The sequence below is a fragment of the Lissotriton helveticus genome, chromosome 5_1 (assembly GCF_964261635.1).
Source record: "Lissotriton helveticus chromosome 5_1, aLisHel1.1, whole genome shotgun sequence".
NCBI classification, from domain to species: Eukaryota; Metazoa; Chordata; class Amphibia; order Caudata; family Salamandridae; genus Lissotriton; species Lissotriton helveticus.
In genome coordinates, this window is record NC_136065.1 from 489,731,011 (window position 1) to 490,019,368 (window position 288,358).

The 288,358-nt window shown below is 47.5% G+C and overlaps 1 protein-coding gene across 1 annotated transcript; it reads left to right on the top strand.

Annotated features, from left to right (window-relative positions):
• The first annotated feature begins 75,480 nt into the window (after positions 1-75,480).
• RCC2 (regulator of chromosome condensation 2) lies at positions 75,481-219,411 on the top strand. Its single transcript, XM_078642806.1, has 13 exons — positions 75,481-75,707; positions 76,827-77,062; positions 106,863-106,956; positions 107,814-107,957; positions 109,191-109,322; positions 111,437-111,525; positions 117,233-117,347; positions 122,188-122,354; positions 122,617-122,797; positions 154,934-155,039; positions 161,813-161,885; positions 162,137-162,214; positions 216,955-219,411. Exons 2-13 carry the CDS (start codon positions 76,832-76,834, stop codon positions 217,057-217,059), a joined length of 1,515 nt encoding a protein of 504 aa, XP_078498932.1. The 5' UTR covers positions 75,481-75,707; positions 76,827-76,831; the 3' UTR covers positions 217,060-219,411.
• Positions 219,412-288,358: the final 68,947 nt, after the last annotated feature.

The following is a 288,358-nucleotide window of genomic DNA, read 5'->3' on the forward strand; positions in this document are numbered from 1 at the left end:
ACATATAACCTCAACATGCTAGAAACGGGAATCCTTCTGCACAGAGAAAGAAGCGCCAAGTTTGCAAATTGTGCTTAGTCCTCGAGCAGGGCCTAGCTTAGAATGAGGCTCAAACAATTTACTTTTGAGAAAGCACATTACACAAAGTCTCAGCCATATCCTGAAATCAACTCACACACATGTTGCCGCATTACAACCTAGGACCTATAACAGAGTCCAGCCAAAATGACCTACAAACTACAGCCATAAACTAACCAAAGATCACTAATCAATTATCCTGGCATATAGAGAAATATGTCCCATGTCTGCATTTTGGATGAGGCCTTTAAAATAGAGCTAAAATGTTAACTGGCACACAAATTAATCATTTAATTATGCAAAAAATTGTTTAAAAAATCTCTAAAAATGGTTCCTACCTGATCCTTCTTGATTCAGATGAAGGGATCAGCTAGCAACATATTGCCTTTCCGGGTGCTGGATGTGGTAAGTCAGTAAAGCTTTGGGGCAGACCTACTGCACTAAGCCTAGTGCAGGATTTTCTGGATCTGGTGGGACCACGATTGATGAGCACTAGATGTAGCTTTGAGTACTGCTTTAGTCAGCCCTGTGGAGGGTGGGGTGCCAAGGGAATTAGATGGTCCTTTTGAGTTGGAGCTTGGCCTTGTGGTGCATCTGGTTAGAAGAGCAACCAAATAGAAAAGGCTGGGTGAACACTCTGTAGTTCTGTCTGGGAGAGTTAGGACTGTCTTCTTCCTAATGAACAGGAAGGATAGGAAAAGGTTGGGGCCTATAGAGATGAAGATGTAGACTGAAGCAGCAGCCTGTTGAAGCAGGTATTCTGTGCACCTGAGGGCTGGGCAGGTCATTGCTTTGACCTCCTGCTGCAACTTTTGGATAAGATCCTCCTGGTGGTGGGCCCTGTAGAGTCCCACTTGAAGTTGTCTAGTGCAAGCCGCTGGCCAGCAGCTTTTATGTCCCTCACCTGGCTAACGTGGGCGTGGTAATCAGGCGGTGAGAAGGAAATCTATTAATTCTTACCCGCACTTCAATCCAGAAACTGTGTCTTACTGGCTGACTGAGGGGGTATGGTAAGAACAGTGAGACAGAAACCTATGGGTCTGCTGTTTTCCCACTCATGCAGGCAGTGAGTGAGGGGTGTGTCCATATGGAGATGAGACAGGAAAGTTGAGTGTCCCTTTCTGCTGGGGAGGGAAAGGAAAGCCACAAACATCACCCAACAAGATACACCATTGCAGGCTGAGGAGGGAGTCACTGGAAAATATGAATACATTGACATGTTATCTTAGTGCAAGCTTAGACTCTCCCCGTATAACAAAAAGAACATAGAAGTAGAATGATGCACCCAACAAGAGGTACGGAATTACTTAAGTGTCAGAGCGCAGCCTCCACAACATAAGAAAACTAGGTTCGGGGGGGAACATTGCGGCGGCTTGCTGAGCTGCTGCGGCGCTCCGGGTTAGGGCTCCTGCAACGCTTCGTCTCTGATCTATGCCGAAGGTCCCGTGATGGATATTTTTGCTAAGTACATGGTTAGTCATGAAAGCTTAAAAGTTATATTTGGTGATTGAATTCATACCTTGGTGATCTCTGCATTTTTTGGGCGGTTGAAAGGCGTTTTTTTCAAAAAGCATCTCCCAAGGCGTCTCCCACTCCGGCGTGTCCGGGTTTTCCATCTCTCTGGCGAGTAGGGTTTTCACCGCGTATGTGTTTCACCGGATCGGCGGTCTGTGCTACCGGGTTGCTGCACTGGGAATTAGCCACCCTGGAGCTCCGTAGGGGTCGCAAGCTCCGGAGCCTTCTCAGCAGCAACACTGGCGCGGATACTACACAGCGGCATGGTGACTCGCCAATCCAAACAAAGGCCGATGAGGCGGACGCCCGATCTGTAGAGGAGCAGGAGGAGCAGAATTTACTGTGCAGTGAGATTTCCAGCGCGATAGACGCCATAACAGACTCAGGCTCCCCATTAAGGGAGAGGAAAGTAGCCCCCCCAGAGAGTAGTACAGCACGAAAAAGGGGAAGGCGGGGGGCCAAAGTACAATCTGATTTAAGAGAGAAGGTCTTTCATTAGACTCTGCACAAACTACGAAACCCCAGACTCAAGGATTGAGTCATAGCACCAGTAGCTAAAAACTTAAAGCTTCTACATTTCTGTGTGGAGAAGTAAAAGCTAAACGCGCTAAAGAGCCTAAATGTTGGAAACGGGGCCCCTGGCTGGCCAGGGCTTGCGCCAAAGTCAGTCAGAGACCACCACTCCCAAGTCAGGGCAAGGGAGTTACACGCCAAGATAACCCCTGCTCGGTATAGAGTCAAAATATCGAGTTTTTAATATCGAAAAGACATAATATCGAGTAAAAAATATAGAATGGACATAATATCGACTAGACATAATATAGACAACAAAAATATCGAAATTTAGGTAAGTTAATATTAATTTTTTTTTGTGCAATATAATTCTGTAGCGGGTTGTGGGTTTATAGGGGAATAGGGTCGGAAGTAATTTAATTATAATAAATTAAATATGTTATTTTATTTTTTGTTATTTATTTAGAATTAATTGTTAATTATGTATTAATTGGTAATTAATTAAAATATAATTGGTAATTCATTTTAATTGATTAATTGATGAATATTTTAATTTTAGTAATTTATTTTCTGTAGCGGGGTTGTGGGTTTATAGGGGAATAGGGTGGGAAGTAATTTAATTATAATTATTAAATATGTTAAATAATTAATTGGTATTTATTTTGAATTAATTGTTAATTAATTATTTATTGGTAATTAATTAAAATATAATTGGTAATGAATTTTAATTGATTAATTGATAAATATTTTAATTTTAGTAATTTATTTTCTGTAGCGGGTTGTGGGTTTATAGGGGAATAGGGTGGGAAGTAATTTAATTATAATTAATTAAATATGTTAATTAATTAATTGGTATTTATTTTGAATTAATTGTTAATTAATTTTTAATTGATAAATAATTAATTATTAATTGATAATTAATTTAAATTAATTGTTTAATTGACAATTATTTGAATAATATTATTTTATTTTCTGTAGTGGGTTGTGGGTTTATCGGCAAATAGGGTGGGTAGTAATTTAAATTTATTTAATTAAAAATGTTAATTAATTGATTGGTATTTATTTTGAATAAATTGTCAATGAAGTTTTAATTGGTAATTAAATATTTGTTAATTGATAATTAATTTGTATTAATTGATTAATTAAAAATTATGTGAATAATATTCTTTTATTTGTAGTAGCGGGTTGTGGGTTTATAGGGGAATAGGGTGGGAAGTAATTTAATATAATTAATTAAACATGATAATTATTTAATTGGTATTTATTTTAAATAAATAGTTAATTCATTTTTAATTGGTAATTAATTAATTCTTAATTGGTAATTAAAATGTGTTAATTGATTAATTTATAATTATGTGCCTTAGATTAATTTATTTTCACTAGAGTGGGGATGTTAAAATTCACCCTTATGCTATCCAACTCTTTCTTTACTGTTGCACTCTCTGGAGTGGGAATAGTAATTTTTACCCCTACGCTATCCAACGCTTTCCCTACTGTTGCACTCTCTGGAGTGGGAATAGTAATTTTTACCCCTACGCTATCCAACGCTTTCCCTACTGTTGCACTCGCTGGAGTTGGAATAGTAATTTTTACCCCTACGCTATCCAACGCTTTCCCTACTGTTGCACTTGCTGGAGTTAGAATAGTAATTTTTACCCCTATGCTATCCAACGCTTTCCCTACTGGTGCACTCTTGGAGTGGGAATAGTAATTTTTACCCCTACGCTATCCAACCCTTTCCCTACTGTTGCACTCGCTGGAGTTGGAATAGTAAATTTTACCCCTACGCCATCCAACGCTTTCCCTACTGTTGCACTCTCTGGAGTGGGAATAGTAATTTTTACCCCTACGCTATCCAATGCTTTCCCTACTTTTGCACTCTCTGGAGTTGGAATAGTAATTTTTACCCCTACGCTATCCAACGCTTTCCCTACTGTTGCACTCGCTGGAGTTGGAATGGTAATTTTTACCCCTACGCTATCCAACGCTTTCCCTACTGTTGCACTCTTTGGAGTGGGAATAGTTATTTTTACCCCTACGCTATCCAACGCTTTCCCTACTGTTGCACTCGCTGGAGTTGGAATAGTAATTTTTACCCCTACGCCATCCAACGCTTTTCCTACTGTTGCACTCTCTGGAGTGGGAATAGTAATTTTTACCCCTACGCTATCCAACGCTTTCCCTACTGTTGCACTCGCTGGAGTTGGAATAGTAATTTTTACCCCTACGCTATCCAACGCTTTCCCTACTGTTGCACTCTTTGGAGTGGGAATAGTAATTTTTACCCATACGCTATCCAACTCTTTCCCTACTGTTGCACTCGCTGGAGTTGGAATAGTAATTATACCCCTACGCCATCCAACGATTTCCATACTGTTGCACTCGCTGGAGTTGGAATTGTAATTTTTACCCCTGCGCCATCCAACGCTTTCCCTACTGTTGCACTCTCTGGAGTGGGAATAGTAATTTTTACCCCTACGCTATCCAATGCTTTCCCTACTGTTGCACTCTCTGGAGTGGGAATAGTAATTTTTACCCCGACTCTATCCAACCCTTTCCCTACTGTTGCACTCGCTGGAGTTGGAATAGTAATTTTTACCCCTACGCTATCCAACGCTTTCCCTACTGTTGCACTCTCTGGAGTGGGAACAGTAATTTTTACCCCTACGCTATCCAACACTTTCCCTACTGTTGCACTCGCTGGAGTTGGAATAGTAATTTTTACCCCTACGCCATCCAACGCTTTCCCTACTGTTGCACTCTCTGGAGTGGGAATAGTAATTTTTACCCCTACGCTATCCAATGTTTTCCCTACTGTTGCACTCTCTGGAGTGAGAATAGTCATTTTTACCCCTACGCTATCCAACGCTTTCCCTACTGTTGCACTCGCTGGAGTTGGAATAGTAATTTCTACCCCTACGCTATCCAACGTTTTCCCTATTGTTGCACTCTCTGGAGTGGGAATAGTAATTTTTACCCCTATGCTATCCAATGCTTTCCCTACTGTTGCACTCTCTGGAGTGGGAATAGTAATTTTTACCCCTACGCTATCCAACGCTTTCCCTACTGTTGCACTCGCTGGAGTGGGAATAGTAATTTTTACCCCTGCGCTATCCAACGCTTTCCCTACTGTTGCATTCGCTGGAGTTGGAATAGTAATTTTCACCCCTACGCTATCTAACGCTTTCCCTACTGTCGCACTCTTTGGAGTGGGAATAGAAATTTTTACCCCTACGCTATTCAACGCTTTCCCTACTGTTGCACTCACTGGAGTTGGAATAGTAAATTTAAACCTCTCGCTATCCTACGGAAAAAATATTGTATATGTTTTGTTAATAATATATATATATATATATATATATATATATCTATATATATATATATATATATATATATATATGTTTATTTTTTTATTTTTTTTTAAGTTACAATAATTATTTATTAATTTTATGTTTATTTAAGTATTTTAAGTATGTTTAAATTAGTTATATTTTTTACTATAGTACTTTAAAATTACTTTTAAGATATTTTAAAAAATCGATATTTTGACTGTCTATATTTTTTCCTATCGATATTTTGGAGTCGATATTTTTGTACTTACCTGTTTGTAGATAGGAAGTCGATATTCTGGCATTCTATATTTTTACCTCGATATTTTGACTGTCGATATTTTGACTGTCGATATTCTGTCAGTGATCCCCCCTGCTCACCCTCTAGGTAACGTGGTGCGAGCAGCAAGGCTAAACTTGGAGGCGATGTGAGTTAAGTATCTGCGCACGCACCCCAGCAACAACACCCAGTCCCACCACAAAGGAAACTCCACACAAGGTTATATAAAAATAGCCTTTGTATTATAATAAAAACACATTAGATAAAACACATACTGTTACACTGTGCCAACAGGCAAGGGGCAGAATTTACAAGGAATTATGTACAGGACAGGGCCACCTGGACCACTGTCAAGGGTATGCACTTTTAGAACTTAGCACTTGTAGAAATTATAACTCTGTAGGAATAATACTCAGCACATAAATCATATACTGACTTTAGCATCAAAATAGCACATGTAGCACACAACCAGGACTTCCTGGTAAAGGGTAAATACCTCCTACGTAACCCTAACTATTCTAGGAAAATCACGCAGGGAACTAGGACCTTAGTATCAGGACCTATGGAAGGAGAAAGCAATCACCTAAGCATCAACACATAGCAAAGGGAAAGAGCAAAACACATGATGTATCAACACATGTGTAAGGAAGGAAAATCACATTGGCACATAAATCACAAATGCGCCAGAATCACATTAGCCACATCCTGTGGCAGTCCCTAGGCCAACTGGCCTCGCAAGGGCGGAAATGTCCTGAGTCCACAGTGTCAGGCAGGCTGCGCAGGCAGCCAAGAACACAAGCCTAAACGTGGCAGTTGCCCACAAAGTGCTGGGCAACTGGTGCAGATAATGTTAGGGCAACGTTGGAGCCTCGTGGGCTCAAGAACCACCACTGTGGCACTACTGAGACTCTCTGGGCTCGGGGACAAATGCGGGCGATGAGCCTCTCTGGGCTCTAGAACAAGAAATGGCACCCTGAGCCTCTCGGGCTCGCAAACACGAATGGCACTCGAGCCTCTCAGGGCTCGAAAATTAATGTGGGCTGGAGCCTTCTCAGGGCTCGTCACTGATATGGGCGTCGGTGGAGTCCCTCACGGGGGACTCGGAACAAAGGTGAAGGCCCCACGAGCCTCTCAGGGCTCGAACACTTGTGGCTGGAGCCTCTCGGGGCTCAAAGAACGATGGGGCCGGGTCTGAGCCTTGCAGGCTCAAAGAACAAAGACCTGGCCCCTCGAGTCTCTCGGGACTCGTAAAGCACTTGCGGGCACGTTGGAGTCCCTCTCGGAGGACTCGGGGACACAGAATGCCTAGGACAGAGACGCGACCCGGGGCACGCCCGCACTCACCAGGTACTTCGAGAGGCGGCGTCTCCTCGCGGCGTCGGCTCTTCTCGGCAGGGCTTCTCTTCTCCCTCGGGAGCCTCGGCAGGCTGTTTCCTGCTTCTCCGGCCTCCCAGCAGCCAATCACCGCGCAGGTCGCCCGGCGAGCCTCCCGCAGCCTCCACCAATGGCAGCGCGGCTCCCGGGTGACGTCAGCGGCTGCTCCTTCGGCGTCTCCTCTGCCCTGGGGCTGCGGCGGTGATGCGGGGCTGAAGAGGGGTGGGCTCCCTCGATTAAATTCAAATATGAAGCGAGGTAGGCACTCGCTATGCGCCGTAATTTCGGGCAGATGCCGGGTGGGCACCGGCTGGGCACACAAAGCGCTAGCAGCGCTAGCAGCGAGGAGGAAGCGCTCCCAAGCACTAGAGGACAAAATAAAGCGCTCACAGCGCTAGGGGCCAAATAAAGCGCTCTCAAGCGCTAGGCAAGGAATCTCAGTGCTCCCCAGCACTGAAGGACAGGACAATGCTCCAGCAAGGTCTGGAGGCAGGCAGGGGGGCAAGGCTGGGCCCAGAGCCAGCACACTGGGTCTCCAGGCAGGGAGACACTCCAAGTGGCGGTCCTCCTGGCCCAGCAACAGCAGCAGCCCCCTCTGGCAGGATCAGAAAAAGAACAGAACCAACTTTCATGGGGACACAGCCCCTTCTTATACTCATAAATCCTTTGTTTGTAGGTGCAGGGTGGGGGGAGACCAGTCGCAGCTGGTCTGGGAGCACCCTTGATGGCCCAACCACCCCTGTCATTCACTGGGGAGGCTAGGGTCGTTAGACACACCACAGGGGGGCGGAGCCAGCATTGCGTGGGAAAAGCCCAGCCCCATCAGGAACCAGGTGCAGCCCTCCCACACATCACTCATGCTGATCTCTCCACTCACTCCTGGGCAGACCCATCCAGACTTCCTGGAGCCAGGCTCGCCAGCCAGCTCCAGCCAATCACGCTCCAGCACCCTTACTGCACACACATATCAATGTCTAGAAGTGGCACTTCCCCACTAGACACATGCAAGCCGCACATACCATCGTGCAGCATTCACTCTCACGCGTTCACAGATACCAAACTCGAGCCTGCACTCCTCACACATCAGTAACCAACATGGACACACACATTCCCCATGCATTCCTATGGGAGGGCAGGCCAGCCATACTACACACACGCACTTTTACTCTGGGACACAGGGAAAAGTGAGCAGAGACCCAGAAATCACTAACACAGGTCACATACTAAAAGCAAAAAGTTTAGGGGTGAACCCGCCAGAAGGGCCAAGTCCAACACAACCCCCTTCCAGCCAAAACGCAGGGTAGGCCAATCACCACCGTGATGGACTTCCCTGCTTTGGGCGATAGAACACGGACGCGGGCCTGCCACTGCCGGGACACCATCCTGTTCTACGCCATGGTGAACCCCTAGGGTTCCTTCTAAAGCTACTGTAAGGACTAACTGGGCTACCCCACTGGTACTCCTCAGCTGTCCGCGGCCAGGACCAGGCCCTAGGCCACCCAGGTGCCACTGGTTCCTGCCTACTCACAGAGTGGGGGGTAGTAACCCCAGGCACATAGTAGCCATTCTCCACTCCTCCTGTCTGCAAGACAGGGCTAGACTGCCACTGGTTCTCCAGCCTAGGGTCTACAACCTCAGGTAGACCAGGAGTCTCAGGGAAGGCTCTCCTCCCCTTACTTCTTCTATGAGGGTTCCTCCTCCTCCTGCGAGGGGTACCCTCGGAACACCAATCATCCAACCTAGGGTTTAACCCCTCAGGTTGCACCGGGGTCAGAGGCAGGTTCTCCCACCCTCTGCACCCCCTTCCAGAGTCCTGCTCCCTCCCAACCGGGGCGGAACCTCTGGAAGAAGAACTGGTCAGGACGCTACTTACAGACGTCCTACCCTTCAGGTCAGGCAGATCCTGAACCTGGCCTCCCAACCTCTGATCTAAAACCTTCGGTGGAACAATTGCCTGGCACTCCAGGACTTCTGGGGACTCACATACTCTTCCCCAAGCACTCCTTGTGCTGGACTCCTGTACCCTCCCTACTGGAGCGGTACTGCCAGACTCTAGAACCATAGGAGCTCTGGTTACAGACGCTCCAGGTCCTCTACTCACTAGGAGATCTTCCTCAAATGGACTTACAGGACAGCCTAGGTCCCCAACCTGGTGTTCCCTCAAGAAACCACCCAAGTTCTGAGACAGGGCTTCGGGCATCTGGGGACTCTCAGCAACCCACTGACTAATGCTCCACTGAGCCAGGTAGTCTGCCTCTCCCCCCTTCTCACTATACTGGGACCTAGCTGGGTCACTCTGACCCTCCTCCCCTAAGTATGGGCGGATTTTGCGAATTGGCAATCCGCGAACTTGCGTATTTACGGATTCGCAATCCGCAAAATCCGCGAACTCTCGCGAATTTGCGGATTTCTTTTCTTTTTGTGTTCGCAAGGGTTTCTGCCAGTTAGCGAGGTTTGTGTACCAGTTCGCAATTGTCGGCTCGCAACGGCCGCGACTATGTTGTTTCTACGTCTGGTTCATCATCACAGGTTCACAGCACCCTCTGTTTCACCACTGCCACCCTCTGGTACACCCATGCCACCCTCTGGTACATCACTGACACCCTCTGGTTGGTTTATCACTGTAGATTATGGGGGTGAAAAAAAGCAAGCACACCTGCCCTGCTTCAACTGCCATGAATTAATTTGGGGTTGATTAATGTGTCACTGAATTTAAACTTCCAGTCTGGCTGGCACCTGCTTCCTTATCTGTAATTTGCTTTCTGTTGCAGTGCAATTCTTTTTCACAGGACCTTTGTGGCCTACTTGTAGCTATTCTATGAGCCTGCTGTGAGGGTCAGAGCAGGGTCATAGAATAGTTGCAAATAGGCAACTGAACTCTGGAGGGGCCCCTCAGGAAGCACTAGAGTGAATGGTTACTAATGTTAAGATTGAACTTTTGCACCTGCTGAGTGCTTTCAGTTTTGCAAAAATCGTTTTTCTGCAATTTCGCGCGATTTGCGGGGCGCGAATCCGTGCGAGATCGATTTCGGAAGCCGCGAATTCGTGCGAATACACAATTTGTTTTTTTTGTGGCGTGTTTGTTCGCGTGATTTTTTGCGTGTTCGCAAGCCGCTTGTAGCGCAACGTTTGCGAAGTTACCCTAGCGGTCGTACATGGGCGCGCCCATCTCTTTTGCGTGACGTAATTCCGTTTCCGGCGCTATGTGTAATCTCGCAAAGTGTGCGGCTCGCTAGTACAATTTCGCTTGTGATCGCGAGGAAAATCTCGCGCGAACTTACCCACGCGGTCCTGAACGGGTGCGGCCATCTTGTTTCTCATTCATTGCTATGGTTCTGGGCATGCTTTCTGTATCCTCTCTGAATCTCTGCCATCCTTTGCTTGTTTGAAGTTTTTTTAAATCTATTTTACTTATTATCTATCCCTCTATTTTTCTAGCTCTATATTTTTGTGTTTTCTGCTACTTTTTGTTAATTTTAAACTCCTTTTTTAAACTCTTTTCTTTTCTTCTTCCCTATTCTATTTCTTCTTTATTATTTAGCTTCCTTTCTGCCCAGACCATGGTAAAGGGAGCCGGGAGGCAGCCCGCGAAGGGGAAGGGTCCCGCACCCCGTGCCCGGCTCCCGTGTGGGCGTTTGAGGGGGGAGCAAGTTATAGCTCGGGAGATTTTTAGTGCGGAGAAGGTGGCCGCACTAGTCTTTCATGTCCAGCGCCGCCTCCCCAAGACCATCATCGGAGGCGGCAAGATCGCTACCGGCTACAGGATCCGGGAGCGCCGGAAGCGGTGGAAGAAGGTGTGCCGGGCCATTTTTTAACACTCTGGGGTCCGGCGCACCTACAACCAGGCCACCCACCGCTGGATGGATCTCATGGACCGGGAACGCGACTTGCTGGACGTGCTCGGCGTCGAGATCCCCGGGCTTGGTGAGTAGTAGTAGCTATTTCTAGCTATTTCATCACTACTCTGTTTTCTCCCGCTCTGTGTGTTATTATATTGCAAATTTTTGTTTTTTACCAAGAGCAATAATGCTGCCGATTACATTGTAGGTAAATTATATTTCAAAATCTTCTGTGCATTTCAGGTGCACTGCTCTCCTTCTCAGTAGCCTTGCTACTATGCTTATTTGTTTTCTATTTTGTGTTTATTTCATTGGCCTGGGAAATTATGTATGAGTGTAGTGTAAAGAACTGCGTAATGCTAGACACTTAGGGTCAGATTTTCAATTACCGGCGCATCCCTGCAAAGTAGCAGGGATGTGCCAGTAATTGTGCGCCATGCCACCACCACCCATGGTGCGCCGTATTTACAATGTGGCGCACCATGGGCCCAAAACGTCACAGAAGCCTTACGCATCTGTGCCGTAAAGGCGGCGCATTGCTGGAGTTGCGTGACAACGATGGCGCAGCTCCAGCAATGCTCTGGGGTGCCCTATCTCCCCAATGCTGCATCAAGCCGTACGTCTGCTTCAAGCAGGCGCAGGGTTTGAGTCACGCATCATTGTCCTAAAAGTGACTGATTGACATCTTGTAGATTTCCCGCAGCCACTTTTAGGATGCGTTCCTGAGCAGGAACGCCCTCCCTTGCGCCGGAACGCCCCCTGATGGCGCAGGGCTTTACAACGTGATGCATCTCCCATATGCGTCACGTTGTTAATATACGCCGCACCATGGCGCCTCTTTTGTTCTGCCGCTGCGTCACAAAAGTCACGCAACAATGGAGCAAAAGAGCCGCAAGGGGCTTCTAAATCAGCCCCTACAGACTCAAGTCCAGTCCTTCCTTTGTACACATGGCGATAAGAAGAAATAGTGGTGGTGGATTGATAGTTTGAGTATTCACTGATCTGCAATCACGATGGACTTTGTCTGTCACTTCGCGTGCTGCGGACTGCTGCCTGCCAGTCCTAGGCGAACCTTTTTAGTAGTTTGTTTAGTGAGTTACATAAGAGCTTTCCAAGTCGACGGTCCGCAAATCAAGCAATACTAATAACGTAGTAGACCACATGAGATCGGTCAATATATCCCGTGGAATAGTTGTCTATTTGCTATTTCGCAAAAATATTTTGTTATTGTTCTTTTGAAATGTTTGATTTGGTTGACAACAATCATCCATGTTTTCGGGTTTTTCTTTCTTTCATGTTGTACATCAGCTCCCCCAGGGGCAAGAGGACAGAGGAGGAGGTGGTTGCTGCTGCTGTAGAAGGCCAGGATCGGCCAGGCGAGGGCAGTGGCCCCAGTAAGTTTTCATTTTAATACAGAGTACCTATTTTTTCCTTGCGTTCCTCATTCGATTTTTTATAAATCGTCTTTGATCTTCTTGTAGACTGTATCTAAATTCTTATCCTGCCTCGACTATGACTCCCTGTGGTATTACTAGATTATTCTCATTAGTCTGTCTATGTAGCTAACTAAGATTGCACATTTGGCAATTCCATTGGACTCCCATTCTAGTCAGCAATAGCTCTATGCACTGAGCCTTCCCTGGAAAAAGGAACATTTTTACTTTAGATTAGACAGTCACAAATTATTACATTGTTTTCTGTTTTTTTTTCACATTTCTTTATTCCTAGACCAAATATTATATAGTAGTGAGTGGTGTATTCTAACAATCTTAAATGTACTTTGTAGGTGGAACATCTGGTGGCGGGGCCAGCGCGGAGGTGGTGGTGGTGCATGATGAGGAGGACAACACTTCTGGGGAGGAGGCGGTGCAAGTGCCGGACGACACCAATGTGCCTGTGAGGGTTCACACGGTGGTGGCGGGCAGAGGTAAGCTATATATTACTTACTTATTGAGATTGAAGACTGCAGAGTGTGCTTTCTGCACGGGTGTATTATAAATCAACCAGGTAGTAGCCTCCTCTAAATGTACTTCGACTTAGCTGTGAAGTTTTTGGCGAGAAGAATGCCAATCAGATCTGAGATGAACTTGATGGATGGGATGAACGAAAAGCGAAAGAAGGGTGTAAGTAAGTGTGGAAGGACGAGAAATTTAATGATGACTGGCAAAGAAGAATGATATGTGTTTGCTTGGTCCCCGAGGTGGCTGAGAAGGAAAGAATATGGTATGGTGCATGGCTGGGTGAATGATGAAGCAAGAATGGGTGGAAGGAGAACAGCATTGGTGGGTGAAACAGAAACTGTATGTGTGCATATACTTTGAATGGATGGATGCCTGGATCATGGTACTATCTGACTCTTAGATAGCATATGTGTATCTAGAGAGAGTAGACGGTCACTGGATGAACTAAGTGTTACTTTGAAGAGCATGTAACACCGCACCCGCACGTCCGTTCCAGTGTAGGAAAGGCAAGGAAAGGAAGTTGTAATTTTGTCCAAATACTACCATGAATAGTAGCAGTAGTTTGTATTGCAACTGCAAGCACAGTATATATCCGGTTATTATGGTGGACCCTCCCTACCTCTCTTAATAATTTTAGTTTAGTAGTAGTACGTCATTCATGTGTGGGTGTATCACTGTTCACTCAATAAAAAGCAAAGCACCTAAAGTCATCCCATTTGTAATCAAATACATCCCATGTGAAGTGATAGATAATCAGATTATTTAGTTTCTTCTTTTTCCTTCTCTAGTACTCATTTGCACTGTAGTGTGAAAGTTAAATTAATTAAGCAGTAGCCCTTTTAACAGAGTATTCTCAGTGCCACCTGTAATGGAAAAATATGAGCTTCACCACCTGCATGTACTGTACCGGTACAGTAACGCAAGTCTGTCTCACTCATCATGGTGTGCGTCTGTTTTTCTCGGGTGCAAGTTCACTGCGCTGGCATTATGCCGGCTTGCAGAAGATAACGTACCAATTTTCCTAAACAAGAGAGAAGAAGAAGAATAAGACTGGTGTACTGTCATAGTCGACTGTAATGGAAGTCCATAGTGCTCGTAGAATTTGTTCCTGAAACTCACACTAATGTTAGAGCAAGGATGAAGAAGTGGGAGGTTAGATAGATACTGGCCTCAATAGTTATGTACTGTGCTTTCAAGTTGCTAGTTGTACTGTGACACAACTTTCTGCTCAATCATTTTGTGTTAATCTTAAGAGCATTGGTTACAGACTATGTCTTTCTTTCTTTATATAGTTGCTCCTTCCAAATCCCAAAAACCATCAAGGAAGGAGCAGGCTCGAATGGCCCGGCAACGGAGGCTGGATGCCACTGTCGCTGAATATCGGCGGCTGCTGGCCCTGGAGGAGGAGGACACGCAGTCTACTAGTACATCTACTGCGACAGCTGCATCCTCCTCCGGGCCCACGCAGGCTGCCTGCCAGCGCAGTGCTACAGCGGTACGGAGCCGGGCTACCAAAGCCAACCGCCACCGCCGAGCAGCAAAGACATCAGCTGCCCCCCACAGGAGTTGCAAGGCACCCCAGCCCCGCTTATGCCTCAGAGTGTCCTACCTGGAGCAGGAGGTCTTAACTTATAAGAACTTGGTGGAGGGCCTCCGCTCCGACCATGCCACCCTCCACAAGGAGTATGATGCCCTGGCCGCTACAGTGAACAGCATCCTGCCGTAGTGTCCCTTGACCCTTTTTTAGAGACTTTAGGGGGATCGGATTTGGGAGTTGGGTTCTTTTTGGGACTTTTGAAGGACAATCGTTGGGGTTAGGGAGGGTCTTGCGGGAGATTATTTTGTTAGGGCTATACAAATATACTTTTTGAAACTTTATCTGAGCATACCTGTTTTTACTGCATTTGAGTCTGGTGGGTGGGGCTTTAACAGTAAGTTTGTTTTCCTGAAACTTAAGTCTGTGTCATTTTTTTCCTTTAAGTGTAAATGGCTAAATGTTTTCAACACTAAGTGCCTCTCACAGAGTAAGTGATCCCCCCTTTCCCACCATGGATTTTCTTCAAATCACTTGCAACCAAAATTAAACATTCCCACGAGTGCTCTAAGACCCCAGAACTCAGTTGCAAAAATCAAGAACACCCCGAAACACATGCAATCCTGCTGCTAGGGCTAACCCTAACGAACCCTAAGTTACAAAAAGTGCCAAAAGGCTTTCCCGCATGGATGTTGTCCAAACCAGTTTTATCCGGTATTAGACCTTCCCAGCAATGGCCCCAGAGCCGTCAACTCAGGCGAAAACAAGTAGAAGACCCCCAAACAGCCAAAAAGCAAAAGTAAAAAAATTGGGACTTAGTCACTTTTCTGATAATTTCCAAAATCACTCAGCGCGCGCTCTGCAGCTAGGCCCTAACTCCCCTCTGCCTCCATGGATTCCCTTCAAACCTCTTGCAATGAAAAGTATCCATACCCAGCGTTGCTCCCAGACCCCGAAACCCACCCACAAAAACCAGGAAGCCCCCCAAACAGGCCCCCGAAAACGCTACATTGAGCGAAAAGTCAGAAAATGCAAAAACTTTTTCCCGCATGGATGTTGTCCAAACCAGTTTTATCCGGTATTAGACCTTCCCAGCAATGGCCCCAGAGCCGTCAACCCAGGCGAAAACAAGTAGAAGACCCCCAAACAGCCAAAAAGCAAAAGTACAAAAATTGGGACTTAGTCACTTTTCCGGAAATTTCCAAAATCACTCAGCGCGTGCTCTGCAGCTAGGTCCTAACTCCCCTCTGCCTCCATGGATTCCCTTCAAACCTCTTGCAATGAAAAGTATCCATACCCAGCATTGCTCCCAGACCCCGAAACCCACCCACAAACACCAGGAAGCCCCCCAAACAGGCCCCCGAAAACGCTACATTGAGCGAAAAGTCAGAAAATGCAAAAACTTTTTCCCGCATGGATGTTGTCCAAACCAGTTTTATCCGGTATTAGACCTTCCCAGCAATGGCCCCAGAGCCGTCAACCCAGGCGAAAACAAGTAGAAGACCCACAAACAGCCAAAAAGCAAAAGTACAGGTGATTAAAGTTGTAATTATATTAACTGTGCAAAACAAAGAAAGACAGAAACATAGGAATAAAAGTGAATAAGTACGAAAAAGAAATTTTTTGAATCATTGGCTCATTTTCAGGGCTCGGTGTCAGGGAAGAAGAGTTTGTCCTCATACTCTGCGAATTCAGGCAGGAGTAGGTCAGTGTCACCTAACACAGAAGAAATTTCCTCATCTAAGTTGCTGTCCACCTCGTCTTCTTCCGTCGTGCGATCTGGTACTTTGAAATCTGTTGGTATGAGGTGCTCATTCATCTTGATCATTGTTAACCTCTCCACATTTTTGGGCGAGAGGCGGGTCCGTTTGCAAGTTACAATGCCACCAGCAGCACTGAAAACACGTTCAGAAGACACGCTGGTGAGTGGGCAAGACAAGTAATGTATAGCCAGGCTGGTGATCTCTGGCCACAATTCTTTTTTCCCATGCCAATACGCCAATGGGTCAGCATTAACATAGACCTCTGTTGAGTCATTCAGATAGTCCTGCACCATTGACTCAAGGTTCTCCACGGTTCCTCCACTTAGCTTACTTTTTGCTCTGACCTTTTGAGAACCAAACCCAAGCTCAGCTAGCCAATCCTCTTCACTATCATCACCCGATATTTCTGTTGTGTCTGGTGCAGATGATCCCGTTGCCGGTGTCTTTAACGGCTGAGAGGTCACTTCTGCCACAGCCACAGGTGCAGAAGTGGAGTCTTTTGACTGGGGATGGCCTGCTGATGCTGATGTACTGCCTTTTCCTTCAAGTTTCTTCCGGTCTCTTTCAAACCTCATGGCTGACAAGGCTAGCCAATGTTTGTACTTTGTAACATCTTCATCACCAAAAGGAAATAATGCACTGCCTGCCAGTGCCTTTTTGTAGCGTGGATGCAGAATAGTAGCACAAATGTAATGCTGTTCTGAGTGGATCTTTTGAAGACGTTCATCGCCAAGTAGGCGCTCTAATAATTTCTCCGCCAAAACAAAATCTTCTTGCTTTTCTTCATCTTTTTGAAACTTAGAAGACACCGCCTTCAGTTTGTGCTCCAGCATGCGCAACAATGGGATAGCTTTTCCCAAATTACAGTCCTCCCTGCTGACTGCACGTGTGAAGACCTCAAAAGGACGAAGCATGTCTGTCAGGCTTTTAACTAGCTCCCATTCCGCCGCATTTAACCTCAGGTCCTTCACAGCTGTACCCAGTGTTAAGAAATACTGATCGAGTACCGTAAACTGCTCATACAGACGCTCAAGCATGTAGAAGGTTGAGTTCCAACGTGTTGGCACCTCCTGGATGAGTGCTTTCACTGGCATTCGACGTTCATGTAGCAGGCGCCTCAGATGCTTCCGGGCCTTAAAAGAATGGCTGAAATGGTTGCACATTTTTCGGCAGGTGACCACTAACTGGCATGCTGGACTGTCTTTATCCAAGAATTTTTTAACAACCAGGTTTATACAGTGCGCCAAACACGGCACTCTGAAATGGTGACCCAGATCCATGGCCTTAACTACATTGGCGCCATTATCCGTGGAAACATAACCAATGTCGCGTTTTTTTGGGGGACAGCCAGTGAAAGACCTTTGTGTTGAACTCATTCAAAATGTTTTGTGCTGTATGACGTTGCTCCAAGCCAAACATGGCTAGTGTTGCATGTTTCCGAGCAGCTTTAAAAACTTGGTCCAGGTCAACACCTGCGTTTAGCTTTGCTTTAACCCCTGAAAAAGAGACCCAGTGTGCAGTGATGCACATGTAATCAGTGCCTGCGCCACTGGTCCACATGTCTGTTGTCAGATGTATAGTGTGAACAGCACTCTTCTGCAATTGCCCCAATCACCTCCAGCACATCTTCATGTAGTGCTGGAACCGCAACTCGGGCAAAATAGAACCGGCTAGGAACCTTCCATTTAGGGCAGAGCGCTGCCACTAATTCTAGAAAACCAACCCCTTCTACAAAAGAAAAAGGGAGAAGATCCAGCGCTAGCATTTTAGCCAGCTTAGTGTTATACAGTTGGGTGGTTGCGGTCATATGGCGCGTCTGAAAACAACATTGTTTTAATGTTGCCCTGGACCATTTTACGGGATGATGATGATGTTGATGACTTCTTCGACCCAGTTACGCTCGCTGATGAACTTTTTCGCATTGGTGTCTCACTCTGTCCCACACTCTTAGTGTGGCGCACAGGGGGTGTGCTGACAGGGGTACTGGGTGTAAGTGAAGTGTGTGACACTTCTTCCTCCTCGTCATCATCAGATGGAACATCAACGTTTTCTCGACTTACAATTCGGGCTTCCTTGATCTCCTTTAGGTGCGCAAACCACTGGCCTCCAGTCCCATAGTTGGTACCAAGCTTACCACGACTAACTGCAAGCTTACAAATGCTACAAATGGCTTGGTTTTCCTTTTTTTGGCAAATACTAAAGAAGTCCCAAACTGCGGACTTGAAATGTCTGGGGGGGGGGCCGGAGGAGGCGATACTGGTGGTGGTCATGCTGCTAATGCCAGATGAAGTGGAGGATGCGTATTCATGAACTTTACTACGTTGTGCACTTTGCCCACCACTAAGTGAGGTCGAGGTGGATGGAGGTCCCTTCTGGCGAGTAAGAAATATGGAAGCGGTAGGTTGTGGTGTACTAGTTAACTTCAATGATTGTGGTATTCCCATTGCCTCCTCGTCGACTTCATCATCACGCTCAGCAGCTTGTCGGGCTAGGGTCAAAATGTCTGTTTGCTGCATGCCCGCTGGGGCTTCAGTGACGTTAGTGATGACTGCGTCGTCGTCGTGAGAGTCTTCAGCAGCAGGAGTATACGCCACTTCTTGTTGAGCGTCATCACACTCCATAACTATGAGAGTTTTGACGACCTTCCTTTTACGCTTAGCTACCTTTGTCAGATCATGGTGTGCCTCAGCCTCACTCTCAGACGGCAGTGGTGCTGGTTCCCAAGTAAGATCCATATCATCAGAAGGAGGTGGGCTTGAAGAAGATGTAGACACCAACACCCTTGATCTTTTCCTTGCTCGGGATGTGGAAGACAATGAATGATCATCAGGAGGAGTGGCTTCCTCGAATGATACCTCGGCTTGATTGTCGATTTCCAGATGTGCCCCTACTTCTGGAGGAACAACTATTGTGGCCACTTGTTGTGCCCCTCCATGCACCTCTGCTTGCTCCTCTCCTTGCGCCGCCTCTCCTTCCACATGTACTTGGGCTTGTACTTGCACATGTGGTTGTTGTTGCGGCTGTGGTTGTTCAACACTCGTCAGATGAGTTACAACAACCTGTGTTGATTGAGGGACATTGCTGCTACTTTCTTGCGATGAGCCAACATCACTGGTCGATGGTGATTGAACAAGTAGACTGGCTGCCTCTGCAGCAGTCAAGGGCTTGGACTTAAGTTGGCCTGGGGGTGGTGGCACTGAGCCCAATGAAGCGGGGGTGCTGCTCCCAGCTTGGTCCCCAGCAGATCCCGCTGCTGCTGCAGGCGTACTTTTTTTTTTATTCCCAAAAAATGTGGCGGGCGGCACACCAGTCTGCTTGGTAACTTGCTTCTTCTGCTCCTTTCTGGCATCTTTCTTGCTAGAGGAGCTATGGGGAACTTTTTTTGGGGCCATCTTCTTCAGATGTCACTCTGAACAGCAGGCCGTAGTTGCACAAGTTGCAGAGTTGTCTGTGGCCACACGTGACGTTGTGCTGCACACACCGCAGCAGGACTTCTTCCTGGCACTGGTGGTTCTCTTGTGCACCTAAAAGCAATGGAAGACAGAGGAACATCAGTTATACACCCCAAAAAGTCAAAAAAACACACAAAAATCAACACAATCCCAGCCCATCCATGGCCTCAATGATGTTTAAATTCAAGAAGACACCCCACAGAAAGACTAGGCCCATGCACTACTCACTACCCCTGGGCAAAAGGCCCCACCAGCAGCCCAAAAAATGACAAAAACCACAAAATTCAGCACAATCCCAGCCCATCCATGGCCTCAATGGTGTTTAAATTCAAGAAGACACCCCACAGAAAGACTAGGCCCATGCACCACTCACATCCCCTGGGCATAATGGATGAAAGCTAGGCAAAATGGGTGCAGGCCTCAGACACTGCCTCTCTTCAAAATGGCCCCTTGAACCCCAAGCACATGTTGCCTGTACCAGCACTCAAGATGGCCACCACCACCACCCACATGGCCAGTCCACATCAACAGTACACCCCAAAAAAACGAAAAACACACAAAAATCACCACAATCCAATGCCATCCAGGATGTTTACATTAAAAAGACCCCACAGGCAGAATCAGTCCATGCACCACTCACTACCCCTGGGCAAAAGGCCCCACCAGCAGCCCCAAAAAAATCGACAAAAAACACAAAATTCAGCACAATCCCAGCCCATCCATGGCCTCAATGATGTTTAAATTCAAGAAGACACCCCACAGAAAAACTAGGCCCATGCACCACTCACTACCCCTGGGCAAAAGGCCCCACCAGCAGCCCCAAAAAAACGACAAATACCACAATATTCAGCACAATCCCAGCCCATCCATGGCCTCAATGGTGTTTAAATTCAAGAAGACACCCCACAGAAAGACTAGGCCCATGCACCACTCACTACCCCTGGGCATAATGGATGAAAGCTAGGCAAAATGGGTGCAGGCCTCAGACACTGCCTGTCTTCAAAATGGCCCCTTGAACCCCAAGCACATGTTGCCTGTACCAGCACTCAAGATGGCCACCACCACCACCACCCACATGGCCAGTCCACATCAACAGTACACCCCAAAAAAACGAAAAACACACAAAAATCACCACAATCCAATGCCATCCAGGATGTTTACATTAAAAAGACCCCACATGCAGACTCAATCCATGCACCACTCCCTACCCGTGGGCAAAAGGCCACACCAGCAACCCCAAAAAAATCGATAAAAACCACAAAATTCAGCACAATCCCAGTCCATCCATGGCCTCAATGATGTTTAAATTCAAGAAGACACCCCACAGAATGACTAGGCCCATGCACCACTCACTACCCCTGGGCATAATGGATGAAAGCTAGGCAAAATAAGTGCAGGCCTCAGACACTGCCTCTCTTCAAAATGGCCCCTTGCACCCCAAGCACATGTTGCCTGTACCAGCACTCAAGATGGCCACCACCACCCACATGGCCAGTCCACATCAACAGTACACCCCAAAAAAACGAAAAACACACAAAAATCACCACAATCCAATGCCATCCAGGATGTTTACATTAAAAAGACCCCACAGGCAGACTCAGTCCATGCACCACTCACTACCCCTGGGCAAAAGGCCCCAACAGCAGCCCCAAGAAATCGACAAAAACCACAAAATTAAGCACAATCCCAGCCCACCCATGGCCTCAATGATGTTTAAATTCAACAAAACAGTTGTATCATGCACCCATAACCAACCCTGGTCCTACTGGATACTGTGGCTACCCACAATATATTTTATTTAATGTTCTGAAAAAGTTCCAAAATTGTAGTTGCGGCAACTGTAATGCCCCAAACAAACTTACTTGTGAAAGTTGATTTCTAATCCAAAAGTGACCCAAAGAAAGTCAAAAAGGCCTCAAATCCAAATATCCAGCAGCATCCACAAAAAGTAATCCTTCCAGGTCAAGGTCCAAATGAAAGTGACCAGCACATGAAGAAAGCACTGGGAGGAGCCTGCTGGACAGGAACAGGAAGTTGGAAACTGTGGGGCACTTCCTTCCTCCCCCCACCCCAAAAATGGACTCCTTGCAAAAAAAAGTGCAGGCAAATGTCAACCTGAGGAGTGATTCTGATAAAAATCATCATTTTCTGAAGGTTTATGCTGTTTGCTGGTGGATTTCTTGTGCAGAATTGCAAAATCTCTATTTCGCGAGTGCGAGATTGTTGCTGCCCGCCGCACCTACGTGTTCGCAATTGCGAACTCTCGCGATGCGTGCTGTGCAAGGTGGCAAGCCGCGATTACGTAATCGCGGTCGCCAAACTCCCGCGGGATCCCGCAGCAAGATCCAAAATGGCGCAGCACTCGCAAAATATCGAGAAAAACAACTCGGCAAACGCTGAATGACGGAAAGTTAACGCCGCGCGCAGCAATATTGTATCACCAAGCAAAAAAATCCGCCGCGTGCGGATTTGCGGATTTTCGGCAAATTCGCAAGAGTTCACGGATTGTGAATTTGCCGAAAATCCGCAAAATCCGCGAGCGGAACGGATTTTACGCCCATGCTTACCTCCACCATGCTGGGCTGGAGGACCCCTCAACCACTACTTTCGGAATCACTCACCAATGACTCTGAAGAACCTCTGGCCCTTTCCCAGCGGTCTGCTTCAGCTGCCAGCTCATAAGGATCAAAACATTCCAACCTCAACAGGTGCTGGCGCAACTCTGGATAAACAATACTGAGCAACTGCTCTTTGGCAATCATATCGTACAATATGTCCCAATCACATTTCGTGGGAACCTGTACCCAATCACACAGAGCCTCACAACAGTCATCCTGAAAATCTTCCAAAGACTGGTGAGGTGGTTTCCTAAGGTTCCTGAATTTCAACCTCAAACCCTCTTCTGGGGAAACCGGTACCATACTCGGGGCACTGGGAGTGGGACTTCCTACACTGAAACTTAAATAGCTGCCACCACTGGACTCAGCCCTCCCTGGGGGGTCCAGAAAATCATGACTGCGGTCAGGGGATAACCTACCCTCTAGGGCTATCTTCTCCCTGGCCAAGGCCCTCTCAGCCTCTGCAATCCGCTCATGCACACCCAGCTGCGCCATCTCTCTGGCATGCTCTAACCTGAGCTTCTCCATAGCCAGCTGGTGCTCCCTCTCCTTTCTCCTATCCAACCTGGGGACAGGGAAAGGGATGGGGTGCTGCATCGGACACTGGACCCAGCAAGGGACTCCCTATCTATGGGGTCCTCGCTCTCTGCTGGCGCCCATCCACTGTCATTTTCATCCTCCTCTTCAGACTCTCCAGGGCTCCCCTCAGACCCACCACCCTCATGGCGTGCAGCCCGGGCCCTCTCTTTCTCACTGTGCTCACGTTCCCAGTCATCCTTCTGCCATAGGATCATGTTATCCCTAAGCTTGGACTGGGTGTCCGACTCACTCACTGGGATGTCTCTCTCCTCACAAAACCGTACCAACTCATGCACACTGTACCTAAACAGGCCACAGAGGTTAAAAGGAGATTCCATCTTGACAGGATGCTCACAGATACGTGCAACACAGGGGACCTAACAGTCTGAAGTAAGACTACACAATTCCAAGTCTTCAATAATCTCCTTATCAAAGAGAACTTATACTCATGTGTCCAGGGAAACACACCATTCATCCACACACACCCTCCCCTCGTACCGGTAAGGCAGTTTCTACCACCCCTGATTTCTCAACCTGACCATAAGCGACACAGGTACCAAACTTTGGAAGCAGGGCAGGGGACAAATGTACTGAACACAATTATCAAATGACACTCTTCAGGAGAAGAAATAATGGAACTTCACCAAACACAATAATCCCCAAAATGTGATTATCTAAAAATGTAGAGTATTGTAGTGCGGCCAGCTGCCACTGTGGTACAACGCAAACACAAATCCTTATCCTCTCGCTGTCGCCAATGTTGGAAATGGGGCCCCTGGCTGGCCAGGGCTTGCGCCAAAGTCAGTCAGAGACCACCACTCCCAAGTCAGGGCAAGGGAGTTACACGCCAAGATAACCCCTGCTCACCCTCTAGGTAACGTGGCGCGAGCAGCAAGGCTAAACTTGGAGGCGATGTGAGTTAAGTATCTGCGCACGCACCCCAGCAACAACACCCAGGCCCACCACAAAGGAAACTCCACACAAGATTATATAAAAATAGCCTTTGTATTATAATAAAAACACATTTGATAAAACACATACTGTTACACTGTGCCAACAGGCACGGGCAGAATTTACAAGGGATTATGTACAGGACAGGGCCACCTGGACCACTGTCAAGGGTGTGCACTTTTAGAACTTAGCACTTGTAGAAATTATAACTCTGTAGGAATAATACTCAGCACATAAATCACATACTGACTTTAGCATCAAAATAGCACATGTAGCACACAACCAGGACTTCCTGGTAAAGGGTAAATACCTCCTACGTAACCCTAACCATTCTAGGAAAATCACGCAGGGAACTAGGACCTTAGTATCAGGACCTATGGAAGGAGAAAGCAATCACCTAAGCATCAACACATAGCAAAGGGAAAGAGCAAAACACATGATGTATCAACACATGTGTAAGGAAGGAAAATCACATTGGCACATAAATCACAAATGCGCCAGAATCACATTAGCCACATCCTGTGGCAGTCCCTAGGCCAACTGGCCTCGCAAGGGCGGAAATGTCCTGAGTCCACAGTGTCAGGCAGGCTGCGCAGGCAGCCAAGAACACAAGCCTAAACGTGGCAGTTGCCCACAAAGTGCTGGGCAACTGGTGCAGATAATGTTAGGGCAACGTTGGAGCCTCGTGGGCTCAAGAACCACCACTGTGGCACTGCTCAGCCTCTCTGGGCTCGGGGACAAATGCGGGCGATGAGCCTCTCTGGGCTCTAGAACAAGAAATGGCACCCTGAGCCTCTCGGGGCTCGCAAACACGAATGGCACTCGAGCCTCTCAGGGCTCGCAAAATAAATGTGGGCTGGAGCCTTCTCGGGGCTCGTCACTGATGTGGGCGTCGGTGGAGTCCCTCACGGGGGACTCCGAACAAAGGTGAAGGCCCCACGAGCCTCTCAGGGCTCGAACACTTGTGGCTTGAGCCTCTCGGGGCTCAAAGAACGATGGGGGTCTGAGCCTCGCAGGCTCAAAGAACAAAGACCTGGCCCCTCGAGTCTCATGGGACTCGTAAAGCACTTGCGGGCACGTTGGAGTCCCTCTCGGGGGACTCGGGGACACAGAATGCCTAGGACAGAGACGCGACCCGGGGCACGCCCGCACTCACCAGGTACTTCGGGAAGCGGCGTCTCCTCGCGGCGTCGGCTCTTCTCGGCTGGGCTTCTCTTCTCCCTCGGGAGCCTCGGCAGGCTGTTTCCTGCTTCTCCGGCCTCCCAGCAGCCAATCACCGCGCAGGTCGCCCGGCGAGCCTCCCGCAGCCTCCACCAATGGCAGCGCGGCTCCCGGGTGACGTCAGCGGCTGCTCCTTCGGCGTCTCCTCTGCCCTGGGGCTGCGGCGGTGATGCGGGGCTGAAGAGGGGTAGGCTCCCTCGATTAAATTCAAATATGAAGCGAGGTAGGCACTCGCTATGCGCCGTAATTTCGGGCAGATGCCGGGTGGGCACCGGCTGGGCACACAAAGCGCTAGCAGCGCTAGCAGCGAGGAGGAAGCGCTCCCAAGCACTAGAGGACAAAATAAAGCGCTCACAGCGCTAGGGGCCAAATAAAGCGCTCTCAAGCGCTAGGCAAGGAATCTCAGTGCTCCCCAGCACTGAAGGACAGGACAATGCTCCAGCAAGGTCTGGAGGCAGGCAGGGGGGCAAGGCTGGGCCCAGAGCCAGCACACTGGGTCTCCAGGCAGGGAGACACTCCAAGTGGCGGTCCTCCTGGCCCAGCAACAGCAGCATCCCCCTCTGGCAGGATCAGAAAAAGAACAGAACCAACTTTCATGGGGACACAGCCCCTTCTTATACTCATAAATCCTTTGTTTGTAGGTGCAGGGTGGGGGGAGACCAGTCGCAGCTGGTCTGGGAGCACCCTTGATGGCCCAACCACCCCTGTCATTCACTGGGGAGGCTAGGGTCATTAGACGCACCACAGGGGGGCAGAGCCAGCATTGTGTGGGAAAAGCCCAGCCCCATCAGGAACCAGGTGCAGCCCTCCCACACATCACTCATGCTGATCTCTCCACTCACTCCTGGGCAGACCCATCCAGACTTCCTGGAGCCAGGCTTGCCAGCCAGCTCCAGCCAATCAGACAGGGAGGCCGTGCCCTCGCCCATACGGGACCTGTCCTCTGGAACGCACTGCCTCATATGCTGAGACAAATCACTAACCATTTAACCTTCCGAAAGTTCCTTAAAACCCATCTATTCACAAACATGTAACTAACTTAAATCAGAAGTCTAATAAATCCCTCTGACCATGGACCAGCATAAGTTATATTCTTCTAGAGGCACAAGCGCGGAGATACCCCTTCGGGGGTCGAGTCAGGCGCTATATAAGAATATAAATAAATAAATAAATCATGCTCCAGCACCCTTACTGCACACACATATCAATGTCTAGAAGTGGCACTTCCCCACTAGACACATACAAGCCGCACATACCATCGTGCAGCATTCACTCTCACGAGTTCACACATACCAAACTCGAGCCTGCACTCCCCACACATCAGGAACTAACATGGACACACACATTCCCCATGCATTCCTATGGGAGGGCAGGCCAGCCATACTACACGCACGCACTTTTACTCTGGGACAAAAGTGCGCAGAGACCCAAAAATCACTAACACAGGTCACATACTAAAAGCAAAAAGTTTAGGGGTGAACCCGCCAGAAGGGCCAAGTCCAACACTAAAGTAGTGAAATCAGCTGCCATCCTAGCTTCAAAATTGACTCCCTCTTTAAGGTCTTACTTTAAGGTTGTGCCACAAGTTTTGGAGTTAGTGAAAGAGAGTTCAACACATAAAGTTTCTCTTGGGCGAATTCCCCACTTTTCCCTGCCTCCCTTCACGGCTATTGATACTATGGAAGGTGTCCTAATAGGGGGGGGTCCATCAGTGGGGCACAAGACTGCGTTGGGGGAGAAGGCTTAGAGCCTGCTGCGAAGGGTATGGGAGAAAGTGGAGTTTTGGAGGAGTCCTCGCTCGTAGAATGCCAGATAACGGAGGGTATTGACCTGGGGGCGATACAGCAGAGAGTTCTGGCTGGGAGTTCGACAATTACACAGGCTGAGCAGGGTGTACAGGTCATGGGGGTAATAATATAATCCACATTTGTAAAGCGCACAATCACCCGTAAGGGTCTCTAGGCGCTGGGGGCCGTCGGGAAGATTAAGCAAGCTATTGCCCAGAGTCACATGGTGCTGGGCTAACCTGCCGCCGGAGCCGGGGATCGAACCCTGATCCCCAGATTCCAGCGTCAGTCGCCCTGGCCGCGGCGCCACACCTCTCCCCACCTTCCTCCCTGGAAACAATGCTTGCTTCTCTCGCAATGGACATAGAAAGGGGGGTTGAAAATTCTACTACCAACCAGACGGAAATTAGAAACTCTTGTGAGTCTTTGGAGAATAAACTAGACGGTCTCACTGCAAGGACAGCGGCCCTTGAAGAAACGGTGGCTGGCCTCTCTCTTCATCTTGACAAGGCCGAAGCTGATGCCATCAATTTAAAAAAGGAGGACTTGGCTATGTCAGAGAGGATGGAAGTCTTGGAAAATAATGCACGCCGCAACAACCTCCGAATTCTGAATATCCCTGAAGGGAGTGAGGGCGCTGATATCAAGCAGTTCGTTGTCACACTCCTAAAAGATACCTTGGGGTTTGAATATTCAGCAGAGGAGTTAGCCATTGACATCCAAAGAATCCATAGGGACCCCTTCAGGAGAAACCCTCAAAGAACAAAACCCAGAAAAATGTTAGTCAATTTCCTCACCTATTCCATTAAAGAGAGTATTCTTAACCTAGCTCTAAAACAAAAATCGTTGAGTAGTAAGGGGTGTAGCTTTCAGATTAGGTCGGACCTATCTAGGACGACCCTGGACAAACAATGGGAGTTGGGGAGGAGATTGGATGCCTTTAGGAAATATGGGGCGGTTGTACATCTTAAATTTCCAGCAGGATTGCAAATAATGTATAACAACAAGATGTACAATGTCAGATCTGTTGTAGCGGCAGATGAACTCCTGTTAGATTGGGGCAATGAGGGAGGTCATTCTGGGTAGCTCGTACAGACTTTTGGTCTGTTGGGTAGGGTTTACCCCCTCATCCCCTGTTTGACATATAATATTCTCCCTATTCTCCCTGTTAAGGAGTTTTAAGAGGATATCTAAGGAATAAAATGGTTTAGTTTAAAATAATGTATCACTTAATTTTTTGATACCAAACTACACTTGTTGTAGGTACCTTCGGCATGTTAAATTGAATTGCTGGAATCGCACTTAAGTGTTGCGGGAGCCCGGCGGGGGGGCTATCTCTGGACTTGGTCCGGATAGATAGGGCAAGGGTTTCCCACAGGGGGTGGAGGGTAGCTTAGGGCACGGGGTTGGGGGACGGGGGTCGTATGGTAAAAAATTTAAAAATTTCCTCATTTTCTTCCCTGTTATAATTGTTATTGTTTTTGCTAAGGTGACATTTGCAAATGTGCCATTTGTGTATGAGTTAAAGACTGCTATTGAGATCATGTCAGGTATTGTGAGGAAGATGGGAGAGTGTGATTCTTTCTATGAATAGTCTGGAGGTTCTCTCCTGGAATGTCAACGGCCTTCGCACTAGACCCACGAGGGATAAAATCTTGCAGTATCTTCGAGATTCAAGTGCGCAGGTCATTGTTCTCCAGGAGACCCACATGACAGAATCGGAGATGCTTTCTCTGATTAAAGATAACAGATGGGTAGATCTATGTATCGCTACAACCCAAACTATGAATATTAGAGGAGTCACAATTCTTTTTAAGAAATCGATAAAAGCTTGTCTAGTATCTAAATTGGTGGACCCTGGAGGTAGATGGGTGATTGTAACTGTGATTATTTCGGGTACATCAGTAAGAATAGTGGGGTATTATGGCCCAAATCAGGACGATCCCTCGGCTCTCAAATCTATCTTTTCTCATTTATTGCTTTATTCAGGACCTATTATTTTGGCAGGTGATTTTAATATTGTTTTGGATCCTTTCTTGGATAAATCACGGAACAGTGGGGCTTCAATCCCGTCTAAAACTAGGGCTTTTTTGTTAGAAAACATGAGACAGTATGGATTTCTAGATATTTGGAGGTTAAGATCTGGCCAGCAACCAGGGGTTTCATTTTATAATCATAAATACCGTCATAAATCAAGGATTGATTTCATCCTGATTACCCAGACTCTGAAGAGTGTGGTAAAAAATGTAGCCTATCTGCCTCTACACTTATCGGACCATTCTGTGGTACTTCTGAGTATGGATTGTCTTTCTAAAGTTTCCCCTAGTATTTGGTTGTTTTATCGTTCCCTCCTTTTGGACATGAGGAGATTCTGTTCTTGGGAAAATAATCTGAAAGTTTCATAAAGATGAACCTTGGCTCAGCCCCATTAGGGTTTGTCTGGGACACCTATAAAGCCTTCTTAAGGGGATAAATAACTAATAGGGTTACGTACAAGAAAAAACTGTACAGAGAAGAGGTAGCTTCTAAAGAGGCGGAAATTGTAAGAATACAAGGGGAGATAGATCTACACCCAGACGCCTCAGTTGCCATTTTACAAGATCTACAAAACATGCTTTTGCAAGCAAAAGGGCACCTGGACTCAGTGTTGAATACATGTATTATGCAAAGGTGGGAAGCTCGAAAAATAGCCCACTTCCAACATGGAGAGGGTGCTGGCAAACTTCTATCCTGGAAGTCGAAGACCGACCAAGTACGAAATAACATCAATTCGATTATCCAGGATAATTTGGTGTATACATCAGATGAGGACATTCGGAGGCTTTTTAGACAGTTTTTCAAAGAAATTTATAGTGAGAGTGGGGCTGTTGAGGTGGGTAGGGTGGAGAGTTGGTTGAGGGAGATACAACTGCCTTCACTCACCGTGGAGCAACTTGATTCCTTAGATCGAGCTGTTACACAGGACGAGGTTAAAGCGGCTGTCCTGACTAGTAAAAAGGGAAAAGCGGCAGGCCCAGATGGCCTTACCGCTGAGATTTATAGATCTTTAGAACCAATACTTGTTCCCTGCTTAACAACCCTATTCAATCAGATTCTCCAGGATGGGATGTCACCTCCAGCTTCATGGGATAAGGCCTCCATAACTTTGATATTAAAGCCGGGTAAACCAGCATCCAATTGTGGGTCTTACAGGCCTATTTCGATACTTAATGTCAACTATAAAATCTTTGCCTCCATCTTGGCTAACAGACTGGGGCTGGAAGCGGGTGACATCTTGCACCAAGACCAGAGGGAGTTTGTTAAGGGTCGACAACTGTTTGAATTAACTTACGATCTAATAGGTGCTATAGACGTGGCGTCTTCCTGCTCCATACCATTGGCGGTTCTCACGTTGGACGCAACTAAGGCCTTCGACAGGGTGAATTGGTGATACCTGTCGGGGGTCTTGGGCAATTTTAACATTGGGGACCAATTTCGTCAAGCTGTGAAGCTGCTTTATAGAAACCCGTCAGCATGTCTTTTGGTGAATGGAGCCCTGTCCGACCCATTTAATATCACAAGGGGAACTCGTCAGGGATGCCCACTCTCCCCTCTCCTATTTGATTTTTATATCGAACCTTTTGCTCAAAAATTAAGGAATGACATTAACATCAAGTCTTTCAAGTATGGGGAGTGGGAGAAGAGGGTTGCCCTGTACGCAGATGACATTCTGATCTTCACCTTGGAATTGTCTACAGCCCTTCCAACGGTGATTAAACTTGCTCAAGATTTTGGAGAGATCTCTGGATATGAGATTAATGCCTCCAAAACGGAGATCATGGGCTGGAATAATGAGGAGACAGGGGAGGGAGTACAGTCTAGCTCAAAAATGAGATATCTAAGTATTACTATTATACAGGATATTAATAAAATTGCTGAAATAAACTTTGCGGCGGTAGCAAAAGACTGTAGGAAACTTATGAGATCATGGTCTAATTTACCCCTCTCCATTCTGAGTAGAGTTAACCTTATCAAAATGACCATTTTGCCTAAAGTCACCTTTTTGTTTAATGCAATTCCTTTATATTTTGAACCTTTACTTTTATCAAAGCTGCAGAGCGATATCAACTAATTTATCTGGGCACAACGTATACCTAGGATTGCCTGGAAAAAATTAAGGCGCCATAGGGAAAAGGGAGGGCTAGCAGCCCCTGATCTTCAATTATACGCATGGGCATTTCAACTTACCCATTCCCGTATGCTATTGAAGACGCCCATAAACATCGGGATAGGCTGCATGTTTAGAGCTATGCTTAGCGGGGCAAGTCTCTCACAGGAGGGATTTTTGTTTACATTTGGGGACCCCAAATTCTTTAAGAAAATAAAACTAAAAGTTCTACAAGGTATGGCCAAAATATGATTTAAACTGCGTAGCTCTGTCTTGCTGGGTTACTTCTCAAGTAAGGCACCTCCATGGGAGTCACCTGGGGGCCCGAGTTGGCTTAAGGATAGTCTTGCTGTACCCCTGAGGGAGGTAGGGGTGAAAGTATGGGGCGATCTGTTTGTAGAAGTGGTCCTTTTACCATGGGAATATTTCAGCGACAGGACGGGCTTAGACCTTTCAAGGTTTGAATATCTACAGATTGCTAGCTGGGCTCAGTTGCAATCCACAATTAAGAATAGATTCCGAATAGGTGGAGGTAATCATCTAGAGCACCAATTGTTAAATAAAATCCCCGATAGGAAGGAGATCTCCTTTTGGTATCATACAATTCTAGAGGAGATCGATGGCGAATTTCAACTGGCTGATAAAATCTGGGGGAGCTCTCTGATTATTCAAGACGTGACTAGCCTTTGGCTGGATTCTTTCAAGACACTGTGGGATATTGTTAAACCGGCTTGGCTTCGGCGTAACCATCTTTTTACATTGCACAGGGCCTATTATTCACCACAGAGGCTCTCCAAATTTTCACAAGGACCGTCTGTTTCATGTATGAGGTGTGGAGAAATAGCTGCTTCAGACTTACATATGTTTTTTGACTGCCCAATTTTATCACCTTTTTGGGTTTCCATAAGTCATATACTGTCAACTTCCTTGGATCAGCAAATCTCCATAAATGCGCCACATGTAATTTTCGGTCTAATAGATGGAGTCACAGGCCCAGCCAAAAATCTTCTGTTTTATTCCATCCTTTTGGCCAGAAGGGAAATCTGCAAAAATGGAAAGCCTCTTCACCACCCTCTCTACAGGATTGGCAAACATCAGTACTGCAAGTCTCTAGGCTAGATTTATTGAGACCGGGCAATCGGAACAAGCGAGCCTTCTGTCATCTTTTGAACTGGGGTCAACAGTGAGGATTTGGACGAGGTTTTTTTTTTTTCGTTTTTATTTTTCTTTTCCCCCGGCCCAATGATTAAGCTGCACTTGCTTTTTTACAATCAGATCATTGAAAACAATGGGGTAGACCCAATAAGTCAAAGGACCTGGGTAGTAGTATATATAAAAATAGTGGTCCTAGACAAAAAAATCTAAAGATCAATTAATGTGAATCTTGGTTTTTCACAAATGTATTTACATATTCATAAAATGACTTTCCTTTTCCAGTCATTTTATGAATATGTAAATAAAATTGTGATGCAAATGTGATTATTAGCTATATGTTTTTCTTTGATATTGTTGTGTTGGGTTTATTGCATTTATAGCATAATATGTACGTAATACATCTCCCTTGGGTACAGATTCAATCTGACTAATTGCATTGTGAAAAACCAAGATTCACATTAATTGATCTTTAGATTTTTTTGTCTAGGACAACTATTTTTATATATATTTTTACAATCAGGGCCTATCTTGATACACCAGTTTGTGTCCTGAAAGTGGGCTTGAAGTTTCGCAACGCAGCTTACTTTTGGTCTCTTATGAAGGTTTTGTAGGAGTTACGACGTCACTATTGGCATTGCTTACCTTGATTCAAGGCTTTGTCACCCAGATCTCTGAGTTAGTGTGTCGTTCTCTCTTAAGCCTTAACGGTATGACCAGGGTAGTAAATGAGGACAAAAAAAAAACATAAGAAAACCAGACAGTGAAGCACTAAGGGAAATTAAATGGAAATTTAGCATAAGAAAAGCTGTGTTAAAAATATGCACGTGTTTTTATGAAGCGTCCTCTTTAATTATCATTTTCCCTTTGCAGAATCATAAAGCATGAACAAATGGCTATTTTCTGTTGTTGTTTTTCCTTTTGACAGTTTCATATTGTGTGAATTCACCCCAATGTTTATTAAAGCAAAAGAATTTGACATACAAACAATATCAAAATAACATATGTACGATACAGAGACCGAAATTAACACAGAACTAAAAGATACGGATAATCAGTTACAAGGGAAAGCGCTTTGGGGGTGAGTGGGGGGGAGCCTCCTGTGATTTGAGCTCTTTTTTTTTTAGCCTATTCTGGTTGTCATAGCAGGGAAGGTTTTTTATGTCTTACGGCAGTGGTCTTCAAACTTTTTTATTCTGCGCCCCCCCCCAGTGTAGAAAAACAATTCGCCGGGCCCCCCCTCAAAATATTTCACAATTATTTTATTTAACTGGCAATGTTTAAATATGTCTAGACTTATTTAAACATTGCAGCTAAGTTCTGTCACTGTTTTAGAAATGCAAAGAAATACATGATTTCCAAACATACTATTCCGGTGAGGCAGGCCTTACTAATGTGCAAAGGATCCAGTGTGGTTATTCAAAATGGCAGTGCGGGTCTTGGAGAAAATTTGAAGTCCCTTCCCATTTGACACCTTCTCCCAGCCAGGATTTAAATGACAAAGGATGTGAATGATGGCCCATTACAGACGTGCATACTGCTGCTCATTTTTTTTGGCTAAAAACAAAGCATAATGTTTCTTTTGGCCAGAGCCTGGCGCCCCCCCTGAGATCCCTCGAGGCCGCCCTAGGGGGGCACGCCCCCCAGTTTGAAGACCTCTGTCTTACGGGGTATGGTATGTGAAAGGGACGTATAGGGGGGTGATGCTACTATGTCTGAACATTGACTGGCATCAGGGGGTCTACACTCTACGCTCCTAGAGACCTATCAATGTTCCGGAGATGATGCCCGGGAGGTGTTTTGAGCCTTATGTAAGTATGTGTGATAGACACACCATATGTCCTTAGGTCGTGAGGTTGGGCGCTGAAGCGTGGCATATATGTCAGTCTGCAAACTGCAGTAGGACATGCTGCGTATCCATGCTGCTTTAATAGGGCAATGTTTGGCACCACAGTGTATCACTATTTCTCTTTTTGCTAGTATCAATGCTATGGTTACAAATTGTGGTTACAGGCCTAGCATCAGAGAGGGAATGAGAGGGAATGAGAGGTGCGGCGATTATTTTAGCTATCGTTTGAAATACCTCTACCTATTATGTTGTGATTTGGGGACATGACCAGGTCATGTGAGCAGAATCGGTATCCAGCGCCCTACATTTAGAGCAACCTGCTGATTTGGTAGGATCAAATTTGGCCAACTGATGTGGGGTAATATAGACCCTGTGAACAAATTTAAAATGAAGGAGTTTATGTCTATGATTTGGGATACTTTCCGTATTTGATCAAGACAGAAAGTCCATTCTTTATCCGTCAATGAATGCCCCAAGTCTTCTTCCCAGCGTTGTCTGACCCCCCTGTCAAGGACCTGTCTGAGTGCCAAATAAGCCTTGTATAGTTTAATAACCAAGTGAGTTCCTTCCTTATCAGAGATAAGCAGAGTGAGTGGGGTCAAATCTGCTGGCGGCGATGAGAAGGAGGTGACCGTTGAACAAAGTGTACCCAGCAATCTGGTGGCTATGAAGTTATCCATATATGTCATATCAGGGTGTGTAGACATTTCAGTCAATGTGAGTGCCCGACCCTACAGGTATAGGGAGCCAAGAGTATCCAAGCCTAGTTTAGTGAGAGTGTGTTGTACCACCTTTCCGGAGGTCAGCGGGAGGAATGGGTTATTGGGTAGGGGAATGGCCGGAGAGTAGAGAAGGCCGTTGCCTAGCACATTGTTATGTTTAAGTTTACCCCATGCCCAACAAGCGGGTGAAAGGGGTTGAATGTCATGGGGATTCAGTGGTATGCGGCTTCGGGGCAGGGCTTCCAATGGTGTGCGGGCCGCCAGGTCATGTTCAGGCTTCGCATAAGGTATACAAGCATCTGGGTGGAACCAGTGATGAGTGAATTGTGCCTGTGCCACTAAGAAATAGAGTTAGGGATCAGGAACCACAAATTCGCCCCAGTTATATGGGAGTGTCAGAGTATCCCAAGAGACTCTCGGCTTGCGTCCCGCCCATATCAGTCGTATAAGTAATTCCAGCAATTGACAGAAGAAAGCATTGGTAAGTGGGATGGGTATAGTACTGAATAAATATAAGAATCTGGGCAGCACTTTCATTTTAATAAGAGCAATTCAACCGGCCAAGGACAGGGGCAATTGGGTCCATCTTTCGACCTGCGTAGTAAGCTGTTCAATTGCAGGTCCATAATTTAAACGTACAACCTCCTCTTTATCTCTGTGCAGGTGTACACCAAGGTACTTGGTGGTGTCGCCTGCCCTTCACAATGGAAGCTCTGTCTCATCCGCCGAGGCTGCAGCCGTGATAGGAAACAGTTCTAATTTGTCCCAGTTTATCATCAGTCCGGACATGGCCCCATAGCGGGCAATCTCCTCTAGGAGGGGTTGCAAGTTGTCGTTGGGATGTCGTATGAATAGCAAAATGTTGTCTGCGTACATGGCCATTAGCAAAGGTCCCAAGGGAAATTGCAGACCACGAAACATGTGCTTTTCCTGCATGTGGCAAACCAATGGGTCCAAGGCTATTATAAAGAGCAATGGGGATAGCGGAGACCCCTGTTGTGTCCCGCGTGTAATTGGAATCGGAGATGACAGAGGATGATTTACTCGAAGCCGAGCAGTTTGAGACGAGTAATGCAATCAAGGCAACAAAATTGCCTGGGATGCCCAGTTTGCGCAGCTTGGCTGTGAGGAAAGGACATTCGAGAAAATTGAAGACCTCCTCTGCATCCACTAGGGCCCCTGCTGCAGGAGTATGAGGTTCAATGTGATTTATGACAGAGAAGACAGTTCTTAAGTTTAGGGCTATAGACCTATGCAGGATAAAGCCTGATTGCATTGGGGAAACGATTTGTTCTAATAATGACGGCCTAGGGGATAACATCTAGGCAAGGAGTGCCAAAATTTATTAGGGAGATGGGACGATAGGATGAGCAGTTAGTGGGTTCCTTACTCGGCTTTATTAGCAAGAAGATGCCCGCCTCTCTCATGGTAGGGGAAAGTGTGCCAACCTTCAGAGCCTTCGCATAGACCTCCAGGAGCTGTGGCGTTAGGCTCTCTTTGAAGGTCTTTTAAAAAATCTCAGATAGCCTATCGAGCCCCGGTGCATTAGAGCCGGTCAAGGCTTCTATAGCAAGTGTAATTTACTCAACGGTGAAAAGATCTGACAGGAATTCTGCTAAATACGCTAAATGTTGGGAGAAATCCTTGGGAAGAGTGGTGGAGTAGAGGGATCGATAATATGCGACTAGATCCTCTAATATATCAATGTCTTCCGTAGCAAAGGTGCCATCCGCGCACTTTATAGCTGCTATATGGCCAGAGCCCCGGGGGGGGGGGGTTGCACCAAACATGCCAATGTTTTACCAGGGAGCTCTTCCTCCGCAAACCTACGAGCTGTATAAAAATTGCCAAGCAATGATTCCTCCCTGTTAGCGTGTTCATTAAACTGCAAAATGAGGGCACTACATTTATTCTGAGTTTGTGGCTCAAGTGGTACAGCATCTAGTAACGCTATTTCAGCTTCGACTCTAGCAAGACTCCCGCGAACCAATCGTAGGACACCCACCTGCTTTGATATGATAACACTTCAAATGTATGCCTTACAGGCGTCCCAGAGCTGAGAGAAAGTGCCATCTTTCTTGCATAGATATGCCCCCACTTTTTGCTGAATTGCTGATGTGCTTTGACTGAGTGTGCCCTGGGCTTCTACCAACCAGGTGCCCAGGGCCTGTGTTCCTTCCCTAAAACTGTGTTGAAACCAAAATCCAATTGGCAACTATGGCCACCTATCAGCCCCTAGTAAATGGGACCCTAGGTACCCAGGGCATGGTGACCAGAGAAGACCCCTAAGGGCTGCAGCACTCATTGTGCCACCACTAGGGTCCCTGTACCCTGAAACACACACACTGCCTTTGCAGGCTGAGTGGCTAAGTACAGAACTAAACAAAGAGTCGAAATGGCACACATCCCTGTGTGCTGTGCCCACAAAACCCACTGCCCTGGCCTATATCAGCAATCCCTCTAGCTGGGTGCCCTATTCCAGTGGTGTGGGCACAGGTGCATGGGCCCCGTGCCCCTACAGTACCCAGATCGATCGCCCACTAGGCGAGGAGGAAATCTTTGGATACGAGCGTTTATCAACCGAGCGGCGGCTTCGTTTCGATTCCTGTACCACTTACAGAAGACATTTTAAATTCGGCGTCCTGAGAGAAGACATCCATTCCACAGGCAGTCTCAGTATATAAGACCTCGTTTGTTCATCCTTAATTTGGAAAGCAGAGCGAGAAGTGACCAGTTGTTACGTCCATTGAGGCTTCCCTACATACCGATTTATCTACGCTGATCATCTCATAAATCGAGGAGTGCGTTTGTCACCTTTAATTGACGCAACGGTTGTGCCTTCATTTGTATCCATCAGTGAATTACCACAGTACCCCTGACGAAGGGATATCATCCCGAAATGCATTGGGACTGGATGATTAGTTAATGCTGTGCTTGAATTTATGATTTATGTTAATGTTACATAATATTTCATATGTCTAACTGAGGACATTGATATATTGAATGTTTAAGTAAGAAATGTATGTATAAGCATTTAAAGCAATGAATTTTTGAAGTAAAATTGACAGAATTAAAGTTGTCAGAATTATCAAACATGAGTACATATTTTAGTTCACACAGGCAGATGGAATTCTGCCTCAGGTAGTGCGGGTAGGGTCTAGTGATAAGCGTCACTAGTCTATATTCATTTAAGTCTAACAAGAGGGTGGCTCCTCAATCCCACCCAGCACACCGTTCGTCAAACAAGAGATTATAAGTTTAATATATTAGTATGATTAAATAGGAGTGCACCACACAATCCAGTTTTTTTGCCCTACAGTACCCAGAGCCTTTCCTGGGCACTGTAAGTGCAGAGCGGCCAATAAGAGTATATGGTGCTGGGAGGTTGTCATTACGAACTCCACAGCACCATAATGGCTACACTGAAGACTGACAAGTTTGATATCAAACTTCTCAGCACATTAAACCCACACTGATGCCAGTGTGGGATTTAATGTAAAATGCACTACAGAGGGCATCTTAGAGATGCCCCCTGAAACCTAACCTACAATCCATGTCTTGTCTGAGAGGCTGCCTAGGCTGCCACACCCCAGACATGTTTCTGGACCCCTGGGTCAAGAGCCTGCCGCTCTCGTGGGCCTAAAACAATGCACATCCTGGGACGAGGTGCCAAGACTCCTCCCCTAGTATGGACAGGGGAAGCTTCAAAGGCATACCACCCTTGTGAGCTTCTCCAGGCCACTTGCTGTACTCAGCAACTGGCCCCCACTGCTTCTGACCCCCACTCTGGTGGGAAGAATGGAGGGAAACCCTAAGTGAGGAAAGGGGGTGTGCCAGCCTATGCCAACCCCACCCCTCAGGTGGGAGAGGCGAGGTGAAGCACTACTCTGGGCTCCGGCCATCTTGAAGATGGGGAGCCCTGCCCAATCACAGCTAGGTTCCTGCCCCCCTCCCACAGGAGAGGAGCAGGCTAGGGGGTGTACCCACCCCAGGACAGGGACCTATTGGTCCCTGCCCTTGCCCTCCCTGTAACGCCCCTAAATTTAGTATTTAGGGGCATGATGAACCTTCCTTCCTCAGATCCCGATTGCAACAACAATAAGACCAAGAAACAAGAAGACCTGCGGCTCAGCTGCTAAAAAGACGACTTCCACTGACTTGGCCCAGAACCCTACAGGCCTGTTGATCCTTGAACCTGCTCCTGTGAAACTCCGGCGTCTCTTGTGGACAGCAACCTCGACAACCCCGGAGGACCTGCCTGCCTTGAAACTTCCAAAAGACTGGGACTCCCATGAGCAGTGGTTCTGCTCCAACAGCAATACCCCTGGTGCCAGCCAGGAACCGCGAATTCAGCCCACTCTGAACCCGCCAAGCTCGGCCTGTGCCTGACGGACCCAAGACCACGAGGACGTCCCCCCGGCGACTGGGACCTAAAGTCCAGTGCCCAAAGACCCTCCTAGACGAACCAGACGACGCCTGCAGCCTCAGATCCAGGGACCCCTCCAACCGCGACCAGCCGAGGATAAGATTTCCCGACACCAAAAGACACCCCTGCACCCGGCGCCCTGCTGCCCCCTGTGCCCTCCTTTGGGGTACCTACCTCTTCTCCAAGATCTCAACTTACCTCTCGGAGTGGTGGTCGCACCTGAAGAATCTCCGTCCCCGAGCCTGCAGCCTTTGTTCACTTTTTAACTTTACCATTGGATAACATTGAGCACCACCCCGACGGCTCAAAAGCACCCTGCACCCAGCCGCCCGAGTGTTGCTGGAAGTGCAACAACTACCCTACTCTACTTCCCCACTTGCCCGGAGTAAGTGACCAGGAGCTCAGCTCCCACAGCCGCGTGGCCTGCTTGCTTGCAGCCACCAACCGAAGGCCCCCTACCCTCCATTGGATTGCATTGGGCCTACTCTCTCTGCACCCGGCTGCCCCTGTGCCGCTGAGGGTGTAACTACTGTACCTTTCCGACTCTGGGAGACCCCTGAGTCTATGCCCAGAACCTTAACTCCACCAGTCGAGTACTTACCTAAAGGCCGATAACTCACTTTCCTTCCATATTTTAACATTGACTGGTTTTCACTTGAAATTTCTTTTAAGTGTGGAGTTTTGAAACTTTAAAATATTTATCTAAAATCAGCCGAATACCGAATTCCGAATTACTCACCTGTGATCAGGAGAGAAGCCAGTACTGTACCTTTGAGCCCAGTAATGAACCAAGAAAGTAATCCTAACCGTACTTACCCGTAACCTGAATTGTCTTCTATAGGAAACCATTGACTGTTTTTCTGTGAAATTTCTTCTAAGTGTCCATTTTTGCAAACTAGAAATATTCTTTAAAAATTGTACCAACTATCAAGCCATAATTACTTACCTGTCTTATGTCTGAACCTAGGAGTCCATTACTGGATTACAAAAGTAACGAGAACCTACTTTACCCGTGACTTGAATTTCCTTCCATAGGATAACATTGCCAGTTTTTCACTGAATAGTTTCCAATTGTCAACTTTAAAAATACATTCATATTCTTTAAAAATCACAACTGTAACCAAAACGCTTTTACTTAACGGTTTACAGCTTATGTCCTGGGACTGTATCCAGGATCCAGTCCTGTGGTTAGAAAAGTAATCCTTAAAGTAATCTACTGCATTTATGTAGGAAAAACCCATTGAGCTCAATGTTAAATTGTGTTTAGAAATTGTGTTGCCTATTGCAACCACTGTAGCTGTTGTACTTACAGAGTCTATTGCCTTTCGGCAAAGTAATTACCTAAAGTCACTCATATTGAGAAAAGTATATTTTGATACCTGTTGGTTCTAATATAAAACAACTATATCTTTTAATATAAAAAACAATTGGCCTAGAGTTCAGTTCTTGAGTGTGTGAAACCTTTTGCTGACTGAGTGTGTACAACAAATGCTTTACACTGTCCTCTGATACTGCCTTACTGCTCGAGCAAGCTACCACTTATATATTTAACTTTAACCTCTGTCATACCTCTGGGGACTGGGGACTCTATACACACTGTACCTTACTTTGGTCCAGTATATATAGAGCCACTGTCTTACATTGGTGGATCAGCGGTGGGATACAAACTTGCATTTGTTGGACTACTTGGTTACCATCTGATCACACAACAGAACTCATAAATTGCCTTTAGAATTCTGAGATTGTTTTTTTACCAAAATACTAAAAAGTCTTTTCAGGGCCTTGCTTGAAGTCTCATTAGAATTCTAGAAAAATAAAAATCACTATAGGCAAGGCTAGAGGGTTAGAACTGTCAGCTTAGAATGTCTCCACAGAACCCAGCTATTAGTGAATATGACACCATGGACCTGGTTGAGGAACTCGACCTCACACCTTACTTACACTTGCCTTTCAAGGAATTGAGGTCCTTATGTAAAATTACAAATATACAAATGGGCCTGCATCCAACACAACAAGGGCTCCAGGAGCTCATGGCTGAGTATGCTAAAGGCTACCCCTCTGAACATGGTGATGCCCAGTCAGAAGGAGGAGAGGTGTCAGAGGAGGAGGACCCCTCCCCCCCCCAGTCATCTCTAGGGAGGAGAGGGCCCCCATACCCTTTACTCCAAGAATCAATCTCTGGGATCCTAGGCTTCACACAGGTGGGACAGGCCCCAGAGAAAACATTGGAAATATTCCCAGTGAAGAGGACAGCTTTCTAGCAAAACTGGCCAAAAGAATAGACCTAGAGTCCAGACTCCTGGCTCTAGAAAAAGAAAGGAATGAGATGGGGTTAGCACCCATTAATGGTGGCAGCAATAATACCAATAAGGATAAAGAAGATAATTCTGATCCTAAAATCCCCAAAGGGATTGTCCCTAAATTGGAGGAAGTTGATGACATCACCAATTGCTTCACAGCCTTTGAGAGGGCTTGTGAAATGAGGAGAGTAAAGAAACCTCTTTGGGGGCACTCCTGTGGGAACTGTTCTCTGGTAACTGCAGAGACAGGCTTCTGACCCTCTCTGGGCCAGATGCAGGGTCATATGACCTCATGAAGAACACTCTGATTGAGGGATTAGGACTCACTACTGAGGAGTACAGAATTAGATTCAGGGGGCTCACAGAACCCAGACCCAGTCCTGGATTGACTTCGTAGACTACTCAGTAAAGACACTGGATGGTTGGTTAGCTGGACATAATGTGCATGATTTCACTGGACTTTACAATCTGTTCATGAAGGAACATATATTAAATGACTGCACAAATGAAAAGTTGCATCAGCATTTGGTAGACCTAGGTCTAATTTCTCCCCAAGAATTGGGAAAGAAGGCAGACCACTGGGTCAAGACTAGGGTGACAAGGACAACCACTGGGGGTGACCAAAAGAAGGTGGTTACAAAACCTCCCCAGGGGAAAGGTGGTGAGAATCCCCAATATAAAAAGTCTGAGTCTTCCAAAGGGCCCCAAAACCCTGTACAGGTGGGTGGGTCCCAAACTACTCCCTATGTGCCTCAGCCCTATAGGGGGGAAGAACTTTGATCCCTCCAAGGCCTATTGTAACAACTGTAAGAAGTTGGGACATTTAACTGTAGACAAAAATTGCCCCCACAACAAAGCCCCTAAGGTACCCAGTGCAGCTACTCCTGGGGCAGCAAGTCTTCAAATGGGATCAGAGGAGTGCCCAGAGCAAATCTGGAAATACGCTCAAGCAAGCCTAGTCTCCCTGGGGGAAGTGGAGTTTGCCACTGTAGCTGTGTGGCCACCCAACTTGAAAAAGTATTTGCAATACCCTTACATTAATGTAACTAGGATAGAAGCCCTGAGGGATACATGTGACAGTGTCACTATGGTGAGAAATACACTGGTTTCCCCAGAGCAATACCAGATTGGGAAAACTCACCCAGTTACCAATGCTGACAGTATTACCACTATTCATCCTATGGCTATCGTGACATTAGGCTATTAGGCTGGGGGGGTTACTGCCTGGCCTGAAACAGGTAGTGGTCTCTCAGAAATTGCCAGATGACTGTCTGCTTGGAAATGACCTCGAAACTTCAGCTTGGGCTGAGGTTGAGCAAGTAACCCATGCAGCCATGCTGGGTACCCCTGAATTGATGTATGTGCAAACAAGAGCACAGAGCAAGAAGAAGGGTGAACAAGTGGGTCTGGAGCCTGAAAGTATGGCCCAACAAACCAAGAGAAAAAGCCAGAAGACTGTGGGACTAGATTCTACACAGCAAACCTCTCAGGACCCCTCTCCTCAGGGAGAGGACTTGGAAACCCTAGAGGGAACTGAGCCCATGGAACTTGAGCCTTACCAGGTTGAACTCCTGGGCCCATGGGGACCCACTAGGGAAGAGCTGTACCAGGGTCAGCAAGACTGTCCCACTCCTGAAAGCCTGAGGCAGCAAGCTGTTACAGAAGCACAGGCAGATGTCAGTGGTACCCACAAAGCTTATTGGGAAGAGGGCTTACTGTATGCTGAGGCAAGAAACCCCACTCCTGGAGACACCAGGAGAGTGGTAGTGCCACAGAAGTGCAGGGAGTTCCTCCTAACTTTGGCTCATAACATCCCCCTAGCTGGGCATCTGGGGTAAAACAAAACGTGGGAAAGGCTAGTTAGTCACTTCTACTGGCCCCAGATGCATCAAAAGGTGAAGGAGTTTGTGAGCTCCTGTGTTACCTGTCAGGCCAGTGGCAAGACAGGTGGCCACCCAAAATCCCCCCTGATACCACTGCCAGTGGTGGGGGTCCCCTCTGAAAGGGTAGGTATGGACATTGTGGGTCCACTTGAACCTCCCACAGCCTCAGGGAACAAATTCATTCAAGTGGTAGTGGATCATGCTACTAGGTACCCTGAAGCAATTCCCTTAGGGTTACTATAGCTCCTGCAGTAGCCAAGGCCCTCCTGGGTGTCTTCACCAGGGCAGGGTTTCCTAAGGAGGTGGTTTCAGACAGAGGTTCTAACTTTATGTCTGCTTACCTGAAGCACATGTGGAAGGAGTGTGGTGTGCAGTACACATTTACTACCCCATACCATCCACAAAACAATGGCCTTGTTGAGAGATTCAACAAGACATCGAAAGGTATGATCATGGGGCTCTCTGAAAAACTCAAAAGGAGGTGGGATGTCCTGTTGCCATGCCTGCTTTTTACTTATAGGGAAGTGCCACATAAGGGAGTAGGGTTTTCCCCCTTTGAACTTCTGTTTGGTCATCCTGTAAGGGGACCACTCTGTCTTGTGAAAGAGGGTTGGGAGAGGCCTCTCCAAGAACATAAGCAGGACATTGTGGACTATGTGCTTGGCCTAAGGTCCAGAATGGCTGAGTATATGGAAAAGGCATCCAAGAATCTTGAGGCCAGCCAGGAGCTTCAGAAGCACTAGTATGACCACAAAGCTGCACTGGTTGAATTTCAAGCTGGGCAACAGGTGTGGGTTTTGGAGCCAGTGGCACCAAGGGCTCTCCAAGACAGAGGGAATGGCCCTTACCCTATCCTGGAGAGAAAGAGTGAGGTCACTTACCTAGAGGACCTGGGCACAAGCAGGACACCCAAAAGGGTTATCAAGTCAAGTCAAGTCAAGTCGAAATTTATATAGCGCACTACATACCCAGAGGGTCTCAAGGCGCTTGAGGAAGGGGGAGGTTTACTAATCGAATATCCAGGTTTTAAGCTGTTTTCTGAAGGCTAGGTGGTCCTGAGTAAGGCGGAGGTGGATGGGAAGGGAATTCCAGGTTTAGCAGCTAAGTAGGAGAAGGATCTTCCCCCCATGGTGGCTTTGTGGATGCGCGGGACAGCGGCGAGGGCTTGGTTGGACGAACGTAGCTGGCGGGTGGGGGTGTAAAAGGAAAGGCGCGTGTTGAGACAATCAGGTCCAAGTTCGTATAGGGCTTTGTGTGCGTGGGTGAGGAGACGGAACGTTATCCTCTTGTTGACGGGGAGCCAGTGAAGGTCTTTCAGGTGAACGGAAATGTGGTCTGTGCGGGGGATGTCTAGTATGAGTCTGGCTGAAGCATTTTGGATGCGTTGGAGTTTTTTCTGCAGTTTTGCGGTGGTACCGGCGTAAAGGGTGTTTCCGTAGTCCAGACGGCTTGTAACCAGTGCGTGGGTGACCCTTTTTCTTGTTTCGGTGGGGATCCAGTGGAATGTTTTTTTGAGCATGCGAAGGATGTTGAAGCATGATGATGAGACGGCGTTGACTTGTCTAGTCATCGAGAGTGAGGAATCCAGGATGATGCCCAGGTTCCGTGCGTGGTCCGTCGGGATGGGGGCTTTTCCTAGGGCCGTTGGCCACCAAGAGTCGTCCCAGGCGGAAGGGGATGCACCTAAGATGAGGACTTCCGTTTTGTCCGAGTTCAGTTTCAGATGGCTGTGCTTCATCCACTCGGCTACTTCTTTCATCCCTTCATGTAGGTTGGTTTTGGCGGTGATTGGGTCTTTGGTGAGTGAGAGGATCAACTGAGTGTCATCAGCGTAGGAGATGATGTTGAGGTTGTGTTGACGTGCAATGGTTGCGAGGGGGCTCATGTAGACGTTGAAGAGGGTGGGGCTGAGTGATGATCCTTGAGGGACGCCGCAGATGACTTCGGTGGCCTCTGACTTAAAAGGGGGAGGCGAACTCTCTGAGTTCTTCCGGCGAGGAACGAGACGATCCAGTCCAATGCTTTTCCTTGAATTCCGATGTTTCTGAGGCGTTGTAGCAGGGTGCTATGGCAGACTGTGTCGAAGGCTGCAGAGAGGTCAAGGAGGATGAGGGCGACTGTGTCTCCATTGTCCAGTAGTGTTCGAATGTCGTCTGTTGCTGCGATGAGGGCGGTCTCGGTGCTGTGTTTGTCTCGGAAGCCAGACTGTGAGGAGTCGAGAGATTTGTTGGTTTTGAGGAAGGCGGCGAGCTGATTGTTGATGGCTTTCTCAATGACTTTGGCAGGGAATGGGAGGAGCGAGATGGGGCGGTAGTTTTTGAGTTTGGTGGGGTCAGCTGTGGGTTTCTTCAGAAGGGCGCTGAGTTCGGCGTGTTTCCAGCTTTCTGGGATAGTGGCGGAGTTGAGGGAGCAGTTGATGACGTCTCGGAGATGGGGTGCGATGATGGGGTTTGCTTTGTTGAAGATGTGATGGGGGCATGGGTCTGTAGGGGATCCTGAGTGGATGGAGTTCATCAGGCGAATGGTGTCTTCTGTGGTGATTGGGTTCCAGTTGAAAAGGTTATTCGGAGGAGGTACAGGTTTGGAGGTGAGTGGGGTTGACTTGTTTGCGGGTTGGTTGTCAAAGCTGTTATGAATGTCGGCGATTTTGTCACGGAAGAATGAGGCGAGGGAGTCGCATAGGACTTGAGAGGGGGTGATGTCGTTTGAGCTGGCGGTGGGGTTGGTGAATTCTTTGATGATGTTGAAAAGTTCCTTGCTGTTGTGGGCGTTGTTGTCTAGTCGGTCTTTGAGTGCTGATTTCTTGGCTGTTCGGATTAGTTGGTGGTGTTTGCGGGTGGCGTTTTTGAAGGCGGCTTGGGTGATAGTGTTTGGGTCTTTTTTCCAAGTTTTCTCAAGGGAACGACAGAGCTTCTTGGATTTCTTAAGGTCCTCGTTGAACCAGGGGGCGTTCTTGCTTCCTTGCTTGATTTGATGTTTTTTCAGGGGTGCTAGTTTGTCGGCGGTTTGGGTTAACCATTGTGTGAGGTTGATGGCTGCTTGGTTAGGGTTCGTTGAATAGGCAGGGGGTTTTTGAAGAAGCGATGTGGAGATCTGGTCGATGGTGATCTTGTTCCAATTTCTTCGCAGAGTTGGTTGAGGGTGGTTGTGGATCGTGGTCTTATTGTAAATGAAGTGGATGCAACTGTGGTCCGTCCAGTGGAGGGGTGTGGTGTGAGTGAAGGAGATATGCTTGCTGGAGGTGAAGATAGGGTCGAGTGTGTGTCCTGCATAGTGTGTGGGGGTGTTGACAAGTTGTTTGAGTCCGAGATTGGCGAGATTGTCCAGAAGGGTGGTTGTGTTACTGTTGTTGCTCTTTTCCAGGTGGAAATTGAGGTCTCCCAGTAGAATGTATTCTTCCGAGGGGAGGGCGTGTGGGGTGATGAAGTCAGTGATGTCTTCGCTGAATTTTGTACGGGGTCCTGGTGGCCTGTAGAGCAGGGTGCCTCTGAGTGTGGTCTTGGGGTCGGTGTGGATCTGGAAGTGAAGGTGTTCGGCGGTGGCGATGTTGTCTTCTGAGCTGGTTGAGACGCGGATGGTGTTCTTGTGGACGATGGCGATGCCGATGGCGATGGCGATGGTTATCCATGTAAGCCGCCTTAAACTCTACAATGACAGGGCTGACATCGCCATGCTGATGGTGACTGATGAGGAACAGGAAGCAGAGAGTGAACCTCTCCCTCATCTCCTCTCTTGCAGCCCAAAAGATGGGTCAGTGGATGGAGTAGTCTTTTCAGACACCCACTCTGCCCAACAGCAGAATGACTGCAAGCAAGTATTGCAACAGTATGCTAGTCTCTTTTCTCTGATCCCTGGTATGACCAACTGGTGTACCCATGAAGTGGACACTGGTGACAGTAACCCTGTCATAAACAAGATCTATCGACAATCAGACCAAGTCAAGGAAAGCATCAAAGCTGAAGTCAGCAAGATACTGGAATTAGGGGTTATTGAACCCTCTGAGAGCCCCTGGGCTAGCCCAGTGGTTCTGGTCCCCAAGCCCCATCCACAGGGTGGAAAGTGAGGAATGAGGTTCTGTGTGGACTATAGATGGCTCAACTCTGTCACCAAGACAGATGCTCACCCTATTCCAAGAGCAGATGAGTTGATAGATAAGTTGGGGGCAGCCAAATTTCTCTGTACCTTTCACTTAACTGCAGGGTACTGGCAGATTGGCATGGTCCCAGGAGCAAAAGAGAAAACAGCATTCTCCACCCCTGACGGTCACTATCAGTTTACTGTAATGCCTTTTGGGTTAAAAATAACCCTGGGCGTAGTGGGCGTAGTGGGGCTTCACGAAGCTACGCGAAGTGGGCAAAAAACTACGCCCACCCACGCACTTCGCGTAGCCCCACTACGCGCCACCCGCCTCCCTCCCACCTTCTCGTGAGAAATGCGCATGCGCGGGCGGCCGCGCATGCGCATTAGTATTCAAGACGCGCGCGCCGGTGGCGCAATGACGAGCAGGAGCCCCGGGGACGCGGCAGGACAAGGTAAGTGGTTTTATCATTCATTTATATATTAATGTAAGCATTTAGGGAGGGTGGGAGGGAGGCGGGTGGCGGGCAACTTCGCTACGCCCACGAAGTGGGCGTAGTGTTGCCTACTTTGCAAAGGGCGAAGTAGGCAACACTACGCCCACTTCGTGGGCGTAGCGAAGTTGCCCGCCCAGGGTTAGTTCAAAAATGCCCCTGCCATCTTCCAGAGGTTGGTGAATCAAGTCCTGTCTGGGTTGGAGTCCTTTAGTACAGCTTATATTGATGATATTGCTGTCTTTAGCTCCACCTGGCAGGATCGCCTGATCCACCTTGGGAAGGTTTTACAAGCCCTGCAATCTGCAGGACTAACTATCAAGGCATCAACGTGCCAGATAGGGCAGGACACTGTGGTGTACTTGGGCCACCTTGTTGGTGGTGACCAGGTATAACTCTTACAGCCCAAGACCAGCGTATCATGGACTGGGCAGCTCCAACAACCCAGACCCAAGTCAGGGCATTCCTTGCCTTGCCTGGGTACTACAGGAGGTTTGTGAAGGGCTATGGGTCCATTGTGACTCCCTTCAATAGTGCTTCCAATAACTCTTGGTTGCATCCCGCTATGGGCACTCTCCATTGACCTCCGTTGAGGTTATTAAATAATCACAGCAGATTTGGTTGTTTCCCTGCTTGGTTTGTTTTTATTGAAATTATTTTCATTTCAATTCTCCTTATTACGTATTATTAATCATTACATGTCGTCGTGATACTCCAATGCATTTCGAGCTTAATCGCTCTTCATCAGGGAGCAGTTCTATAATAGAATCATTACACACTGTTTATATACACTGTCAATTAAGTTATTTACACATTGTTCTAAGCATGCATTCATTTGTGTTGTTTTTAATTGTGCACTCTGTGAATATACAAAAGCCCATGTGATCAACTTTGTGTACCGACTTAGTGATGTGCTTTGAGTACTCGTGTTAAACGCGACGCGTGTTAAACGCGACGTGTGTTTACTTATTTGACCATGTTAGAACTCGAACATTATACTGACGAGTTCAATGCCTTCTTGCCTTTTACCCACTGTGATAATACTGAAAAAGTTAACCGGAAAGAGCTGTTATTTAACAACCAACATTCAACTTGCGTTCGTAAAAAATGGAGCATGTTCTTGAATTCTGCTCGCATTCGTTTAAAATAAAATCTTATCACCCACGCTTGCGAGCGCTTGAAGACACTTACTTGAATTTCGGTATTCTATACAAGAGTGTACTCTGGCAGCGTCTCGGTGTAGCTTCGGTTATTCCTATGTGTAAGCTATAATCCGTTAGCGGTTTAACGTCGTTGTATGACGCTTCGAGTCGCATTATTAAAGAAAGGACTACTGGTTGTGTAGTACACGGCGGCCATTTTAGGTGTGGATTTTCGCTCTAGTTTAACATGGCTTCTATTCAGCCGGTTTAAACATCAGTTGGTACTATATATTAATATACTTTTATTCATTGTGTAATTTAAATCATTATGTGGCAACTGGGCAACATTATAAATCAATACGTGGCAACTTAGCAACTTGTAAATAGTCATCTGTGACTGAAAGTAAAAAGATGCCAATATTACAATATGATTCATTCTGCAACTATACAGTTCCTTAGAAAAGAACAATTCAATTGTTACTCATAGGTAACATGCATATTCTATGCGCTCATTGAGGCCATTGTGCCTGCATTCTCATCATCCAATAATTTTCTCTCCTTAGAAAATGTTTGTTATTATCGCTTCCTTCAACCTTTTCGAGTACTTCTAGTATGAGGAATCTTAACTGAGATATGTTGTGTTTTGCCTCGATGAAGTGGGTTGCAACAGTCGACTTGGTGTTTTTGTTTCTAATATTAGAATTATGTTCATTGATTCTTGTTTTAAATTTTCTTTCTGTTTTTCCTACGTATACCTTGCCGCATGGGCACTTTAACAGATAAATTATATTTTCTGTGTCACATGTAGCTGTGGCGTAAAGCTTGATTGTATTTCCTTTAATTGGGTGATTTATTTTAATCCCACGTATAATGCCATTACAATTATTGCAGTTCATGCACGGTATTGTGCCCCTCGGATTTGCTGTCGTTCTAGGCTTCTGTTTAAGCATTTCACCTATGTTTTTATTTATAGTATATGCAAAAATCCGTGGCTGTGCAAATGAGTTCTTGAAATCAGGTTCTGTGGTTAACATGGGCCAATGTTTGGTGATGATCTTTTTAAACATTTTACTTGATGTAGAGAATCTTGAAACTATCACCGTTCTGGTGTTTTCCGGTTTTGTCTGGTCTTTAGCAGTTCATTCCGGGTCTTTGATTCACATCTGACACCCTGAGAGAAGCAATGTGCTCAATTCTAAAAGCACCAGATTACTCCAAGCAGTTCATAGTGCAGACTGGTGCCTCTGAGATACGGATAGGAGCGGTCCGATCCCAAATCAATGAAGAAGGCCAAGACCAACCTGTTGCTTTTATAAGCAGGAGGCTACTCTTCAGATAGCAGCGTTGGAGTGCCATTGAGAGGGAGGCCTTTGCTGTGGTTTGGTCCCTGAAGAAGTTGAGGTCCTACTTGTTTGGGACTCACTTCCTGGTTCAAACTGACCAGACCTCTCAGATGGCTAATGCAAATGAAAGGGGGAAATCCAAAACTACTAAGATGGTCCATCTCCCTACAGGGAATGGACTTTGAAGTGGAACACCGACCAGGGACTGCCCATGCCAATGCAGATAGACTTTCCAGGTTCTTCCACTTAGACAATGAAGATTCCCTAGGGCAAGGTTAGTCTCATCACCTTTCGTTTGGGGGGGTTGTGTGAGAAAGTGCCCTCTTTCTTGCATACGTATGCCCCCACTTTTTGATAAATTGCTGATGCGCTGTGACTGAGTGTGCCCTGGGCTCCTGCCAACCAGGTGCCCAGGGCCTGTGTTCCTTCCCTAAAACTGTGTTGAAAACAAAACCCAATTGGCATCTCTGGCCACCTATCAGCCCCTAGTAAATGGGACCCTAGGTACCAAGTGCATGGTGACCAGAGAAGACCCCTAAGGGCTGCAGTACTCATTGTGCCACCCTTAGGGGCCCTGTACCCTGACACCCACACAATGCCTTTGCAGGATGAGTGGCTAAGTACAGAACTAAAGAAAGAGTCGACATGGCACACATCCCTGTGTGCCATGCCCACAAAACCCCACTGCCCTCGCCTATATCAGCCACCCCTCTAGCTGGGTGCCCTATGCCAGTGGTGTGGGCACAGGTGCATGAGCCCTGTGCCCCTACAGTACCCAGGGCCATTCCTGGGCACTGTAAGTGCAGTGATGCCATTAAGAGTATATGGTGCTGGTAGGTTGTCATTATGAACTCCACAGCACCATAATGGCTACACTGAAGACTGACAAGTTTAATATCAAACTTCTTAGCACATTAAACCCACACTGATGCCAATGTGGGATTTGATGTAAAATGCACTACATAGGGCACCTTAGAGATGCCCCCTGAAACCTAACCTACAAGCCACCAGGCGCGTGCGTCCATTGGGGCGTGGGGCGTAGCTCCCCCGCCCGCAGCTCCCTTAGCATTTCTGAACTTAAGTAAACTGAATGAGTTTACTTAAGTTCAAAGACGCCAAGGCGGGAGAATTGACAATCATGTCAGTAGGCATGACGTCATACCGCCCACCCCCTTCAGAGTCTGAAGGGGGTGGGCGGTCTGGCGTCATGTTGACTGACATGATTGTCACCAGGGCAACTGGCAGCAACACAAGTGCGCATGAGTGGGGACGGAGGGCACATTTTTGACAGGTGCCCACTCATGCGCACTTGTGTTTGCACTTTTTTGCACATGTCCATTAGGAGCCCTTTGGTCTCCTAATGGCCGTGCTGCGGGTGAAGAGTAACCTGTGCCCCAAGCCAATCCTGGCGCTGCAGCAGGATTGGCCGAGACTGTCTGACTTTCCCATTGGATAACATTGAGCACCCCCCAACGGCTCAAAAGCACCCTGCACCCAGCCGTCCGAGTGCTGCTGGAAGTGCAACAACTACCCTACTCTACTTCCCCACTTGCCCTGAGTAAGTGACCAGAAGCTCAGCTCCCACAGCCGCGTGGCCTGCTTGCTTGCAGCCACCAACCGAAGGCCCCCTACCCTCCATTGGATTGCATTGGGCCTACTCTCTCTGCACCCGGCTGCCCCAGTGCCGCTGAGGGTGTAACTACTGTACCTTTCCGACCCAGGGAGACCCCTGAGTCTATGCCCAGAACCTTAATTCCACCAGGCGAGTACTTACCTAAAGGCCGATAACTCACTTTCCTTCCGTAGGTTAACAATGACTGGTATTCACTTGAAATTTCTTTTGAATGTGAAGTTTTGAAACTTTAAAATATTCATATAAAATCAGCCGAATACCGAATTCCGAATTACACACCTGTGATCAGGAGAGAAGCCAGTACTGTACCTTTGAGCCCAGTACTGAACCAAGAAAGTAATCTTAACCGTACTTACCCGTAACCTGAATTTTCTTCCATAGGAAACCATTAACTGTTTTTCTGCGAAATTTGTTCTAAGTGTCGATTTTTGCAAACTAGAAATATTCTTTAAAATTCGTACCAACTATCAAACTGCAATTACTTACCTGTCTTAGGTAGAGGTCCCAGTGCTGAACCTAGTGTCATGTATTATTTTAGGACCCTATTCTAAGTTTCCCGATTCATGCCCTTATATAGGTATAAATCACCATATCCTTTTATAGGCATAGAAATCATAACCATATTTAGGCATAGCTCATGCAGTCCAAATACGGCAGGGCTACTTCCACTAGTTCCGAAAATCCACAACGATTTCTTGGAAAACTCAGCTTCAGCAGCCGGGGACTTCCCCTTGCTTAAATATTGATTTGTCCAAGAACTCATGGAGTTTTCAAACAACTGAGACTCTTTGATGACGTTATTATGTCCAACTGTACATCAAAATCGGTATCTTCAAGGTATAAATATGCCCACACTCGCCCAAGCAAACACACGGTGGTTTGGAGCAGTTCGACTATCTACTTGCCCGTCGCGCCCTGCTACAGCAAGTGCCGAAGGAAGCCGACCCTCCAGCAGACGCACTGAGAGAGACGCTGTCTTTTCTCCTGCCGAGAAATCCAGCTCCAGTGTTTCCAAGCTACCCTTGGGGGTTGTTGGGAAATCAAGTCCTGAGCCTGACCTCCTTCATTCTAAACTAGGGTACGGAACTGATTAGACCCTTAGAGAAATCTTGAGCAGATTCTTGGCAAAAGAATACTACCTTTAAGCTACACCTCACTTACGTCCCCCCTCGTACTAAGCTTAGGTTAGGTACACCGGGGTAGGCGTATTTTAGAAGCACCAGTTGAGTACTTTTAGCCTCTGTTATTTATGTATGTATTTATATATGGTTTAGGAACCATACAATGCTCTTACAGTGTTATTTTATTCTACTATTTATACTGTACGCATTTTATTTTACAAACAGTGTTACTATTGTAGCAGTTCATTTCTTATGCTTGAGAGAGAATACTGTTCAATAAAACCTTTTATTGAAAATGCCAGTCTTTCTACTTTCTCTGCACCTCTAGTGCAACAGAAGTGTGGAGAAGTGTGGCTCAGTGGTTAGAGGCGGCAGACCCGGAAGCTGAGATCAGCCGTGGACCAGGGTTCGATTCCTCGGCGGGTCTCGGGCTCAAAAATTCCACGGACTCGACAATTCTCGCTCCGGTGCCTACTCGACTCACGGGGTCACACTCTGCGACTCTGGGCAATAGCTTGCTTAATCTCCACTATGGCCCCTCGCGGCGGGATGCCTGGCTTTCACCTTGTGAATACCCTGCCGGGGTATCTCTCACAGGGGAATACCAGGACGGGTTCCCTAAGCAAGCGCCTTGAGACCCCTGGGTGAATCGTGCGCTATATAAATCGAAATACATTTACATACATTTAGTGAAACAAAGCATGCACGAGTGACTGAGTGAAATATCTATCTATTGTTTCGACGACTCTGAAGATACGTTTTATCTTAGGGAAACAAAGTTGTCATGTTTATGCGGCAACATTCCGTCCATCTTCTTGTGTGTTTTGTTGTCAGAGACTAATCCCTTCTTGTGAATTCAAGAAAGTTTCTAGTGACCTCTGAGCTAGCTGGCACACACAATTAAGTCTAGTATATTCGATAGAGACCTAGTCGACCTCAGTCCTACGTCTAACCTATAGGATATATTATTCCAATGCGCAGAGTCTATTGGGAATATAGGAACTACACTACATGGTGCCCAACGTTTGGCAAGGCACTAATTTGACGCTAGATACTAGAGTAACTAAGTTGTGCTTTTCACAGAGATTCCTTTATCCCGTAAAAACTCCAATAGATATCTGAGTGGGTTAAAGGATAAAATATCCACCCTAAACTGAGTTAGACGAAAAATCCTATGTATTAGTGTTTGGTTTTGTTCAACGTTGAAGGATACAGTGTTCCAAAATATTGTGCACCTTATCTTTATTTCCTTGAAACTTGCTCTGCAAAAACTTTCATTAAATAATGTCAAATAACGACAACAACGCAACCGGTGGAGCTGCAGCAGCCCAACCGGGTTTAGACATTACAGGGTTTAATGAAGACGACGCGGATGCCATAATCATCCCGGAAAACGTAAGAAAAGCCATAGCTATAAAACTTATAGAAAATGGCCTATCACCAAGAGGTGGTACAGTTATATTCGTCATAGAGGCACATGAATATCTGCAGACAGAGGTATTCCATTCATGGATTGTCTTTCCACAAGCAAATCCAACACCTCATGTGTTCCACTTCTATAAGATGGAGGAACATCCAGCGGAATACGTTCCTTTCGAGGACGTTGAAATTCCACTAACTTACCAAGAGCATCGGCTCTGGTTTAAAGGCGCCCTACAACATCAAAATCACATTACCAGGCTCAGTCCACTAGGTAGACCAAGAGCTACATGGCCAGTACTAGCCAGCTATACACCACATTCTAACATTGAAAGAATGTCAGATGTAGAACTGTTAGCTCAGCTAAAACAATTGATTAAAATACATAGACAACTGGTACAATATGTCATGCGGACTTTAACAGTCCAACCTGCTATAAGAATTCCACAGCAGACCCCTCATCAGGGGAACACAAACAAAATCACACCACAGACTATACAGTCAGTAATCGGTAAGTTACCCACAAAAAGGGAACAAGTTCCATTCTGGTTAGCCCAGAAAATTACTCAATAGAGGCAGTATTTCCCGATAGTACACCTCATGAGAAACACAGGATTCTAACAATCTGTTTACCAATGGGGATTGCACCACACGTAGAGGACTGTGATACTTGGGGTACAGTCTTTGCTTCAATCTACACAAAAACACATGTTGTCCCGTCTATGGCGGTAATACCAGACGTTCTGAGACAAATTCAAAATGAATACAGTCCAGAACCGGCCTTGAATCTAGGTATGAAATTACTGAAAGATTTCAAGCAGGTCTCAGCTATCTTGTTAGCTAACATTAAAGGTGAAGCAGCATTAGTGGCAATCCGCCAAGAACTTGATTTTACTGAGCAACCATATGAACTTGCCAGAATTATTGAAAAATCCTATGAAGAACTAGGAAGAGATAGTTTGGGAGGGAACCCTGTAAAACCTGAAACTAACTGAAAATCCTGAAATTTTTTATCAAAAACAATCTAACTACTCCTATAAAGAAATGGGAAAACAGTAGACAGTCACTTCCTAAAGAGAAGCGCTCTCAGTCCAGAGGTAGATCTCCTCAAAAGGAGCACTCTGAAAAGAGATATAACCTTAGAAATAGGGATAATTTAAGAAAACCTGATAGATGTCAAGATACTGATACACGATCCTCTCGTACCTTTCAGACTTCCTCGCAGAAATCCGAAAGAAGAGGACGATCAGAACAAAAAGAAGAATGAGTGAAGTCCAAAGATGACCAACACGTTCCAAAAAATAAGAAAACTCAATTCTCCAAAAAGAAGGTAGCAAGTATTAAAATCAGACATGCCCAGGATCTTGAGGACACAACTTAAGAACGGGGAGTGGGACCAGACAATGCTGAACAGCGCGGCAGAGGTCACCATAACTCGCAGGATCCTGAAAGATCATCTGGAGGCAGTGGATCTGAATAAATGAATTCAGATTGAAACTGCCGACACCAGGGTTAGTGTACCCCATAAGTTATATGAAGTAACACTCCGAATAGAGGGGGATATAACTAGGAAGATAAAAGCACTCTTTTGGGAAAAACTATCTAAGGGTTATGACATCCTTCTGGCTGAAAAAGACTGGCCACCTGAATTTGTCAGGGAGTGCCCACATGGCGAAGAGATCATTATGCTAGCCTTCTCTAATCATATTCCTATTCATAAAAAAATACACCTGTGCCAGAAAATAGGCTGTAGCCCAGGCCCCAGCATAATATAAAAATCATGTGGGATGGGGTGAGGATTCTCCTCACCTTAAAATCCAGTTGAAAAATCAACCTACTGCTCAAAGGCAGTATCCAGTAAAGCAGGAAGCTAAAAAACAAGTCAGGGAGATCTTAGATCAACTTGAATACCAAGGGGTGATTGAAACATGCACCTCATCAATGAACAATCCTTTGTTTCCTGTCTCCAAACCAGACAATACATATAGTCTAGTTTTGGATTACAGACATTTAAACTCTTGTTGCAAAACTTTTGCAGTACAAAATTCACATAGTGCAGCACTGATGAATAATATAGTTCGGAAGAAATATAAAACTACTTTAGATATTTCAAACGATTTCTTCTGTTAAAACATTGCACCAGAAAGCAGGTACTTGACCGCTTTCTCAATAATGGGGACACAACAACACTTCTGTCATCTCCCCCAGGGATTCAAGAACAGTCCTGGGTTATTTTCAGCGAGAGTAACAGAGTTACTACAAAAGTATGATGATGAGATATTATCTTACGTCGATGACATCTACCTTACAGATGATGATTTGGACAGGCACTTGAACAGGGTGAACACCATAATACTTGGGTTCGCCTCAGAAGGGAATAAATTCAACTTTAAAAAATCAAGAATTGCCCACCTCAACGTTCTATTCTTGGGATACGAAGTTTCGAGTGAAGGCAAAATCCTGGCAGCAAACTTTTTAGAAAAATGTGCGCTGCTCCAAACTCCAAAAACGCAGAAAAACTTACAGTCCATTCTAGGATTCCTAAACTTCAGAAGAACTTACATTCTGAATTACGCAGAAAGGATTAAACCTCTCTACGAACTAATCAAACCTGATTTCAAAAAAACTAATTGGACTCAAAAACACACAGAAATTACGCGTTCAGTACAAACAGACATGTTTGCAACAACACACTTACAAACACGCGACAATGTACGCAACCCTTGTTATCCGAATAATCCCAGGGAGATGCGGATTCACATACCTAACCTTTAACGAAGGTGAAAAGGTACCAATAGCTTACAAATCACACTTGTACACACAAGCTGAAATGAAATTCACTTCAACAGAAAAAATTCTGACAGTGGTTCAGACTGCTGTAGCAAAGGAGAGAGCCCTCGCACAGGGTAAACGCATTAAAGTCATTACACCTGTACCTGCCTTGGAGGCAGTGACAAAGGCAACCATTCCAAATGCAAAAGCTCTACATCCAAGATGGATACAATGGGTTAATTCTCTTGCTGCAACAGATGTTGAATAAGTTGTTGACCCTTACTTGAAGACACAAGAATTTCTCCAATACGAACAAGAATGTCCTCTGCCTACTGAAATTCAGCCTCTAGAACTTTACGGCTGTATAATATATACAGACGAATCAGCACAGCCCGCGATTGGGGGTAAACAAGCTTATAGTGCTGCGTGCGCGATTGTTAAAGGTCGCTGGCGCGATGGTAAATTTAGACCTATGGTAACAAAAACTCAATCTCTGGGAGACTGTACAGCTCAGCGAGGTGAACTCCAAGTATTCAAGATGGCACTGGAAAATACCGATCACGAATTCCCCACACTCATAGTGATCGATTCGTATTACTGCGTCCAGTCTTACAATGAATATCTGCAGAACTGGGTTCAAAATGGTTTTAAAGATGCAAAATGTGGCACAATCAAGCATAAAAAGCTTTAGGAACAAGTAGTTCTTTTGCAGAAGGAACTACAAAAGACTCATGTGATTCATACACTGAGTCATCAGCGTGATGGCATTCACGTTGCAGGGAAGTCATTGGCTGATGAAGCCGCAAAGACTGCTGTGAAAACGACTTCCGTAGCTACAATCAATCGTTCGAAAACAACAATAGACGGTGAAACCATGCTCGCTGTCAATGCCACGAGCAAAGGCAGCAGAGCCGCGTTACCTCTAAATTATCCACTCGAGTATACATACATAATTGATGCAAACTCTGTTCCTTGGAGTGGGGGATAGGGTAATTCTAAACAGGAACACAAAAGGTGCTCTCATTTTTGAAGCACATATGGGAAAGGGTCTGATACATCAAGGAATCTCTAAATCTCTACTAGAATTAGAAGAGATGTACTGGTGGCCAGGGATGAAAGCTCACGTATACGAATTCGGAATTAATTGCGACGACTGTTACAAATACCACAGCTTTGAACACCACCAGATTCCTGATACAGCGTAGCCAGCCCAGTACAGACACCACTGTTAGACAGAATAAGGCTATCTGCATGCGGACGTCCGAATGGACTGATGCAGTCCCACAAATATTAGGACGAGATTCATTGGGATGTGGCCTCAGCGCTCAGCTGACGCCCGAACTGTTATAAAAGATTTGCGAGTCTTTATCAGCACATACACAATCGACACGCTACATTCTGACCAGGGTCCTGCGTTTAGCTCTAGGGCTTACAAGGAGGCCATGGCCAGCTTGGGCGTTGCATTGCGATTTTCGAGTCCATTCTATCCCGAGGGAAATTCGGTTGTGGAGAGAACAAACTGTGACATAAAGCAATCTATAACAGCTAGGGTATTAGATTCGGGTGATGGGTGGGTCAAACATCTAATAAATGTCCAACGTAGTCTTAATAACCTGCCAAGAAATTCTCTGGGTGGAATTACTCCATACGAAATCCTTTTTGGTACTAGAATGTTGGTTGAAGACCTCGATCGTCACACTTCAGTAGTGGAACAAAATCCCTTTGATATCAAAGATCGTTTGGCTGTTTTACAGGACTTAAATGAAACAAGAAGAAGTCTAAGCAATACCAGCGAAAAGCCAACGACCACTGAAGAAAAACCACATGTCCCAGCAAGACCTGTCTGGATTCCAAAGATTGGGGATCCGGTCAGGGAGAAAATAGCAGACAAGAAGGAATTTGGGCCTTCTTACAGAAACCAGTACCTGTACTAGCAATCCACAGATCAAGAACAGTACTACTGCCGCCCCTTGCTGGAAAAAAGGAGAACCGGTCTGTGTCAATTGACCTGCTAAAACCACACCATGTGGTCGATAATAAGTAGTAGGCCCAGTGGACTCCCAAGATGTAGCAGACGACCAAATCTTGCTACTATCCAAGAGGTTCAGACTGAAAGACTCATCACCTTTGAAGATTCTAAAGTGAGAAAAGAAGGACTAGGCAATAAAGCCATGGAATTTGTGCCTCTTGAAACCCAAATAACAGTTCGTCAAGAAACTCCCGTCTACAATGATGTAGCATCTGACTATACAAACATGTCAAGGGAACAAGCAGCTCCAGCGATTTCAAAGAATCTGGATGCAATACCAACAATTGACAGAACTGCCTCTGGCTATTTTGTCAACTTGGATAACTTTTCTGAGGATCCCAGTGAACCTCAAACTACGCCAGCAAACAAATCTTTCAAGAATAACGTAAAGGAACTTGGTCAAGAGCTTACAAATACATATCTGGTTTCACCTTGGGTTGAACTTTGGATTGTGTTAGGTGTACTTTATCTCCTACTATGGCTCATTCTTGTGTTAAGGTTGGGAAAGCTGATAGATGGAAAGCACATTAAAATGGACACAGCAAGTAAGAACATCAACTTTCTCCTGAAGCCACACAAATCATCTCATTGTGAACGAGACCCGTCATCAGTGAACAGCACAGCGGTCCCACTACCTGGTGGAATAGCATGGGACACAACTGATTATGACATTTATGGCCCTGTTGAGCTGGTACAGATTCCTCATCAATTTAAGGTTTCCTTGAGTGATTTTGTCTCACCTACCACATTTTCTGATAATTGGGACTTTGAGACTGTTAATAACATGATCGCAGACTTAGAAATGTCATAAAAATTTACAATACATGAATAGTTAGAAGGTTCATCAAATTATGAAGAAATGTATTGTTTTAATCATTTTGGCCATCATTACTTGCATGAATCTGAAAACCCTAGGAATGTTTTAACGTATAATCAATGGGAACATTGTCTAACTCCTCCAAAAGGTAGTTCTAAAACGTTTTTTAGAAAATTTTCATATTTCACATGTTTTAATGTTACAAACGCAGAAAGTTTTTACTTTAAAAATGTGAATAAGACAGGCATGAAAAGTATGTTGACAAATACTAAACAAATTTATTCTGCTGTCTTATAAGCTCAAATGTCCACCTTAGGCTTTGACTTTTGGAAAGAAAACATTGAGACAAAAACTGTTTGGGGCACAAAAGACTGGCAGGTACAAGGTTTAGAAGCATTGTTCAGAGCCTGCATCATCCCAGAACAAATGATGTTCCTAAATGACACTCTTCAATAGACATCTTGTCTTTGCATTGCTAAGATAAAAGATTTAAACAAACTGTCCATACCTAAGCACACACCTAAGCCCACACCAGATAGTAACTTAACTTCAGATGAGGAGGTAGACGTAAATTATATTTTACAACAGAACAGAACAAATCCTGAATGGAAAAAATGGTTAATCTGGCCCACAGACACGGATAACTGTCAAGATAGATTCTTGAACAAGACACAAGGGTTCACAGTAACTCAGCCAGATCCAAAATATATCCAAAGACAACAGCCAGGGACAATAACAACTTATAGTGTAGGAAAACTATGCCTTGAATGGCTGCAGAAATCCACACTTCCAGAAATAAAACAACACTTATCTTTGCTTAAAGATGGCGTTGATTTATGAGAATTCTTAATAGGACCTCGTAATCCACGTCATAAACGTTTCATATATGCCGGTATATACGCTGCTTACATGGAAGCTTGGAAAGTCACGCAAATGGAAACAGCTGAAAGAATACGAGGAATTGATCGTATTCATTTAAAGAAATCACACTCCGTAGTTGACAATGGGTTAACAACTCTGTCGTCCCGAATTTATTCTTTGGACAGCATTGTATCATCTGCCATAGACATAATGGAACAGGACATTCTAATGCTACAACAAGGCCAGTCTCAATTACGTTCTATAACGCTATTAGGCTGGACGTTGCAAAACCATCGTTCTGGCTATGTGCCTTGGCGTTTAATCAACACTACGTCATTGTTTACTGTATTTAACCTTACAGATAAACAAAGCTCATTGGCACAGAGGGAAGCAGACTATACGGTGCTGAGCAGTGAAAAACTGGAGAGATTACCATTGACCGTTTCTGAGAAATCATCAGTTGAATGGATAATACATGGCACCATCACAATACTAGTGACGACTTTCCAGTTTCAGTATTGCCTAAAACACATTCCAGCAGGCCTTTATGAAAGGTTGGGTAAAGAATACATTAAGTCGACCTGGAATTTACCATACACACACAAATGTTGGAGTGGGGGAAAGGCATTATTTCTTAGTGGTAAAAATTGTGAATACTCACTAAGCCACAGCTTTCCAAACTTTTCATGTTGGTGACACACCTTTTTGTGGAAAAAATTTCAGGGACACGGTAACGCGAGCCCGAACCCACGTGTGATGTCACAAGCTGTGATGTTACTTCATGCGATGTCATGCACCATGATGTCACTTGTATCCTGCTACACACACAACCCCACACCGACACCCACACACAACCCCCCCCACACACACAACCCCACACACCCACACACACACACACACACAACCCCACACCCCCCCCCACACACACACACAACCCCACACACACAACCCCTCACACACACAACCCACACACCCCACACCCACACAACCCCACCCACACATTACCCCACACCCACAACCCCACACCCACACACAACCCCACACCCACACACAACCCCACACACACACAACCCCCCCACACACACCCCCACACAACCCCACCCACACACAACCCCACCCCCCACACACAACCCCCCACACACACCCACACACCAACACACACACACAGCCCCCCACACGCACACACAGCCCCACACACAAACACACACAGCCCCACACACACACAGCCCCACACACACATACACACACACAGCCCCACACACACACACCCACATACACACAGCCCCACACACACACAACCCACACACACACTCCCACTTTCATGGGAAAAAGCAATATAACTGAGAGACACTCAACATCAGTCCATAAAACCTTTGGGACTTCCCACCTCGAAAAGGAACAAGGCCTTTTGTGATGTCACAAGCTGTGATGTTACTTCATGCGATTAATAATCTGCACCAAACACAACAGTCGCATAGTTTGAGCAAGTTATCACCAATTTTTGGCTTATCTCAAAGGCCCAGATTACCACTATTGTTGCTGTTAATGTCAGCAAGTACACTATCTTAAATAATTGCACTATGTTAGCTGTGATAGAGTAATGAGCTGAAGAAGTTTATGGAAGATCTACTATCTGCGAGGTAAGGTGCTGATGTTAACCAGCAATCACTGTGTCTGAAGCACTACCTACTTTCTTGTAAAACAATAACATTTGTTTGTAAAATCAAAATGACTTGACGGACATATTAGCATTTTATTTTCCTTCGCTTAGTTGTGTACCCGGTACTACGTTTCAGCCTGTGTCACTCTACCTGTTTTCTATGAAATAAGAGCTGGTCTGTTCGTCGGAGCTCTTACATAAGCACCAGTTATGTTACATGAGGACACACATTCATTTTTGTTAGGCACAGTGAGGTAAATGATTTTCCCAGAATCACAGGATGTTTGACGTTGTTACCGAGACTCAAGCCTAGATCCCCAGGCCCAAGGTCGAGCGCCCTCCACTTAGCCACGGATCTAGGTATCCTGAGATTCGTATCAAAAAAGCATAATGAAAACCACATGCTAATGATCCGAGAGGCTACGAAGACTAACACTTGCTGTGAAGATATTAACTAGGAGCAATAGACATTATACTTAGAATAAACAACCTCCACGTGAGTGCTTCGCAGGTGTCCAAAGTGCAGTTAACAGTTTAACCCCTTCCACGCTCATGACGAGCTCAGCTCGTCATGAGTTACGCTTGTCGTACGCTCATGACGAGCTGAGCTCGTCATGAACCGCGGCTTTTCGCAAAAGTCAGCGCACAGCGGGAAAACCCGCAGTGCGAATGGGGTTAAAATCGTTTAGCAGACCGAGTCCTTTGGTCCAAGCGCCTGTCACGCCAACCGTCAATGGGGTGATTGGATTGTATATCAAGTTTACAGCTGGCATTCTGGTATTAAACACATACATCAGCCAGATTGTAACCGCTCCAAAGTGGCCTTCATATAAAGTCAAAGCTATTGAGTACTGCACTATGGGCATATCAGATTAGTGTAGGCAGGAGCCAGGCGCGCAACACCCATTGGGCTCGCGGGGCTTCTGTCCCCCCCCCCCCCGTCGTATGTGTCAGCCCAGGGGGAGACAGCTTCGCGGGCTGGCGAGCATCAAATTGCAGCCGCACCCGAGTACTTAACAGGTCTTTCAAAGACCATTTAATTGTAAATGAGGCTTTTGTTGTGTGTTCACCCCTTTAACAGCCAATTTGACCGTGGGTGGAAGAATTAGGCCCCCCCCCGAAATATTGTACAGCCTCCCTCCCCTCCCCCCCCTCCCGAAATTTGGCTCTAGTTGCCCGCCTGCGGCTCGGTTGCCTAAATCATGCGTGCAGAAAAACTAGATTATGTTATGTTATGTTATGTTAATATTTATTTATTAAGCGCTCGTACGCCCAAGGGCTTCATGGCGCTATCGAAGAGAACATAACACAAAGTAATACTCAGCAATAAGCCTGATTAAACAGCCATGTTTTGAGAGAGTGTCTGAAACTAAGAAGGTCGACGCTCATTTTTAAAGAAAACGGGAGCAAATTCCAAAAGGTGGCTGCAAGATGGTCAAAACAGCAGCCGCCAAGGCGTTTTTTTTTAAAGGATGGGACAACCAATAAAGCTTTATGAGCAGAACAAAGGTTTAATGAGGGGTTATATCTGGAAACAAGGTTTTTTATAAACTTCGGGCCTGTATCCTGTAAAGTCTTAAAAATAATACACCAGTTTTAAACGCAATTCGCTGTGCCACAGGTAACCAGTGAAGTTGTTTCAAGCCAGGTCTAATAGACTGCCATTTTGTTTGTCCAAGGATGAGCCTGGCAGCCTGATTCTGAACAAATTGGAGTCTTTTTTGCAAGCCCGCTGGGAGTCCCAAGTAAAGACTATTTGAGAAGTCCAGTCGGGACAAAACAAGGGCAATGGTAACCTGAATAAGTGCGGCCTGCGTAAGGCCCTGTTTCCGGTCCAGGGAAGACATGGCTTGGCAGTTCGGGCTGGACTGTTCCCATAAGGCACAGGGTCAGACTGATTTGCATATAGCCATGTCTGAACTTGGGTGGCTGAGTGAACTAAAGAATGGTGATGGATTAAACCCAGATCAATTGACTGGGGGTAAGTGTTTGATTTGTTCAAACGCTCCGTCCATCATCCCCTTTTGTATCGCTTTGTTCGCCCTAAGTGTGGCAGGGTATACTCAGACCTGAGTCCCTTGTTCACTTGGCCACTGGATTCAAGATAGCCTGGCTGATGAGGATTATGAATCCGAAACCGGTCCCAGGATGCTTGTTTCCGGTTCAGGGAAGACATGGCTTGGCAGTTCGGGCTGGACTGTTCCCATAAGGCACAGGGTCAGACTGATTTGCATATAGCCATGTCTGAACTGGGGTGGCTGAGTGAACTAAAGAATGGTGATGGATTAAACCCAGATCAATTGACTGGGGGTAAGTGTTTGATTTGTTCAAACGCTCCGTCCATCATCCCCTTTTGTATCGCTTTGTTCGCCCTAAGTGTGGCAGGGTATACTCAGACGTGAGTCCCTTGTTCACTTGGCCACTGGATTCAAGATAGCCTGGCTGATGAGGATTATGAATCCGAAACCGGTCCCAGGATGCTTGTTTCCGGTCCAGGGAAGACATGGCTTGGCAGTTCGGGCTGGACTGTTCCCATAAGGCACAGGGTCAGACTGATTTGCATATAGCCATGTCTGAACTGGGGTGGCTGAGTGAACTAAAGAATGGTGATGGATTAAACCCAGATCAATTGACTGGGGGTAAGTGTTTGATTTGTTCAAACGCTCCGTCCATCATCCCCTTTTGTATCGCTGCGTAAGGAACTGGGCTATTTCTTTTTTTTCTTAAGTTGAAAGAAGCTGGCAGAGACTACCGTGCCAACTTGTCCTTTCAAGCAAAGATCCGCACTGTGTAACTCCCAGACTTTTAACCGAGGAAGATCTCATGGGTGAAGCCCCCATACTAGGTGGCCAGAAGCATGGACTCCAACTTAATTCACTTTTCCCAGGAAAGATTAATTCTGTCTTGCCTGGGTTAAGCTTCAGGTGATTAAGGCTCATCCATCTCTGTGTATGTGTCATGGTATTTTGAAATTCCACCACGGAATCTTTGGTGTTAAGAGGGAAGACGAGTTGGAGATCATCCGCATAGTTATAGATGGTGACTTTAGCATTCCTTAGAGAGTATAGTAGTGGGCGGAGATACAGATTAAATAATAAGGGTGACAGTGATGATCCTTGCGGCACTCCACATGTGGTGGGGGTGGTAGGGGGTGGTAGGGGCTGTGAAAGGACCTAGTCTTACTGATGGCGTGCATCCTGTGATAAAGGAGGTGATCCAGCTTAAAGCAAGGCCCGAGGCCGGCTTGTTCGACACGGTTGATGAGGATGGTATAATCAACCGTGTCAAACGCTGCCGACAGATCAAGAAATACAAGGGCCTGGTGGATGCCTTTATCGGCATTCCGCCTTAAGGTGTTTTGGACAGCAAGGATCACAGCTTCCGTCGAATGACAAGGGCAGAAGCCTGCCTGGTTGGGTTCAAGATATTCAGAATTTTCTATAAATTTGGACACACTTGTAGAAACATGGGCTTCCAAAATTTTTGATGTGTAAGGTAACAGAGATATTGGTCTGTAATTTATCGGGTCATGTGGGTCTGCTCCTGCTTTTTTAATCAATGGAATAAGCAGAGCTTTCTTAAGGCAGCTGGGCACTTTACCCTGTAAAAGTGAGCCATTTAGCAACGAAAGAACGCCCTGTGGAATTGCTAACCCCACCATATGTGGGAGACAGATGTCATCAGGTGATCCAGATTTAACCCGTGCACAGAGATCAGACAAAATTTTAGCATCAATGGAGGGAAAGATTTCAAGAGTAAAAGGGTTGTGAAAGACATCATCCAGAGGAGGGGGGGCAAGGAATTTAGGATACTCTGCTTTATGGTAGTGATTTTATTTTTTTTAAACGCATTCAGCGAGTTGCAGAGCTCTTGTGTGGGAGTGACCAGAGGGGTGGTTCTATCACTGTTACTGAGATCATTCACAATGTTGAACAGATCTTTTGTCTTATTCTGTGAGTTCAAAATTTTCTCAGAAAAATAGTCTGTTTTCTTTTTCAGAATAAGTTTTTGATAAGTTTTACGGGCCATGCAGTAGTTTGCTTTATCTTGTGGTAGGTACCTGGTCCTCCACTTCCTTTCTTTTTGACGCACTTCAAGTTTTAAGATCTTCAATTGTGGGGTGAACCACTTATGTGCGTCATTAGGGCGTGAGCGGGGGAAATTCACACGAGGTGCATAAATGTCAGCTGCCCGTTGTATCCAGCGTGAAAAGGCTTCTTCAATGACATCGATGTCTTTGGTCATTGGAGGGAGGGTCGAGGCCAAGGTGTCCAAAAAAGCTGGTGTATCAATGCCCTTCCATTTCCTAATTTTTCCACCCATTTGAGATAACTGTTTTATGCCTCTATCGATGGTAAGTGTAAAATATATGAGGAAGTGATCAGACCAGATGCAAGGAGTTATGGAGGAAATGAATAAGAGAAGATTCTGAGACCATATTTGGTCCAAACTATGCCCTTTTTCATGGGTAGGGGAGTGGATCTGTTGAATTAAGTTCAAATCTAAAAGTAAGTCCTAAAGTTCTGCTGCCTGGGCATCTGCCTCAGTAGCATCAAACCAAAGGTTAAAATCCCCAATTAGGACAATTTTACAGTAGTTTGTTACGAGAGAAGCCATTTGTTCAGCCAGTAAAACAGGAAAAGTAGGCATAGATTGGGGGGTCGATAAATTAAAACTAGTAATAATGTTCCACTATAAGTATCAGTCTTAAAAACAATATTCTCCGAACTATTCAGGACAAGGGGTGGGAGTAAAGTAAACTTGTGGGTGTTATGAATAATGGCAGCCACTCCTCCCCCTTTTTTCCTGAAGATCTATTAACATTTAAGATATAATAGTCGGATGGGACAGCAGCCAAAATATCTGGTAATGAGTCCTGGTTAAGCCAAGTCTCGGTGAGAAGCATAATGTCAGGTTTCTCAGATATCAGCAATAGGAAAATGTCCATTTGATGTTTAACCATAGACCGCGTATTAAGATAGATACAATGAAGCTTGGTCTGTGGTTCTAAAGAAGGTTGAGGAGCAATACGTGAACCAGAATAGATAACATTACCAGCTGTGTTCTTATATTTAGAAATACCATAGAGGGAGGTGCGTTTGAGTACGTACGGGGGTATTGGCGGGCAAAGGTGATCGGGGGGTCTTAACATAACCAAGTCACGAGAGGAATAAGTGTGTATTTGGTCATAGGTTTTGGCCCCTGGCCCCGGCCGGCCGCGGACGGGCGCAGACAGGCATACCTTAGGCGCACCTTCGGCGCGCCATCGTCGCGCCCGCTGTGCTCGTCCGCTGCGCTCCCGGATGCACATGGCGTTTTAAGCCCTGCCTCCCAGAAGAGCTAGACCGCTAGCTCCGGTCCAGCCCAATCAAAGATGGTGCCTCGCCTCGCCCTCCACGCAAACGGCACTGTCAGCCGCGGTGGAACGGGGCGGGGTACAGATCAAAATATGTGTTTATTTAGCAAGGACCCCCTGAGTATATGAATCTTATAATTCCTAGGTCAGGGAAAACAGTACAATTGAAAAATAACAACCTAGGCAACTAATATTTAAAATACCTTAATGGTAAGAAATGATGAATAGTTGGCTACAGCTGACTAAAAGACATGGTTTTTTATTTAGTAATTAAAACAGTTGACAATTCATTTACATAAAACAAAATTAGAGTTAAAAATTCACAATTGTGAATTTTTAACTCTAATTTTGTTTTATGTAAATGAATTGTCAACTGTTTTAATTACTAAATAAAAAACCATGTCTTTTAGTCAGCTGTAGCCAACTATTCATCATTTCTTACCATTAAGGTATTTTAAATATTAGTTGCCTAGGTTGTTATTTTTCAATTGTACAGATCAAAATATACAGCTACACAGTGCACAAAATTGGTAAGTGATTTAAAATATTTAGATTAAAATAAGAGACAGCCACCGACATCTAAATCATGCCAGTACTGTCTTGCGCTATCAACAGGTGACTGTGCGCGGTATAGCGCTGGATATTACTGTCGGTCGGTTCCCACAAAGAACCTCAGTTGCTGCCACCAACCTTGAGTCCTCGAGGGGCCCTGGGCTCACGGTCGTTTTAAGCCCTGCCTCCCAGAAGAGCTAGACCGCTAGCTCCGGTCCAGCCCAATCAAAGATGGCGCCTCGCCTCGCCCTCCACGCAAACGGCACTGTCAGCCGCGGTGGAACGAGCGGGGTACAGTTCAAAATATACAGCTACACAGTGCACCAAATTGGTAAGTGATTTAAAATATTTAGATTAAAATAAGAGACAGCCACCGACATCTAAATCATGCCAGTACTGTCTTGCGCTATCAACAGGTGACTGTGCGCGGTATAGCGCTGGATATTACTGTTGGTCGGTTTCCACAAAGAACCTCAGTTGCTGCCACCAACCTGGAGTCCTTGTGACGTAATGCAGCACATTTTGTGCTAGTATTAGCTCATTGTTTGATCGTTTTTGCACCTGTTAACACAATCTTGGCAAAGGTTTCACTATATTAGTATAATTTTACCACCCAAATGCAGCAATAAGGAACTGAAAGGTGACCAGTCAAACTTTGTGAAGGACAATCCACCGCATGGCAACATGTTTCACCGCATATTAAAAAAATTCTGACACACGACCTTTTTTGTTAAAATCTACGAATTATAGCTCAGATGATGGATTACGTGACAAATCCATAGTTATGCGGAAAACACCACATAATTCCAGTGGCCCTTGTTATATGTTGTTGATATAGCATTAATAAGAGTGTAATGAAAAGGGGAAAAGTAAGTTAGAGAGAGAACAGAGAGAGTACACACCTGTGACCTTCTGGATTTTTCACACACTGACATGGTGAAAGAGTGGGATGAGTCACATTATGCATCCTTGTGTAACCACGCTCCCACTCCCAACCGATTAAGGGGATTCCGCACCACAAAATGAACAGTTAATTACAGTGTATATGATAAACCATATATGTGTTTATTTTTTCAGGTCGAGTCATTTACGAGTTACTCATTGACAACAGTAGAGGCACAATCCGCCGAAAAACATTACACCAAACAAAAGTAAATAGATCAGAGTAAGACCATAAACCAATTCACGTTAGAAAAAACCCTGAAAAGAATATTATGAAATACCATAAGGGTCCTATAACAAGTAAAAGGAAACTACATAATAAGCACTATTTTACATACTTTCACCTAGGTCTTCTAAAGCATTCTTAACTATAAAAGGAGTGAGCCTACAAACACGAGAGGCCATTTTGCAGCTTTGAAGTTAATACAGAAAACCTATGTGTATTCTTCCTCTCAAAATGCGTCACGGGTACATGCAGGGGCGGGGGGGCGGAGAGGGTCATTTGTGCCCTTTCGAGCCAGTGCATTTAATGGCCAGCTCCTTCAGGCCCCTGAAGTGTAACTCGCCCCCGAAATGTGTCTCTAGTTGCCCGCCTGGCAGGAGCAAAATTAACTCAGCTCAACGATAACGCTCACCACAGGTGTGGAGCAAAGTGTAACAGCGTACACGAAAACCACCCCCACTGTCTGGCTACAGCAGACTGCACGTTTAAGCTTTGATTCAGTATGCAGGTAATCACCTGCTCCGAGATGGATTCTTAACGGCGTGCTTTAAATGAATACGGTATGACTTATGGCACTGGCTGGATTGTCGAGTTGCATTGCCGTAATTTCGGCCGGCCGGCAGACGTCATCCCGTCGCATCGCGCGACACACCTACGTGTGGGTCGCGACACAATAACGTGTCGCGCCACACAGTTTGGAAAGCTGTGCACTAAGTGGTACACTATTGTGTCAAGGTATTACTTTACACGGAGCCTGCGAAAGTTCTTCCAATAACCTTTCTTGCCACCTGCAGGGTTCGCCCACAGCGGTGATAGATCCAATTGTTAGGCAGCTTTCCAATGGTAGCTACATTATGTTAAATGATCACAGCTGTTGTGGAATGATGCCAGGAATAAGCTATCTCGTTCTGTAACTAAGAGCCATTTCATAAATGTAATTTTCGTGATTCATTCAGTTAGCATTACTAATATCATATCATATGCTTACAATGAAGTAATTTCCCTTAAATGTGTACTATACAAAATGCTCAATTTTTCGTGTGCAACCATTTCAAATGCATTTTATATGATTTTTTGGGGGTTGTAAACACATGCTCTAGATTATATATGTTTTAGTGCCTGAACTTAGATGAACATGATAACGTGGAGTGGGTGTTATGCATTATTTTAGGATCCTATTGTAAGTTTCCTGATTCATGCCCTTATATAGGTATAAATCACCATATCCTTATATAGGCATAGAAATCATAACCATATTTAGGCATAGCTCATGCAGTCCAAATACGGCAGGGCTACCTCCGCTAGTTCCGAAAATCCACAACGATTTCTTTGAAAACTCAGCTTAAGCAGCCGGGGACTTCCCCTTGCTTGAATATTGATTTGTCCAAGAACTCATGGAGTTTTCAAAGAACTGAGACTCTTTGATGACGTGATTATGTCTAACTGTACGTCAAAGTCGGCACCTTCAAGGTATAAATATGCCCACACTCGCCCAAGCAAACACACGGTGGTTTGGAGCAGTTTGACTATCTACTTGCCCGAAGCGCCCTGCTATAGCAAGTGCCGAAGGAAGGTGACCCTCCAGCAGATGCACTGAGAGAGATGCTGTCTTTTCTCCTGCCGAGAAATCCAGCTCCAGTGTTTCCAAGCTACCCTTGCAGGTTGTTGGGAAATCGAGTCCTGAGCCTGACCTTCTTCATTTTAAACTAAGGTACGGAGCTGATTAGACCCTTAGAGAAATCTTGAGCAGATTCTTGGCAAAAGAATAAAACCTTTATGCTACACCTCACTTACTTCCTCCCTCGTACTAAGCTTAGGTTAGGTACACAGGGGGAGGCGTATTTTAGAAGCACCAGTTGAGTACTTTTAGCCTCTGTTATTTATGTATGTATTATATATGGTTTAGGAACCATACAATGCTCTTACAGCATTATTTAATTCTACTATTTATACTGTACGCATTATATTTTACAAACAGTGTTACGATTGTAGCAGTTCATTTCTCATGCTTGATAAAGAAGACTGTTCAATAAAACCTTTTATTGAAAACGCCCGTCTTTCTACTTTCTCTACACCTCTAGTGAAACTAAGCATGCACGAGTGACTGATTGAAATATCTAGCTATTGTTTCCACAACTCTGAAGATACGTTTTATCTTGGGGAAACAAAGTTGTCATGTTTATGTGGTTGTCAGAGACTAATCCCTTCTTGTGAATTCGAGAAAGTTTCTAGTGACCTCTGAGCTAGCTGGCACACACAATTAAGTCTAGTATATTCGATAGAGACCTAGTCGACCTCAGTCCTACGTCTAATCTATAGGATATATTATTCCAATGTGCAGAGCCTATTGGGAATATAGGAACTACACTACTATAGGAGTCCAGTACTGGATTACTAAAGTAACGAGAACCTACTTTACCTGTGACTTGTATTTCCTTCCATAGGATAACATTGCTAGTTTTTCACTGAAAAGTTTCTGTCAACTTTGAAAATACATTTATATTCTTTAAAAATCACAACTGTAACCAAAATGCTTTTACTTAACTGTTTACAGCTTAGGTCCTGGGACTGAATCCAGGATCCAGTCCTGTGGTTAAAAAAGTAATCCTTAAAGTAATCTACTGCATTTATGTAGGAAAAACCCATTGAGCTCAATGTTAAATTGTGTTTAGAAATTGTGTTGCCTATTGCAACCACTGTAGCTTTTGTACTTACAGAGTATATTGCCTTTCTGCAAAGTAATTACCTAAAGTCACTCATATTGACAAAACTATATTTTGATAACTGTTGGTTCTGAAATAAAACAACTATATCTTTTGATATAAAAACAATTGGCCTAGAGTTCAGTTCCTGAGTGTGTGAAACCTTTTGCTGACTGAGTGTGTACAACAAATGCTTTACACTGTCCTCTGATGCTGTCTTACTGCTCGACCAAGCTACCACTTTAGAGAGTAAGGTTATATCTAACTTTAACCTCTGTCATACCTCTGGGGACTGGGGACTCTGTACACACTGTACCTTACTTTGGTCCAATATATATAGAGCCACTTTCTTACAAGAGCATGAAGTATTTATCCACTGTGCCCTTGTTCAAAGTAAAATATTCAATGATGACCTCATGTACTTCCGACTGAAACACCTCATCAACAACACAGAATCCGAAAAAACGACCACCTACGCTCCCACCCAACTGAGTGCGGAATTTGTAAGTGAAGAAACACTAAGGCATGATCCGACAATGTACGTGGCATCGTATTTATACCCTTGGTCCATTGACATCCCAGTGCGTCGGTTAACAGGTAATCTATGCGTGTGTGTGTGGAGTGAGGTGCAGAGTGAAATGTGTATCTGAGGATCGTGGGATGGTGTATGTGCCAAAGGTCTCGCAAGCCCAGGGAGTGTATGAGGTCCTTCATCGTTCTAAGGGTGTGTGTTTTGGTGGTGGAGAGTGGATTAGAGGAATCATGGGTATAATCAAGCCAAAGGTTCAAGTCCCCCCAAGGAATATTGTGTCGTAGTCATAACGATTTAGCAGGACTTGAAGGCTTTCAAAGAAACCAGGGTCGTCCACGTTAGACGCATACATATTAAGGAAAAGCACCACCTTGCCTAATAGTGTGCCCAGTACCAATAGGTACATCCCTTTGAGCACTATTTATGAGTACCAATTACAGTACACAAGATCAGATGTTTTATTAAAGGGCCTGGGAGATGAAGTGATCTGCCCAGATTCACAGGATGTTGAGCAGACACTGAGACTCAAACCTGATTCCCCATCTCTGCAACTCTGGCCGTCAGGCCACATATGCCTATGCACATGCAAGGTATGAAAGTGGGAGGATATTGATCTTGGGAAGGACACCGGTGCCAAGGTGACAGTGACCTACAAGCTGAGCAACTGAAAAACAGCGAGGCCCCTTCTATTTCAAAATTATTCCCCATCCCTCCAGCGCAGGAGCACCCGAACAACTGCGTGGCCCCTGCTATTGCTAAATTACTCAGCCCTCCACTGCCTCAGGGCAATGGCCTGGCAGGGGATAAAGACCAAAACACAGCTGCTGGGCCATCTGTGGGGGAGGGGAGAGGCTGAGGTGAAGATTGTGTAAGTTCACAACATCACCTGGCCCCCAAAGCGAGACCCATTCTTCCTCGCCCACTATGCCCTGAATGAGAAGAGCTGTGGGCGAAGTGTCAAATGCAAACACTATTTCTGGGCTGCGTGGGCCCCAGGGAGGCCGAGATGAAAATGGCTCAATGGCCTGAGCAACACCTGGCCCCCAGGGAGGCCAATTCTGTCACACAATCACCTGCTACCCAGCCCACCATCAGCCCAATTGCTTTACAGGGCAGGGGGTCAAGGAGAGGCCACAGCTGATAATAGCTGAACGGCCATATCAGATAGCCACCAGCGAGGCTGCTTTACTTTTCCTGTCCAGTGCCCTCTGTGGACAGGGAAAGGAAAAGAAAAGGCCCACAGAGGGCACTGAGACACCGACCCATCGGCCAATGCCCGGTGCCTGCAGTACCAATCCGTCTCTGCTGATTGCCCCATGGCAGACATGCCAACACACCCAATTCAGGTGGGAGACCTTAGATTTTGAAAGCCAAAAATGCCTTTATTATAGCTTTCTCCCACCTGAATTTACCCCCATTTCAATGTAAGTCAGTGGAGAAAATTAATTCCCCCGATTTATTTTTGAAAACCTCCCTCTTTCTCCCTTACACCTTTAGGCATGTATGATAGGCCAGCCTGACACCTGGAGAGGCCTCTGTCATGGTGCACATGCATGTGTTTGTCTATGACAACAAAACTCAGTATTAGGGATCAGACAAACAGTACAGTTGGGCACTCCAGGCAGAAGTACACGTCTTTTACCATGCAGAGGACTTTTCTATCCCCACACCCTCTAATCTTGGGTTATGGAGTAGCAAGCTACTCGTAGCAAAGCGGTTCAACGCCTCATCAATAGTAGTAAGCGCCAGGGCTTTAAGTGGGATGAAAAAACAAGGGGGTCTTTCAAATGGGCATGGTGATGTAATTTAAGGCGTGGCTTAAAAACACATGAACTAAAAATCTGTGCTTAGCATAGTGTGCTGCCCCACTGGTATTTTTCTGAATCTTTCATTGCATCCAGATTTATAATTCAACGAGTAACATTACACCTACAAGCCAGGGCTATTGGCTTTGTCAATAGTTGTTAGTTGCTTATAATAAATAAGCAACGACTATGGCGTTGTTGTATATAATATTAAAAATGCTTCAGTTCTGAAATAATGAGACTGTGAAAGAACTTAAGAGTCTCTTTGAAGTTACATCAAAGTTTATGAGGAGTGGTACTGCTGCAGCGGGAAGATTTTATGTTCCGACCTGAGGGTGAGGGCTTAAATGGAAAACCCGATAGGGACCCGTCTTGGCACCTGCAAGACCCAGCCCATTTAAAGCCCTCGTAAGCGCTATATAAGTACCATCTACAATTACAAGCGTGACATTGCAGAAGCACTCTGCTCTAAATGACCTTGAACAGGGATGTACACTAAAAGTATCATTGATTAAATACTTGGCCCTTATTTATCTCAGGCACGCTATATAAAATGGCCAAAAAGACGGCGCTAAATTACATTGATTTCAGAGTCACAATCAAATAGATAAATATGTATTTTCAGTTGCCATTCTGAGTGTTAGCCAGATAAAATCAAACCGTTTTTTTTTTTTTTTTGCATGCACGGGTCATCCGCTCCTGGAGATGGTGCTGTGGGTGATGAGCAGGGCTAGCCCCTGGTGTTTTTTTCTTGTTTCCTGGTTCGCGTGTCCTCTTTCCTTCCCTGCTATTACATGTGTTTGTTTTCTCACTGAATTATACTTGGACAGCCGGTTCCTCGAGAAGCAGAGTCACGGATCCCACTCAGGGAGAAGAAAGCACAGCCCCCCCGAAGAACAAGGACGCAGAAACACTTTCCCCTTTCAGGATTTGAACTTCTTCGTCCTGCTGCAGGTATTTACTTGTATTTGAAACGCTTGATTTCAATGAAATGTTCGTCGCCCGTTTCGCTAGTATAGAGAGGCAAGGTTCACAAGAAAGCTCTATTTTAATTTATTGAACGATCATACCAATCTACTTCGGTAAATGGGATATGATAAATATAAGTTAAAGCGAGCTCCGTGTTGCTTGTTAATGTTTAAAAATATATATATATTTTTTTTTCTCGAAATACACGTATTATTTGACTTCTGTGTCAAAGTTCACATTTAACTTGATGCCTTTCGTGTGGGGTGGTATGTTTGATGAGGGGGAGCAGACAAGTGAAACTCTGAAGAAATCGAAATTTGAGATCTCCCCCCGCCCCCCCTCCTTTTTATTTTTAACTTTGTTTTTTGTTTTGGCCGATCCTTAAAGAAGCGGTGTACGCATAAAAGTGCTATTTTGGGTAACATTAATGTTCGAGGTGAAAGGGTTGTGATAAACGTAGAAGAGAGGCGTCCACGTGGTTTTCTTGGGACACAGAGATCCCATTGTTTGAAAAATGCTATTTTGTAGAAAGGATGAGGAGGAGTGCCAGGAAAAGAGGGGAAATGGAGTCCGACTCAGAAGGAGGGGGATTAAAGGCGAGGGAACAAAGAAACGACCCAAGGTCCTACCTATGTTTTCCTTTTACGTGTGGATTATTATTCAAAGTATATAAATGTATGTATTAACAGACGACTAGCTCTTCGGGGAACAGTTTTAGTTTTAAAATCTTAAAAGTCAAGCAACACAAAAGTAACTTCTAACTTAGTTTACAGACATACATCACAACTTGTTCCCGAATATACTCACTTTTGTGTAGTAGAATGAATGAACTAAAACGTTTGAAAGTGTGGTGTAGTAGGTTTAATGGCACTTGGCCACTTTTATGCTCCTTTTTAAAGAGGATGATATTTCAAAACGTATTACGGCGCGGGGGCAATTGCATTTTGAACCTCAGAACAAACGCTGAACCTCTCAAAAAGCACATGGCGGGGGGTGTGTGTATTTGCCCATTTGTCGTATGATTTTTTTTATTTCTATTTATCGTACGGTGGATTGTAAATTGTGTTGCGTGCGTGCCTGTAATCCAGTTTTCCTCTTCGGCAGAAACCATGCCGAGGAAGGCAGGCGTGGGGAACGGCGGTGCCAAGACCGGAGGCCGCAAGAGAGCAGGGGCCTCGGGTCGGAAGCGAGCCCGGGATACTGGCAGCAGCGACGAAGACGATCTCGACGGGAGCATGGGGATGGACGGCGGCTTCTCGGCCTATACCGGAAAGAAGGGGCCGGGCAAGTCCCAGGCTTCAGTCATCGTCACCGAGCCCGAGCACAGCAAGGAGAAGATAGTAAGGAAGGACGGGGTGGGGAGGAGGGAAGGGGCGACTGGGGTTCCCGCCTTGAAACCCGGAGCTTGCACCCCTCGGAGCTCGCTGGCCGGGTGCCACTGACAGCGACACGTGACAGAAATACGGAACATCCCTCCTGTCAGAGTAGTGCAGACCTCACGCTGCCTGTTTTAAAAACTGGTTTAAATTCCTGCTTAGCAAAAATGATGGCTTCAAAACGGAAAATGCTGCTTTGCTCTTCCTCAGCAACTTGCTCATTTTAAAAGTAATTGCTATTTCATAACCCGTGCAGTATCGATATCTGCTGTTATTGATGTGCTTGCTATTTGGGAGTGAGGGGTGGAGCCGATATACTAACCACTTACTTTGTGTGAAAAAGGCTGCTTTATTGAAACGAGTCCACATCATAACAATATCCTGCCAACTACCTTACAAAACTAAAACCTCGCTAATACAGCGATTAAACTTACCATTTTGTCCCCACGTCACAAATTGACAAATTACAATGTATAGCATTTCCACATTACCAACTTTCTATTAAGGAAACATCCTATGACTGCATGTATGAAACTGTAAATTACCAAATATCGTAAACTGAACCATGCCTACCCTTTCCTTTCACTAACTGTCCACTCCAACCAAAGTTCTGCGAACTCCTGGCAAACTTTGCATACCCCCACTAAGCACTTAACTCCCGTGTACCTCTCTCAACCAAATGCCCCATGAGTAGTAACCCCTACAAAAAAAAAATATTTCCCCCAAAAATGTAAATAAATGGATGAGAGGGGGGGCCAACAAAATTACTACCCTCTCCAAAAGCAGCTTAATAGATGGTCTTTAAGCTGTGTTTGGGCTGCAAAGATGAAGCCCAATTATAACTTCTAAAATGGCATCCCCCCTGGACTGCACCACCCTCCCAATCTGCGGGGGCATTCCTCCCTGTAGTCAGCTGACCACCAAGCCCCTTTTGTGATTGAGGGGTGCAGCCAATATACTGACTACTTACTTTGTGCGGAAAAGGTTGTTTTATTGAAACTGGTGCACATCACAACAAAATATCCTGGCACCTGCCGTACAAAACTAAAACCTTGTTATACATCGCTTAAACTTACCATTCTGTCCCCACATCACAAATGAACACATTACAATGTATAGCATTTCGACATTACCAATTTTCTTTGAACCCTACATCCTATGACGGCATGTATGAAACTGTAAATAACCAAACGTCCTAAACTGAACCTTGAACTACCTGCCTACCCTTTTCTTGCACATGGTTCACTAACTGTTCACGGCAACCAACTTCTGGCAAACTTTGGATGCACCCGCCACCCAGAAAGAGGAGGGGTGGCAACACCGCTTTTTTCTGCGCCCGCTAATCTGTTTCGTGTTCAACCTCAAACCTACTGCCGTACATTTAATATCCATGCCAAGGTTTCTCTAATATCCAACAAATAGAGATCCATACTAAGTGGACCCCCCCTAAGAAAAATGTAAACCGCATCAAACTATATCTGAATGGCAAATTCTGCCAAAACCAAGCCCCCTGCAAAAACGAACATCTCTGTTCACTTTCCTCTGAGTTCTCTTGTAGCCACAAGCTACAACAACCCTCTCCAAACCCTCCTAGGTGTAAACCCTGTCCAGAGGACAAAACAACCTGCCCACTTCTCCTTTGAGCGCAAGGTCCTGCTGCATACTGCTCATCAAAACCACTCCTTTTTCTTTAACTTGGGCGGTCACTGAACCCGAAAGAAACAAACGCGCAGTACATTTTTACATATTAACCTCCACCGTGCGCATGTCATCAGCCAAGTACCGCACATGGCGCCTGTAACATTGCAAGGACCAACGGCCTAACTGCATAATTTCTTCTTGAGCCCAGCCCCTACTCCTTGCTTCCGCTGCTGCCCTAATTCAAAATGAGTGTGTACCGTAATCGGCTGCTAACACCTCCCAAGCACCTTTAAAACCTTCCCACAAGAGCGCTAACAGCTGGTAAGCTGTAGCCCGCTCACCTGATCTGTGCCAAAAAACCACTCCAACTCCTGACATGCAGCAGCGCAGACACGGGAATGCCCACCAAATCGGGCAGGGACCTGGCCCCTATACCGCATGCAATATGACCTGTATGCCCTGACCTTGCTGATCGGTTTTTGATCTGCTAAGCTGTATCTCTAGCCTCCCCTTCCTTCTGACCACATCCTGCCAGTGTCCCCCACATTCCCAGCAACTCTTGACACCCGAAAAGCCCCCCCAAAAATCCACAACATCAATGTGGAAAAAAGGCAAGATTCCCAGTAGTCCCTACACACTTCTGGCAAACTTGCTATGACCTTACACAATGGTGGCTTCCATGCCTGCCCTGACAGGCCCTATTCCTGTGCCCAACCTTCCAAAATTCTACACCCAAGTTCACCCACTGATGGAGCATATCCCCAGAATAATTTACTCGTGAAGGCAATCTCCTCCATTTTCCCAGCAATGGTTCAACCTCGAAAAACCTCTCTAAATCACATCTAGAATATACTGAATGATGTCCTCTGCTCGCATTTCTTCCCGACGCTGAGCCCCGGATTGTAGGAACTCTTTCCGTGCAAGAATATACGTAATCTTCGTAGATTCTGCGAATGACCCTACCACCAATTCTAGCATCAGCGGTGCCTAAGTACTGAGGCATGGGCGTCTGGGTCCTGTTGGCGTCCTTCAGCAACCAACGGAATCTCCCACACTGTGAACGAGACACAGCATCTGTAATGACACTGTCCACGCCCGGCACATGCAACACTCTGAAAGAAATGTAATATCGTAAGCATCCCTGCACAAAAACTCTAATCAACTTGAAGACCTGCACATCCCTGGTCGACTGGCGCTTTTACCATCTCCACCACAGACATATTGTCGACCCGCACAAGCACTCTCTTATGTGGCAACTCCTTCTCCCATAGCTCCACCATCACCACCAGGGCAAATAGTTACAAGAATGCGACCTTCCAGCTTTTTTTTTTGCCATTGATCTGCACATCATCTCCCTTGCCAACAGTTGAAACCCAAAATTCCTGCCATATTAGAGAACATTTGACATCCCACTCCAAGTTACCTTGTCGCGCCAGGGGGATACCATTGAAGGACTGTAAGAATACGCCCCACATCCGCAAGTCTTCCTTGACCCCGGCTGATAGCCGCACGTGATGATGAGTTAAATGTTTTCCCGCCAGCCACAACGCAATTTCATGCAGAAAGTCCTTCCTTCTCTGACTACCCTACAGGCAAAGTTGATGTGCCACAACAGGACCTGCATCTCCTTGACAGTCACCTTCTGTCTGGGAGCATGTTACCCAACAGTGCCAATATCTTGTCTTTCTTGTCCTGTGGTAGATGCGCCTCTATTCTCAGTGCATCAATCTCAATACCCAGAAATTACAAATTCATGCTAAGGGCCACAGTTTTTTTTTGTTCGCCAATGGCACCATCCTGTTCCCCTTAAGAAGTCTTCTTGGTAGTGGGTAACCAACCGATGCCCTGTACACGAAGTATATAGCCACTGCAAAAAGGAGCTGAAGCATTCAAACTACGCACAGGATATTGAGCATCCCACTGGCAGGGCCATGTTCACACACCACTTACATTCAAAGTGGATTCCCAAGAGTTTAACATCATCTGGGTGGAGTGGAGTCTGCTTGAAAACTGACTTCACATCACACTTTGCCATGAATGCACCTTGGCCTGCTGCCAAGACCAGTGACCTGGCCACATCAACTGAGAAGTATGATACCGCAGCTACTTCCTCTGCAATAAAGTTGTCACAGACCTTCTACCGGGCCAGGACAAAGTGAACCTTTGGCCGCTTGGCCAGTTCATATTCTTCTTTCAAGCTCTTTGACCTCCCCTCCATGAGTAACAGCTTGAGCATCTTCATGTACTCCCCTTTTTAGATGGGCTCCTTCATGGACAGCATAAGGTGCGCTTCCAAAGGCTTAGTCACCCCCATGTAAGGCAACCTCTTAATCTTTAGCTCTTTGCTCTCTGGGCCTTCTCTCCTATCCCTCCTCCTTTTTCTCCTTGTCCGTGGCGGTGCCACTTTCTACTTTACTTACCCAGCACCATCCAACTCATTAGTGCTGGCGCCCGTATCGGTCGCATAGTTACCTTTCAGCAAACACTCCTCCACCCCTTACAATTCCATCACATCCACACCAATGGTCTCCATAGCAGGACTCCCTGATGTGGTGTTAGCATTACCTGACTCCAAGGTCGGGGCACGTATAGCTGCAGTCTACCTCACCAGTGGCCTTGCTTCCTCTGGCATTCTCACTGCTCAAACCTCCCGCCAAACTGCACCTAGTGGCTAAAGCTGCCTTGCCCCAGCGCGCAACAGCACAACCACGCCCCCCCTCCCTCCCCCAAGCGCAACCGCTACAGGCGATCCGGCTCCCGCTTGCTGCACATTCCGTGGTGCTGCTCTTTGACATCGATTGGCCCCTCACACTTACCCCAACATTCTTCTCTCCAGCTGCAGCCCTCCATTTTAAACCGAGGAGCATGCCGACACAGGTGTGGCCACTCGTGTTAATGCCTGTCTCACCAAGAGGGCTGCCCAGGCGGCCTCTGCCCCCACCCGAGTTCCATGCAGCTGGCCTTCCTCTGGAGACTCAATATCTCGATGACTGTATTCCAGCCCACTTACTGTACACACGCTAAAACAATACTAAACTGCCCTAAACAGCCAAAACTACGCTAACAACAAATTCCAACATCCAACAAAATGACTACCCTCTCTCTGCCACCAGGTCACCAAACCTAGAATGGTGGCTGGGAGCCCAAAAGCGGCCTACAAAATAGCTTTTGGGCTATATTGGGCTGCATAGATGCAGCCAAACTATGTCTTCTAAAATGGCAGTCCCCTTGACTGCACCACCCTCCTAATCTGCCCGAGGGGAAGACTTCCCTGCGGTCGGCTGACACCCCCCCCCCCCCCCCCCCCCACACACACACACACCCTTTCGCCAACGAACATTTAGTCCAGCAGCAACAATTTTTCCTGTTTTATACATCTATTTTTTTTTCCTTAGGCTGCAGTCCAAATTACACTACAAAACACTGTTCTGAGACCTGGCACTCCTCTGACTGTAACTTGTATCGGACACCTGTTGCTCCTAATATTGGCATTTGCGTTTTAGAACCTAGCAGAAACACACCTGATTGAACCTTAATAATTGTGTCGTAATGTAACGTTCATGTGGGTGTTACAGATGCGTTTCAAATCGGGACCTATCCCCTACTAGACTATCCATGATAAATGTTGATATTGGTGATCCCTGCCAAAACAAATGTGCAGTAGCTAGTGGTCCTGTACTTAGAATAGGGAATACGTAAACATCCAATTTCAGGTTGATCTTAAAATTCCCAAGAATGTATTTTACCCTAAAAACCTTTGTTTCGGTGAGCTATGGTAAAGCTACAAGACCCAGCTACAAATTATTGCAGCATTCTCCAATCAGAGCTATGATAATGGCATATCTGATTATGCCAAGACTCATATTATATCATCGTTTGGATTGTAGTAATGGCCTGATTTTTTCCACCTTTCTGCAATTCTACATGCTGGTGCTAGAAGTAATGGTAGTTTTAGGGTTTGAATGTCCATTGAGTCTATACACACCTACAAACTTGCATGTTAATGCTTTTCACCAACTCTTCTCAAATGTATTTCCACACTGGGCACACTGGGAAAGGTTGGAAACTTACCCCCTACAAAGGCAGAAGTAAAATCTTTTCTAGGGGAGTGAAAAAGTGAATTTGCAAACGTTCAGCAGATTTTTTTCTCAAGCCAATATACGCCTGCATCGTAGGCCATGTGCAAATGCAATTCTTGCATTTTTTTCTAGGTTGTACGGTTATCATGCCTAATTCTGCTAATGGATCTATAGCGGGGGCAACACTTTTGTGACTTTTATTTATTTTATTTTATAGGTTTTATATAGCGCTCGTTGGACACAAGGGTATCAGAGCGCTTTACATGGGTTTAATGAGTAGAACCAAAAAATAGAATGAGGTAGCATTCACAGCAAGTCAAAAGAAGAAAGGTTGTCGTGGAGAAGGGTGGGCTAGAGAAGAAGGGGGCATGATTTAAGAATGGTGAGAGGCTGTGATTGGGGAGGGGGGGTAAGGACATACCAAGTATATCAGGCAGGGCCTATGAAAGGGATTAGTGAGAAAGAGGGAGAAGAAAAGTAAGAAGTGACAAGAGGGTGGAGAAAGGGTGCCGGGAGATCCGAAGGGGGGGATCCTAAAGAGTAGGAAACCGGGCTGGGATATGAGCCCAGAGAAGGGCTTAAGGACCCCAGAATTTGCAGAGAAGGTGTAGTTTGAGGTCTTTTTTTGAAGCTGAAGTAGGAGGGGTCTTTAAGAATTGGGCCTCTAATTTGGTCTGGTGTTGAACACACATTCTATATTTGCTTTGCTGCTTTTTTTTTTTTATTTTTTATTTTTTTACTTTTTTCCTCCCTCTCTCTCCATGCCACAAACGTTATGGCCATCCTGTCCAGAGCTCATAACCGTGGATTCAGGTGAAGAAGTAAAATCTGAAAAAGATGCAGTAACCATGGGAGTATCATCATTTTGTATAAAACGAAACGTCCCATAACATTTAGGGGGAGCAGTTGACAGCTCAGAAGAACTGCACACGCTGAGACGATGCTGCTCCACAAATTTAACTGAATCGCTTTGCAACGGACATCAGTGCACGCTGGCCTAAAAATTAAAAATGTGCCAGCAAACAGCGATAACACGCAGAGGAATATACCAATGTCCTCCAATAGAACCGATCCCTGGCCACAAAATAAAGTGAAAACAGTACCTTTTCGAAGACGTTGCTGAAATCGAATCCTGAAGATCAAGTGTCCCCACCCCCTTCCCCCCCCAAACTTTTTTACCAGTAAAATCCTTACCTTTCCAGATTTATGAAAAGATGAGGTCCAGCCCGTGATATTACTTCCAAGTATATACTGTAGAAAACGCAGATAGCGTGCAGTAGATCTGAAGGGCACAGGAGATCAGCACCAACTGACTCCACGGTTCTATCCCTCTACATCAGTGATACTCAAAAGTGCGGCCCTCCTGACCTTAACATGCGGCCCCCTGAGCGGCAGCACCATCACTTGGCTGCTGTTTACTCAACTCGGCACTAACATTAAATAAAAAGTTAAATATACAGCGAGCATTTATTTAAAGGTTAATTGCAGTTAAACAAAAGGGAGTAACTAAGCCCTTAACTTTAGAAACCCCTTCATTTTTAAAGAGCGCAAAGTTGTATCAAAAAAAAAAAGAAAATGGTCTTCAAAATTCAAAGTGTCTTCTATTTACTTGTAGTACCATTTTCACCTTAGTCAATCAAATTATAGCAGTGCAATCAGAAGTATTTGTTTTCAAAGACAAATTTAGAAACTTTCATGCTTCTCCCTCACACCCTCCCCCCCCCCCCCATTCCCCTCCCACGCTCCATCCTGAGACAACTGCCATTCGTGATTACATCCAAGCACAGGAGGTGGTTCTATACAGCACGGTTCCTGAAGTCATGTATTTCAGGCTCCTCCTAAATGTGACAATGAAAAAAAAGGAGGGGAATGAATATAAAACAATTGCCCAGGGTCACACAGTTTGGTCAAGTGGAGAAGCTGGAATTGATCCCAGTTTTTCTAGTTTCACATTGCGCAATTGAGTTCAGCCAGCAGATATACATGCTTCGCCCCCCCCCCCTGGCATCAGCACACCATGGGAAAATGTTTTTGAGTACCCATGCTCTACATCACATTCTACAGTGTACATTCTATGACCCTTCTTAAAAACTCAGCAGAAAATTAAACACCACGTGCACTTGTCATGGATCTGACACCAACATACGTTTAGCAATTGGCTGCATTGTATTTTATCTCCTTTATTCAGCCAGTTCATTCACCATTTGTTATACTAGAAGATTGCATTATTCCAGAATTAAAGTTTAACTCTGTGTGAATACTCACTAATGAAGGACCTCCTAACTATCTTTATCATATTATGTGTGAAAATAGCTTTTCAAAATGTGAAGGGTTGTGAACCAAATAAAGTTGGATTACAAACCACAAAGTGGTTCATAAACCAGCCTCTGAAACTTGCATTTTAATTTACTACCAATTTTTCGGGTGTAAAGGATATTTTGTGATGACCTTTTTAATTTTTCCCCGTGCCTACTCGTCCAGTGCATGTGGAGTTTTCTACACTTATCCCCACATCTTTACATTTTTAGATTTTGATTCATAGACGGGAATTTGAACCAGGTATTTGGTTTGCAGACTTCATAATGGTTTCTTGGGCAAAATAGTAAGCCTTATCATCCAGTTTGGTTTGCATTCAAAGAACCATGACCTGCATTCCAGGAGAAAAGGCATCTGAGCCAGTTGGACTTATTCAACCTCCAACATGAATTTCATTTCGCGAAGTAGTTCACTAGCCAAGCTTAAAACCTTGATAAATTATTTGATGAACATTTGACCGACCACTTAAAAGATACAAAATTAAAAAAAAGAGTGCACTGTCCTCTGTCTGGGTGACACATTTGAAACAGGCTTGTACACCTAATTGTTTTCGGTCAGCAAGTGTTTTAGTATGGGATTTATTTATACAGAGTTTTATATAGCGCGAACTTGACCCGAATCGGGTATCGGAGCGCTTTACAGAGCAACAGTTGCATTACTTGAGGACACAATCATTTTTAGGTCTCGCCTAGGGAGACAACTTATGTCGCCACTTTCTGGGGAATGTAGGGGAATGTGGACAGCAGACTGTTACGAATTTCTTCTGCTGTGTTACGAGCTTCTCCTGCTGGAGATTTGACCTCGTGAGCGCGCCTTGACTGCATCTAATGTGTGTGGCTTTTTTTTTAACGTGGGCCGGGCGCTTGCTTTAGTCAGTTTCACTTTGAAAGTGCAGGCGTCAATGGGTCTGGTAGTTGTTCATGTGGAGTGCCTTTTGACCTCGTGAGCGCGCTTTGCCTGCATCTAATGTGCACACGCACGCACACATACAGAGACATTCCCCCCGCCCTGCCGCATACACAGAAGCGCCCCCGGCCGCCGCATACATACAGAGACATCTCCCCCGCCGCAGCTCTCCCCCCCACCTGACAACACTCACCGGCACCGGGCTCTGCTGGCGGGGGCTACACGAGAGCTCCCGCTCCTCGGGGCTCTTTCCGCAGCACTTCTCTTTGCTCCCGGTGTGACTCCTCGGCTCTGCAGCTCTTCTCCGGGGCCGCGGGACAAAAGCTAGAACACTACTCTGCGCAGGCGGCTCCGGGGCTCTCCGAAGCTCACGGGAGCCCCGGGCCGCGGGAAGACTTTTCCTCTCCTTTCTCGGGTGCTCGAGGAGGCGGGACTTCCGGCCGGGCCGCGATGCAATTGGCTGGCCGGCCGGGCGGCTGGGCATTGTAGGCGGGGGTTGAACTCACCGCCAGTCCGACTCCAGCAGCTGCAAGTATTGCGCTGTATGTGGCACAGTTCTGATTTTCCTGATGCGTGTTCCTTTTGTTGAAAAAATTGCAGAATCCATCCCATCCACCATTCTTCTCCAGGCATTCGCGCTTCTCCTGCTCCAGGTAGTGGTTTTCCCCGGCTTTCTTTCTCTTCCGCTGCTCTTGGTTTCTTTTTCTCTCCACCCTCTCCTTCCACCCTGTTCTCTCTCTCTGGTTGCCTCCTTCCCACAGAAATCCGATGACAGGCAAACCCACAACTGCAAGCATCAGTCTACCTTCGTGACCTAAAGAGCCACGAAGCATGGGTTCTAGCAGGCTCTCTTGGCCCCCCCAAAAAAACGCAATAGGCTCAGTAGATATGTACAGTCACACCGAAGGCTGAACTAAGACAGCCACCCTTCTGAAAATTTGAGGTTCAGCAATTTAAGCCATGCCTCCCTCGCGCCCTGCGGTGAATAATTCAGTTGGCTTTCTCCCACACACCCCTGACCCAGTTACGTACAATGTGAGCTAGGGAAAATAACGTAAAGGGTTAAGCAATGTGAATAGAGTGCTACTCAATCGCGCTTTTCAGTTTATCACAATAAAAACATGTTATTTAAAACATCCCAAGCGTGGTAAATGTTTAAGTTGACATTGGAAGGGGACATTTTGTAATATAAGAAGAAAAAAAAGTTGTAAATCATATTCCATGCTGATTCGTGCGCCAAAAAGCTGAGCTTCACTTTTAAGTTTCTCTCATTACATACACTAAAATGTTCCGTTTTAGCTTTTAAAACACTTTTGACATGTAAATTGGCAACATTTCCTTCCTTTTCAGAGATACTTCTGATGGGCACTGAGAGTTTCAATCCTTCTTGCCCCTAAACACAACTTCAAGTCCCTCAAAGAATAGTAATGTAGCTATAGCATTGTAATGTATTTATTGTATTGTGAAATTGTACAATGCTTACTGCTCGGAAGAGGTGTTGAAGCGCTTGGCAGACTGGTAGCACGCTACTCGATGCAGCCCCGAACTCGTTTTTCATGCTATTAGTAAGTATTTCAGTTTGCCCTACATTAAGTCACACTATTCGAGAATGCCTGACTAATTATTGAATGGTGTTTATTGTCTAAAGGAAGTTAGTTGTTATCGTTATTTTACGCCGATGTTTTAGTTATTGAAATGTTATATTCTAGTTATCTTTTTAATTTGGGGATAAAAGGGGAGTAAGCAGTCAAGTGTGTGTGCCCTTCCATACATAATTAGTTGCCTAGAGCTATCGAAAGGGCACTATGTTAGCTTTGTAGTATATATGTAGTGATTTAGCACATGCTTATTCATGCTGGGTCATTTAAACTAGAGCGAGGATTCAAAGGGGTTTAGCAAGGAAAGTTGACAAATATGGACAGATGAGTTATGGACACAGATTCAGGTTAAAAGGTCTAGGAATAGGTCTTTTCTAATACATCTGGATTTGGCAGTAGTTCCTTTGTGAATTCATGCCGCCAGCACAAGTACTACAGGAATTAGCAGAACGAGGAGAAATGGACAAACTCGAGGTCAGTTTGGTATTTATTTTTAATTTTTAGAGATGTATTCATTTACTAAGCATTCTTGGGGGTTTACATGGTACTGTACTTGGTTTCTCTATCTTTTTTATTTTTATGGAAATATTCAGCACTTCCCGGCTCTGAGAGCTGTCCCCGACTTTACACAGGGCTGCCATATATTACTAGCACAAGAACCCTTGGCAAAGAAAATTGTTGTGAATTCAATTTGCCGACTCATATAAACATAGTCATTCTAAAAAGCTTTTGACGTGCTGCTTGCACAAATGCTATTTGTCACATTAAAGTCTGCCCCATAAGATTAGCCGGTGATGAGAAAAAGTAGAAAACAAGCATTTGCAATGCAATAGGTCTCACCTTTGCGAAAGTTTGAGCTATTGGCATTGTATGCCTTTTATTTATTTTTTGGAAACCTGCAAGCGGTGCGTAAACACGCACTTTGTACTTAAAGTCGTTGCTTACAAGAAGCAAGGCTGGCAGTAACTGCGAATCTTTTACTGCCAGCCTTGCTTCTCGTACGCAAAGACTATAAGTGCAAAGTGTGTTTACGCACCGCTTACAGGTTTCCAAAACACATAAATGAAAGGCACTGTCATTTCCAATGCCAATAGCTCAAACTCTCACAAAGGGGAGACCTATTGCATTGCAAATGCTTGTTTTGTTAGGCACGATTTACCTCCTCGTGTTGAGCCGAAATGTGCTCAGCTATTTGTTTGTTATTGGCTACTTCTTCAGTCCGATGTCTCCTCCCTCAAGAAACCGTTTTATATCCGACTATACAGATTCTCATTTTCTTGAGCCTCTGGGAATGCTAGAGCATTGGACAACGTTTTTTAGGCCCCAGGGTTCGGCTCCTGCGCCAGATGGTACATCCAGGCCACTTCATTGCAGAATCTCTCTTACAACCTGCAACCTTCAGAAAAGGATGCATTCTTTCTTCAAGTGGAGAATGGTACCATAGCCCTTGCTGCCACCTACCACTAACTTGATCAGGATTTTTCTCCCTCCTGCTTACCTATGACTGTTGTATTGGGCAGCAGGGAAGTGCTGTCGCTATCATATTGGTGCGACTTCTGCTTCTCTACAGTTAATGATACGGCCTCCACATCTATGCTTTGAGCCCGTGATTCAGATTTGTTCACCGTTCTTTCTTTCATGATTGAGCAGGATGTTGTAGTCAGAGGGGCCATCGAGGTGGCAATTACGCGGCTTGACTGACTTTGTAGAATGGTGTCTTTGACCTGTATACCTTCCTTGCTCTTTTGTAATCTTTGCCGTTTGTATGTCTGGACATGATCAATATTACCTCTGATTTATTAACCCAGATTACATCTTCCCATCGGCCTTTCACAGCCAGTTGCAAGGAGTAAGGGACCTGCTTCATTTTTTTTTTTTCCATTATTAAAAATTGTTAGTTAAATTGGGCTTCTCAATCTATCCTAGGAAGCATTGCTAACTCTTACGCTGGGAATGCACGTTTAGGAAAGCTAAAATTGATTGATTGAATTATTGAGACCCAATCAGTTGTAACTTGCAGAATAATTGGCAATATAGGAGAAGCGTGGCTCAGTGGTTAGAGGCGGCAGACCTGGAAGCTGAGATTGACCGTGGACCAGGGTTCGATTCCACGCCTCGGCGGGTCTCGGGCTCAAACATTCCACAGACTCGACAATTCTCGCTCTGGTGCCTACTCAACTCACGGGGTCACACTCTGCAACTCTGGGCAATAGCTTGCTTAATCTCCACTACGGCCCCTCGCGGCGGGATGCCTGGCTTTCACCTTGTGGACACCCTGCCGGGGTTTCTCACAGGGGAATACCAGGACGGGTTCCCTAAGCAAGCGCCGGGACGCTTACGGGCAGCTGTGCGCTTTACAAGTCCAGCACATTTACATTTACACAATATAATTGATGGGGTCTAGACTGTCTGTGTTGAATCCTTGAAACCAGGGATAGGTTTTTGAACCCCAATAGAAGAATATGCACCATACCTAGCTTGAGACCACAGCTAATAAATCAATTGGTGAGTATGATACATAATATATATGTTTTGGCGAATATGAGGGACTCGTTTAGGACTCTGCGCCAGGCTGGTTATAGTTAGGGGCACTGTTAGTGTGGAGGGCAGCTAGTGTGGTCTTTTCATTCTGGTCTGTATTGGCTTTGCATACTGCAATGAAGGGGATGTGGCTGGAATCAAGGCTATCTTGTCTTGTTGCATATAGCTCACATGGTACATAAGCAGCAAGGGATGTTTCCTTTTTGGGTTTCGCCTGCCGAAGGCTGCGCTCTGCGCAGCTTTTCGGCGCAGGCGAAATCCATTGATTACAATAAGGACTTCAGGAACGTCCCCCGGCTCCATAAATGGAGGCTAGCCATTGGGTGCCGGATCTGTCCGTCAAGGCCGGACCAGATTCGGGGGCGTTCCCGCAATTTTTTCGCTCTCCACCCACTTCGGATCGTCATCGCGGCGGTGGGTGTGTTATTTTTTTTTTTTTTTAGTCTGCCTGTTTTCGTCTTTTCACAAGTGTTTGTTGTTGGAGTTGGCTGCAAGATTCGAGTTCCCACGAGGCAATCAGGTAAGGAGCATTTTTTTTATATAATGTCTTTTTTTTTTTGTTTCCTTTGTCGGTTCGGCCGTGTCGTGTGAGCTGTTATGTACTTTGGCTCGTGAGCTCTGTTTACCGCCCCCCCCCTCCCGCTGTCCATGTGTCCGTTCCCGCCCCCCCCTCCGTTGCTTGTTTAAAAATGCAGATGATCCTTTCACGGCCGTGCAGCTTTACTGCTGCGCGGCCAATGCTTGTTCGAAAAGCTGACAGAAGCAGTTTAAGGTGGATAGGAAACTGTAACAGAGGGTTATTTGTTTGTTTCTTCATTGTGCCCAGAGTTACCCGTATGAGTCCCACAGTGTGAAAAACAATATTTGTAAATGGCTTCCTCCCTCATAAAGGAAGGGTTTAGCAGTATATTATTTGGAAAGCAGACCAAGACTGCAAATGAAATCGTTCTCAGCTTGCTTATTGCTGTTTCATCTTGCATAGTGGGCTGTCGGTAAGAATTTGGGTCAGGATGGGTTCCGCGGTAATTGAAGTGGTATTTCAGACACTGGGTCGCTTCCGGCAGGCATATTTTTGCTTTTAGTGCAAGACTTGTGGCTTCAAAATGGTTCAGAGGCAACTTTGTCGGGAATGTGGCCACATCTGAACCCTAGATCTTTGATCCCGTTGGCCTTGAAGACTTACCAAATACTGCGTCTATGCAGTCGTAATTTCGATTCCAGTTTACAAGTGTCACATACAATTAGTTTGCTAAAACGAAACACGTCTTAGTTCTCTCCCTTCTTCCAGCCATGTGCGCCCGCCTCGCTCTGCCTATGTCTTGCTCGCCCTTCCCCCACCACAGAGCGCGCTATCGCGATTACTTTCACTGCCGTATGGCCAGTGCTTGTTTTTGGGAAACTCTTCTTCAGACCAAATTTATGGACAGTGCCGCTTCGCACACTTGTGCTCAGCTGAAGTTCGAGCGTTGCTCCCTGGCTTTCAAGAGTCCACAGAGCACGAGGCCAATAGTACAGAATTGACTGGTACCTGCCCCTGCAGTTGTTCAGGTACCGTATTTGGCTCTGTAGCGTCTACAGAATCTGTTATTACCGTATATGTCTAGGGTTGTGCTCGTCGTCACGCTAGTAGTGGTGTGAAACATGACATCACGCATAGCCGTAGGACGAGAATTATACCCAAGACCTCGATGGATACCAACACCTATCTCCATGGGAACAGAAGTTGTTCACCAATAGGTGTTGGGCTTTGTGCCTTGATCTCGACAATGTCTAGAACTGGCTTGCACTGCTTCTGTTCCTGCGCTGTCCCTGCTTATGTTCCTGCCCTGCTTCCAGCTGCTACTGTTCCTGCGCTTTCCCTGCCCTGCTTCCAACTGCTACTGTTCCTGCGCTTTCCCTGCCCTGCTTCCAGCTGCTTCTGTTACTGCGTTGTCCCTGTCCTGCTTCTGTCCCTGCCCTGCTTCCAGCTGCTTCTGTTCCTGCGTTGTCCCTGTCCTGCTGCTGTCCCTGCCCTGCTTCCAGCTGCTTATGTTCCTGCGCTGTCCCTGCGCTGCTTCCAGCTGCTTTTGTTGCTGCGCTGTCCCTGCCCTGCTTCTGTCCCTTCCCTGCTTCCAGCTGCTTCTGTTCCTGCGCTGTCCCTGCCCTGCTTATGTCCCTTCCCTGCTTCCAGCTGCTTCTGTTCCTGCGTTGTCCCTGTCCTGCTTCTGTCCCTGCCCTGCTTCCAGCTGCTTATGTTCCTGCGCTGTCCCTGCGCTGCTTCCAGCTGCTTCTGTTGCTGCGCTATCTCTGCCCTGCTTCTGTCCCTTCCCTGCTTCCAGCTGCATCTGTTCCTGCGTTGTCCCTGTCCTGCTTCTGTCCCTGCCCTGCTTCCAGCTGCTTCTGTTCCTGCGCTGTCCCTGCCCTGCTTATGTCCCTTCCCTGCTTCCAGCTGCTTATGTTCCTGCGCTGTCCCTGCGCTGCTTCCAGCTGCTTCTGTTGCTGCGCTATCTCTGCCCTGCTTCTGTCCCTTCCCTGCTTCCAGCTGCATCTGTTCCTGCATTGTCCCTGTCCTGCTTCTGTCCCTGCCCTGCTTCCAGCTGCTTCTGTTCCTGCGCTGTCCCTGGCCTGCTTATGTCCCTTCCCTGCTTCCAGCTGCTTCTGTTCCTGCGTTGTCCCTGTCCTGCTTCTGTCCCTGCCCTGCTTCCAGCTGCTTATGTTCCTGCGCTGTCCCTGCGCTGCCTCCAGCTGCTTCTGTTGCTGCGTTGTCCCTGCCCTGCTTCCAGCTGCTTCTGTTCCTGAGCTGTCTCTGCCCTGCTTCTGTCCCTTCCCTGCTTCCAGCTGCTTCTGTTCCTGAACTGTCCCTGCCCTGCTTCTGTCCCTGTCCTCTTTCCAGCTGCTCCTGCCCTGCCATGTCAGTGACAGATGAGGCTCCTGTCACTTCCTCGGCAGACTCCACTGTGTGTACATCTGCCTTGGGTCCTGGGGCTGTGATGATGTGTTCATGGGGCTGCTGTGTCGATAGATCTGCTAACACACCCTGTGCTTCGTATTGTGAAGCGCTTTTAAAGAAAGGGTTGCTGGTAGCACAGAGCTTCGCACAGGTTTCAGACTCTACCCGGGTCATGCAGCCACTGCCATGGCTGCAATAAATCCCTAGTGTCCACGGACCTTGGATTTATTCGGCTGCTGCGGCCAAGTTTGTAAGTGATTTGATACTCCAGTCTTGGAGGTATGTTTTCTTTAGTAAACAACAATAATCTGTCCATCACCTGCTCGCATTTCTCCTTGCCCAGCAGCCTCTGGGCACACCCTGCACCGTCGACCCTGTCCCCAAGACCTGTAGGGCACGGCCTTTGACGCTGCCAAAGGACTCCAGGACCGGGGATCCCAACCGCATCCAATCCTGTGTCCCAAAAAACATGCGTGCCCAGCCCTCGCACTCCCAGAACCTGCTGCCCATGATCCTAGCTATGAACCCAGCCATGCCGAGCAGTGTCTGGGCATAGGGTGTGGCCTCCTGAGACTCCCTGTGCGAAGGACCTGGAGAGCAGGACTGGCTGGTCCTAGTCTGGGCCCTTCCTTGCGGGTACTGCGCAATTGGCAGGGCTCTTGCCCATATACTGTGACCAGCACAACTGTCTGACCCCTTGTTGTTTACCTAGAGTTGCCCATAAGTGATTCAATGGCAGATGAAACGTCTGATGGACCCTCGCTGACCTCCTCCATTGACCAACATCCATGCGGCGTGCCAAGACTGAACTTCGGCAGATCTACGTACAGATCATCCAGTGCTTAATTTGTACAAAGCAAACGTGCTGGGCCTGGTCAGGAGGCCACCAAGCTTACATCGCCCAGTGACACTGCCAAGTGTGAAAATTCAGACTGTTCGAAGCCCCCAAAGCTGGAAGAATAGTTTGGGCAGCTGGTATTAATTATGTATATTGAATTAATGAAGAACTGTGGTTCTGCTCATCTCTAAATTACACAAGCGATGCCACCACCTGGCAGCTGTCTTAAGTGCCAGTGCTGACGATTAAGTGCTGGCGCCAAGCCCCGGAAACTGCCGGCTCAAATTCAGCACTAGATTTATCATTCTTTCGCGCAGCGCAATTCTGCAAACAACGTTGCTGTGCTGGCGCTATGTGATAGGGAAAGGACAGGAATGCGCCATATTTACCAACATATGGCTCATTGTTGTAATTTCTTAGTGTTGGGCGCATGTTTGGCTGCCTTTAGCCAACGCAGGCTCCCTTGCACCATGTTGCAAGGGGGCCTGCTTTGTAGGTAGGATATTCTTTGTACAGGAAGGGTCACCTTTGGGGACTTATAAGTGTTTAGCCATGCAACAGTTAATGTTTTTGCACCAAGGATATTGTGCTGCATAACTAAATACTTATAAGGTCCCAAAAGCGAGACCTATTGGCTATGCCAATGCTTTGTTAAATACGAGACTCTGCAGTTGTGTCTATTCAGAACGCAATTCCTCTTTTTAATCTCACCTTTTGGGTGAAGTGAATATCTTTAATCTGCCATTATTCGGAAGCTGCCCTCTGTCCCCCGTAGTACCTGTGGGGGCTCTGTTGGGGTGTGTGGGGGGGGGCTCTGTGTGGGTGTGTGTGGGGGGCTCTGTGTGGGTGTGTGTGGGGGGCTCTGTGTGTGTGTGTGGGGGGGGCTCTGTGTGTGTGTGGGGGGCTCTCTGTGGGGGTGTGTGCCATTTGCGAGAGATTAAGCTATTGGCATTGTAAATGACTGCCATTTATTTATCTGTTTTCAAAACCAAAACATAAATAAAAATGTTGTCATTTACAATGCCAATAGCTCTAACTTTTGCAAAGGCGAAACCGTTGCATTGTAAATGCTTGTTAGGTTTCGCCTGGGGCACGGAGCTTTAGCTCCCCCCCCAGGAGAAATCTTTAGTTTTCAGTATGGGGAACTTGAATACGCCCTCTGTTCCATTGGCTAGCTCCATAAATGGAGGCTAGCCATTGGAACAGAGATCTGTCCGTCATGGCCGGACCAGATTCGTGGGCGTTCCTGCATTTTTTTCGCTCTCCACCCTTTTTGCATCGTCATTGGGCGGTGGGCGGAGTTTCGTTTTTTTTTTTGGGTGTTTGTTTTCCTCATTTCATGCCGACCACGGCCGCCGGAAGAAGTCCAGGTGAGTGCGTTCCTTCCCCCCCCCCCCCCTCCCGCTGTCCGTGTCTTTCCCGCCCCCAACCCCCCCCCCGCTTCCGTGTCTTTCCCGCCCCCCTCCCGCTTCCGTGTCTTACCCCCCCCCCCCGCGCTTCCGTGCCTTTCCTTGTTCTGCAGAGGGGTGCCATGATATTTTTTGCTAAACTTTTTTTATCCATAACGAACAGCTGGAGTTTCATTTTTGCATTTTTGGGAGCATAGGGGGAGATGCTGGACCGTGAGCGGAGGGAGGAGAGTATAGTGGCCTCCCTGGGGGCCCCGGTGGGGAGGCCGGAAGTGAGGAGGGGGGAGCCCATACCAGCAGGTAGGCCCCCCCCCCGGGTCAGGACACTGCCGAAGACCGCGAGCCGCCTGCGGGGGAACGACGGGCCCCCACCCTTGCGGGTTCGCCGGAGCACGACAAAGCCTGTAGGTCTGCTCCCGACCCTGGCATCCGAGGCCACCGACCCTCCGGAGGATGCAGAGCAGCGCCGGGAGTCGGCGCAGGGGGGTCGCGTCCTCTCCCCCATCCCCCGGGAAGAGGAGCCCAGGGGGCTGAGTGACAAGGTAAGACTCGTCCACAGACAAGACAGGGAAAGGACCGGGTGCTTAATCTGTACAGAGCAGATTGTATGTCCCGGCTTCGCTTTGCACGCTCTGTGATCTTGGGCATGTCGTTCCCAAGTGTGTGCAAAACGTATATACATTATAAAGCAGGTGGTGCCCCTGAGTACTCGCCTGCAGTCGTGAATTCTGTGTCTGAACAACTGTTCGGCTTACAAAGTTTATCCACACATGCGTACACGTCTTTCACAGGTCAACATTTACTCTTTATTTAAAGCATGGCATTGCTGCGCATACTGTGGTTTAATTCCTGTCTAAACAACACGAAAGTGTCCCAAAACCTTTTTTTTCTGCGTTTCCGTGAATCTCCCACTTGCTGTTCCCCTCTTGCCTTTAATGTTTTTTTTTCGAAATCTATATCACTTTCCGGTATTAATATGTCGAGGACATACAAAAGTCGTCGCTCTGGTATTTTTTTTTCTCGGTGACTTTAACTCCTTGTAAGCCCCCTTATTACCCGTCCCCGTATTCCTCGGGTGTCAGGGTTCCTTTAAGCACTATCACTACGGCTACAAGTCGCGCTATTTGCCTGTTTTACATTTTAAATTTAGTGTGTAGCGTAGGATAGGTTGATGAGTTAATGTACGTGCTGCAGAAATCTGTTTGCTACCTGCAACTAGCCATGAGCTGGAAACCCCGAAGCAAGTCAAAACAATGAGTAACATTTGGTTCGTTAAAAATAAAACGTTTATATAAAGCCTACGGCGCTACATAAAATATATGTTGATATGTTTTTATTCGTGTCACAGTTTCCTCTCTTGCGACCTTGGCCTGGGCGAGTTTCTTATTTCCACCACATCCAGTTCTCAGGGTAAGCGTTTTTGAGGTGTAGAAGGTTCTTTTTTGCTGTCGTTTTGTGCGGATGAGTGACCCTCCCTCTCGTGTTTTTTAAGGGTTACCTCTACTGATGGCGTCTGAGCTGAAACACGCCATAGACTGTCCAGAAGGGGATTTGCGCTGAAAATAAAATGCCCAACAATTGCCTATTCTAATTATCCCATAAAATGTCACTGAGACCATCTGCTCCGCAAGAGGCCATGAATCGAAGGGGCATGGAGTGTGGAGACAGTTGAAAGAAGAGGGAAGGGAGGCTGAAAGGGTAAAGTTTTCCGATAGCTAGTGGTGTAAGTCAGGCTTTATGTAGCAAATCTGTTCATAATCACACCAAGAAAAGCATGTTTTAGGGCAGTTAGTGCCACACTCCTTGCAGCCAGCTCTCTCTCTCCTGCCCCCTCCCATCCCCTCCTTGCACCATGCACCCCCTCCCTGACTCTCTGTGCTCTTTACCTCTGGTGAAAGTCGAGTCACCTCCCCTCCCCCCCCCCCACCCCCCCCCCCCAGACCCCTCTAGTGATCTCCCGCCCCCTATCGGTGCTCTCGTTCCTGCCGCTGCCCCTCTTGTGCTCACATTAATCCTCTGTTCTAAGGGCAACATTTTGGGGTGGGCGGTCTGTAATCACTCTTCCCCCCCCCCCCCCCTTCCCCACACACACACCTTCCTTCCAGTGCACCCACACCTGCAGCCATAACCCCCTTCCTCCGGCCTCCTCTGCAGCTTTGCCTGGTGCAGGAGACCGGATTCCCACGTGTGCTCTTCGGGTGTCCTCTCATTTCACCCAGCCTCTCCCCCCCCCCGCCCCCCTCCCTCCTTTCGCTAGTGCATTTCGGCACATGTTTTAGTCACATTCGACGGGATCTAGCTGTGTGCCTTCAGGGCGCTGTACCTACAGGTCCCTGGTGAGCAGCTCCGCACGAGGCCATGAATCGAAGGGGCATGGAGAGTGGAGACAGTTGAAAGAAGAGGGAAGGGAGGCTGAAAGGGTAAAGTTTTCCGATAGCTAGTGGTGTAAGTCAGGCTTTATGTAGCAAATCTGTTCATAATCACACCAAGAAAAGCATGTTTTAGGGCAGTTAGTGTCACACTCCGGCCCCTTTAAAAAAAAAAAAAAATGTATTTTCCTGCCAAACACAAACTCGAAAGTGAAATAGGGCATAGTGGCAAAACATGATTTACACAGGATCACACAATTTGATAAGTTTATTAGGCTAGGAATGAATTCCATGTCTTCTACTTTGAAACTTTGCGACTAAATGCACCCGTTGCAAATGCACAGAACCACAGCTACAAATTCTGAACCAGCACCTTTAACCATTTCCCGTCTATAGCATTTACATGCTCCAAAACGAACTGTAATTCTACAATGCCTGAGTATAATTCCCCCCACGATGATTATTTGTTTACAAGTGTTTTTCCTAAAGTCCTCTTTGCTCTGAAGCATGTGAGCACTATAGAAATAACACGAGTAATCTTCAATCTTTAGTGCAGTAAACAAACAGTTATTCAATGAAGGATGTGCAATGTTTAGTGCTGTACATATGATAGTTGAAGTAAAGTCATTTTTGCCGGGTGTCTGTCTGGTGAGTATTACCTCCTAGCTAAGACTTGTTTTTTGTATCTATCTCTAGCCAGTTTTCATCGTAGTGCAAAATGCTAACTATAATAGTTGCAATACAAATCGCATTTGCGAGAGATTAAGCTATTGCCATTGTAAATGACAATGCCATTTATTTATCTGTTTTCAAAACCAACACATAAATAAAAACTTTGTCATTCACAATGCCAATAGCTCAAACTTTTCCAAAGGCGAAACCGTTGCATTGTAAATGCTTGTTATATAAATCCGTCGGCCTGTTTTCTGTTCAGGTGGGTAGAAGTGATGAAGTTTTGGCGTGGGGGGTGGGGGGGGTTGGCTTTCTGATACGTTTGTTGGTAATTAAGGAGGGAGTGGGTGATATTGTGATCAGTTTCTGGGTTGTGAGACGAATGAGCGAGAATTTAGATTGGTCAGTAAGACACTGGTGCTAGGTAGTGAAAGTGTGTAGAAGATTAAGTGTAATAGAGTGAAGGCAGAGGGGAATATGCAAGATGCAGCAGACTGTCCACTTGATTATCTAATCACATATGGGACTGTGATATGTGCTTATATGGGAGGGGTAGGTGGCAAGGTTGCTCTTCTTGTAAATATCGGAGAATGAAAAGAGTGAAATTAAATTACTCATCGGCTCAGGAAGGATTTAAGAATTCCTATTTCCATCTTGGTGTGGAAAATTAGTTTAAGAACGCAAATACTTCAAGCAAAGCAGTTGGCATCTATCTCTCAAGATTGACAATCTTTCATGGGAAGAGGAAGTCTGTTCAGTGGGGGATATGTTCACTGACCATGCTAGCAACTTCTACTTACTCTATTCCAATGTCAAAATGAGATTTTCACCTGCACAGCTTGAATGCTGGTAGTTGTTAAAGAACTGTGAAGATTCTCTGTGAGGCTGGCAAAATCGAAAAGTGTGGATTCTTGAGGCTTGAAAGTGAACATTTTATTCACCACTCCATGCTTTTGTTGTTAACGTGTTAGGTCTTAAGATCGCATTCCTGGCAGGGTTTGGGTCCTCTTTGTAACTTAAAACAGTATGAAGAAAAGCTGCCTTCAAGAACTGGGCTGTCTTGGTCATTGAAGTATACAGACTCTTAGCAACCACGTAGCTAGCTTCAGTTATCCCCAACCTCAAGAAATCTAGGGAGGGTACTCACACTGGTGGGCCTGTCTTTGCATTGGGACTTCCATGTTGAAATGATCTTGGTAAGAGCCTAGAAGCCTAAATGTTGTATGGATACTTCTGCCACTGTGTATAGAGAAACCACTATATGGTGTAGATTGACCTGTAGACCGTAACCTAAACAACGCATGTGACTTTTTCTACAAGTCCTGCCTCTGCACTGGAGTTTGATTATGTTAGACCTCCCCACCTCGCTGGGGCCCAATTGCGGCCCTAACACTTGAAAATAGCATTGATGCATTTATGTGGCTGAACTAGAATCCCTATAGCAAACATCAGAAAACAATAACACAACTAGGCGTTTAGCACTTCTGTTCAAATCGTCTGCACTGCCAACTGCTCAATAGACCTAAAATTAAGTGTGCTTGACTTAGATGCTGTTTGAGCTACTACAGACTTGAGTTCAAATACGTAGTACTTGGTCCCAGACTAGCATAAACCTAAGGAGTAATAGGAGAGGAAACCTCATTGCGGCTGTTGCATTTTGATGTAGTATTCTTTAACCCCCTACATCCCCAGTGCATCTGTCGGCGATTGGCCAATACTGAGGAGGTGATTAAAGGCTACTCTGCTGCAAATCCTTTATTTTTTACTCCTTCTTGATACTAAAAAAAAAAAAAAAAGGTAGCCAATCTGCGCTCTGTCATTACACTAAAGTGAAAGTAAAAAGGACTTAGTACAACAGTCTAAAAGTGGCAGGGCCTACTCTGCGCTGAGTCAGTGCAATGTAGTACAATCAAAACTCCAAAATTTGCTCCAACTTCTAAAAGCTGAGATACCATGAGATGCACTCACCATTGTTTAGAGATGCTTGTGAAAATCTGTTTTACTATAGAGGACTGAACTGGAGTATGACTTATTAGCCCTGATGAAGTCGATGGAAATTATCCACAAGACAAAACACGTGTTGGCTGCATTCTTTTCAGACTGTCTGCGATATTACCGATTTGGAATTCAGGATAGGATTTTGTTTAAAAAGGACATAGTCAGCACACCCCCCCCCCCTCCCACTGATTGTGGTGGGAGAGGTATCGTTGGAAGTGGGGGGTGTAATTATCCCTGATCTGCCTCTTATCATCTTCCCCCACACCCCTGGGGTTTAATTCTAAAACAAATTTGGGGGCGGGGTCTTGTCACTAAGTGTGTTCACGCCCTTTAGAAAACTGCAGTGACAGTCCTTCTGGACCCCCTCCCCCCTTCCGAGAGCAGATGGAGTTTATTATACCCAGCCTACCCCTCCAGGGGGCAAAGTCCAATATACGCCAGGCATTTAAAAAAGGAGCCAATACAGAGGGTTGCAGTCTGCCCGGGAATTGAGCCATACGCCCTCCCTAGAAGGGGCAACAGTGTCTGTCTGCCCACCCTGGTGGCAGGTAGGAGGTGTGTCCCAGTTGGGGAGGTTGCCCTGAATATGCCCGGGTGGGGGGGGGTAGAAATGACACCAGGTATTTTGCCTTTATGGCAAAAGAAAGTGGTGCTGGTGTTGCACTCTGGAATTGGCCTCCACCCCAATAAAGGATCAAACCAGCTCCCCAAATAACATCCCCTGGCAGACAAAATAGTTGAACCTAGAGGTCAGAAAGCCCACTGTATAGCAAAATATACTTTTTTTTCCTTTTTTTTTTAAATTCAACAATTGGGTGGGTCAGGCCCATCCTAAAATCTATCTTCACCCCTAAAGCCTCGGTCTTTCTGCTCCCCTGCAGACTAAGAAATCCCATCCCAATAACAAACGAGAAGACATTTGATTGCTCTGGTTAGGGTTTTTTTTTTTACATATGGGCCAGGACAGTGTAGCGGTCTCCCACTATGGTTCCACTTGCAATGGTAAATAGCTGCACTGGGTTTGGATAGGCTGCCTCCTTGGGGAAACCCTACCAAACCCAGACAATTCTGAAAACTAGACACCCAAGGGGGTCCAGTGGTGTGCTTCACATTGATCCCACAACATTTTCTTACCCACAGTCCCCTGCAAACTGCAATCTTTGACTAAAGCCACACACTTTTCTGTCAACGCATTTCTGTGAGGACACGTTCTGGAATTCAAGGACCCACACATTTTCTACCACCCAGCATTCCCCCTAGTCTTTCGATAACTATGGTACCTCACTTGTGAGGGTAGGCCAAAGCACCTTGACATAAGTTGCTAAAGTTGTCTACATGGAGAGAACAGCGATGGGGGTAGTGGAGGGATTTGGGGCCGTGCTCAGCCGCCACTCATGTAAACCAACGTACCACAGACTTTTTTGAAAAATAAGGGATTTCGGAGAGGTGTGCCTTGCATGGACACCATAAAGTTTTCTTTCCCACAATGCCCTGCAAACCTCAAACTTTCCCTGAAATCACACATTTTGCTTACATATTAATGTGGAAACTTAAGGAATTCTCAAATTCTACCACCCAGCGTTGCCCCACTTGTGCCGATAAAACCCCCAGTACTTAAGGGGTTAAAGAGATGAGTTTTTAATTCTTTCCTAACTTGGAATAACTTTGGTGTGGTCCTGATGGATATGGTTTCAGATCCTGGGTGCATAGATGGGGAAAAGCTAGCTTGTGAGAATCACCGGATATGGGGAACTTGTCTGCAAAGCACCTACTTTGTCTTAAATATTTAGGTATATGAATAGTTTTAACCCTAATGCTTCGGATCAATGGCTGGTGTTAATGATCGACTCAAGCAAGTCTTACTATCTTTAAATCTGATTTAATCTCAAGTTCAGTGGTTTGAGGTGGTTGTCTTTACCCAGTTGACCTTGTCTCATGTTTAAATAATCTGCGACTTTCCGGGCTTATTTTCTTATGCAGTTATTGATTAAGTGATACACACCATGGGTGATAACTTTCTGAGTCTCTAACAGGTGTTCTCTGATCATCGGTATATTAGTGTCCCCTCCTGTCTATTAGTGGTGCTCAAAGTTATTGATTAGGCCATGATATTTTTTTATTTTTGCCGCTAAATTCTTCATCTTAATTTCGTATCTTTATTTTGGCTGTTATGTTTTTTGTCATGGGGTTATAAATTTACCGCGCAATCACCGCTCCCAAAGGTGAGTCAAGGTAACAGTTCATACTTAAAAGCAAAGTGACCGGTATGCTTTTGTGAGGTTTGATGATAGAGCAGACTTTTTTAGGTCGAGGGACCGTTGCACTCACTGCGAAGCAGTGAGGGCGGAGTCCCGAAGATTTAATGTCTTGGAGTTAGGGGGCTTGGAACCCGCCTCTCTACTCCAATGGCTGGCTTCCTAAACGGAGGCCAGCCATTGGAGCAGGAGGGAGTCACTCCAATAAAGTCCCGTCTCGTTCGGATTCGGGCCGTGTTTTTTTGCGTTCTTTTGACTGTGATGTCATCCGTCACTCAGAACGCCAAAAACACGCCCCCGAATCCGAAATTTTTGGATGTTTGCGGCCGCCATTGTTGCCCGGCCGCCGCCGAGTCTTCCAGTGAGTGCTTGTTATTTTTTTTTTTTCAAACACTTAGCATAATCTGGCTAGCTCAAGTTCGCCTTGTATAAAAACTGCGAAAAAATACACTTCCTCCCTCGTAATAACCCTTCGACTCCAGTCAAACATATCTAGACTATAGCCGAGTATCCATTGATCAAAAATGCAGCCTATCTTTTGTGAAACTTCTACGATTATGCTGTGAATGTCACGTTTTCTAGTCGGTCAGCGTAGTGTCGCAGCCATGGCTAACTCTGTTCTAGGGTCGGTACTGAAAGTTATCTGTTATGGGTTTTATTTGAGCCTAAAGCAAGCTTCCTCCCTTCACTTAATGGATCTAGTATTGATGTGTAACCAGCTGACCGTCAGATGGGAGGCGAGCTGACGTAAGCACGAAATTCCGTGACTACGACACCGGCAGGAAAGAGGCGAGGCTTAGTTTGCCGGCGCATGATGCTGTGCGTGGGGTACATGGCCGTGATTCAGCAGTGGCCGGAACGAAGAGTCAGCTGTGGAAGCCGAGCGGAGAAGAGTTGGTAAGAGGGGGCGGGAGGAAGGGGGCAAGAGGAAATTGAGGCAGGGGTAGTCCTCGCGAGGTAGTTGAAGGGAGGAGTAACCCAGATCATGGAGGAAAATCTCAGGTACATTGAGAGGGGAAACCCATAATCTCTGTCCATAACATTCTATCTGTGTTGATCCCAGGATTGGTTCTGGGTGGTACCGTTCCATAGTAGCGAGACCTGCTTTGCTTCTCGATATCGTATGCTCCACTTCTTCAGGACGTCCCATTCACATGGATGCCACTTGTTTCTTAAGGGCCCCGGTTAGACCACCCCGCACATAGTAGCGCTTGGGGTCTCTTCGCCCTAACTACCCATCTTGATATACCAGCTGTTCGCCACTATCTGTGTCATCAAGCCCCAACACCCATGGATGACCCTTGATCTTACTTGGTACGTATTTACTCTACGTCACAAGGGCAACGCTCCCTAATTGTGCTAGTTTGTGGATTCCTCATACCTTCAAGGTCCCCTTTTCCCTTCCCATGTCAAATCAAATTCAAAAGTGTTAATCTCTGTTGGAAATTGTACGTCCTCGTATATTTAACATTGTGTACCATTATTACAGTGGACATGGACACTGTTGTATACACAGTCTTTTCATGTATGCCCTCCTCGCGCAGATTAGGTTTTCTCCTCCTCTGTTCTGGAAATGGTACACCAGTCTGTTACTCGTTCCTCTGTCCTATATAATAATATGGGCGACTAAGGGAACGCCCCCAAACACGTGAATTTTGTGGTGAAGATTTTTGATTTTTCCCAACATCAGAAGTTGACCATGCCGTACTTGACCACCGCAGATGTCGGTAGCAAGCTGTTAGCTTCCGGAGGGATCTCGCTAAAATGATGTTCGTTTATTGATATGCTTCTTTGTCGATAGCGTTGCCTGGCGGTAAGTGGTTTGATGCTGGACAGGGTGTCTTAGAGCAGGGGTGGTGTGAATTTGTTTGTTGCTTCTGGCTAGTGTTTCCGGCCTGTGGTTTCTTTGGTAGCATAAATCTAGTTTCACTTTTACTTTTGCATAGTCCATTATGACCTGGTGGGTTTGCTTATGTAGTTTTGTGTAGAGGTGACATAGTTTCACAGTATTATGTGGTGCTATGGTTACAGTTGTCTGTTGTCCCTAAGTGTTAGTTCACGATAGCAATTAATTTTCAAAAATTAGAGTGAGCTTACATTGTAGGCTCTGTTGTGTGTTGTTTTTAAAAAAAATGTTTTTTAACAATTCAAGTTTTGTGTTTGAGTTGGCCATGGGCTATTTCGGCCTTTTGTTGTTAGCGAAGAAGAATGTTAGTGTCACTAAAATGAAATATTTACATCACACAGGTAACTGTCAGCCTACATCTCAATGGAACCCTAATTAGGCACTATGTAGCCATGCTGTGATTCATAGGTGAAAAAATAAAGGTAGAAGCCAAGATGCATCAATATAGCCAAAGGAAAAGAAATCTGAAAGAGACATATTCCCATCCAATATTGCCTGACGTTTAGCAGTCTTCTCAAACTGTGTGTTGCGCCCTCGCCTAGGTGGCCGCTGTAGAGGTTGCGGGTGCGAGCCTAGCAGTGAGTGGAGTCATATAGCGCCTAGATGCTCATATACAGAACAGTAAGGAACACAGGTGAGATCCGAGGTGATATAGAAGGGGGGGACAAGGAGCGGCGAGTTATGAGTGGTTTCAGTGCAACTGTGTGGGCCGCGAGACTCAAGGGATGGGTACTTATCTGTCCGTATAGCGCCTAGTGTATTGCAGTACAGTCAATGTGGCAGTGATTTGGGTGGAAAGAAATTATGAGTGTTAGTCAATTAATAGAGGGGTAGAACCTTATGCAGTGCTGACACCGAGCGTGGTGACTTGCAGTTGAGTCGCACAACTCTCGGGACCCCAGGCGCTACATTCTCGAAAGGGGAGGGCATTACAAGTAGGTACTTGTGGCTTTGGGCGCTGTTTGGTGTCGATGAAGGAACATTTTCCCATACACAGAACAAGAGGAACAAGTGATGTTTCTGGTGGGGGTACTCCGCCAGGATGGAGGTTATCTAGGGGCTTGTGGAAGCTATGACAGGTAATGTGTATTGAAGACGTGGCTGCTGCCCACGGGGGGAGGGGGAGGAGGCTAGCAGTAAAGTGGTGCGGATGGGTGGGCCAACCCCGCAACAACACGAAAGAAGGGAGCAACTGCGAACATTCAGCATACACTACCGAGTAGAATACATCATTTCTTTTCTTTTGTGGGGGAGGGGGTGGTGGTACAGGGTTGTCTCTACAGTGCAGTGGACAGTGCGGCATACTACGATACACTGGTATATGCAAGTTGACTTTCAGCACAGTGTAGTTTGAAGCATAGCTTCGTGAGGTGAGTACTTTATACAGTGCGACATCAGTGCGACTTATAGGAGTGAATGCATAAGGAAGTTGACTGCGATTGCCTATGCAGTGTGCATTGCAGTGCAGTATGTATACTGGCACGCGGAACGATAAACAATGCGATCTTTTATGCAATATTGAATGCGACCTCCTTTGTGCAGCCCGGTTCTGCCGACAGTTTATGCAGTGCAGCGTGCAGTGTCAAACGCAGTGCGATGCAGAGTGAGAACTGCAGTGCAAAACTCAGTATAACAGTTTGACACTTAGCACTATTGTGCTTAAAAATGTGACTTCCGGTTCTCACACACATTGTAAATGACAATGCCATTTATTTAACGATTGAGCTATTGGCAATGTAAACGCCATTTATTTATGATTTAAAAAAAAAACAAAATAAGTCCTGAGCAATGCCAATAGCTCTACCTTTAATAATGCCGAGACCATTGCATTGTAAATGCTTGTTTTAGTTTTCTCTCCAGTCTGCCCCTTGTTGCATGAAAAGTTTGGCCGTGCCGCACACAGGCAGAATTTTCAAGCAGAGCAACAAAATGGGCAGAACATTTGTTTCAGGTTTGAGTCTTCTGGAAAGTAAATGGCAAGAGTTTCCTGTTAAATTCTGGCACTTCCACAGGCAACTCTTATGTTCTTTTGAGTTCCTGCAACTAGTCTGTTGGTGTTTTTAAGCTGGATCACGTGCAACATGCTTTAACGTTTTTGGTTTTTTTTTTTTTTTTTTTTTTTGCGTGAAATTGGTAAAATAAACCATGCTGTTTATAAAAGAATTTGAAAGTAATAACCATAGAGTTAATTCTTACAATCCCTTTGCACTTTTTTTTGCTTTTCCTCCAGTATTTTCAAATGGCTTTTTCCTTTTTTAACCATCTTTTCAACCCACAATTTGCTAATTCAGTATACATGTTTTACAGAAACATGAAGGAGCGAAGTGTAAGGGGCAGCTTCTCATTTTTGGCGCTACAAACTGGGACCTTATTGGCCGGAAGGAAGTCCCCAAGAACCAAGGTACAGTTTATCGACCCATTGGAATGTATGCTTATGGTATTGCTGGACTGCTGTTCTCCTCTTGGCCAATAGCACAAAGGGAGCTCTAGCTCGATGACCCTGATACAGATGTTATTTCTGAGCCCATCAGTAGTTGCCTTGAACAGTTTTAATATAAGAATGTTTCGAGTTACACAACCTTGAATTCAAATGCACACATCCCTACTTGGGGAAGACGCAGGCAGGGAAGGGCACGACAGACAACCTTAATAGGGTATCTAATTAAGAGGATTCAAAGAAATGGTTATCTCAATTAGATCTGAATGTTGAGTTAGTATGTGAGGAGCAGTGAAACAAGGTGACCAAAAGATAGCCTTGAGCTAAATGTTGGATAGTACGAGCTATGAAGTTCATATTACTTTAATAGGTGAAAGTCATGCTTTTTGTCTTAGTTGAACGTGGAGGATACAGTACAGTTGGAGTGTAGGTGAACATTTCTCCAGTGAATTTCTGATCCTGTTATTCCGTGTTGTATTCTCCTTCCTGCCCCACCACCACTGCTTCCTCACTTGCTGTCTCTAGGCACTGCTCTGAACTTTTTCGACCTGTTCATTCAATAGTATGTGTTGCCCTCATACATGCAGTCTAGTCCGAGTGGAACGACAGTAAATCTAGACCACTGCAGTTGCTGATGGCTGCTGTCCTTGTTTGTAGTAGATGGCCAGTACAAAGCATGTGTCCGCGTGTTCTGGGTGCATGTGTAGTTTATCAAAAGACTTCTGCAGGTCATTTATTTGAAACTGAAAGTTTTTTGTTTTTTTTTAGTTTGTCCTGTAATACCCTTCATAGCTTTCGATTGGTCTTTGTTTTTTCCTTAGCTGCTTACCGGAACCTTGGTCAGAACTTGTGGGGACCTCACAGGTACGGCTGCCTAGCTGGTATCCAGGTACGGACAGTTGTGTCTGGTCCTGTTGCAGCGCACAGTTTGCTTATCACTACTGAGGGGAAGCTTTGGAGTTGGGGTAAGTGTGAGGGTACTTTTTGCTAGTCTGGTTTTTTTTCTGACATTTTATTTTAAAAGGAAGAAAAAAATGCTTTACGTTTATTTCAACAGGATGTAAACGTTCAAAAAATATATATAAATATAATGTTTCATCTCAACTGTAAAATTGATTTTGATTTCCAATGCATTTTGGAACTGCTTGGCCTCTTTTGCGATATGTCAAATTGAGTGCCTTTCAAAATAATTCAGAGTATGACCTTTTGCATTGAACCTAGAAATCCTGGAAGAATAAGCACTTATAAATATTAATCCGTCTCAGTATATCATTGTATCGAAGCACAAATAAAATCATTTATCTACTATTCCTTGGATGCTCTTGATAACCTTTCTATTTCTGTAGACACAACGTTATTGCTGGTAATGGGTAGAAAGCTTGGATGAATCTCTGCAAGTGGCAATAACTCTGGGCCACATCAGTCTATCCCTGTCTTTTGTTTAATGTATGTATTTATTTACTTTGCCCATCCTGCCAGTTGGGTCGTAACCAGCCATCTGAAAATTGACGTTTACTTTTGTTTTCCTTTGATGGGTATGCTTAGATATGGGTCCTGTTCTCACTGTGCCATAGGACTCTAGTTGCACTCTACTGATGAGGAGCAGATAGACAAACTGTTCTAGGGTTTCATGTGTTCGCTTCAGAGACCTAGACTGACTGTTCGGTGTGGACTGGTCTATCCGTGAATGACCAGGGCTGATTTGCATATGGCTGTTTCCAATCTGAAGTGGCATGGTGTGCAAAAATGGACTGTGGCCCAGAATAATTAACACTGGGTGGCATTAATTCAATCAATCCACCCATCAATGTTCTTCATTTGCTCTGTAATAACAAAGCAAGAATCTTAATCTGTCGTCTCTTTTAAACACTAAAAGACATATGCTCCAAGTCCTACGTGTTTTCCAATAGGGTACTCCTACATCCTGCTTCCCCCAGCTTATTAACTAAAGGACCGTTGACCAAAATAAAGATTGATACTTGAAGAAGGTAGTCATTTAACAACACAAGAACTTCTCTCTAACGAGTGTGAAAGTGCAGTTTCTTCCTGTTTATTGCTCTAGACAGTCATTTAAATGGTAGTATGTAAATTTTGACATGTTTAGAGGCGGGGATCTGACCGCGTTCGTAGCTTTTATGTGCAGAGCATTGTTCATTATTATTTAGCAGAAGTCCTTGACCCTATGTTTCTGGTTGTAGGTCGTAATGAAAAAGGACAACTGGGGCATGGAGACCTTCAACGACTGGATGCCCCGAAACTCATTGAGTCAATGAGCGCTGAGGTGATGGTCTCAGCAGCCTGTGGGCGTAACCATACTTTGGCATTGACAGGTAACACTGATGGGTTGGAGAAGCTGTTGTCTGGTAATGATATCTGGCACAGAAGTGTTGATGCTGCTAAACTTGGTATGTGAAGATCTCTGGGCTGGCAGTGATTTGTAAAGTATTGAAACGGAGGGACCAAAGTGTTGCAGGAATCGAGGGCACTCCGGAGTGTGTGAACTAGCCACATTATGGGGCTTTTAAGGATCTGGTAAACCCTGGTGGGCAGATTCACAAGGAACTGATGCATCTGCATAGATGGGGCTGTTTCCTTGTGTCAGCGCAGAATCTCCTTGTGCCACTATGGATGCGCTGTATTTACACGACAGTGCTCCATGGCGTAAGGATTAACAGATGCATCAGAAATTCTGACGCATCTGTTGGCACTAAAGTGACGCATTGCTGGAGTTGCTCATGAAAGTGATGCAACTCCGTGAGTGCGGTACATCAGATGGGTGTGTCCCATTCAAGAAAGCCCGGAGTCATTCCTTACGCCTGGTCTGGCACACGTAGGGATTTTGACGCAGTGAAGGCGTAGATTTCAATCTTGTCGATTTCACTGCGTCAGTTCTACACGGCTTTTTGCTTGGGAACGCCCACCCTGCATACATTATAGCTGACGCAGGTATAATGTGATGCGTCGCACTGTAAAGCCCTGCATCTCCCTAGATGTCTCTCGTAAATTGGCAGCATTTTTTACGCAGCCGCTGCATCACAAGTGACGCAATAGCGGCGCAGAAGTGTTGCAAGAACATTGTAAATCTACCCAATGTCCAATGAGTTTCCAGCACTGACCGGTCCATAACAGATACTCTGACGCATCCTCCCAATCTGTAGGGGCTTTGAGCATGCAGTCACCCCCCCCCCCTCCCCCTCCCCCTCCCCCTCCCCCTCCCCCGAACAAGGGTTGGCGGGTCCAGGTCGGTGAATACCTCAATTTGTTTTTATTTCATGCAGGATGCTCACTAGCAGCTTCACCCCTCACCAATGGCAAATTTAAAGGGCACACATAGAGCCCCCCTTGAGGTAATCAGGCGGTTGTGTTCTGCAGCTACAATCACACTAGGGCTTTGGAGAGTGGACTTAGTGATGGAAAACTGCCATACAGTATTGAGGTACACTAGAGTTTAGATGCATCACTGCCGTTATGGTACTAAGCAGCCCCCTCATTAAAGTCCCAGTGCGCAGTAGCCGGGGAGGCTCATAAAACTTGGAGGTAGTGCAGTCATGAGGAAGAGTAAACTGTCTTCATTGAGGGTGTCACGCACCATAAATGTAAGCTTGAGCCTACTTCGTGTTGTGCTAATGAGTGGTTGCCTGTGTAACAATAGGAAATCTATCCATATCCTAGATATGAAAGAACATAGGTGTGGGTCTTAGAGGTGTGAAGAGGCTCCGTATCAATTATGCAGTATTTGGAAAAGGCTGAGGTGATCATAGTTGTCGACTAAATTCCTTCAACTTTGACAATGGCACATTTTATTATATATTTTCTTTTTTTTTTTTTCCGCTCGCATTTGTAGTGGAAATAAAGTTGGTCTCTGGGGTTTATTATGCGGAATTAACTAACGAGGACAGTGATGGGTTGGGCACCCTAAGTACCTTAATGATTATTGTATTATGGCAACTTTCCCCAGCTAGAACTCTTGTGTCTGGGTCTTGCCTGCATGATCCAAGGAATATTTGTACTGTAGGGCATTCTGTGCCTTTTTAAAAAAAAAAAAAAAAAAAACTGTTTCTAGGTGGACTGTTAAAAGACTGAAAATGGGGGAGCTGCTTGAACTTTCATACCCTCTTCCTCTGGATTAAATAAAATCAAATTCAACCACCCCCTTGGTGTATCTACCATGAGCAGTGGGCAGATGACCTGCACTAGAATTCACCATGTGATTTAAGATGGGCAGTTTGAATGCAGGCTCCAGATCCCCCCTCAACATTGCGGCAGAATAGGCAATTTTGCCTTATTTGTTCTGTCCTGCTAATTTCCGAAAAATGTTCCTGCTTGGACAGTCCTCACTTCACCTAAGTCCGAAACGTACAGCTCAAATTGTGTTCTATGCAGTTCACACTTGATGCTGGCAGTGGAGGTGCTAATTCTGGCTTCTTTTCACTTTTCCTTGCAGAGTCTGGCACAGTGTATGCTTTTGGGGAGAACAAGATGGGACAACTAGGTATAGGGAATCAGACCAATGCAGTGGCAAGCCCTACGCAGGTAACGCAGCACCTTATCACTTTTTACATCCTATTCTTCTCGTCCTTTCTTCCATCCTCGCACATAATTATTTTTCTCTATTCATCTTACCTGCCTTGAATCTGTTATGCATGGTTATTCTTTTTTGCTCATCCCTTCCTTTTGTAGGCAGCGTCTAAGAATGCTTATCCATTTCACAAGTCAGTATTTCGTCACCCTTTGATTTTGACTTAAAAGGGGCTAGGTCCATGGGATGCATAATTGTTTGTTTTTATTTAGCACCACAAACTGACCGCATCAGTGAAATGAAATGAAATGAAAAAAGGAACTTAATTAAGCGCACTGTGGCCAAGCGGCTTCCTGGCGCTGGGAGAGGAAAGGGGGGAGGGGGGGGGGAAGGAAAAAGGGTAGGGAGGGGGGGAGGGGGGGGGGGGGAAGGAAAAAGGGTAGGGAGGGGGGGAAAAACGGATTCAGCACTGCAGACGATGGGACTAGCCGGGGAAGGCCTGGAGAAAGAGAAACGTTTTTAATGCTTTTCGGAAAGCCGGGTAGGTAGGGATTGATCGGATGGAAAATGAAAGACTATTCCAATACTGAGGGGCCAGAACCGAGAAACGAGTGCCACCAATTCGGGCTTTACGGTAGCGGGGAACTTGAAGAAGAAGTTGAGAGGACGAGCGAAGAGTGCGAGAGGGAGTGTAGGGAGTGATCAAAGAAACAATGAACAGAGGGGCAGAGTGGGTGAAGGCTAAAAAGGCTAGGCAGGCTAATTTGAAGGAAGAACGAAAGCGAACAGGGAGCCAGTGAAGGGACTTGAGAACGGGCGTGATGTGGGAAAATTTGGGGAGGTGAAAGATGAGCCGGGCGGCCTGATTTTGGATGGCCTGGAGCCGGTGCATTTCATAGGCGGGGATGCCAGAATAAAGGGCATTCCCGTAATCGAGACGGGAGGTGATGAGGGCTGAAATGATGGATTTGAGGGCGTCAGTGGAAAAGAAGCGGGAAATTTTTCGGATAAGGCGGAGAAATAAAAAACAAGATGAAATTACAGCGCTAACTTGGGAGTGGATGGAGAGGTCACTGCTGACTTTAAGACCTAAAGTGCGAACAGTGGGAACTGGAATAGGGGGAGTGCCTAAAGAAAGGGGCCAGTGAGAGGGGGACCAGGGATTAGAGGGACCACCAGTGAGGACAAGCTCCGTCTTGTCGGGGTTTAATTTAAGGTGGTTCGTGATCATCCAGTCAGAAATGAAGACTAAAGTGGAACTAAAAAAGGAAGAAGAGTCAGGAGTGGAAAGATCAAAGATGAGCTGGAGGTCGTCAGCGTAATTATACACGGAGACCCCCAGCTCACGGAGGGAAAAAATGAGAGGGTAGATATAAAGATTGAAGAGGAGAGGGGAAAGGGAGGAACCTTGGGGAACCCCACACACAAGAGGGCGGGGAGGGGCGGAGAAGCCAGCAAGCTGGACTGCCTGGGACCTACCCTGAAGGAAGGACTTCAACCAGGAAAGTGCTACCCCCCTGATGCCGACTGCGCTGACGCGGTCGAGAAGGATGGCATGATCAACCGTGTCAAACGCAGCCGACAAGTCGAGGAGCACCAGCGCCTGGGGGAGGTTGGAATCGGCCCTTCCCTTAAGCTCGTCCAAGACAGCAGTGACGACCATCTCGGTAGAATGACCCGGGCGGAAGCCCGCCTGGTGGGAAGCCAAGAGGCCATGCTTCTCAATATGTGAGGACAGGCAGGAGGTGACATGGCTTTCCACAATCTTCCCCAAGTAGGGAAGGAGGGAAATGGGCCTGAAGTTAGAAGGTGAAGAAGGGTCCAGGCCAGGTTTTTTTATTATGGGAAGAACAATAGCGGTTTTGAAAGAAGAGGGAACAGATCCAAGAGCCAGGGATGAGTTAAGAAGAGTAAGAGGGGGTCCAGGAGAGTGAGAAAAAAGGGTTTGAAGGATCCGGGCCGGCGCACAGTCAACTGGGGATCCTGATTTGACCTTGACCAGCAGAGCAGAGAATTGTGCAGCAGTGATGGGGGGGAAGAGGTCTAACATAAAAGGCGGGGGGGAGAGGGGGGATAACCAGGGTTTGAGAGACTGCGGGAATATTAGCTTTAATGGCAGAGATTTTGTCGATAAAGTAATTGTTGAGGGAAAGACAAAATGAGAGGGAAGGGGCGACGCTAACGTTAGTACGATCGGATGTGGCAAGTTGTTTTACGAGTGAAAAAAATCTCTCGGGATTTGTTGGAAGAATGGGCAACTTTTTCGGAGAAGTATTCCATTTTCGCCGAGATAATGGCTTTTTTGTAGCCGTTGAGTAGTGATTTATACTTAATACGAAGAAGAGGACAGTAGTGATGCCTCCATTGGCGCTCTGATCGCCTAAGATTGAGTTTTAGCTCTTTGAGTTCGCTAGTGAACCATCTGTGGGCCTCATGGGGCCGGCCAGATTTGATGTTTTTAAGAGGGGCGACGAGGTCACAGGAGGAGGATAACCAAGCACAGACAGCATCAGCTTGATCTTCCAGAGAGAGGGCGGTCAAGTCAGGTGTAGTGGAGGCCAGAGAGGAAGAAAGAAGGGAGAGATCTGTCTGATTCCAGCAGCGGGCTGTCAAGTTTTTGAGGGGAGGGACTTTAGGATGAGAGGGAAGGGGAATGTTAAAAGAAATTAAGAAGTGATCTGACCAGAGACAGGGCAGGGTGGAGAGAACAGGGGGCAACGCAGAGACCAGATTTGGTCCAAGGTATGACCCTTAACGTGAGTAGATGAAAAGACGTGAGGAATAAAGTTTAAAGAGTGGAGAGTTGCAGAAAAGTCTTTGGAAGTTGGACTTTCTCGAGGATCGTCCGGCCAGTAATTGAAGTCGCCTAGTAGGACAACTGCCGAGTTGTTCACTGATAAAGTGGCCAAGATATCTTGGAAAAGGGGAACAAATTGAGGCATAGGCAGAGGGGGCCGATAGACAAGGACAAAAGTGAGGGGGTCGATGAGATTGGTGGACCGAGCGACCAGGAAATCCACGTTGGGTATAGGAGAGTGGTCAAGAAGCTGAAACTTCAGCGTGGATCGAATACTCATTGCCACTCCGCCGCCGGTTTTACTGGCCGGGCGGTCCGCGCGGAGGGCATAATGTGTGTCAGGAAGGATAGCTAAAAGATCGGGGAGTGAATCAGAAGAAAACCATGTCTCCTTGAGAAAAAGATAATCGGGGGAATCTGAGGAAAGAAGGTTGAAGAGTTCGGTTTGATGCTTGACAGCTGACCGGGTGTTTAACAGAAGAGCCGAAGCTGCAGGGGGTGACAGTGGGAGAGAAGAGGTTACCTGATGAACCGTAGGGGGGGGATGGAGGGTAAAGAAGAGGGGGATCAAGTTGGACAGGAAGGCGCAGAGACGCCGAGTGAAGCAATACGTAAGGCTAGCGAAAGAGGGACAGAGGTGGGAGCCATGAGTGCGGATAATTGAGCGGAGGTGTAGGACACAAATTGGGCAGGATCAGTGGCGGTTGGGTGGAAGTTTTCTGTGTACTCTTTAACTTTAGCAGGTGGGGCGAATGTTTGGATGCAAGGAGTTGGTCAAAGCGTGCCAGATCCAAGACTTGTTGTTGTCTCTATCATGCATAAGATAAATTTACAGTGTAACTCTAAATAGAACTTATCTACATGGGAAGTTATCCTGAATTCTGCCTTGATCTGGCCCCCCCCTGGGATTATATTGCCTATTCTTGCTCTAGCAGCAGGTCCACCTGTACCTTTTCACTCCAGATTTCAACAAGGGAGCAAGTCCAACTTTCTCCATGTTTATTGCAGACTAGTTTTTGCTACAAGAATATTTAGAGAAAACAAATTGTGCTAGAGTGAATTGAATCTCACTTTTTACATAAATTTGCTTTTGAAAAAGTAAAACTCAGCAATCTAACACAAATCAGTCCAAATGGGTGGGTTCTTCAGCACGCTTTCCTTAAAAAATAAAGTTGAAAGTTGTCACACTACATTCAGCAGCACATTAGAAATGAAATTGCACATATATGAATCCCAGATCAGCCACTTGGTTTAGAACTAAACTACTAGCACTTCTCAAAAGGAACTGTGTAGGCATGCCACTGAGGCATAGGCAAAGTGCATAATAGCAGATCACCATTTACACAACTGTATGTACCAACGACACACCACTCCAACAACATATCCCACAAAAACCACTCTTGCTTCACATCTAGTGCTTCACAAATGTTTAACTGAGAATATACATCTGTCACGCAATGACTATGCTTATTAATGAAATGTTAACTGTCTTTATGTAGCACTACAGCAGGGTCTTCAGATCTTGTAATGCCACGCTCCTTGAATAAAAAATATTCACCTGCACCCCAGAATGACACTCATTTTTTTCTCAATTTTATAATATTGCCAACTCTGATACCTATTTAACTCCTTACCAGTTCAGGCATAGCAGTTATGTTCAGTTATCCATTTTTTAGAAATGCGGTAAAATACATGGTTTCCAACAAACTACAGCAGCCAGGTCTTGTGAAAGTGTAAAACTATCTGCAGTGTGAACCTTAATCAAAAATGGGAGCAGAGACTTGGAGGGTTATTTGAAGGTGCACCACCCTTATCCCACCCAACACCTGCTCCAGTCCATGACATGAGTGACCAATGTTACTAATGGCCCATTAGAGTGGCTTATAGCGGGCCTTTTTTTCTTTAAACGTGCAGGATTATTATTTGTACAAAGCTTCTCTTGGCTAGTGCCCACAACCACTCCACGAGCTCCATTCTGCCCCCCCCCCCCCAGACCTCTGCCCTACAGCCTCACGTTTGCAAACAACGAAGTCTGACATACTCACGTGATGACACATTCCTACCCTGTAAAAGCGCTCTGATAACTGATTCGGCTCGGTTCTAGTTCGCGCTATATAAAACTCTGCAAAACAAAAACAAAACAAAAAACCCTTACCGACAACACCTCACAAATTTGTTGACTTCATTCTGCAGTGGTAACCTCCCAACCTTTTGGAAAGTCCACTCTCAGACTACTTTGTGTGCTGAGATGCCACAGTAATGGCCGTCTGTGCTTTAGAAATGCCAAATGGGAATAAAAGACAGAGGCACTTGAGGAAATGATATTTATCAAAGCCTATAATTTTTCTTAACATCTGCCTCCTCGACCACATTTCCTGTCTTTTGTTTATTACCCTTCCACTTCCAGGTAGGTTGTCACCGGTTTCTTGTGACTGTCCTTCTCCTTGGGAAGGGCAGTGAAGAAAAGGACCTCAATTTGTATGATCACAATTGACCCCAAGTTTGACTGTTGCTGGTTTTATAAAACTGTAGTGCACTGGGCCCTGCTGTGTAGTCCTCAGCGGTACAAAAGGGGGTGATGCATGTGCTGTGACCCCCAAAGTATGTGTACAATTGGTTAATGCTCGATTGGCTCATTTACATACTTGTCAATCCCTAATATATGTTCGAGGTACCCAGGGCTGTTAAGTTAAATCTCACTAGTAGGCGGCAGTCCATGAGGTGACAAAGTGAAAACGTGACTTTAGATTGCTATTTAGGCTGCAGTGGCCGGCCTAAACTCTCTTGCCAGATCCAAACCTCCTGTTTTAAACTTAGGAAGCCACTCGCGGACGACCTCGGCACCCCTGCCTTTTTTTTAAATAAGCCTCTGGCAGAACTTTACCCTAAAAAATGTTCCTTACTTTTGTTTCCTTTTCTTCTAGATCCTGTACAATGGTCAGCCCATTTCCAAAGTAGCTTGTGGGGCAGAGTTCAGCATGTTGGTTGACTGCAAAGGTAACCTGTACTCCTTTGGGTGTCCAGAGTATGGACAACTTGGTAAGTCCTGTTTTATTAGGATATCAGATATAATTTGGGGTTCGAGTATAAACCCAGTGGCATTGTGCGTGATTCGATATTGGATCCCAAATGTGGTTTCTTTTTAAGGCAGCCCCACATTCACTACATAACGCCACACCCTTGTTTCCTCAGAGGCAGTATTCTATACTAAAAGTCTGCACAATGCTGAGATATAGTCCACTCCATTTAGGACTAGGTAAGGAAGAACCTCTGCCACTGGTGGCTTTAGTGTCTGCATCATGCTTGATATTTGTTTCATCAAACTAGATGCAAACAGGCAGTGAGTCTTCTTCCATCAGTAGATAGAGAATTAATGCACTGTATGCGGCTCCAGAAAAATCTTCAAACTGCTCCTACTGTAAGCAGTCATTTTCTTGTGGGTTGACTTAACTGGATTTTTTTTTCTGTTGAAGACCCTGTACCTTTTGGTTTAAAGGTGTCTCTTTCTGTTTTGTGATTAGTTATTATATTTGGCCGGGTTAACCTTTGCTGAGGGCACAGTTAAGAGTTAGTGGGCTTTTTTTGCCTTTTCATCATTCGCTGGTTCAGCCCTTATTAATATCCTTTCCGGAAATATTTCCAAGTTGAGGTTTCTGGGATTAGATGAAGCATTCTCTAGAAAGAGCACTACCTGGTCTTTACCAGTATTTGGTTTCACCTTTTTTATGCAGTCTCCCCAAGGTATCACATTTTTGTGATTCACAATTTTAAAGTAAAATAATCTAAGCCGTGCTAGCCAGCAGTTTCTGAAATGCTGAGCTCAAAAAATGTTTTTCACATTGTTTCCTCTTTAATCAAATGCTGCCTGTCCTTTGGCTGCAAATACACTACGTCATAAATGCTGTGTTTTAAAAAAAAATATATATATTTTTTAAATACGACCTTCCAAGTCGGTGTTACAGGCGCACAGCTTGAACAGACCGTACCTACTGACAGGCAGATTGCTGCATGAGGGAAGTTCGGCTGGTGTAAGCTGTACTGCAGTGTAGATTAAAGTTTTATACCCATCTGGCTTTTATTTATCTGCTCAAGTAAAGTATTGGTACAAGAGAAATTTAAAGTTAAGGTTTTTGCTTTACAACATTGGAGAAGGTATGGAACCACTAAGCGTGTATTTTTTATTTGAACGATCTTTATTGGGTTTTACGTGACCGAGATGCAACATGAAACTGGGGAGTATACAGCTCTTGTGACAAACTGGTGGTATGTATCTTTTTCCCTTCTAGCATTATCTTACCCAACCTTAATTGAAACAGCAGACCCTAGCACATACAAATCTGAGTCCAAAGAAATTCATCCAACAGTAGTCAGTAAATCTGTCCTCACATCTTGCACCAGCCAGCACGTGTTTCGTCTTTGGGTACAGTCACCCAAGACTTCATCAGGGCTGGAATGTTAAATAGGACTATCTTGCAGATCTATCCAATATAATAATTACCAAAACGCCATTGCACGTGTGCTTATGGCTGTACTCCCCACACAGTGATTCACCTAAATGAACCATGAAAAACCAGAAAAGGAAAATGCCTATAAGTTCATGCCAGTTGTAACTGAGAAAACCATGCTTGAAATGCACCATTGTAGTGCTCACAAAAACTGATAGTTACAAAATAAATGTCATTGTCAAAATCGGAAATAAATAATAAAATAATTTAGTTGGTGCCTAGCTGTCAATTGCCACTACTTCCACAGAATAGTAAAGAGAAAAGACAAAAGTTGGACCAATAATATCCAGTGTGATATTACTGTCTAGAGTCCAAATACCAATGATATCACCCTAAATAGTGTGTACTTTCATTTTCAGTCAAATTCTGAAATCTAAAAAAAGAAAATACAGAGCCCACATAGTAGCCTCCTCATAAAACTGAGTTTTATATCGCACCAATATTGATTCACGTAAAATAATAAACCCATACCTGTATTAATTTCGTAGCGATGTGTAAAGACCATATAGAGTGCTTATATCTTCAGTAAAATCAAACTAGCACCTCCTGTATGGGAAAATAAAAAGTTAACCTCAATCAGTACTCCTAGTGAAAACACCATGCTCCTATCATGTTTATTGCAATAATTTTGCACTCAGTAAGGAAGGAAGGTTCCACCTTCCATCCATGCTACAAGGGAGAGACTTAAAGTACTCAGTGGATATCAAAAGGACCTATGATGGCTATACGACATAGAAGTACAGTAGGAAAGATGCCGTCATGGCATTGTATCAATCACTGTAGTAAAGAGGTCCGACATATCAGATATATATAAATAAAAGTACAGACTGATGTTTAGCTTCACAAACTTAACATACTCAATCCTATCACATTGTTTCCATCTTACAACTTTCATATAGAGCACTTTAGTATGGATTGTATAGCTTGTCTAGTTTTACATAAATTCCAAGTAGTGAAACGAATAAAGTAATCTTATGTACCAGTATCTGCCTTACTGGGAAGTCGACAGCTTTGTTTAAGTAACATTCGCATATTGTCAAGTGAGACTGGTATAGTGTATTCCCTGTATGTGATCTATACTGTATATTCACGGGATCTCGTATTTAAATGAGAAGGCATCAAGAGATTCCCATAGCTCCCTGTGGGGGGAACTCCAGGTTGAGGATTGAAGGGCAATATTAGCTCCTCTGAGGAAGGAAAGTCCTCCCTACCATGCCCTGTAGGAAACTGCTTTGGAATTCTTCCAGTAATTAAGCATTAGTTTACAAGCAAGTGTAAGCATTAAGTCCAGAAGGAAACAGTTATTTTCTTTTTGTATATGTGGATCTAAAAAGGCCAATAGGATATAGGAGAATTCTCTGGAAGGTTCGATATTAAAAGTGTTGTTTATGCGATTTAAATATTTTATCCCAATAGGTTTGTAGAATGGGACAATGGAATAACATGTGGGCTTAATCTTCTTTGTGTGACTCGCAATTCCAGCCGATCCGGCTTTGAATAAGGTTTAGCTTAGGGTTTCGACTGAGTCCAATATGTTCTGTTGATTAACATGCATTTTGTTTGGGACAGGAGGAGTGAGACCTTACTAGAGAAAGGGGTTTTGTGTTTCTTTTTTCAGTCAAAAGAAATATTCCTGGTGTTTGGTTCTGATTCCCATTTTAGTTAGTTATGAGAATGTGATTTGCTTGGCTTAGGTTGTAGCAACTTAATAGATTTTTGATACAGCATGTCCAGTTTTTTGTAAGCTTCCCAGAAGTTTAGGACTCGTCAGGTTTGTAGGTGTCACTGAGTGTTAAATTATTTGGGCTTTCAGTTTAAAAAAATGTGTAAAACTATTGTGTTGAGATGAAAGCGTGATTGAACATCAGAGAAGGAACGTGTGAGTTTGTCCATATAGAAGTCTTTGACAAAATGTATACCCCTATCTGACCATTTTTGCCAATATGTCATTTCACCATCTATTTTTAGATTTTGATTTGTGCCAAACAGAGAGGAGACTAGACCTCCTTATTTTAACGTCAGTTGGGTAGTCTTAGCGTAGAAGAGCTCGTCTCGTATTCTGGATGATGTACTTAGTTGGGTAGATTTGAGATGTTCATTGTTAAAAATGCAGAGTGGAATTTTTTTTTGTGAGTGACTTCTCTATATTTACCCATATTTAAAGGTAGTACTTTCTACATTCTGATTTAACTCCATTGTATGGTCTCTGCACAGCTTCAGTGCCTGGAATACGTTCATGCTTCAAAAGAAAGTAGTTGGATCTTTAACGGTCTTATTGCAGCTTGATTCTCTCCTAGAATAACACCTGACCCATGCTGTGTTTCTTAGCAATGAAAGCTAACTATAGATAAAAGTTACCCAGTACATCCACTGCTTTAGAACCGGTAAATCGTTTCTCAAGATGGTGGTCATGGACTGAGCCATTGTAGTTGCAGGGTTGACATTGTATGCTGCTACGCCTGTGGTTGGTATCCATAAGAAAAAAACTTTCATTTTGGAGGACCGCTTCCAGTCCCAGCCACTAAATACTTGGAGTGCAGAGATGTGACTCAAAAATACTTTTAAGTTGCAAAATTATAGTTGCAGTCAAGTAAGTAGTTTAGTTGCTGCAGACACCACAACCCTGTTTTGTTCTAGTCTGATCGTTTGTTCGGTTTAATTATTGGTTTCTGCTGAATATTTTTTGTTTTGTATTCTGGGAATTTTGGCTGATGGCAATTGACTAAATGATCAATGAGACCCTGCCTCTGCCGCAAGTAATCTCCATCAACCGAGTACTAGTCTAAAAGTATTTTTGGTACTTTTCTGACACATTTGTTTTTCTGCATAACTTTTATGATAGTGATGGCGCCAATGTCTGTTAACCTTGTTGTGCACTTCTTTCTGGGTTTTACTCCTGTAGGGTTAAACTGAAGTTTGCGTTTACGTTGTGGTGGCCTTTTCTTTTATGAACTGATTGGATATCTTGTAAAAAGAATCCCTCTGGTATAAATGTATGATTTTGCGGTAAGCACTCATCCCATCCTTCCAACTTAAGTTTGTTTGGCAAACTGTGCTCTATGACAGCTAATGACTGCTGTCCATAGTAGTTTCAGTGAGTAGATGCTGTATTGCTTTTTCCGTTTGTTACCTTCTTCATATATCATTTACTGCTCCCCTACAATAGTCTTAGTTTTGGTTTGACAGTTGTAGCACTATCTAATTTGTAATTAAATGATGCCAGCACATTCTAAATATTAAATGCTTATAGGGCTGTGTAGAGATCTCGCTTGCATATCCGATGCAGAATACATTTTTTATTTATGTTGGAACGGTTTAGATGTCTTTTTGCCAATTTCGATTATTTTTGTAATTTTTTTTTTTTTCCTCAACAGGTCACAATACAGATGGGAAGTTTATTGCTCGTGCCAATCGCATAGAGTATGACTGTGAGCAGATACCACGTCGTGTTCCCATCTTTATCGAAAAGACCAGAGATGGCCAGGTGCTGCCCGTCCCCAATGTTGTTGTGAGAGATGCCGCGTGTGGCACCAACCATGCGGTAAGTAATTTTGTATATAAATTCAGCTTTCCCTAGTGATTTTGATCTGCATTATTTCCTGGAGATCTCAGGACATGCACCATTTCACCTAGTGCACAATTTGGTTCCCCCTTCTGCCAGTTAACTCACAAATAAGCATTTTAATCCAGTCACTTTTTTGCCCTGATCAGCAGACACATTTTTTATTTATTCTCATTCTTTGTGTAATCTGCATCTGATACATCTCTGGTGTAATGCCTCAGTCTCGCCTTTTTGTCTGCAGCTGGTCTTGGACTCTCAGAAGCGGGTTTTCTCCTGGGGCTTCGGAGGGTATGGCCGCCTGGGCCACGCAGAGCAAAAAGATGAGATGGTGCCACGCCTGGTGAAGCTCTTCGACTTTCCTGGCCGTGGAGCTGTGCAGATCTACGCCGGATCCACTTGCTCCTTTGCTGTTGGTGAAATGGGTGAGTTTCACACTCTTTCTTCTTGGCTCAAAAATTCTTAAATTACCTACATATTATGCTGGTGAGGCAGAGGAGGACACCAGTATTCTGGTACATAGGTTTTCTTTCCCTTTGCCCTGTTTCTGGCATGTGAGCTACTACACTAATGGGATAGAAAATGCCACTACAGACTAGTTTGTTAGGAAAAAGATGAAGAGACTAAATTAAAGTTGTAACGATTGTTCCTGTTGCTACTGTTTCAACAGCAAACCAAACTTCGAAAGAACGCAGAAAAACTTTGGCCCACAGTGATGTGCAGTCTTTGATTCTCTAATCTTGTTGAATTTTAGTCTCAAATAGTTTTACTCCCCGAAGTTGGTAACCTTTTCTAGGAGGGTAGTATCTGCTGCATTTAATTCACCCTAAGAGGAGGAGCAGAGGGGGACTCATGACTGGTTCGCTTACACAAAAAAAAATATTTGGGGTGGAGACGCTAAAGATTTGAGCTTGCTATCTATTTAGAAGAACGTTTGGTTCTCTGCAGTAGCTTTTGCTACCTTTTGAGCTCCGACTATATCGCTAGGATGGTATTACTGAATATCGACACCAACAATATCATGGTAAAAGAATATCCAGGGACAAAATATTGAAAGTGCATAAACGAAAGTGTAGATTTATTATTTCTAACTCCACATCTCCTTACCTTGAAGATGTATGTACTACGTAGTTAGGAACTCAAAATCTAGACTTGCATTTTTTTTTTTTGGGCTGGGGAGATATTCTGTCCTCTGTATTTTTTCCTGACGATAATATGGCTTAAGTGTCTAGGGGACACACCAAGTGCTAAGTTTCTAGGAATAGGAGGAGAATCTTTTTGATGTGCACTTTGCTGGCACTTTCTCATGCCCTCTCCCTTTTGAGTTGGACATTCTTGTATATTAATAGACTGGACTCTTCTCCCCCACCCACCATCTCAGAAGGACACTTTTTTTCTTCTGACTTTCTTTTAGCTAGATTATACTTCTGCTTGACCTCATTTAACAACCCTGGAAGAGTTCATGCTGCTACCTTTCAAAATCTTACTTCGTGATCCTTTGGTTTGAGATCATTCCTACTTTTGGAAAAGTGAATGAAGAGGAAATTGATTTCAGACAACTTTATCTATTCAGCTGTCACAGGATGTAATGGGAAGCTAGCATTCTTCAGTACTACCAACCAATACCTATTCTTAATCTACCCTGTGATTTTGTCATTTCACGGAACACAGAGTTCCTTTTACTGATGAATTAAAAATCTGGTGGCATTATTGATGTTGAAAGCAAACTATTCATAGCATGTGTTGTTTGTAGATGCATGTTCGATCATGTATGCTGTAGATACACATGCTTTGCTTACTCCTGACATCTATTGGTGGGTGCTGATGTTTGCAAGTTATTTTTCTTTGGTGATAGTGCACATGGGCCGTGTCCATTGTTAGAATATTTTTTTTCTGCAATCTGGTTCGGACATGTATTGCTGCGCTCCGGTTCAAAACCGTTCTTTGGGTACCCCTCGGTGCGTAATCCACTCTGTCGACGGTATTGTTTTGTATACATTTCCCACTCTTCTGCGCATCGTTTCTCATTTTGCGGCAGGTTTCTGGACCAGGGTCAGCGGACTCGATAATTCTCTCGCCTCGGTGCCCACTCTGATCAGCGTTCACACTCGGCAACTCTGGGCATTAGCTTGCCTCATCTTCACTAACGGCCCCACCAGACCGCCGGGGATGCCTGGTCTCACCCTGGAGATACTCATTAAGGGACCATCTCTCAGGGAAGCCAGGAAGGGTTTCGCAGCGGTCGAAGTGCCTTGGGACCCTACGGGTAAGTAGTGCGCTATATAAATGCCTATACATTTACATTTACATTTACATTTTCGATCGAAGACTTCGTGGGCGACCTTCGGGCCTAATGTGTCGCTCCAGCTTTCTGTCGATGGAGCAGACTGCATTTTACCTCACAAAAAAGAGAGTTTCCCAAGGACCAGAAAGGACTGGGTCAATAGGTTATATCAAAGAAAAGATTCCTTTCTGGGTACTTATTTCACAAGGTGACCATGAGGCCTATCCGTAGCAATTGGCTGTATTTGACATTCACAATTGACAAACTCAAGAGGTCAAAATTTAAGTCTCCACACTAGGTTATTTGTACTTTTTACTCAAAGTTTTATTTTATAGAAATTCATATTTAGGCATGCATTTTAGATACTGTCCTCTGTGCCACACTAATTACCCTCGCACCGACTCGCATCTAGTGTGTAACTTTTGTATGTCTCTGGAACACAAAGAAGAATGTGATGCTTGTGAATCGTTTCGGTCCAAAAAGACTCTTCGGTTGTTGGGCTCAACGTCGTAAAATGCAACATCAAAGCATGGAACACACTCCGGATATCTTCGGTGAAGACTACGAGCATGAAGAAGTCAAGGCGTCGGCAGCGAAAGAAGTGGCCTTCTCTGTTCCTCTCTGGATCCGAAACCTTCCAGTTCAAAGACCAAACCCGGTTCGGAGCCAAAACTCACCACTCCGGAACAGAAGCATACTTCGGAGCCAAAATCTTCCACTCAAAAAAGCAAGTCCATATTGGCACCCAAACCTTCAGTGCCAAAATCAAGACAGTCTCTCCTAGCCTTCTGATCCAAATTTAAACATTGCTCATCCCAAATTGGATCCCAAACAGAAAAATATTTATATCAACCCATATACAGGACATATTCATGCTAAATCTCCAGTTAAACACACGCTTACTTCTCAGGACCCTCAATACAAGATTCCTTTGAAAAAGGACATGGCTACAACAACAAAATTAGTCCTCTAGATGCTTCAGTTAAAAACATTATGTTCCAGGCATATGAGCTGCAGGTTCTACACTGTGCATTAGATCGCCACCTTGTGTTTGGCTCGGATTATTGCATGTTGTTGTAGTCGTCTTCTTGGAAGAAGTCTTTGTAGTCACGAGATAGGTGACTCCTCCCTCGGACGATAGTGCGCATCGGCTCCATCCTTGGATTGTTTTTTTTCCGCCACTGGGTTCGGATGCAACCTTTCCGCTCAGGTTCGAAATCTACTTTCCAAGAACTTCGATGCGCAAAACTTTCTAAAAACAACTTCAACATCAATATCCATAGACTCGACTTCATCAGTTCGATTCCGGTCGTCGACGCGGGCCGTTGGGCCTACCCACATGGTGAGGCCTACAACTCATGAAAAGGACGCCATTCAAAAAATGCCCCGTGTGTCGTGCAAAATTTCCACTCAGTGACCACCACGAGGTGTGTAACCTGTGTTTATCACCTGAACACGACGAGTTGAGCTGCACAGCTTGTGCGTCCTTTCGATCCAAGAAGACCATTAGAGATAGGAGGGCCCGTCGACCCGACATGCAGCGATCAGCTCCGGAACCGGTGGATATCTTCGACGAAGGCCCATGTGTCATCAAGGAAGATTCCGATGATCTCCAAATCGTATCTGAGGCAGACTACTCCAATGACTCCATACCATGAATGAATGAATGAATGTTGGATTTGTAAAGCGCGTGGTTACCCTGGAGCGTCCCAGCGCTGTCCCACTGGGGAACCCGTCCTGGCTTTCCCTGTGAGATGGTCCCTTTACTGGGCATCCCCAAGGTGAAGCCAGGCATCCCTGGCGGTGATGGGGCCGGAGTGGAGATTAAGCAAGCTATTGCCCAGAGTTGCAGCGTGGGACCCCATGGTTAGAGTGGCACTGAGGCGAGATTTATCGGGCCCGCTGACATTGGTCCTGCACCCGGCCGCGTCGGGAATTGAACCCTGGTCCCGGGCCGACCTCAGCCTCCGGGTTTGCCGCCTCTAACCGTTGAGCCACACTTCTCCATCAGGTCAACGCATGAGTATGACTGCCCCTACCCCAGCCCCAACACCTAAACCAAAGGCTAAGGTCAAAACTCCGCCTTTGGGCCCAGTCGAGACTGAAACATTGCTTCAAAAGCCCCGCCATCGAGCCCGGCTCCGAAGGAAATACTAAAGCCTTCCGGTAGCTCCATACCGAGCAAACCGCACGTGCCGATACTACCAGTTCACTCTGCACCGGAACCGAAAGAAGTCCCGGTTCAGAAAAAACACTCAGAAACCGTTGACCCCTAAAGACAAGACTGCACCGCAACCAATGAAGCCTGTTTCCAAAGCTTCCAAGCCAACCAAAACAGCTTCCAGCCCAAAATCTTCGGTGCCGAAACCTACAAAGCCTGCTTCCGATGCCTCCAAGCCCTCGAACCAGGCCTAGACTCCGAAAACAATACCTTTGGTCCAGAAAACTATGCTAAAGGACTATACAACAACTCCTAAGGCTAAAGACAAGCCTAAACCAGGCCCAGAGCCGAAGAAATCGGCGCCGAAAGCGATTTCTCAAGAAGAGCATAGATCCAAAAACAGGACATGTTTCCACTATGCCACATAAAAAGAGGAAAACAGATACAGCACCTTCAACTCCAGTGCCTGTCAAGAAGGACTCTGCCACATCACCTATGCACCCTTCTTCTCCTGTACCTCCTCTTTAACCTTCTGTTCCTTTTAACATTTCACCTCAAACTTCACCTGCCCATTCACCACAAAATTCTCCACCTCAAGCTTAACCTTCACAGACAACTCCTCAGAATGAAGATGAGTATAACCTAGGGAATGGGGGAGACCCAGATGAGCCCTTTCCATACCCTAGTGATGTACCAGACTGGGAATATCCCAACCCACAAGATGTACCAGATATCCCTGACCCACATGCATATCCATCCAAACCATCGCCTCCTGAAGATATTTGGTTTGGACATCTACTTAACAGGGCTGCCATCTATCCTAATTTAACAATGCACTCCGATGAGGCAGATTAAGATTTTTTGTTAGACACCTTTGAACACTCACAAAAATCTGTTAAAATATTACCCATGATTAAAGGGGTCATTAAGCATGCCCCAGAAGTGTTTAAAGGTCATGTACGAGCTAGGATCATAAACCCAAGAATAGAAAAAACGCTAGAAAAATAGCAAATTCAGACATCGGGTGAGGCACCACCTCCTGATAAGGAATCAAAAATAATAGATGCTTCAGGCTAAAGGATAGCTGCACAAGCCCTCCTCGCAAGATACTACAGGGCTCATTATGACCAGTTAGAAACCCTTTTACAGCATCTTCCTGACTAATATAAGGCACAGGCAAATGACCTTCTACAAGAGGGCAAGCTTATTTCAAATGCCTCAGTCAAGTGCGCTCTTGATGTAGCAGACACTGCATCTAGAGCAATAAACACTAGTGTCTTCCTTAGAAGACATGCATGGCTACGCATTTCAGGGTTTAAGCAGGAGGTGCAAACAACCATCTTAAGTCAACCAACAACAATTGTTTGGTCCAGAGGTAGACGTAGCACTTGAAAAAATGAAAAATGACACTGATACTGCAAAATCTATGGGAGCTCTGCAGTCCACTCAACCAAGAGGCTCCTTTCGTCACTCCTTTTACAGAGGAGGCTCCAAACAAACTGGAGCAGACAATTCAACTTCCTTTAAAAACAATGCGCAAACATCCTCCAATAGATGATATTTTAGAGGAGGCTACAGAGGTAATAACAATAAGGGAAGAGGTTGAGGTAATAACAATCGATCCTCTTCCACCACTAAACAGTGACTTCCTTAAGCGCCCTCAACAGCATACCACTCCTGTAGGGGGAGATTAACACAGTTCCTACCTGTCTGGAATTCCATCACAACAGATAAGTGGGTAAGACAGATTATCCAGTATGGTTGCTGCCTAGAGCTTACAGCTACCCCTCCAAATATACCACCCAGACAGCGTCCAATGTCCACAGAACATCTAACGCTGCTCCAAAAAGAGGTTCTCTCATTGCTGCAAAAAGATGCAATAGAGTTAGTTCCATTGCAACATCAAGGAACAGGGGTATACTCGCTCCACTTCCTAATACCCAAAAAGGATGGGACACTAAGGCCAATTCTAGACTTGAGGCCTTTCAATCTGTATATACACTCAGATCATTTTCACATGATCGCTTTACAACAACTGCTCCCATTGTTGCAACCAGGCTATTTCCTCACTACACTAGACCTCAAAGACGCATACTTTCACATTCCCATACATCCTTCTCACAGGAAGTATCTCAGGTTTGTGCTAGAAGGACAACACTATCCATTCAAAGGCCTTCCATTCGGGGTCAAAACCGCACCACGAGTGTTCACAAAGTGCCTAGCAGCAGCACATCTCAGAAGACAACATATCCATGTCTTCCCATACTTAGACGATTGGCTCATAAAAGCCAAATCATTCAACCAGTGTGTTCAACACACATCTCAAACAATTCAGACACTGCACAACTTGGGGTTTACAATAAACCACACGAAGTCACATCTACAGCCCTCTCATGTACATCAATACTTAGGGGCTACCATAAACACCAATACAGCTCTAGCTTATCCCAGTCCAGCCAGGATACAGAGCATTCAAGCCTTGGTTACAAGGTTTCAAAACAACACTCTCCCAGCCAGAGTGTTCATGCAATTAATAGGCATGATGGCATCTTGCATTTTTATTGTACTATATGCAAGACTGCAAATGCGCCCATTGCAGGAATGTCTAGCACATCAGTGGTATAAAGCACAAGGACAACTGACAGACCTGGTGTTGGTGGACAGCCGCACACATCGTTCTCTGCCGTGGTGGAAAACCAAAGACTTGTAAAAAGGGCGGCCGTTCCTCGAGCCTGTTCCACAGATAGTACTGACATTGGACGTATCCCTGACGGGATGGGGAGCACATCTGCTCCACCACACAACTCCGGGAGAATGGACCGCTCAACAAAAAGTGCCTCACATCAATCACCTAGAGTTGCTGGCAATTTTCCTAGCACTAAAGTCCTTCCAAGTGCACATACGGAACAAAGCTGTCTTAATCCGGACGGACAACATGACAGTCATGTACTACATACAAAAACAAGGAGGCACACATTCCCTGCAGCTGTCCCAGCTCGCACAAAACATTTGGAGATGGGCCATTCCACAAAAGATATATCTGCTTGCAGAACACCTTCCAGGAGTTCACAATCAGATAGCCGATCTGTTAAGTCGACAGACACAACAGATTAACGAATGGGAACTACATCTGCAAGTTCTTCAACCATTCTTTCACAAGTGGGGTCATCCAGACCTAGACCTGTTTGCCTCACACGAAACCGCAAAATGACCAACCTTCGCCGCCAGGTTTTCACACCCGCTGTCCAAGGGCAATGGGATATGGATGAACTCGTCAGGCAGATTTGCATACGCTTTTCCGCCAATCCCACTAATACCACTAGTAATACGCAAGCTCAGACAACATTCTCTCAAACTAATCCTGGTAGCTCCCACATGGGCACGCCAACCGTGGTTGACCACACTGCTGGAACTCTCTCTAGTTCCACACCAAAACTGTCTCTGACACCATCCATGCTAACGCAGAACCATGGAGACATCAGGCATCCATGTCCAGGTCAACTGAATCTGGCCATCTGGCTCCTGAAGTCTTAGAGTTTGGTTACCTTAACTTGCCACCAGACTATATGAATATTATTAAAGAAGCCAGAAGACCTAGTACTAGAGCTTGCTATGCTGCTAAATGGAAAAGATTTGCCATTTACTGCACTAATAATCAAATTGATCCTTTATATACTTCCATCCAAAATATTAGGTTACCTTCTCCACTTACAGAGATGTAATCTGGCATATTAATATGTATGTTTACATCTTGCAGCCATTGCAGCATATCTACAAAACAGACCACATATGTCGTTGTTTAGAGTACCAGCAATAAAAGCTTTTATGCAAGGATTACAAATGATTATTCCTCCTAGGTTACCACCCTCTCCAGAGTGGAACCTAAACATTGTTCTTACCAGGCTCATGGGCCCCCCTTTTGAACCTTTACATAAATGTGAACTGCAAATTCTCACATGGAAAACAGCTTTCCTCATTGCTATTACCTCTTAGGACAGTTGGTGAGATTCAAGCTTACCCCAGTATTGGAACTTTCATAGATTCCCATGCTTTGTATCATTCCCCGTCGTCGGAATGGGAGCCTCGGTAAATAAAAAATATCAGTACCATAGGTACAAAAGAGAAGATTAGGCTTAGGCCTCAACTCATTTTGTAGCATATCACCCTCTTTGTGTAAAAGAGCCCAAACGTTCGCCAGAACCAATCAGAATAGCCTCACCCCATAGAACCTTCCTGAGAGAGCCTCAGATTTTCTACCACATGTTGTGCAAGGGAGTCTCCACTGAGCTATGCTCAGTTTTTCTTTCAATTCAACTTTTTGCCTCAAGCTCTACAATGGCTGACAAAGAAAAGAAGGCTTTATTCAGGGCTTGTGCTACCTGTGCTAAAAAGAGGCTTTTTGTGGAAGACGAGCATGAAGACTGCATTTATTGCTTGTATCCTGACCACAAGGCCACAGATTGCAAAATCTGTAGGACCTTTTCAACAAAGACTTTGAGAGACAGGGAGGGCCGTTTACTGACCTGCCTGGAGAAGATGAAGGCACGGAAGGAAGTACTGTCCTCAGATGAGGAGGATTCGGCATTGATGGCTTCTTCCAGAAGATCTCAAAAGAGGAGTAGATCTCCTCCCTCTACTTCATCTGAGCTCCCTGTCAAAGCCCACCACAAGATGTCTGGTAGGGTTAGTCCCATGAAATCTCCTCACCGAGGTGAAAAGGAGAGGCTGGGACAGGCTGCTGAGAAGGACACAGCAAAGAAGGTGAGAAAGGAAGTTTCTGTTCCTTCACAATCTTCCCAGAAAGAGAAGGAGGGAAAGAGTCTCTGCGGTCACTCCAGAGTCCAAGCAGGACAAGAAACAGCGTCCGTCAATGACGAGATCTGCAGGTACGTCGTCGACCCTTTCTCATAAGGATTTGAGTATGCCGATAGCTCTGTCGACGGCGGCTGTGACGACACCTTTCTTGGCTGCGTCCACGTTTAAAACGCCTTCCTGTTCGTCAACGATAACTACCTTGTCGACGATCATGTCAACGAAGATATTGTCGACGGCCGCTTCGACGACGAGAACGACGTCGACGACCGCTTCGACGACGAGAAGGACGTCGACGGCTGTGATGTTGCTGATGACGAGCTCGTCGACGATAAACTCCGACGAAGACCTTCCCAGCGTCGACGGGTCCGTCGACTAATCCTTCGACGTTGGCTTCCGCGTTTCTTTCGACGACAACTCAGAAAATTCAGATTTCCACAAGGAAGTGGCAGATTACACCGGAGATGACTTCTCCAAGGCGAGTTACATCTCTGCCACCTATGTGCTGCTGGATGACGAATCTGAGGAAGAGGGTGACGACATCCAGTATGGAGATGCCTATAGTCCCTCAGATTTGAATGTGAAATGTAAAGAGACAGATACTGAGGAGTACTACGAACACCAGTATGTTCAGCAGGAACAACCTCCTCGAGGCTTGGGTCAGGACATGGTGGCCATGCCAGCCTCCCTGGTTTCGGATTTACAATTAATGTTGCAAGGCTATAGAAATAGATTTCCGAATCCACCAGCGGTTCAATCGGAACGCCCTTCTTCTCCAACTGTAACCCAGACATCTACAATCATCGTGACAACGGTGGTCCCACGGGCTGTGGAACCTGAAACCAGAGAGGAATCTCGAGTGGTGGTGCATGATGTGTTCGGATGAAGACGTTCAGGGGGATCCTATAAATGACCCTGACGTGGAAAATGATGGTAACCATCCGGATCCTGATGCCGCAGGACAGGACAATGCTACTTCTCCAGCTGACATTGGGGGTTTCCATAACCTCATGGAGAGGGCATCTGAAAGATTTGGTCTACCATTCACAACAGTGCAGTCAGATTGTTTCCTTTATGACTTTAAAGAACCATACAAAAAGTCAGTCCGATCGATTCCTATAATAGAGCATGTATGGACGGAAGGAATAAAGGTTATGCAGAACCCGGCCACTGTCATTCCTGTTATTCCCCGGCTGGAGAAGAAATACAAAGCCCCTGACGGCAGTCCAGCGTGCCTCCTTGGACAACCTAAACCGGATTCTGTAATATCGCAAGCGGCACAGTGTAAATCCAAGAATCCTTCCACGCCTCTTACTACACCTCCGGACAAGGAAGGAAGGCGCTTAGACAATGTGGGCAAGAGATTTTCCTCTATGGCCAGTCTCCTCGTTCGAACAGCAAATGCTCTGGCCATCTTGGGCAGGTACGATCGCCAGATGTGGTGTGACTTAGCCCCGTTTATAGAACTGCTGCCAGAATCCTCAAGAGAGGAGGCCAAAAAGGTGCTCATGGAGGGAGAACGACCATCAGAAGTCATAGATTGTGCTATGGACGTAGCTTCTACGGCTTTTCGTGCTCTGGCTCGTTCAGCTGTCTTACGACGACCAGGCTGGTTGCGGGCGACCTGGTTTCACCAAGAAGTCCAAAACAAAATCCTGGACCTTCCATTTGATGGAGAAATGCTTTTTGGGAAGCATGTCGATGAGGCCCATCAAAATATTAAAAAGGACACAGACACAGCAAAGTCCTTGGGGTCTCTAAATTACCGTAAGGTCCCATTTAGAGGAGCAAGAGGAAGGGGTTTCTCCTCTTATAGGGGTGGCAAAAAAGAGATATTCTTCACAATCATACAAACCGCACTATTCTAACCAACGCCAGGGCCAGTCTGCTTCTTTCTCTCGTCAATCTCCGAGCGGACGTCAGAATCGTCAAGGACGTGACCATTCCAAGAGGCAATAGCGGCCTCTTGGCTCTTACTACTGTTCCTTCCTCCCCGAGGACAGCAGTGGGGGGCAGGATATCTTTTTGTCTAGAGAGCTGGAAAAGTATAACATGAGACCAGTGGGTGCTGAATATTGTTCCGAGTGGCCATGTGTTGGAATTTCAAGATCTTCCTCCAACAAGAGCTCCTGGTGCCAGTCAATCTCAACATCTGGGACTGCTGCGTCTCGAAGCCCACCAACTTTACATCAAGGGGGCAATAGAGCCGGTACCTCTCTCACAGAGGGGAAAGGTTTTTATTCCAGGTTCTTCCTGGTTCGAAAGACTACAGAAACTTGGCGCCCCATATTAGATCTACGGGAGCTCAACACCTACCTCATCAAACTGTCCTTCAGGATGGTCACTCTCCAGGATATTCTTCGCCTTCTGAACCCAGGGGATTTCATGGCGACCCTGGATTTGGAGGATGCGTACTTCCACGTACCGATCCACCCAGCTCACAGGCAATATTTGCGCTTCACAGTGGGCAAGAGCCATTTCCAATTCAAAGTGCTTCCGTTTGGTCTTCGATCTGCACCAAGAATTTTTACAAAGGTGTTGGCCCCGGTGGCAGCTTTCCTCAGGAAACAGTCTCTGGAAATTGTCCCTTATCTGGATGACTGGCTAGTCAAAGCTCCTTCTTTCCAGGAAACTTCCCAGGCCATTGCAACTTGCATTCAATTGTTCGATCACCTGGGCCTTCAACTGAACAGGAGCAAGTCCGTTCTGCAACCATCCAGGTCAACAAGGTTCCTAGGGGCCATTTTGGACTCGGAACAGTGCAAAGCTTATCCTTTGGACGAGCGTCCGAACAAGTTAATGCTCTCGGCTCGCCAAGTGCTAAAGAGGAGATCCCTGTCAGTACGGCTCTACACGTCTCTGCTCGGATCGATTTCATCCTGTATACCATTGATTCCGCATTGCAGGCTGCGAATGCGTCCTCTGCAAGAGCAACTCGACAAGCTATGTGACCAAGCAGAAGGCTCGTTCAACGACAAATTTTGATAACACCAGAAATGAAGGAAGCATGCGAATGGTGAATAGTGAGGAGCAACATCGCAGAGGGTCTGTCGTTCAGGCTTCCTCCGTCTCCTATGATCCTAACCACAGATGCCTCGTTAGAAGGCTGGGGAGCAGTGCTCCAGGAGCTGCAAGTCAGTGGGCACTGGGATCCACAACAACGCTAGTACCACATCAACCTGCTGGAGCTGATCCGACTAGCTTTGCAAGCTTTCCTCCCGAGGATTCAAAATCACCTTGTGCTGGTCCGGATGGACAATACGACGGCCATGCACTATATCAACAAGCAGGGGGGGGGGGGGGGACACGGTCCCTAACTCTTTCACACGAAGCTCAACGAATTTGGGATTGGGCAATTCTGCACAATGTCACTCTGAGTGCAGAACACCTGGCAGGTTCGCTCAACGTCACAGCGGATGCATTAAGCCGTCAAAAAGCAGCCAATCACGAATGGGAGTTAGATCAGTCCATTCTGGAGGAAGTGTTCTCGGTCTGGGGGACCCCGTCCATAGACATCTTTGCATCTCCAGAGAACACCAAATGCTGGTTCTACGCAAGCAAGGATCACCACCCGGGATCCTTGGGGAACGCACTTTCGATTGCCTGGTACGGCTCATTCTTTTACGCCAATACCCCTAATACCGAGGTTACTCAGAAAGATCAAAGCGGAACCGTGCAAGATGATTCTGATTGCACCGGCGTGGCCCGCCAGTTCTGGTACACAGAACTCCTCCTGCTCTCCCAGGATCATCCCATTCGCCTGCGACTAGGTCCGTCCCTGTTATCGCTGGATCTCCAGCAGTATTCAGTTCTGCCATCAAGGAGCAGGCAAGCCCCTTGAAAGAAAAGCCTGTGCACATTCCACAAGATCAGTGGCATCTTCGGTGGCTCTTTTTTCTGGAGTCCCTATCAAAGACATTTGCAGGGCAGCGACGTAGAGCAGTACACATACCTTCACGAAGCATTACTGCCTGGAGTCGACAGGACGACGCTGCTGTTGGACAAGCAGTCCTCAGGAATCTTTTTCAGTGAGAGGTGAGCTTTCCCTACAATCCCGCCTTCCTATGTAGCACATTTTGTGTTGGTGATGCTTCTTCTTCTTATAACATTTTTTCATGGTTACTGTGAGCATTGCCATTGTGTCATGCAATAATGTTTATGTAACAAAATGTGCTTTGGTGACTTACTGCTAGCTATTCTGATACAAAGCATGGGGATCTATGAAAGTTCCAATACTGGGGTAAGAAAACAAGTTACTTGCCTAACTTTGGTTCCCCAGTATTGGTAACTTTCATAGATTCCCATCCGCCCACCCGCCTCCCCTGGGAAAGCTCGGCCTTGTTACTGAGATAGTGGCTGTTTGCACAACGGCTACGAAAATCTGAGGCTCTGACGCTCTCAGGAAGGTTCTATGGGGTGAGGCTATTCTGATTGGTTCTGGCGAAAGTTTGGGCTCTTTTACACAAAGAGGGTGATATGCTACAAAATGAGATGAGGCCTAAGCCTAATTTTCTCTTTTGTACCTATGGTACTGATATTTTTTATTTACAGAGGCTCCCATGACGACGGGGAATGATACAAAGCATGGGAATCTATGAAAGTTACCAATACTGGGGAACCAAAGTTACAGGTAAGTAACTTGTTTTCTTTCACTATACAAGAACCATTTTTACAATTACACCCCAACAAAGTGGTTCTAAGGACTAATCCCAAATTCCTTCCTAAAGTAATTACTCCTTTTCATCTAAACCAATCAGTAGAGTTACCAGTGTTTTTTCAAAAGCCAAACTCAGTAGCAGAGAGAGCTCTACACACACTAGATGTAAAAATAGCTCTTCTCTATTACATTGATAGGACCAAATCCTTTCCAAAAACAAAGCAACTATTTGTAGCTTTTTCTCCACCACATAAAGGCAACCCCATTTCTAAATCCGGAATTGCAAGGTGGTTTGTTAAATGTATACACATATGCGATCACAAGGAAAAACGCACATTAACAGTTCCTCCTAGAGCGCACTCCACACGCAAACTAGTAGCCTCCATGGCTTTAAGGAACATTCCCTTACAAGACATCTGCAAGTCAGCAACATGGTCTACAACACACTAAACACTATTGTGTTGATGTGCAAGCTAAGCAGCAAGCTGAGGTAGGCCAGGCTGTCCTCAAAACTCTCTTTCAAACTACTGCAACAGATACAGGTGACCACCGCTAAGGGAGACACTGCTGCACAATCGATGCAAAGTGTAGAATCTGCAGCTCATATACCTTGAATGGAAAAAGCTACTTACCAGTATGCATCTGTTCTTGGCATGTAGAGCTGCAGATTTCTACACTCCCTCCCGCCTCCCCGGACCTGTATCTGTTCCAGTTTTATCTTAATTAGATATACACGCATGAACATCCCTTCTTTCTTTCTACTAACTCCATCATTTCCCATCATGGCGAAAAACAATCTAAGGATGGAGCCGATGCCCATGCGCACTATCGTCCAAGGGAGGAGTCACCTATATCGTGACTACAAAGACTTCTTCCAATACGACAACATGCAATCATCCGAGCCCAACACCCGGTGGCGATCTATCTAATGCAAAGTGTAGAAATCTGCAGCTCTACATGCCAAGAACAGATGCATACTGGTAAGTAGCATTTTCCCGATTACCTTTTGCATCTTCAGCAAAATAGACTAGCTTGCACTTCTATTTGTTTGCACCTTGCTGCAATAGCTGCGTGTTTACAAAACCGACAGGATTTATCTGTATTCAAAGTTCCTGTCATTAAAGCCTTTATGGAGGGCTTAAAGAGTGATAACACCCAGAATACCTCCTGTACCTGTGTGGAATCTTAACATTGTACTTACTAGACTTATGGACCTACCCTTTGAACCATTACACAATTGTCCTTTACAGTTCCTTTCATGTAAAGTTGCCTACCTCATTGCAATCACTTCATTAAGGAGAGTTGGTGAGCTGCAGGCATTAACCTTAGAAGAACCCTTCTTTCAACTTCATGAAGATAGGGTAGTTCTTCGCATCAATCCAAAGTTCTTCCCTAAAGTAATGTTCGAGGCATGTGGGCTGCTAAATTCATATCTATTGCATAGATCGCCGCCTAGTGTTGGGTCCGGATGATTGCACATTGTTGTCCTGGAAGAGTCTTCGAAGTATCACGAGATAGGTGGCTCCTCCCCTGGACTACAGTGCGCATGGGCATCGACTCCATCCCCAGATTGTTTTTTTCCGCCATTGGGTTCGGATGTGGTTTCGACGTCTCCGTGTCGGAACCGAAAAACTTTGTTCTTAAGGCCAAAAGGCCTTCGTTACCTGCGTCGGTATTGTTTGCGTACGGTCTCGAGCATCCTCCGACTCTCTGAGCCGGAATTCTGCGGAGTAGAGTAACTCTTCGGACATCGAGGCCCTCTCGTCGCAGCAAGACCCCGACGAACTTAACATGGAGCGGAGCCCGTTCAAGTTCTGCCCCGTCTGTGGATCCAAATATCCACATATCGACGTGCATCCGGTCTGTAATAAATGCCTCTCGCCGGACCACAATGAGGAAAACTGCATGGCCTGTTCAAAATTCAGGTCCAAGAAGACACTCAAGCATCGACGCGCGTGGCTCGCCTCGAGGCCCAGCGAGCGGCCCCGGCACCCGACGACATATTCGACGACCCCGCAGAAAAAGGCGGCAGCCATCATCTTCAGATTTCTCCACCGTCGACTGAGGTCGAGGCGGAGCCCGAAGACCATGTCGAAGGACAGGCCCTGGACCTTGAATACGTCGAGGAGGTAGGGGACGACGAAGAAGTTTATGGGGCCGCGGAAGATAGCTCAGAGGAAGAGCTATGCCCCGGAAGCTACATGACTCAGGCGCAGGTCACGGGATCGCCACTCGGCCTTACCCACGACCCAGCAACGCTATCCCCGGCCCCGCCTTCTGGCCCGGCCACGGTCACTCACGCGGAGCCGCCATTACACGTATCGAAACCGAAACCTTTGGATTCGACGGCACCAAAGATGGCCGACGTCCCATCAAAACCGAAACCGTCGGATTCGACAAAAACTAAAATGGCCGACGTCCAACACAAAATAGCGAAGCCTGCTCCTTCATCGACTCCGTCGACCTCCGGCCCACAGAAGTCGAAGAAGACTGTCGACTCGACAGCGCCGCAAAAGGTGCCCAAGGAATCATCCTCTAAGAAGGACGTCCATCAAGTGTCGAGCACAGTTGCTCCGGCGCGGACCTCGAAGACTGCTGACACGCCTTCGGCCGCCACTGCGGCGCCTACCAGTAAGCGCACAGTCGTGTCAAAGTCAACTAAAAGCCATGACCCGCAGACAGGGAGCACTACGCATCGGCACAAAGATGCCGGATCGTCGGCGCCAAATGCTGCAACTGAGCCGCGACCCGTTAGTAACGAAGATTCGTCGACGGAAACCTCGTCGACACCGAGGGACTCCGACGCTACCGAACATCGGCCGTCAGTTTCTAAACCCTCTGCTTCCTTCACTAAGCAGGTCACCGACTCCCTCAAACGTATTCGGGAAAAGACTTTGTCGTCAACGGCTCCCACGCCGTCGGCTCCGAAATCGGTGGACACACCTCCGAAGACCTCGGCCAAGCTTCTCTACTCTCTGCCACCTAAGGTGGCACCGAAGGCATTTGCACCCAGATCGGTGCCGAAAATCGCTCACACGTCGGACACTTCCACGCACAAAAGCTTGGATCGACATCACGCCTCTGAAGACCAATCAGAGCATTACATCGATGCCCAAACGGGGAAATTGACCCTCTACAAAAGGAAAATCACTTCCCAACCACTGGCATACTATGTCATTCCACTGAAAAAGAAAAGGCCGGCACAGGACATTCCTGCCCTTGTTGAACCTGTTCTGCCACCACTGAGGAGTCCATCACCTTCCCCCGACCAATCAGGTGGAGAGGATGATGACCAAGATGACCAGTACAATTTCCCAGTTGACAATGACCCTGATGTTCAACTGGACTCATATGGCGATACTGGGGACCAAGGTGGACATCAGGTGGTACAAGATCCACAAGGGTTTGGAGCACGTACGTCACCAACAGAGGATTCAGCAGCGTTTAATGCTTTGATAGAGCGGGCAGCGGCAAATCATGATGTGGACATGCATGCTGACCCGGTAGAGGAGGATTTTTTGTTTGACACTTTCTCTGTCTCAGACAGAACAGTTAAAATACTTCCTATGCTCAAAGGTGTCCTTAAACATGCACCAGAAATCTTTAAGGAACCTACCAGGGCGAGAGTGGTGAACCCACGTATCGAAAAGAAGTACAGGCCAGCACCTGGAGACCCTGCATATATTCGGGGACAGTTGCCTCTGGATTCGTTGGTGGTCGCCAATGCCCGCAAGAGGGCGAACTCCCAAACAACGGGTGAAGCTCCTCCCCCAGACAAGGAGTCAAAAGTGCTTGAGGCATCCGGCAAAAGGGTGGCTGCACAAGCTGCCAATATCTGGCGTATAGCAAACACACAGGCACTATTGGCACGATACGATAGGGCGCATTACGACACCCTAGAACAGCTCCTTCAACACCTACCTGATCAGTTTAAGGAAGGGGCCGAAATGCTCATACAAGAGGGAAAGCTCATCTCAAACGCAGCCATAAAGTGTGCACTTGATGTGGCTGATACAGCGGCTAGGGGGATTAACACTAGCGTCATGTTAAGGCGACAAGCTTGGCTTCGCATATCTGGATTTAAACCCGATATTCAAACTACAATACTCAACCAGCCCGTCAATCCAGACAGACTGTTTGGTCCAGATGTTGACACCACCCTGGAAAAGATTAAAAAGGACAATGAGACTGCTAAGTCCATGGGGGCGCTTCAGTCTCAACAATTCAGGGGAAGCACTTTTCGTCGCTCAGGAGCACGTGGTGTTACCAGAGGACAGTTGGGTCAACAAACACAATTCGCAAAAAGTGGTGCACAGTCCTCGTACCCCAAGCAGGGTAGAGGGGGTTACAGAGGTAACAGTGCCAAAGGCAGGGGCAGAGGGAACAACAACTCCCGTTCCTCTGCTGCCAACAAACAGTGACTCTCTGTCACTGCCCCCCGACCATCCAACACCTGTCGGGGGGAGACTCCAGCAGTTCCTTCCAGTCTGGACGTCCATCACCACGGACAGGTGGGTGAGAAAACCTATCCAGTACGGTTATTGTTTGGAGTTAACATCCACCCCTCCCAACATTCCCCCAAAACACCGTCCTATGTCGGCAGAGCACTTGCACTTATTGCAGCAGGAAGTTGTGGTGATGCTGCAAAAAGGCGCAATCGGGCTCGTACCGGTGGAAGAGGAAGGAACAGGAGTCTATTCCCTGTACTTCCTCATCCCAAAAAAGGACGGATCCCTCAGACCCATTCTGGATCTACGCCCTCTCCATGTATATACTGTCGGAACACTTTCACATGCTGACACTACAGCAAATTCTTCCACTGCTAAACCAAGGGGACTTCCTAGCAACCTTGGACCTCAAGGATGCTTATTTCCACATCCCACTCCACCCATCCCACAGAAAATACCTCAGGTTCACCATTCAAAACAGGCACTATCAGTTCAAAGTCCTACCCTTCGGAGTGACTACTGCCCCCAGAGGGTTTACAAAGTGTCTGGCGACAGTGGCGGCGCACCTCAGACGGCAGAACATACATGTCTACCCATACCTAGACGACTGGCTTGTTCAAGCAAAGTCGGAACAACAGTGCGCCACAGACATGTCCCACACTATTCACCTCCTTCACAGTCTGGGGTTCTCGCTAAACTACCCAAAGTCGCACCTTCAGCCAGCCCATGTGCGGCAGTATCTGGGCGCGACAATAGACACCCTGACTGCTATGGCTCAGCCAAACCCAGTCAGGATCGACACAATTCAATCGCTGATCCAGAGGTTCAGACCGCATCACTCCCTACCAGCGAGAGTGTTCATGCAGTTGATAGGCATGATGGCCTCCTGCATCTTCATAGTCCCGCACGCGAGGTTGCACATGCGTCCGCTCCAAGAATGCTTGGCAAATCAGTGGACACAGGCTCGGGGACAACTGACAGACCTAGTGTTGGTGACCGGTCGGGCATACAACTCTCTGCATTGGTGGAATCCACACAACCTTTGCAAGGGACGACCGTTCCAAGAGCCAGTGCCACAGATTATCCTAACGACGGACGCATCTCTCCAAGGGTGGGGAGCCCATGTGCTCCACTACACTGTGCAGGGACTGTGGTCCACCCAGCAACAGAAGTTGCACATCAACTACCTAGAATTGATGGCAATCTTCATGGCGCTAAAGTCCTTCAAAGTACATCTGTGCAACAAAGTCGTGTTGATCCGGACGGACAACATGACAGCCATGTACTACATCCAAAAACAGGGAGGCACTCACTCGCCACAGCTGTCTCATCTGGCTCAGAGCATGTGGAAGTGGGCCATTCAGAGGAACATTTTCCTCATGGCAGAACACCTCCCGGGCAAGGACAATCAGATGGCGGATCTGCTCAGCAGATACAGCCATCAAATGCACGAGTGGGAGATGCATCCATCAGTACTCCACCCGTACTTCCAGCAGTGGGGTCATCCAGAGATAGACCTGTTTGCCACAAGGGAAAACGCAAAATGCCAAAGCTTTGCCGCCAGGTTCCCTCACCCGGAATCGCAAGGGAATGCGATATGGATGAACTGGTCAGGCAAATTTGCGTACGCTTTTCCCCCAGCGCCTCTCATTCCGCTGGTGGCAAGAAAGCTAAAGCAACACTCGATGACTCTCATCCTGGTTGCTCCAACATGGGCACGCCAACCATGGTACACCACGTTTCTAGAACTTTCCGTGGTACCGCATCAAAGGCTGCATCTCACATCCAGGCTCCTGACGCAGAACCATGGAGACATTCAGCATCCAGATCCGCAACCGCTCAATCTGGCGATCTGGCTCCTGAGGTCTTAGAATTTGGCTACCTCAACCTGCCTCCAGAATGCATGGACATCATCCGGGAGGCAAGAAAGCCCACTACCAGAGCTTGCTATGCAGCAAAGTGGAAGCGGTTTGTCGTTTACTGTACAGACCACAATATCAACCCACTAGACGCATCCATTCCTAACATCATCTGCTATTTGTTACATCTTTACAAATGCAATCTAGCGTACGCTTCCATTCGGATACACTTATCCGCCATAGCGGCTTATCTCCAGAATAGGCAGCATCTCTCTGTTTTCAGGGTGCCTGCCATTAAAGCCTTCCTGGAGGGACTGAAGCGAGTCATTCCTCCAAGAACACCACCAGCTCCAGTGTGGAACCTCAATGTGGTCCTCACTAGGCTGATGGGTCCACCTTTCGAGCCACTGCACTCCTGCGAAATTCAATTTCTAACATGGAAAGCGGCTTTTCTCATTGCTATTACATCGCTCAGACGTGTTAGTGAGCTGCAAGCGCTCACAATCCAAGAGCCATTCATCCAAATACATTCAAACAGGGTAGTGCTCCGCACTAACCCCAAATTCCTTCCTAAAGTAGTGTCACAGTTTCATATCAACCAAACTATTGACCTACCCGCATTCTTCCAAAACCCACAAACCGTAGCGGAGAGAATGCTTCATACATTGGACGTTAGGAGGGCGTTAATGTACTACATTGACAGAACGCAACACTTTAGGAAAACACAACAACTTTTTGTTGCCTTCTCAGCGCAGCACAAAGGCAACCCCATTTCCAAAGCAGGAATAGCCAGATGAATTGTTAAGTGCATTCAAATCTGTTATCAAAAGGCTAAGCGTACTTTAACAATACCCCCAAGGGCGCACCCCACACGCAAGTTGGGGGCCTCCATGGCTTTCCTGGGGAACATTCCTTTAGAAGACATTTGTAGAGCAGCCACATGGGCTACACCACACACGTTTACCAAACATTACTGTGTTGATGTGCATTCCAAACAGCAAGCAGCTGTAGGACAGGCTGTTCTCAAGACACTTTTTCAAGCTTCTGCAGCTGGCACGGGCAACCGCCCTTAATGGAGGGACTGCTGTGTATTCTATGCAATAGATATGAATTTAGCAGCCCACATGCCTCGAACTGAATATGCTACTTACCAGTATGCATCTGTTCTTGGCATGTAGGGCTGCTAACATTCATATCGCCCGCCCTCCTCCCCGGTGCCCGTAGCGGCTGCAGATACTCTCTTGCATTCATCATTAGCATGGACATCCTTTACACTATTTCACTCCATCTCTGCCACAATGGCTAAAAACAATCTGGGGATGGAGTCGATGCCCATGCGCACTGTAGTCCAGGGGAGGAGCCACCTATCTCGTGATACTTCGAAGACTCTTCCAGGACAACAATGTGCAATCATCCGGACCCAACACTAGGTGGCGATCTATGCAATAGATATGAATGTTAGCAGCCCTACATGCCAAGAACAGATGCATACTGGTAAGTAGCATATTCATTCTGCTTTTCAAATTACCTAATCAGTTGAGTTACCTGTGTTCTTCCCTAAACCTGATTCTGTAGCAGAGGATGTTTATTTAAGGCAAAGCAACTGTTTGTTGCATTTGTTCCACCTCACTAAGGCAATCCTATCTCTAAATCTGGTATTTCAAGAGGGATTGTTAAATGCATTCAAACTAGCTATGCAAAAGCTAAAAGAAATTTATACCTCCTAGAGCGCATTCTAGTCGTAAAATAGGAGCATCTATGGCCTTTCTAGGTAACATTCCCAGGACTGACATTTCTAAGGTAGCAACATGGTACACACATTTACTAAGCAGTATTGTGTGGATATGTTGGCATGTCTGCAAGCCAATGTGTGGGGCAAGCAGTGCTAAAGAACGTTTTCCTACAACTGCAACACCTATCGGTTAGCCAACACTTTGGAAGAATACTGCTGTGTAGTCTGTGCAAAGCATGTGTATCCTCAGCACATATGCCTCAAACGGATTATGTTACTTACCCTGTAGGTATCTGTTCTTGTATGTAGAGCTATTGATTCACATTCGCCCTCCCACCTCCCTGGGCACCTGTAGTTGTTGCAGTTCTAATTATTTACATTCTATACGCATGGACATCTCTTTACTACACTCACTCCATTCTTTCCCTCTTGCGGGAAAACAATCTAACAATGGAGTCGATGCCCATGCGCACCATCACTGAACAGACGAGTCCCGTTACCTCATGGCTTGAAAGACTTCTTCGGAGGAAAACAATTTGCAAACATCTAGACTAAACAAGATGGCAGGAGTATGTAAAGCATGTGAATCTACGGCTCTGAATGCAAAGAGCAGATGCTTACAGGGTAACCTAATCCATCTGCAAATACTCTGAATTTCTACTTCAGGGTATTTTTGGTCTCAGGATTGTCCAAAGCTGTTTTTTTCTCTTTTCAGCAGAGTGCACTTTTAATTACATTTAAGTGGTGCACGGATGGCTTTTGCATTCGATACATTTTAGGATCTGTTTCCGGTGAGTAGGTCATGCCAGCTTTATTATGTGATGTTTTCCTTTCCTGCTCATGGGAATTTGTTCCATGGAAGTGTTCTTCTTTTTGCGGGAGACATTACATTTGGAAGGTGTCAGATTTGTATTCTTCTGAATACTTGAAGTTTTGGTTTTGCTTCGCTTCTAAGGTTATCTGAGATGCAGTGTCTGAATATTTACCTTAGGGCTGTTTACAGCCATGTCTGTCTTTGTTAACCGCATGCGCGCTGCGGCGATTTTCGCCGTACGCGGCTTTTTTTTTCAAAAAGCCACGTTACATGACGAGCTCAGCTCTTCATCAGCGTGCGAGCTGCGCAACTGATGACGAGCTGAGCTCGTCATCAGCGCCAAAGGGGTTAAAAAAGATTTCTGTTTCATCAGAAGAGGTTTGCTTTTTGATCCTCCTTCATTTTAAGGACATCCTGGATATTTCTATATTCTTTGGCATTGGTACTATTGATGGTCATGCAATTTCTTTTGGGAGGTTGGATCCTCGGTCTCCTTGGGAACATTACTCTTTCTCTATTAAGCATTTATTATTTTCTGTACCTTACAGCCCTTTAAGGGATCACATGCCTCAAAATCCTAAAAATGTTACTTAAATAATCTACTCCACCTAATAAGAATGCTCTTGACCCATAAACTGGTTTCAAATGATGTGATCCTGGGCAAGTATTTTAATTTACTGAGACGCCATTTTCTTCTTTATCACATATAAGAGCACCTTCAAATATGCAAATTCAGCACGTCTGCTGTACAGAAAACTCTGTTGTTTGATTTAATAGACTAAACATTAGCTCCATATAGAATACAAATCTAGCCACATCTAAGAGGCACTTGACTGCAGACTTGCCTCTTAGTTCATTAAATGCATTGTCATCGGGGCTTGGCCAGGAATGCCTCTCGCATCCTGTTTAAAAACGATCACGTTTAAAAACGATCACTTTGAATAAATACAAAACTAAAGCATAAAGTAGCAACCCACTGTTATTTGCAATCAGCAGATTTTATATTGAAATTACCACAATTTGTCACTGACGTGGTTTCAAAACTATATAGTGTACTATGTTTGTAAATAAAGTATATGCAAATGTCATTTACACATCTTCAAGTACAGTGTTCTGATTTGTTTTTCCTCCAATTTAAATTTTAGTTTGAATCACACTTCTGAATTACAAAAAGTTATTTCATAATTCTTCATCTACTGCTACTATTCCTTTACAAGCTGTTAGAGAAAAAAAAACTGACATTGTACTGCATTTTGTTTCAAAATTATTGTTGGATAGCTCACTTGACAAAAAGCTTTCACTGTAATAAGAGAAAGGAAAGTTAACACCATTTTCTAGGAACACATGAGCAATAATTAGTAAAAATACAACTGACATTTGACCTCTATTCTTGAGCAGTACCTAAGAAAGCTAGGATAAAACAAGATTTAAAGGCCTCTTAATTGCTCATTCACTTGCTGAAGGAACAGAACAGCTGTTTCTTCCAGCTTATGTTTACTCGCCAGCAGGGTCGAGTAAGTGCTATAAATAGCTCGACCTGCTAAAATCTCAAGTAGATTTTTCGAGGCCGGTATACTGTTCTTTGGAACCTGTTTTTCAGTACTGTCAATGTGTGTATACAGAGTTTACTTAAGTGTGTTGTATGTGTTTACACATTCTGAGATATAGTTCTGCTATATTTAATAAAAATGATATTGCTTTAAAAAAAATGTATTGTGAGATGCGATTTGCTTCTCTCGTCGCTGTAAGTTTTGGATTCAGATCTAGATGTATGCTTGGGATGCAGTTCTATCGATCTGGGTATAATTGATAAATAGTTATAGCAGTTCAAATCTGATTAATTGCCATCTTTCCATCTTTATGGGCACTTGCATTGTGTGAACCATCTGAAAGAAACACGTTGGTGATAGATTCCTTCCCTTAGAATGACCCCCAGGCGTCAGACTGGATCCAGAAAGTTTTTGTCAGCAGTACCCCTGCACGTCGGTAGGTGTCGTTGTGCGGCTCCGCATACGTCGTTGGCGTCATAGTCACCAAGATGACCTCGTTGGAGCTGCGCACTGACGTCAGTTCTTTCTTTTTCCGTGACAGCAAGCACAGATCCGGAGAGAGCGTTACTATCAGTCACTTTTTGACTGAGTTATTTTTGGGACTTTGTGTGTCTTTTTTTCGAGTCTTTAACTCCTGGTGTATAGGGATGCCCGGTTTTAAGTCTTGCGCAGCTTGTCCCCGCACGATGTCGGTGACGGACCCTTCTCTATTGCCTGGGGTGCGACCACGACTCCGAGTCGTGCCCCGAATACCAGGCCATGGTTCCAAAAGCTTTGCGGGAGCAGTCCCGAAAGTTGCTGGAGGCCTGGGAGTCAGCTCTGCACAGTTCAAGGTCCTGGTCCTGAGGGAGGTCGCGGAGCCGCCATCACCATCGTTCTACGAAGTCTTCGCACTTTGAGTCCGGTAAGGCGAAGCACAAGAAGTCTAAGCCTTCGCCTTACCCTAGCCTGTCAGCGACATGGCTGAGGGTGAGTGTGGTACCACCCCTGCGGCTCCGGCAGAGCCTAGGCAGTTGCCAATGGCCTACCCGCCCTCTATGGGTCCATCTGCGACTCCGGCCCAGTTGCAGGAATTCCTGTCAGCCATGGTCCTTGCTCTTCTGCGTCGTCTGTTCCGGCAGTGACGTCGTCGATAACTCCAGTCTCGACGCTGAGAGACCTCCATGGATCCATGCATGGATCCCAGCTGATGTCGGTTGACCTAGTTCGACCTCCACCGATGGCGCTGGCCGCCGTCCCCAGCTTCCACTCTGATGTGGAGACGGTGCTGGACCGGTGTTGATCGACGCAGTTAAGCAATTTCTATCCCTTTCTCCATCGACTTCCCTCTTTTTTGCCTGTCAGGCAGGTTGGGGAGGACTAGGAGGGGTTTGAGGACCCTCTCGCAGACCAGTACTGTGAAGAGGATGTGGTGGATGCAGGTGACTTGGATTTTACTCCAGAACCTTCTACCGTGGCTACGGAGGAAAGTGGTACGTATTCTGTGGTGTTGCTTAGAGCAGCCGAGGCTCTCCACCTCGAGCTACCTACAGTGGCCGTCAGGACTAACCTCCTGACAGAAGTGCTCCGGCCAGTGTCTTCCTCTACGGAGACACTGCTGCCCTTCAATGATGCTCTTTCCGACGTTCTTTTGGGCACCTGGTCCAGGCCCAACACAGGGGCTTTTGTGGATAAGAATGTGGCCCTATGCCATCGCCCGGCCAACCCCATTTTCCTCTCCCAACATCGAACCCCTGAGCTAGGTCGTGCAAGCCTCTGCGTCCCCGAGCGCATTCCCTTCCGCACACCCGGACAGGGAATCCAAGAAACTAGAACAGTTTAGGAAGAAAAGGTTTATTTTCGACAGTTCAGGGCTGTGGTCCGTGAACACCGCATTCCTCTTTGGATGATATTCCCATTCTGTGAGGGACACGGTTGTGCAGGTGCTGCCTCAGTGTCCGGAGGAGGCCCAGAATGTGCTCTCCCAAGCTGTCGCTGAGGGGAGAGACGCAGCCAAGTTCACAATTCGTTGTGGTCTTGACACCGCTGACTCGCTGGGCAGGGCTATTTCCACAACAGTGGCGCTTCGCCGCCACGCTTGGCTGAGGACAACTGGCTTTTCCGGGAATGTCCAGAAGGCTCTGATGGACATGCCCTTTGATGGCACTCGCCTTTTTGGTGAGAAGGCAGACAGTGCGTTGGAGCGTTTTAAGGACTCACGGGCTACAGCCAAGTCCTTAGGCCTTTCAGCCACGCGCACTCCTTCCGCTTCTGCTTTTCACTCCTTTCGTGGCTAGGTAAGGGGCGCCCAAACATGTTTGTTTCAGAGACACAGGCCTGTGCAGCAACAGTCTCAGCGCAGCTGCAGACATGGGACGCGCTGAGGTGGGTCACGAGCCAGCGGGCGTGTCAGTCCACCTCCTCCCCTGCCACCATACCTTCCTAGTTTAGTGTTTCAGGCCCACCAAACGCCAGTGGAAGGCAGGATTCGCCATCACGTCTTCCACTGGTGCACTGTCACCACGGACAGGTGGGTTTTGCAGATAGTCCAAGGAGGCTACTCCCTCCCCTTCGAGACTACCCCTCCAGCCATGCCACCTCAGTACCATCGCATGTCGGGGTATCACTTGGTACTTCTCCAACCGGAAGTTACGGTCCTCTTGGCCAAGGGAGCCATCGAGCGTGTGCCAAAGCCAGAAGTAGCGGTACAAAAGGGGGTGGTGACGGCGGAGCATCTGAACCAATGAAACACTCGCACCCAGTCAAAAGATCTGGGTTTAATCCATCACCGTTCTTTAGTCCACTCTGCCACCCCAGTTCAGACATGGCCATATGCAAATCAGTCTGACCCTGTGCCTCATGGGAACAGTCCAGCTGGGGTTGGTATTGCTGGGGTATCTATTCTAAGGTAAGGAATCTACCACTAACGTGTTTCTTTCAGATGAACAAGTTACTTACCTTTGGTAACTATCTATCTGTTAGAAACCTTAGTTAGTGATAGACACCCTACTGACCCACCCTTCCTGCGAACCGATTTATAGAGTTAAGGTCATCCTTTTCAGGGCCCTAGTTTCAATGCACCAGTGGTCCGTATCTTGCATGGCTCTGCGTTCCTGGCACGGAAAGTCGTGTACAGAACTGACAGCGCGTCTAAGTAGCTTCAACAACGTCATCTCGGCGACTACGACGCCTACCGACACGCAGGGGTACTGCTGGCGAAAACATTCCGGATCCAGTTCGGAGCCTGGGGTTCATTCTAAGGTAAGGAATCTAACATTAACTTATTTTTATTACAGATATATCGTTGCCGACATTCATCTGTCTTGATAGTTGGATTGATCTTCCCGACCTTGAATGAATGGGTTTATTCATCTTCGTTTTAAAGGGAATGGGTTTTGGAAGCCCTTCTTTTCTGGAGTTGCCAGGACCGATTACCTGATTAAAGAATGCGGGTTACATGGCATTTGCTGTGCCTTTGGCCCTTCTAGTCCAAGGGCTCATTGACCCTTTTGGGGGTTTAATACTGTTGTCAGATGTCATCTGATAGGTATTGGTATATTGCCTTAGAGGCTTTTGTTTTTCTGTGCTTGTGGGGTTGTTTCTTATTTACATGGTCTGTGGTCATTTCCACAGTTTTTATAGAGCCGTGCTCTTTTTCTATTGCATCATACGTATGTCTGGATCTGAGGTGAATTTCGACCAGCTGGTTCTCTGTGAGCGCTTTTGTAGGATTGTTTTGCTGACCTGCCTCTGGGTTAGCATAGCTAGGGTATTTAATTGAAAAGTTAAGGAATCTGCAGCTAGATGTCTCTTTCAGATGAACTAGTTACTTACCTTCAGTAATGTATTATCTGGTAGAGACAGTCAAGTAGGAGATTCTTTAATGCCATGCCCATCATCCCTACTCTGTGAACGATGTGTACTGTTCTGTATGGGTTATGCCTTTTTTCTGTACAGGTTTTATATACCAGCGATCACTAATTGACGTAATTGTGATTCAACAGACCATTTGATCTTACTTCTGAAATCTTGACTTCGTATTGCCATACCTTTCATTTGCTTTGTCACAGCATTGGGTCTCTCCTTATGGGCCTTGTCTGGTTATTATCATACCATTTATTTCCATTTTCTAATTATGTTTAAAAGACATATTGATCTTTTTTGGCACACTGTTTCCACAGTCCATTTCTATAGTGGCTCCGTGTTAGTGTGGAAGGTTTCACAGAAGAAACTGATATCCTCGTGCCGGGTGGGAGACTTGTATGACTCCACTGACATGTCAAACTGAGTTGACATCAAAAAGCCATAAGGCGCCGTTAACCGGTGCGCAATAGACTGTTGAAAAATTTCCAGATCCAGTCTGACGCCTGGGGACAAATCAAAAGTTAAGGAATCTGCAGCTAGACTGTGTCTCTACCAGATAATACGTTACTGTTAGAAGTTCTGACACTATGGGCCGCCCGGATTTTTTGCTTTTTGAGCACCGAATTGTTGAGCTTTTACTGTGGGGAAGCCTCATAATCTGGGCGTCACCCACAGTGAACTCATAATGAAGGAGACTGCATGGAGATTTTACTGGTGTACCTCTGGCTTGACTAGGCCGCTGCGCAGCAGCTGGAGTATGGGACACTGTGCCGGTTACATGCAGACACGAGTGTACATGCGTGTGCACACGTGTAGGGGCTGTGCAGGTGAGATTCCTAGCGTGCGCAGTCCAGGAGCGGCTACAGAGTGAATGGTGTGGTAGGACTTATGCAGAATTGGGTGGTGACATGGAATAGGCTTTATACCCTGGGAAGGAACATGCCAGGGAAAGTCTTTGTGTTTTCACTTCATTATTCCCTTATGGGGATGTGGGGCCCATGGCTAAAATGACTTCCACAAAGCCTACAGATTCCAGACACGCACTAATGTCCAGTGTAGCAGATGTGAAAATGAGTATTCTGCAGAGTCCAAAGTCATATTTGTACTGCTTTTGGGTCGTCCAGAAATGTCATATTTCTCCGAGTCCCTGGCTGGGGTCTGTCCCTGGCAGGTTAGATTAATGACTTTTCTTCCCAGAGCGAAGACCTTCCATCCAAGGAGAAAAGATAGGTGGAGATACAAGCCAATCCATCAACTGCTGTCGCTGGGTGCCAGGCACCAAGCTTAACCGCAGTGAGGGGGGAAGGAGTTGGCTTTTCAGAGGCCATGTGGCACCATTTTGAACAAACCCAGGTGCTGGACAAGAAGGGGCAGGGAAGTGATGTGTCGCTGTTTGATAGGACACACAGAGACATCCTGCCAGCCCTCTACTCAACTTTTAAAAAGTACTTGCACAGGAAGAGAAGCTCTCTGGGGTGTGGTCTGCTGAGGCGACAGGTGCTGGAGACTGGTGCAATGGGCAGTTGGAAGGAGGACCACCCTGACTGCCCCCCAGGCCCCTAAAAGCGCCAGAGGAAGAGCCCAGGACCGGTGCACAGAAGAAGAAGCCCCTGCGCAGGGAGAAGAGAGGCGCAGGGAGCCAGGGAAGACCGCTCCCTGCAGAATGCACCCTCTTGAAGACCCGGAGGACGAAGGAGAGTGCTCCCAGTGGCTGGGGGTCACCACCAGGAGCGAGAAAACGCAAAAATGGGGCAGATCGGACCCCCAGGGGCTGAGATATGGCCCCGGGAGGTAGGCTACCTTTGGTTGGCCCCTAAGAAGACAGACGACGAAGCGTGTGGAACTCCGCCGCCGGTCTCAAAGATGCCCCGGGGTGGGTCAGGTCCCGGGGGCTGCCCCAGAAGGAAGCAAAACCGGGGAGATGCCAGGAGCCCACCCTGGTCCCCGGTGATGTGAAGGAGGGGGCAGGGGAGCGCCGTCACGCCAGGAGCTCACCCTGGCCCCCCGCTGAAGCGGGATGCGGGGGAGCGCCATCGCGCGCCCCCCCCCCCCCTCTGAAGATGTCCGGGGGCCTGGGGCCCCATCCCCGGCGATGAGAGAAGGCTGGGGGAGTGCCGCCGCACTTCCCCCCCCCCCGAGGTCGGGACGGGACCGCTGAGGCCACGTCAGACCAGAAGTGCTCTGCCTCCTCCGGCGGCAGCACAGAAGAGTACTAGCTGAGGGTTGGGCTACCCTCCCACCCTGGTGACACGCGAGGGTCCAGGGTGCTACTGGGACCCTCAGAACAACAAAGTCTGTGTCGGGGGACCGGGTGGGACCAGGCCCCACAACGGGCAGAGCACCAGGGGGTGGGCTCCTTGAGCCGCATACTCTCACCTGGGGGTCCTGGTGGGACGGGGCCCCCCACCAAGGCCCAAGACGCAGCGGGAGAACCGCTCATCATTTATGCGGACAGGCCCATAATGCCTTGCAGGCCAGGACTGGCCTGCAAGGGCAACCCGGCGTTTTCTTGGCTTGTGGTGGCCCCAGGAGAACGGGGTCACCACCCTACATGTATAAAGGTGCTGGGGAGCTGCTGGAGAAGCGCAGTCTCCCCACAGCACGAAGAGCAAAGTCCCACCCCAAGTGTCTTGGGAATTCATAGGAATCAACCCCTCCAGGGCCCAACTTGTAGTTAACACCTTCTGGGCTGGAACTTTTGTTCTTCAGCTTAAGGTGTTTTGATAATTGCATCAAGGAGTGAAGGGCTGAGTTGGATGTCTGCAGAAGGGCATCCCCTGGAGGTGAAGAGGTGTAATTGCACTGAAATGCAGTTATTAATGGTTATTTCTTTTAGAGGGACTGATGTTCAATGTGAAGTATTGGTGTGAGGTGATGTCATAAGCTAAGTGGCTAGACACTCTTGCTACGGTGTCTGGCAGTATTTACAACTTAATCCTATGATAATCTGCGATGCCCTTAGGGGCTATAATTGCAATGCATTTTTAACGATATCCAAATGTGCTGAGTACTGTCATTCTAAAGTGTGCGTAAACATGTATTCTTGCTTCTGCGTTTAGGTGAAGACCCCAGACTATTAGCCCCTAAGATGTAGAGGTGCATACTGTATGGTCAGTAGGAGATGCTCAGTCAGGGTAATGTCACCAAGGCAGGTGTAGCCTGTTTAATGTTTGTTAAGGTAATGGGGGGGGTCGCCACTGGGATGGTGCCAGTGCGCAGGGCCCTCGCTCCAGGTTAAGACCAATTCACTGCATTGGGGGCAAGATGGTGTGCATACATGGGAGTGGTGGTACTAGACCCCACTCCCCGCGGGAGGGTTGGAGATGTTATGCAATGTCACTAAGTAATTCCATCAGCTTATGTATATTTGTAAATTGGTGTATAGTATTGAGTGGTGTGTGTGTTTAATAAATGTACTTACTTTTATAAAGCAAAGTACAGACTGGACAATCAATTGAGTGTTGTTTTTGCGCACCTGCAAATGGCGATTACTAGCCCACACCACCTCCCTTGAGTAAGCCTCAGACTGCTCTGCAACGCTACCCTCTGAGAGTCAGGAGCTACAATGGGGTGTTTGGTTCCCAGTGAAGGACAAATGTAGTCATGTTATTTGTGCAGGCCTCACAGATGCTGCCTCGTTTTCCAACAGTTACTGAAAGTAAGTAACTTGTTTTTTACGAGGAAATAGCTTTCACTTCATAGCTTTCACTTCATCATGTTACGGTTTGCCTTGGAGCTGGTCGGAGGATTTCAGCATATTCAAAAACCTAAAAAAACCTTTACTGATTCCGGTATGCATTATTAAACTATGCTGCATTCGAAACCACAAGAATTGACGTTCATCCGGATACTTTAACTTGTCGTGCCACCCCCATCCCGGGAATTGTACCTCATTCCAAGAAATCCCAAACCTCTGCTTTAGACTTTGTCTAGAGCTCCTATAACTTGGAGCGTTTCCCTGATATCTGCTCTGTATTGAACAGTTCAAGTAGACTTGCTTCATCCCCTTGCTACCAACCATCATTTTGCTAGTTTCCTACATAATCTTGAATTAAATGTTATTTTGTATGCAGCTGGCTTTCCAGCTCCTTCCACACATTTTATCTATTTAAGTTGTTCTTATATTTTTTTTGTGATGTGCTGTTGTGTTACACATCCCAATAGCTACACATTGGATTCGATTATATAATTGCCTTGCGTAAAAATATTTGTCGGTAAACATTCAGCAGGTTGTGGCCGACTTCATTTCCATCAGTGTAGGCACTGTATGAACAGTAAACCAGATCTTATCTGCCACTCTTTTGATTCTCTTTGTTAGACGTTTGTAGTGTTGGGAGGGCGTGAGGTGGAAAGGTTTGACACTTCCAAACTGATTTAATTTCAGGTGTTGATGCTTTCTAGGTGCCTTGTTTTTCTGGGGGGCCACAAGCACATCTCGTGAATCAACCATGTACCCAAAGGCAGTGCAAGATCTCTGCGGCTGGAAGGTGCGAAGCTTGGCATGTGGGTAAGTGACATTAGTAGGATAGAACTACGAGGTCTTTAAGAAGAATATGCACAGTTGTAGGTTTGAGTATTTGGCCTGAAGTGGTTTGTGGCCATATACAAGTGATTTACAGGTGATTTCTCTTTTGAATGAGTTCAAGTTATTGAGTAGTTTCTTAATAAATGTGATTATTAATATGCATGGACAAAATGTTTTTATCCAGTGTTCTATTTAGGTCTTTACCACCAGATAGCACAAACTGTGTGGTTGCCTTAGATGTATTGTGGGTTTTTCAAGAACTTGGCTCCACCCATTGCTTATCATTGGTTGCCTTTATTGTTCCTCTTGATTGCTTCTTATTCAGGCCTTCCATGGCCTATCTTGTGTTTGTCCCTCCCCTAACAAATGGCTTCATTGTAATCCGTTTTTCATCCTTTTCATAGCCTGACTTTTATTCTTTCACTTTTAGGGAACTACTTTATTTTTGCACCTGGAATCTTTTCTTGATTCACATGTGGATTATTCCCCCATCTAGTGGTTCGGTGCGGAACTCGTGCCCCCCAGAAGGTTTCAAGGAAACGTAGTACAAGCACTCCTCAAGGGACTGTGTGTGTGTGTGTGTGTGTGTGTGTGTATATGTGTGTATATGTGTGTATATGTGTGTATATATATATGTGTGTATATATATATATATATATATATATGTGTGTATATATTACCTACTGGTGGTCGCCAGTAGGTAGTTATAGTTAGGACCTATCTTCCATAGGAAATCCGCAACATTCTATTTGGAATAACTTTGGCACGGGTTGATGAGTCTTTGCGAAATTTTCAAAACTAATGGCCAGCTCAATTCTGCTCCTTTCCTGAAAGGTGATTGGTCAAGCGGGTGCCGAGAAAAAAGGGGGTCCCAAAACGTGTTTTCCCCAAGCAATTTCCCATAGGACCTTTAGCCACAGCTACAGCCCGAACTGCTGAACGGAATTTCGCCAAATTTGGCTGAGATATATAGTCCTCAGTTCAGACTCGTGCCTTTTTCTTAAATGGTGTCAATCTGTTCAGTAATTCCTGAGAAAATTACACTTAAAAGAATATATATATATATATATGTGGTGGTTCCGCGGACTCTGAGCTCATCATGAGTGTATGATAAGTGCACCCTTCCGATCACGCGCTGAATGCTACTTGGTTGTCAACATTCGAAATCAGGAACTGTTGGCAGCCATATTGTGCCTTGGTAGAAGCGAGGCTGAAGAAGTCAGTGGAACAACTGTGAAAAACGTAGAAAGGGGCAGGGTACAAATAGTTTGACCCTCTAGATCTGCTTAGGGGGTCCCAGAAGGATCCCCAGGGCCCACTGCATTTTTTTTTTTTTTTTTTAAACTGCAAGTGGCGTAGGTGCGCGGACTCTGCTGTAAAAAAAACAATAAATACATAAAACAGAGCTTTTTTTAATAATTAGCACCCGTGGGGGCCAAATCACAGGGGCAAAATTATTAAATTGTATGGGGTGCCCAGAGGGGCCCCCTAGCCCGGGGACTGTCACCCTCCGGGGCCACAAAAAGAAAAATGGTTGGGGGGCGGCTCCATTGTCCCCAAAGCCGCGGGTACCACCACCCCCGGGGGCTTTATGTATTGTGGGAGGGGGGAGGGGGCTGCATGGCCACCCTACTGGAGCACTTGAGGGCCCCGTCACCTCCCGGGGCTACAAAAAGCTAAATGGTTGGGGGGGGCTTCTCCAAGGTCCCCAAACCCGCGGGTACCACCACCCCCGGGGCTTTATGTATTGTGGGAGGGGGGCCGCGTGGCTCCCCTCCTGGAGCTCTCGAGGGTCCTGTGCACCGTCGCAAAGTTGGTTTGAATTTTGAAAGAGAGAGCAGGGAAATCTGTTCTGTTCTCTTTCAAAATCTAAACCACATTGGTTTTCCACATGGGGAGCTGCATGTTAGTAGCTCCCCGTGTGGAAAAGAAATGCCGGCTACCAAACGCGTAGAAGTTGTGCACCAAAGGTGCTGGAGTCGGGCACCCTACAGATTATGAGTCGCGCATCCAGTGCGTGCACACCAGGGGGCCGCGCTGGGTGCGTGACTTTTTTTAATTTTACAGTAAAAAAATAGCCCCTGTCAGTAATTTCCTATATCCCCGGGGACCCCATCCCCCGGGTCTTAATAAAAATGTTGGGGACCGTGGGGGGAGCCACAATGCCCCCGCGGGCCCACCGGCTCCCCGCGTCCTTCGGGAGCCGGCATTGCTTTTCCACATGGGGAGCTGCTAACTTGCATGTGGAAAAGCAAACTGGTTTGGATTTTGAAAGAGAGAACAGATTTCACTGCTCTCTGTTTCAAAATCCAAACCAACTTTGCTATGGGAAGGCGGGAGCCTCGAGACTCGCGCCCTCTCACAGCAAACAGCAGTGTCCCGGTGGTAGGTACCCGGGACACTGCAGGAGCCGGCCCTGGGGGGTGGAGATAAAGGATTTTGAAGTCCATTTTCGGCATTTGTGTTGTAGTTTGCGGCTGTTAAACCGGCGTCGATTTTAACGCTGTCCTTGTAAATATGCCCCTAAGTTTTGAAATGTCGACAATCACGTCTCCCATTAAAGTATTTACAACAAGGGGTGGCACGAAGTATTTAGTGAAGTGCATTGTGAATCGTGAACCCTAGCAAACGTTCTGTTAAGTGATATGCGTGGCAACCCCATGGTCATCAGTCCATACATTCACAAAGCATTGCTCTGTGCTAACATTCACAAAGCCTTATTGAGTGCATATCCAAGTGAATAGAGAATCTAAAGTAGGACAGAGTACTAAAACACTCCACCTAATTTCAAAATCCAACCACAGCTGTAAACAAAATGGCTACAAAATCGATACACAGCAGATTAATATAGAAAATATTCACAATTCAAAACTAAATGGTTAACTTAACGGTAGGAGTAGTTTTGCAACTTTACAAATTTTCTGGATTCACAGGCGACCTACCTGCCTCCCGATATGAGGCGAGACCATGGAGGTCAGGACCAGCTCGAAATACAAGACCGGGAAGCCTATGTGAGCTAGAATAAACAATCTCAAGGGAAAACAAATCGGGAGATGGCGATCATGCACAGGGTCTTTCAAGAAGTTCATCTAATATCGGGAGAAGGATGAATGGGTCACCAAATGGTGGCAACATGTGAGAGCGTGCCTCTTTTGACCTGGCTAGCTGCCACTTTTTGCCTGGACGTTGATGTGGTTTTGATTGTGGTGCACAGGGTCCCTGTCAATGGGGTCCCCGGTGCCAGTGCGGTTTCCCTAAAAACTATTCCACAATTGGCCCTTCAGGCCTCCAGCAAGTCCCTAGTAAAAGGTATTTGGGTACCAAGGACATTAGGACTGAAGAGTGATCCCCTAGGGACCCCACTCCTAGGCCATGCTGACCGTCACAACAGCATGCATAGTCTGTTGCAGACAAAACAGTTGACATTGCTCACTACCTGTGTTCCATGCCTGCTACCACTGCCTCTGATATAGGCAAGTCACCCCTCTTATCAGACCTTACCAACCGTAAGGTAGGTGCACTATATCCCAGGTGTGTGTACATCTGCATGAGCAGATATGCCACTAAAATATTGGTCTATTCCTTAATATTTTAAGTGCCAATGAAGCCATAGAGGGTACATGGGCTGGAAACTCAGTACTATGATGTCTTCACAGGAGTGTTTGGTGCCAAACTACTCCTGACAATAAATGCACACTAATGCCAGTGTGGGATTTATTGTAACATGTACTCAGGGGGCACCTCGGAAGTGCCTCTGAAAGCCTACCGACCCTGGTGTGGGCACTGACTGGCTTTAGGTAGCCTGGATGGAGAGTTTCTGCTCTTTTGGACAAGAAACAAAGCACATCTTGAGCAGAGATGTCCCACCTCCTCCCCGGGATGGCTCAGTGCTCGAAGGGGATGCTTCAAAGGCCTGCCATCTTTTTAATTCAACCCCCAGCCTCTACTGCTAGCAGCTGATGGCAGACTCTGGTTTACACCCCCACTTTGGGCAGGAAACCGTAGACCACACCTCTGCCAACTCCACTTCTAAAATGCAGAAGGCTAAGTTAAGCACACTTTGCACCCCCCCCCCCCCCCCCCCCCTCCAACTTGAAGTTTAGGGGACTCATGTAGTCGGGCTAGGTATATGCCCCCTCCCTCAGGAGGGTGGCATAATAGGGAGTGTAGTCACCCCAGGTATGGTGCCCATTGGCCCTACCTACTACTCCCCTAAAATGCCCTTTAATTTAGTATTTAGGTGGCTCCCCTATAACTAGAATTCAGTTACCTACTGCCTAAGAAGGACGAAGAAGACTGTGCAGTGAAACCTGAAGACTACTAGTGGCTTGGCCCCCGCCCTACCGACCTGTCTCTAGCTTCACACCCTGCGGGAAGATGGCTTCTGCCCTGTAGCCAGCGACTTCCAGAAACCAGAGGAAGACTGCCTAAACTTTGAAAAAGACCAGAACTCCAGAGGACAGCCATTCTGTCCCCAAGAATCCAAGTATTCCGGTGCCCTGTGGATCCGTGAGTCCTGCCCGCTTTTGTACCAGACTCCTATGTTCTGTGTCAGTTGGCCTACCGACCCAGGACCAATTCCCCAACGATCCCAAGATCAAGATTAGCATTGGCTGACCACTCCTGGACTCTGATGACTCCTGGAGCCTGAATCCATAGGCTCCCCTTGACCGACTCCAGTAAGAAGACCCCGTTTACAGGCACCCCTGCACCTGAAGCCCCTGTGCCTTGGTTCTCAGTACAACCCCCCTTCCTCATCTCTACTTAATATTGGTGCTGCAGTTTTGGTACTCATCTGACCCTTTCCCCCCCTTGCTGACCTTTGGTCCTGAAGACTGAAATAGTAAGTGTGATAATTTCCAATATAATGGCATTGTCTTCCTCGATAGAACAATTTCTGAGAAGTTCAATGTTATCCTAAGTGTCGACTTCTAAAAGTAAAAAGTATTTCTACTTCAAACCGTACTTACCTTATTGCGACCAACTTGTTCTTAAATTAAAGAACAAACAGACCGTATTTTTCTAAAATTGGTGTTGCTCTCCTTTTTGAGTTGTGTGCCCATTATTAGTCAATGTTGTGCAATATAGGTCTTAAAAACCTGTGTTGGGCCTAAGGCTGCTCGCACACACTACCACTAATAGAGCACTTTGGGTTTTGCTTTGAGCCCTTTGCAATTTTGGGGAAACCCTAGACTCTGCACGGTGTAACCACATAGCGGCATACCATTTACAGAGCCAGCTTCCTGCACAACAGTTGACTCCCTGCAACAAATAAAAGAGAAAAGAGACTGCAAAAGGAGAGTTCCGAACCAAACCACTGGATTACAGAATCCTGCCCAGCACGTGAATGTAGAAATTTGCTCAAGCAGCACAGCTACTCCTACCAGTAAGTAACCTTTTTTTTTTTTGCTACAAGCCCAAACTGCCGACCCACCTTACATGATATTCTTTCCGGACAAGCTGGTGTTGAGGACTCCATTCACTTTTCTACCCAAAGTGTTCCCCCTACTTTTTATGCCAGGCCATCGATCACCCTCCGGGCATTCTTTGCTCCACCTCACCCTTGTAAGGAGAAGGAGACTCCATCTGATGGATTCTACCAGAGGCCTCAGATTTTACATTGATCGTACTAAGAACATTGTCTGGATGATGAGCTTTGTTTGCTTCACCGGGGAAAATAGGGGTAGGGCATTGGAATCGAGAACATGGTACGTAGATTTCATTAGACCGTGCAGTGTAGATGGTGTTCACTTTGGTTACTGAAGAAGTGCCCAGATCCCCTTGACACTAGGGGCACGAAACATGTCGATCAACCGAGAGTAGGACATATATAACTAGACACAATGCATCTAGTTCACTGCCACACTACTTTTTAATCAGGCAGTTCACCTTCTGAATAAATGACTGTTGGGACTAACTGACCTGTTTTAAATCCCTTTTTCCTGCGTCTACACACACTAGGCCCCTCACCACTACTGCACCCACCGGCAGGAACAAAAGATCTCTGCTAAAGAGCCCCGGATTGGGACCCCGTCCAGTATTGCAGCGCCGACCTGATGAGGGGCAGGCTCATATGATGAAGCATGCCACCTAGCTTGCTGGGTGTGTGAGCCCTAGTTCCGAAAAGGGGAATTCCCCCTTTCACTTTCTCATGTGTAGGGTTACGTGTGACCACTCGCATCTTACAGCATCTCCACTACTTTGTCTTGGACTCTAGAGGAGCTTTGTACCATTAAACCATAACCTGCATACTTTCTTCTCTGCGCAAAGCATCCACATGTATGATTCTGGCTTCAAAACTAGTTAATTTCTAGAAAAAATGTAATCTTGGAGAGGGCCAGATGTGTAATTTCTTCCTCTCCACGAGGAGGGGCAGCACAAATGACTGCAAAGGAACAAAAAAATTATTCAAAGCTGGTACACATGAATGAAACAAAATGCTGGTTGATCTGATGCTAGCGTGTAGAGACATGGTCTACTCCTACAATTTGTTTTAATGTAAAATGAGATGCACTTTTTTGTCCAGCCACTAGATGGTAGGAGTATGTAAAGCATGGAATCCTAGAATGTATTGCAGTTGCAAATTCTGTCATGGTGTTGTACCTTTAGACGCAATACAGTGATGTGTTCAACTAATTTAGTGGATTTACATTTGGTATGTTGCTAAAATTTTATCCCCACCTATTTTAACTTGTTGATTTTTCACTAGAGTTGTGACTATTTGACTGTTAAAACAGAGCTTTTTGTGTTTTCAGGAAAAGCAGCGTTATTGTGGCAGCTGACGAGAGCACTATAAGCTGGGGGCCATCTCCTACCTACGGGGAGTTGGTAAGTGGTACTGTTAAAATGTCACGTGATGGCCTTAGTGTGGCAAGATGCGAACCTTAAACTAATCACTGCTCTGTGCAGCACACTAAAAAGCACTGACCTCCCCACTCCCAATTAGTCCTTTAAGTGCCTCTTTAGCCTTATTACTTGGTGCACAAGGCTTTCTGTTGCATATGTCCCACTGAAATGTCTGTTATTTGTGTTTATACCATTTCTGGGATTACCCTCATCAGGACCCATTTTGTTTTTAGGGATATGGAGAAAGCAAAGCCAAATCTTCCACCACAGCACAAGAAGTGAAGACACTGGATGGCATTTACATAGAGCAGGTGAGCTGAATGACTTTTAATTACCTTTGATGCCTGGCCCCTTGTTAGAAATTCATTTGGTATGGACTGGCGCTTTTTTAAAATTTAGAATGAATTCTATTTTTTTTTTTATATCTGTCAACCCCATTTCTTTTAACATTTATAAGCTCGATACAGCTCAGTAATTCAAATAAATACTCCAATAAGTACAGTAAACATAGGTCAACAAAGAACACTAACCATCTCTTGCCTTCCCCGGACACAACAACCTTTAGTGGAACCGTGTCACTTCAATTATGTTTCGCAAACCATCCTTTAAAGAGGTTCATTTTAAGTACCACAGCTATCCTGCCTATAACAGAATTACCCAGTAATGTTATGACCGATTAATCAAACAAACGTAAGCTTTGTACTCTTAGAGTTCAATTAAACTATTCTTGTTCCTCTTACATATACATCCACACAGGCTTCCAAGTTTGTAGAAAATTGTCTTTTGTAACATGGGATATCTGCCTTTCCCATAGTATATGAACAAAGTCTCTGCTTTATGGTAAGTGAAAACCCTACCAGTCAAGGTTTTTCCCTTCGTTGTTATTACAGCCCCAAGGGTGTTTACATATGTCTGGTGTCATGCACAGAAACACCATTCATGTGTTTCTATGCTTTGACTACTGGCTGAGAAAGAACGGCAGCAAGCAGCCTGGTCTAGCACGCCCTTGGCTAGCAGTGTCGCTGCTTCAGACTAGATTTTACCATCCATGTGATAAATTTCCATCTCCAGCCCAATACATTGAGACCTTCCTAGTATCCGTCCTAAATTCAGACATTGGCAAAGCTTAACCCAACCAACAGAGGGTGACTGCATTCCAACGACTGCAGTGTGTGTGTATATATGTGGAAATGTATGTATGTGTATATGTATACATATGTGTGTGTGTGTGTATATCTCCAAAACCTCTATCAGGAGTGGAAACATAACTTTTACGGTCTGGGGGTGCCACCTAAAAACAAGATTTAGGTGTGTTACATGGAAGTGACCGGTAGAGACCAATGGGTCCCTTACCGGGGGTGTCAGCACTATTATGCCACCTTCCTGTAGGAGGGGGGCAAAGTCCTAGCCGTGACTGGTTAAGTCCCACCATCTTTGAGATGGTGGGCACTGGAAAATGTGCTTCGCCTCTACCACCTGAAGAATGGAGTTGGCAAGGACGACACCTATTCTCACTCAGTTTTCTGGCCAGTTCTCCCGCCATAAAGTGGGTGTTAGAACCAGGGGCTGCCATCTGCTGCAAACAGCAGAGGCAGGGATCCCATTACAAAGGCAGCAAGGCATTTGAAGCTTCACTCTTATGCACTGTTCCAGCCTGGGGTAGGAGGTGCGATGCCTCCGCCCAGGATGGCATTGTTTCTGGTCTCGGAGAGCAAGGTGTCTCAACCCATGGGTCCAGAAACATGTCTGGTGGTGGCCGGCTGCTTAAATCCAGTCAGACCCACACCAGGGTTGGTAGGCTGGTCAGGGGGCACTTCTGGGGGCCCTCTGGGTACATGTTTTACTAAATCCAGCACTGGCGTCAGTGTGGGTTTATTAACAGGAGGAGTTTGGTAGCAAATATTCTCCTGGGTTTAGTGAAGCCATGATGGTGCTGGGGAACTCCAGTTTGAGATTTCAGCCCAAGTAGTTTGTGGCTTCCCTGGCACTTACAATATTAAGAATGAATAGACTTAACTTGTATGGGCGTATCTGCTCATGCAGATATGTCCACACCTGAGATGTAGAGCACACTGTCTTAGGGCTTGTATGGCCTGCTAGAGGGTGACTTAGCCATACATTAGGCAGTGCTGCTTGACATGGCAGCGTGCCATGTCGACTGTTGTTTGCACCCGGCCGCCCCAGTGTCTCACAAGGTAACCTGTTGCTGCTGCCTTGGACCTTGCCCCATGCTCGCCTTCAGTCCAGAAGATTGGTCCCGTAAGTAGTTGTAGAGCATTCGGGCACTTAGCATGTTTTTTCCCCATAGTGCAATTTTTAGTAGTAACGTTAACCCAAGTGTCAACCTTTGAAAACTGTAGAAATCCATAACTCAGAGTAGTTCCCTGATTCCGATCTTGGTATCTAAATTCCTATTAAAGTATGTTATTTTTATAAATTGGTGTCCTATTTCTTTATTGGGTTGCGTGTCTCACTTGCTGCCTTGAGTGCGTGCAATAAATGCTTATCACTACCCTCTGATAGGCCCAACTGCTTGCCCACACTACCACAAAAGAGCATTTGGGGTGTTATGTGTGCCTCTGTAATTCCTTTGGGATTTTCCTGGACTATTCACACACTCAGCGAAGTTTGCCATAAGATGTGGGCTGTACACTAGGACTCGTAGGCAGGACGATTTCAACGTCCGTAGCCCTGAGACCCTACGCCTATCTGAGGTCCACTGGCTTCTCGGGTGATGTCCAAGCAACACTTTTGGACATGCCCTTTGATTTTATATCATACAAATAATCCGCGGGTCTACTGAGCTTAGAACCGCTCTAGAGCACAAACGGTACAAGCAAACTGCTCCTACTCAAACATGGGGGCAGTCCTTTAAAGAGGACGGAATCCCATCACCCACCGAGGTGGCATTTTTAATCATCTGGAATCTCCTCTTGGTTGCAATTCCTAGTGCAGCCAAGGGCTACAACCCCCTCACTGTGAGGGAGGAGCTATGGGATGTTTTATAGAAGACTTGATTGGATCTCCTAGAATCCGCTAGGTGCGAAGCACTAGAAATGTTTAGGGTGACTGTTGCAGTGCAAAGATTGGTAATGTGAAGAGTGATCAAAAATTGGCTACCAAGAGAAAAAAATACTTTGTTAGTTAACTCTTGGTGTCCAGGTTAAAAAACTGCATGTGCAGTTTAAGAAATAATGACTTCACTAGTCCGACAAACAGGTCTACATGTTTCAGCCTTAATGATCAAGTTCTGATCGCGTCCTTCCTCAGGACCTAGGTATTAAGTGCTACTGAAAAAAAGTGTAAAGTAGGTGACAAATGTCTGGTTGGAATAAATACAACCTACGGAAACCAATTGTCTTGATTGTGAAAATTTCACAACTGTGTTGGTGTCACCTGTGAAACTAGAACAACGTGATTTTACAAACATGAATGGAGACAGATTAACACAAAGGCTTGTACTGAATGGAATGATCTACGTCTGGGTCAATGCCCATCATTTAGTATCTTATCGTATACACAAATATATTATGAAAAAGTATGCTTACCCGTGAGCTTACGGGTGAACACCCCACCTGGCACCAGCTCAGGGCGTGAGACACCGCTCTATTTAAAAGGAAAACTGCAGTTTACAGATACAGACACCACCGAACTTGTAATCCACAAGATTTAAGTCAATATTACCACATTATACACGTTATGGTTTAAAACCAAGTCAACCCAGCTGTTTAAACAGTAGCATTTATGGTGGAGTCGCTATGGGGTGTAGGTCAATATAATAATGGACGAGAATGTTCCTAGAAGCCTCAATCTCGATAAAATGTGGTGTTTTGCAGCGTGAATCCTTCTGGATTCACTATGCTGTGCATATTCCGCAATCTGGTGGTTGGGTCTGGAATCGTAGTCTTTTTTTTCTCTTTTTTATTTTTATTTTTTTTTTTTTTTTTTTTTGTCGTAGCCCAGGTGGGCGTCGACGTCCCACCATTTGTTGTCCCTTCGGTGATGTTGGCGTGTTTCCGGCGGAAGCTACCAGCCTTGGGCGCCATCTTCAGATTTTTTTCCGCCGTTGGGTCTGGATAGTCGCGTGAAGCTCCAGAAGTTTTGGAGGAGAAAAGGAGGAAATACAGCAACTCTTCAACGGTGAAGACCTGAGAAGGTCGGGAGAAGAGGACCATTAGAGAAGTGACGACGAAGAAAGGAGAGAACTTCGAAATCTTCGACGTCCTTGGAGGAATGCGCACACAGGGGGCCCCCTGAGCGCAGGGATGTACAAGACACCCTTTAAATTCTGCAAGAACTGCCACCACAAGTTCGCACAGAAGGACGAACACCCAGTCTGCAACCTCTGCCTGCCAATCGACCACGAGAGCAGAGACTGCAACGCCTGCTCCGTCTTCAAGCCGAAGACACTCCGAGTTCGAGAGAGACAGAGGACAGCTCACCACACGATGCAGGGCAAGGGCCAAGCCCCGACGCTTTATGAACTGGGCCTCTCCGACGACGAGGACAACCTCGCCGAAGGCCCAGATGACTTCACCGTCGCAGAGACCGATAAGGAAACGCCTGACAAGGTAGGAGAGTCTACGACCCCGAAAACACCCACAGGGTCTCGAAAGCCAGAGGCAGACTCCCGAAAGTCTGAGCCCAGGGCCTCGAAAGGAGCACCGGCGCCGGAAAAAATAGACGACCGAAGCTGCATCCTCCGAAAAAGAGCCCAGCGGATCCTCCGAGAAGGACTCCCGGAGGCCGAAGACCTGCGAAAAGCAAAGGTCATCGAAGCAAGCCCCCGAAAAAGGGCCTTCGACTTAGACTTCGAAAGAAAAGGAGCCGAAGAAAGTTTCGCCGCCGCCGCCGAAAAGAGCGGCGGAAACGCTCGACGACGAGCAGGCCGCAGAGATGCAGAGCAAGAGAAGAAAGCTTGAGGCCGAAATGGAGAACATCCTTCAGAGAAAGAAAGACTTCGATGAAAAAATGAGAAGTTACAAGATCCCCCTCGAAGCCGGCACCGACCGTCGCTGAGGTACAGGAGCTCGAGGAGTTCGATGTCGAAGAGACGCCGAAAACTCCGGAACCCTCGGAGCAAGAAGAGGAGGAAGACCTCTACTACACAGAAGAGGATTACGGGGAGCAGCAGTCGAGCTACGGCTCAGGTTCCTCGACGGCCCAAGACCAGGAATGGCAGGACATCGAGGCCGAAAACCCGGAGGAGGCTGTGGAAACATACCCCTCGAGGCCTTCGCCACCGGATGACATTGGGGCATACAATGAGGTGGTCAGGAAGGCGGCAGCAGCTTATGGAGTTAAGCTGGAAGAGGAGAAGCCAAAAGCAGACTTCCTGCTCGAGACATTGCTCCCCATACAGACAAGAAGCCAGTTCTTGCCCATGCTCAAGAGTATCACAGACCAGTGGAAGGAAGCCTTCAAGGACCCGGCTACATGCAGATCAGTAACGCCGAGGACAGAGAAGAAGTACAAATTCTCCTCCCAAGACCCAGCTTACATCAAGGGATCCGTCACAGCACATTCAATAATCGCTGCAACGGCCAGGAAAAGGTCAAACGTCCCAACAACATCTGGACCTCCACCTGACCAGGAAAGCAAGATGATGGATCTAACTGGCAGAAAAATTGAGAGGAACGCCGCAACGCACTGGCGGATGGCGAACTCAAACGCCCTCCTGAATAGACCTCAATACCAGCACTGGGATGAGATGGGCCAATTGCTCAAGCACCTCCCGGAACAATACCGTGAGAGGGCATCACACCTTGTGGAAGAGGGGAAAAACATCGCCAACTCGTGCCTGAAGACAGCCTTGGATGGGGCAGAAACATCCAGCAGACTGATGGCTATAGGCATCACAGAAAGAATGCAAGCCTGGCTCAGGATCTCAGGCTTCAAGGCTGAGGTTCAGAACAACATCCTGAACACACCCTTCAACGGTGAAACACTGTTCGGAGCCCCAGTTGATGATAAGCTCACCCAACTGAAGAAGGACAACGAGACGGCAAGGTCCATGGGGGCCCTGCAATTCAGGGGGATGAGAAGGGGCACTCCTACACGGAGGCCGAACGGCAGAGGTGGAAGTCAGCGAGGAGATTCTCACCAGAGTTTCCACCAGGGGCAACAGAGTGACAACCAAGGCCACCAGGGCCAGCAGAGGCAAAGCTGGAACTACCAGAGCAGGGGCCAGTCCTTTCGGTCAAGAGGAAATGGACGGGGCCAGAGAAGGAGAGGCGGTGAACAACCCCCCTCTAAGTGACTTCACACGGAAGAAGGTGCTCTCCCACTCAAACCCTCCGGGGGAGGAGCACGGGAAAACAAAGAGGAGAGGGCTACACGGACAAGACACAAAGGAACATGTGACGCCCGGTAGGAGGAAGATTGAGATTTTTTCTCCAGGAGTGGCAAAAAATAACAGACCAGTGGATACTCAACATTATGCAGTTCGGATACTGCATAGAGTTGGAAAAGAGACCACCAAACAGAAAACCAAAGAAAAGACAGCACTCTGGAAGAGAGCTGCAATTACTGCAAGAGGAAGCTCAAGAACTCCTCCTCAAAGCGGCCATCGAAAGGGTTCCTTTCAAAGAACGGAACAAGGGAGTGTACTCAAACTACTTCCTGGTGCCAAAAGTGGACGAAAGTCTAAGACCCATCCTGGACCTACGGTTCCTAAACAAATACGTCAAAACTCAAAAATTCAAGATGACATCCCTACAAGAGGTCATTCCACAGATGAAGGCCGGGGACTTCTTGTCGACCATAGACCTCAAAGATGCGTACCTGCACATCCCCATGAACAGGCAGCACAAGCACATGCTAAGATTCACAGTGAACAAGGATCACTACCAATTCACGACCCTGGCATTCGGCCTAAAGTCCGCACCAAGGGTGTTCACCAAATGCCTCGCGGCACTGGCCACACATCTAAGAAGAAAGGGGATACACGTGTACCCCTACCTCGACGACTGGCTAGTAAAGGCAAGCTCTTACAGGACATGCAAAGATCATACAGAACAGGTGACAAGAACGCTGGCAAGCCTGGGTTTCTCCATACACTGGGGAAAATGCTCGATGGAACCAGAGCAAGTGAAGATCTTCCTGGGAGCTCAGATCGACACCGTCCAATGCAGGGTGTTACCCAGTGAAAAGAGAACCCTCAGCCTACTGAGGGAGAAACGTCACTACCAGAAGGGGCGAGCTCTGACAGTGAGGACTGTGAGCAAGATCTTGGGGATGATGGCCTCATGCATACACCTGGTCCCCAATGTACGCCTACAAATGAGACCACTCCAAGAGTGGCTGCAACAGCAATGGTCACAAGCTACAGGAAGTTGGGAGGATCTAGTGGTTGTAACGCACAGGGTGCAGGAAGAAATAAGGTGGTGGACCAAGGAAAGAATAACGGTAGGGAAGCCTCTAACACCACCGGACCCAACATTGACCATCACCACAGACGCATCCCAGAAGGGATGGGGCGCACACATGAACAGGCTCAGAGTGAGGGGTCTGTGGAGCCCTACAGATGCGGTCAGACACATCAATTACCTGGAACTGAAAACAGTGTTGCTAGCCAGAAGGTGCTGATACAAACAGACAACACCACAACGATATTTTACATAAACAAACAGGGGGGAACTCAATCATTCCCTCTGTCAAGCCTGGCACAAGAAATCTGGAGATGGGCAATACCACTCAAAATAGACCTGCTAGCCATACACCTGCCAGGGAAGGACAATGTAGAAGCGGATTGGCTCAGCAGGCAGACTTCAGCGTCCCACGAGTGGGAACTCAATATTCAGGAAACAGAGGGACTATTCAGGAAATGGGGCACGCCAACAATAGACCTGTTTGCAACACGCCGGAATGCAAAATGCCAATACTTTGCATCCAGGCAACCAGAGGCACTGTCACAGGGGAATGCCCTATGGATAAGCTGGTCAAAAACATTTTCCTATGCTTTTTCCCCGATACCACTGATCCCCAGGGTTCTCAACAAATGCATGACGAGCAACATGACGCTCATCCTGGTGGCACCACAATGGGCCAGACAGACCTGGTATTCTCAGATAATGGAGATGGCGCAGGGGCCACCCCACAAGTTCTCAAAAAGAAGAGATCTACTCTCCATGGAAAGTGGAGAAGTTCTACACCCAGAGCCGGAGAGCCTCAACCTCTCAGCCTGGCTCCTGAGAACTTAGAATTCGCACACCTAAAACTACCAGAGAGCACCCTGTGGGTGCTGCGAGAGGCAAGAAGGCCCAGCACACGCAAGTGCTATGGGGAGAAATGGAAAAGATTCACTTAATGGTGTTGCAAGAAAAAACTCCATAGGAAACTGACCAGGGAATCCACGGTGCTAAGATACCTCACACACCTAATTAAAGCTAAGCTAAGCTCATCCTCGCTGAGGGTGCACAATGGCAGCGATTGTGGCATACACAAGAGGAGAAACGCGGAGAAGCTTTTTTACATCCAAAGTCGTAAAAAGATTCCTAGAAGGGGCTAAAAGAATAGCGCCACCAAAGAGAATGACGCCGCCGGCCTGGAACCTAAATGTGGTACTGACGGAGCTCATGAAAGCACCTTTCGAACCCATCCACAAAGCATCACTGCAAATGCTAACGATGAAGACGGCCTTTCTAGTAGCAATCACCTCGCTACGAAGGGTGAGCGAACTGCAGGCACTCGCACTGCAGGAACCCTACATCCAGATACAGTGACAGGGTCGTGATGAGAACAGACCCACACTTCATGCCAAAGGTGGTGTCAAGGTTCCACATGAATCGGAGTATTCAGATTCCTAGCTTCTTCCAAAACCCCACTACAAGCGCTGAGAGGTCGCTCCACACCCTGGACGCAAGAAGGGCTGTGATGCACTACATTGAAAGGACGAAGGAACACAGGAAAACAAAACAGTTCTTTGTATCCTTCGCAAACAGTTACATGGGCAAACCAGTGACTAAGAACTCCATAGCTCGATAGATCGCACAGACAATACAATTCTGCCACAAACAAGCTGGCCAGGAGCAAACAGGAGGGGCACAGGCCCACTCCACCAGGAAGAAAGGAGCAACAATTGCCTTTCTGGCCAACACACCAATTGAGGACATATGCCTGGCGGTAAAATGGGCTTCAGTGCACACTTTCACCAAGCACTATTGCGTGGATGTACAAATGAACAAAGAAGCATAAGTAGGACAAAAGGTGCTTCAATATATATTCAACAACCAACGCTCATCTTCCACCCAACCGCCACAAAAGTAACGAAAACCGCTACAAAATCTATGCACAGCATAGTGAATCCAGAAAGATTCACGCTGCAAAACGAATAGTTTCTTACCTGTCAGTGTAGTTTTGCAGCTTGAAGATCTTTCTGGATTCACTAGCGAACCCACCCGCTCTGCAAGAAAGATGAGGCTGGAGAAGAAGGTGGAAACACTTAGAAAAGAAAGCAAGTTCAAGCTCACAAGATACGTGAAAAGAATTAAGTTGAAAAAAGGATTAACAAACATAGCCATGGATTCACTACAAACACAGAAAAGAAAAAAGACAGGAAAAAGGAATCCGAAGATGGCGCCCAAGGGTGGTAGCTTCCGCCGGAAGCCCGCCGACGTCACCGAAGGGACACCAAATGGTGGGACGTCGACGCCCACCTGGGCTACGACAAAAAAAAAAAAAAGACTACGATTCCGGACCCAACCACCAGATTGCGGAATATGCACAGCATAGTGAATCCAGAAAGATCTTCAAGCTGCAAAACTACACCGACCGGTAAGAAACTATTCGTTATGCTGCTTTAATGATTCCACAGGAGACAAAGGCATTCTTCTGTGTGGTTCAGAAAGCAGTCATTATGAGAAGACCGTAAGTAGGTCTCTATTAATAGTTAAGTATGGCCTCTGTATGTGTCGCCTTAATGCCCAAACGCACTCATAAGCCATTATAAAACACAGTGGTTAATGAGGGCAGCAGTGTAAGTGCGTTAGTGCACATGGTTTGCCACAATGGTATATCCTTTCTAAGTAGTCCCGAAAGCGTTTAAACGTTATACTTTAGTCGCGCAAAGTCAAGATCCGCTGTACTGCATATTTTGCCAGTATGTGCAATGCCACTAATCAGTAGCCTGCCTCAAAAGGGACTCATAAACTGACCAGCGCGTAGATCGAAAGTGTCCGCTTGCAAGGGGCGTATTAGAGAACAGCACATTAAAAGGAGAGAGCACCGGAATCAATGGGTAAATGAATTAAAACAAATAGCCACGAGATTACTGGCAGCAGGCTGGAAAGTTGCAAGTGCCTAGATAAAGTGCATTACGCGGGCCGCGTCTCTCACTTGCCCCAGTATTGGAACTTTCATAGATTCCCATGCTTTGTATCATTCCCCGTCGTCGGAATGGGAGCCTCGGTAGTATAAAAAACCATAGAAACAAAAGAGAAACCTAGGCCTAGGCCTCATCTCATTTTGTATCCTATCACCCTCTTTTTGTAAAAAGAGACCAAACTTTTGCCAGGACCAATCAGAACAGCCTCACCCTCTAGAACCTTCCTGAGAGAGCTCAGAGCCTCAGATTTTTCTACCGCACGTTGTGCTAGGGAGTCTCCTCTGAGCTCTGCTCAGTTTTTCTCTACTTTCTGGTTGTTTCTTCAATTTTTTTCTTCAAAACATCGAGATGTCTGACAAGGAGAAGAAGGCCTTGTTTAGGGCCTGTGCCTCTTGTGGGAAAAACGCCTGTTTGTGGAGGATAAGCATGATAACTGTATTTATTGCCTCTATCCGGACCACAAGGCCACAGAGTGCAAGATCTGCAGGACTTTCTCCACAAAGACCCTTCGTGACAGAGAAGGTCGACTGTTAACCTGGCTTCAGAAAATGAAAACTCGCAAGGAGGTGATCTCTTCGGACGAGGAGGATTCCACATCTTGTGCTTCCTCCCACAGATCAAGAAAGAGGGGTAGGTCTCCTACTGCTGCTTCTACTTCGGAGGCCCCTCTTCATGCCTCTCACAAGATCTCTGATAGGTCTGAGAAGGCTGGTCCCCTTCAATCTCCTCACGGCAGTGCAAAGGAGAGGCAGGGACAGGCTGCTGGTGGTGTTACAGCCTTAAAAGACAAAAAGGAGGTTGCTCTTCCTTCTCCTCCGTCCAAAAAGAGTAAATCCAGTGACAAACACCCTGATGTCGCTTCTGGATCTGGTCAGGACAAAAAACAGCGTCCGTCGACGACGAAGACACCAGGTACGTCGACGACGGTGGCATCTGTGAAAGTTCCCGCTGTTTCTGTTCCGCCGTCGACGGGCTCGTCGGCGGCTGGTTTGCCCTCGACGACGACTTCGTCGACGTTTAAGATCCCGAGTTCGTCGGCGCTGACGACTTCATCGTCGACGACTATGACAAGCAAGGTGCAGTCGACGGCTTCGTCGACGACGACCACCACTTCAACGCCGACGAGGAGGAGGATGATGACGACGAGCTTGTCTACGAGACCGTCGACGATGAAGATTGTGTCGACGAAGAATGTAATACCGTCGACGATTCCGCTGGTGGTTCCGCCGACGACGGCGGCTCCGACGACGGCTCCGTCGACGGGCCAAAAAGTGGTGCTGACAATTCGGAAAATGAAAATTATGCCGGAAATGACTTCTCCACAACGAGTCTCTTCCCATCTCCCAACAATGCTGCTGGATGATGATTCGGAAGAGGAAGATGAGAATTATGGCCCGGCATATAGTCCTTCAGACTTAAATGTTAAGACACAGGACACGGAAGAGTATGGTGAGCGGTCTGATGGCCAGCAGTTCCATCCGTATGTTCGAGAGGAACGACGCACACCGGTCTTGGGAGAAGGCATGGTGGCCATGCCCTCTTCACTTATCTCTGATTTGCACATGATGATTCAAGATTATCGCAAACGGTTTCCGTTGGAACCGCTTGGACACTCTGTGGCTCCTACGCCTCCAATCCGGCCACAGGTGCAATCGACTACTAGTCTTCCAGTGGTCTCCTCTTCACCACCGCCAAGATCATCGTTGGTGCGGGTCCGTACGCCAGACCCCTTACCAGTTCAGCAGGTCACTCAGGATACCTCTTCGGATGAGGAGGTGGTGCAGTTGGATCCCGTGGTTGATCCGTTACAGGACCCAGACTTGGATCAGGGGGATAGTACACCACATGACCCGGACGCCTCCGGTCGTGACACGTCCATCTCCCCTCCGGTGGATATAGGTGGCTTTCATCATCTGATGGATCGGGCTGCAAAGAGGTTTGGTTTGCCCATTTCGAGAGAGGAATCTGAATGTTTCCTGTATGACTTTAAAGAGCAATCTCAAAGATCGGTCAAGTCTATTCCCATCATTGAGCATGTATGGGAGGAGGGCATGAAGATCATGCAGAGTCCAGCCACAGTGATTCCAGTACTCCCCAGGCTGGAAAAGAAATATAAAGCTCCGGAAGGCAGTCCAGCTTGCCTTCTTGGTCAACCGAAGCCTGACTCAGTGATTTCTCAGGCGGCACAGAGCAAGTCAAAGAATCCGTCCACACCGTTGACCACACCCCCGGACAAGGACGGCAGACGTCTGGATAATGTTGGAAAACGGTTTTCCTCTATGGCCAGCTTGCTAGTTCGGGCGGCGAACGCTCTTGCCATCTTAGGCCGTTACGACCGCCAGATGTGGTGCGACATGGAACCATTCGTGGCACTATTACCAGAGCCCACACAGGAGGAAGCCAAGAAGGTGCTGGCGGAAGGGGAAAAATCTTCGGCAGAAGTTATTGACTGCGCAATGGACATTGCTTCCACGGCGTTTCGGGCCTTGGCCGGCTCCGCTGTGTTACGGCGTCAGGGTTGGCTGAAGGCCACCTGGTTTCGTCAGGAGGTCCAGAACAGAATCCTGGATCTTCCATTTGATGGAGAGATGCTGTTGGGGAAACATGTGGACGATACCCTCCAGAATATAAAGACGGACACAGACACGGCAAAGTCCTTGGGCTCACTCACATATCGCAAGGTCCCCTTTAGGGGTGCACGAGGTAGAGGATTTGCGTCTTACAGAGGAAACCAGCAGCGATATTCCTCACAGTCCTCCCAGTCCTATAAACCACAGTACTCAAATCAGCGACCAGGGCAATCAGCATCTTTCTCTCGCAATCCTCCGCGAGGCCGTCAACATCGGCAAGGTCGTGACAACACCAAACGACAATAGCGGCCTCCCGGCTCTACCTACTGTTCCTCCCCTCCCAATAATATCAGTGGGGGGCAGGATATCACTTTGTCTGGACAGTTGGAAGTCAATCGCTTCAGACCAGTGGGTCCTAAACATCGTAGAGAGTGGCCATACGTTGGAGTTTCACAACTTTCCTCCAACACGAGCTCCGAGCGCCACCCGCACAGGACATCTGAGATTACTCCATCTAGAAGCCCATCAGTTGTTCCTCAAAGGAGCGATAGAACCGGTACCGTTCTCTCAGAGGGGTCGGGGGTTCTATTCAAGATTCTTCCTGGTGCGGAAGGATGCAGACACTTGGCGTCCCATCCTCGATCTTCGGGAGCTCAACACCTATCTCGTAAAGCTCTCCTTCAGGATGGTCACTCTCCAGGAAATTCTTCCTCTCTTGAATCCGGGCGACTACTTGGCGTCGCTGGATTTAGAAGACGCATATTTCCACATTCCAATGCTCACAGACAATACCTTCGCTTTACAGTGGGAAAGAGCCATTTCCAGTTCAAAGTGCTTCCATTCGGCCTTCGGTCGGCACCGAGAGTGTTCACCAAGGTATTGGCACCGGTGGCAGCGTTTCTTCGACGACAATCTCTCGAAGTTTTTCCTTACCTGGACGACTGGCTCGTCAAGGCACCATCGTTCCAGGAAACCTCGCAAGCAGTGTCTACTTGCCTCCAGTTGTTCCGTTGCCTGGGCCTTCAGTTGAACGAACGCAAGTCAGTCTTACTGCCTTCCACGACTGCCAGATTCCTGGGGTCAGTGTTGGACACCACGCAATGTACGGCTCGTCCCTCAGAGGAGCGGCAACAAAGGTTGATGGTTTCAGCTCAACTACTCTGCCGCAGAAAGTTCCTGTCGGTCCGCCAATACAAATCTCTTCTCGGATCGATGTCATCCTGCATACCATTAATACCGCATTGCAGGCTGCGAATGCGTCCTCTGCAAGAAGAGCTAGACAAGCAATGGCGCCAGGCAGAGGGGTCATTCAACGACAGAGTGGTAGTGACATCAGCGATGAGGACAGCGAGCGAGTGGTGGCTTCTGAAATCCAATATCGCCCAAGGTCTGACGTTCAGGACTTCGCCTTCACCCATGTTAGTAACAACAGACGCTTCCTTGGAGGGCTGGGGTGCAGTTCTCCGAGAGCTTCAGGTCAGTGGCCACTGGAGTCCAAGACAGCGCCAGTGCCACATCAATTTCCTAGAGTTGACGGCCATTCGGTTGGCCCTGCAGGCTTTTCTGCCCAGAGTGCGCAACCGCTCAGTGCTGGTCCGGACGGACAATACGACGGCCATGCACTATGTCAACAAACAAGGAGGTACCAAATCGCAGACTCTGTCCTCAGAAGCTCAACGGATTTGGGACTTCGCGATTCTCAACATCACTCTGAGAGCCGAGCACCTGGCGGGAACGCTCAATGTCAAGGCGGACGCCTTGAGTCGACAGACGGAAGTGACTCACGAGTGGGAGTTGAATCAATCCGTTCTAGACAGGGTGTTTTCGGTTTGGGGGCAGCCAACCATCGACCTCTTTGCTTCCCCGGAGAACGCCAAATGCCGGTTCTACGCAAGCAAAGTTCACCATCAGGGGTCCCTGGGGAACGCTCTTTCGATGGCTTGGTACAGCGCGTTCTTCTACGCTTTTCCTCCAATTCCCCTCATTCCTCGAGTTCTCAAGAAATTGAAGGCGGACCCTGCAAGATGATTCTAATTGCTCCAGCATGGCCCAGACAGTTCTGGTACACAGAACTCCTGAGGCTCTCCCAAGCTCCTCCAATTCACTTGACGCCCATTCCGTCCCTTTTGTCCAGGAATCCGGGACAGGTTTACCACCCGGACCCGGGGTCGCTTCACTTGACGGCGTGGCTCCTGAACACAGAGAATTCAGTCATCTAACACTCTCGCGGGAATGCAGAGAGGTCTTGGCTCAAGCCCGAGCACCAAGTACCAATAAGACTTACAAAGCCAAATGGAAAAGATTCTGCTTATGGTGTCATCAGGAGGGTCTCCATCCTTTCACTTCCCAACCTCATCAATTGTTGCCATATTTGCTATCTCTGGCTAAGTCGGGCCTGGCACATTCATCGCTCAAGGTACATCTGGCAGCCATATCACGATATCGGCGCAGTTCTTCAGGTCCTTCCTTATGGTCCTCTAGGGTTGTTAAACAATTCTTGAAAGGATTATTTCGTATGTATCCGCCGGTCCGGCCTCCTCCGCCGGTGTGGCAGCTTAACATTGTCTTGGCGCAACTCATGAAGGCTCCGTTTGAGCCGGTCCACAAAGCAGATTTAAAGTTCCTATCTTGGAAACTAGCCCTTCTGGTGGCTCTAACATCAGCGAGGAGAGTGGGTGAGCTTCAGGCACTCTCCATTGTGCATCCATTCCTGCAATTTACAAGAGAAGGTCTTGTTCTTCGGACCAACCCCAAATTCATCCCTAAGGTGCCATCTGAGTTCCACTTGAATGAACCCATAATTCTGAAGTCTTTCTTTCCGCACCCTTCTACACCTGCGGAGCGTACACTACATTCTTTGGACGTTCAACGATGCTTAAAGTTTTACTTAGAGCGCACACGTCCCTTTCGAAAGTCAACTCAAATGTTTGTGTCATTCAGCGCACCTCGCAAAGGGTTGCCTTTGACAAAGAGTGGCATTTCCCGCTGGATCTCCAGTGCGATTCAATTCTGTCATCAGGAAGCAGGCAAGCCACTGGACGGAAGGGTCCGTGCACATTCCACTAGGTCGGTGGCATCATCTGTGGCTCTCTTTTCGGGAGTTACCATTAAGGACATATGCAGGGCAGCAACATGGAGCAGTACTCATTCCTTCACGAAACACTACTGCCTGGAGTCTGCAGGACGAGCCGACGCGGCTGTTGGTCAAGCAGTCCTGCGGAATCTGTTTCATTGAGAGGTGAGCTTTCCCTACGATCCCTCCATCCTGGTGAGCACATTTTGTTTGTTTTGCTATGCTATATGTATTGCTTATATGGTTATGTGTTGCCATGTATTTACAAAATGTGTTCTTGGGTATTTACTGCTAGCTACTCTGATACAAAGCATGGGAATCTATGAAAGTTCCAATACTGGGGCAAGAAAACAAGTTACTTACCTGTAACTTTGGTTCCCCAGTATTGGTAACTTTCATAGATTCCCATGCGCCCGCCCGCCTCCCCTGGGAAAGCTCAGTCTGTTACGGAGTTAGTGGCAGTTTGCACAACGGCTACGAAAATCTGAGGCTCTGAGCTCTCTCAGGAAGGTTCTAGAGGGTGAGGCTGTTCTGATTGGTCCTGGCAAAAGTTTGGTCTCTTTTTACAAAAAGAGGGTGATAGGATACAAAATGAGATGAGGCCTAGGCCTAGGTTTCTCTTTTGTTTCTATGTTTTTTTTATACTACCGAGGCTCCCATTCCGACGACGGGGAATGATACAAAGCATGGGAATCTATGAAAGTTACCAATACTGGGGAACCAAAGTTACAGGTAAGTAACTTGTTTTCTTACTTCTCCGTTGGTACCCCGGACTTCTCACAAGCTGTAACCAGAGGTAACTGACTGCGAGGAATAGGTGCTTTTATATACCTTATGGAGAATACTCCCTGGATTCATGTGTTACAAATTGGTCATAAGCAAACGTCTCGTGAAGATGACGTCATTAATAGGACTACAAAAGGGTCTTAATCTTGGGAAATGTAGTTTAATGCAGTGAAACTACAAAAAGCGCTGAGACATGGGAAATGGCTGAGACATGGGAAATGTAGTATGCAAGTTATGCATTGGTATAGAGAGAAGTACTTGAACACGCGTTTAGGGTTTAAAAAAACGGTAGTTCACGCGAGTCGTGGGTGATTTATCAAACTTGGGCATACACCCAAATGACGTGTCTTATCTGAAAGAGGCCCGTTAGTGATAGATTCCTTACCTTCGAATATCCCCAGGCGTCAGACTGGATCCGGAATTTTTTTTCGTAGCAGTACCCATGCGCGTCGGTAGGCGTCGTCTGCGGCTCCGTGTCCGTCGTCGGCGTCGTGGGTGCCGTGATGACATCGCCTGAGTACTTAGACGCCGCCTCCGCGTGCTGACATCAGTTCTTCTTTTTTCCGCGCCAGCAGCGCAGATCCGGAAAAAGTGGTACCTTAGTCTCTTTTTGATCTCCTTTTTCGAGACTCCGACTCTGTGCCGGTAGGGATGCCTGGTTTCAAGCCCTGTGAGGATTGCGACCGACTGATGTCGGTAACGGACCCTCACCGTCGGTGTCTCCACTGTCTCGGCGGTCCCATAAGCGACTCGAACTCCGGCAGTCGGGCCCGTGCCAAGAGAGGTCCCGGTCCGGACGGAGGTCGAGGGACCGGGAGCGGAGCCATCATAGCTCCGGCAGTCGACATCACTCCTCAGGGTCGAAGTCGTCAGGTAAGCACAAGAAGTCGAAGAGACGTCATCGCTCTTCCGACTACCCCCCCCCAGATGGGTGATGAGGAGGATTGGGAGGGTTCTGAGGACCCTCTGGCACGTGAATGCCAGTCTCATGAGGACTGGGCAGGTGAACTTGGGGAGACCAGTAGTATAGACACTTCGCCTGACACTGGCTTTGTCTCGCCTCCTACCGTGGCTACGGAGGAGGGGGCAACCTATAGTGTGGTGTTGATGAGGGCAGCCAAGGCCTTGGGCCTTGAGCTCCCCGTCGCGGCCGTGAGGACTAACCTCCTCACCGACGTCCTTAAGCCGCAGTCATGCTCAGCCAAGCCCCTGCTGCCGTTTAACGAGGCCTTAACCGACGTTCTTTTGGGCACTTGGTCCAAGACCGCTACGGGTTTGCCCGTAGATAGGAACGTGGCCAGACGCCATCGCCCGGCCCCTGGCGACCCATGGTTCCTGTCCACCCATCCCACCCCCGAGAGCCTGGTCATCCAGGCCTCCAATTCCCAGACCGCATTCCAGTCGGCTCCGCCAGACAGGGAATCCAAGAGGTACGAGCAGTACGGTAAAAAGATCTTCTCGTCCCTTAGTCTGGGTCTGCAGTCTTCCAATACAGCATGCCTCTTGGGCCGCTACACCCACTCTGTGGGATACGGTTGCGGAAGTGCTGCCAGAGTGTCCGTTGGAGGTACGGGCCAAACTCTGCCAAGCCCTTGTGGAGGGCCGGGATGCAGCCAAATATTCTATTCGGTGTGGGCTGGATGGCAACGACGGTGGCGGTCAGACGCCACGCCTGGTTGAGGTCTGCCAACTTTTCGGCCGGTGTCCAAAACACACTGATGGACATGCCGTTTGATGGCCGTCGCCTCTTTGGCGACAAGGCAGACCATGCGCTTGAGCGCTTTAAGGACTCCAGGGCAACGGCCAAGTCCTTGGGCCTCTCGGCCCCGCGCCAGCAATCGGCTGCCTTTCACTCCTTTCGTGGCCACTGGAGGGGTGTACCCACACGTGCTGCCAGCCACGCTCCGCAAGGTAATACCCAACGCGGTGGCGGCCGTGGGAACCGGCGGTCTGGTACAACGGCGAGGTCAGTCCACACCTTCCCCCGCAGCATCCTCCTCAAAACCCTCCTAGTCCGTGCTTTCAGGCCCATGTGATGCCAGTGGGGGGCAGGGTTCGCCATCACCACCTCCACTGGCGCGCTGTCACGTCGGACAGGTGGGTGCTGCAAATCGTCCGAAGGGGCTACTCCCTCCCCTTCGAGGCGACTCCTCCTGCCATGCCACTGCAGAACCACCGGGTATCGGTGGATCATTTGCGACTTCTGCCGGAGGAAGTTACGGCCCTCTTGGCCAAGAGGGCCATCAAGTGCGTTCCTGGGCCAGAAGTAGGGTGTGGTTGCTACTCCCACTACTTTCTGGTACCCAAGAAGGGCAAAGGGGGCCTTCGCCCTATCTTGGACCTACGGAATGTCAACGGCTTCCTCCGAAAGGAGAAGTTCAAAATGCTGACTCTGGCTCAGGTCTTAGCTGCCCTGGACCCAGGAGACTGGATGGTAGCGTTGGACTTGCAGGACGCTTATTTCCACATCCCCGTCCTGCCAGCCCACCAGCGCTACCTGCGGTTCACGGTTGGCCACGAGCACTTTCAGTATACCGTGCTCCCCTTCAGCCTTACCAGCGCCCCACGGGTGTTCACAAAGGTGATGGCGGTGGTCGCAGCTCATCTGCGCAGGTTAGGGGTTTCAGTCTTCCCCTACCTCGACAACTGGCTGTTGAAGGCGGGCTCGCCCCAGACAGTCGTCCGCCACCTCCAGACTACGGCAGATCTCCTGCACCAGCTGGGGTGCTCCTCTTCATCGGAGCAGTTCTCGACTCGGCGCAGTTCCGGGTTTATCCACCCGAGCAGCGGGTCCGGGATATTCAGGCTCTGATTCCAATTTTTCAGCCTTTATCCCGGGTCTCGGTCAGGTTGACGCTGCGGCTTCTGGGGCTGACGGCCTCCTGCATCCTACTGGTGCATCACGCCAGGTGGCGGATGCGGGCTCTGCAGTGGGACCTGAAGTTTCAGTGGGCCCAGCATCAGGGCAACCTGTCCGACCACGTCCCGATCTCGGAGGGCACTGCGAGACAGCTGCAGTGGTGGCTCACGGACCGCGATTGGGTCAGCGGCAGATCCCTCTCCCTTCCCCAACCGGAGCACGTAGTTGTGACGGACGCGTCCCTCCAGGGCTGGGGAGGCCACATGGGAGAGGTGGAGATCACAGGCCTCTGGTCTCCGGCGGAGTCCCAGCTCCATATCAACCTTTTGGAGCTGCGTGCGATTCGTCTAGCACTGAAGGCATTCCTCCCCTCTGTCCGGGGGAGAGTAGTGCAGGTGTTCACGGACAACACCACCGCCATGTGGTACTGCAACAAACAGGGCGGGGTGGGGTCGTGGACCCTTTGCCAGGAGGCTCTGCGCCTCTGGCAGTGGCTGGAACAGCAGGGCGTGTCCCTGGTGGATCAACACCTGGCAGGTTCTCTGAACGCCAGGGCGGACGAACTCAGCCGTCGGTGCATGATGAATCAATCAATCAATCACGACACTTGTATAGCGCACTACTCACCCGGAAGGCATCTGAACTCGGACGTGGCGCAAGGCCTCTTTCAGCGATGGGGAGAGCCTTGGTTAGATCTATTCGCCACCGAAGAGAACGCGCAATGTCATCAGTTCTGCGCGTTGGAATTTCCAAGGCGGCACTCGCTCGGCGACGGTTTTCGACGCGTGTGGAGTTGCGGTCTGTTATACGCCTATACCACTTCTGCCCAGAGTGCTGAAGAAGATCAAGCGCGACCTGGCACACAAGTCATCCTTGTGGCTCCGGACTGGGCACGAAGGTACTGGTATCCAGAGCTACTCAGTATGTCAGTCGATCCCCCGGTTCGTCTGCCTCTTCAGGAGGACCTTCTGTCGCAGCAGCAGGGGACGGTCCTCCACCCGAACCTGTCCAGTCTCCACCTCCATGCTTGGAGATTGAGCGGCGACAGTTGAGGCCATTTGACTTGCCTCCTGAAGTCTGTAATGTCATTCTGGCAGCCAGGCGTCCCTCTACTAAGTCTGTATACGCCTGCAGGTGGAACAGATTTGTGGCATGGTGCACAGCAAAGGCTGTGGATCCTCTTGCTGCCCCTCTTTCTGAGGTTCTTCTCTTCCTTCTTTCTCTTGCCCAGCAGGGCTCTGCTCTGGGCACTATCAAGGGCTATCTTTCTGCCCTTTCAGCCTTTCTGAGGCTGCCTGATCAACCTTCTTTGTTCAAGTCCCCTATTGTAAATCGATTTCTCTAGGGCATCACACACACATTCCCTCCTGTTCCGTTTGTGATGCCTCAGTGGGACTTGAACCTTGTTCTTACGTTTCTGATGTGCGCTCCCTTTGAGCCACTTCACAACTGTCCTCTCAGTCTTCTTACATTGAAGACTGCCTTCCTGGTTGCCATCACCTCTGCCAGAAGAGTGAGTGAGCTCCAGGCTCTTTCTTGTACTCCTCCTTTCCTTTCTGTGCATCCGGACAAGGTTGTGTTTCGTACTAAGCCATCTTTCCTGCCCAAGGATGTCACGGCCTTCCACATCAGGCAGTCTATCACCTTGCCCACCTTCTTCCCGCCACCGCATCCCTCTAAAGAGGAACAGCGGCTCCACCGTCTGGACCCAAAACGTGCGCTCTCATTCTATTTGGATCGCACACGCCAGTTCCGGGTGGATGACCAACTCTTTGTTGGTTACTTGGGCGCTAAGAAGGGGAAAGCGGTGCACCAGAGGACCATCTCCCGGTGGATCATCTTGTGTATCCAGGCATGTTACTCCTTGGCTAAAAAGGAGCCCCCTGTTGGATTGTGGGCTCATTCCACCCGAGCCACGGCGTCTACAACCGCCCTGGGCCGGGGAGTGCCCTTACAAGACATCTGTCAGGCAGCTACGTGGGCCTCGCTGCACACGTTTGCAAGACACTACTGCCTGGACAGCCAAGTCCGGAGGGATGGTTTCTTTGGCCGTTCCGTCCTCCAGGACTTTCTGGTGTGATTATTGGTTCGCAGACCCACCACCGGGGTTGGTATTGCTGGGGTATCTATTCTAAGGTAAGGAATCTATCACTAACGTGTCTCTTTCAGATGCACAAGTTACTACTTGTGTAACGATATATCTGTAAGAGACATTAGTTAGTGATAGATTCCTTACCGATCCACCCATCCTCCCCGTTCTGCGAACCAATATCTAGGGTTAGGGTTATCCCCTTTCAGGGCCCTAGTTTAAATGGCACCAGTTTTGGTTTTTAACATGGCTCAACGCTTCTGGCGCGGAAAAGCTATGTCTTAAGAACTGGTGTCAGCACGCAGAGGCGGCGTCTAAGTACTCCGACGACGTCATCACGGCGCCGACGACGGACGCGGAGCCGCAGATGACGCCTACCGACGCGCAAGGGTACTGCTACGCAAAAAAAATCCGGATCCAGTCTGACGCGTGGGGATATTCTAAGGTAAGGAATCTGTTATGTTATGTTAGGAGAGCTTGTATAGCGCATGGCTGCCCCAGCAACGGGGCGTCCCAGCGCTTGCAGACAACCAGACAGAAGGAGCGATCAAGTAGAGCAAAGCGGCCTAAAATTGGACCCCAGAGTAGAAGCAAACAGCCAGGTTTTAATGCATTTACGGAAGTGCCAGTGATTTTGAGTGGCACGTGCCTCAATAGGGATAGAATTCCAGAGGGCAGGGGCAAGGGACCTGAAGGAGCGGCCACCCGCTCTGCTTTTGCGTACTCTGATGGTACGAGCAAGATGGAGATCAGTAGAGCGTAGGGTTCGGGTGGGAACATAGGGTGTGCAGAGATCCTGTAGTATATGGGGTCCCTGGCTGTGTAGAATTTTATGAGTGAGGCAGAGGGTTTTAAATTCAATTCTCTGTTTCACCGGAAGCCAGTGAAGCCGGTGAAGAAGATGGGAAACATGGCAGTGTTTAGGGAGGGCAAAAAGGGTTCGAGCCGCGGCGTTCTGAGCTCTCTGAAGTCTATTGACCACTGACTTATTGGCCCCCAGCAGGAGACCATTGCAGTAGTCGAGGTGAGAGAACCAGGGACTGGACTATGACTTGGCGGGTGGGTGGCTTAAAAAAAAACAAAATGGGTTTAATACAGCGTAGGCACCCGAAACAGGTGCCTGCGACCTTCTTAGCATGAAGCTCAAAGGACAGAGACTTATCCATTAGGACGCCTAAGTTCTTAACGGCCTCCTTAGGGATTGGGGGTGGGGCCCAGCGAAGGGGGCCATCACTGATGGTCCCACTTCTGCGCGTCACCTCCCAGCCAGAGTAGCTCCGTTTTAGAGGAGTTGAGCTGGAGATAGTTCTGCGCCATCCAGTTGGAAATGGCCAGGATGTCTTCCTGCAGTTTAATTTGGGAGGAGAAATCAATTGTCCTCATGTGTAATTCATACATTAATATACAAAAGATCTATTTACTTGAATCACATTTAACAAAACCAAACACATATAAAACATATAAACAACAAAACACAAAGGTGTATATAAAAAGGAATTTTATCAAAAGTTCTTAAATCAGCAATAATTCAAAAGAGCAGGTAAGGAAATGCAGGTACAAAAATAGTATTGATAAATTAATAAACACAGCAAAACCTAAAAAGAGCATCTATCCCAAACACAAAGTGAATCAAACACTGCAGGGATAAGACGAATGTCGACGTTTCGGTCTCCTAGAACAAAGTTATCGAGACCATCCTCAGGACTGTAGTCAATTATACACTGCTGAAAGCTGTAATGTAATCGAAGTGGAGTCAATTACCACAATGTTGGTCGCGGCGAGGGATTTTTGGAGCGCCAGGAACGATGCCTAGTAGTGAGGCAGACCACAGAGTGTTTAAATCTTGTTAAATGCAGCGGTATCATAGAGTGGAACCATGAGACGCTTGAATCGTTTACTTTTGCAGTTACTGATGTATACAGCGAGGTCGAGATCAATCTGACCGGCAGCACGGCAAGGACGGTCAGATTGATCTCGACCTCGCTGTATACATCAGTAACTGCAAAAGTAAACGATTCAAGCGTCTCATGGTTCCACTCTATGATACCGCTGCATTTAACAAGATTTTAACACTGTGGATACACCTACCAGACGCTACGAGGATTTCAGGTCCCTACTGCCACAAACAGAGCGTTTTTAACTCCCAGTCACAAATCTACACCCTATGTGACGGACCATCTTTTTCCCTGTGCTTAACCTGAGGCTTTGGTCTGCCTCACTACTAGGCATCGTTCCTGGCGCTCCAAAAATCCCTCGCCGCGACCAACATTGTGGTAATTGACTCCACTTCGATTACATTACAGCTTTCAGCAGTGTATAATTGACTACAGTCCTGAGGATGGTCTCAATAACTTTGTTCTAGGAGACCGAAACGTCGACATTCGTCTTATCCCTGCAGTGTTTGATTCACTTTGTGTTTGGGATAGATGCTCTTTTTAGGTTTTGCTGTGTTGTTTATTAATTTATCAATACTATTTTTGTACCTGCATTTCCTTACCTGCTCTTTTGAATTATTGCTGATTTAAGAACTTTTGATAAAATTCCTTTTTATATACACCTTTGTGTTTTGTTGTTTATATGTTTTATATGTGTTTGGTTTTGTTAAATGTGATTCAAGTAAATAGATCTTTTGTATATTAATGTATGAATTACACATGAGGACAATTGATTTCTCCTCCCAAATTAAGTTCTATTAAATAATTGATCTCTAATCAAATCACATCCCTTGAAGGCAACTCTACCCCTCTACCTAATTACCCAAGCCCTCAAGGGTTTATCTGGGTCGCTCACTTTTCCTTTGATCATTTTCCTGCAGTTTAGCCTGATCAGGCGAGGTATCCTTGGGAAAAGTAAAAATAAGTTGCGTGTTGTCCGCGTAAGATATCATTTTGATCTTTCGTTCCCTGGCCAGAAGGGCCAGTGGGCGAACGTACACGTTAAACAAAGTGGGGCTAAGGGCAGATCCCTGAGGGACGCCGCAAACCAGGGGGGATTGTGCTGGATGAGTGTGGTGGGGCATGGATCCGAAAGGAGCGATCAGAAAGGAAAGAAGTGGAACAAGCCAGGGCCCCATCTTTGACCCCGATCTCCCCAAGACGCTTAAGTAGCATCTCGTGAGACACCGTGTCAAACGCCGCACTCAGATCCAGCAGGACCAGGGCAGACGTGTTTCCTAGATCCTGTGCGGCTCTAAGATGTTCCGAGACAGCCAGGAGGGCTGACTCCGTGCTGTGATTGGCCCAGAAGCCATTTTGGGAGTCGTCCAGGATACTATTAGACGCCAGGTGGTCAGTCAAGATGGTGTTCACATGAGCTTCCATGATCTTGGCCAGATAGGGTAAGAGGGAGATAGGTCTAAAGTTTTCAGGGTGTGAGGGGTCAAGGGAAGGCTTCTTCAACAGGGGGACGACTTTAGCATGCTTTCAGGATTTAGGAATGATGGAGGACTGGAGAGATCTATTGATCAGGACCAGTCCTTCTTTCAGAATGGAATCCTGAAGGAGCCGGAAGATATTGGGTTTAACAGGGTCATCAGGAGATCCAGTTTTAACCTTGGTGGCCAAGGAATCGAGATTTTGGTGGGAGATAGGAGGGAGAGTATGAAGAGGGATTAAGGGAGTGGGGGGGGGATACTAACTGAGGGGAGGGGAGAGGTCTTTTAGCTTCCAGTGAGATGTAAATCTCCTGGATTTTATTAGTAAAGAAAGTCGCCAAGTCTTCACACTGTGAGTTAGAGGCAATTAAATTACTAGTTCCCTCAGGGGTTTTAGACAGATCTTTTATCAAAGAGAAAATGGTTTTCGAGGGGTTGTGACCGGAGTTAATCAGATCTGAGTAATACTCTGCCTTAATTTCACGAATATGTTTGTGATAGGCTTTGGTGGCAGACCTATAGCTGTTTTTTGCTGAGATGTCATAGGAGCGCCTCCAGGCGCGTTCTAAAACCTTACAGCGTTTTCTTTCTTGGGCTAGCGTCTCAGTGTACCAAGGATGAGACTGCACCCGCTTCGGTTGGGACATTTTAATGGGGAACTGGTGGTCTAGGGAGCTACTAACCCAGCTCCTAAAGGCTTTGTCAGCTTCCTCCAGGTTGTTAGGCCATATCGGGCAGGAGGAAAGAAGGTTGGACTCTAAGTTAGAGACATCCAGTTTGTGCCATGGGGCGTCTCCAGAGGGGAGGGAAAGGATTCGGGGAAGCAATATTAGGGACTTTAATCGAAGTATGGATAAGAAAATGATCCGTCCAAGTAAGGGGGAGGGGAGCGAACGCTTTAATTCCCTCGATATTTGAGAATGCCGGGTCGAGCAAATGGCCCGCTAAGTGGGAGGGACCATTTACCAGCTGAAATAGCTGGCAGGCTTCTAAGTCTCCCAGGAAATTAGAGATGTCCTGGGAGTCGTGTCGCTCTAGGTGTAAATTAAAGTCCCCAAATATACTAAAGTTGGGCGTCATTATGGCCAAGGAGGAAGTGATCTGGGGCAGGGCGTCCTGGAACACCCTTGCGGATCCCGGAGGACGATAAATGAGGAGCCCCGTAAGGGTGAAATTCTCTGAGATCCTAATCTTAAATTGCGCACATTCGCAGTCTGGTACTGTCACAGGGGATAGGACGCAGGTAAAAGCAGATTTGGTTATCACCGCTAGCCCTCCGCCCCTGCCTTTAGGTCTGTTCTGGGTATACATAGAGTAAGTCAACAGAAGATCTCTGTGAAACAGAAACCGAAAAGCCTAGCCACTAACTATAGTACCATTCACAACATTCAATGGTGTTGGAATGGTGGGTATAGTGAAAAAGAGAATTGCTCTTTTTCTTGGTGTCCCCTCACTCACCAGGGTTGCCCCGTGGTGACATGCTTCATCATTGGGGCCATCCCAGTCCGCTGCAGACTGGGGCGTGCTGCGACTGACGAAATACGTAGGAGCACTTATAGTTTGACTATGTGTGGTGCAAGTGTGGTGATGGAGTGGTATAAGTGAATGGTTAAAAATACCTGCCTAGTAAGCTATCAATAAATTTTATTCTTGCTTCCAGGTGGTAATATTAAAAATGGGGAAATCAGGATACCTAAACGCAATGTATTTAGGTGTACCTATCGACTCCTGTCAACATGTTTCGTGCATACCCCAAGCACTTCCTCAGGACTACACAGGGACCAGCCCTGTGTTCGCCACTCCTTAAAATACGCTATAATAAGCTAATAAGTGAATACTGCAATCGAAATTGGTTCATGCATTTGATACCTACGTATTCAATTGAATCGCGTGGTTCATGTAGTAGGACCTAACTGCGCCCCATGGACTCGAAGGGGTTCAGTATCCCAGCAATTTGCTAACAGGATACCTCCCACATTTAGCACCTACTCGCGCCTCTCCGGTCCGAATTCGGACCGCCATTGGAGTTGACTAGCATAGTAATAGGCTCTGAAGTCAGGTACTCCCAGTCCACCTCTGCCCGTCCCCAGTTGGAGTTTCCGTAGACTAGTTCATCTGCGGCCCTTTCCCCAGATAAGATCTATCCGCATTGTATCTAATGTTTTAAAAATAGACAGTGGGAGTACGACCGGTAGGTTCACAAAGTAGTATAGTAGGCGAGGGAGCATCACCATCTTTGAGATGGCGATACGGCCCATCACTGACCACAGCAGGGAGGACCAGAAGGCCGCACTAGCACGGAGAGCCGTTATGGCTTGCACTATGTTACCTTCAATTTGATCCCCTTGTGTTCTGTAGATCCCCATGTGTTCTAGTGGAGAAGTGTGGCTCAATGGTTAGAGCGGCAGACCCTGATGCAGAGGTCTGGCCCGGGACCAGGGTTCAATTCCTGCCTTGGCTGGTCTCGGCGGATCTTGGGCTCATAATTCCTTGGACCTGATTTCTCGCCTCGGTGCCTACTCTAAGCATGGGTCACACGCTGCATCTCTGGGCAATAGCTTGCTTAGTCTCCACAACGGCCCCCTACAGCGCTAGGGATGCCTGGTTGCACCCTGGGGATGCCCAGGAGTGGACATTTCATGGGGAAAAACCAGGAAGGGTTCCCCTAGCGGTATGACTACAGCGCCAGGACACTCATGAGTATCAGTGCGCTTTACAAGTACGGCTACATTTGAATCCCTAAGTATTTGAAGGTGGTGGGAGCCAGTGGCAAGGCACAATCGCCAAACCGTAAAGTATTTGGGTACTGTATGTCCTGGAAAAAGAATGCCATAGATTTCCCTGGGTTTATGGCTAGACCAGAGGCGCTCAAAGGTGGCGAAAATATTAGGAAGGGGAGTATTATCGGCCATCAGGTCCCTTAAATACAATAAAATGTCATCAGCATAGATGGACGTTAAATGAGTCGCACCATCGATAGGTATGCCCAGCCGTTCCGCCGACTCCAAGCACTATTGCCAGGGGTTCCAGTGCAAGGACGAACAAAAGTGGGGATAATGGACATCAAGACAAAGGTTGCTGTGCCGTTCCTCAGAAGGCCATACGCGTCACACTAGTATTTGGTGCCACTGGTCTCGTTGAGATATAAAGTTGGGCATTCATGTTGTTGGATGTAATGCCCTCACACACCCTTTCAGGTGTCATGCTTCATCATCTGGGCTGCTCCTCGTTGGGTCGGTGGTGCAATACCCAATGGGCTTACCTCGATTTAGCCCTTTTATCGCAGCTCAAATTTCTGGTTGAGTTATAGGACTGTCAATTCCTTTTCGTATCTCATCAGGAATGACAGGGATGGGTAAATCCTGCAAGAATTCAGTAATGGAGGAGTGTTCCACCGGTGTGGGTGCAGCATAAAGTGTAGTAAGGTAATCTTGGAAGACCGAGTTTATTTCTTGTTGAGTATGAACTATACGTCCAGTAGGTGTACGAATGTTAGTGATGACCGGTGGGTCAGGCCTATCGCGGGCGATGCGGTCTAGCAGCGTGCCGGACCTGTCTGCCTCAGTGTGTTTGCGTTGCAGGAATGCCCTATAATCAATTGTTCTCAGTGTTTCTAGCGTTTAGGCTTGTTCAATACGGGCAGTCTGCAGCTCTTCTTTTTGGTCTGGGTTCGCCTCTACTTCCTGTTCTAGCGTAGTCAGCCGCTGTTCAACTCTAAGTAATTTATGGTGTGTTTCCTGCAGTGCCCCTGCTAATTGACCTATAGAAGCTTCCCGCACCACCACCTTCATTGCGTCTCATTCGATCAGGTTAGAAAGGCTGTGTTCCAATTTTCGGCTAGGTAAGTAGTGATAGTATTAGAAAGGGCAGTCCGAAATGGGGCATCCTCCAATAATTGTGGGTGCAACTTCCAAGTGGGCACTGGAGTGGGTACCTTCCCCCAATTAAGTGTGAGCTCTAAGGGGTTGTGGTTGGAGAAAGTTTTAGCTAGGTATGTGGATTGGCAGACCTGTGCGATACAGGATCTAGAGCAAAGAAATCTGTCAATCCTTGTTTGAAGACCATGGACTGGGGAGGGAAAGGAGTATTCTTTGTGAATAGGGTGAAGACAACGCCACGCGTCAATGCGCCCACCCGTCAGCCCAGGTAGCAAATATTTCAGTCAGTGTACTGGCCATCGTACCGTGAAGGGGGGGCAATGAGATCTATCTAGGGTGATATCCAGTACAGCGTTCCAGTCTCCTCCCAACACCCAGGGGATACCGTCCCAGTCTACCAGCGCCTCACCTAGACGGTGCAAGAAGCGGCCCTGTTCAAAGTTAGGGGCATGAACACTACCCAGGATCACCAAGGTTCCATCTGGTGTGCCTTTTACCAGTATGTACCTCCCCTGATCAACAACCCAGCGCGCCAGTTCAACAAAGGAGACACCGTGACGTATCCAGCTAGTTGCTCCCCTGGCAAATGCCGAGTAGTTAGTGGAGTATATCTGACCCCTCCATTTTTTGCGAGTTTTTTGTGTCTCCGAGCCAGTGAGGTGGGATTCCTGCAAGAATACTATGTGTGCCCTGCTCCTAAGGTGGAATGCATATACTCAATGACGCTTCTGGACTGCACCCAACCCACGAACACTTCATGTAATTAGGTTATAAGACCCTAAGGTGGGAGTAGTACTTGGCATGGCATGGCATTGCATATAGAAAGCAGCGCCCAGGTGTATGGAGCTGAAATATCGATACCAACCAGGAGGCCCATTAACATAAACAATACATGGCTCGACGCCTGAACTACACTGGGCCCAACAACAAGTCGCAAGAATCATAGAACTAATAATGGTGCATATGCTTTTTGGGGGGTCGTCGCCATTGCTCATGATCCCATATACAGTAAGGTCGGCTGCCTGGTGGCTCTAGGGGGCCCAGCCGAGGGGGGGTGTTGATTAGACATTTCAGAGAGAGCCTTTCTGCAGGTAATGATCCTATATACTTTAGCCTCAGAGCCCTTGCAACGCAAAGTCTACATGTTTGCAGAGAAAGGCAGTCCCGGTATACAATCCTAACTACGTCTTGGACCCACCACATCCCAACAATGGTTAGCAACAAAATGACATTGCTTAAATGTAAAAACACAGAGGAAAAGGATACGAGGGATGCCGGGGATTGCAGTCCATGGCATCCGTCTCAGCCCTTCTCTAAACTCCGTTCTGGAAGTGTGCCAAGCTCATTGGGTGGTCTTGTCTGTCAATTATTGATTGTCGTCCGCCGCTCTGGGAGTAATCGTTGGGAAAAGCGTTCTACTATGTTCAGAGTCTGAGTTCAGGGTGCTGTCCTCCGAATCCTTGGGGATTTTTTTGGTGTCTTCACAAAAAGCCCCTGCAATGACAAGAGCTCCTTCCTGGTCCCGGCGTTGTTGTTCACGCGATGGTCCTGTGCCTCATTTTCCCCGAGAAGAAGTCTGGGATCGGCGGGATCCTGGATTCGAAGGCCTGCCGGAGCTCTGGGAAGAGGTCCGAGTGGCTGCGCTGGCTGGTTCCGAGGCACATCACTTCAAGCCATTCCTCAGCGTCCTCGGGGCTCTCTAAGAAGTGAGTCTTGTCGCAAATAACCTTCAGCCTGGCTGGATACAGGAGCGCATATTTGAGTTGCGCCTTTTGGAAGTTTCTCTTGACAGCTTGGTAGGACGATCTTTGCCTCTGAACCATGCTGGTGTAGTCCGGGGACAAAAAGATGCGGTAGTTCTCACGCTGGATCAGTGACCGTTCCCTCGCCTTTTGTAGCAGCGTATCACGGTCCTTATAATTCAGGATTTTCACTTTTAACGGGCGAGATGATGCGCCTGGTTTAGATGGTCCGGTTGGTATTCTGTGGGCCCGTCCGACACAAAACTACGGGGAGAGCCCCTCTGGTGCCACATTGTCCCTGAGCCATGTCTCCATGAAGTCTGCCCCTGAGCCATGTCTCCATGAAGTCTGCCGTCTTGGCACCCTCACTGCGCTCCGGCAAACAAATGACTTGGATGTTGTCTATTTCTGCCCTCCGCATCCTCCACTCTGTCAAGGAGGCCAGTCATCTGTTGTTGCAGTTGACGTATCGTCGTAGAGTTAGAGACTCGAGGATCCGGGTCCGTGAGGGACTGTCCGTGGTCTTTGACTGTGTCGGCCAATTTCCCGGGGTCCGCTCTGAGCAGGGTAAGGCCAGTGGTGAACGAGCCAATTTGCAGTTCCAGTGCCGCCCTGGAATCTTGAATTTCTTTGAGAATTAGGTCCAATTTATCAGGAGCGTCCTCCAGAACCTCTGAAGATACAGCCCCGGGTGAGGCTGTCCGACCGGAGAGGCCCCTAGCGGCGGATGGAGGGCCCGTTCCCTGTTGGCCCTCCAGTGGTCTTTTGGCCCTGTTTCTAGCCATGGCCCAGGTCACCATGTTGGAGCTGGGTGCTTTCTACCGGTGGGTGGTTAGGGGAGGTGTTGGTGGAAGTCTGAGTGGTTGTGGTTGCGCAGACGTCAGAATTGCGCCGCTGAGAGGGGGGGGGGTCGTCAACTTGGAGGGTTCCATGCTGATGGAGATGTGCCCCGGCAAGGTTAGCCGCAGAAGTGCCAGTCCAGAGGATCGTGCTGTGGCTGGTAATGTCCGGTCGTCTAGCGTAGGGCGCAGGCCGGGCACAAGCCGCCAAGAACTCGGGAGTGGGCTATTCGCCTACAGCGCAGTACAGCGTCATCCAGTTTTGCAGCGTGAATCTTTCTGGATTCACTATGCTGTGCATATTCCGCAATCTGGTGGTTGGGTCCGGAATCAGTCGTTTTTTTTTTTTTTTTTTTCTTTGTTTTTTTTTGTCGTAGCCCAGGTGGGCGTCGACGTCCCACCATATGGTGTCCCTTCGGTGACGTCGGCGTGCTTCCGGCGGAAGCTACCACCCTTGGGCGCCATCTTCAGATTCTTTTTTCCGCCGTTGGGTCTGGATCGTCGCGTGAAGCTCCAGAAGTTTTGGCGGAGAAAAGGAGGAAATACAGCAACTCTTCAACGGTGAAGACCTGAGAAGGTCGGGAGAAGAGGACCATTAGAGAAGAGACGACGAAGAAAGGAGAGAACTTCGAAATCTTCGACGTCCTTGGAGGAATGCACACACAGGGGGCCCCCTGAGCGCAGGGATGTACAAGACACCCTTTAAATTCTAAAAGAACTGCCACCACAAGTTCGCACAGAAGGACGAACACCCGGTCTGCAACCTCTGCCTGCCAATCGACCACGAGAGCAGAGACTGCAACGCCTGCTCCGTCTTCAAGCCGAAGTCACTCCGAGTTCGAGAGAGACAGAGGACAGCTCACCACACGATGCAGGGCAAGGGCCAAGCCCCGACGCTTTATGAACTGGGCCTCTCCACCGACGACGAGGACAACATCGCCGAAGACCCAGATGACTTCACGGTCGCAGAGACCGATAAGAAAACGCCTGACAAGGTAGGAGAGTCTACGACCCCGAAAACACCCACAGGGTCTCGAAAGCCAGAGGCAGACTCCCGAAAGTCTGAGCCCAGAGCCTCGAAAGGAGCACCGGCACCGAAAAAATCGACGGCCGAAGCTGTATCCTCCGAAAAAGAGCCCAGCGGATCCTCTGAGAAGGACTCCCGGAGGCCGAAGACCTGCGAAAAGCAAAGGTCATCGAAGCAAGCCCCCGAAAAAGGGCCTTCGACTTCGAAAGAAAAGGAGCCGTAGAAAGTTTCGCCGCCGCCGCCGAAAAGAGCGGCGGAAACGCTCGACGACGAGCAGGCCGCAGAGAAAGAGAAGAAGGCTCGAGGCCGAAATGGAGAACATCCTTCAGAGAAAGAAAGACTTCGATGAAAAAATGAGACGTTACAAGATCCCCTCGAAGCCGGCACCGACCGTCGCTGAGGTACAGTAGCTCGAGGAGTTCGACGTCGAAGAGACACCAAACTCCGGAACCCTCGGAGCAAGAAGAGGAGGAAGACCTCTACTACACAGAAGGGGATTACGGGGAGCAGCAGTCGAGCTACGGCTCAGGTTCCTCGATGGCCCAAGACCAGGAATGGCAGGACATCGAGGCCGAAAACCCGGAGGAGGCTGTGGAAACATACCCCTCGAGGCCTTCGCCGCCGGATGACATTTGGGCATACAATGAGGTGGTCAGGAAGGCGGCAGCAGCTTATGGAGTTAAGCTGGAAGAGGATAAGCCAAAAGCAGACTTCCTGCTCGAGACATTGCTCCCCATACAGACAAGAAGCCAGTTCTTGCCCATGCTCAAGAGCATCACAGACCAGGGGAAGGAAGCCTTCAAGGACCCGGCTACATGCAGATCAGTAACGCCGAGGACAAAGAAGAAGTACAAATTCTCCTCCCAAGACCCAGCTTACATCAAGGGATCCGTCACAGCACATTCAATAATCGCTGCAACGGCCAGGAAAAGGGCAAACGTCCCAACAACATCTGGACCTCCACCTGACAAGGAAAACAGGAGGATGGATCTAACGGGCAGAAAAATTGAGAGGAACGCCGCAACGCACTGGCGGATGGCGAACTCAAACGCCCTCCTGAATAGACCTCAATACCAGCACTGGGATGAGATGGGCCAATTGCTCAAGCACCTCCCGGAACAATACCGTGAGAGGGCATCACACCTTGTGGAAGAGGGAAAAACATCGCCAACTCTTGCCTGATGACAGCCGTGGATGGGGCAGAAACATCCAGCAAGACTGATGGCTATAGGCATCACAGAAAGAAGGCAATCCTGGCTCAGGATCTCAGGCTTCAAGGCTGAGGTTCAGAACAACATCCTGAACACACCCTTCAACGGTAAAACACTGTTCGGAGCCCCAGTTAATGATAAGCTCACCCAACTGAAGAAGGACAACGAGACGGCAAGGTCCATGGGGGCCCTGCAATTCAGGGGGATGAGAAGGGGCACTCCTACACGGAGGCCGAACGGCAGAGGTGGAAGTCAGCGAGGAGATTCTCACCAGAGTTTCCACCAGGGGCAACAGAGTGACAACCAAGGCCACCAGGGCCAGCAGAGGCAAAGCTGGAACTACCAGAGCAGGGGCCAGTCCTTTCGGTCAAGAGGAAATGGACGGGGCCAGAGAAGGAGAGGCGGTGAACAACCCCCCTCTAAGTGACTTCACACGGAAGAAGGTGCTCTCCCACTCAAACCCTCCGGGGGAGGAGCACGGGAAAACAAAGAGGAGAGGGCTACACGGACAAGACACAAAGGAACACGTGACGCCGGTAGGATGAAGATTGAGATTTTTTTCTCCAGGAGTGGCAAAAAATAACAGACAAGTGGATACTCAACATTATGCAGTTCGTTATACTGCATAGAGTTGGAAAAGAGACCACCAAATAGGAAACCAAAGAAAAGACAGCACTCGGGAAGAGAGCTGCAATTACTGCAAGAGGAAGCTCAAGAACTCCTCCTCAAAGCGGCCATCGAAAGGGTTCCTTTCAAAGAACGGAACATGGGAGTGTACTCAAACTACTTCCTGGTGCCAAAAGTGGACGATAAGGCCCATCCTGGACCTACGGTTCCTAAACAAATACGTCAAAACTCAAAAATTCAAGATGACATCCCTACAAGAGGTCATTCCATAGATAAAGGCCGGGGACTTCTTGTCCACCATAGACCTCAAAGATGCGTACCTGCACATCCCCATGAACAGGCAGCACAAGCACATGCTAAGATTCACAGTGAACCAGGATCACTACCAATTCACAACCCTGGCATTCGGCCTAAAGTCCGCACCAAGGGTGTTCACCAAATGCCTCGCGGCAGTGGCCGCACATCTAAGAAGAAAGGGGATACACGTGTACCCCTACCTCGACGACTGGCTAGTAAAGGCAAGCTCTTACAGGGCATGCAAAGATCATGCAGAACAGGTGACAAGGACGCTGGCAAGCCTGGGTTTCTCCATACACTGGGGAAAATGCTCGATGGAACCAGAGCAAGTGAAGATCTTCCTGGGAGCTCAGATCGACACAGTCCAATGCAGGGTGTTACCCAGCGAAAAGAGAACACTCAGCCTACTGAGGGAGAAACGTCACTACCAGAAGGGGCGAGCTCTGACAGTGAGGACTGTGAGCAAGATCTTGGGGATGATGGCCTCATGCATACACCTGGTCCCCAATGTACGCCTACAAATGAGACCACTCCAAGAGTGGCTGCAACAGCAATGGCCACAAGCTACAGCAAGTTGGGAGGATCTAGTGGTTGTAACGCACAGGGTGCAGGAAGAAATAAGGAGGTGGACCAAGGAAAAAATAACAGTAGGGAAGCCTCTAACGCCACCGGACCCAACCGTAACCATCACCACAGACGCATCCCAGAAGGGATGGGGCGCACACATGAACAGGCTCAGAGTGAGGGGTCTGTGGAGCCCTACAGATGCGGTCAGACACATCAATTACCTGGAACTGAAAACAGTGTTGCTAGCCCTCAAGGCCTTTCAGAAACACCTGTACAGCCAGAAGGTGCTGATACAAACAGACAACACCACAACGATGTTTTACATAAACAAACAGGGGGGAACTCGATCATTCCCTCTGTCAAGCCTGGCACAAGAAATCTGGAGGTCGGCAATACCACTCAAAATAGACCTGCTAGCCATACACCTGCCAGGGAAGGACAATGTAGAAGCGGATTGGCTCAGCAGGCAGACTTCAGCGTCCCACGAGTGGGAACTCAATATTCAGGAAACCGAGAGACTATTCAGGAAATGGGGCACGCCAACAATAGACCTGTTTGCAACACGCCGGAATGCAAAATGCCAATACTTTGCATCCAGGCAACCAGAGGCACTGTCACAGGGGAATGCCCTATGGATAAGCTGGTCAAAAACATTTTCCTATGCTTTTTCCCCGATACCACTGATCCCCAGGGTTCTCAACAAATGCATGACGAGCAACATGACGCTCATCCTGGTGGCACCACAATGGGCCAGACAGACCTGGTATTCTCAGATAATGGAGATGGCGCAGGGGCCACCCCACAAGTTCTCAAAAAGAAGAGATCTACTCTCCATGGAAAGCGGAGAAGTTCTACACCCAGAGCCGGAGAGCCTCAACCTCTCAGCCTGGCTCCTGAGGACTTAGAATTCGCACACCTAAAACTACCAGAGAGCACCCTGCGGCTGCTGCGAGAGGCAAGAAGGCCCAGCACACGCAAGTGCTATGGGGAGAAATGGAAAAGATTCACTCAATGGTGTTGCAAGAAAAAACTCCATAGGAAACTGACCAGGGAATCCACGGTGCTAAGATACCTCACGCACCTAATTAAGGCTAAGCTAAGGTCATCCTTGCTGAGGGTGCACCTGGCAGCGATTGTGGCATACACAAGAGGAGAAACAGGGAGAAGCTTTTTTTACATCCCAAGTCGTAAAAAGATTCCTAGAAGGGGCTAAAAGAATAGCGCCACCAAAGAGAATGCCGCCGCCCGCCTGGAACCTAAATGTGGTACTGACGGAGCTCATGAAAGCACCTTTCGAACCCATCCACAAAGCATCACTGCAAATGCTAACGATGAAGACGGCCTTTGTGGTAGCAATCACCTCGCTACGAAGGGTGAGCGGACTGCAGGCACTCGCACTGCAGGAACCCTACATCCAGATACAGTGACAGGGTCGTGATGAGAACAGACCCACACTTCATGCCAAAGGTGGTGTCAAGGTTCCACATGAATCAGAGTATTCAGATTCCTAGCTTCTTCCAAAACTCCACTACAAGCGCGGAGAGGTCGCTCCACACCTTGGACGCAAGATGCACTACATTAAAAGGACGAAGGAACACAGCAAAACAGTTCTTTGTATCCTTCGCAAACAATTACATGGGCAAACCAGTGACTAAGAACACCGTAGCTCGATGGATAGCCCAGACAATACAATTCTGCCACAAACAAGCTGGCCAGGAGCTAACAGGAGGGGCACAGGCCCACTCCACCAGGAAGAAAGGAGCAACAATTGCCTTTCTGGCCAACACACCAATTGAGGACATATGCCTGGCGGCAACATGGGCTTTAGTGCACACTTTCACTAAGCACTATTGCGTGGATGTACAAATGAACAAAGAAGCACAAGTAGGACAAAAGGTGCTTCAACATGAATTCAACAACCAACGCTCATCTTCCACCCAACCGCCACAAAAGTAACGAAAACCGCTACAAAATCTATGCACAGCATAGTGAATCCAGAAAGATTCACGCTGCAAAATGAATAGTTTCTTACCTGTCGGTGTAGTTTTGCAGCTTGAAGATCTTTCTGGATTCACTAGCGAACCCACCCGCCTCCGCCAGAAAGATGAGGCTGGAGAAGAAGGTGGAAACACTTAGAAAAGAAAGCAAGTTCAAGCTCACAAGATACGTGAAAAGAATTAAGTTGAAAAAAGATTAACAAACCTAGCCATGGATTCACTACAAACACAGAAAAGAGACAGGAAAAAAAGAATCCGAAGATGGCGCCCAAGGGTGGTAGCTTCCGCCGGAAGCACGCCGACGTCACCGAAGGGACACCAAATGGTGGGACGTCGATGCCCACCTGGGCTACGACAAAAAAAAAGGAGAAAAGACTACGATTCCGGACCCAACCACCAGATTGCGGAATATGCACAGCATAGTGAATCCAGAAAGATCTTCAAGATGCAAAACTACACCGACAGGTAAGAAACTATTCGTTATGCCCCACCGTGCACGCACCTAGCACCGTGGACTGTGGGAAGGGCACTTCGTGAAGAGGCCGGTACGAGGAATGAGAGGAAGGCCCCAGCTCAGGACGAGTGCCTATGCCGCCCTGTGGCCAGGCAGGGAGCAACACAGGGTCTCTGCTGTGGTATCACCAGCCGTGAGGGGGGAGGGGTGGGGAGAAGGTCTTATGCGCAGTAGGGTGCATTCTGGAGAAACTTGGGCACAATGAAAGGGCCACCGGCCCGTGTTCAATACCCAAATGTCACCGCAAGTGGGGGGCCTCTCACATCATGGCGACAAGGCCAGCGCAGGCCGCATCAAGCGTTGTGGCTTGGTGCTCCAGGCACCTCGGGTCTTCACGGGGCAGGCAGATGGCGGCCAGCGTGTCGAGCGCCCCGCGCCGCCACACATAGATGCCACACGGGAGTCACCGCGCGGCGGCAACACTGCGATTTCACCGCGAGCAGCCTAGTTCACATTTGGGGTCCAAGGCCGTCGGGCGCAGCACACATCCGGCCACCACCGCGTCCGATTCAGTCCTGCAGCATTCGCGGCGGTTCCCGGGACCAGGCGGGCCTCTTCCTGCCCTGCAGCGCACCAGGTCGCCCGTTCCGCCGACGGGCCCGCTCTGCGCTACAGACCCAGGTTTACTCCCGATCACCGCAGCGGGCCAGCCCAGGCTCCCACCTCCTTTACGCCACCGTCCAGCGGCAACTTTAGGGCAGTTAGCGAGGAAGGGAACTCCGGGACATCCGTCTCAAGCTCTCGGGTCGTCCAGCAATAAGGGAATGCAGGACAGGAGAATTAATCTCCGCCCCCTCAATGCCATCGCAAGTCGGAGGATCACTTGACCCTTCTGCAACAGGAAGTTACGGCTCTCTTGGCCAAGGGCGCCATCAAGCGTGTTCCTGCCCCAAAAGTAGGTCGTGGTTGTTATTCCCACTACTTTCTGGTGCCCAAGAAGGACAAGGGCCTGCATCCTATCTTTGATCACGTCTACCGCTTCCTCCGGAAGGAGAAGTATACAAATGTTGACACTGTCTCTGGCCCTGTCTCCCTTCGACCCTGGAGACTGGATGGTAGCGTGATATGCTTACTGTGCAACCTTTACTGGCACCCTGTGATTATCAGCCATGTTTACAGACTTTTTGAGGCATATGTGGCTGTATATACACATGCTTTGCATATTCCTGCCATCTAGTGTTGGGTCTGGATGTTTGTAAGTTGTTCTTCTTTGAAGAAGTCTTTTGAGTCACGAAGTAGATAGAGTTGATGTTCATGCGCACTATTTGTTTTCTTTCCGCCATCTGGTTCGGACGTATTTTGCAGTAAAAGTTTTTGGGATCCATTTGGTGTGCAATCCACTCTACCTAATCAGTATTGTTTCAAGTGCATTTCCCAACCTTCGCCTATCGAAATTTGGACTTTTACCTATTCGGGCTGCAACACTCCAACCGCGATCTTCTGGCCTCGCCCGTCTGGATTAAGTTACTCAGTACTAACTTCGCTGATGGAATAGACTCCGTTTCAATTCTGTCCTCTGTGCCACTCCAAGTACTTGCAGACCGACCTTCACAAAGTTTGCAATTTCTGCTTGTCGCCAAAGCGCAAAGAAGACTGTGAAGCCTGTCGGTTGTTTAAATCTAACAAGACCTTACGGTGCCATCTGGCTTGCTGCAGAGACAGAACATACTCCAAATATCTTCAACCAAGAAAATATCTTTTTTACTTTAAAAATCTTTATTTCGATCACAAGATCATAAAAGATATACATTCCATTCTATACAAAATTTAAAAAGCGTATTAAACAACAATGGTGATCAGCATAAAAACTAGAGTAAAAAAAATGTACCACAATTTTGAAGCTGTCTCAAGACTTCAAGTTTCCTTACACAGTCATTTTTACACAACGACTTCGAGCGTACCACATGGAGGTTAAAAATTTGGATAGAGCAAAAACTACGGTGGGGGATAAATCTGTCTTTAGGACTCTGTAAGCGGGTAGAAAGGTTCTGAATCCCAGATTCCTGAGCAAGGGGACTAGCCAATATTTCCTGCTCCTCTCATAGCCCCTGCAAAAGAAGACAACATGAATGTCATTCTCCTTTCGATGTCCACATGCCGGGCAGATTCCTGAGGAGGAGCGAGAAGACCAGGATGCTGTGAACGATGCTAGAGGAAGAGTTCCATATCTCCATTGGATAAATAATTTCCTGGTTAATTGTGGAGAAATGGCATCTAGGACACTTTCGAGTTGGTAGGAGTCTTTTGTTTGTGTGAACTTGTTGGACAGTGACCCATCCCGTGCACCGTCCATGGCTCTAAGGAGCATGTGATCGTAATAAGCTCTTGCCAGTGCCTTTTTTGGGGTCTTTGGGCAGATGTTTAGTGGGTCTAACCATAGTTCAGAGAGTCCAATTGCCTCTAGCGTTCTCCTGATGTAAATCAGCCATGGAATTGTTTTGGCATTGGGTATCTCTAAGAATTCCTGCAACTCAGCTCTGTAGTTTGAAAGGTCTGGGCTACTCCATAGACGCCGCCAGAATGTCAAGGGCTTTAGGCCCAACTCCTCAGTTATTGGTCGAATATCCAAATCCAGTCTGAGCGGGAGTAATTGAGTGCTCTGTGGAAGGGCAACAATCTGTCTCAGGAATTTATTTTCAGTTGTTAATAGTTTGGACGATGGAATGTGCCCCCACAGCTCACCCCCATACGTGACACCACCCCGGGCTTGGGCTTTATAAATATGAATAATGGGGCTAAGTGGACGAAAGGGAGATTTATTCACCAGTCTCATAGTGCCACCCGCCCACTGTGCCAGTTTGATGTTCACTTTCGACTGGTGGGGTGACCACGTTAGATTTTCATTAAGAGTAATCCCCAAATATTCAATTGTTTACACACGTTCCAATTGGACTGCTCCCAACCTTGGTGGGGCTCGATTATGCGGCTTCGGGTTGAGGATCATATATTTGGTCTTTTGTGGGTTGATTTCAAGTCCCCGGTCTAAACAGAACTGTAAGAACCCATCCAAGACACGTTGAATGCCCATAGGGGATTTGGACAGCAGCAGGGTGTCGTCTGCAAACATGATTGCAGGCACCCTGCTGCCAGTCAGTTTTGGGGCGTCAGTATTGGGGATCCTGGTTAGGTGGGCAACTACCCCGTTCACAAAGAGGCAGAACAGGGTCGGTACGAGCACGCAACCCTGTCTTACCCCTCTGCGAACGGGGAACCTTTCGGTTAAGTTACCATCTCTGCCACACCTAACGCGGGCATAGTTGTTATGATGCAATCTCATCAGGATAGCCAATATATCTTCAGGGACATTCAACTCCTCCAAGACTTTCCATAATTTCGCTCTTGGTACCAAATCAAAGGCGGCACGCAAGTCTACAAAAACTGTATACAAGGTGCCGCCCTCGATTATAGCTGTCCTCCAGTATAGGAGGTTCAGCCTAAAAAATTGGTCTGTTGTGGACACCCCCTGTCTGAATCCCGCCTGATAGGGAGTCAGAATGCCCATCTCGTCAACCCATTCCTGTAGTCGATTCAAAACCAGTCTCCCAAAGAGCTTCTGGGATATGTCAATAAGACTGATCGGGCAGTAGTTGGCTGGGAGCAGAGGGGACCCCTTTTTGTAAATTGGGACCACCTCTGCGCCCAGCCAAGTATCCGGGACCTCCATACCCCCCAGGATGGCGTTGAATATCAAAGTGAGGTATAGGGCCCATATCCCTGGTTCTTGCTTGAATAGGTCCCCAGGTACCCCATCAAGACCGGGGGCTTTTCCTGCGGAAAGCCCAGCTATAGCCGCCCTCACCTCTTTTTCTGTAAAACGGTCGCCAATTGTACCTAGACCTGGCGTACTGTTTGGGGTGTTGGGAGACTCTTCTTCTGCTGAGTATAATGCCTGGAAATGGCTCTGCCATAGGCTGGGGGCTATATTAGGCTCGATTGCTGAGGATAAGTCCTCTGTGCCATTTGAGACTAGACGCCAAAATTTGCGCGAGTCTCGAATGGTTAGTGACCTCGAGAGATTTTCCCAATATTCTTGGTCCCATTCGGCCCTCGCATCCACCAAGAGCTTTCTATAAGATCTTCTCCTGTCTTGAATTTCCTCCCTGCTATTGCCACTCTTGATGGCAAGTAGCAGTTTAGCCTTGGATTCCCTGCAGGTAGCATTGTACCAGGTCGTCTTGGGAGGGAGTCCTGATCTTTTTCCCGGCTTCGAGAACAGATCCAGGTCTAGGGTACTAATTAGCTCAGCATGTGTGTGAGCGAGCTTTTCTCTATTAGCTGGCCCTTCCACCTCTTTCCCTATCTGGAAAGCCTTCTCCAAGTGCGGAATGATCCTTGCATATAGTTTGGGTAATCTGTCTCCCCTAGTGACCAATTTCTCCCACCTGACTTTCCTCCGATTGTTTTCTAGTAGGAGCCCTGACTTTTCCTTATCCATGCCAAGCGTAATGACTTCATTCCCTGGTGAGATGTAAGAAAGTTCCAGGGCATTATGGTCACTATCCCTTCTCTCAATGATTTTGAAATCAACTACTTGTGGCCACATGGATAGTTTAACGAGAATATAGTCTATTCTTGATTCTCTGCCAGTTTTATTGTAGGTACAGATACTAGGGATGTCTGATTTACAACGACCATTGCAGGCCCTTAATCCCTGATTTAGGGTGAGGGCAGTAATCTGCAGGGCCAGGGGGGGTCCAAGCCCTGGGAGAAGGTGCCACCGTCACCGGGACGAGCCAACGTAAGTCTTCCTCGAGAGAGGGGCCATCACGTAGACCTAATAATGGTTCATACTGTGAATTTAGATCACCACCCAACAGGAATGCGAGATCCCAGGGAATTCCGTCAAGGAACACAGAGAGTTGCTCTATGGTGCTGGATTCCTTTGACATTGGTACTGGCCTGGAGAATGTGTTTACGACCACCAATTTCGAGGAATTTGGCCACTCTAGTAGAACGGCCAAAATGTCATCTGATTCTGTTTCCAGGGAAATAGCCTGGCAACCTAAATCTGTTGATATCCATGTCGCGAGTCCTCCCGATGGCCTTCCCCTTCCCCCCCACTTAGCAGGTTTGAAAAAGACTGCAAATCCCTGAAATAAAATTTCCTCGCGCGCCCAGGTCTCCTGAAAGAGTAGAATGTTTTTTGAGCCAATGAAGGAGGCCCAGTCTGTAGAGTCAATTTTACTGGCTAGTCCTGCGACGTTCCACGAAACCAGGGTTAAGGGGCGTAGATTAGTAGAGGATGAGCCCTTGGTGGTGTTATTGTTAGCTTCCCTGATCTCCGGAGTGACCATCTGAATTGAAGGTGGGTGAGCCGGGGCAGGTCTTAGATTAGTACGGGTCACACTTGGAGTCTCTGTGGTGGACTCCACTGCTAGATTTAATTCCAATGGGTTTTGTGCCCCTGTGAGCAGAGTGGGTACTAAGAGTGGGCTATTCCCCAACCTTTCTAATGCGGGCAGTTTGCACCCCCAATTATCCATGCGTCAATCCACCATTTCCAAACTGCTATATCTGTTATAGACTGGGAAATGGTCTGGATAATGCATTCTGTGGGGCCCTGGAATACCTCTTGTGAATCCTCCCCCGCGGCCCCTCCTCCTTGTAATAGTTTCCCAGCTGCGTCCTCCTCAAACGGTGAGAAATGATCAGTGGGTCTTCCCCTGTAATTGAGAGGACTGCTTCTCTCCCTTCGACCACTTTCCCATTCATCCAGTAAGTCTTGGTAATGCCCCCATCTTTGATCCCCCAAGTTATATGGACTTGATGGATAAAAGAATGAGAGAGGAAGGGGTTGGATGTTACTGACTTGGTCATCAGAGGCCCAGGCACAGATGTAAGCAGCAGTGCCCGGTTCTCTGAAACTGACCAAAACACAGTCTCCCCTTACTGATTTTCTGGAATATCCCACCCACGTAACCCGCCTAACCATAGAGATATCGCTGGTTATTCCTCTCGGAAGCGGTCTGTATGTGGATAACCAGCTAATAACTTTGTTCCTAAGTGATGATGTCGATTCTATTGTTGTAGGTTTTAATTCCGTAACCCCTGCCAGAACTAACGTGTAAGGGGCAGCCTCTGGAGGGAGGTTGACAGGTTTTGATTTACGGGTGTAGTTGGATTTCTCGCCCGTTAAGGTTTGATTACCCTTAGATTTAGACTGAGTAGGGGCAGTGTCTTTGGGTGAGGGAATGGTAATCGGTAAAGCAGTTAATGTTTGTGGCGTTGGTGGAGATGCTTTGTTGGAGTTTAGATTAGGCGGGGGTAAAGATGTTTTAACCGAAGTGGGTGGTAGATTGTGGGAATCAGTCAGGGGTAAATTATTCTTTGCAACTATAGTGGTTACATTACCCTTTTTGGACTTTAGGTCAGGGCCCCCTTTTGCTACTTTAGCTTCATTAAGATCAAGTTTCTTTGAGTCAGCTAGCTGCACAGTGGATTTTTCAATATTAACTAGTCTGGCTTCGATCTTGATCAATCGAGCTTCAAGGGGGCTCAATAGTGATCTGAGAAGTGCACCAATATCCTCCAGTGTGATGTCATCACTGGAGTTATCGGCTGGAGTAGTGGTTGTGGCCATTGGTGGTGCCTTTATAATATGGGTTGTGGGTGTAGTTGTTATGCCATGCTTTTCTTGATTGGGAACTATAATACCTCCCTTAGCCCCTTTTCCCTTAGAAGTTTTAGATTTTGGGGATATTGTCCTGTTGGGTCCTTTATTAGGACCCCCCCTCTTTTTTTGTATAGCACCTTCCCTGGTCCCCCTATCTCTATCGAGGCTAGGCTCTTGATCACTAACCACCACTATATTTGGATCAAGCATTAAGGGTAAAATTACTGGTGATGTATGTGGCAGTTGGATGTTTGGGAGGGCCATTATACTCATGTCCTCAAATTCACTGGGAACCTCGATCGTAGAGTCCGGGTCAGTGATATTTGGGTTGGGTAGATGAAGTGTTACCTGGTTGGTCTTTTCTTCTGTTGTGAGTTCGGTCCTCCCCTCCGGAGTTCTAGCTTGAGCCATTGGCCCAATTGAAGATCTTCTGACCCAGTCTATTTCTTGGGAAATTCTTCTTTCCAAGACCTCAATTTCCTCAATTAACAGAGATCCGGCTTTGACGAAGTAATTGTCAATGGGGCCCTTTGCAGCTCCTGCTGCGGCTAGTGTAGATTTACTTCTGGTTTCTCTAGTACACATTGTTCCGTGAGAAGAAGAAACCAGATATAGCAATTGAAAAGGGGGGGCCCGGGCCGGGCTCTCACGTACTCAAACGGCCCGCTCTTAGCCCGGTCTTCGCCCCGAGCTCCGTCCCGCGCGCGTCCCGCGTCGCGGTAGTGCTTAAGCCAGTAATGTACGAGGAAGCTGGGGGCGTGGCCGCCGGGGGAAGAGGCACCAGCTGAGTAGAGTGGAGGATGCTGGTCCTCGCAGTCCCCCGGTAGGCTCTACGCACGGTTTCCTCGAGCAAATACCTCCACCTGGGCAGTAGTCCACTGGGAGCGAGTGTGCTCACCGCCGACTGCGGAGCCGCTCACACCAGGTCAAACGGCCACAGGGAGCAGATGAAGTGCAGGGAAGCTTTCACGGACCTCGCCACAGTGGGAAGTGTCTCTGAGCGGCACCCGTCAAGCGGGTGTCGCGAAAGGTGACAGCAACAGCAGAGCAGGCAGCCTCTAGGAGCTGGCAGCAGTCAGGGTAATCCGCGTGTCAGAAAAGGTAAATCCCTCAATAAACGGCACCAAGCAGCGGGTGTTTCCCAGGATAGTTAAGGCTGGGGGCGTGGCTGCCGGGGGAAGAGGCACCAGCTGAGTAGAGTGGAGGATGCTGGTCCTCGCAGTCCCCCGGTAGGCTCTACGCACGGTTTCCTCGAGCAAATACCTCCACCTGGGCCGTAGTCCACTGGGAGCGAGTGTGCTCACTGCCGACTGCGGAGCCGCTCACACCAGGTCAAACGGCCACAGGGAGCAGATGAAGTGCAGGGAAGCTTTCACGGACCTCGCCACAGTGGGAAGTGTCTCTGATCGGCACCCGCGAAGCGGGTGTCGCGAAAGGGGACAGCAACAGCAGAGCAGGCAGCCTCTAGGAGCTGGCAGCAGTCAGGGTAATCCGCGTGGCAGAAAAGGTAAATCCCTCAATAAACGGCACGGAAAATATCAAATAGGAAGACATGGAAGCATCAGCTGCTGAAGAAGCGGCCTTTTCCGTTGAAGATTTCAACTCCGGACTAGAAATCAATTTTGAGTTCCATGATCTTCCGCTTGCTCAAGGTGCCATGAGTACCCAAGTCCCTCACCTGCTGTAGGAAGCTTTCTCTGTGCACACTATACCTTATTTTGGTGTAGTGGTTTACAGAGTCCAGTGGAACCCCTAATGTAGGCAGAGGTAAAAGTAGATGGCACCTTACTCTCTATTTGTGGTAGTGTTGGCGAGCAGTAAGGCTTAGGGTAGTGTTAAGCATTTGGTGTAAACACTCTGGCAAGAAATGATGTCACACACTCAAAAGACTGAACTTAGATCAAACCTGGTGGAGGTAAGTGAAATAATACTTTACAAGATGTATGCAGTGAATTATAGTTGAATGCAGGTTCAAATGCAGTTTGTTGATTTACAGGTAAGTTAACAGTTCGACATTTATTTTCAGTTACTTTACAGATAACTGTGCACAATACTCTTTGGATTACTTTTTATGTTACTTTTGCTAATCAGTATGATATGCCTAGATTTCACACAGATATTTCCTAGACTAAAGGTAAGGTATTCAGTTTTTATACATATGCAGTTTTTCAATGTTACATACAGGCAAACTCCCAAGATTTTTCAAGGAAAAGCAGCCCGAGCAATCTTATGGGAGAAAATTAAGTTATTGGTTTGCAGGGAAGTACTTATTTGTGGGAGTTGGTATTCTGGGGTTAGAACCAGCGTCTGGGATTAGAACCAGGGTTCCCCTAGAGTCCAGGATTCACTCAAAGCGCCCTCCGTGGCACTAGGGCGGCCGATTGCAGAATGCTGAGACCCTATGTTATCCAGTGGAGGATGGAGGCCTCCGGTTTGTGGCTGCTCACATGCAGGCCGCAAGGTTGTGGGAGCAAAGCTCCTGGTGTTGGCTCAGGGAAAAGGGGATTTGAATTGGCACATAAAGTGCACCCACAGAGGCAACCGGGTGCAGGGTGCTAGTTTGGCGTCGGGTGCCCTGTTTTCAATGGGGATCCTCTGGTTGCAACAAACACTGAAGGCACGGGAACAAAGATCTTCTGGGGGTGACCACCAATTGGAGAGGTAAGTTGGGATGCTTGTGGAAGCTGGGACACCCAAGGCTATGGGACGTCTGGTGTAGGGGCGTCTTTAGGTGTCTGGTTTTCCTTACCAGCTCCGGTTGTTGTCTGGGGGGAGATCATCCAGCAAAGGGCTGCTGGTGTCATTTCGAGAATTGAGGCAGGTCCGAGGTAAGCGGATCACCTGGGAGACCTCCTCGTGGTGTTGGGCCATTTGAACTCAGGCCGTGTGCTTTAGGTGCAGAGTGATGCAGACTCTCGGATTTGGCCAGAGCGGGTGAGCAAATCCGGTGCTCACAGGAGACTAAGCCTTGGTTTAGGAATGCAGGGCAGATCCTCCAGTTCTTGGGGGGCTGTTGGCTGCAGGACACACCAGGATTTCGCTGGAGCCGGTTTGAGGTGGGAACAGGCCTGTAGGGGGCGGGGGTGTGTGTGTGGGGGTGTATGGGTGTGGGTGTGGGGGTGTATATACACAGGGCCTCTAATGGTGGCACAATAAGTGCTGCAGCCCTTAGAACCCTTCCCTGGCCACAGTGACCTTGGTACCTTTAGTACCATTTGCAAGGGACTGACGTGGCAAAGTGTACCAATTGAGTTTTATCATTGCTGCTTAAGGCAAAGAACATAGGCTCTGGGTACCTGGTTGGTAGGAACTCAGGGCTCACTCAGTCAATGTACATCAACAGTTGGACAAAAAGTGGGAGCAACCATGCAAAAAGAGGGCACTTCAGTCCATTCCTGTACAAGTGGCAAGTGGACAGTGGCTGTGTCCCTGCTGCTTGGACGGCGCAAACACTAGCGCGATCGCTGATGTGATTTTAAAGCGGAGTGAAGAGTTTTAATTGATTTTAAACTGCGAGCGTGCTCATTCATTTGTGAAGGACAGTGGGAGGAGAGCGATTAGGCTCCCTCGTGTGCTGTGGAACTTTACTGGGGCACGGCAGGACCGCTGAGGTCTTTTGATAGCTAGAAAGGTTGGGGAAAGTTAACTGGGGGCAGTGTTTCCTACCTGACGGCAGCAACAACACGCAGGAGGGCTGGGCTTGTTTTCTTCCTTCCCGCCCCGACGCCGGTGACCAGCACCGTTCGTGCAGAGGGCGTGGACGGTCCAAGTCAGATACTTCCGGTGCGCGGGCAGCGCTCTAGTGTTTCAGACACTGGGGGAGGTTAAAAGGCGGATGCCAGCGCGGCAGCGCAGCGGACGAGCGCCGTTGGCGCGCCAAAGGCGAGCCCGTCTGCGCCCGGGCCAGGGCCCAAACCCCTGACCAATTGGGGAGAAGGATACGATGGAGTAGAGAGCAACTCCTGAATCTCCGCAGTAATATTCCCAGGGTGTGCAAGCAAAGCCTGAGCGTGGAGATGGATGAGGACTGCAAGCACTGCGGGTTTTGCTGCAAGACGAGGAGAGAGGAGAAACTGGAGTATGCTAGCCTAATCTGTGGGTTGTTGAATGTTAGGTCTTTGCCCAAACATAAATTAGATGTCTATGACCTACTTACAGAGAACCATTTCGATCTCCTGTTCCTCACAGAGACATGGTTGGATGGGGACTCCGCCGTTACATAGTGGAGGCACTCCCTGAGGGCTACCAAATGATTAGGCAGGATAGACCACTGGGTAGAGGGGGGGGGCATAGCCATCGTATTTAAACAACCGCTATGCTGCCAAATGGAGCGAGCACCCATCTCTGATAGTGAGGCGGGTGATTTCACTATTAAAGTGAATGGTGGCAACACAGTGAAGGGCTTCCTGATCTACTGACCACCTGGCCCTTACACTAGGTTCACGGATAGTCTGGTAGAGGGCTGCACTGAGGCCGCACTACGCAGAGATAAATTCCTCGTGTTGGGGGATCTCAACATCCATCTGGAAGATCCTCTGAACAGGGGGGCAGTGGACCTCGGGCAGGAACTGCAGGCCCTGCAGCTAGAGCAAAGAGTAAAGTCCCCCACTCATCAGATGGGTGATCTATTGGACCCGATATTTGCCAACTGGGGGGAGGTAGAGGTCAAAGCTGTCAGCCCTGTCCCTTGGACGGACCACTCCCTGGTGCTCTTTGTGGTGCGAATCCCAGCCATAGAGTATCGGGAAAGATATTCCTCAACTATCTTAGCCGCAAGTGGACTACATTTTCGCCAGCAAAATGTAATGCGCCACTGACAGTAGGAGGGGGACCGGGGGGTGAGGACGTGGAAACAGCCAGTAACAATTGGAGCAAACGTATCACCGAGGCTCTGGATTGCACGGCCCCTCTCTGCCGGAAGAAGGCGGGCTGCCGTATTCAAAGAACGGCCCGTGGTACAGCGACAAGCTGCGGGCAGCTAAGGCGGAGTGCAAGCGCGCAGAGAGGCAGTGGCGGGTTAGCCTTTAGGGCCCAGGTTAAACAAGAATACTTAGTAAAGAGGCGTATTTACCATGGGAAGATCAGGAAGGCTAAAGCAACCTACTATGCCGATTAAATTCAGAGAGGCAGAGAACTCCGCGAAAGAATTATTTCTGATTTACAAGACTCTTTCGGCTGGTAAGTCCGCCATTGAACCAGGGGACTGCTCGGTGGACTCGTGCAATCGTATAGCGGATTTTTTTCGCGGAAAAAGTTTCTAAAATATATTCCTCCTTCCCTAGCCAGATCATGACAGGATCTGAGTTTGTTGAATCTCCTAGGGAAACTGAGGGTTCACCTGTGCTGGCCAATTTCATTACTCCTCGTCCAGAAATACTGATACAAATTTGTAGGTTGGTAAAATCGGGCTCTCCCAGGGACCCGATATCCCCTAAACGTTTGGCCGACAGCCTACCGCTTTTGGAGCCCTACATTAGGCATCTTTTAGATGTCTCTTTTAGGACCCATACTGTGCCCAAAGACTGGAAACAGGCGGTAGTGCTCCCCCTGCAAAAGAAGCCAAACATCAGCTTTGAAAATCTTCGCCCTATTTCCCCGTTACCCTACATGGCCAAAGTGGCGGAGAAGGCCGTGAATATGCAGTTAATGGAGTTTGTGGAGGAGGCAAGTCTCCTTCACGATACTCAGTTCGGATTCCGGCCAAGACATTCTACAGAGTCAGCCCTACTTAGGGCAGTTGAGACCTTGAGGCAGGAGGTGGATGAAGGCAAAACAATGGCCTTGATCCTGTTAGATCTCAGCGCAGCATTCGACTCTGTAGCCCATGCCACCTTGCTACAGTGTCTGAACAAGGGTGGGATCTCTGGTGCTGCGCTGAAGTGGATCCAGTCTTTTTTGACTGACAGAGGCTTTCAGGTCAGGCAGGGAGACCACTATTCGAGAGTGGCTAATCTGGGTCAGGGCGTGCCCCAGGGGTCGTCCCTGAGCCCGACTCTTTTTAACCTGTATGTCTCCCCAGTGGGTACCATAGTAGAGAGCCATGGGCTCCGCATAGTGTCGTACGCCGACGACACGCAGCTGGCCATCTCCCTATCACGCGCGCCCGGTCTTGCTGCAGAGAACTTTAGAGTTTGCATGCAGGAGTTGGCAGCCTGGATGTCTGCCAACTGCCTCAAATTAAACGGCAGCAAGACGGAGGTGCTCGTGGTGGGAGGAGGCTCTCCAGTGTGGTCGTCAGCATGGTGGCCACCTTGTCTGGGGATGACACCTACCCCGTGTCAAGAAGCCAGAAATCTTGGGGTTTGGCTTGATGCTGACCTCGCATTCGGACCCCAGATCAGCCGAGTTGTGGGGGTATGCTTCGGTGTCCTAAAGAGCCTGCGGAAGATCCTGGACTTGCTGCCGGTGGGGGCCCGCAGGACGCTGGTGCATGCCCTGGTAACGGCGCGACTGGACTACGGCAATTTGCTATATCTGGGGGCGACGGGAAAGGACATCAGTCGCCTCCAGGTGCTTCAAAATGCCGCGGCCCGCCTGGTCTTGAGATTACCTCGAAGGTCGGCATCGGGGAGAGTGCTTCAGGCACTCCATTGGCTCCCTGTGAGAAGCAGAATTGAGTATAAGGCATTATGTAGATGCCACCGCATTCTGTATGGCAAGGCGCCTATACCACTGCGGGACCTGATTTCTCGCTATGAGCCATCCCGAGCCCTGCGCTCTACTGGTGCAGGGCTAGTGAAAGTCCCCAAAGTAAGAAAGGCTCGGATGGGGGGCAGGTCCTTCCGATATGTGGCAGCCAGAGGCTGGAACGACCTGCCGTCTGAGCTGCGTCAGGAACCTTCCGAATCCAGATTTAGGGGGAATCTTAAAACCCATCTCTTTCTCCGCTAGACTTGCACTGCCTCCGGACATCTAACTCTGTCACTTCCACTTGTAATAGCGCGGGGACACGCCGGTGCGCGTAACCAGGCGCTCTACAAATCTCCCTATTATTATTATTACAACCAAAGGCTTCTGGGCCACCACTGCCGTCCCTCCATGGTGGGCACCAGGCTCTGCTTTGAATGCCCCGCCATCGGTCTCAGCACTGAAAGCACAAACCTAGCCTTGAGGCTCTGCTCCGAGCCAAGACAACTCCTGTTTAGCTCCGAAACAAAAATCTGCTCCTCAAACCCTTACAGAGCCCATTTTACTAACTATGCAAGACCGACTCGATCCAAAGCAAAATAAAATACACATTTATCCAGAGACTGGACGCATCCGTATCATCTTCCATAAGGAAAACTTGTTTCCACCAGGACATTCCTGAGAAAATACATTTAAATACAGACCTAACTACCAGTCCCCTGCCCTCTGTCTCCTTCACCACCACCACATTCACCTATATACCATTGGTACCTCATTAATCTCAAACCATCTACCTCAGGGTTCTCCTCACAAAGACCCAGACGTATATTTCAGGGGGGATAATACAGCTCCACCAGACTCCTGGTACGATTATGATATAGATCCTCAACAAGGTACAGATCTTGATCTTTATCCTGCCCAACCATCACCTCCAGATAACACCTCCTACCAAGATTTTATAGCTAGAGCAGCTGCATATCGTGGGGTCACTTTACATAAAGAAGCCTTAGAAGAATACATTTTATTTGACACATTTGGGAATACCAAGATTTTATAGCTAGAGCAGCTGCATATCGTGGGGTCATTTTACATAAAGAAGCCTTAGAAGAATACATTTTATTTGACACATTTGGGAATACACACCGAACATCTGTCTCATCCCGTGTTAAAGGGTATTATGCGTCATGCAGACAAAGACCCTACTCAGGGACACATTGTTGCACCTAGGGTGGATAAAGAAGTATAAACCACAATCTGAACCAATTTTTATTAGAGGTCTGCTTCCACCCGATTCATTAGTTGTCTAATACTTTTATAAAAGCAAATTCACCAACCACAAGTTAGGCACCACCACAAGGAGTCCACTCATAGATGCCTCTGGCAAGAGTTGCTGCACAATCAGCCAATCATTGACTGATAGCCAATACACAGGGTCTGCTCCCCAGATCCGACCGAGCTCACTGGGATGAAATGGAGGAGTTACTTCAATATCTCCCAGAGGAGCATAAGAAAAAGGATCAGGAGTTGGTTCAAGAGGAAAAATAGTTTCCAACTCCTCCATCAGGAGTGCACTAGATGCTGCTGACACAGCTGCCAGAGAGTTTAATACCAGTGGCCTCCTAAGCAGGCAGGCATGGTTATATATATCTGGTTTCAAATCAGACGTTCAGCAGACATTACTAAATGCCTTTTTCGAGAAACCGCATCTCTTCAGCTCACAAGTGGATGAGGCCTTAGAGACAATGAAAAAAGATACAGGAGTGACTGAACCCATGGGAGCACTTCAGACACCCACCAACAGAGGCTCCTTTTGTCACTCATTTTATAGAGGAGTGCCAAGGAACACTTTCACAGAAGCCTCGACATCCTCGTACAGGACACGAGCTCTATCCTCTCTATCCAGAGGCTTTTACAGGGCCAACTATAGGGGTAACCACTCCAAAGGTCTGGGTAAAGGCGCACCATCCTGTACTGCTCCATCGGGAAACTCCATACCTCTCCGGAACGGACAACGACTTTGCCGACCTCTTCAGCAGGAGTTGGCAAAAAAGGGCATAAGGAATATTTGCCTATGCTTTTCCGCCCCTCCCTCTTTTTTCCATTTCTGGTTCGGAAGATCAAGCGCATTTCTCTCACCCTCATTCTAGAAGCTCTGACATGGGCTCATCAACCATGGTTCACCACACTACTCAGTAGTTATGCACTAGAAGTTTCACCTCAACCCAAACCTTCTCACCCAGAACCATGGCAAAATCAGACACCCAAAGAAGCTAAACATAGCAGTTTGGTTTCTGAAGTCTTGGATATCTAAACCTACCAACAGAATGCATGACCATTCTTAAGGAGGCATGTAAACCTTCCACTAGAGCTTGCTATGCAGCTAAATGGAAAAGATTTGTTGTTTATTATAACCAAAAGATTGAACTACTCAATGCATCTATAAAACAGTATTTGTTTCCTCTTGTATTTACAACTTTCAGGCCTTGCTTACTTTTCCATACGTCTACATCTTGCAGCATCAAAATGGGCAACACTTATTTGTTCAGTGTGTCAGTTGTTAATGCTTTTTTGGGAGGCCTTTGAAGAATGATGCCACCAAGGGTCCCAACTGCAACTGCGTGTAATATCAATATTGTTCTAACACGACTTACGGATCTACCCTTTCAACCATTACACAATTGCCTCCTCCAATATCTTTTTTGGATGGTTGCTCTCTTAATTGCTTTCACCTCACTAAGGCATGTTGACCTTCAGGCACTACCTTTAGAAGAACATTTCTTCCAGCTTCGTAGGGATAGTGTTTCTTCATACAAACCCAAAATTCCTTCCGAAAGAAGTATCCCCTTTCCACAATAATCTGTTTTACTGGTTTTCTTTCTCAACCAGATTCTGTAGCAGAAAGAGAGCTCTTCATACACTAGATGTTAAAAGGACATTAGTGTTATATTGACAGGACCAAAGATTTTTGCAAAACAGCTGTTTGTTGCTTTTGCTCCCCGCTCCTAGGGGGAATGCTATTTCAAAATTAGGTATTTCGAGATGGATCGTTTTAAATGTATCCAAACATGCTATCTCCAAGTCAAAAGAACTTTATACCCCCTAGAGCGCACACTACCCATAAATTAGGTGCATCTGTGGCTTTCTTAGACAGCACACCTATAACTGACACTTGTAAAGCAGCTACATAGTCTACACCACATATAATTTACCAAACACTATTGTGTGGATGTATTCACATGCCAACAAGATAATATAGGACAGGCATGCTACGTATGCTCTTCCAAGCAACTGCAACATCCACTGGTTAGCCACCGCTTATTGAACGGTACTACTATACAGTATATGCAACGTATGTGGAGCTACAGCCACACATGACTCAGAAGGATAATGTTACCTACCCTGTAAGCATCTGTTCTTGGCATGTAGTGATGTAGATTCACATGCACCCACCTCCCTCCCTGGACAACTGGCCGTTGCAGTTCGGCTTTATTTCATATGCATGGACATCTTTCCTTAAACTTGTACTCCATTCTTCCCCTCTTGCGGAAAAACAATCTAACAATTGAGTCGATTCCCATGTGCACTATTACCAAGAGGAGTCATCATCATACCCTCTGACTGAAAAGACTTCTTCGGAGAAAAAGTACTCAAACATCCGGTCCCAACACTAGATGGCAGGAGTATACAAAGCATGTGAATCTACAGTGCTACATGCCAAGAACAGATGCCTACCGGGTAAATAACATAATCCTTTGTGTATGTGTGAAGAATATGTAGGCACCATTAATTTGACTGTGCGCCTGTTCTTCATAATACTCTTGGTTATAGGTTTAATTTGTGGGATCCCAAATGAAGACATTGCATAACCATTATTTATGCATAAACTTCAGACACCAAGTTTTGCGATTGCAGATCTTGTTGACTAAGGTTGAATTTAACTCTGAATTAATTTGACATTTCATAAGGGTAACTTTCTTCTTCCATTTCCAATTGGGATATACTTAGAAGCTGATATATTTATCTTTTTTTTTTCTTAGGTTGCCATGGGCTTCCAGCACAGTCTGGTAGTTGCACGAGATGAAACTGAGCAAGATGGAGAGAAGCTGAAGAAACTTCCAGAGTATAATCCGCGTGTGGTTTAACTGCTCACCCCCTCTGGACACAGTCTTTGAACCTTTCAGTCCCTCAATAATAACTGCTGGGAAATGTCTGAAGCATCTCCTGGCATTCATATCACCTCAGTTGGTGGGGCATGGAGGCTGTAGAACAACCTTCTCCCCTTCAGTATTCTGGGGATGTCCAACAACCCCATCTGGTGTCTGATCCTCCTCTCAAGAGAAGGCTTTGTAGTACACCCATGCATTCCATATTGTCCTACTGAAAGACACTCCTCCACAGGGCTGCTATCCTACCTTGGCACTCCTTGTGCATAAGTCATGTGGGTAAATGGGGTACCGTCATTCCAACGTGAATATAAGGGGTGTAATTCTGTTGGCCAAGATTCATGGGATATTGTCCATGATTATAAAGTCATTCCAGTACATCCTTGTTAGGTTTTACATTTATTTTCTCTTTGGGACTAGAAGGTTAAGTGTTCATATATTTGGCAAGTGGGTCATTATGTGATACCAGTCTCTTGCAAGATGGCGATGGAGGGAGGGGTGGGAGTTATTCAGCAGTACTAATTAAATGATTAAATAACCCTTCGATTACTTTTCTGCAGGTATAGACTCCTGTAGGTAGACAGTTGCAGTAATTTGTTAGCAAACACTGGAAAGCGCAAAGCCTTTTCAAGTGAATCTTCTCCTTGCTGACTTCCCTATTTCCCATCGTAAAGGGTCCTATTGTCAAATGCAAGTCCCGTGTCCTGAATTTCTTCAAAAGTAATTCAGTTTTTAAGGCATGGTGTTGCTTGAAAAAAATGTGTTCAATAGACCCAATTTCTCTTCATCTATACGTATTTTTATAGTTTCTGAGAACCTATGAAAGGTGTTGTTTTCTAATCTTTACGGTTTCCTGGGGGAAAAACTAGTTTTATATTTTCCAGAGGGAAATGTTACTGCAAATGTGTTTGTGTTTTTCTTTTTCTTCCCACCAATCTTTGCTTTTTTTATTATATATAAAACATTCCAAACCTCTTACTTGCAATCTGATCTATAAGCAATAGGAATGGCTGTAGATGCTAGGGGTGAGACTGCAGAGAAGGTAACCAACCGCTTCAAAGTAGAATCTGATTCCTGTTTCTGAGTACCCTTTCTTTCAAACAGCAATGTAATCATTCACTCGCTTTACCTTTGTCAAAGCACTTTCATTGAGAAAGGAGAAGAATCTATTTTACAATTTCGTAATGGGTCCTCTGTATTGAGAGGATGGTTTTGCTAGTGGGGACACTACTCTGCGTTCAGGAAGAATGCCCCTGACACTTCTGTCTAGATAAGTTTCATTTCTCGATTATCAATGCAAAATATCTTGTGGCTTTTTCAAGAAATTAATTCCTGGGAGTAGCGTTTTTTAGATAGTGAAGCGTTACATTTCTGTTAAAAAGGGTGCTACTTTCATGCTTTGATGCTGCTGTGATGCTCTGTTTCGAACCACCGAGCAGTGCCTGTGTAAAACTGTTGCTTTCTTTCTCCCTCTCCTATCTGCACTCTATGATGGAGAGATTTGTTCTTTGTATTAAGTTGGTATCCTGGACACTGGAGTGGTACTTTCTGTTACATTGTGAGAAAGGGTGTGGGTAAAAACGGATTGCAATTTGCAAGCCTGTGCATTTGTGGAATTTGAACATGTCCAGATTCCACTATGTGGGAGAGTTTGTTGACTTGCTCGCTAGCTGCGTCTGAGAACTTTTTGGGCACTATCTAGGCATGAAGTGGTTACTCCCAGCCTCACCAATTATTCTGAAATAAAATTTTCAGGTCTGCATAGGGCTTTGCTGTAAAAATTCCAAGTTGTCCATGCCCTCATCCTATAGATTCTCTCCAGTTTTGTTTTCTCTCTTTGTGAGGGTTTAATGCCAATCTCTGAACTTTTGGTGCTTGTTTTGTAATTATTATTGTATACTGAGAGAAGGTGAATTTGTTTTAGTAAGTTAACAATTGAATGCCTGAAGACATTAAATGCTCTTGCTTTCTTTAAGGAAAAACCTGGAAGGTGTCTGAATAAAAAACTTGATAATCTGTATAGCAAGTAATGGTTACAATTTTAGCTCCTGGAAATCCACATCTGGTGCCTGTGAGGTGTATTCATCCTGACTCTCCCAAATAAAGGCTGTAACCATTGACACAGGTCCTTTCCTCCAAGCTCTGCTACCATCATCACCTCCATACCTATCTGCATTTCTGATGAGCATCAGTTGTGTTTTTCCACACACCTTGAAGCTGGTGTTTTGAAGATTTTAAGGTTCCAGGTTTTTAGTGTTATAAACTGTTCTGGTTCATTTTATTTTAAATATTTCTTGAAGTAAACGTTTGAATAAAAATACATCATTCTAACTATTGTGTTGGTCCGTCCTTTTTTCTCAAGGGGAACAATACTTTTTTACTGCATCCTACATGCCTATTAATTGAAGCCACATGAGGGACATCTGGTCAATTTCTTCTGGTTTTACTTGCCGTCCTAGACCCTGTTCACCTGTCCACTTTGATACTGTTCTTTCACTGTTTTGTAGCTTTCTGATTTGCCCAATGCAGCAAACGGCACACTTCTGAATTTACTTCACCTTTTGTCGATTTTAGACAAGTTTGTTTCCTTCCCCTGCTTCCTCAATGTTTAGATTTTTGCTGCAGCTAAAATGAATTGAGGAATATTGATCTTTTAGATTCCGTTTTACTCCAGCAGCCAGACTTTCTCAGCCACGTTTTATTAAATACGAAAAAAAGCCCTGGTAATTAAAAAATGTTTTCTTCCTTTTCAGAATATATATATATATATATATATATATATATATATATCAACTGAGAACCTAAAAAAATTCAAACTGCTGTCCTCCAAGGTTTTAACGTTTTTCTTTTCTAAGGGAAGTAAAGTTTACCTTGATTGAAAACTTAGAAAAATAAACTGATGTAATATGTCTCTCGGGGCTGACTTGATCAAACCAGGACCAAAACAACATTCAGTATTTGCACTCGAAGGTTTCTCCTTCGAGATTTGTTTTCTGCCGTCTCTACACCTTGTGTTCCTAGTTGCGCTTTGCAGTGAAGAAAATGTGTGTGGGTGTCTTTCTTGAAGGTCCCATTTGTCTACTATCTTTCTCTAAAAGTATAAGCTCTTTTACACTGCTCCGATGTGGTGAAAAATGAGTCTGGCACTCCAGGGGTCTATTCTGTCTGGGTGCATGGAAGCACTGATTAAATGTGGGACTCAGAGCGGTCAGATTAAGCTGTGCCTTGCACCTCTTCCTCTTAAAGACTTTCTAAAGTGGAAACTTGTTTGGGTGGGGCTCTGCCTCCGTCTAGGGTGGTGTCACAACTCCCTCATCTGTATTTCATGCCCAACCTTATTTGGCACTGTGGGAAGACTTGAGCCAAGTTGTCAGTTGGTGTGAGGTGAAGGACTATTCGCATTTGATGCCAGATTATAGCAAGCTGTCTTCATGCAGATCCTTCCAGTAGCAACTGCAAGGTGATTCCTCAGACTTTTCCATATGTGTAGGGACAGTTGCAGCCAGACATAGGTTACACTACTTTTGTCTTGGCCCTGCACTGTGCAGGCCCAATTGGTGTCCAGTCAAGGAACCCAGATTAGTGTAGTATTTGTACCCCTCTGGTCCGGTTGGATGCCAGAGCCAAATAGATCTGTGACATTTGAAAGTGTAGCTACTCTTCCAGCCGTAGAAGAATATCCTGTCCTTGCTGACCAGATCTGGAGGCTTCTGAGATCATCGTGAAGTTTAAGTAGTTCTGACTTTTGTGATGCGTAATTCAAACTACAATTTCCTCAACATTTAAATTCCCCAAGACCTCAAACTGTATCTGGACTTCTCCTAAAAATTGCTCCTACCCACCAACATGTGGTGTAATTGGGTTCCACAGCATCCTTACCCTGCCTCCAGATAAGACTGCACTGACCTGTATCTAGGTACCACTCCTTTCTTTGATCCAGAGTTGCACGTCTGAACTTCTTCAATTCTTTAGTTTCTTGAGTTTTTACAACACTGTCCTTAAGAGCCCCCCTCCTCCTGGCCCCTACAAAAAAGACTGCAGGCTTCAAATTATGCCACATGTAGGACGCTGATGTTGGTTACAGACCTGCATGACATCTGCTTCAGGTGTATCAGAACCAAGCGTGATTTGAAGTAATTAAGCAAAGGCTTCCTGATGCATCCAAAGGCTAACACAGTAGTTATGATAAAAATTATGGGCCCATTCCGGCTCCAATCCCAGTGTCACTTGAGGTCCCCGTCCTCAGCGAAGTTCAAGGATAAATCTACGCAAACACAAATCAAGATTAAAGTCTCCCAGTTGATCGCGCCCCATTTATTGGATCCGCGTCCGGAACTCTTTACTGCTTGACTGCATCTGTCTCACTCTTCCACAGCCGGGGTTGTTGCACCCTGAATTTCTATAGACCTCCTTGAGGCCTTCAAGAAGGTAATGTTGCAGCTTTTCTGTCTTTCAGGTCCAACTGGGTGTGCCATTGATCTGCCAGGAGTCTCCAGACAGAACCTGCCATCATTGACGCAGTTTTGTGTCTGCCTACCCCTCACCGTGCCACGCTGTCACACATTTGCTGAAGGAGACTCTAGTGCCGGCTCCAGAAGCACCAGTACCGGTTCCGACGCCAATATCTCATCCAGATCAGAGTTTGAGTACATCTTGGCCACGGTTGTCGTATCCGATTACTAAAGCATAGCCAATATTATGAGGATTCTCAGACTATGCCTCTTCCTCGGTGCTAATTCCTTTTATGCCTTGTATGGCTCAGATTCTGATCGCGAAAAGGCCTTGCAGAATGTTCCACATGACTGGGATGATGGCGTGGCGGTGAACAAATGATTGCTCCCTCCCTGCCCCTTCATATAGATGCACTGTTTTAAGATCTCCAAAATGCTAGTGGTCCTGACACTTCAGTAGACTTTTGTTGTAATAATAGTACATAGAGGTGCAGATGTGTTAAACAACATTTATCAATAGTGTAAACTAAAGGTAATCATAATGAAGTTTTGCAGCCTGATCCTCTAAAATTAAACTGTTTGACTTTAAGAGGCCCTGGCGGACACCCTGCAATGACATCGAAGCCTGATAAGTGCCACTGATTAGTCTCCCTGTTGCTAGGCACCCTTTAATTACTTAAGGGGTGAGGGTAACCCTGCCGCCTTAATTGCGCTCAGCCCCTGATAGTCTTATCTTGCAGGCTACAGCCAGCAAGGTTAACCCAAATGCCTTTCCTACTTCACCTATCAATCTAATCCTGAATGGCTTTCCTACTTTTATGCCTGATAAAAAAATCCAAGGACATTGATGCGCTTACCAAGAAGATGTTTTCTGCCAGTTTGGCTTTGCAATTTCTGAAATAAGTATGCTTAATGGGTGGATGCACTTGTACCCTCTGAGATTTGACTGGTGGGATCTTACCCACCCTCACTGTAAAGTGTCTGAACTCCTTTGTGTAAACAGCCCGGTGCTTTGACCTGTTCTCTCCGGCCCACAAGTCGCATATAAAAGTACTAGAAGTTCAGGGGAACACCTGGGACCTGATTTACTGCCAGACTCTGCTATCTTAGTCCATGCAGTAGACCTTCCAGCCCTTGCGTGCTTCCAAGGTGCAACGAACAGGGCTGCCATCAATTTAGCAAGTCACAGTATACCTAATCTTGTCGTGTGGTCAAAGTGCTCTTATTTCCCCCTTAGAGAGTCACTTAGACAGAGGGCATAATATGCTTTTAGCTGATATATGGTTACTTCACACAAATAAGTCTTGCAGGTTGTCGGTCATTGTTCTTTCCTTCCTTTTAACCCCCCTGTCTACAGTACCCCTTTCTTTTTCCTCCAGACCGTGGCTCAATCCTAACCCAGCTGGTTCTGACATTACTGGACAAAGAAGCAATGAAATTAGTCCCTAAGAAGCAGAAGCTAAACAGGTTCTACTCCCATCGCGTCTTTGGGGACAGTGACCCGACACCAACTTTCAAAATTTTCTTTTTTTTTTAACATCCTTCTGAGGAACAAATTCAGGATGCGGACTCTGGACCAGTAAATCTCTTCTCTAGGTGCTGGGGGACTGGAATAATCTGCAGGATGTGTTCTTCCATTTACCTTTTTCCCAGTCCTGTAGCAAAGAAACACTTTCATGCCACTGCTCTTCCCTTTGACCTCACTTCAGACCCAGGGTGTTTATGAAAGATTGAAATTGTTATCCAGTATTATGGGTGTCTTTCATAGATTCACATGCCTGAATCATTCCCCGTCGTCGAGACGGGAGTCTCCGGTACATAGAAAAGTAATGTCCTATAGACATACATAGAGAAAAATAGGCCTATCTATGTCCTTTTGTAAAAAGGACCGAACTCTAGAAGAGAGCCAATCGGCTAACACCTCCCTCTAGAACCTTCCTGTCAGGAGCCTCAGTCTCTCAGATTTTCTACCGCACGTTGTGCTAAGGGAGTTTCCACCTGAGTTCTCCTCAGGTTTTCCTTACTATTGCTTATTTCTCAAAGATTTGGATTACTTTTCTTCAATTTTGATTATGGCTGATACTCAGAAGAAGAAGGGTCTCTTCAGAGCATGTTCTTCTTGCGGAAAGAGATTACATATGGAAGACCAGCACCAGACATGCTTGTATTGCTTATAACCGAACCATTCAGCAAAAGACTGCAAAATTTGTGGAACTTTTTCTACAAAAACGCTGAAAGACAGAAGGTCGTCTTTTACTTTGGTTGAACAAGCTCAAAACCAGAGAAAACCTGGAATCTTCGGAGGAGGATGAGTACTCTTCGGTCTCACAACTGTCTTTGAAAAGGCCAAGGGTTTCTTTCCCTAGCCCTACAGACGCTCCTCCAAAGAAGACTGCGAAAAAGTCTTCAGAGGTCAAGTCATCAGCGTCTGAGAAGGAGGTTCACCTTCAAAAAGCCTGCGCCATCGTCGACGGCGATATCGTCGACGCCTTCACCTGCGCAGAAGACTGTCTCACGTCTGTCTCGACGACGACGTCAGCATCGTCGGTTCTTTCCTCATCGACGACAACACCTTCGACGGCGGGTAAGCCTCTGTCGTCGATTATCATTATCAAAAAATCGTCGGCGACGACAGCATCATCAGTGTCGACTACGAGACCAGTGTCGACGACGGGACCAGCGCTGTCGACGAAGGCACCGTCGTCGGCGGGTGTGCCGACGACTAAAGCAATGCCGCCGACGAAAACACCGTTGTCATCGAGCGTACCATCGACGAAGGAATTGTCGACGAGAAAGATACCGTAGACTGTGCCATCGTCAACGAGAGTATCGTCGACTAAGTCATCGTCGATGCCGACGACGAAAGCAACGACGACGATGACCATACCGTCGTCGTCGGCTGCACCGTCGACGAAAACGTCGTCGGCGCCACTATGGAAACAGTCACCGACGATTCCACCATCGATGGGACAAACACAAGACCTACGCTCCGTAGACGATAAATCGAGTTAACGTCCCCAAGTAGGGTACAAAAACTGCCTCCAGCTCGTCTTTTACAAGATGAGGAGTCGGATGAAGAGGATAGCTGGCAAGCTACAAGTCCGTCTCATCTAGTGGTCAAGTGCCAAAGTACGGATGAGGATGACCATGATGTTGAAATTACCCAGGAGCATAATGTTCAGACACAGATTCAGACTCAAATTACGCCCATGGTATGTTTACCAGCGTCTATAGTGTCTGATTTGAGATTCTTAATACAGGACTATAAACAACGATTCCCTGAGTCCTCGGCTCCAGCGGATAGGCAGGCTCCTCCAGCAACAAGGTCGGCTGCGTCTCCACGGCCCAGACCATCACCTTTGGTGCTTCATCAGGAAAGGGAGCACATTCAAGATCCTCCATCATCTGAGGAGGAGGAAGAACCACATGAAGAGGGGGAGATTCAAGATGACGTCTCCCATCATGATGACTAGGATGATTATATTATTACTTCTCCAGGGTCCCCGGAGCCCGCAACATCAGGGTCTCCACCAGCGGACATAGGAGGGTTCCACAGTTTGATGGAGAGGGCAGCGTAAAGGTTCCACATAACGATGGAGTCTCAGGAAACGGATTGTTTCCTTTATGATTTTAAGGAGCCACTTAGGAGGACAACAAAATCTATTCCGATCATCGAATACATTTGGAATGAGGGTCTACAATTAATGCACCAGCCTCCGTTTCAGCGGTGGTTCCAAGACTGGACAAAAAATACAAGGCCCCGGCATCGGCGCCAGCCTGTCTTACAGGACACCCCAAACCAGACTCTGTGGTTACACAAGCCGCACAGAAAAATTCCAGAAATCCTTCCTCACCTTTAACAGCCCTGCCAGATAAGGAGGGCAGCCTGGACAATATCGGAAAACGATTCTCCACCACATCGGCAATGACAATAAAAGCTGCAAATTCAATAGCGCTGCTAGGAAGATATAACGGACAATTATGGGCAGACCTTGCTCTGTACCTTTCTGACCTGCTGGAAGACACAAAGGAAGAGATTCAAGCTTTGCTTCTAGAAGGTCAGTCTTCGGCCTCTGAATTAATAGACTGTGCTCTAGACGTTGCCATGACTGGTTTCAGACAACTAGCAGGAGCAGCTGTATTGCGAAGGCAGGGATGGCTCAAGTCTACCTCTTTCAGGCAGGAGGTACAATCTAAGATCCTGGACATGCCATACGATAGGCAACAACTGTTTGGCGCTAAGATTGATGAAGCGCTACAAGCAATAAAGAAGGACGCGGATACAGCGAGAGCACTCGGCACGCTGTAATTTAAAAAACAGTCCTTTCGTGGGACCAGGGGCAGAGGCCAGTCCTTTTACAGAAGCAATTATCAAAATAGATCCTCGTATTCATATGGACAAGGCAAGTCTCAATACCAACCATGCCAACAGCAACAGAGCAGGCAGTCCTCTTTTGGAAGGTCCAACTTTCGTGGAAAGTCCCAGCGAAAACCCACTGGCGGACGCCAATGACCTATTACTACAGCCAGTCCATCTCTCTTCTCCTCCTTTCAAACTTGGAGGGAAACTGACCCATTTCCTCAACAACTGGAGGAGGATAACAACGGGCCATTCTCTGGAATTCGAAATTATCCCACCTACAACCCCTCCTCGCCCTCTGCCCCACAAACACCTACGATTGCTCCTTCAAGAAATCTCTATCATGCTCCAAAAAGGGGCAATAGAGCGATTACCATCAACCAAAAAGGGAAGAGGATTTTACTCCCGCTTCCTCATTCAAAAGGAGGAGAAGAAATGGAGGCTCATTCTAGACCTCAGGGCGCTCAACACATTCTTAAAGAAGCAATCGTTCCGCATGGTCACGATTCAGGAGATCTTGGGCCTGCTGGAAGAGGGAGACTTCATGACGTCTTTGGACCTACAGGACGCATACTTTCACGTCCCAATCCACAAGAATCACAGGAAATTCCTATGATTTGCTGTGGCAGCCAACACTATCAGTTCTGTGTCCTCCCTTTTGGTCTCAAGTCTGCGCCCTGGATCTTCACCAAGTGTCTCTCCCCGGTGGCAGCATTCCTCAGACAGCATGGCCATCAAGTCTTCCCGTATTTAGACGGCTGGCTGGTGAAGGCACCACCCCTGTCGGGCGCGATCAAATCCTCCAACGGCTGTCTCAATCTCTTCAGGAACTTGGGTCTTACGCTCAATCAAGACAAGTCCACCTTGCATCCCTCTCGGGTCATTACCTTCCTCGGAGCGACACTAGATACAACAGCTGTGAAGGCTTTCCCTTCTCAGGAGAGAACACGCAAGCTTATCTCTCTGGCCGCATGAGTGTCTTCGAAGAAGACTTTGACAGTCCGGACCTTCAAATCCCTCTTGGGAATGATGTCCTCATGTATTCTACTCATACCACACTGTCGACTACGGATGCGTCCGCTCCAGGAAGCTTTGTCCAGGCAGTGGACACAATGCATGGGATCGTTCGACGACCGCATAAAGATCACACGGCAGATCATCGAGGCATTACAGTGGTGGAGGTCGCTCAAGAACCTCTCGCAAGGGCTGTCGTTCCTGCTTCCAGCGGCACCCCACGTCATTACAACGGACGCCTCTCTGGAGGGTTGGGGAGCAGTCCTACAGGAATTGAGGATCAGCGGCAGATGGTCACCGCAGGAGACACAACTCCATATCAACCTACTGGAGTTGAGGGCAGTCTTCCTAGCCTTGCAGTCCTTCTTGCCAAGGATCAAGAACTCCCTAGTGCTCGTCAGGCCCTACAACTCTACGACGATGCACTACCTGAACAAACAGGGAGGGACGCGTTCGCTAACACTCTCTTGCGAATCGCAGAAGATCTGGAGCTGGCTCATTCTCCACAACGTTTCGTTGACAGTGGAGTATGTCCCAGGCAAGGGCAATGTCATAGCAGACGCCCTAAGCAAGCAGAAGTCTTCCTTACACGAATGGGAGCTAGATATGGCGACCGCTGCTCAGGTCTTCTCAAGATGGGGAACACCGCCAATCGACCTATTTGCAACCAGGGAGAACGCCAAATGCCAATACTTCGCAAGCTGGCATCCCCAACCAGGGTCTCTCGGAAATGCATTTTCCATTGCATGGCGCAACGTCTTTGCATACGCATTTCCACCATTTCCGATGATACCCAGAACCCTCAGGAAAATGAAGGCGGAGCCTTGCACTTTAATCCTGATAGCCCCATTCTGGCCGAGACAACATTGGTTCACGGACCTCCATCACCTGTCACTGCAGCCGCCAATACGGCTTCGTCAGCATCCATCTCTACTCACGATGAGCAACAAACAGATTCAGCACCCGGATCTGAGATCTCTCAGGTTATCGGCTTGGCTCCTGAGTACCAAGAGTTCAGCAAGTTAAACATCCCGCAGGATTGTAAGGATGTTCTAGCCAGGGCACGAGCGGACAGCACTAATAAGACTTATTCCCTGAAATGGAAACGCTTCTGCATCTGGTGTGCGGGCAAGGGTTTACGTCCTTTCGCCGCCTCCCCAGAACAGATATTACCATACTTGCTTTATTTGGCGCAGTCGGGCCTTGCCCACTCATCCATAAAGGTACATTTGGCGGCTATCTCACGGTTTAAAAGGACACCTAAAGAACCCTCTCTCTGGTCTAGTAGACTGGTAAAGCAATTCCTTAAAGGTGTCTATAGATCTTTTCCTCGACCACGGATGGTCCCTCCAACATGGCATCTAAATGTGGTTCTTAACCAACTAATTAAACACCCTTTCGAACCCATTCACAAGGCAGACTTGAAGTACATTTCGTGGAAGACGGCTCTACTCCTGGCACTTACTTAAGCAAGGAGAGTCAGTGAACTGCAGGCTCTTTCCATCCAAGACCCTTCCTGCAGTTTAGAGATGACAGAGTTATTTTAAGGACTAATCCAAGGTTTATTCCTAAGGTCCCCTCTGACTTCCACTTGAATGAGCCTGTGATCCTCAAATCATTCTTTCCAAATCCCAGTACTGCAGCTGAGAGATCGCTGCACTCATTGGATCTTAAAAGATGTCTAAAATTTTATATTGATAAGACCAAACAATTCAGAAAATCTAACCAGCTCTTCATTGCCTTCAGTAGACCTAGAAAGGGTCTACCGATTACCAAACAAAGCATCTCTAGATGGATCTCTTCGGCAATTGCCTTCTGCCACGACAGAGCCGGACATCCATTGCACTTTAAAATCAGAGCGCACTATACAAGAGCCATGTCGACTTCGATGGCACTGTTTTCAGGAGTGCCAGTTCTTGACATCTGCAGGGCGGCAACGTGGAAGTCGCCGCATACCTTCACCAGGCACTACTGCCTGGATACAGAGCTGATGAAGGATGCAGCAGTGGGACAAGCAGTGCTATGCCATCTATTCCAATAAGGTGAGCCTTCCTCCATCCCTCCATCCTTTTCTGGTATGCACATTTCCCTATTACTGTTTCTTATTGATGTCTTTTGATGGTTCATGGTCACATGATTTGTATTATCTACTGACTTATGTATGATGCTCCATCAGAAATGTGCACAAGATATTGCTTGCTACTCTGATTCAGGCATGTGAATCTATGAAAGACACCCATAATACTGGATAAGAAATGCGTTACTTACCTGTAACTGCAGTTATCCAGTATTGGTGTCTTTCATAGATTCACATGCAACCCTCCCGCCTCCCTTGGAAGGGCTCACCTATCTCTCTATCAGTGCTACGCCAACTTAGCCTAGTGCGTACGAAAATCTGAGAGACTGAGGCTCCTGACAGGAAGGTTCTAGAGGGAGGTGTTAGCTGATTGGCTCTCTTCAAGAGTTCGGTCCTTTTTACAAAAGGACATAGATAGGCTACTAAGGTGAGGCCCTTAGGCCTATTGTTCTCTATGTATGTCTATAGGACATTACTTTTCTATGTACCGGAGACTCCCGTCTCGACGACGGGGAATGATTCAGGCATGTGAATCTATGAAAGACACCAATACTGGATAACTGCAGTTACAGGTAAGTAACGCATTTCTTATGGGGCATCTTTGCAGGTTGGCAGTAAATGTATTCCCTGCCTCACTGACTGGCTATTGAAAGTGAGTTTGTCGGACAGCCGAGGATGGCCATCTCTCCTCTCTTCCTAAGGCTCTCCATCAGCAAGCCCAAATCCCACCTCTGGCCAGTGCAGAGGATTTACAGTAGAGGAGCTGGCCGGGAAGCAATGATGTTTGAGACCTTTTCGGCTGGTGTTGTTATATATGCACTATCACCCCTGAACGTATACTGGTGCTTCCACCTGAAACAGTAGGATCATATCCTTAATGTCTTGGACTCCTGGCACTTCACCAGTGTATGAACGAGCCTCAAGGGGATTTTTCGAAGAACCAGGTCTTCAGCTACTTGCGGAAGTGTAGAATAGAGGCAGCATCTCTGGTGTGGTGTGGGAGGTCGTTCCATGCTTTGAGTGATGTATGAGATGGTGAAGCCTCCTGACCTACTTTAGTGTGTGCATGGGATGTATTCTATTAAGAGTTCAGCTGAGTGGAGGATTGGTGGAAACGTACACAGCTGTAAAGGTATGCTGGGCCGATATCGGTGAAAAGGTTGACTGTGCGCACCTGTGTATTGGGAGCCAGAGCAGTTCTTCGTTATAGGGTGATATGAGACTGACATGGGCAACTGCGGCGTTCTGGGAGTATTTTTGTGATTTCTGTCCATAGGGCATTCCTGTTGTCCAGTCTGCTAGTGATCCGGGTTTAGGTGGTGTCATGTCGCCATGCCTGACCAGGTCCCGAACTTCCGGGTCAGGTATGGCAGGAAGGGGAGGTGAGGCGAGTGCGCGCGCAGATAAGCAGTGCAAAGGAGATAATAAAGACGTGTAATGAACACCGCTCGTGTCGGCGCATTTATTAAAAAGTGTGTGACGCGAAACTGGCGACGAGGGTGGGATGCAAGGACACCCCCTCCAGCTGCATGTGACCCAGATAACGTTAAAGACCGCCCAGCCATCAGAGGAGAAGCGCTACTAATGAGCGCCGCCGATTGCCTCAACACTGCAGCCCCGAGAAGGACCTCCTGTAAGAAGAGTCCCTGATGCCCCAATGAATGACAGGTGTCCAGCACTGGGGTAAGATCTCTGGTTTTCTTCATCACCCTAACTGGCATACAAGTGACGCGTCCGGTGGCCATTTTGGAGTCTGGCGCGCCCCGTAGAAACACATTGGTTTCAGTCTCGCGGCCATTTTGGAGTCAGGCAAAGGACAAAAGGAAGCACCCTGAGCCCGCCAAAGTAGATTTTGAAGCTCTGCAAAGCCATAAAAAGCATCGGGAGGGACGGTGAAGACAGCAGTGCATCACCATGTCCACTTGACCTGACTCCACACAGAATCCAGCACCCGGTCCAGCCTTAGCCGCACCACAAGGATCCATACTAATGGGGCTATCATTCCTGCGTCCCCCCCGAACCTCTAATACTGACTTCCGGAAACCCCTTGGGCACCAAGTGGAAAAGCTGGCTAGACGACTTTGAAGATTTTATGAAAGGCACAGGAGTAGATGATCCTGACCATCAACTTATAGCGTTAAAGAACCTAGTGAGCAAAGATGTTGAGCAAATAATCAAAGAATTACCCACGACAGACACTGCGTCGTATACAGATGTGAAGGACGCCCTGAACAGAAAGTTCCTGCACAGGCGCAACCTAGATTATGAACATTACACCTTCAATATCGCCTCCCAAGAATGCAATGAATCCATGGGTGATTTCATTTCACGACTAAAGCGTCTGGCCTGATATTGCGTGTTCGATAATTTCAACACTGAGGACGCACTCCGGTTACGCATCACCGAAGGATACCAATCCAAATCACTGACGTAGACTACTCAAAAAACAACACTCGCTCGATGACATTGAAGAACTCACACGCATAATTGATCAAGCTGAAGAACACGCAAAGAAAATGGAAGCCGAAAAGAAGGAACAAGCCCTCGGAGTTTAATCCCAGCCGGAATCAAGACGTCGGCCAGATCATCAGAGGCCTAACAAACCCACAAGCTCGTCCCATGGGGTGACCAGAAGCAGCAGAACCCAGAAACTACTGCCACACTACTACCGCTGCGGCCTAGAATATCCACACACTGGCACCTGTCCAGCCATGGACCAACAATGCCACCGATGTGGGAGAGATAATCACTTTGAAGCTATGTGCCAAACCAGGCGCAAAGAAACTAGGCCAGTCAGACGAAGTGTCGGGACACGTCACCACGCCAGGGCAGTGAATGGCAGAAGAGACCGATTTCACCTCCAGCAAGCAGTCTATGATGAGCTCCAAGATTTGCTGAGAGCAGACATCATAGAACGGTCATCCGGACCCACTCCCTGGGTGTCACCGGTGGTAGTCGTGTCCAAACAAGGGCATGAAAACAAAGTCCGCTTGTGTGTGGGCATGCGCGCCCCAAACACAGCCATAGAACGGGAAAGACACCCCGGACCTCATTAGCGACATGATTACCCGCTTGAATGGAGCAACAGTCTTTTCAAAACTAGACCTCAACAAAGGATACCATCAGCTTGAACTCCATGAGAAATCAAGACATATCTCTACGTATACCACTCATCAAGGTCTTTTCAGATATAAACGCCTCCACTTTGGCATCTCGTCAGCAGCAGAAATCTTTCAAGAAGCCGGTCGGCGGGTGATCCACCACATTCCAAACTCATTCAACTACAGCGATTACATACTTGTTTTTGGCACGACACGTGAAGAACATGACAAGGCTCAAGACCGTGTGTGCCATGCCCTCCTAAATGCCAACCTCACACTCAACAAAGACAAGTGTTAATTCCCCAAGTCAACTCTCAAGTTCTACGGCCACATCTACTCCAAAGATGGCATGAGACCAGACCCCGACAAAGTCTCAGCACTCGCTGACACCCCCCAACCTTGTGATGTTCGGTCCTTCCTGGGCATGGCCAGCTACTGTGCCAGGTACGTCAAAGACTATGCAACCATCAGCTACCCACTGCGAGAGCTAACAAGACAAGGCCCACCCTTTCATTGGTCCAAGGCATGGAAAAATGCTTTTAACAAGATCAAAGGTGCTGCAAGCTCTGCCGCTCATCTGGCCTACTTCAACCCCAAACGGAAAACTGAAGTCACTGTTGATGCCAGCCCTGTGGGCCTAGGTGCCATCCTTGCCCAATATGATGACGAAGGAGACCAGCGTCACATCATAGCCTATGCCAGTCGCAGCCTCACCGACACGGAGAAGGCATATTCGCAACCAGAGAAGAAAAGCCTGGCCGTCGTGTGGGCATGCGAGCATTTTCACCTATTCGTATACGGGAAGCACTTCACACTGATTACTGACCATCAGGCCTTGATTACCATCTTCGGCAACCCACGAGCGAATATGCCTCAAAGGGTCAAGAGTTGGGGGATCCGGCTGCAGGACTACACCTATACTATTATCTATAAACCGGGAAAGGCAGAAAACCCAGCGGACTTCATTTCATGTCATCATCAAACAGTGTCACAGATACGCACCTCGCTAGCTGAAGGAATATCTCCACTTTGTGATTGACCAAGCGCGCCCACCTGCCGTCCCACTATACGCTATTGTGGAAGCCACTGCCAAGAATGTCACTCAGACGTTAAGAGGCCCGTCCGACTGGACTCGTGGAGACTTCTGGAGACCTCCCGAACCAACACTGTCATCAACATGCAAGAACTTTCATCCTTCAGACACGTCAAGGATGACCTTACAATCCGTGCAGAGGGATTATTACTGGAAGACAGGAGTATTGTTACTCCTCCTCCTCAACTACGACAAGGGACTATCAATCTAGCCCATGAAGGCCACAGGGGTGTAGTAGCCAGGAAGAAAGCGCTGAGAGAGAGAGAGAGAGAGAGGCTGATTTCCGTCTCTTGATCAGATGGTGGAAGCCACGCTTCAAGATTGCCCGCAATGCCAGCTAGTGGGGCGAGAAGAACCACACGCCCCACTGCAAATGTGTGACCTCCCGGACGGCGTGTGGCAACAAGTAGCCGTTGATTTCTTCCGCCCACTAAAATCTGGGAAATATGTCGTCATCATGGACGAATACTCTCGTTTTCCCATTGCACACCAACTCTCGTCCACAAGAGCATCTGCAGGTTATACCTGTCCTGGACGAAATATTCGCAGCATGGGGGATTCCACAGACTGTAAAAACTGACAATGGACCACCATTCAATGAACATGAGTTCACAGAATTCGCAGACCATCTGAACTTTAGACACCGGAAAATCACCCCCCTACGGGGGTGCCAATGGGATGGTTGAGCGTTTTCATGGCCACCCTGAAGAAAACAATACAACAAGCTGAACTGTCCCAGCGTTACATACAACCAGTGCTAAATGAAGTCCTGAGAGCTTACAGAACAACCCCACACAGCACCACCGACAGATGTCTCGCCACCCTGATACTCTGGAGGACCCCGCGCACCAGGATTCAGACAGCGGACACTGTCATAAACTCCAGATTCCCTACATACGATCATGAGACACTAATGAACCTTGATGGGGACAAGAAAGCAATGAAAGACTACACTGACAATCTGTGTCATGCAAAGAAATCCAGCATCCAAGAAGGAGATTGGGTACTGGTGAAACAGGAACAGAGAACTAAAGCAGACAGCCGGTATCATGCCCACCCGTTACAAGTAGTGAAGAATTCCTAGGATATGACCCAAACATTAAGAACCAAATGCATAGAGAGTTATCCTTTCCTAATGGCCCTCCACAAACTGTATCCTATTTCTTTCTCCTTCCCTTCCCCTGTCACATTTTGAGTTAAAAACAAATGTTAAAGACAACTGTTTCAACATATGCCCATTCAGGGCAAGAAAAATATATTTATTTGTTGCATATTGGAATCATACACTTTGGGCCATCAATTATTAGAAAACATTGTAAATAGCTAGATCGCTTATATAAAAATGTTAGCAAAATTTTTTATCAATGAATTAACATTTGTAGTGAATTAACTTACAAACAATTCTCAGTTTTTTATGTTTATGAAACACATCGTCACTTTCTATGCACATGATGTTTGTAAAGCACAACTTTATTTAAACTCACGTATTCTGTATCACGTTAACACTGACTAAGGCGGCAACGCCGAAACGTGTTTGTTAACTTTAAACCTGAAACTTAAAACTGCAGCACGAAAAATAAATACGGCTATGTGGACTGCGTAATATGGCTTGGAGTGCTCTGTTTCAATTGGTCCAGGGAGAACAGTGACCAAGTGTTGGAGAAATAATCACGCTCCCCACCGTGCGTAGAGTAAGCACCAGTGGTATTGTGGAGCGACGTCTGGTGGAATGGAGTATAGGAATATATATGCGCACACCAACACTTCCCCGCTCGGGAGAGATCACCACGGACACCTCACATGGATTGCAGAAAGTTTATTCATGCAACTGCACAGCAACGCGTTTCGACTTAACGTCTTGATCACGCTAAAGAAGCTACCCAGTAAGCACACTTTCATATACTTTTGTGAATAAACATCAAAAAAGGACTTACACCTAAGTGAAAAGAAATTCATTGCGGTCCCGCCATTTTAGACTAGTCACATAAATCATAAAAATCAAATGAAAATCATTGCGTGTAGCACTAATCTGTATAATATATTGAGACTCTATGGTTTTATCTGCTGCTGTTTTCTTTGTTTTTAATAATGTAAAGGTACTATTTTGATATATGTTGATTACAGCATTATTCTGTTTCTTTATTTGTAGGTGGTGGCACACGATTTTGGTTGAAATGTGGACTTTGCCTCATAAAGACACTTTGATATATTGACAATGTGCAACATTGTGCCCACTGGGGCTAAAACTCTCTGCGTTGTGCACTGATATATATCCACAGTCGCTCACTTGGGTACAATATTGAGTGTTTCCATAGTACACTATATGAATATTAATATATATGACTTATGGGAGGCACTCCAAATGGACAAGTATGGGACTGAGAAGGGGAATGCCCACTTGGGCTACAAATCTCTAAAGTTTCTGTGATATGAATTATATGCCAAAGAATGATAATTTATCCACTTGGACTAAATGTTGCGTGATCAGACTATATAATTTGCAACCTGAACAATTGGCATACAATATCAGTGGAGAATTGGGGACACACTGTTACACGCAATGATTTTCATTTGATTTTTATGATTTATGTGACTAGTCTAAAATGGCGGGACCGCAATGAATTTCTTTTCACTTAGGTGTAAGTCCTTTTTTGATGTTTATTCACAAAAGTATATGAAAGTGTGCTTACTGGGTAGCTTCTTTAGCGTGATCAAGACGTTAAGTCGAAACGCGTTGCTGTGCAGTTGCATGAATAAACTTTCTGCAATCCATGTGAGGTGTCCGTGGTGATCTCTCCCGAGCGGGGAAGTGTTGGTGTGCATTGTGCAGGGCTTCCGGTGCCCTGACCACGGACCGCCCTGTAGACGGCCTCTTCCTTACCGGAGTTGGTTTGCTGATATATATATATATATCTATCTATCACTTAAAAAAAAAACATAGGTTTCAGGGGCGTTCTAGTTAGCTGGACATTTCACTCGTACAAAGCCATAGATATTCCCCCATTATAGTTAGTTCAACTAACTATAACTTGAATGCCCGCAATGCACTGCTGATGACGTCACATATTACATCACTCATGACCTGGTCAGTGACATCACAGATCACCTCTCAAATGACATCACTGATGACATCATCCAGTGACTGTTTTTCTGAAATTGAAATATGTTTTATATATGTATATGTGAAGGTTGATGGAAGAATAAATGGGTATAGAAGTGTCTGAATGTTTCCTTTTTTTTTTAAATGTATTGTATAACGGACTGATTATGTGTGTCTTAATGAATACATGGGTTAGTGAGTAATGTTTAAATATGTAAATATCTATCCGTCAATTTGTGTAAGTGACTGCATGGGTTGATAAGTAACTACATGAGTGTGTCTATATCTGTAATCAGTTGGTTTTTTGTGTGTCTATATCTGTAATCAGTTGGTTTTTTGAGTATCAGTACGAGTGTCTGAGTGTCTGTATGGTTCAGTTAGGGGGGTATTACTTAGTGCATAGATGCATGAATGAGTCAGTCACTGTTTGTATGTGATGAACATATCTTGTGTGCTGGACTGTATAGGTGGATGAGTGTATGTATGGGTGTGTTAGTAAATGAAAGACTGTCTCAATAAGTAACTACATATGTTTTAAACTAGTGCAAGTGAGTATTGGTGTATATATGTGAGTATATGAGAGTGAAAGATTGGAAGAGTTCCTGTACAAATAGGTAGGTGATTCTATAAGTGATTCTTTAACAGAGTAAGTATGTGTAGATTTCTTTAGATGTAAGTGTGGTGGTGTGTTTGTATAACTGTATATGCAAGTAAACGCATGCTTGATACTTTGTTTGCATGTGTGACGGTGTGTAACAGGATATATAGGTGAATGAGTACATGTATGAGTGACTGTATAGGACCGTTGGTGAAAGTGTAATAGTTTTATATATTTTTTCTGTACTGAATTTCTGGACTTTTTAAACAGTTTTAAAAAAAAAAGTATATTTAATATTGTATTTCTTTTGAAATTTGCATTTGTTTTAAAATGTAAAAGTAAAATATAGTGTAATTATTTTAATATATACCATTTTTTAATTAAAAAATTTGGAGTCTCGCACCGTAAGCGCACCGAGCACGGCAGATAAGCGAATCCAAGGCGCCATTTTAGAAAAGTCGTGAAGCATCCGTGTACGGATTGCGACGGGTTTGCGTTGTCCAGTTATGTTATACATGTACGTTATGTGGGGTGCGTGTCCGGTATGCGTCCGGTGCGTGACTCCTGCTCCCGTGCATTATGTGCATTACAGTACGGTGCCGCGCCGTTCGTGATGTCATATGTGTACCGGATGCGCTGGGGGCGCGACTCCCGTGAATTTTTTTTATGTTCTATAATGATATGTACGTGTCTTTTATATACATATTAGGCCTAGACATTATCTAAGGTATTTATAAAAATAATATATTTCTACTTGTAATAAAGTTATATTACTTTTAAATCTATTTTCGCGTAGGGTGCGTGCTCCTTAAGAGCACGGTGCGCATATCCCATGTGTCCTCAAAAATAAAGATTCAATTGGTTCAGAACATTTCCCACTGCAAGTATTGAAGGACCCCACCCATTTCCATCATTCTGTTAAGAGTAGTTCAAGAGAGACATCTCTTCTCCTTCCAGAGCTTCTTTTGCATTTTGTTTTGTTTTCCAAGAATTGCATTTGAGAAATGGCATATGCTTCTCAAGCTTTTCAACATTCTTCAGGTGAAGATGTCTTGGAGGAAGATCCACGCAAGTCGCGGCCTACGCCAGTGGTGTGGACATTTTTTACCTTTCCGGACGGACAAAAAAAGGTGAACGCTACCAAAGTTACATGCACGCTGTGTGACAAGGTGCTGTCTCAAGGCACTCAAAAGAAATCCTCTTGTGAAACAGCAAGTAAGCTAAAACTTCTAAGGACCATTCATCCAAAGAATCTGGCAAGAGATGAGGTGTGTGTGAGAAGTTGGCCTGATATATGATGCTCACTAGTTCTAGTGATCACCATGTATCAGTCCAAACAACCCTTATGGTGATTGGTTGTAAGTCAACCTTATAGACCAGCTATCCTAATGGTACCATGGACAAAGCAGTCTTAGGCTAAACTCTTTTGGCATGTGAAGCCAGCTGTTTTACCACAATACAACCCCTTGAATACCAGATGAAAGGACACCACACAGGTTGTTATGAAAATAAACAGTATATTTATTAATAACAACACCTCTGAACTCTTTATGAGGTCAGAGGGCTAAGCACATGACAATCTCTTTAAGAAAAATACGACAAGTTGCACAAAATTACAATGGTGCCTTAGAGGCACGACAAACCATATACTAAGTAAGTGGAATGTGAAGGTCGATAAAAAGAATGGAGCTGTCCAGAGGCTGGAGGTTCGCTAGGACTACGCTATCTTCACCTTAGGTAAGTAATAGGAGGCCCACGGGAAGCGTGTGCAGAGTGTGAACTCACACGCGAGATGCGTAACAACGTCTATGGACAGTACAGTTCAAGTTAAAGGTGAGTACGGACAATCCTGACTAGGTAGGACTAAAACGACTGTGGAACTGGACACTAAGACAGTTAAACTACCCTTGAGCACCGAAATGCTCTCGTTACCTCACCCACGGGCTGCGGGTGCATAGGTGCCAAAGTGTGTCGGGTTCTCACGTTGAAGTCAATGGAGCCTGAAAGAAAAGATGCTGCAGGCGACCAGGAGGAAGATGTCCGGTGCGATCCAAGGGTGGATCGGTGAAGAAGAGGACCTGAAAGCAGAGGGGACAATGTTCACAGTCACTAGCCAGTGACTGGAGTGGAACCAGGAAGGAACCAGATGTCGCGATCAGGTGAAGAGTGGACGCTTCTGCAGCCACCTGGACCAGGAGGTGTCTTTGACGACCAGGATGGAGGCACGAGCTGTCCCACGCAGGCTCTCGCTGTCGGCGGTGTTGGATCCGGAATCGGCGTCAACAGGCCTTGGCAAAGGCAACCCACGCGGTGAGTGGAGAAAGCGTCAGGTGCGGACTAGGACAGTCCGGGGTGCCCCTCTTTTGGAAGGGAGCAAGGGCCAGTCTGGAGCAACCAGACCATCAGTGAAGATTCAAAGGTTCGTCGTCTAGGAGGTCACTAGCCAGCCGGCAAGTGACCAGACAACGCATCGAGCAGCAAACAAGAAGAAGGGCCCCACGCAGATCTCGTGGATGCTGGAGGGCTGATCTTCGGTGCAGGGGCTGCTCTGGGCTGGGGCTTCTCAATCCCCAAAGCACTTGATCGGGTTTATCTCGGGAGTCGTGCTGGAAGCGAAGTGCAGGTTCGTTCAAGATGGCCGGTCCCACTTGTCTCGTCGCACCCACGGGTCTCAGCTTTGCTGCAGAAGTGAGTTGAGGTCGGAGAGGTCTGGGAATCCGGGTCTCGTCGGGCTCTGAAGTCTGGATCCTCGAGGGAAGACGACAAAGTGAAGCCGCTGGACGCTTGATGGTGCCCGCAGTTGCAGGGTGGACACTCCTTGTCCACTAGGGAGATTCTTCAGTCTTCTGTGGAGCAGAACGTCGAAGTCCAGAGTTTCTTCTTGTAGAATTGTTCAGGATAATCTAATTTGGAATGGGACCAGCTCCTACCTTTATTCTCCTAAAGGGGCTGCACTACTGACTAGGTCCCTCCCCTGGGTGGGACCAGGAAGGGGGGTGGCTACACCCCCTATCCTTTGTCCGGTTTCCCGCCAGAGCTGGGGCAGGGATGCCCCAGCAACTGGTTTGAATCGGTGTATGCACAGGACACCTTGTGTGCCCCAGGCATGTCTCATTCCTTTCAGGCCTGTCCTACCCAATACACAAAATCCTGTCTGGGGTGGTGCCAGCACCTCCCAAGGCAGGAAACCCTTTGTCCAAGCCTCCCTCGCTGGAAGGACTCCCAGCAGCAGGAGGTCAGACTTGTGTCTGTGGTGGCAGCATCGATTTTGTGATGCTGAGGCTCGAGTTAACTTTAACCGGGGTTCACAGTTACATACATGTCGTGTCCCTCTAGAAGGGTGTAATGCTTCCCCTGTCGCCAGAATTGGCGAGGGGGTAGTATTCCAATTCGTATGACACCTTACTCGACATGTTTTGATAATGTTATACCAGAGTTAGCATTCAACCGCGAGGATGATAATGCACTTAAGAGTATATGGTATAGCGTTATGATGGAACAGCTATTAGGACTTGGTTCCGCAAGCTGCAGACGGGCTCAGCTCATGCCAGAGCACCATCTCACAATTCCAAGCACTCTGCCTTCAGGATTGTTAAGGCCTGCCATAGGAGTGACTGATAGGAGGATATGTGTCCATTTTAGGGTTAGATATAGGTATACTATATCTACAGCAAAGGGTGATTACACCACCTTGCCCCAGCTGTCGTGCAGCCAGTTGTGTCAGTTTTAGATGGCCATCCAGGGGTGGCATAATACATGCTTCAGCCCCTGGGTACACCTATATCCTGGATACCTAAGGTATACTGTACAGGGACTGATAAGGTGACTCAGTATCCAATTAGATATGTACCTAGGGTACATGGAGTCCATTTTAACAGAGAGAGCAGGAAGCCTGGGGTCCTGAATAGCAGGATCCCAGGCCAACTAAGTCAAAAACCAGCAAAACACCAGGCAAAAAGTTGGGGGTAACCATAGTCAGATATCCACCTTCCTACAGTGTGCAGGAAAAAATACACCACCAGCAATTGCTAGCATGTCTGGAGCGTCTACTTCTACACCTCCAGTGGACATTCGTCCAGAATTTGCTTATCTGCAACAGCACTGCACAAAGTGCAAATCCATCATTTGCTATGGAGAACAATCAGTAGATGCTGTGTGTGCAGCACGGCGTAACCACACATGTTAGTTTATTTATTTTTTTGTATTTGGATGACGTTTAATTCCAAATTGTAACTGTTTACTTTGTTCCTTTTTTTGTTCATTTTATAGTAGAGCATGATCTAAAGAATGCATTAGTGTATGGTGAATGTGTAAGTGTAAATCTATAAGGAAGTACTGCAGCGTGACACTGCAAGCTCTTTAGCTGCACTACGCTGCTGCACTTCCGAAGCACAGGGATGTGACATATTTACATTAATATGTCACATCTCTGTGCTTCCTTCTGCATTAGTGAAGAAACGGAGTACTTGGGTACTGACTGAATGATTAGGGTACTGCAAGGAGAGTGCTTGGGTGAATTTATAAGTGGTTGGGTTTTGGCCAGTGAATGGATTAGTACATGGTGCTGAATGGGTCACTAGAGGAGTGCAAGGGCAGTAGATTTTTAAGCAGGTATGTGTCCGGAAAGAGATGAAATAACCACATGCTTCTGTCACAATGGTTGCAGAAGTGGACACAGACTCGCAGTGTGATTCTAGACAAGCAAGACTATTCCCTGGACTTTACCAGAAGAGACTCACTAGTCTGAAAGGGGTTAAGTGACTGCATACATTCTACACATTACACAACAGCACTGCTAGTATGAATGCCTGACTCATTCTGCGAATGCATAAGCAATGACTGGGTTCTAATACTACTGAAACTTGACAACAGGATAGGTTTTTATGCAGTTATGTGTCAGCAAAGACATGAAGTAACCACATGCTTCTTCCACAATGGTTACACAGGTGCACACAGACTCAGTGTGAGTCTAGACAAGCAAGACCATTCCCTGGACTTTAGCAGGAGAAACACAGTAGTCTAATTAAAAACAAAGGCACCACATATGACACCTCACAAATTAATAACCCACCTTTCAAATTGATTTGTAGATTAAGAAGTATCTGACTCACACACCAGATTTGCTTATACAGAATTGTTGCTGCAGGAAACATGGGCAACTGACCCATTCATGTTAAACCAGTACAAGGGATACTTCGAGCCGGCAATCAAATTTCAGAAATTTGGCCGTCCTTGTGGTGGTCTAGCAATATTTGTACGGATTAATTTAGAAGCAAATACAGACTAGTAATTCAAATCTGTTGGCGGTAAAACTACGATATAAACCTTGTAATAATAAGTCATACAATACTTTAATTTTAGTCAACATATACATACCTCCAAAACAGACCGCCAAGAAACAGATGTGTGATACTCTTAATAATTTTCTGTTGGAGCAAATCTTGGAAGAGCCCTTAGCTGACTATATCATAACTGGGGACTTCAATATCAACTTGTTAATACTGTTTTTGCGGGATGACTTTGTTCAGTCCCAAAATCAACAATGGGAAATCCCGGAACCAACAATGGAACCCAGAACTACTAAAAAACAAAATAGAATGGGGAGAAATTTTGTAATGGACATGGAAGCGCTGGGACTCAGAATACTAAACGGTAGGTTCTCAACAAACAGTCCACCTGCTTGTTCATTCCACTCATGCAACGGTAATTCATGCATTGTTTATACATTGACATCATTGTGTACTTTCGATAAATTTACCTCCTACCGATTGAATAAAGTCCCGGACAGTGATCATAGCCAACAAATCACTGAGATAAAGTTATCCTTTCCAAAATCTTCAAAGTATCTGACAATGCAAGGCCAGACCTGCACGATCAATTACAGGAAGCTTATATGGAAACCTCATAACGTGGACGAGACTATGGCAAAAGCGAAAAGTCTAGTTAGAGAATGTTTTGATGAAATAAAGACTAAATCAGTAATGGATCAATGGGAAAAAGTTACAACGAAAATACATCTTGTGCACAAAGAAGGAAACGGCTCAGAATGGAACAAGTGAATCTAATATATATCTCCTGTATACTGTAAGAAAACTTAGACGTACGCCAAATTGACTTAGGAAACAGTTAATTAAGTTTCCGTTCAAAGAAGAAATACAGGTATTATTAAAAAATGCTAATTATTAACTGAGGAAATTAATCTGAAATGAAAAAAAATAAAGCCAGACAGGAGCTGTGGGCAAAAATCTGTTACGCAAGTAGATTAACAAAACAGGAGTTTTGGAGAATGATTAACGGTCTAGCTAGACTAAACAAACAAGCTCTAGGATCTGTTTTAACTGAAGAAGACTAAATTAGTAATGGATCAATGGGAAAAATTTACACAGAAGGTAGTGAGTTACAACGAAAATACATCTTGTGCACAAAGAAGGAAACAGCCCAGAATGGAACAAGTGAATCTAATATCTATCTCCCATATAATGTAAGAAAACTTAGACGTACCCCAAATAGACTTAGGAAACGGTTAATTAAGTTTCCGTTCAAAGAAGAAATACAAGTATTAAAAAATGTGAATTCTGTAGTAGGGGATCTCTGTGTATAGTCATAATTTAGTGAATAGTCCCGCCCAAGTGCGCGGACCCCGGAGCAATCAAAAATAATCTCTTAAATTGTCAAAACATGCAGAACTGCACAGACATTTAAGAGAGAATTTAAAGACAGATAATGCAGCCTATATCCACAGGCTACACTGTCCAGTACTTCGACTAGAAATTCCACCAAAAATCCACAAACAGCACAGCCTGTCCAGGGTTTTCTTACAGAGAAAACCTTGCCTGTAACAGCAAAACCCTCTGGGATGATAGAGAGGAAGAAGTGGACAGACAAGCCCCATAGGCTGCCATTATGTGGCTCAAAACAGGATACTGTTCCTTTTAAGAGAACTTTCCAGAAGCCTCACAGTATCCCAGAATGCACTGCAGGTCCCTTTTACTTTCAGTTCTTTTTTCCGGCTCCTGCGAGCAGGACCCTGGAGCATTAGCTCTTCTTTTTTGAGCTTTTTCTATATTATTTTTGTGATAAATTTGGATTTTTGCAGCTTCACTCGACGTCTTTGGCCTTTATCTACATTCTGCTGTGTTTTTTTGGCAGAATTTCTGCAGTTTTCTTGTCTTATACTACTTCTAGTCTGACAAGTGCTTTGTCTGCAGCTGTACTAAAGACCAAAGCTGAAGCTCACAGGGTTTGTATTCTGTGCTTGCCTGTGTCTTTTGACACCCGTCTTCTCTGTAACTTCTTTTCTGGGAGGCTTTGGCTCCCAGGTTGGGAACAGAGGAGTTTGAAGGCATCTTCAGCCTCTGGGTAAGGAGAGGGTGTGTCCTCTACCGAGTCCCCTGTGGAGTAGTGTGGCTCACTGGTTAGGGGCGGCAGACCCGGGAGCAGAAGTCGTCCCGGGACCAGGGTTCAATTCCCGACGCGGCAGGGTTGTGGACTTGGGTCAGCGGACTCGATAATTCTCACTTCGGTGCTTACTCTAATCAGGGGTTCCACTCGGCAACTCTGGGCATTAGCTTGCCTAATCTCCACAATGGCCCCATCAACTCCGGGGATGCCTGGCTCCACCTTGGGGACTCCCAGCAGGGACCATCCCACAGGGAAAGCCAGGACGGGTTCCCCAGAGTTATACAGCGCCAGGAGACCTACGGACGGGTAGCAGTGCGCTTTACAAGCTCAAATACATACATACATACATACATGCTGTAACCTCTGGGGTTTTCCCCGGTAAGGGCACGTCTTCGCTATGACGCGGTTCCGGTCGGCCTCGACGTCGTGGAGTGCTTCGACGTCGTGGAGTGCTTAAACATCGTGGAGTGCTTCGACGTCGTGGAGGTGCCTCGACGTCGTGGAGGTGCCTCGACGTCGTGGAGGTGCCTCGACGTCGTGGAGGTGCCTCGACGTCGTGAAGGTGCCTCAACGTCATGGAGTGCCTCGACGTCATGGAGTGCCTCGACGTCATGGGCTGTGATGCTCGACGTCATGGGGCAGTGATGCTCGACGTCATGGAGCAGTGATGCTCGACATCATGGAGCAGTGATGCTCGACGTCATGGAGCGGTGATGCTCGACGTCATGGAGCGGTGGTGCTCGACGTCATGGAGCAGTGAGGCTCGACGTCCTGAAGCATTGATGCTCCTTTTGGGGCATTGGTCGCTTGGGCTTCGCTATCTTCCGTTGGGTCCGGACGTCACCATTATGGATGGCTCGGCGTCTCGGTGTTTGACACCGTAGTGACATTTTGACGTCGGAGTGTTGGTTGTCGTATAGACAGTCACTGTCTTAGTGATGTTGACGTCGTAGTGAGGTCGACGTCATGGGTTACAGCCGCAGAATACTTGCCGGCGCTTGCGGCCTGGGTCTTGTTCCAAGCCTCGCTCTGTGGTGAGCCCCCTCTGCGTAGGAGGGGACTTTGTGTTCCCGGCACCGTCCACCCACGACGCCGAGCAGTTGATCAGCGTCTAGGAACCCTTCTGATGGGGAGTCTGTGGCAACTCACCACGTGTGAGCGAGGGACGTTGGTCCTTTTGCTTAGGTTTGAGTGTTCGCTTACCTGCTCATCGGCTAGGTCGCCTCCTGCTCTGCCACCACTGGTGAGACCACCGGGGATGTTTCGGATTTCTCTCGGTTCCTCTCTCATCCACCACCCCAGGGGCCGTTGGCCCCTCAGTCTGCGATTCCCCGTGCCTTGTTGCCAGGGATGCATCTTCCATGAAGTACAGGGAGTCTCTCTCCGACTCTTAACTGGTTGGCGGTACTTAGCTTTGGTCCACTACCACCTGCCAGGAGGTTCTGGCTTCGAACGTACCCCTGACTTGGTCGCAGGGGTGCCGGCATGTATACGTCATGCGGTGGCCCGCTGTTGCTGGGCCGTTGTGGTAAGATCCCTGTGTGGGGGTGTTTTCTTCACCGATTTATGGTTCCCCTGCGGAGTGACAGGAGGGAAACCTTACAAGAGATAGTCTATGGACCTGATAGTTTCAGGTCTAAGCATCGGTGTCGGAGCGGGCTTTTCTCTCCTGCCGACCTCCAGGTATTGTGGGTTTGTCCTACGTTGCCATACTTGTATTCGTCGGACGTCTCTGCAGCCTACGGCTCAACAGTGTGCATCTACTCTCCCGTTCTTTGGGCAACAATTGGAGTGCCATGAGGGTAGTGAGTGGCCCGCATAAGTCTGACTCGGAGACTTTTGAAAGGCTGTAGGTTTGGGGCGTGGAGAACGGCTTGAAGCCTTCTTCCCTTTCTAGCGGCGCTTTTCCTCCCAGGATTTGTCGGTGGTCCCGGGCCGCCTTTAATGCTTCACAAGTATATTGTGCGCATACGCGGGAGAGCTTGATGCTCCTCGGCGGATTAAGGCCGGCCGGGTCTAAGTCAGTCTTCGGTTCATCAGCCCTTTTCCAGCAATTCCTCCGGTCAGCTTGCGGTTTCAGCTGCGCGAGCTCCAGGCGGAGGCCGATATCCTGTTAAGGAAAAGGGCGATAGGAGACATACCTCTGTCTCGAAGGGGAAGAGGTCGGTACTCCCGGTTCTTTCTGGTTCGCAAGAAGGACAAGAACGAGTTCAGGCCCATTCTGGATTTGCGACAAGCAAACGAGTGGATTCGCAGAGAGAGAGGAATTTCGCATGCTATCATTGCATCAGGTTTTTCCTCAGCTTCAACAGGGAGATTGGCTCTGTGCCATAGATCGACTGGATGAGTACTTCCATGTGCCCTTTGCACACATACTCAGGAAGTTCCTGCGATTCCAAGTCGGTGCCAATCTTTATCAGTACACAGTACTGCCAGTTGGGCTGACGTCTGCGCCCAGAACATTCTCGAAGTGCATGGCAGTGGTAGCTGCACACCTGAGGATAAACGAGGTGTTTGTCTACCCGTACCTGGACGATTGGTTGATCAAGGCCTCCTCTTTCTCGGAAGCTCAAGCACGCTTCCAGAAGACGTGCGTTCTTTTGAACATCAATATGTCCAAGGCTGTCCCGATTCCGGTCCGGTGGATACAGTACTTGGGAGCCTCCGTCAATACGCTGTCAGCAAGCGTGTCTCCTTTGGAGGAGAGACAATTATCACTCCTTCGGAAGGCTCAGGCTCTTATGACCCCTCCATCTACAACAGTGGGGACGGTGTCTGCTCTACTGGGGTCGATGGCCTCTTGTATTTTCCTCATGCCACACGCACGGCTGCCCATGAGCCCTTTGCAGGAGTGCGTGGAGGATCAGTGGGATCAGAGGAATGGTTCTTGGGACGACAAGATACGACTGTCTCTGCATGCTCTTCAGTCTCTGAAGTGGTGGTGTTCGGCGGAGAATCTCCTCAGAGGGGTTCCCTTTCACAAGGACATTCCCGCACAGACTATCGTGACGGATGTGTCTCTCCACGGCTGGGGGGGGCGCATTCCGGAGACAGACAGATACAAGGAACGTGGTCCCCGATGGAGTCCATGTATCACATCAATTTCCTGGAACTTAGAGCTGTTCACTTGGCACTGTAGGCATTTGTTACGTCCTTCCAGACCAACTCTCTGCTTGTACAGGCGGACAATACGACCACGATGTCTTGCCTCAACAAGTAGGGGGGTTCGAGATCGCGCGCTCTGTCGCAGGAGGGGCAGGCGATCTGGCGCTGGCTTCTAGCCAGAGGACTGACGATAACGGCTACCCATCTGCTAGGTGTGCAGAATGTTCAGGCAGACGCACTGAGCAGCCTGATTCAGGAAAACCACGAATGGGTCATAAACAACGAAGTACTAGGAGAAGTCTTCGCAAGGTGGGGGACTCCAGACGTAGATCTGTTCACCGCCGAAAACAGCAAATGCTGAGACTTCGCCTCCAGGTACTACCAGCAGGGGACGCTGGGGTATGCGTTATGGATTAACTGGTCGAACAGCTTTCTGTACGCTTTTCCACCCATTCCCGTGATTCCGGCGGTACTCATCAAGCTGTCCCAGTGCAGGGCGCGGATGATTCTGATTGCCCTGGAATGGCCCAGGCAGTGGTGGTTCACGGACCTGCTTCACCGGTCTCTCCTTCCTCACATACGGCTGCTGTGCAGGCCGGACCTTCTCACGAAGCTCGGGGGGCAGATGTTGCACCCCAACCTCTCGTCTTTGAGTTTGGCGGCATGGCTCCTGCGTTAGTGCAATATGGCCATTTGAATCTACCAGAAGTTTGTATGGACATACTGAAGGAGGCTAGGCGACCTTCCACTAGGACTTCTTATGCTTACAAGTGGAAGAGGTTTTGCATCTGGTGCAAGTTCAAGGACTATGACCTAACGACGTGTAAGGAAGATGTCATCCTTCCGTATCTTCTACACCTGGCGCAGTCTGGCCTTAATGTCCATTCCATTAAGGTTCATCTTGCTGCGCTGACTGCCTACAGGAAATGGCCTTCACAGACTTCCTTCTTTCGGATCTCTGTGATCAAAGGGTTTTTGGAAGGCTCGAAGAAAGTGTTCCCTCTTGTCAGGCTTCTTGAACCTATTCATAAGGCTTCATTGCAGCACCTGCCCTGGAAGGCGGCGTTCCTCGTGGCCATTATATCGGCCCGCAGGGTGAGGGAAATTCAGGTGTTGTGTTGCCAAGAACCTCATACTGTATTTCATGCTGCTACGGTTGTTATGCGTACTCGCCCTAAGGTTCTTCCATAAGTTATATCTGACTTCCATGTTAACCAGACTATAACTTTACCTACGATTTTTCAGAATCCTTCATCTCCAGCGGAAAGGTCTCTGCATTCCCTGGATGTTAGGAGGGTGTTGAAATTATTTATCTGGATAAAACCGAAGATATTCGTAGGTCAGACCAATTGTTTATCAATTATGGATCAGTCAGGACCGGTCTTGCTACCTCTAAACAGTCCATCTCGAGGTGGATTGTGTCCTGTATACAATTGTGTTACCAAAAGGCTGATAAGACCTTAGGGGGTAAACCTAAGGCTCATTCCACCGGGGGCAAAGCTGCCACAACTGCTTTGCTCCGTAGTGTTCCAATTGCAGAAATCTGCAAGGCAGCCACTTGGAAGTCGGTCCATACCTTTGTTAAGCATTACTGTCTGGACACTGAGGCCAGGACAGATGCTCGGGTTGGGCAGGCTTCGCTGCGACATCTGTTAACACAGTAGTGATGTTATTTCTCTTTTCTCCACCGCCGCTTTGGTGATGGGCTTGCCATTCTATTCACTAGATTATGACTATACACAGAGATCCCCTACTACAGAAGGAGTAGTTTCTGTCCTGTAACTCCAGTTCTGTAGTAGGGGTATCTCTGTTATAGTCTTAAGCGCCCGCCCTCCACCCCGGTGGAGAGGGACATTCATGTAAGAAATACTACAGGTCTGGCGTGTTACGCCTTCAAAAAGAACTGAAAGTAAAAGGGACCTGCAGTGCATTCTGGGATACTGTGAGGCTTCTGGAAAGTTCTCTTAAAGGCACAGTATCCTGTTTTGAGCCACATAATGGCAGCCTATGGGGCTTGTCTGTCCACTTCTTCCTCTCTATCATCCCAGAGGGTTTTGCTGTTACAGGCAAGGTTTTCTCTGTAAGAAAACCCTGGACAGGCTGTGCTGTTTGTGGATTTTTGGTGGAATTTCTAGTCGAAGTACTGGACAGTGTAGCCTGTGGATATAGGCTGCATTATCTGTCTTTAAATTCTCTCTTAAGTGTCTGTGCAGTTCTGCATGTTTTGACAATTTAAGAGATTATTTTTGATTGCTCCGGGGTCCGCGCACATGGGCGGTACTATTCACCAGATTATGACTATAACAGAGATACCCCTACTACAGAACTTGAGTTACAGGACAGAAACTACTCCTTATTAACTGAGGAAATTAATCTGAAATCAAAAAAATAAAGCCAGACAGGAGCTGTGGGCAAAAATCTGTTACGCAAGTAGATTAACAAAACGGGAGTTTTGGAGAATGATTAACGGTCTAGCTAAACTAAACAAACAAGCTGTAGGATCTGTTTTAACTGAAGAAGAATGGGTCACATTTCTAATAAAACATCTAAACCCACAAATCTCAGTATATAATCAATGTACGAATCAGGAAATGAGGTCAAAGGAAGACCTGGGAGGCGACTGAAATTTATATAACCAAAACTCAAGTGGTCAAGTTGATAAAGAAACAGAAGGATGGGGCCCCTGGTCCCAATGGTATTCCGTTTGCACTATATAAGGAAGCACCAGACTTTTGGTCCACCTACCTAGCTGATTTCTTTAATGAAGTGGTTTGGAGTGGAACAATCCCGAAAACATGGAAAGGATCGCTAATAACACCTATCTTTAAGAAAGGAAATTGGCAAATGCCGGAAAATTATCAGCTAATTACCTTGCAGGATACGGATGCAACATTGTTTGCTGGGATACTATTGGTTATTTTAACTGATTGGGCAAAATAGAGTCCGGTATTGTCCCCGAACCAAACAGGCTTTATCAAAGGCCTTGGAACATCTTCAAATATACTATCTGAAAGAGACACGTTAGTGATAGATTCCTTACTTTCGAATATCCCCATGCGTCAGACTGGATCCGGAAATGTTTTGCGTAGCAGTACCCATGCGCGTCGGTAGGTGTCGTCCGTGTTCGGCGTCGTGGGCGCCGTGATAACGTCGTCGAAGTACTTAGACCCCACCTCCGCGTGCTGATGTCAGTTCTTCTTTTTTCCGCGCCAGCTAGCACAGATCTGGAAAAAGTTGTACCCTAGTCACTTTTTGACTAACCTTTTGAGATCCTTTTTAGATCCATTTTTTAAGTCTATTCGACTCCGACGGTGCCGGTAGGGATGCCCGGGTTCAAGCCCTGCGCCGACTGCAACCGACTGATGTCGGTTACCGACCCCCATCGCCGGTGCCTGCACTGTTTAGGCCTGGACCACGACGACAAGTCCTGCTCCGACTGCCGGGCCCTGACGTCTAATGCTAGACGGGAGTGGTCCCGTAAGCGACTCGAGCTTCGGCAGTCCGCCCCGCTCCGCTCGAGGGACCGGTCGCGGGGCCGGAGCCACCACAGTTCCGGGAGTCGTCATCGGTCTTCGGGCTCGAAGTCCTCCGGTAAGAGGCACAAGAAGTCGAAAAGGCATCATCGCTCTTCTGACTCCCCCCAACGCTCGCGCGACGCGGCCGGGGGTTTGGGCGACACCACAGGTGTCGCAGCCTGCTCCACACCTGCCGTTCCCTGGGCAGGACGCGATGCCGGGAGAGATTGCAGACTTCCTCATGGCCATGAGGTCGCTCGCTCCTCTGTCAGGTTCCGCGGCGCCTTCGGGCCAAGCGCCTCCGACTGGGTCCCCACGCGGGCCGGGCGCTCCGGCGCCGTCGGGTGCTTTGGTCCCGGCGCCGTTGGCGACTTCAGGCACGGCGCCGCCGGCGACTTCGGCCCTGACGCCGCAGGGCCCCTCCGGGTCCGGGTCGTCGGCGGTCGACCTCACGACCTCGCCGGCGTCGGCCCCATGGGTGTCGCCCCTGGCGCCGTCCCAAGAACGACGTCGTCCCTGGTCCTGCCCTCGATTCGGGTCCGGCGCCGGAGCGTCGCCGCTCTCGACTTCGATGGGAGATTTTTATTTCTATGACCCGACCCCATCTTTTGAGCCGGAGTACCAGGCGGTGGGTGATGAGGAGGATTGGGAGGGGTCTGAGGACCCTCTGGCAAGTGAGTGTCAGTCTTCTGCGGACTGAACAGGATAGCTTGGGGAAGCCAGTGGTCTGGACACTTCGCCCGACACTGGTTTTGTCTCCCCTCCTAGCGTGGCTACGGAGGAGGGGGCTGCTTATAGCGTGGTACTGATGAGGGTGGTCAAGGCCCTGGCCTTTGAGCTCCCCGTCGTGGCCGTGAGGATTAACCTCCTCACTGAGGTCCTTAAACAGCAGTCAAGCTTGGCCGAGCCTCTGCTGCCGTTTAATGAGGCCTTGTCCGACGTTCTTTTGGGCACTTGGTCCAGGCCCGCCACAGGGCAGCCTGTGGATAGGAACGTGGCCAGACGCCACCGCCCCGCTCCGGGTTACTCTTGCTTTCTCTCTACCCACCCCACCCCTGAGAGCCTGGTTATCCAGGCCTCCAATTCCCAGACTGCATTCCCGTGGGCTCCCCCCGACCGGGAATCCAAGAGGTACGAGACTTACGGGAAAAAGGTATTCTCCTCCCTGAGTTTGGGATTGCGGTCAGTCAATACCGCGTGCCTCTTGGGCCGCTACACCCACTCTCTGTGGGACACGGTCACGGACGTGCTGCCAGAATGCCCAATGGAGGTACGGGCTAAACTCGGCCAGGCCCTTGTGGAAGGCCGAGATGCGGCACGGTATTCCATCCGGTGTGGGCTGGACACTACCGACTCTCTTGGCAGAGCGATGGCAACGACGGTGGCGATTCGTCGTCACGCCTGGTTGAGGTCCGCCAATTTCTCGGCCGATGTCCAAAACACACTTATGGACATGCCGTTCGATGGCCGTCGCCTCTTTGGCGACAAGGCAGACCATGCGCTTTAGCGCTTTAAGGACTCCAGGGCTACGGCCAAGTCCTTGGGCCTCTCGGCCCCGCGCCAGCAAACAGCTGCTTTTGGCCCCTTTCGTGGCCAAGGAGGGGTGCCCCCACACGTTCTGCCAGCCACGTGCCGCAGACTACCATCCAGCGCGGTGGCGGACGTGGAAACCGCCGTGGCGGCAGTCGGGGACAACGGCGAGGCCAGTCAACACCTGCCCCTGCAGCATCCGCCTCAAAACCCTCCTAGTCCGTGCTTTCAGGCCCATGTGACGCCAGTGGGGGGCAGGGTTCGCCATCACCACCTTCACTGGCGCACTGTCACATCGGACAGGTGGGTGCTGCAAATCGTCCGAAGGGGCTACTCCCTCCCCTTCGAGGCGACCCCTCCAGCCATGCCACCGCAGTACCACCGCGTGTCGGGGATCACTTGAAGCTTCTACAAGAGGAAGTTACGGCCCTCTTAGCCAAGGGGGGCATTGAGCACGTTCCTGGGCCAGAAGTAGGGTGTGGTTGTTACTCCCACTACTTCCTGGTACCCAAGAAGGGCAAAGGGGGCCTACACCCTATCTTGGACCTACGGAATGTCAACTGCTTCCTCCGGAAGGAGAAGTTCAAGATGCTGACATTGGCTCAGGTTTTGGCTGCCCTAGATCCTGGAGACTGGATGGTAGCAATGGACTTGCAGGACGCTTATTTTCACATCCCGGTCCTGCCGGCCCACCGGCATTACCTGCGGTTCACGGTAGGCCATGAGAATTTTCAGTTTACTGTGCTCCCCTTCGGCCTTACCAGCGCCCCGCGGGTGTTCACTAAAGTGATGGTGGTGGTCGCAGTTCATCTGCGCAGGGTAGGGGTTTCAGTCTTCCCCCTACCTCGACGACTGGTTGTTGAAGGCGGGCTCGCCCCAGACAGTCGTCAGCCACCTCCAGACTACGGCTGACCTCCTGTACCTGCTGGGGTTCTCCATCAATGTGCCGAAGTCACACCTGTGTCCCTCTCAGAAGCTCCTCTTCATCGGAGCGGTTCTAGACTCTGCGCAGTTTCGGGTTTATCCTCCCGAGCAGCGGGTTTGCGATAATCAAGCTCTGATTCCGATCTTTTAGCCTTTATCCCGAGTCTCAGTCAGGTTGACGCTGCGGCTTCTGGGGCTGATGGCCTCCTGCATCCTTCTGGTGCATCACGCCAGGTGGCGGATGCGGGCTCTGCAGTGGGACCTGAAGTTTCAGTGGGCCCAGCATCAGGGCAACTTGTCCGACCATGTCTTGATCTCGGAGGGCACTGCAAGACAGTTGCAATGGTGGCTCACGGACCACGATTGGGTCAGCGGCAGATCCCTCTCCCTACCCCAACCGGAGCACGTAGTTGTGACGGACGCGTCCCTCCAGGGCTGGGGGGCGGCACATGGGAGAGGCGGAGATCAGAGGCCTCTGGTCTCTGGCGGAGTCCCAGCTCCACATCAACCTTTTGGAGCTGCGGGCGATCCGGCTTGCACTGAAGGCATTCCTCCCCTCTGTCCGGGGGAGTGTAGTGCAGGTGTTCACGGACAACACCACCGCCATGTGGTACTGTAACAAACAGGGCGGGGTGGGGTCATGGACCCTATGCCAGGAGGCTCTGCGCCTCTGGCAGTGGCTTGAACATCAGGGCGTGACCCTGGTGGTTCAACACCTGGCAGGTTCTCTAAACGCCAGGGCGGACGAACTCAGCCGTCTGTGCATGATGGATCACAATTGGCGTTTGAACTCGGACGTGGCGCAAGGCCTCTTTCAGCAGTGGGGAGAGCCTTGGTTAGAACTATTCGCCACAGAAGAGAACGCGCAATGTCATTAGTTCTGCGCGTTGGAATTTCCAAGGCGGCGCTCGCTCGGCGACGCTTTTCGTCGCAAGTGGAGTAGCGGTCTATTGTACGCCTTTCCGCCTATACCACTTCTGCCCAGAGTGCTGAAGAAGATCAGGCGCGACCGGGCCCAGGTTATCCTTGTGGCTCCGGACTGGGCACGAAGATATTGGTATGCAGAGCTACTCAGCATGTCTGTCGATCCCCCGATTCGCCTGCCTCTTCAGGAGGACCTTCTGTCGCAGCAGCAGGGGACGGTCCTCCACCCGAACCTGTCCAGTCTCCACCCACAAGCTTGGAGATTGAGCGGCGACAGTTGAGGCCATTTGACTCGCCTCCTGAAGTCTGTAATGTCATTCTGGCAGCCAGGCGTCCCTCCACAAAGTCAGTATACGCCTGCAGGTGGAACAGATTTGTGGCATGGTGCACAGCAAAGGCTGTGGATCCACTCTCTGCACCCCTTTCTGAGGTTCTCCTCTTCCTTCTTTCTCTTGCCCAGCAGGGCTCTGCTCTGGGCACTATAAAGGCTACCTCTCTGCCCTTTCCGCCTTCCTAAGGCTACCTGATCAGCCATCCTTGTTCAAGTCCCCAATTGTAAATAGGTTTTTGAAGGGCATCACAGACATGTTTCCTCCTGTTCCTTTCGTGATGCCCCAGTGGGACTTGAACCTTGTGCTTACTTATCTAATGTGTGCTCCCTTTGAGCCGCTCCATAACTGTCCTCTCCGTCTTCTTACTTTGAAGACTGCTTTCCTGGTTGCCATCACCTCTGCCAGGAGAGTGAGTGAGCTCCAGGCTCTTTCTTCCACACCTCCTTTCCCCTCTATCCATCCAGACAAGGTTGTGTTGCGGACAAGACCCTCTTTCCTGCCCAAGGTTGTCACGGCCTTACACATCGAGCAGTCCATCACCTTGCCCACCTTCTTTCCGCCTCCGCATCCCTCGAAGAGGAAGACAGGCTCCACCTTCTGGACTTAAAACGTGCGCTCTCTTACTATCTAGATCGCACATGCCAGGTCTGGGTGGATGACCAACTCTTTGTTGGTTACGTGGGTGCTAAGAAGGGATGGGCGGTGCACAAGCGGACCATCTCTGGGTGGATCATCTTGTGCATCCAAGCGTGTTACTCCTTGGCTAAGAAGGAACCTCCTGTTGGGCTGAGGGCTCATTCCACTCGGGCCACGGCGACTACCACTGCCTTGGGCCAAGGTGTGCCCTTGCAGGACATTTGTCAGGCAGCTACTTGGTCCTCGCTGCACACGTTTGCGAGACACTACTGCCTGGACAGCCAAGTCCGGAGCGATGGCTTCTTTGGCCGTTCAGTCCTCCAGGACTTTCTGGTGTGATTATTGGTTCGCAGACCCGCCACCGGGGTTGGTATTGCTGGGGTATCTATTCTAAGGTAAGGAATCTATCACTAACGTGTCTTTCAGATGCACTAGTTACTACTTGTGTAACGATATATCTGTAAGAGACATTAGTTAGTGATAGATTCCTTACCGACCCACCCATCCTCCCCGTTCTGCGAACCGATATCTAGGGTTAAGGTCATCCCCTTTCAGGGCCCTAGTTTCATGGCACCAGTGTTGGTTCTATCATGGCTCTGCGTATCTGGCGTGGAAAAGCTGTGTATAAGAACTGACGTCAGCATGCAGAGGCGGCGTCTAAGTACTCAGACGACGTCATCACGGCAACCACGACGACTGATGCGGAGCCGCGGACGACGCCTACCGAAGCGCATGGGTACTACTACGCAGGGGCGTGGCTTGGGCACAGATGTAGGTGGAAGCTGGACTCCAGAGCTCCTCCATAGTCGCCCCTCTCCGACACATATCCTGACCCCCATATTCGGACCCCTGACCTCCACCTTCCATCGGAGGGTCTGGGGAGCACTGGGGGAGAGTCTGGAGGCGCTGAGTGCCCTGCGACCGCTGCTACCGACTTTTCTCCCCCGAGCGGAGCGGCTGGAGTGGTGGGCGCATAAAATGGCGGCCGGAGTCGCTGTCTGCGCTGCCTGATGGAGGTGGGCTGCCGGCGGTGGAGGGCCCACGGATATGACAGGAATTACCTGGGCTGGTGCGGAGCGACCCACGAGCTGATTGAGGTGGGGAGCGCTGTATGGCATTGCGGTTTTGGTGTATATGCAACAAGGACCCCCTGTATTCAATAAGAATCAGATTCCTAGACCAGGGATAAACAATGATTGATATCGACGCTGGTTCTGTTTGAACCCAAGCCATTGGTCTACACATCCAAAATATCTTGATCATAATCATTCGTGGCTGCTCCAGAAGAAGGCGCTGGTCGCCGAAACGCGCGTAGAGTACCAACTTGCCACTCATTCCCCTTTAACTTGTTGTTTAGCAAAAAGAATGTTTTAATATGTAAAATGTCTTCATTATTATGTCAATTCTCCAATTGTAGAATTTTTTAACTTGAGTTTTTTAGGTCTTGAAATATGATTTTCTGTTTAATTATCAATAAAATACTGGAACTTTATTATATTGTTGTAGCTTAATTTCCTTGGCATTGCGGTTTTGGCCAGGCACGGGAGCGGAGGATTGGTGAGCTGCCTGACCCTAAGATGGCGGCGCCCGCATGATCGAGTCTGCCCCCTGGATGACCGTTCAGAGACGTTGGAGGGCCCGCAGATTTCCCCTGAGGGGGAATCGCCCTGCTGCTGGAGCTTGAGCGAGGGCACCGGTGACCCCTATCCCTGGGGGGTGTGACGACCGTTGGCTGTGGCTAGTGACTGCTGGCTGCCCGGGGGACCATCCTGAGAGGAAGACAGGAGGGCTGAGGTGCGCCTTCGTCAGGCGCCCGCGTGATCCTGGTACGACACCAGTGAGCCGGCTATTTGTGCTCTGGTGGCCCGGAGGCCGGCGGTGACCGCTTTGGCTGCTTCTTCTGGACCCCCCAGTGGTGCGAGGACCCGGGGCCCCAGCCTCCTCCTCATCCTGACTCGGGGGCTGTGACGTCGGCGGGGTCCATAGTGGGCATGCAGGGAGAGGGCCTGGGAACGAAGAGGGCTGCTCCCTGAAGCGGAACGTGATCCCTGCTGCCTGCGGGCCGTCCACTTACTTGCTGACCACTGCAGCCGACCACTTAGTGCTGGCCCTGGAGATCTACCTGAGGGCCCTCGCTGGAGCGTCTCCCCTGCGCTGATCTTGCCCCTGCACCCACTGACAGTAGAGTGGGTTTTTCCTGCCACGGGGATGGAGGAGTGTGGGACTAGCGTTGGTACCTCCCCGGGCGTGACGGCAGCGGGCTAGCGGGCCGGGGGCACTGGACCCGAGTGGGCGACGCCCGCGGTCTCTGACTACCCGGCAAGCACTATCGCTTGGAGTGGACTTCGAACACTGCCACAAATTGGTCAGGGGGGCCAAAAAGAAGGGCTTCGATGTGCTGAGACTTGATGGCCTGGGTCATTCTACGGCGGTAGACGATGCGGCGTCTGGCTCTGGGAGCTCAGCCCCGCCACGGGACCCCTCCCTGAGTGACATTCTGCAGGCCATTGTGGCATCATGGGAGGCCCTGGAGAAGCGGATCGACACCATTGGGTCTGACCTATCCCTCTTGAAGGATGACCACAGGAAGCTGAAGGAGCGAGTGACTACTTCGGAAGCGAACATGAAGGACATTCCTGGCGAAGTGGCTACCCTGAAGGCCTCATTGGCGGAAGTGGCTCCGAAAGTTCGGGTGCTGGAACTCAGGGCCGAGGACAGTGAAGGGCGCTCCAGGCGTAACAACCTCTGCATCCTAGGAGTCCCGGAGAGGGAGGAGGGCCAGGATGCGGTGTCCTTCTTGGAAGCCTGGTTGCGGACGGAGGTGGCGCCGGAGGGGCTCTCCCCATTTTTCACCCTGGAGCGCGCCCACAGAGTCCCGACGCGCCCGCCTAGAGCTGGAGGACCGCCGTGCCCGATGGTGGTGCGCCTTCTGCACTACCGGGATCGTGATCACATTCTTCAGGCGGCCAGGGGTCTACCGAACCTGCGCATTGGTAACAACAAGGTCATGATTTTTCCGGACTTCACCGGGGACGTCCAACGACAACGGACATCCTTCCTTGCGGTCAAGCGAAAATTGAGAGCTATGAAACTGCCCTATGCTATGCTGTTCCCGGGCCGACTGAAGGTCATTGCTGGAGGGGACACACACTTCTTCCTTACACCGCAAGCGGCTTGGGACTGGATAGAAACCAGGGGGGAGGCTGGTGGAGACTCCCCCTGCGACCAAGCCTAGACTAAGCTCCACTGATTTGACACCGACTCAACGACCTGGCTCCCCGGCTGGGTGGCAACAAGAAAGGAATAAGGCGGTGCTGGCGGTGGCGGCCATCAGCCAGGGGGAGGTCAGCCCCTCCAGTAACGCTTCGGAGCGCTCGAAGAATGTCGATTTAAGTCCTGGCTCCAGCAGCGCTCATGGTCTCTCCGAGGCGGACCTACCGGTGGTAACCCCACAAACGGCGGATGGCATCTTTGGCTGATGTGGCTGTGAGGACATTGGACACGCTGATGTACGGTACTGGGACATGGGGAGGGTCCTGCCTGCTGGTGCGGGGAGGCGAGGGGCAGCGGCCTTCTGTTGATCATAACTGTGATATTGAGGGGTGAGTTGTGGATTGTTTTTTAATACTTGTGAGAGGGGGGGGGGGGGCGGAAGCTCCGGATCTGAATAGGATTGGCGGTCCAAACAGCCTAGCCTGCTCTGGTTGATATACGCGTGATTTACAAGGTTTGGATGGGGTTACCACGTTGGTTGTCTGTCCTGGGGAGTGGGAGGTGGGTAGGATTGTTTGGTTATGTTTGTGGGGGATGGTGGGTGGGTTCTGGGCGTGTCAGAGGAACCTATGAGGGAACGTTTGAACTGCGATGTGGGCTGCCATGGGACCCGACTTAGGCTACAAATGTCTCACGTGGAATGTGAGGGGGATGGATACCATGCATAGACGCCACAAGATTCACTCATATTTAATTCGGCGGGGCATTCAAATTGCCTTCCTCCAGGAAACGCATCTCTTAGCACAGGAGGGGAAAGCATTGCAACGGACATGGAGGGGGCAAGTCTACCACACTGATTACTCGGCCTACGCTAGGGGGGTGGTCATCTGGATAAGGGCGGGGGTACCCTTTCAATGCACGCAACAGCTTATTGACCCGGAGGGGAGGTATGCAGTGGTGAGGGAAAATCTAGATGGGAGGGACCTAATGTTGGGTTGTCTATATGCACCGAACGTGGATCAGCCTGCCTTCTTCTCATCGTTGTCCCGCACACTGGCCCCGTTTTTAGTGGGACCATTGCTCCTTGGAGGGGACTTTAATTGTGTAACTGACACTGCATTGGACCGCTCACATACCCCCTTACCAAATGCACCGGCGAGCAAACTGGCGCTTGCGCGTTCTGACTGGCAACGTCGATGGGGCTGATTGACTCATGGAGAGCTTACCACCCATTAGACAGGGACTATTCCTTCTTTTCCTCCCTTCACGAACTTCATGTCCATATAGACGCCTTTGTGTGTTCCCCGGAAGTGCATGGAGAGGTGTGCCACAGTGAATACCTTACGCGCACGATCTCCGACCATAACCCGCTGCTGGTGCAGCTACGATGGTCGCAGCGTCGCCCACGCATTCCCACCTGGAAACTACGCCCGGAGGCGCTCGACGATCAGGTCTTCCGGACCGCGATAGCCTTGAGTATAGAGACATATTTTCAGATCAATGCGGGGTCCACGGGGTCGGCAACGGTTGAATGGGACGCCTTCAAACAGTGGTGCGGGGGCGATGCATTGCGACGTTGTCGGCGGTGCGGAAAACCTTACTATGTGACATTCGCCGGGAGGACGAGAAGCTACGCTCGCTGGAGAGAAATGAAATGAAATGAAAAATTGCACTTATATAGCGCGTAACTACCCGGAGGCCTCGCAGCGCTTTTGACTGATTACTGTGGCGAGCTCAGGGTGATTCAACACGCTTTTGCGAACAGATGGGTTTTCAAGGCCTTTCTGAAGGACATCCGGTTACTATTCTCTCGAAGGGATAGCGGGAGAGAATTCCAAAGCTTGGCCGCAGTGTGGGAGAAGGAGCGACCGCCCCAGCGGGCTTTGTTAATTTTAGTTGTAGTTGCTAGATGTAATGCGCTAGAGCGCAAGGCTCTAGACTGGGCATAAGGCGCAACTATGGGATACAGGATAGCAGGGCCAGTACGGTGGAAGGATTTGTGCAGAGACCGACCTGAGCGGCCGGACATTCATGAGGCCCTACTTGAGGCGAGGGAATCAGCGGCGGTGACGGTGGAGCGTCTCAGGTGCTTCGACTACAAAGCCTACCTCACGCGTGCACATTCGGAACGGGACAAAACAGGGGCGCTCTTGGCCTGGCTAGCCAATCCGGCTCGCCGAGGATCGGTCATCCTTGAACTCAGAGATCACACGGGAGTGGCGCGGTTCGACCAACAGGGAATTAATGAGCTATTCTATGATTATTACACGGAACTATACCGTAGTCGGGTCCTTCCGTCGGAGGACGAGTTCCAGAGATTCCTGGAGGGTTTGGGTTTGCCGGAGCTGGACGAGGACGCAAAACCCCTGGGGGATAAAATTGAGGTGAGGGAGGGGAGAGTCGCCATCAAGAGTATGGCGTGGAATAAAACGCCAGGCTCTGATGGTCTCCCGACGGAATTCTATCACACCTACGTCGACCTCCTGGCGCCCCGACTAGTGTGGCTCTACAATGAGGCTAAACGGCTGGGCAGCTTACCGAAGACCACTGGCGAGGCGCTAATTGTCCCACTATTGAAACCTGGCAAGCAGCCTTGGGACAGATCGGCGTATCGCCCGCTGTCCATGCTTAACCTGGACTACAAAATTTTGAGCAAAATTTTGGCGACGCGTCTCCTTCCCCACATGTCCACACTGATCCACGTGGACCAATCTGGCTTTATCCCGTCCCGCAACACCGCGCTTAATATATGACGGCTTCTCTACGTTTTGGAGGCTGACACCTACGATGTGGACGAGGCGGCGGTGTTTGCATTCGACATGGAGAAGGCCTTTGACAGCCTGGAATGGCCCTACCTTTTCCATGTTATGCGCGCAATGGGACTGGGCAAGGATTTTGAGGATTGGACGGCACTATTATACCAGAACGCTACGGCGAGGGTCAGAACAGGAGGTGTAATATCTGAGGCTTGTGCCGTAGAAAGGGGCACTCGTCAGGGTTGCCCCCTCTCACCCCTATTATTTGCCATAGCGATCGAACCTTTGGTGGCGCGAGCCCGATTGGGGCGGGCGTATCAGTGGTTGGACGTCTACGGGCAGGTGCACCATATCGCCTTATACGCTGATGACCTCCTGCTGTTTTTGGCGGACTCTGCTGCCTCCCTGCGGGGGGCTAAATCCCTCCTTAAGTCACTGAGCAGGGTGTCTGGCCTCAGAGTGAACTGGGCGAAGTCTTACCTGTTCCCGACTCGTGAAGTCTTACCTGTTCCCGACTCGTGCGCGTAGATCATGCCCGCACTCTACGGAAGGAGTGACCTGGGAGGAGAGGGTCTTCGCTACCTGGGTACTTCAATCTATCCTAATAGCATAGACATTCTAGTGGGCAATATCGGATCGGCGATCAGACTTACTAAAACGAATTTCGAATTCTGGAGTACGCTTCCACTGTCTCTGGCGGGGGAGGGTGGCGCTCCTTAAGATGGTAACCCTACCGAGATTGCTCTATTTTTTCCGGGTAGAAGCAGAGTGGCACACACCACGCTTCTAAGACCTAGGGCTGAGGGGGGTCTCGCGGTGCCGGATTACGAGCTGTACTACCTGGCGGCCCAGCTACAGTGGTTGACACAGTGAATGAATGAATGAATATATACTTGGTATAGCGCATGGCTACCCTAAGGCATCCCAGCGCTTTGACCCAGGACACATCACCATCACTCATCGGAAAAGGAAGGTTTTTAGTTGTTTCCGAAACATGAGATGGTTCGGTAGGAGTCGGATACTCTCAGGAAGATTATTCCAGAATTTGGCCGCTTGCAGAGAAAACCGCCGACCCCCCGTACGGGATCTTTTGATCCTAGGGACTGTCAGAAGATTGAGTTCACTAGACCTAAGGGTTCTAGAGGGTCGGTATGGGCAAAAGAGAGGGCCAAGGATATCAGGACCGTTATTTGTGATGGATTTGTGGACCATACACATGGCCTTGAAACCTATCCTCTCCTGGATCGGTAGCCAGTGTAGAGCACGCAGAGCAGGCTTAACCGAACTGTGTCTGGGGACTTTAACCAAAAGTCGAGCAGCGCAGTTCTGGACTGACTGCAGAATTTTGATAGTGCCTATCAAAATTCGGTAACGAGAGTCACGAGAGAAGAGGACGGATCCTGTGAACCGGCGGGGCCAGTTCGGGTAATATCCCGGATCGTTCTGGGCCTCCCGATGGGGGACCTCCATCTCACCCAGGAATTCGCGACGGTCCGGAAGTGTTGGAATAGGTTTCTGCGGAGGGGACATATTGCGGTTCCATACGCACCTGAGATCCCGCTCAAGCTATGCAGGGCGCTCCCGCACGGGGGCACATGGCACCGTTTGGAAGACTGGGAGCATCAGGGTCTAACGACCGTTGGGGATCTGTTTGATGATGGAGTGCTACTGCCTTTCGACCTCTTAAGGGATCGCTTTGATCTTCCGGGGGGAGACTTCCTCCTTCATGCGGCGCTGACAGCAGCGATCCGTAAACATTGGAGGACGGGTATGACGGAACCGCCACTATCCATGGGCTGTCAATACGTGGTAATGGCCACGGGGACGGTTAAGGCTGTTACGTGCCTCTATAAGCGCATAACTGAGGAAGCTTTGGCCCCGCTGCTAGCTCTGAAGGCGAAATGGGAGGCGGATTTAATGACGGAGATCCCTGAGGCGGCATGGTCTGGTATAGTAGAGAGGGCCTGGAAAGGGACGCGCTACACAAGGTTTCAGCTGGTGCATTTTTACATCCTGCATAGAGCGTACCTGACCCCTGACAAACTACATAAGTACTTCCCAACACATTCGGCGGCCTGCCCGCGCTGCCCGGCAGAGGTGGCCGATTTCCAACACATGTTCTGGTCCTGCCCGGCACTGGGTTCCTATTGGGAGGGGGTGGTGGAGAGTCTGCGGGAGGTCACAGAGGGATTTACAACCCACAGTGGCACACTGCGTTCTACACTGGTTCCCACACACATCAAAGAACAAAATCACTAGTAAGTTCCTGGACCTGGGTCTGCTTTTAGCGAAACGGGCCATAACATCCCAGTGGAAGGCGAGTAAGGGCCCCACGATGGATTCTGGCTTGCTCTTGTGGAACTCTAACACGCCTGGGGGGGCGGCGGGAGCAAGGGGATGGAGTAGGGGGCTAGGGGGTAGAGGGGTAAGGGATGTGGGGGCTTGGGTTGGGGAGTTGAGGGGGGGAGGTTTGGTTTTGTTAGGGGTTCAATAGGCCGGGAGCAGGAGAACCGGGCGAAAAGAAAAGCAGCCCTGAGTACTGCCTGAGGAACAGTTGTATTTGAGCCTTAATGCATCTGTCAGCTGCTAGTGCTCTCATGTCTAATGCAGCTCGACCTCCGGGGTGTGAGCTGAATGGCCGTGTACGACTTTTTCTATAAGAGCCTGTGTTACGCGAAGGAGGGTAGCTGGCTTGATCGAAGAAATGGTTGTACAATTTTTGACTCTGCAATAAAAATATATTTAAAAAAAAATGGGTACTTCTACGCAAAATATTTCCGGATCCAGTCTGACGCCTGGGGATATTCTAAGGAAAGGAATCTATCACTAACTAATGTCTCTTACAGATATATCGTTACACAAGTAGTAACTTGTGCAACACTATCGCTATTAATTGATAAGGCAATATTGGTACAACAACCCGTATACCTGTGTTTCGGAGATTTTAATCTGCTTTTGATCGTGTTGACGGGGCTTTTGTGGGCTAAACTTAAAAAACAAAGAATTCCGGACACTTTGTTAAAAATCATCAGGCTTCTGCACTCCGAAACCTGGGTTTGGGTGATGATAGATGATGGAAGCATATTAACCGATGAAATCCCTACAACTAGTGGTCTTAAACAAGGGTGCATCTTGGCCCCCTTACTTTTTAACTTATTTTTAGCTGATCTTTCAACTGTGTTAAACTAAATGTATGCACATCCACCAAGGTTGGCATACAAATAGATATCCAACCTGCTGTATGCAGATGATGTTATTCGCTTAAGTCATACCAAAATTGGAATGCAACTATTAATTGATGGCATTTTTAAATACTCAAAAGTAAATGGCATGGTAATAAATGAAGCTAAGACCAAAGTAATGGTTATTACCAAAAAACGTGCACCTCAAATTAAAAAATAAATGGTACTTGGATGACAAAGAATTGGAACAAGTTGCTGTCTATAAATACCTGGGTGTTATTTTTAACGATAACGGTCATTTCCTGCCACAAAAACTGCATATTACAAGGAAAGCTAACACTCTTGTTGCGGCATTTAGAATAATTCAGAAACATATAGGACACCTGTCCTATCGCCCTTTTTTAAAAAATAATCGCTGCAAAGCTGCTCCCTACTTTAACATATGGTAGAGAGGCAATAAATGGGAAGGATGCTGAGATTATTAACACGGCCATCGCTAAAACTTATTCTCCCTACCATAGAAAGCCTCACAAGCTCAGGTGAGGTTGGAATTTGCGCCAAATAATCCACTATATGCAAGGAAAGGGCAAATACTGAAAGTATGGAACAGAATAAAAAATGTTCAGGACAATCAAATATCTTGTTTATTGTGGCAAGAAGTAAAAAATAACTGAAATTTACATGTCTGCTCCTACCTAAACATGGCAATAGAAGAATTTGGTATAACATCGATTTGGAACACTGTTATCGCACAGGATAGCTTAAAAAAAACAATAAACAAACTTACCTCGCACCTCTCCCTGATAAAGGATAAAGATACGTTTGTAAAGAGAAACCATGCATGGTCAATCGTAAATGAGTTTAAGGGAAAAAAGGTGCAAAATTATCTGAAAGCATCATGGTCCAAGAAAAATAAACAGATTTTCACCAATGCTAGATTTGGATCTTTCCCAGGACTATGCCACGTTCTACCATGGATGAGATCAGAAGAGGACAACCTATGCAGGCTTTGTAAATCAGGACAAGAAAACATTACACATTTATTGTGTCTTTGCCCAAATTTGGAAGGTGAAAGAAAAACTACGCTTAAGAGACTGTTTAATGAATGTGGTGTAAGGACATATAGGCAAGCCCTGATTGGATGTTTAAATTCTGAAGATTTATTAATGAGTTCAGCATTTGTGAAATTCCTACGTGCTGTAGAAAAAAAGTTGGAGGCTTTTACATGATTTATTAAGGGATTGAGCTAATGTGTATAATATATAATCGTCTTTGCACATAATCCTAAACGATTGATCGCTTTATAACTTAATCTGTATAATCTAATATCCAGTTTTAGATACAATTTGGAATGATGCATTGTTTTATATTTTTAAAAATGTGTTGATATTTTAGTTATTTTTGTAAGATTTTAATTAATCAAACAAATCAAATAAACTCACCCAGTCAAACCCCGTATACAGAATGTCTGTAGTGCACTGCTCTTTGCAAAACCAAAAAATGGAAAACTTTCCCTCTCATTCTGCACACATATACATGTCAATATCAAATCACATTGCTTCCCACATTAATTCAAAAGCTAACGCACATTTCTATTGGTTACACATTTCAACCCTTTCCAATTCGCATAACTTTGAACCCTACCCACTTTCTGCTTAATGCCTGTTACCATAGTAACAGTTCATGGAACACTCAACTGAACACACAGGTCACAAGTTCAGCACACAATGTTGCAAATTCAAATAGCAAGTGTGCTTGACTTTTCTAAATATCAGCTTATCCTATGTAATGTTCCTTTCAAACAGTGTTTATTAACCAATAAGAAACATGCTTTTAAAACACAGAAACATGCACCCTATTCTTCAGTCTATAATGTTCTCAAACAGCCAATCATGTCTCTTCTTTTTTTTAAACTGCATCTTATCCACCATTTTAGAAAAATCTTAGTTTTCAAAACTGCCCATTTCACATACAGACACATTCTGAGGGCATCCAGACCTCCCTTCAAGATGCTTAGAGTGTGGATTGTGGAACACAGCTATATTTTCTGGTGCAAAGGTTATGCTGAAAACAGAGGTATTGACAAAGATTTAGCTTTGCCAAATGTAGACATTAAACGGATTGGACAGAGGATTAAAGTGGCACCAATTGATGCCATTGGGTAAATCCTTTTTGCATCTCCAGCACCCTGACCTCATAATTGTGCATTGTGGTGGCAATGACCTAGACACTTTGACATCTGTAAATGCTTATGAAGGACACCTTTGGAGTGGAGAATTGGTGTCACTTTTCCCCAAAACTACCTTTGTCTAATCTAACATATGCCAAAGACAGAAATGGAACTGGTCCAACCAATTTTGTCCACAGATTGAGAAAGCTAGGAAACATGTCAATAAAGCTGTTTCTGCTTATCTCAGAGATTATAGGATGAGGTCCATTTACAACAACAATCTGTGTGTTAATATGGATGGCATTTATAGGAGAGCTGGTGTGCATTTTACAGATGACGGTACCAGTCTTCATCAACAACTTTAGACTCTGCATAGGTACTTACTTGAAGGTACCAACATCTCCCAATAAACACAAGGGCTCTCTTTAGAGCCAGCCAAGATCTAAACACATAAACTTGATGTATATTTAATAAATGTCTTTTTTTCCGCTTGGAGTCGTGCACCCAGCGCGTTCACACCAGGGGCCGCGCTGGAGTCGCGACTCCATATTTTTTTTTTAGCTCCTACCACTAATTTATATTCTTACCCGGGGACCCCATCCCCGGGCACTATATACAATGGTGGGGACCGTGGGGGGAACCCCACGGTTCTGCCGGCCACGAGGCTTCCGCCCTGCCATAGCAAACTGCAGTGTCTCGGGGATGGGCACCCTAGGACACTGCAGGAGCCGGCCCTGGGGGGTGGTGGTACCCAGGGCCATCATTAGCTGCAGGATGGGCCGCGCTGCCCCCCTACCATCAGTGACAAAACCCCGGGGAGGTGGTAGTTCCCGGGGCGTGTGAGGGGTTCGAGCCCCCCCCCCACAGGTATATATATATTTTTTTAAGACCAGCCTTTGGGGTTGGCGGTCCCCATATTAGCGGGGGGGCCATGAGCCCCCCGCAAATATGTTAATACAGCCCTGGGGGTGGCGGTCCCCAGGGATAGGCACCTATTTAAAATAAGTCCCAGGTGGTGGCGGTCCCCGGGGCTGCGGGGAGGGCTGTGTCCCTCCCTGCAAATATTTATAGAAAGCCCCGTGGGCTTTAATTAAACGAAGCGCGGGAGCCCGCACTTTGTTTTTTTCTCTCTCAGCAGGATCCGCGTTCTACCCTGCCCTTTTTTTGCGTTTTGCACACTTGTTTTCCTGATTTCTTGAGCCTCGGTTCTACCGAGGCACAAGATGGCTGCCAACACTTCCTGGTTTGGAGTGTTGACAATCAATTAACATGAAGCTTGTGATCGGGAGGGTGTACACAGGGGGCGCGGATCCACTGCGGCCATAGATATCACTATCTTTATTCCTTAATTTCTCAAACTACTGAACGGATTTACACCATTTTTAAAAAGGTCACTTTCAGGGCCAAGCAGTACCTTTTTGCCAAATGTGGTGTAATTCTGTTCAGCAGTTTTTGCTATAACAGTGTCTAAAGTTTCCTATGGGAAAATACTTTTTTCACCACAACTTTTTTGAATTTGCTGAACTACTGAACCGATTTACACCATTTGAAAAAAAAGGACGCTTTCTGAACCAAGGGCTACCTTTTTGCAAAATTTGGTGTAATTCCGTTCAGCAATGTGTCTAAAATTTCCTATAGGAAAAACGTGTTTTGGGACCCCCCTTTTTTCTCAGCCCCCGCTTGACGAATCACCCCCAAACTTTCAGGTTAGGAGCGGACTGGAGCGGGCCGTAAATTTTACAAATTTCGCGAACATTCGTCAACCGGCGCCAAAGTTATTGCAAATAGAATGTTGCGGATTTCCTATGGAAAATAGGTCCTAACTATAACTGCCTACTGACAGCCACCAGTAGGTAATATATAGCAGCAGCCCAGATTGAGGAGCGAGGTGGGTCTGGTAGTACCAGGGTTTCTGGCAGCCTTGACTACGGAGGAGGGAGCTTTGTGCACAGTGGTGTTGCGCAGGGTTTCTGGCAGCCTTGGCTACGGAGGAGGGAGCTTTCTGCACAGTGGTGTTGCATAAGGGCGGCTGAGGCCTTTGGCCTGGAGCTTCCTATGGTGACAGTCCGAACTAAACGCCCGACAGAGGTAATTTAACCGGCATCAGCCTCTTCAGAGCCCCTGATGCCTTTTGATAAAGCAGTCACCAACATCCTTCTGGGTACTTGGTCCAAGCCTAGCACAGGGTCTCCTGTAGACAGGATGTTTGCCCGGCCCCAGGCGACCCACACTTCCTCTCCGAACACCCGAGAGCTTGGTGGTCCAATCCTCTTCCTCCAAGGGCGCATTCCCTACTGCTCCCCCAGTTAGGGAACCCATGAACCTGGACCACCTTGGGAAGATGTATACTTCTGCCAGCTTGACACTGCAGTCAGTGAGCTCTGCATGCCTCTTGGGCCATTCTACCCATACGGTGTGGGATACGGTTGCGCAAGTGCTGCCACAGTGCCCGGAGGCGGCATGGGCCATTCTCACCTACGCAGTGGCAGAGGTTTGGGACGCAGCTAAGTTCACCATTCGGTGTGGGCTAGATACCGCAGACTCTCTGGGCAGAACGGTTTCCACGTTGGTAGCCTTGAGGCATCGCACCTGGTTAAGGATGTCTTGTTTTTCTGGGTATGTCCAATCCACTCTTCTGGACATGCCCTTTGATGGCCGTTGCCTGTTCGGAGGCAAAGCGGACTCCGCTCTTGAGAGCTTCAAGGATTCTAGGGCTAATGCCAGATCCTTGGGCCTCGCGGCAACCTCTCGCCCCACGCAGGCCACCATACCCCCCTTTTGTAGCTACGGAAGGGGGTGCCCCCCTACGTTCCACCCAATGTTGCCACAGGGCCGCGCAAGCTACCCTGCCTCTGCATAGCCGCAAAGAAAAACCAAAGGTAGTGATGGATGGAGCGTTGACAATACAAACACTCACCCCCAGTCAACTGATCTGGGTTTAATCCATCACCGTTCTTTAGCTCACTCCGCCACCCCAGTTCAGACATGGCCATATGCAAATCAGTCTGACCCTGTGCCCCATGGGAACAGTCCAGCCCGAACTGCCAAGCCATGTCTTCCCTGGACCGGAATCAAGCTTCCCAGGACCGGTTTCTGGCATTACAGCCGTCTTCAGCCGGGCTTGCTTGACTCCAGTGGCAAAGTGAGCAAGGGACTCACGTCTGAGCATACCCTGCCAACTTAGGGCGAACAAAGAAAAACCAAAGGTAGTGATGGATGGAGCGTTGACAATACAAACACTCACCCCCAGTCAACTGATCTGGGTTTAATCCATCACCGTTCTTTAGCTCACTCCGCCACCCCAGTTCAGACATGGCCATATGCAAATCAGTCTGACCCTGTGCCCCATGGGAACAGTCCAGCCCGAACTGCCAAGCCATGTCTTCCCTGGACCGGAATCAAGCTTCCCAGGACCGGTTTCTGGCATTACAGCCGTCTTCAGCCAGGCTTGCTTGACTCCAGTGGCAAAGTGAGCAAGGGGCTCACGTCTGAGCATACCCTGCCAACTTAGGGCGAACAAAGAAAAACCAAAGGTAGTGATGGATGGAGCGTTGACAATACAAACACTCACCCCCAGTCAACTGATCTGGGTTTAATCCATCACCGTTCTTTAGCTCACTCCGCCACCCCAGTTCAGACATGGCCATATGCAAATCAGTCTGACCCTGTGCCCCATGGGAACAGTCCAGCCCGAACTGCCAAGCCATGTCTTCCCTGGACCGGAATCAAGCTTCCCAGGACCGGTTTCTGGCATTACAGCCGTCTTCAGCCGGGCTTGCTTGACTCCAGTGGCAAAGTGAGCAAGGGACTCACGTCTGAGCATACCCTGCCAACTTAGGGCGAACAAAGAAAAACCAAAGGTAGTGATGGATGGAGCGTTGACAATACAAACACTCACCCCCCAGTCAACTGATCTGGGTTTAATCCATCACCGTTCTTTAGCTCACTCCGCCACCCCAGTTCAGACATGGCCATATGCAAATCAGTCTGACCCTGTGCCCCATGGGAACAGTCCAGCCCGAACTGCCAAGCCATGTCTTCCCTGGACCGGAATCAAGCTTCCCAGGACCGGTTTCTGGCATTACAGCCGTCTTCAGCCGGGCTTGCTTGACTCCAGTGTCAAAGTGAGCAAGCATAGCCGCTGGGACACAGCGAAATGGGTTGGGGGGCCAGCGGGTTGGCCAGTCCACCCATGCCCCCCCCGGCAGCAGCTTCCAAACCCTTAGTCCGACCTTCCAGGGCCATTCGAGGCCAGTGGACATCAGGATTCGCCGTCACCTCCCCCACTGGCAAAACATCACTCCGGACAGGTGGGTTTTGCAGATGGTCAAAGGAGCTACTCCCTCGCCTTCAAGACTACCCCTCCCTCCATGCCACCAGTACTCCATTGCATGTCGGAGGATCACTTGGCCCTTCTCCGCCAGGAAGTTGCAGCTTTCCTTCGCCAAGGGAGTTATTGAAAAGATCCCTGTGCCAGAAAGAGGTCATGGTTGTTACTTCCACTACTTTCTGGTACCCAAGAAGGATAAAGGCCTGTGCCCTATCTCAGACCTCAGGTCCCTCAACCGCTTCCTCCGGAAGGAGTTCAAAATGCTCACGTTGGCTCAGGTCCGGTCTGCCCCGATCCCGGAGACTGGATGGTAGCGTTGGACTTGCAGGAGGCCTAATTCCACATCCTCGTCCTGCCAGCCCACTGGCATTGCCTACGGTTCACGGTAGGCAACAAGCAATTTGTTTACTGTGCTCCTTTTTGGACTTCCCAGTGCCCCTCGGGTGTTCATGAAAGTGATGGCAGTGGTCGCAGCTCATCTGTGCAGATCAGGGGTTTCATTCTTCCCCTATCTCGACGACTGGCTGTTGAATGTGGGCTCGCCCCAGGGTGTCTTCTCTCACCTCCAGTCTATGGCGGACCTCCTACACTCTGGGGTTTGCTATCAATGTGCCGCAGTTGCACCTGATTCCCTCTCAGAAGCTCCTTTTATTCAGAGCAGTTCTGGATAGAGCGCAGTTTCGGTCTTATCCTCCCAAGAAGCAAATCTGGGACATTTGGGCTATAGTACCAATGTTTCAGCAGGTATCCTGGATTTCAGTAAGAATGACCCTGAGGCTGCTGGGTGTCCTGCATCCTGCTGGTGGATCATGCCAGGTGACATATGTTGACTCTACAGTGGGGCCTGAAGTTCCAGCGGGTGCAGCATCGGGGGAATCTTTCCGATGTCGTCCAGATCTCTAAGGATCCTCCGATCAAACTGCCTCTTCGGGTGGGTCTTCTTTCGCAGCAGATGGGGAAGGTCCTCCACCTGTACCTATCCAGCCTCCACCTCCTTGCGTGGAGATTGGGTGGTAACAGTTGACCGCTTTTGACCTTCCTCCTGAAGTCTGTAATGTCATCTTGGCATCCAGGCGTCCCTCCACTAAAATGGTATACGCCTGCAGATGGAATACATATGTGGCATGGTGCACCGCAAAGGTTGTGGATCCCATTTCTGCCCCTCTTTCAGAGGTTCTCTTCGTTATATCTTTGGCCCAGCAGGGCTCTGCACTGGGCACTCTTAAAGGCTAAGTTTCGGCCATCTATGCCTTTCTGCGTCTTCCCGTTCAGCCTTCTCTTTTCAAGTCTCTAATTGTAAATATATTTCTCAAGGTCATTACTCATCTCTTTCCTTCTTCTCCTTTTGTAATGCCCAAGTGGGACTTGAATCTTGGGCTTACTTTCCTTATGTGTGTTCCCTTCGAGCCACTACATAATTGTCCTCTTCGTTTTCTTACCTTGAAGACCGCTCTCCTGCTTGCCATCACATCTGCTTGCAGGGTGAGTGAGCTTCAGGCTCTTTCCTCCAAGCTTCCTTTTCTTGCAGTTCATCCGAACAAAGTGTTTTTTCTCACTAGGCCCTCAATTCTGCCCAAAGTAGTTACCTCTTTCCACGTAGGTCAAACCATCACATCGCCCACCTTCTTCCCGCCTCCGCACCCTTCCAAAGAGGAGGAGAGACTCCACCATCTGGACCCAAAACATGCGCTGTCCTTCTACCATGTCCGCACTAAAGATTTCCGGGTGGACAAGCAACTTTTCGTGGGTTATGTTGGTGCGAAGAAAGATTGGGCTGTGCACAAACTTACCATCTCTCTATGGGTTGTCCTATGCATCAAAATCTGCTACTTAGAAAAAAATAAATCTCCAGTAGGACTGCGTGCCCACTCTACCAGGGCGACTGCAGCCTCTACTACTTTGAAATGTGGAGTTCCGTTGATCGACATCTGCCAGGCAGCCACGTGGGTGAATCCTTGCACACATTCATCAAACATTATTGCCTGGAGAGCCAATTCCGGAGAGACTGCTTTTTTTATCCTCCAGGACTTTCTGGTGCAAACTTAGTTCACAGAGACACCTCCAGGGTTGGCATTGCTATGGTATCTATTCTAATGTAAGGAATTTATAACTAATGGTCTCTTTCAGATGAACAAGTTACTTACCTTTGGTGACGATGCATCTGTAAGAGACATACATTAGTTGTAGATTCCTTACCGCCCCACCCATCCTCCCTGTTCTGCGAACTGACTTCTACAGATAGGGACTCCCTTCCAAGGCCCTAATTTTGTGCACCAGTGGTCCATGTCTTGCATGCCTCTGCGCTTGTGGCGTGGAAAGTCAGGTCAGGACTGACGTCAGCGCACAGAGGTGGCGTCTATGTAGACACTGTGACGTTATCCCAGTGACCGGCGCCACCTAATGACGCTCAGGGGTATTGCTACAGAAAAATTATCTGGATCCAGTCTGACGGTAATCCAGTCTGGGGTAATTTCTAATGTAAGGAATATATTAATAATATATGTCTCTTACAGATACATTGTTACCAAAGGTAAGTAAATTGTTCTATAAAAGTTCAAAAGAAAAGGGGCCAAGATGCACCCTTGGCGCACCCCCTTAGGATGGAGAACTCTGGGTCACTTTTAGTTCTTTAAAGTAACAAACTGCAGCTTTAGTATTTTGGCGGAGGTCCCTTAAACCAGGACAATATCTTTGATACCAATAGAGAGCATCATCTGCCAGAGCTTGGATCTGATAACTCGATCAAACGTGGAAGACATGAATGAAAGCTAGGTAGACCGTACCGGAATGGGCACCAGTGTATTTATTCAAAACCATGTATAAGTTTAGACACTGGTCCACCGTTGAGCAAACAGGACGAAAACCATATTTGACTTCTGACAGAATATTATCGTCTGCCCAACTCACTAACCTGCCTAATACTATACGACCCACCAGCTTTACCGAAGAATCCAAAAGAGATTGGCCTATTATAATGAGTGCTATCCTGGTCTTCCTTTTGGAAGCCTGGAACAATGGTAGATAAAACCCAAATGGCCGAGCGTCCGTCCTGCACCGTGGTGTTGATGGTTGAGGTGAATACTGGTGCCCAGAAGTCCAAATTGGAAATGTAGTTATGTGGGTGAATCCAATCTGATAGAGACTACTAGCGGCAGATTCCTTCACATACAATTATCCCCAGGCGTAAGACTGGATCCGTAAAAAAAATAATGTTTCCCAGCATCCCTGCACGCCAGGGGGACGGCATCACGCGACTCTGCTCAGGCGTTGTCTGCGTATGTGACGTCAGCCAGGTCACTTAAGTCCCACCCCGGTGCGCCTACGTCCGTTTTTTCCCTTTTCCGCGTGGAACGCGGATCCGGCTCATGCTCTGGGCCTGTTTAGGCCTTTCCCTTTCACTATTGTGTGTGTGTGTGAGAACAGTGTGTGAATGCCTTCTGGCTTCAAGACGTGCTCTTCTTGTGGACGCCTGATGTCGGCGACGGATCCTCACCCCAACTGCATGTGGTGTTTGGGGGAACACCACAACTCCACTGATTGTGAGGTGTGCCAGCAGATGAAACCGAAGTCCTGGAGTGAGCGCCGGATGAAACTTCTCTCAGCCCGCATGTCCAGGTCGGCGTCATCCTCTCGCCCGGCCCCTGCGGAGGGTTCTTGAAACCGCTGCCTCCCTCGTCGACTTCGTCCTTCTCCCAGGTCGCAAGATCGTTGGTCACCTGTCGGTAAGTGTTGCAGTTTGTCCCCGAGGGTCGGTTCCCGGCCTGTTGGGGGTGTGGGCTCTCTGCGGGTGGTGCGGCCCGCGTGTCGTCCCGCCCTGCGTGTCGTCCCCTTATCCACCGTTTCCCGGTGTGGGGGAGACTAGAGCCCAGATGGAGACATATGCAGCGGCTTTGCAGGCCTCGCTGGCTTCTCCTCCTCCTTCCCCTCCTGGGACGTCAATGGATCCCTTGCAGTGTGTGGGGCCCTCAGTGGCATCGCTGGCGGCTCTGGTGCCGACTGGCTCGGATCCAGGTTTGGAGGATATTGTGCCATTGGGGTGCGGCCCTTCTGGGGTCCATCCTTCGGACCATGGCGCCTCTGCTTCGCCGCAAACTCCCGCGGGAGTCCCTGTGGTGTTGCAAGGCCCTGCGGGGGACTCCTCGTTCCTCCACGCAGGCGGCTGCCTCGTCGGAGGTCAGGTTGGCACCTTTCCGGCGCCGCTCTGACCCAGCCCCGGCTGTCATGTGCTGTGACGGAGGCCGGCCCGGCATCTCCCCCAGCGCCGGACGCTGATGATGTCCTACCTCAAATTGCAGACTCCACGGGTCCAGGCTGATGTCGGGTCATTGACTTGTCTTCGGATGCCTCCTCTTCTCCAGAGGTTCAGCGCTTGCTGGTTTCATCCTCGCCAGAGACGGGCCGCCGCGTCATGGCTTTTTCCCGGACGTCCTCTAAGGGTTGCTCCTCGCCGTCGCCGCGGTCTTCGCCAGAGGAGCCGCAGGTCCCCTACTCCTGGGTCCTTCTTCCTTCTTTCCGGACCTGGCCCTTCCTTCCTCCGGTTGACTTGGGGGATGGCCGCCTTACCTTGCAGCCGTCACCTACCGAGGAGCTGCTTTCCCCTCCGCGGGACCCTACGGAGGCGGGTGCGACCTTCGCTCGCGATGTTTCCATGGCTGTGGGAATTTTGCGCATGGGTGATCCAGCTACCCATTTCCCCGCGGATCATCTTCTGGAGGTTCTCCATCAGGGTTCTGGTGGTAGGGAGCTGTTGCTTCCCTCTGAGGGTTCACTCCATTCTTCTCTCTTGGGGACTTGGGGCCATCCCGCCATGGGTGACCCGGCGCCCCATGACCTGCACCGCCACCATTTGGCGCTGCGTGATCCCATGTTTCTTTCCCTCCACCCCTCTACCAGAGGCCCCCTTTTGCAGAATGCCTTTCCTTCTCTGCCGCAGGTGTTGTCTCCCCCGTCATGGGAGGCTTGCTAGCTGGAATCCTGGGAGCGCAATATGTTCGCCTCAGCCAGTGCGGCTCTGCCGGCCCTTAACACGCTGTGTGTTTTGGCTAGGGCCTCTTCTTGCTTGTGGGACTCGGCAGAGTCCCTTATGTCTACAACTTCTCAGGAGGGTGCTTGGGTTGATTTGAGGCACCATGTGTTGGCTGGCCGGGTGCTGGCGGCGTTTATTCTTCGCTCCACTCTGGACATCTCGGAGATGCTGGGTCGTGCCATGGCTTTTTCGGTTGCCCTTCGTTTCCATGCCTGGCTTCGGGACAGTCTGTTCCCAGAGAGCGTTTGAGAACGGCTGGTGGACCTTCCTTTCAATGGTGCTCTTTTGTTCCACACCCCTGTGGACTCTGCCATCCAGAGGTTCTTGGCGAGGCTTCGTCCTCCTCCTCCTTCGCCTCCCCCTTCGTCTCCCCTCCGTGACCTGTGAGTTGATCTGGTTCTTGGAGGTGTTCTTCCGTTGAAGCGGGTTGCCCCAGTTGTCTGTTCTGTGTGCTTCGTGGCCACTCAAGTCCTCTTTGTTGGGACTGTGGTTCTGTTGGCTGTTGGTACTCTTCTTGACTGTGTGTTTTTGCTTTGGGTATTGTACACCATGCTGGCCCTGAGACTGGGCCTTCTGTGTTTTTCCTCTTTGGCTGCATGAGATAAGCCTTCTGTGGGGTTTTGCCACACGTCTTTTCTGTTGTCCTCTGCTGCAGAAGTTTTTTCCTAAAATGTTCCTGTAAAGAAGTGGGTTTCTGTTGCAGTAACGCACCACTTTTTGCCTGATACCTGATGCACTTTTCCTTGTTGTCCCCTGGGTCCCTGCCAATCGGGTACCCAGGGCCTGTGTACCTTCCCTAAAAACTGTACTAAAGCCTAAACCCAATTGGTATCTCTGGCCACATATATAACACCAGAAAACAGAGGGTCTGCCAAATCTATTATATGGCTTCACTGTCAAACCGAGTTATCAAAATCACGGAGCGTGTAAGTCGCATGGAGACAGCGTGTTATAAGTGAACACTGTGTATAGAAAGACCCAACACCATTCGAAAGGATCACAGATGGCTAACAAATCCAAACACTGTAGCAATGGGTTACCATCAAATTGACTCAATGATCAGTCCTATCATCTGGCCAAACCCAGGTGTAAATCCGGCTGGTCCCCTGATCATTGGGACATCAAGCACCACACCATTTGTTGCTGGTAAAGGATTTGGACCACCACTACAAATGAAACGTCAGTAATGGCTGATCTATGATGGTCAAGTGAAAAATAGTGCAACACAAATTATAAAGTGACATTAAAATAGGATGGAGTGTTCTCCTATAAAAAACTTTATTCTGCGGACGAACCCCACCTCCTAATTAAAAACCAAGAACAGTGCAAAAGAGACAGTCAACAAATATCTGTCGTGTAACGGGCCAACATGTTTCTGCCTACCGGGTAAAAAATCCCATGGCATTCGTCAGGGCCTTTGTTCTTTTATTAGTTGCACTTAAATAGTAGTGAAAAACAAAGCAAACACCACCTTCACCCAGTGAATAGGCTTAGAAAAAGGTTGAATACGGTACGACCTGTAGCAACCTGGAAACATTACACCTCCATGGGAAATGCGATTTCTGAAGATGAAAAATATATACAACATATAACATTATCATAACAAACAATATTGTCTTATCTACCTACACACTGTGTTTACACTCAAATCACTTTGAAATAAAAAGATAAAGTATTGAAGCTCACCCTTCATGGTAGGGGAATAGACCTTACCTCACCTGGACCTTGCTCAGGTATTACGAGGGCCCGCACTACATAGATATAAGAAGTAAAACAGAAAACAAGCACTGTAAGGCGTAAATATACAACCTTTAAAAGTGCCCCAAAAAGAATTTCCTTGTGTATCCCATCAACTTATATCTAAAAACCAACAATGTGGAAAACCCAGCACTCAAACTGCATGGGCCCAATCTCAAAGTGACCCAGAGTTATCACTCAGCACATGCACACATGGATAGAATGAATGTTCTACATAGAACTAGTAATGAACAGCAGAATCCAACCATCTCATTCATTACCTCTATATTTACTCTGCTTAACTATCAGACCATTAGTCTGTTTTAGTACAAGGGGACTCACCTATCCGTCGGTACCTCAAGCACTCATCTGAGTCTTGGGGGAGGTATCGAGCGGCTGATGATCTGTTCTTACATAGTATCATGGAAGGTGGTTTGTATGGTATCCCTCCACCCTAAGTAGTTCAAATCGCGACAGACCTTAAAGTAATTTTGGTTCATTGTTACTTTTCTTCAATACATTGATGCATAATGACCTCAAACATCTGCTTATCTTCTCTATTTGTTGTAAAATATAGAGTGCACTCTTTTACGCTCGAAATCTCGCGTGAGCTGCCACTCTAAACTACAGGATGACATAAACAGCACCATTTTGGTAGTTCCTCTAAATATCATGATTGCCAGATACGAAATATCAACGGGCACCTTCCCTGGTTGTGACCCCGATCTTGTACAAAAGGAAACATTGACTGGTTTCACTTGAAAATTCTTCTAAGTGTGGAGTTTTGAAACTTTAAAATATTCATCTAAATTCAGCCGAACAACTAATTCCGATTTACTCACCTGTTATCAGGAGAGAACTAGGGGTGGGCTAGGGGTGGGCGGATATTTCCGTTCCGCCCACGGAATGTGCGATAATTTGCACTTTCCGCCTTCCGCAAAGAAGGCAGAAAAACTGCAAATTTTCGCACAATCCCGGGCGGAACGGAAGTTTACCGCCTTCCCGCCCGCCTTATTCATTATATTTACAGGCTGGAAATAAAGTTAAACAAAACGTACCTCATTATTGAACTGCAAACTTCCCGATCGCGGCTTCTTCTTTGAAACTGAGCATGCACGGGAGCCTGCGCATGCGCATTCCACGCCAGGAATGGCCATGCGCAGGCTCCCGCGCATGCACAGTTTCAAAGAAGAAGCCGCGATCGGGAAGTTTGCAGTTCAATAGTAAGGTAAGTTTTATTTAACTTTATTTCCAGCCTGTAAATAATTAATCGGGCGGGAAGCGGGCGGGCGGGCTCTGCGAAACGGAAATATCGCGGAGAGGCACGGAGATTTGTTCAATCTCCATGCCTCTCCGCGATAGTCCATTCCGCAAATTCCGCCCACCCCTAGAGAGAACCCAGTGCTGCATCTGTTAGACCAGCACTGACCCTGAAAAGTAATTTTAACCTTACTTACCAGCAACTTGAATTTCCTTCCATAGGAATCCATTGTATGATTTTCACCACAAAAGTTTGTGTGGAGTTTTGGAACTTTAAAATATTCATCTAAAATCAGCCGAACTACGAATTCTGATTTACTCACCTGTTATCAGGAGAGACCTCAGTGTTGCATCATTGAGCCCAGTACTGACCCTGAAAATACTTACCAGTGACCTGAATTTTCTTCCATAGGTAACCATTGACTGTTTTTCTGTGAAATTTCTTCTAAGTGTCGATTTTTGCAAACTACAAATATTCTTTAAAAATTGTACCAACTACCAAAACGTAATTACTTACCTGTTTTAGAAAGAGGTCCCAGTGCTGAACCTAGGAGTCCAGCACTGGATTACAAAAGTAACGAGAACATACTTTACCTGCAACTTGAACTTCCTTCCATAGGATAACATTGGTCATTTCAGTTGAAAAAGTTTGTCAACTTTTAAAATACAATAATATTCCTTAAAAATCACTACTGTAACCAAAATGCTTTTACTTAACCACTTACAGCTCATGTCCCGGGACTAAATCTAGGATCCAGTCCAGTGGTTCGAAAAGTAATCTGCAAAGTAACTAAGTGCATTTAACTAGAAATTCCCATTGAGCTCAATGTTGCATTGTGTTTGTAATTGTGTTGCCTATTTCAACAAACTGTAACTATTGCATTCAAAAAGTCTATTGCTTATTTGAAAAGTATTTAACTAAAGTAACTCATCCTTAGAAAATATATTTTTTATACCTTGTTGGTTCTAAAATGAAACAACTATATCTTTTGATACAAAACAATTGGCCTAGAGTTCAGTTCTTGAGTGTGTGAGACCATTTGCTGATTTGAGTGTGAACAACAAATGCTTTACACTGTCCTCTGATACTGCCTTACTGCTCAACCAAGCTACCACTTTAGAGAGTAAGGTTATATCTAACTTTAGCCTCTGCCATACCTCTGGGGACTGTGGACTCTGTGCACCCTGTACCTTACTTTGGTCCAGTATATACAGAGCCACTTTCTTACAGTTCCTGTGTCTCGGACGTGTAATGCCATATATGGGGTAGTGGTGGCTGTTGTATAGCCCTGTCATGTGCTGGGGAGCTGTGGTCGCCTGCAGGCTTCTGCTCTCTGTGGCGTTACCGTATGTTGTAGATACAATCTTCTTGCTGATGGCTTAGAGTATCTTGAGTTGTGTCCCAGGGTGTTCTTCTCTGGGGTCGCTGCGCTGTTTGCCTGGTCTGGCCTGCTGTCCGTGTCCTGGCGTTTTGGTTCTGTCCGGTTCCACTTCCTTTTGGGCCGTGGGTGCGGTCTCCTCCCTAGGTCGTGTCCGAACTCTTCTTCGCCTTCTGCTCTCTCTTTCGTTGGCGTCTGGCTTGCTCTAAGTACTTTGTTCTGTGGTGTCCTCGGCGTCTGGCTGAGCTTGCCGGTGCCGACCTGTTGTTTTTCTGCACCATTGTTCCTTCTTGGGGCTTTAGTGGGACTGTCATCCTTGCCTTGTCTGCTTATTCCAGTGGGCCTTGCACTAGGTTCTGCCTCTTCTCCCTGTGGGAGGAGATGGTCCCTGACTTCTTGTCCCTCTTGCGGGCGCAGTCTGTCCCTGCGGGCCATTGGACGGTTCTTCCTGGGTAACCTTGAGCTGCCCTTTCGGCTTTCGCCTGCTTATGGCGGACGACGCCGTTCTGTCTGGGCTTGCCTTTGCTCTGCCTCTTCTCCTTGGAGTCTCTAGGTTTCTCTTCTCCTTCGGTGCTCCTCTTCATTGCCTTGGGCGAATGTTTTGTTGCCTTGTATGGGCGTGGGGTGCTTGACCTCCTTTCGCCTTGCCTTGTTTCCTCTGCTGAGAGAGTACAGGCTACCTCTTCTCTTCCTTTTTTCCGCATCCCCTTTGGGGTTGGTAGTCTTCTGCTGGCGGGGATTTCCCTTGCCTGGGGGGACGGGGCACCTCGTCCTGTCTTGGGACTCTGCCCCTGTGGGACCCTCTGTTATGACCAGGCAGGTGGGGTCCTCTTGCAGACCCTCCTTCCCCTTGGGGATGGCTAGGGTTTCTTTTCTACGTGAAGGAATCTGCGGCTACTAGTCTCTATCAGATGTAAGAGTTACTTACCTTCGGTAACGATGTATCTGGTAGAGACGATTCTAGCCACAGATTCCTTCACGGCCCACTCTTCCCGTTCTGCGAGGACTTTTGGCTTGGTCTTTTGCACTCGCCTCCTTGTGGGTGGCTGTGTCTTCTATGAGTACATTCTTTCCCTCTTTCTGACAGGATATTTGTCCTGTTTAATTGTTCCTTTTCCTCCCCTTTTGGCACATTGGAGGATAGGTTTATATATACTTCTGTGCCCTTATGCTCTGGCTGTTCCAGGTTGGGGCTTCCCCCTCCCCCCTTTATTACTAGGGTTCTGGGCCCTCTGCTATCCTTGAGGTTGGGGTCTTTTGGCTGTGCCTCTGCCCTCTGTTCCTTTAGGGGGTTGTCACACTCTGTGATGGGGCTGTCTTGGAGTTTTGTCATTCCTTGTGTGTCCCGGACTGGTTCCCCTTAATTGTTTTTGTTTGGGGTTGTAGTCCTGCTACATGTTATCGTGACATTTTTACATATGCTAGGCTCTGTTCTTTATTCTTTTCCCTGCCTTTGGGTACTGCAGTGCCTGGTACTGCTCTTTATGGTGGTGTTCCTCACCATTCCTTTTTCTGCTCTTTCGCAAACTGTTCCTATACAGTTTTGTCTGATGGCTCCGTGTTGTGGCGTGGAAAAGTTCTCCGAAGAAAACTGACGTAGGGGCGCCGGGGTGGGACTTATGTGACCTCGCTGATGTCATATACGCGGACAAGGCCTGGGCGGAGTTGCGTGACACCGGGCCCCCCCGGCGCGCAGGGATGCTGGGCAAAAAAACAAAAATTCCAGATCCAGTCTCACGCCTGGGGATAATTCTACGTGAAGGAATCTGCGGCTAGAATCGTCTCTACGAGATACATCATTACCGAAGGTAAGGAACTCGAACGTCACGGCCTGGGGCTTTGTTTTTAGATAACCCCATGCTACCTGCTCTTACATCCTGTGCTGTGAATAGATCCTTGGATTTGCCGGCAATGGTTTCCAACCCTGGAGATGCAATCAAGCTGAAACACGCCCTCATAGTGGCTTACCCACTCTTCCTCAGTAATATGGGCGTCCAGTAAATTGGCATTATCGCCTGCCAAAAAGGGACTGCTAATAATGCTCCAAAACTTGGAGCTATTACCCAATGTGCTAGCCTCTAACAACGCTGACCTTGCCTCCTCTTTCAAAACAGCATTGTGCTTTGCCAGTGCGACCTTCTATTAACTATCATGTCTCTTGAGAGCTAGGTGGTCTCTTGGTGTAGCACTCAAAACCTCCTTCAATCTCCTGGAGGCACAGGAGCACTCTGAATCAAACCATCTTGGGCCTGTATGAGGTGATCGCCTGGATATTTGATGGTCTTGCCACAGTATCTAACCAGGTGGTAAACTCATTATTACACTGAGTTAACAGGGACTCTTAGAACTGATCAGGGATAATCTGACCCCACTTGAGTCGCCCCCCTGCCCCCCCTTCCACAGCTTTCAGGGACGCCTTGCTCCCTCCTTGATTGGCTATCTACTAGGTGCCATCCGGTCAAGACACACACCAGGTTGTGATCACTGTACACACTTTCCTTAATGGTGAAGTCCAAAATGTAAGAGAAAAAAAGCATGGTAACACAATTAAAATCAATAAAGGACTCGCACCTGCTCCCGGTGAAGGTGGTGGCAACGTCTATCTTGTCTGGTGGTAACTTCTTCATAGTGGACATTATGTCAAACTCTTACAGAATACTATTAAATATGGAGCCCTGAAAGGTGTTACATGTGCAGGCTGGAATGGAGTCCAAATCCAATTTCTTTGACCTCCCACCAACCTTGGTCCCCACACGTGTATATTAAAGTCTCCTGTGATTAAAAACATCAGAATATATCTGCTTGCTCTGGAGCGTATTTCTCAGGAAATAGCCCAACAGTGTAATATTATATGCTTCTAATGGGCCGGCTACTGCGTTATAGAAGTTTAGAAGCAGTAGCTTACTCATTCCACAAGATAACACCTGCAAGGTAAAAGCGTTATGGGGCAACATGACGGAACTGCCTTGGACTGTTAGAGAGACAAAGCTAACCAGGCTCCCCTTGGCTCTTCCTGCAATGGAGGTAGTGGCTGACATGAAGGTTTTATATTCTTCCAGATGAGATCTATTTCCCGTGGCCCATGTCTCCTGGAGACAGATCACATTGAACCCTCTTAGGGGCGGCACCCAATCAGGGTTATCAAACTTTCTTTACAGCCCTGCTATGTTCAAGTAATAAAATTACAACCCTTGTGATCTGGATGACCTGGACCTGGTGGCCCACCCATGCAGTGTGCTAATGGAGCATCCGGCTTGAGAGGGACTACATTCAGTCAAGCACAACATTCTAATGAGCTCAGAGGTGCAAACCTGTTAGATATAACTAAGCCTGAGATTACCTCCTGCTGGCTACCCCGACCCACCTCTATGTACCACCCATGGATTCTTCCAGATGAAAACAGTGGGTGATCCAGGGTCTATAAAAGTAACCCAGTGGGAGAGCCACAGTGGCTGAATTACGGCCCCTACGGTTAGGATGGGAGGCCATGCTAAGGATGCTATTTACCACATGGCAGCTATTAAAGTTGATAATGCGTCCCCATCCCAGTTTTTCTTCACTCTACCCACCAATGATGTTTTGCACAACATGATGATATGACTTTCCACCCACAACATTGAAGCAATGTTGGAGTTTACCAGTGCACAACTGTATTCCTCAGTTGATCAAAGTCTTCCTTTGCACCTCGAACAAGACGAGGGACATTAGCTAAAACCATTATGAATGGGCTTTACTCTGGTGGCAAGTGTAGAGTGCAAGGATGCTGGGCAGAGTTATTGGATGCCCCTGAGTGGGTCCCACCTAACCTCCCGTCTGTCATCCTTTTGGTACCGCCTGCAACATGCCCTGGAAACTGGTGCTGCATGGGTTGTGAAGAGGCCCCATCATTAGGAGTAGTTGCCAATGACCATGTCGCATTCTGTGTTAAGACTGATGTGGAGGAACATATGGAGGCACTGAGTGGCATGTACGCTTGATTGTACCCTTAGTCATGGGCTTAGATGAAATCTTTAAGCTCGCCACCTGCATGTTATGACTGATGCTGGAGGGCTGGGCCGGGAGGTGGGTTGGCAATGCTGAGGAGGCACCTTGCAGTAGAGAGGCCAACTCATTAAGATTGTTCTCTATTACGGATTACCAGTATAGAATAGGGTCTATTTGAAGATCCAGGGCTGATAACAAAGATACCTTAAAGGCATCAAGCAGAATTGACCCTTTCGGGCTGGTCACAACTGAGGGCTCTGAGTCTAGGGTGTGTGCCAATGCTCTTCTGGTGCTTAGTGTTCCTCCCAATCGGGGACACTTCCTCTTTGCTCTTGCTCCAGGGCCCACACCAGAGGTAGATAACCAATGGACAAGAAGGCACAGTCTACTCTGGCTCTTTACCAGCTCTTAGCATCAGACAGACACCTATACTGAAGCCAGCGGACGTCCATAGCCCAGCGAACAGGAACTTGGGGATTGTGAAAGAACACAGAGTATTAACTTGCTCAAAGGAGCAAGTAAGTGGGCTCTCCTACCTGCCCTGGAATGCTTAGCTGGTGTCCCGGGTCCAGAGCCCTCCAATAGTGATCCCATGAAGATCCAAGTGCAGACTTTCTACATCTCCTCGATTTCCAATTAGGCGGTGGTGGTGGCCAGCCCATAAGCTAGCTGCTGGGGTCAGAAATCCAAGAGGGGGGGCAGCCGTCCTCGACAAGGACAGCTCACCCCTTGGCTTTGCCCGGTCTGGCCCACATGTGACATCAGGCACTTTTAAGTTCACCACACGGGAAACTGGCCCCTCCTCCTTAGGCCACAGCACTTCCGGGACATCGAGTCCCCAACGCTCTTTGGAGGCAGCCGAGAGGCACGCACAACAGCAACTTGCCTGGCAGTATGGGTGTCCACATTTGTCAACAGTGGAGCCCACTAATTTACATTGGATTTGATATGGTCAATGGGGACGCCATCAGGCCCTGGTGCTTTTCCCCTGCACGTTCCTGAATTGCAGTCATAATGTCCAGCAAAGAAATTGATAGAGTAAGTGGGACATCCCCCTATAATAACTGTAGACCAATAGGATTGCAATGTGTAAATGTCAAAAGTGTGCCACCCACTCCTCCCCACTTATTTGGCAACTAACTGTCGTGCCACCCTGGTCTAGGGAACGCATGCTAGACACAGCTTTCCAGAATATCTTGTGTGTGGGCGTTGTTGGTTAGTAAGGACCCCTGCTGGGTAATGACTTAATTCCTTCTATTACTTGTGACTAGTTTATAGCTTTTCGGTTGAGCGGTCACAAGTATACGTCGCAGGGCTCTGTATTTAAGGCTCTTCATCAAAGTCAATTAGCCAGTGAGCATTCATGATCAAACCAACGGGGGCACTGTGGCACCGATTTTACAGGTGAGTCTAATTTTATTACAAAAGGCTGTGTAAAGGAGGTGATTGTCAATATACTATAGTTATTCTCCGATAAACAGCCCATAACCAACTGTAAATTCTCAGCTATCACCTTATTGAGAAACTTTGGAGGGGAGGGGCAGCTTCCAGGGCTGTTTTGGGATGGCTGTAGTTGCTAATAAACTGGTAAGACTGGCACTTCCGGGTAAGTAGAACATGTGGTGTACGCATGGAAATACAAGTACATCCCCAAGTGAGGCACTCTGTGGGGGATCAAAGAATGATTCCAAGGTTCTTAAGTAGATGTGGATTTATTTTTCAATAGTAATCATATGAAAGTTCTCAATGATATTCACATCATATCAATGATCATAATTCAATGCATGAATGGTAAATACGAACTCCAATGCATTTCGGGCTGATAGCCCTTTGTCAAGGAGAGCTGAAAAGAAAAGACAAGCCCATATCAGAAAGGAGAATGGTGGGTAGAAATGACGAATTAATGTTAGGTGCCGATCAATAGGTGTGCAAACTAAAGAATGAGGGAGTGGCGCGACTGAAATCGGTGCAGATTAAAATGTAGGTGATAGAACGTAGGGTAGGGTTTAGGTGGAGTGAATGGACGTGAAGGGAATTAAGCGCGAGTGAGGGGAAAGTGAGGGGAGGGTTAACGGGTCTATATTACAGTTTCATCGTGTGACCCTGCGTGGAGGCAAAGTACTTACTTCTTGGAAGAAGCGGAGGGAACCGCTACTCCGATCGGTGTATCTGGGAATACCAGCTGGGTAAGAACCGGTATGTGGCGTGTGATGAAATACGGAAGGATGGTTTACTGGACAAAAAGAAAGGACTAACGTAAGGGTGGGTAAGGTGGTGGAAGCATTGGCCATCTTGGAACGGTCGGGAATGAAAGAGGTTGAAGTAGGAAGTGAGGTGGTAAAAAACGGAGTGAGATAGAAAAGGCTGAAATAAAAGGGAAGAAATAAAGAGGAACAAATAAAGAGCAATGAAATGCATTAATCACATAAAATGACTATAAATGACAACTATATTCAACGCGGTCATTGAGTCCATGTGGTTTAAGTGTCTGTAAACGGTATATCCACTCAAGTTCCCTATTGAGTAGTAGCTTACGATTGTCAATGCCTTCTGTTGGAGTGATGAGTTCCAGTACTACAAATTGAAGTTGTGCAATGGTGTGATGAAACTCATGAAAGTGCATAGCAACATTAGATTTCTCCTGTTTGGTGCGAATATTAGATTTGTGCTCGTTCATTCGCACTTTTATTTTTCTCTCAGTTTTGCCGACATACATTTTGCCGCAGGGACATTTCAAAGCATAGATCAGATTCGTGGAGTTGCATGTCGCGCTTACTTGAAGTTTGATGGAATGACCTTTCATGGGGTGTCTGATGGTGTGGCCCTTGATGATACAATTGCAATTATTGCAATTTAAACATGGTTGGGTTCCTTTATGAGTTTTGATGGGCGGTGTGGGTTTGGTGAGAATTTCCTTTATATTATTGCTGCGTGTGTAGGCAAACAGTGGAGGTGTCTGAAAAATGTCCCGAAAGTCGGGTTCCATTTGTAGGATCGACCAGTGGTTAAGGATGACTCTCTTGTATCTAGTACTAGCCGTTGAGAATTTGGATACCACAACCATGCGTTCTTCTGTTTTTTTTTTATTTTTTTTTAAGGCTTTCTTGTCTGGTGATGTTTGTCACTCGAACCTGTGCTTCATTGAGGATGTTTTCGGGGTAACCCCTGTCTAAGAAGCGGTCATGCATATCCTTGATTCTAGTGTTGAAAGTTTGTTCGTCTGACACTATGCGTCTAACACGTAGCATTTGAGAAAACGGAAGATGCTTCTTGAGTGATCCCTGGTGGAAGCTAGTGAAATGTAGTGTGTTGTTCCGGTCGGTGGCTTTCCGATGTAGATCGGTACTGAATCCTTTTTCGGTGATTTTGATGTTGACATCAAGGAATGAAATCTCTTTGTCACTGATTGACCAAGTGAGTTTGATGCGTTCATCTTTGGTGTTTAATTCCGTCAGAGCATTGGTGAGGGTGTCTTTAGTATTGGTCCATATAAGGAACAGATCGTCGATGTATCTGACGTACATTTTGATTTTATCGTGGAAGGAGGTGTTGGCATATATGTATCGGTTTTCAAAATTTTCCATGTAGATATTGGCGTATGTTGGAGCTGCGCAGTTTCCCATTGCCATTCCGGATAGCTGGAGATACCATCTGTTATCCTCTTGAAAATAACTATGGTATAATGTGTACACCATCAGTTCCATAAGAAATGTCTGCATGGACATGTCGATGCACTATTGAGAAGGGCTTGTTCGATGGCTTCAATTCCTCCCTGATGGGGTATGGAGGTGTATAACGAGCTGACGTCTGCGGTGCAGAGTACCAGTTGGTCGGTGATGTTGATTTGAGTCTGAGCCAGTTTATGTAAAAATTCTGTGGTGTCTTTAATGTAGCTTCTAGTTTTTGTGACCAAGGGTTGGAGATATTTATCAATGAACTTGCCCGTGGGTTCGTGAATTGATCCTTTGGTAGAAACAATAGGTCTGAAGGGTGGATCGTGAAGGTTTTTGTGTATCTTCGGACTCATGTGAATTGTGGGGCTCTTCGGATGTTCTAGTAAGAGGTAGTTTTTAGTACGGT

Bases quoted from the DNA above. Each gene is read 5' to 3' on its own strand.
- RCC2 (XM_078642806.1), top strand. From the start codon at position 76,832: ATGCCGAGGAAGGCAGGCGTGGGGAACGGCGGTGCCAAGACCGGAGGC. The intron at 106,957-107,813 runs GTACAGTTTATC...TTTTTTCCTTAG, and splicing joins GGAAGTCCCCAAGAACCAAG to CTGCTTACCGGAACCTTGGT. The intron at 122,355-122,616 runs GTAAGTAATTTT...TTTTGTCTGCAG, and splicing joins CGTGTGGCACCAACCATGCG to CTGGTCTTGGACTCTCAGAA.